This window comes from Episyrphus balteatus, chromosome 1 (genome assembly GCF_945859705.1).
Source record: "Episyrphus balteatus chromosome 1, idEpiBalt1.1, whole genome shotgun sequence".
In the NCBI taxonomy this organism is placed as follows: Eukaryota; Metazoa; Arthropoda; class Insecta; order Diptera; family Syrphidae; genus Episyrphus; species Episyrphus balteatus.
In genome coordinates this window covers 88,586,193-88,874,550 of record NC_079134.1, presented here as the reverse complement: position 1 = coordinate 88,874,550, position 288,358 = coordinate 88,586,193, and the positions used below count along the sequence as shown (strand labels likewise).

The following is a 288,358-nucleotide window of genomic DNA, read 5'->3' as shown; positions in this document are numbered from 1 at the left end:
CAAGAGATTTAATGGCTGCTTGGCTGTCCGAGAAGATCCGAATATCCGTGTTGGGTATTACGTTTTCTCTGAGCCAAGAGAGAACCTCCTTAATCGCCAGAATTTCTGCTTGGAACACTCTACATTGGTCTGGTAAGCGGAAGAAGAGACTGAGATTCAGTTTTTCCGAAAATATACCACTTCCTACACCTTCGTTGGTTTTTGAACCGTCAGTATAGAAGTGTAAAGAGTCATTTTCCAGAGTGCTAAGGTTCTCCCATTCAGTTCTGGAGGGAATAGAGTTCTGGAAATTATTGTCGAACACCAGTTGAGGTGTGGTATAGTCTAGACGATCCGGAAGGAATCCGAAGTTGTTAAGAATGTTTGTGTGGCCAATATGATTACTGGTCCACTGAGAGGTTGCTTTTAGACGAGTAGCTGAGCTAACTGCTACTTGTTTGCTGAAGATGTCTAGGGGTGTGAGATTTAGAAGTATGTCTAAAGCGTCAGAAGGGGTTGACCTCAGCGCACCGCTTATGCACATACTTGCTGACCTTTGGACTTTGATAAGCTTGTTTAAGTTTATCGTTTTGTCCAGTGCGGCCCACCAAACTACCATCCCATATGTAAGTATTGGTCTTATGACCGATGTGTACAGCCAGTGTGCAATGTTAGGAGAAAATCCCCATTTGCCACCAATGGCTTTTTTGCATGAAAAGAGTGCCACATTGGCTTTTTTAACTCTTTCTTCAATATTAGGATTCCAGGTCAGTTTTTTATCAAAAATGAGTCCTAGATATTTAGCTTGATCGGATAGAGTAAGTGTTACCTCTTTAATTGTAGGGAGTTTGAAGTCTGGAATCTTGTATTTCCTCGTGAAGAGGACAGGTTCCGTTTTGTGGAGATTAATATCCAATCCACATCCTCTAGCCCAGTGAATTAGCTTGTTTAAAGCTGTTTGTTCTGCAAGTGTCTGTGGGTATTTGCCCGATACGGCAATTGCCACATCATCCGCGTAGGCGATAGCCTTAAAACCTTCTCCCTCTAGGTCTAGCAGCAGTTCGTTGACTACTAAGTTCCATAGGAGAGGCGATTAGACCCCTCCTTGAGGGGTCCCTCTGTTGGCTGCTCTACGGGTTTTGAAGTTTCCCAATTCTGAACTGATAATCCTGCTACTAAGCATGATTTCTATCATGTTCTTAAGCGGGTCTTCTATTTTGAGATTGTCATGAGCATTCATGATTGCTGAGTTCTTGACATTATTAAAAGCACCCTCTATGTCTAAAAAGGCGACAAGAGTGTACTCTTTGTAGTGTAGGGAGTATTCAATGGTGCTTACCAGAGAATGGAGAGCAGTTTCCATCGATTTCCCTTTAGTGTAGGCATGTTGTGCCTTAGAGATCAGACATGGTTCAATATTCTGTCTTAAATGGATATCTATCATTCTTTCTAGAGTTTTAAGCAGAAAAGATGATAGACTAATAGGTCTTAAATCTTTTGGAGTGACATGAGAGCATTTTCCCGCCTTTGGTATAAAAACCACCTTTGCTTCTCTCCAGGCCTTTGGAATATACGAGAAGCATATGCAGCTTATCATTATAATTTCCAACTTTCGTAGTATGATATCTGAGACGTGTTGTAATTCAGCGGGTATGATACCATCTGGCCCAGTTGATTTGTATGGATGGAAGCTATTTATTGCCCATATTAGTCTATCCTTGGAAATAAGCTCTTTACTAATTTGATAAAATTGGTTGGGTCGGTGAGCAATGTCACTTATAGAGTTCGAGCTACCAGGGAAATGAGTGTCTAGTAGCAAGTTTAGCGATTCCTCATAGGAGCTAGTCCAATCGCCATTTGAGTCTTTTAGGGAGCTCGGCATGGTTGGATTAGTTGAAAGGATTTTCCTTAGTCTACTTCAGAGGAGTCTTCAATTTTACTACAGAAGTTCCTCTAGGAGGATCTTTTATCAAGGGGCACGGTAGTGCCCAGCCAAGTTCTCTAGCAACTTTGGCAATACACCCTTATTTACAGGAAACAACTCAGGCCATTTTCGACCCCCCTCTAACTTCCACACCAAAGATGTGGAAACTCGCTACATTTGTTGAGCTGGTCGAAACCAAACTCCTCACAAAATTTCAGCCTCTTGCGATGAGTAGTTTCTGAGATATAGGGCTTTAAAAATCGCAAAAAACGTAACTGACTGACTGACTGACTGATTCACTCACTCACTGACAGATCATCAAATATGGAGAACTTCCCGTTAACATAGAAACTTGAAATTTTACACGGTGATAGGACTTGTGGTGTATACAAAGGAAAAAATTTGAGATTTTCAATTCAGGGGGCGTGGCATCCGCCCATTTCTGCTGAATTTTCATCAAATATTATAGAGCACTTCTGATTGTCGTAGAATATTGAAATTTGGTAGAATGGTAGAGCTGGTAGTTTATACAAAGGAAAAAATTTAAAATTTGAAAATTTCAGCCAGGGGGTGTGGCAACAGCCCATTTCCGCTGAATTTTCATCAATTATTATAAAGCACTTCTGATTTTATCGTAGAATCTTGAAATTCGGTTGAATGGTAGAGATGGTAGTTTATACAAAGGAAAAAAATTAAAATTTGAGAATTTTAGCCAGGGGGCGTGGCAACCGCCCATTTTTACTGAATTTTCATCAAATATAGATATTTTCAATTCTACAGCGATACCTTGCAAAAAGTAGTGAAATCACAACAAAAACATTACTGTTAAAAAAAGAGCCAAGTTCTCCTATGTTGAAATTATGCTGGCACAAAAAGTACTGAGATGTAAAAGTGTACCAAGTTCTAAAGTATGGGTTCAAATTCGTATCAATAAAATTTTGATTGTTTGCTTGGCAATTTTTGAAATAACTTTAAAAATTGGTAATTAAAAGAAAAATTGTCAAGCAAACAATCAAAATTTTATTCATACTAATTTGAACCCAAACTTTAGAACTTGGTACACTTTTACATCTCAGTACTTTTTGTGCCAGCATAGTTTCAACATAGGAGAACTTGGCTCTTTTTTTAACAGTAATGTTTTTGTTGTGATTTTTATTACTTCTTGTAACTTTTTAGAGACACTTTATACAGGTCCCAGTCTGATGGGTTCCTTGTTTGTTTAGCCCTATTGAAAGCCTTTCTACAGTCTTTTCTGAGCGGTTCAAGCTCTTTGTTCCACCAGTGCGGTTTTTTCTTTCCTCTTATTGTGGTAAGAGGACAAGAGTTAACCATGGAGTTGTTGAGAGCTTTAGTGAGATCGTTGACTTCTATGTCAAGATTATCAGTATTTGAAGGGAAAATATTGTCCTGATTATTATAGCAGGTATTGAAAGTTTCCCTATATTTCACCCAATCGGTTTTCCTGTAGTTATGAAAACCAGTGGGTTTTATACATTCATCTTCGAGGCTGAATTGAATATACCTATGATCTGAAAATGAGTGATCATTAGATACAGTCCAATTTCTTATCTTGTGGTGAATTGTTTGTGATATAAGGGTAAAGTCCAATACCTATTGTCGGTTCTTTGTGACAAAGGTAGGTTCATTACCAATATTACAAATTAGGAGACTAGTACTTAGAATAAAATCAAAAAGTGACTCACCTCTTTCATTTACGTCAGTACTCCCCCAAACTGTGTGATGAGCATTAGCATCACTACCAATTAGGAGATCTACTTTTTGGCTCGCTGCTGCTGCGATTATTCGCCCAAGTGTCTCTCCCGGAGGCGACCCACAATCATGGCCTAGATAAGCGGACGTAATCCAATACGTTCCTTTGGCGGTCTGTAGTCTAGCGGTTGTGATATCACGATCGCTGTAATTAGGTAGTAAATATACTGTTAGTGTTTTCTTTGCTAGTATGCAGGATCTAGGCTAACCTTTATCCGTCACATACAGCAGAGAATAATCTTTCGTCCCGAGTCCTCTCACCAAGGATTTTACAATCCAACGTTCCTGGATCAGGACTAATCCAGGGCATAATCACCGGTAGAAATTGCATTTGGTCTGTTAATTTGGGAACTATACTTGTTGGTTCTACTTAGTAAGTATGTGTTCGTTATTTGTTTTTGATTTTTGTTTTTTGTTATGCGGAGTAATTTTAGAGTTGACTTAAGCAACATTCGGGGGCTAAGAGCAAATTTCTTCGCTGTATACGCCCACACTGCCAAATTCAGGCCAGCTGCTTTCGCACTTAGTGAAACGCAGTTTAGTGCTGATTCTGATCCCACAGAGTTCAACCTACCGCATTACACCCTAGTGCCATTGTTCTTCCCCTCCCATGGTCTTGCCGTATATATTCGGGAAGATGTTGCTTATCAACTCCAACCGCAATACGGCCACTGTTCAAATATGAACTTTAATTTCATGTGGATAAAATTTATTGTTCAAAAGCAATCCATCCACTATTGTTTCATATATAGAAGCCCCAATTTAGATTGTAATTCAACCTACAGTGAGTTAGATGGACTTTCAGACTCCATATTAAGAATAGTTTCCCAAAACCCTCACACTGAGATCGCAATTGCGGGCGATTTCAATGTCCACAATTCGGGTTGGCTTCGACATTCTGGCCAGACAACACCCGAAGGAAGGTATGTAGAAATCTTCGCTGAGTTAAATCTTTTAACTCAGCTTGTTGACGAGCCGACTCGGGTTCCAGATATTTCTGGTCATGCTGCTAACTCTCTTGATCTGTTTCTTTCTTCTCATCCCGATAAATACAGGGTTAAAGTATCTTCTCCTCTTGGCATATCGGACCATTGTGTCATATCGGTAGATTCTGCGTATTCCGCCGTTACAACAAAAATAAAAATCCCTAAGCGAACTGTTTGACAATATGAGAGAGCCAATGGGATGGCCTGAACAATTTCTTTCGAAATTTTAATTGGTCATTGCATCAGCTGATATGATATCTAACGTTATTCTTAACGGCATGAAAAATTATACTCCTCACAGAATTAAAAGTATCACCCCCAAAGAAAATTCGTGGTTCGATTCGAGCTGTAAAGAGGTGATAAGGATGAGAGAAGAATGTTTTCGGAAATATAAAAATGACCCTACAGTAGAAATACAATTAAAGTTCAAACAGGCCAGAAATATCTGTAACGCCCACATTCGGAAGGCTAAGTTTTTACATGACAGGCAAATTCGACAAAAAATAATGCCATGTCCAAAAGGTAGCAAAAATGTTTGGTCTTTTGTCAAAAACATCAAGAAATCATATACATCTTCGATCCCAACGCTTGTCTTTAATGATATTCCAACTGTCAGTTCTCTCGACAAAGCCAACTTGCTGGCAGCACAATTTGCTGCGAATTCTACGCTTCCAAATAGCAACCTGGCTCCTCCCGAGCTCGAGAGTGTAAACTTCACCATGAAGCACATATTTTTTCGCACTCGCTCGGTAGCGAGAGTCTTATTCTGAAGAGGTGTTCTTCTACTTTGGCAAAGCCACTTCGCAAAATTTTCCATCTGTCCCATTCAACTGGACTTTTTCCGAGCAGTTGGAAAACTGCATATGTCCAACCTGTTCCCAAAAAAGGCGAATCGTCCTCCCCATCCAATTACAGGCCAATTGCACTAACGTCAATTCTTTCCAACGTCATGGAAACATTGATTAATCGTCAACTTATGAAATATCTTGAAGAACGAAAGCTTCTTAATGACTGGCAATACGGCTTTCGCAGCAAAACATCCACTGGCGATTTGATGGCATATCTTACCGAAAAGTGGAACCAATCTTTACACTGCTTTGGAGAAAGTAAGATTATTGCGCTAGATATTTCCAAGGCATTCGATAGAGTTTGGCATCAAGCTCTTATATCAAAAATGCGTGCTTTTGGTATCGATGATTGCCTTCTCCGTTGGATTAGTAATTTTCTTTCTAATCGTTCAATACAAGTTGTGTTGGGTGGTTATAAATCTGACATTCACTACCTAAATGCTGGTGTTCCCCAGGGTTCCGTTTTGTCTCCGATTCTATTACATTCATAAATGATCTCTTATCAAAAACTACTAATCCAGTGAATTGTTTCGCCGATGACTTAACCCTTAGCTTCTCATATTCATTTCCTACTTCACGTCCCTGCTCCTCGGATATAGAGCGTGAACGGTTGCGTATGATTAGTTCATTGAATTCTGATCTCGACAGCATTGTAAAATGGGGATACGAAAACCGAGTAGAATTCAATGCTTCGAAAACCCAATGCTGTCTTTTGTCATTGAAATTCAATGTACAGCCTTTGCCACTATCCATGAGTGGTACCTGCATCAATGAAACCGAAAAGCTGTCAGTACTAGGTATGTGTGTTAATGATGATCTACGCTGGAACGACCACATATTTCAAGTTGCCAAAAATGGTGCTAAATGATTAGGTTTTCTTAAAAGGTGCAGGAAATTCTTCACACCTTCAGACCTGGCATCAATTTATAAAACCCTACGTCCGTCCTAAACTAGAATATAATTCACACATTTGGTCAGGTGCTTCCCAAACATCTTTGCGCCTACTAGATAGGGTACAACACAGAGCATTAAAACTGATTGGTGATGGAGCAATTACTGAATCAATGGATTCTCTTGAACATCGGCGTAATGTCACCTGCCTTTCACTCTTTTATCGCTTCTTTTATAATCAGTGCTCTAGTGAAGTTGCTAGTTGCATTCCTCCCAGAATTTCAACCGCAATACCCGGCTTGCTAGGAATGCCCAACTCGTATGTGGAATGCTTTACCTGGCTCTGTCTTTCCTCCGCATTACAACTATGTACATCTTTCAATGTACATCGGTGTCTCCTACTTAATCCTCTCCTCTTTTCCTAAAAGCTCGCACTGTGTTTTTATAACATTTTAAGGGTATTCATAACCCCTTGATGTGCGCGTTAATTATAAAAAAAAAAATAATCTGCAACTCAGTCAGCAATATCAAGGTTGTAAAACCATGTTCGAAAAATCCTTAAACAGCATTGAAAAGCATCAAGAAATAATTGATGTCAGTCAGAGCTTTTCTGCATTAACTTCATATATAATTTTGTCAATTTCAAACCTCGAAAGAGTGCAAGACACATTACTTGACGTTCTTCTTAGTCTTAATAATGTCAAAATGAATACTCATTTTATTTCGCCGTCAAAATTTATTAAACAGCTCCAAATTATTCGGAACAACATTCCGTCCCATCTTAACATTCCGACAGCATCTGTATTAGATATTTTTAAGCTGTCGTCTATTAAAGGACGAAGTCTTAATGACTCAATAGTATTTGAAATGATGACCCCGTTGGTTGATAACCAAGAATTTCAGCTTTTTAATTTAGTTCAGTTTCCTCTATTTCAAAATGACTCAAGTTTCATAATAGAATTATCATCCCCTTATTTAGCAGTTACTGCAACAAAAGATAGGTATTTTGAATTAACAGAAAATCAGCTATCATCATGCCATTTCCTCTCAACGAAAAATTTTGTCTGTAACCAACAACTACCAACAATGATTCATCGAGAGAGCGGTATAAGTTGTGAAGTCTCGCTTCTGAATCATTTGAGTAGTGCTTTAAGTCACTGTTGTTTAACGAGATCCATCTCTCATGATCGATGGGTAAGCCTAAGAAGTTCCAATACTTGGATATTCGCTCTTAAGGAGGCTGTAACTGGTTTAGTGGTGTGTGAAAGAATAACAAAAAGTCTAACCCTAAGTGAAAGTGGTTTTATAGAATTTTTGATACCATGTATTTTAAAACTTCCACACATAGTGATAAATGATCGAGTCTTTAGCAATACCACCTTAAAAAACTCATTTGTTCCCTCTATTAAAGGTAAAATACCGATGAAAAATATGAACATCATAACACCCTCGAGCAATGAGACTAATTTTAAAGAGGTAGAAGATTTAAAAGGCAAAATTAGTGAAGTTGATAAAGACCTAGATAATGATACCTGGGTAAATTCTATAAACACGCACGATTACCATCATTATAGCATGAGCTTCATATTATTCCTTACAATGATTGGATTTATCATTTTTTATTTTATTAAAAAAAGAAAACCCAAACCACTTCCTAGAAGAAGCGCTCCTCGTTTTGAAATAGACACACAATTTTAAATTTTTTGAATGATTAGATCCCTCAAATGGGGGAAGTATGTTAAGTAAACATTTTGAGTAACATTTTAAGTAACCATATGACCAATAGTATTATCACATTGCATTGTTGCTGACACGATGGGAAATGATTTCTTACCAGTTCCCACTGAGTGTTCTTTTTAAGTATATCCTACTTAATTTTTTTGTATTCTATCACCCATTTTTACCTTCCTACCATATCATATTTCCACCCAACTCCTACTTCTGCGTGAGACCAGACGAAATAAGATCATTTAATAAAAGTTCAATGTTTAATCTCATTCCAATTTTTCGCCCGAAATATTTTTGTTCGTCCGGAATTTAAAAAGCTATTGCAAGTTGCATCGGAGTGAAATAAAAATTTTCCGCTTGACTGGTTTTTGTTTTTCACTAGGGTGAAAAACTAAGGTGAGCTGCTTTCCTCGCATTTTAACTGGAAAAAATACGAGGAGTTTTCGGGACGCGAACAAATTGTCGGCCGCAACTGACAATAGAGGAAAAGTGAACTTTTTTTTCCGGGAACATATCGTAACCAAAACCACGAATCTGCAAAATTGTACGTTTGAGAAAAACTTCTTCAAAGTTTTGGAAGTTCATGCAATCTTATTGAAACTTGTGCAACGGAAATTGATAGTTTAGGCTTTAAGGCAAAAGTTGGAGGATTGGGATAGATGCAGTGAATAGAGGGACCGATAACAAGTAAAATGATGCATTAAAGTGAAAATGCTCAAAAATGCAGATTCGTGGTTTTGGCGTTGTGCCGACGATAAATCGTCGCTTAAAAAACAAATAACTGTTGCCAACTTAACTCGGAACTAGTGCAAGCGGGGTCTAGAGGTAGTGGGGGTTGACATGGGACTCAACCACCAGAATGAATCAATGAACAAACCAAGCCTTGTCAATTTTTTAACTGTGTAAATGGTCCAAGAACGGAACATAGACCGACCGACGAAAATACTTTTCTGGCTTAGTTTGGATGCAGCATTGAAGAGGGGTTTCCTCTTAGTATAAATGTCAATATTTTGAAAACGACTTGTGGAATACATATAACTAGTTGTCTTAATTTCTCTCATACATCTACGCAATAGCTAAGATCGCATTCATTTTGTTTTTGTCAAAAATCACTTAGATTCTTCATAAAGCAAAAAATTGGCTGATCACTGTTAGTGAAACAATGAACATAAACATACATTTGTATTTTGTTAGTAAAAAATGGCTTGAATCCATCAGTTTTCAACTTATGTATTTTCATCCAGGACCCACCAATCAATCCACATTCCCATAGCGAAATTATAACATAATATCTACTTTAGCTGCGTTCTTTTGGGAACATTTATCTACTGCTTAGTACTTAAAACTACTTTGAACTACTTTTACTATATTGAAAAAGTAGTTCAAAGCCACAGTACACATAAAAAGGTAATATCTTCCGAACTGACGTTGTCAAAACATGACAATTTGGCGACCAATGTCAGCTACCGAATTCGTAATTGTTTTTCATTACCGACAAAAAACGCACAAAAACCGAAAAACTGCGCACACCACTAATTTTTTAACAATTGACCATTTTCCGCGAAGAAAACTTGTTATTTTTCAATTTATAATTTATTCAAATGACATTTTATAAATTAAAACAAAAACAAATTTCCTGTTTACTGTAATTGAAGCCATACAAAATTTCGTTAACGAAATTTGAACGAAAAATTTCGTTTTGCTTTTCGTTTTTCAATACGCAGCTCTAGCGAAAAATTGGAGATTTTTCAGTCACTTGTCACTTACTTTTTACTGTCATGTGCATTTTTCTTTACTCCAAGAGCAGTGTTGACGGTTTTTTCACTTCTAAATCATTTATTTCTTGCTTTTAAAATTATTTTCTGTAGATTTTACTTGATTTTAAATTAATTTTGAATTTTGTTATTTTGACTTTGACAAAATACTCGATGATATTTTTTCGTTAGCATTTTCGTTGCCGACTTTGGAGACTTGAACATTTTTCGTTTCGCGTCAGCAGCAAACTAGGCTTGAAATATAAAATTAAAGGGTGACCTGACAGATTGGTGACCATTTTTGACAAACAAATTTTGACAACGTTCGGAAGATATTACCTTATTATGTGTACTGTGGTTCAAAGCAGCTGTGAGTACTGACCACCTAGACTAACAGATTGCCATATTGTTTTACTGCCCATATGTTTTATGAGGAAATATTATTAAAAGCAACGATTAATAAAGATTTCTTATTATTTTTATAGAGAAAATCTTATTAAAATTTGATTGAAAAGTTCATTTTTTTTTGCAACTTGGCACTAGAAAAAAAATCGCGATCAATATTTTCATAGCGGGTTGGTTCAGGTGGTAAGGTGGGCGATTAATGATTTGAAGACTCCAGTTCGATTCCCGGCCTGGTGGTCGTTTTTTTTTTTTTCTTTTCAAAACCCTACAAGTGCAGATTTTAAAACAATAAGGAAAACCCGATTGTTTTAATAAGTTTTCCTTCTTGGATGAAAACCATAGAGAAATCTTATTGTTTTTGTTCTATTTTATGTGGTCTATTTTTCTCTGTGTAAGCAGTAGATAAATATTCCAAAAGGAACCCAGCTTTTTGTTTTTTTTTAATACAAAATTTCGGGGGAGGGGTTTTAACCCCTCTTTCCACATTTTTAATTGTTTTTTTTTTTGTCTTTGGGAATGACAGATGATAAAAGATTTAAGTTCTGTTTGCTTTGTTTATAGCAGATTTTTTCCTTTTCGAAGTTTCATAACAGAATTTTATAAAAGTTCGAACTCCTGAATACCAATAATAAAAGATTTTTTACTTTCAAAGCCTTTATATGGATGCAATTTGAGTTTAACATTGATTCGGTATATTTTATATTATTGGCATAGCATATAGTTCCAATAATATACTGCAAATTTCAAAAAGTTCAGTATTGAAAAACAGCCTACTAAATGTATCAAATGTATCAAAACTTGAACTTAAGATTAAGTTAAGATACTTTTTGGATTTTTAGCTTAAGCTTAAGATATATCAGAAAATAAATAAATTAAACAGTTTTTGGAAGAACAAAAAACGTTCTTATATACTTACATCATGCCGGGATAAAAGCAGTCAAAATAACGTGTTTTGCCTTTTATAACTGTAATATTTAAAAAAAAAGGAAGCCAAATAAATATTTATGGCTTCATAAATGATCTCTTATCAAAAACTACTAATCCAGTGAATTGTTTCGCCGATGACTTAACCCTTAGCTTCTCATATTCATTTCCTACTTCACGTCCCTGCTCCTCGGATATAGAGCGTGAACGGTTGCGTATGATTAGTTCATTGAATTCTGATCTCGACAGCATTGTAAAATGGGGATAAGAAAACCGAGTAGAATTCAATGCTTCGAAAACCCAATGCTGTCTTTTGTCATTGAAATTCAATGTACAGCCTTTGCCACTATCCATGAGTGGTACCTGCATCAATGAAATCGAAAAGCTGTCAGTACTAGGTATGTGTGTTAATGATGATCTACGCTGGAACGACCACATATTTCAAGTTGCCAAAAATGGTGCTAAATGATTAGGTTTTCTTAAAAGGTGCAGGAAATTCTTCACACCTTCAGACCTGGCATCAATTTATAAAACCCTACGTCCGTCCTAAACTAGAATATAATTCACACATTTGGTCAGGTGCTTCCCAAACATCTTTGCGCCTACTAGATAGGGTACAACACAGAGCATTAAAACTGATTGGTGATGGAGCAATTACTGAATCAATGGATTCTCTTGAACATCGGTGTAATGTCACCTGCCTTTCACTCTTTTATCGCTTCTTTTATAATCAGTGCTCTAGTGAAGTTGCTAGTTGCATTCCTCCCAGAATTTCAACCGCAATACCCGGCTTGCTAGGAATGCCCAACTCGTATGTGGAATGCTTTACCTGGCTCTGTCTTTCCTCCGCATTACAACTATGTACATCTTTCAATGTACATCGGTGTCTCCTACTTAATCCTCTCCTCTTTTCCTAAAAGCTCGCACTGTGTTTTTATAACATTTTAAGGGTATTCATAACCCCTTGATGTGCGCGTTAATTATAAAAAAAAAAAATAATCTGCAACTCAGTCAGCAATATCAAGGTTGTAAAACCATGTTCGAAAAATCCTTAAACAGCATTGAAAAGCATCAAGAAATAATTGATGTCAGTCAGAGCTTTTCTGCATTAACTTCATATATAATTTTGTCAATTTCAAACCTCGAAAGAGTGCAAGACACATTACTTGACGTTCTTCTTAGTCTTAATAATGTCAAAATGAATACTCATTTTATTTCGCCGTCAAAATTTATTAAACAGCTCCAAATTATTCGGAACAACATTCCGTCCCATCTTAACATTCCGACAGCATCTGTATTAGATATTTTTAAGCTGTCGTCTATTAAAGGACGAAGTCTTAATGACTCAATAGTATTTGAAATGATGACCCCGTTGGTTGATAACCAAGAATTTCAGCTTTTTAATTTAGTTCAGTTTCCTCTATTTCAAAATGACTCAAGTTTCATAATAGAATTATCATCCCCTTATTTAGCAGTTACTGCAACAAGAGATAGGTATTTTGAATTAACAGAAAATCAGCTATCATCATGCCATTTCCTCTCAACGAAAAATTTTGTCTGTAACCAACAACTACCCACAATGATTCATCGAGAGAGCGGTATAAGTTGTGAAGTCTCGCTTCTGAATCATTTGAGTAGTGCTTTAAGTCACTGTTGTTTAACGAGATCCATCTCTCATGATCGATGGGTAAGCCTAAGAAGTTCCAATACTTGGATATTCGCTCTTAAGGAGGCTGTAGCTGGTTTAGTGGTGTGTGAAAGAATAACAAAAAGTCTAACCCTAAGTGAAAGTGGTTTTATAGAATTTTTGATACCATGTATTTTAAAACTTCCACACATAGTGATAAATGGTCGAGTCTTTAGCAATACCACCTTAAAAAACTCATTTGTTCCCTCTATTAAAGGTAAAATACCGATGAAAAATATGAACATCATAACACCCTCGAGCAATGAGACTAATTTTAAAGAGATAGAAGATTTAAAAGGCAAAATTAGTGAAGTTGATAAAGACCTAGATAATGATACCTGGGTAAATTCTATAAACACGCACGATTACCATCATTATAGCATGAGCTTCATATTATTCCTTACAATGATTGGATTTATCATTTTTTATTTTATTAAAAAAAGAAAACCCAAACCACTTCCTAGAAGAAGCGCTCCTCGTTTTGAAATAGACACACAATTTTAAATTTTTTGAATGATTAGATCCCTCAAATGGGGGAAGTATGTTAAGTAAACATTTTGAGTAACATTTTAAGTAACCATATGACCAATAGTATTATCACATTGCATTGTTGCTGACACGATGGGAAATGATTTCTTACCAGTTCCCACTGAGTGTTCTTTTTAAGTATATCCTACTTAATTTTTTTGCAAATTTGTGTGCCCGAAGATGGAATGTTAATTCCGAAACGCGTTGCCATAATTTTAAAATTAAGTTGTATTAAAAGACTGAGTTATAATAAAATAACCTTTTTAAATATTTAATTTATTTCATTTTATTTTATTTATTTATTTCATTTAATTTTTTTGTATTCTATCACCCATTTTTACCTTCCTACCATATCATATTTCCACCCAACTCCTACTTCTGCGTGAGACCAGACGAAATAAGATCATTTAATAAAAGTTCAATGTTTAATCTCATTCCAATTTTTCGCCCGAAATATTTTTGTTCGTCCGGAATTTAAAAAGCTATTGCAAGTTGCATCGGAGTGAAATAAAAATTTTCCGCTTGACTGGTTTTTGTTTTTCACTAGGGTGAAAAACTAAGGTGAGCTGCTTTCCTCGCATTTTAACTGGAAAAAATACGAGGAGTTTTCGGGACGCGAACAAATTGTCGGCCGCAACTGACAATAGAGGAAAAGTGAACTTTTTTTTCCGGGAACATATCGTAACCAAAACCACGAATCTGCAAAATTGTACGTTTGAGAAAAACTTCTTCAAAGTTTTGGAAGTTCATGCAATCTTATTGAAACTTGTGCAACGGAAATTGATAGTTTAGGCTTTAAGGCAAAAGTTGGAGGATTGGGATAGATGCAGTGAATAGAGGGACCGATAACAAGTAAAATGATGCATTAAAGTGAAAATGCTCAAAAATGCAGATTCGTGGTTTTGGCGTTGTGCCGACGATAAATCGTCGCTTAAAAAACAAATAACTGTTGCCAACTTAACTCGGAACTAGTGCAAGCGGGGTCTAGAGGTAGTGGGGGTTGACATGGGACTCAACCACCAGAATGAATCAATGAACAAACCAAGCCTTGTCAATTTTTTAACTGTGTAAATGGTCCAAGAACGGAACATAGACCGACCGACGAAAATACTTTTCTGGCTTAGTTTGGATGCAGCATTGAAGAGGGGTTTCCTCTTAGTATAAATGTCAATATTTTGAAAACGACTTGTGGAATACATATAACTAGTTGTCTTAATTTCTCTCATACATCTACGCAATAGCTAAGATCGCATTCATTTTGTTTTTGTCAAAAATCACTTAGATTCTTCATAAAGCAAAAAATTGGCTGATCACTGTTAGTGAAACAATGAACATAAACATACATTTGTATTTTGTTAGTAAAAAATGGCTTGAATCCATCAGTTTTCAACTTATGTATTTTCATCCAGGACCCACCAATCAATCCACATTCCCATAGCGAAATTATAACATAATATCTACTTTAGCTGCGTTCTTTTGGGAACATTTATCTACTGCTTAGTACTTAAAACTACTTTGAACTACTTTTACTATATTGAAAAAGTAGTTCAAAGCCACAGTACACATAAAAAGGTAATATCTTCCGAACTGACGTTGTCAAAACATGACAATTTGGCGACCAATGTCAGCTACCGAATTCGTAATTGTTTTTCATTACCGACAAAAAACGCACAAAAACCGAAAAACTGCGCACACCACTAATTTTTTAACAATTGACCATTTTCCGCGAAGAAAACTTGTTATTTTTCAATTTATAATTTATTCAAATGACATTTTATAAATTAAAACAAAAACAAATTTCCTGTTTACTGTAATTGAAGCCATACAAAATTTCGTTAGCGAAATTTGAACGAAAAATTTCGTTTTGCTTTTCGTTTTTCAATACGCAGCTCTAGCGAAAAATTGGAGATTTTTCAGTCACTTGTCACTTACTTTTTACTGTCATGTGCATTTTTCTTTACTCCAAGAGCAGTGTTGACGGTTTTTTCACTTCTAAATCATTTATTTCTTGCTTTTAAAATTATTTTCTGTAGATTTTACTTGATTTTAAATTAATTTTGAATTTTGTTATTTTGACTTTGACAAAATACTCGATGATATTTTTTCGTTAGCATTTTCGTTGCCGACTTTGGAGACTTGAACATTTTTCGTTTCGCGTCAGCAGCAAACTAGGCTTGAAATATAAAATTAAAGGGTGACCTGACAGATTGGTGACCATTTTTGACAAACAAATTTTGACAACGTTCGGAAGATATTACCTTATTATGTGTACTGTGGTTCAAAGCAGCTGTGAGTACTGACCACCTAGACTAACAGATTGCCATATTGTTTTACTGCCCATATGTTTTATGAGGAAATCTTATTAAAAGCAACGATTAATAAAGATTTCTTATTATTTTTTTTTGCAACTTGGCACTAGAAAAAAAAATCGCGATCAATATTTTCATAGCGGGTTGGTTCAGGTGGTAAGGTGGGCGATTAATGATTTGAAGACTCCAGTTCGATTCCCGGCCTGGTCGTCGTTTTTTTTTTTTCTTTTCAAAACCCTACAAGTGCAGATTTTAAAACAATAAGGAAAACCCGATTGTTTTAATAAGTTTTCCTTCTTGGATGAAAACCATAGAGAAATCTTATTGTTTTTGTTCTATTTTATGTGGTCTATTTTTCTCTGTGTAAGCAGTAGATAAATATTCCAAAAGGAACCCAGCTTTTTGTTTTTTTTTTAATACAAAATTTCGGGGGAGGGGTTTTAACCCCTCTTTCCACATTTTTAATTGTTTTATTTTTGTCTTTGGGAATGACAGATGATAAAAGATTTAAGTTCTGTTTGCTTTGTTTATAGCAGATTTTTTCCTTTTCGAAGTTTCATAACAGAATTTTATAAAAGTTCGAACTCCTGAATACCAATAATAAAAGATTTTTTACTTTCAAAGCCTTTATATGGATGCAATTTGAGTTTAACATTGATTCGGTATATTTTATATTATTGGCATAGCATATAGTTCCAATAATATACTGCAAATTTCAAAAAGTTCAGTATTGAAAAACAGCCTACTAAATGTATCAAATGTATCAAAACTTGAACTTAAGATTAAGTTAAGATACTTTTTGGATTTTTAGCTTAAGCTTAAGATATATCAGAAAATAAATAAATTAAACAGTTTTTGGAAGAACAAAAAACGTTCTTATATACTTACATCATGCCGGGATAAAAGCAGTCAAAATAACGTGTTTTGCCTTTTATAACTGTAATATTTAAAAAAAAAGGAAGCCAAATAAATATTTATGGCTTCGTATTCGAGTTCAGCACCCCTTTCATTTTCAGAAAAGTATATTTTGGTTCTTGTGGAAAAAAATATAAATTTTGCTTACCAGTGTTATTTAATACATTTCCGTAGATTAATAGACTGATTTTCACTAGTGAACTTTTACAGGTTTGCAGTATTTTATTCATTTTTGGAATTATATGCTATGTAAATAATATAAAATATCCCGAATCAATGTTAATCTCAAATTGCATCCATATTAAAGGCTTTGAAAGTCAAAAAAAAAAAACATGAAAAAGTGAAGTTTTTGTTTAAAAAATGCTTTGTAAGCGACCGAAACATAACAATCTAGGTTAGAATAGTGTTAAACATATAGCTATATACAGGAATAGCTTTTCTCTAAACTAAAAACTGCTTAAAAAAACTTAATTATTCGAAATTATCGGTATTTTAATAGTCCCGACCTAAGATTTTATTTTCGAAATATCTCGAAAACCTGAGCCAAGTTTTTAATAAACAACAACAACTTCATTGAGCTAGTTCGTTCGCGAACTACACAAGCCTAAACACACACCCAGAGAAAAATCAGTGTTAAAATTAACCTAAATCAGGGTGTAGCTTACGCTAGCGCTAGCGCCCGTTTTATCCTACTTATCTTTAAGGTAGACTAGCCTATTTTGCTAGCGTAAATCTGAAAAAATTCTGCATGTTTTAAATTGCCTTATATCTGTGTTATTTTGTGTTAGTCTGCTTAGGTAATGTTTACCTTAAACTTTGACGATTTTACCTAATCAGTTTACCCTAGCTAAGTATGTACTAAGTACTAAAATTTATTAGTACCAAAAATAATAATACCCTAGAAATACACCAAAAGTTTGCCTTATCCCTAGCGTAATTTATGCCTGTTCGCATAGGTAATTTTACCTTTAAATAGGGTGTTTTTTTACGAATTTTTACTCTAGCAATAGGTAAAAATACCTAAGAAGCTAAGGAAATACACCAAAAGTTTGCCTTATCCCTAGCGTAATTTTTGCCTGTTCGCATAGGTAATTTTACCTTGCAATAGGGTGTTTTTTTTTTTACCAATTTTTACCCTAGCAATAGGTAAAAATACCTAAGCAGCTAAGGTAATACACCAAAAGTTTGCCTTATCCCTAGCGTAATTTATGCCTGTTCGCTTAGGTAATTTTACCCTCCAATAGGTTGGTTTTTACCAATTCAAGATGCATTTCAAGTTAATTTTTGAAATTCTTTTATTTTGCTCATCATGTTAAAATAATATAATTTCAAAATTTGTCTTCAAACGCGTATTGAATTGGTAAAGCGAACAGACATAAATTACTCTAGATTTAAGGCAAACTCACAAAGTAAGCCTCGTCAAAAGTTTCGTGGCTCCCTAAATTTAACAAAAAGAAACTATTTTAAAGAAAATCGTTATGTCACAATCAAGAATTTTAAATAAAAATCGATGCTTTCTAAATAGGACAACGCTGAAACAGATTCAATGGTAAACTTCTTCGATTTCCCCTGAATCTTCTTAGCTTGAGAATGTCGATATCATTATCATTCTTATAGATCTTTTTCAATGAAAATGTTAACATGAATTTTATATTAATTTTTTTTTTTTATTGTAAGGATGAAAACATAAACATTTATTGTAAGCTTAGACTATTACAAATATTATGACATTTAATGTGTGTAGAAGATTTAGATTATTCTATTTTAGGTAACGGATTTTAAAATTTACTAACGATCAATGAGCCTCAAATTTAACAAAAAGAAACTATTTTAAAGAAAATCGTTGCTCAATGTCGTTTAAAAAAGTTGGATGGGATTATGGCCATCATTAATTTCAAAATAATAAATTTGTATAAATGTCCACACCGAAAGACATTGAGGAGGATATTGAATATTTAGAACGTAAGTCATTTTTAAATAAAAATCGATGCTTACTAAATAGGACTACATTTTATACTTTACGTTGTCTATTGAAACATAAAAATCTTTATAATGGAACTTTTCGCCCACAACAATAATAAGAGGCTGAAGTCTTACTTTTTTCTGGATGCACTCTTCTCTTCTTTGGTTCAAAAGACTGTCCATGTCAGCTGCTTGTTTCACCTCTAAGATGAACGCTGAAACGGAGTCATCAATTGTAAACTTCTTCGGCCTTCCCGGGATCTTCCTAGCTGCTGGGATCAATACCCCATGAAGAAGGTTGAAATATCCAATATTGACATTATCTGTAAGTAGGTAATGTAAACAGAGAATTAGTTTTTTTTTGTAATGTTAAATGTAAGAATAAGCATTTAAAAATTAGTTCATTAAAAATAGTTACATTGAGTGGAATTTAATCAGCTTTAAATCGTGTTATTCTATTTCTTTCTGATTTGTTTGTGGTCAAAGTTTATAAATTATAATGTTACACGTTATAACGTTATACGTAAGATTGAGCCATTTTTAATGAAATCAATAATAACAAAATATTTTGTTTTCTAATGAAGTATTCAAGTAGTTCAAAAAATCTGGTTTAAAGACTGACTATTCATCGAATATATTACTAAAAATCAACGGTTGCCATCGCAATGACGTGCCATATCTTTTTGTAAAGCTAGTAACTTTGACTTATATTTTGCAAAATAAAATATTAAAAAATTTTTCTAAGCCCTGAAATGTGAAAATTTTTTTTAAGTCCTGAAATATCAAAAATTTACTAAGTTCTCAAATTCTTGGGAAATTTTCCACATTTCAGATTTTTCATACATTTTTCAGGACTTAGAAACATTTTTTATTTCTTGGACTAAGAAAAATTTTTCATATTTTAGGATTTGCAAACATTTTTCATATTTCAGGACTTAGAAACATTTTTCATATTCTTGGACTTAGAAAATTTTATGATATTTTAGGACTTAGACAAATTTTTCATATTTCAGGACTTAGACAAATTTTTCATATTCTTGGACTTCGAAATTTTTTTGATATTTTAGGACTCAGAAAAATTTTTCATATTCTTGGACTTAGAAAATTTTTTAATATTTTAGGACTTAGAAAAATTTTTCATATTTTAGGACTTAGAAAAATTTTTCATATTCTTGGACTTAGACAAAATTTTACATATTCCAGGACATAGAAAAATGTTTCATTTTCTTGGACTTAGACAAATTTTTACATATTATTCCAGGACATAGAAAAATCTTTCATATTCTTGGACTTAGACACATTTTAACATATTCCAGGACTTAGAAAAATGGTTCATATTCTTGGACTTAGACAAATTTTTTCATATTCCAGGACCTAGAAAAATGTTCAAAATTTTTAGTTTAAAAAAATCCTTAAAACCTATTTATTTAAATGCAAAAAAAAAGCATTTAGAATGCCAACCCTAAATGTAAAAGCATATAGCTGTTAGGAAAATAAATTAGTTAAAACTAACCAATATCAAGCACATCTAGTTTTTCTCGGAATTTTGAGGAAAACCGTTTTTATTATTTCGGAAAATAAATCAATGGCATGGTTACAAAAAGTCTCCCACTTATCGAAATTAAATGATTTGCCGTGTTTCATGAAATTAAAGTCAATTTCAATCTGTTCAGAAAAGAGAAAATACAATTAAAGAAAGTTTTTAGATGTTGTCAAGTCAATAAAGGTGAAAAGTGTGAAGGCTACTATTGTGGGTATGTGTATGTAGGCCCGATGTTAACTATATTTTCTGTTTTAATTTACCTTATTGTAAATTTATAATTTTTCTGGAAAGGACTAGTAACTGTGTTTTTGTACAGGTCGTTTCAAAGAGACAACGATATTTGTCACAACTGTAAGATCTCTTTTTTAAAACCAGAATAAAAATGTGTCTTTGTTAGAAAAATAAATATCTATTTCGCTGTTCTATTATACATATATGATGTAGTTTGCATGTGTAGATGTGTGTGTTAGAGTGAAAAAAATTTGTTCATAAACTAATCTTTTTAACTAACTAAAGGAGCGTTACTTACTAGTTCTTGAGCCTTTGAGTATTTATAAAGCGGCCAGTCCAAGAAGATTTGTTGTAGACCTGTGTCATTATTTTTATCTATCATCTCCCTACGCAGTTTTAAGGCTGGGTTCCCTTTTTCAGCGAAGTCAGATCTCATGTAAAAGCATTTGTGTGTATTAGTGAATGTGTTTCGCTCTCTCGCCATCGAATTCTCTGGTTTTTTCCTCTCAGGATGTTGGTTATGGTTTTCATTCATTGTCTCTTTGTGAGATCGCCATCGCACTCACGCGTTTGGGGGTGGCATGCCTTTGCATGCTCCCAGATAGCCATTTTAATTTAAAAAAAATCAACTTTTTGAATTTTTTTTATGCCATTCGTTTGTGATTCGTTTGTGACTGTTTGTGACAGCAATAAAAAGTTTTGTGACTCGCTAGTTTTTTAGTTATTAACAAATTAAAAAAAAAGTACCAGTTAGCCATTTTTTTTTTTTCAAAACTGAAATAGTATGGACTTTTTTATACTCATTCGATCAGAGATCGTTTGTGACTCCCGAATATATCAATAAAATAGTTTGTGACAACTTAGTTTTCGAGAAAAATAAGAAAAACTAATTAAATTTCACCACACTTTCATTTTGTTTATCAATATGGGCGGAGCTATGCATAGGATTCATGATGCTGAGGTGAGTTTTTATAATTTGAGGTGAGCAACATGTTGCAAATGTATACAAGTATAGAAGATTGATTGTAAGCAAAAACTACTGTTGTTTCTACTTCAATGAAGGGAAATGGAGTTTGAATTTTTTATTTATAAATCAAAATAAGTCAGCGACTACCATTTTCATCTAAACTCTTATGGCTTAACCTTATCTAATGTTTAACTTCATTCTATTGAAAATTGTTAACATATTTCGAACCTACTAACAAAATCGTTTGTGGTTAAACAAATTGTTTGTGATAGCCTATTTTCCAAAATCTTTCTGTGGCTGGTCTAAATTTTTACTCATTCCATTTGAAATTGTTTAAACTAATAGAATTTTTTAAAGAAATCGTTTGTGACAACCTAGTTTGTTTGTGATAGCCTATTTTCCAAAATCTTTCTGTGGCTGGTCTAAATTTTTACTCATTCCATTTGAAATTGTTTAAACTATTAGAATTTACCAAAGAAATCGTTTGTGACAACCTAGTTTGTTTGTGATAGCCTATTTTCCAAAATCTTTCTGTGGCTGGTCTAAATTTTTACTCATTCCATTTGAAATTGTTTAAACTATTAGAATTTACCAAAGAAATCGTTTGTGACAACCTAGTTTGGTTGTGATAGCCTATTTTCCAAAATTTTTCTGTGGCTGGTCTAAATTTTTACTCATTCCATTTGAAGTTGTTTAAACTATTAGAATTTACCAAAGAAATCGTTTGTGACAACCTAGTTTGTTTGTGATAGCCTATTTTCCAAAACTGCATAGATAATGACTGGTTCCATTGAAAATTGTTGATTAATTTTACAGTAAAATTTCTATGACAGATTTGTATACAAGAAGTATGACAGTAACTTAGCTGAATTATTTTATTTTTCTGTATTTTTGCATTTTTATTATTATTTTTATTTTGATAAGAATAGTCTCTTCTTCACGATAATTTTTACAAATAAATTTCGCTTTACCTACATTTCTCCAGATTTTGATCATGGCTACACTTTTAGCAACATGTTTAGCAACTTCTTTGAAATAGCTATTAGAAAAGAGAGGATTGATTTTTAGAGATGAAGAAACTAAATTGGAGAGAGCGAGATAGGTAATGAATGTTGATACAAACACCAACAAGGAAAAAAAAATGCAAATGAATACCTACCAAGGATTTATATTTTTTTCTCAATTCTCAATAGCAACTAAAAATATAATTTAAGTTTAAATGCGATTTTTCTTGAACAAAATCGTGTGAAAAACTATTTCAACCCTCAAATTATTGCAGAGATAATCACAACAGAGAAATCCTTCGCAACATTAAAAAGTGATCTTTCATGAGTGCGAAAGAGTGAGCGATATGTTATTCTATAAAACGGAATTCAAGAATAGTAAAAAAAATGGGAGAAAAATAAGTTTTGTAATGGAATGGTGTGGGCGGTTACTTGAAGCAGGATGATGATGAAGTTTATTTACCGTTTTGGTAATTTTTTTTTCATTATCCAGGGTAGGTAGATATAAAGCTATTCATATTTTTATAAATAGTCCGGTCAAATTAGCCTAAAATAAGGGGGTTAGGTTACATTAATTCCCAGCAAGCTGAAAATTGGTAGGATTGTTGAAAATACCATCATAAATTAAATCTAAAAAGTCCTCATCGATCCGAGGCCTGGAAAAAAAAATTACGGGGGGGCAAAACTCACAAAAACTGGTTTTCACGATTTTCAGCAAAACGGTAAGTTTAAATAAGTCAGCGACTACCATTTTCATCTAAACTCTTATGGCTTAACCTTATCTAATGTTTAACTTCATTCTATTGAAAATTGTTAACATATTTCGAACTTACTAACAAAATCGTTTGTGGTTTAACAAATTGTTTGTGATAGCCTATTTTCCAAAATCTTTCTGTGGCTGGTCTAAATTTTTACTCATTCCATTTGAAATTGTTTAAACTAATAGAATTTTTTAAAGAAATCGTTTGTGACAACCTAGTTTGTTTGTGATAGCCTATTTTCCAAAATCTTTCTGTGGCTGGTCTAAATTTTTACTCATTCCATTTGAAATTGTTTAAACTATTAGAATTTACCAAAGAAATCGTTTGTGACAACCTAGTTTGTTTGTGATAGCCTATTTTCCAAAATCTTTCTGTGGCTGGTCTAAATTTTTACTCATTCCATTTGAAATTGTTTAAACTATTAGAATTTACCAAAGAAATCGTTTGTGACAACCTAGTTTGGTTGTGATAGCCTATTTTCCAAAATTTTTCTGTGGCTGGTCTAAATTTTTACTCATTCCATTTGAAGTTGTTTAAACTATTAGAATTTAGCAAAGAAATCGTTTGTGACAACCTAGTTTGTTTGTGATAGCCTATTTTCCAAAATCTTTCTGTGGCTGGTCTAAATTTTTACTCATTCCATTTGAAATTGTTTAAACTATTAGAATTTACCAAAGAAATCGTTTGTGACAACCTAGTTTGTTTGTGATAGCCTATTTTCCAAAACTGCATAGATAATGACTGGTTCCATTGAAAATTGTTGATTAATTTTACAGTAAAATTTCTATGACAGATTTGTATACAAGAAGTATGACAGTAACTTAGCTGAATTATTTTATTTTTCTGTATTTTTGCATTTTTATTATTATTTTTCTTTTGATAAGAATAGTCTCTTCTTCACGATAATTTTTACAAATAAATTTCGCTTTACCTACATTTCTCCAGATTTTGATCATGGCTACACTTTTAGCAACATGTTTAGCAACTTCTTTGAAATAGCTATTAGAAAAGAGAGGGTTGATTTTTAGAGATGAAGAAACTAAATGGGAGAGAGCGAGATAGGTAATGAATGTTGATACAAACACCAACAAGGAAAAAAAATGCAAATGAATACCTACCAAGGATTTATATTTTTTTCTCAATTCTCAATAGCAACTAAAAATATAATTCACAACAGAGAAATCCTTCGCAACATTAAAAAGTGATCTTTCATGAGTGCGAAAGAGTGAGCGATATGTTATTCTATAAAACGGAATTCAAGAATAGTAAAAAAAATGGGAGAAAAATAAGTTTTGTAATGGAATGGTGTGGGCGGTTACTTGAAGCAGGATGATGATGAAGTTTATTTACCGTTTTGGTAATTTTTTTTTTCATTATCCAGGGTAGGTAGATATAAAGCTATTCATATTTTTATAAATAGTCCGGTCAAATTAGCCTAAAATAAGGGGGTCAGGTTACATTAATTCCCAGCAAGCTGAAAATTGGTAGGATTGTTGAAAATACCATCATAAATTAAATCTAAAAAGTCCTCATCGATCCGAGGCCTGGAAAAAAAAATTACGGGGGGGCAAAGGTCACAAAAACTGGTTTTCACGATTTTCAGCAAAACGGTAAGTTTTATCAAAAAATGTTCAATGCAAAAATTGTAGACCAGATTATTATATATAAAAAGTGTCATGACACTTTTTTTCCTAAGACCCACCGTTTCTTAGGTATAACGATTCAAAAAGTTGAAGTTGAGTTGTAATCGTCATAATCAGGCATACTCTGAAAGAAAACTCCTAACTGAAAAGTTCGTCAAATTTCATTATTTTTTTAGCTAGAATTTCGTTCTTCAATGGTTAAGAATATGGGAAAGCAAAAAAAAAATGGAAATTTTCGCCATTTTTCCGATTGGGGCCCTTCTCCCGAAGCCATTTCCCTAGGAATTTTTGTTTAGATTATGTCTGAATATATACAGGGTGTGCAATAGAGAATGGACAACCTTAAAATGGCTGTTAGCTACACTTATGACTGTTCTAAAAACAGATAGAAAAAAGTTCTATCGCAACCAGTTCATAAAATATTGGCTTTTTTTCGTTCAGTGTATTTTAAATTTTATCATTTTATGTTTTCGTTCACTACAACCACGAATGTATGAATTTTACTTATTTCTTTTTTTTATCATTTTCTACAATAATTGTATGAGTACATAAAAGCTTTAAAAACTGCAAAGCTATTGCACATTTTTGTGAAAAAAATTTTTGAAATCTGTTTTTTGATGCAAAATGTATAAAAAGTATTTTATGAAAAATTTTAAACACCTGTGGTATAAAATAAATCTATAGAAACCTAAGTGGACAACTTTCTTAAAAATATTCCCCTTAGACGAGAATATTTTTTTTTGATTAGACTTACCGTTTTGCTGAAAATCGTGAAAAAACAGTTTTTGTGACCTTTGACCCCCCGTAAATTTTTTTCCAGGCCTCGGATCGATGAGGACTTTTTAGATTTAATTTATGATGGTGTTTTCAACAATCCTACCAACTTTCAGCTTGCTGGGAATTAATGTAACCTCGAATGTCTAAATTGACCGGACTAAAAGTAGACACCTGTACAATTTATTTTTTGTTGCATTTTATGTAAGATACTTTTTTTTTTCTTTTATTCTATCTATTTGCGAGATCATGTAAAGTGGATATTTAGGTAGTTAAATGGTAGATAAGTTCGTAACTATAGTAGATACATATACTTACATACATTACATATACTTACTATACATATGTATACTATAGGCACAGATAATATAGGTAATCATAATTTATTATCTGTGCTATAGGTAGGTACATTGATTTCTTTTTTTCATAACCACCGATTGAAAAGGAGGTGCATATCAAAAAGCCTTCGTATCCTTTGATCTTATTTGGATTGCTTTAGCCAAACAGGTGCTTAGTAAAAAAAAAAACTAGAAAAACGAACAAAATACCTAAGTTTCAGATTTCAACACCTACCCACGGAAAAAAAAATAAAAAAAAAATTGCAGAAAGGTAGGTACCTATCTACCTATAGTTGATAAAAAATATTCTAGCACCTCACGTTTATATTTATTATGGTGAAAAAAAGAACAATAAAAATGATTCAAAATTATATAAAAACAAAAAACTACTCGAATTATTCATTAATAAGTAGGTATAATTACCCACCTATTATGCAATGGTGTACCTACCTACCCACCTTCTTATAGTCATTATCAATCTTGAAAAGAAATTGTACAGGTGTCTATTTTATAAAAATATGAATAGCTTTATATCTACCTACCCTAGATAATGAAAAAAAAAATTACCAAAACGGTAAATAAACTTCATCATCATCTTGCTTCAAGTAACCGCCCACACCATTCCATTACAAAACTTATTTTTCTCCCATTTTTTTTTACTATTCTTGAATTCCGTTTTATAGAATAACATATCGCTCACTCTTTCGCACTCATGAAAGATCACTTTTTAATGTTGCGAAGGATTTCTCTGTTGTGATTATCTCTGCAATAATTTGAGGGTTGAAATAGTTTTTCACACGATTTTGTTCAAGAAAAATCGCATTTAAACTTAAATTATATTTTTAGTTGCTATTGAGAATTGAGAAAAAAATATAAATCCTTGGTAGGTATTCATTTGCATTTTTTTTTCCTTGTTGGTGTTTGTATCAACATTCATTACCTATCTCGCTCTCTCCAATTTAGTTTCTTCATCTCTAAAAATCAACCCTCTCTTTTCTAATAGCTATTTCAAAGAAGTTGCTAAACATGTTGCTAAAAGTGTAGCCATGATCAAAATCTGGAGAAATGTAGGTAAAGCGAAATTTATTTGTAAAAATTATCGTGAAGAAGAGACTATTCTTATCAAAATAAAAATAATAATAAAAATGCAAAAATACAGAAAAATAAAATAATTCAGCTAAGTTACTGTCATACTTCTTGTATACAAATCTGTCATAGAAATTTTACTGTAAAATTAATCAACAATTTTCAATGGAACCAGCCATTATCTATGCAGTTTTGGAAAATAGGCTATCACAAACAAACTAGGTTGTCACAAACGATTTCTTTGGTAAATTCTAATAGTTTAAACAATTTCAAATGGAATGAGTAAAAATTTAGACCAGCCACAGAAAGATTTTGGAAAATAGGCTATCACAAACAAACTAGGTTGTCACAAACGATTTCTTTGGTAAATTCTAATAGTTTAAACAATTTCAAATGGAATGAGTAAAAATTTAGACCAGCCACAGAAAGATTTTGGAAAATAGGCTATCACAAACAAACTAGGTTGTCACAAACGATTTCTTTGGTAAATTCTAATAGTTTAAACAATTTCAAATGGAATGAGTAAAAATTTAGACCAGCCACAGAAAGATTTTGGAAAATAGGCTATCACAACCAAACTAGGTTGTCACAAACGATTTCTTTGGTAAATTCTAATAGTTTAAACAATTTCAAATGGAATGAGTAAAAATTTAGACCAGCCACAGAAAGATTTTGGAAAATAGGCTATCACAAACAAACTAGGTTGTCACAAACGATTTCTTTGGTAAATTCTAATAGTTTAAACAATTTCAAATGGAATGAGTAAAAATTTAGACCAGCCACAGAAAGATTTTGGAAAATAGGCTATCATAAACAAACTAGGTTGTCACAAACGATTTCTTTGGTAAATTCTAATAGTTTAAACAATTTCAAATGGAATGAGTAAAAATTTAGACCAGCCACAGAAAGATTTTGGAAAATAGGCTATCACAACCAAACTAGGTTGTCACAAACGATTTCTTTGGTAAATTCTAATAGTTTAAACAATTTCAAATGGAATGAGTAAAAATTTAGACCAGCCACAGAAAGATTTTGGAAAATAGGCTATCACAAACAAACTAGGTTGTCACAAACGATTTCTTTGGTAAATTCTAATAGTTTAAACAATTTCAAATGGAATGAGTAAAAATTTAGACCAGCCACAGAAAGATTTTGGAAAATAGGCTATCACAAACAAACTAGGTTGCCACAAACGATTTCTTTGGTAAATTCTAATAGTTTAAACAATTTCAAATGGAATGAGTAAAAATTTAGACCAGCCACAGAAAGATTTTGGAAAATAGGCTATCACAAACAAACTAGGTTGTCACAAACGATTTCTTTGGTAAATTCTAATCGTTTAAATAATTTCAAATGGAATGAGTAAAAATTTAGACCAGCCACAGAAAGATTTTGGAAAATAGGCTATCACAACCAAACTAGGTTGTCACAAACGATTTCTTTGGTAAATTCTAATAGTTTAAACAATTTCAAATGGAATGAGTAAAAATTTAGACCAGCCACAGAAAGATTTTGGAAAATAGGCTATCACAAACAAACTAGGTTGTCACAAACGATTTCTTTGGTAAATTCTAATAGTTTAAACAATTTCAAATGGAATGAGTAAAAATTTAGACCAGCCACAGAAAGATTTTGGAAAATAGGCTATCACAAACAAACTAGGTTGTCACAAACGATTTCTTTAGAAAATTCTATTAGTTGAAACAATTTCAAATGGAATGAGTAAAAATTTAGACCAGCCACAGAAAGATTTTGGAAAATAGGCTATCACAAACAATTTGTTAAACCACAAACGATTTTGTTAGTAAGTTCGAAATATGTTAACAATTTTCAATAGAATGAAGTTAAACATTAGATAAGGTTAAGCCATAAGAGTTTAGATGAAAATGGTAGTCGCTGACTTATTTTGATTTATAAATAAAAAATTCAAACTCCATTTCCCTTCATTGAAGTAGAAACAACAGTAGTTTTTGCTTACAATCAATCTTCTATACTTGTATACATTTGCAACATGTTGCTCACCTCAAAGTATAAAAACTCACCTCAGCATCATGAATCCTATGCATAGCTCCGCCCATATTGATAAACAAAATGAAAGTGTGGTGAAATTTAATTAGTTTTTCTTATTTTTCTCGAAAACTAAGTTGTCACAAACTATTTATTTGTTAATAACTAAAAAACTAGCGAGTCACAAACGAATCACAAACGAATGGCATAAAAAAAAATTCAAAAAGTTGAATTTTTAAACATTAAAATGGCTATCTGGGAGCATCTGGCATGCAAATGGATGTAGGTATACATAGATCTTTATATGGATATGGTGTTTGTGGACGAAAACTGGTCTGAAATTCAATATTTTCATGAAAGATTTTTGGAGTGTATACCTATTTATTTTTGAAATGAAAAAGAAACTTGTTTCCATGTTGATGTTGTGGATGGCATTTGAGTTTTTTTGATATCAGAGAAATTTTTTGCATTATAATAATAATTATAGTTGTTCAGCGGAGTAGCAGTTAGAGGATGTGTTATGTGGGTGCTTTGATATAATATACTTGACAGTATCCTTTGTGTTGTGTGTATAAAAATATGAGTAGGTAGATGCGCAGAAGGATTGATTTTCAGGTTCTTGCTTACTTTTGAGTTGTTCTTCGCTGAGAAATTTTTTGTCTAGCACTCGCGCTGACATGAAAATGTATGGACATACAAATATATAGAATGTTTAGGTTCCTATGTGAATGTTGTTTGAGGATGGACTCGAGATAAATCTTGTATGACATTATGATCATGGAGAATGCCGCAAAAAGTGTCTCCTGAACTGATTTTTTGAAACTAAGGCCTCATGCTGATTGCACTTAATATTTAGCCGAGAATAATTTGATAGTTATGATTATGACTGTGTATAAAATTTAGCCTTGAATAAATATAGCTGTGTGAATTTGGATAGACCAAACAAACCAAGATTATTACCAAATTATTTTTATGCAAATATGAAGTTATATCAATCCAATTTACTTTCAACACCTTTTTAATAAAGATTTTTTTTAGAGTAACCAATGCAATGAACTCAGTTCGTAATTGAATCGATTTTGTTTTTATTAACCTTTACCTACATTATTAGGAGACAAAAATAAGTCAGCATTTATAACTTATGTTACTTTTTTTTTAAACCTTAAAATTAATTTTTCAATAAGGTATGTAATCAAAGTTAAGGGAAGTTTTCAATAATAACTTTCATATAACCCTTTACCCATTCCCCCGCGAAAATATAACTATTATACCTAAAATGGCAAAAATTCTCTGTGGTAACCTACAAAAAAAAACCGAATCCGCAACATATAAACAAAGACAATGAAAAACAAAAGGACATATTTATATTATATAACCCCTCACGCGCGAGTGTAGTATAATAAACAATACAACCCAGAAATCAACCTAGCCACAGAAAGATTTTGGAAAAGGCTATCACAACCAAACTAGGTTGTCACAAACGATTTCTTTGGTAAATTCTAATAGTTTAAACAATTTCAAATGGAATGAGTAAAAATTTAGACCAGCCACAGAAAGATTTTGGAAAATAGGCTATCACAAACAAACTAGGTTGTCACAAACGATTTCTTTGGTAAATTCTAATAGTTTAAACAATTTCAAATGGAATGAGTAAAAATTTAGACCAGCCACAGAAAGATTTTGGAAAATAGGCTATCACAAACAAACTAGGTTGTCACAAACGATTTCTTTGGTAAATTCTAATAGTTTAAACAATTTCAAATGGAATGAGTAAAAATTTAGACCAGCCACAGAAAGATTTTGGAAAATAGGCTATCACAAACAAACTAGGTTGTCACAAACGATTTCTTTGGTAAATTCTAATAGTTTAAACAATTTCAAATGGAATGAGTAAAAATTTAGACCAGCCACAGAAAGATTTTGGAAAATAGGCTATCACAAACAAACTAGGTTGTCACAAACGATTTCTTTGGTAAATTCTAATAGTTTAAACAATTTCAAATGGAATGAGTAAAAATTTAGACCAGCCACAGAAAGATTTTGGAAAATAGGCTATCACAAACAAACTAGGTTGTCACAAACGATTTCTTTGGTAAATTCTAATAGTTTAAACAATTTCAAATGGAATGAGTAAAAATTTAGACCAGCCACAGAAAGATTTTGGAAAATAGGCTATCACAAACAAACTAGGTTGCCACAAACGATTTCTTTGGTAAATTCTAATAGTTTAAACAATTTCAAATGGAATGAGTAAAAATTTAGACCAGCCACAGAAAGATTTTGGAAAATAGGCTATCACAAACAAACTAGGTTGTCACAAACGATTTCTTTGGTAAATTCTAATCGTTTAAACAATTTCAAATGGAATGAGTAAAAATTTAGACCAGCCACAGAAAGATTTTGGAAAATAGGCTATCACAACCAAACTAGGTTGTCACAAACGATTTCTTTGGTAAATTCTAATAGTTTAAACAATTTCAAATGGAATGAGTAAAAATTTAGACCAGCCACAGAAAGATTTTGGAAAATAGGCTATCACAAACAAACTAGGTTGTCACAGACGATTTCTTTGGTAAATTCTAATAGTTTAAACAATTTCAAATGGAATGAGTAAAAATTTAGACCAGCCACAGAAATATTTTGGAAAATAGGCTATCACAAACAAACTAGGTTGTCACAAACGATTTATTTAGAAAATTCTATTAGTTGAAACAATTTCAAATGGAATGAGTAAAAATTTAGACCAGCCACAGAAAGATTTTGGAAAATAGGCTATCACAAACAATTTGTTAAACCACAAACGATTTTGTTAGTAAGTTCGAAATATGTTAACAATTTTCAATAGAATGAAGTTAAACATTAGATAAGGTTAAGCCGTAAGAGTTTAGATGAAAATGGTAGTCGCTGACTTATTTTGATTTATAAATAAAAAATTCAAACTCCATTTCCCTTCATTGAAGTAGAAACAACAGTAGTTTTTGCTTACAATCAATCTTCTATACTTGTATACATTTGCAACATGTTGCTCACCTCAAAGTATAAAAACTCACCTCAGCATCATGAATCCTATGCATAGCTCCGCCCATATTGATAAACAAAATGAAAGTGTGGTGAAATTTAATTAGTTTTTCTTATTTTTCTCGAAAACTAAGTTGTCACAAACTATTTATTTGTTAATAACTAAAAAACTAGCGAGTCACAAACGAATCACAAACGAATGGCATAAAAAAAAATTCAAAAAGTTGAATTTTTAAACATTAAAATGGCTATCTGGGAGCATCTGGCATGCAAATGGATGTAGGTATACATAGATCTTTATATGGATATGGTGTTTGTGGACGAAAACTGGTCTGAAATTCAATATTTTCATGAAAGATTTTTGGAGTGTATACCTATTTATTTTTGAAATGAAAAAGAAACTTGTTTCCATGTTGATGTTGTGGATGGCATTTGAGTTTTTTTGATATCAGAGAAATTTTTTGCATTATAATAATAATTATAGTTGTTCAGCGGAGTAGCAGTTAGAGGATGTGTTATGTGGGTGCTTTGATATAATATACTTGACAGTATCCTTTGTGTTGTGTGTATAAAAATATGAGTAGGTAGATGCGCAGAAGGATTGATTTTCAGGTTCTTGCTTACTTTTGAGTTGTTCTTCGCTGAGAAATTTTTTGTCTAGCACTCGCGCTGACATGAAAATGTATGGACATACAAATACATATATAGAATGTTTAGGTTCATATGTGAATGTTGTTTGAGGATGGACTCGAGATAAATCTTGTATGACATTATGATCATGGAGAATGCCGCAAAAAGTGTCTCCTGAACTGATTTTTTGAAACTAAGGCCTCATTTTTGAAACTAAGGCTGATTGCACTTAATATTTAGCCGAGAATAATTTGATAGTTATGATTATGACTGTGTATAAAATTTAGCCTTGAATAAATATAGCTGTGTGAATTTGGATAGACCAAACAAACCAAGATTATTACCAAATTATTTTTATGCAAATATGTAGGTATATCAATCCAATTTACTTTCAACACCTTTTTAATAAAGATTTTTTTTAGAGTAACCAATGCAATGAACTCAGTTCGTAATTGAATCGATTTTGTTTTTATTAACCTTTACCTACATTATTAGGAGACAAAAATAAGTCAGCATTTATAACTTATGTTACTTTTTTTTTAAACCTTAAAATTAATTTTTCAATAAGGTATGTAATCAAAGTTAAGGGAAGTTTTCAATAATAACTTTCATATAACCCTTTACCCATTCCCCCGCGAAAATATAACTATTATACCTAAAATGGCGAAAATTCTCTGTGGTAACCTACAAAAAAAAACCGAATCCGCAACATATAAACAAAGACAATGAAAAACAAAAGGACATATTTATATTATATAACCCCTCACGCGCGAGTGTAGTATAATAAACAATACAACCCAGAAATCAACCTAAATATGCAAATCATTGTGCACAAGCACATGTCAAATGTCAATACACATTTTTACACAGAAACAAGTGAATACTTAACAATGTACCCACATATCAAATCCTTTACCTATATCCCCGCACGAGCGATGTGAATATTACACATTGCAAAGAATTTCGCTGACACTTGAAAAAAAAACCAAAAGTGTCAACTCGCACGCGCGAGTGCGATATTATAAACACGAAATGAATTGTTAGGAAAAACCCAAGAACAAAACAACCCTTTTTGAAAACCAAAGATAATGATCTTGCAAAAAATATCTACTATCTACCTACTCTCTGCAGCATCTTCATAATTTCATGGATGATTTCTGCCTGCCTGAGTGAGGAAATAGGAAACAAAAAAAAAGTATTATGTAAACACAAAAAAAAAAAAAAACAAAATATAACGAGAAAATGAGAGCGCAAGAGCAAGTTTTTTTCAATAAATAGAAAAGAACAGAAAGAAAGATTTCATCAGCGCCAGCTTATGCGTGGCATTCTTTTGAACTAAATTGTATGTGTGCGTGATTAATGGAATTTTCAAAGTAAAAAAAGTTAAAATAGACACTTTTTCAACAATTTATATTAAAAATACTGTGAGCAAAAACATATATTTTTTTTTTGAAACTGATTTGAAATATAATGAAAAAAAATAATAAAAATAAATTGTGGATGCTTTGACTGCCCCTTTCTCAAAAACAGAATGCAAATATTGGTTTATTAAAATCAAATTTTTAGTGGGTAAATAAAAAAAATATTTTTTTTTGGCAAACTGGCTGCATGAAAAACTTTATTAACTTCTTATTAAAAAAAAACAAAAAATATTTTAAAAAATAATCACGCTTTGCCCCACGACTAAAATGGTAAAAAAGTGAATTTTGACACTTTTCCTTCAAATTAACCGTTCAAACTAACTTCAAATTAAATTTTAGTAATTATTTTGGATTCTTCTTATTCCACTTTACAATTTTCTTTTTGTTTCATCTAAAAACACCAATAAATGGTAAAGTTATTCTAAGAAGAGTGAGTAAAAGGAACATGAAATTACAACATATTGACGAAGCTTTTTTTCTAATAAAAAAAAAATCTGTTGCGCCTACTGCATGAAAACACATTTGATCATTATAAAACAAAAACAAAAAAAATAAAAAGTTTATAAACAACGGTGCCCCAACCAAAATTCTGATTCAATATAAATTTGCAGGAAAAAAAATCAATTTCGACTCTTATAAAAATCGCCAAAGAAATGTTTCTAAAATTTAAATGATGCAAAAATGTGCATACGTTTATTGCCTTTTCAAAAAAGTACGTTTCATAAGATTATCTTATAAACTGCAAATGTTATACAACAATTAGTCAACCATCTTCCATTAAAATGCTATGGAAACTCCCCCTTAATGTATCAACCCATTGTTTAAGAACTATTTCCCAGTTTCTATTGTGTTTAAGCTGGTTACAAATACTTTGCAGCTCAAGCTCGCTTAAAGAATCTAGAAAAATGTTCTTTGTTATTTGTTTTACCTGACATAAGCAAATACACACCTTTGTTTGTATCTTCCACGATAACTTGAACTTTAGTTTTTTTGGATTTGGAAGTGGAAGAGCAATCATCTATGTACATTTAATATTTTCATTGCCCTTGTTTGTCCTCTGTATCTGTCATAAAGTTTGCCTTTGGGGGAGCTCTGTTGACTCCTGGAACAAAGTAGGTTGCCTGTGTTTGAATAAATAGCATTATGAGAAAAATAAACTTTAAAATATAATAGTAAATCGTATAACTAACTTTTTGTTCAGAATCTTCACTTAAAGATTTCTGTTGTTTCCGGTACTGTAGTATTGAATAATTTTCCTTTCAACATTGGTTCTGTCTTCAGGTTTTAAATAAAGGTTTTTCTTGTAGTTCGTTTTTAAAGCTTGTCCTTGCTCAGTTTTGTTATGTACATCATTAACCATTATTTATATCATATTACGATGTCAGATTAAAAATTTCCTAGAAAAGAGAAACAATAGAAATTTTCGTAAAAAATTCTTAACATAACGAACAAAATTAAGACTTACGTTAACACTTTGCCAGGTGCCAAGTTTGTGCTAAAAATAATTCTAGTATTAAATTTGTCTAATCCTTCAAACAACCTATCTATGTGATGTTTCTGAATATATTTTAGACCTTTTGTATTTATGTGCTTGCTTGCCTGATAATATTTTAAACATATAAACATTAGAAGTATCAAATAAGAATATAAAAGATTTTGCATTAGTTTTACCTTTTAAAAAAATATAAAGTTCGTCATATAAATTAAAAGATCTTAACAGACAAGCTAGCTCATCATTCAGATTTTCTTCTGATATTACAAATCATTTGCTTCCTGAATGTTTTGTGGATACATATCAACTTGATTTATACATCCTGTTTCATCAATCACATAAACTGTTTGCTGGATGATTACTAGCTCAGTGCCATTGCTCAGGACCATTTGCTCTGATTTTATATTTTCAAGGGATGCGTTCGATACACTTGCACTTGGATTAGGGTCTTGAAATATGATTAGATCATCCTCAGATTGCGAATTCATTACGTCTGAAGGATGTGAACTTTTGTTTAAAAAAAAGTATTTTCTATGAATAAAAGTACTGCCACACAGGATCAGGTTAACTGGAGGTCCGTCAAATTCTTCGATTGATTTTATGTGTAACTGACTTGGACTTGAAAGTATTTCTTAAGAAAAAAATGGTCATCAAATATTGTTGAAATTTCTTGACATATTATATACGCCTCAGAATTCAAATCAGCACATAAATAAGGCACTTTTACCTAAGGGCTAATGTAAAGTTGCCTTAGCTTAGGCATTTTTACAACGTAAAGTTGTCTTAGCTTGGGAAGAATTACCTAATGGCTAGCGTAATTTAACACATTAGAATAATGGAATTCCAGGAAACATGAAATGAAAATTTATCAAGATATCTGCCGCAAACTACTCGAAACAATGGGCGGGAAAATAAAATAAAGCACTTTTATCTAAGTGCTAGCGCAAAGTTACATAGATCTAGAGAAAATCACCTTGTATATAAGGCTGATTTACCCAAGAGCTTGCGTAAAATTACACCGGCTAAATACACCAACATGATCAAGCGAAACATTTTTGAAAACATAATTTTCAAGTCAAAATAAAAAAAAAATCAAATAATTTTGGTTCAATATGAAATATATGCTAAAGATAAACTACTTGATGCGACAGGAATGGGGTGGTTTAAATATATTTAAAGAACTTCCTTTTTTGCGCTGGTAAATGGTTTGCTTCTTCGTTTTTTATTCTTCTGTTTTTTTCTTTTTGATTTATTGTTTTTTTTTTTTTTATTCAACTGTTTATTTGGTTTCCTTACATATATGTATTCACTTTTATTTACTTTATTTTTGAGTTTTAGTTAGGTTTCAATATTTTTTTTTATAATTTCACTTGTTACTACACTTTTTTTTACAAGGCGAACATCTGTCACTGACGACGGTAGAACACGAAATGACAAATTATTAATTAATAAGATGGCGGCGCAATCAGTAAATTTATACACGGTGCTCCCATTGGCCTCAGTGCTGTCGAACATGATACTACAGTAGTATTTTGACAAGAAAAAAAAAAGAAAAAGAAGAATTTGGCATAAATAAATTGAGGGTTTACATTTAATAAAGCGAAGTCTTTTAGAGAATGATATTTGTTTAGTAGCAGAACACCAATTTATTACTTTATTCTACTGCATTGCCTAGTTTGCTGCTCAAGCTAAATTAGTATCTAAACTTCAGTTAAAAACAAATACTTCAAAAATGTCAAAACAAACTTAATATAGCCAAAAATAAAACTGACAAAATATCCAATTTCTCAAAGCTTGGTCAAGGTATTAATTTAATTTAAATTTTCAAACAAGATAGGGGAAAGGTGCTTACAGTGAGAGAGTGCGAATACTGAGACAATCCGGCAACATTTTCATTTTCCTACATTGGAAAATATCACACAAAATCAGATGGAAGTATTTTTTCGAGTGTTATGAAGAGAGTGTAGAACACAAAAAAAATCAGTTTAATAGACATAGCTTTTTTTTACATATGTATTACATGTATAATATAAAGAAAATATTATCTTCTTTCATACAAAAATAACTATAACTAAAAATTCCTCGTCGTTTTTAGTAATTTAATATTTTTTCCGAGAAATGACAAAAAACAAACAGTAAGAAAATGCAAAAAAGCAAACAGTGAGACATAGATTTTAAAAAATCTAGGAATTGAAAATTATTTCAGTATGATCTTGTTTTTTTTTCTTTCGTTTATTTCTTTTTCTGTAACTTTTTTCAAGAAATGGGTTTAAAGTAACATAGTTTAATATATTAAACTGCTAGTTACTTACTTATTTGACGTTTTTGTCAATTTCTTTCTGTTTTATTCGTCCGTCTTACTGCTCGCATCCCTTGCAAACAGTGAGACGTTTTGACTTTTTCTACATTTTAGTTTAATGTGATGCTCTAATTCATTCTATAATTATAACTTTTTCTGCAATATTAATGTCTTAAAATGACTTTAAAGTTTGGTTAAGATAGCTTGGAAACTTTCTGAAATACATATAACAATTTAAGAAAGTGTCTCAATGTTCGCACCTTTCCCCTACATTTTTCTCTTGATAATAGTGGGCTCAACCAGTTTGTTCTGAGTTCTGACAATAAACATCGTAGAAATTATATTAAACCGAGTTTTCATAAGCTCGATTCATTGAAATAAATTTTGTGCATAAATCGGTTCAGAACAGAAACGATTCTTTTCATAATTTTTACCTAATGGGGTAACGTAAATATAACATAGATCTAGGGCGGAAAAATGTACATCAGCCTAGGAAGAATGACCTAATGGGCTTACGTAAAGTTACACAGATCTAGGTAATGGGCGGGAAAATCTACCTTAGCTTAGGAAGAATAACCTAATGGACTAACGTAAAGTTACGCAGATCTAGGTAATGGGCGGGAAAATTTGCCTAAGCTTAGGAAGAATTACCTAATAACAAGCGTAATTTCACATATTAAATTTTTGGAAAACTTGAAGATTTTGATGTACTGAAATATATTTTTTATAGTAAAATCTAAACTTTTTATTTTGAATAAAATATTATATACTATGCATTTTTTAAATGAAGACATGTAAAAAAAGAAAAGAAAATCTCAATATATGCAAGAGAAAAAACACGTTTTTTTTACCAGTCCCTACTTTTAGGTGAAATCCAAGAATCTGTAGAATTATAACTTATCCTTCTGTTTGTTAATTTTAAAGTTCTATTACAGTATTCAAATTATTAAGAAATAATAATATTTCAAACTTTCTAACTTTCAAACTATTTCAGGCAGAACAAGTAGGTTCACAAAATATCCAATTTATCAATGCTTGGCTAAAGTATAAGGTACTTTATGAAAAAATAAATAAGCAAATCCATATTCCAAATTTCAGTTTTTGCACTTATTTCGGCAAAAGCAGCACTTTGTGTTACTATAAGACATAAGCCAAATACATTATGCGACGTTTAATTAGTTTCTTTTCTTCTTTTTAAATCATATAATCCAAAGGTGAAGCAATCAGCCCTATCATGAGTTTCGCCCGGAAAAACACCACGTGAACAACTTTGGTTAAATCCAATTTTTATAAGCTATCAAGAGCTTCACCATAATATTTCATCAAATCTGATTGCAACCACATACCAAAAATTATTAAATCTAATCCTTTTTTAAATCGAAACTCATAGGAAGGAAAAAAGTACTTTTCCGAGCCGAATTCTTCCCTCTGTTCTCCACTTCGACTACGAAGTACTGACGAAAATATGTACAAATGAAAACTTTCAAGATGTATTCTGTCAAATTTGAAACTGAGATAAACAACAACCGGTAGAAAAACTCGAAAAAATCCTTTGAAATTATATTAAAACTACCTATAAACAACTGAAACTCTTCTTTTGAAATTGAGTCATTTATTTTCAAATCATAATAAGTCCATTTGCTAAGGAAAAGTTTCTCACAACATATTTTTTTTTATTTAGGAAGTTTGAGCTATACCTACTTTAAATGCAAATATTATCAAGGGGCACGGTAGTGCCCAGCCAAGTTCTCTAGCAACTTTGGCACTACACCCTTATTTACAGGAAACAACTCAGGCCATTTTCGACCCCCCTCTAACTTCCACACCAAATATGCCAGAAATTTCAAACTCGCTACATTTGTTGAGCTCGCCGAACCCAAATTCCTCACAAAATTTCAGCTTCTTGCGATGAGTAGTTTCTAAGATAAAGGACTTCAAAAATCGCAAAAACCGTAACTGACTCACTGACTCACTGACAGATCATCAAAATTATGGAGACCTTCCCGCTATCGTAGAAACTTGAAATTTTACATGGTGATAGGACTTGTGGTGTATACAAAGGAAAAAATCAAAAATTTGAGATTTTCAATTCAGGGGGCGTGGTAACCGCCCATTTTCGCCGAATTTTCATCAATTATTATAGTGCACTTCTGACTATCGTAGAATCTTGAAATTTGGTAGAATGGTAGAGCTGGTAATTTATACAAAGGAAAAAATTTAAAATTTGAGAATTTTAGCCAGGGGGCGTGGCAACCGCCCATTTCCGCTGAATTTTCATTAAATATTTTAGAGCACTTCTGATTATCGTAGAACCTTGAAATTTGGTAGAGCTGGTAGTTTATACAAAGAAAAAAAATTAAAGTTTGAGAATTTCAACCAGGGGGCGTGGCAACCGCCCATTTTCATTGAATTTTCATCAAAAATAGAGATTTTCAATTCTACAGCCATACCTTGCAAAAAGTAGTGAAATCACAACAAAAACATTACTGTTAAAAAAAGAGCCAAGTTTTCCTATGTTGAAATTATGCTGGCACAAAAAGTATTGAGATATAAAAGTGTACCAAGTTCTAAAGTTTGGGTTCAAATTCGTATCAATAAAATTTTGATTGTTTACTTGGCAAATTTTTCAAATAACTTTAAAAATCGGTATTTAAAAGAAAAATTGTCAAGTAAACAACCAAAATTTTATTGATACGAATTTGAACCCAAACTTTAGAACTTGGTACACTTTTATATCTCAATACTTTTTGTGCCAGCATAATTTCAACATAGGAGAACTTGGCTCTTTTTTTAACAGTAATGTTTTTGTTGTGATTCTTATATATCAAAGTATCTACTGATTAAGATTTGAATTCATAACAATTAATAGTATTAACCTTTTTGTGCGTTTAACAAAAAATATTCAAAATGGACTTATCATGTTTAGAAAATAAACGATTCAATTATCAAAACGAGGGCACTGATTGGACGCAATACGCAGAACAATTTTAACTTCTCTGGTGAGAAAGAGATGGCATAGTGAGGCAGGATTTTTTTCTTTTTTAATCTATGGATTTTGTTTGAAAATAGCATTATATTAAAGACAAAATTATATAATTCTTGATGTAAATTATCTCATCTGTGATGTAAAGATGTCGAATGTATAAGAAATTTTGAATTTGGAAGCTTATTTGATCGAAATTATCTCATTTGCTCTAGTCGAAACAGGTTATTTTACACACAAATAAGAAAACTACGTAATCGAAGGAAAAGAAAACACTCTTGCATTTTAAGTCAATTTACCCTAGCTTTCACTTCCCATGCCTTACTTAAAATGTGTTATTCCTGTGTAAATTTACGCTTTGCTAGCAAATTCTAAAAAACAATAAACTACCCTAGCATTTTAATTCAATTTACCCTAGCTTTCACTTCCCAAGCCTTACTTAAAATGTGTTATTTCCTGTGTTAATTTACGCTATGCTAGCAAGTTCTAAAAAATAGAAATTACCCTATCATTTTAAGGCAATTTATGCTAGCTTTCACTTCCCAAGCTTACATAAAATGTGTTATTTCCTTTGTAAATTTACGCTTTGCTAGCAAATTCTAAAAAAAATAAACAACTACCTTAGCATTTTAAGTCAATTTACCCTAGCTTTCACTTCCCAAGCCTTACTTAAAATGTGTTATTTCCTGTGTTAATTTACGCTATACTAGCAAGTTCTAAAAAATAGAAATTACCCTATCATTTTAAGGCCATTTATGCTAGCTTTCACTTCCCAAGCTTACATAAAATGTGTTATTTCCTGTGTAAATTTACGCTTTGCTAGCAAATTCTAAAAAAAATAAATTACCCAAGCATTTTAAGTCAATTTACCTTAGCTTTCATTTCCCAAGCCGTACATAAAATGCCTTAGATTTACGCTTGACAGGCATTTTTCATACAAAAATATCTACGCTAGCAAATTAAGGCAGTCTAGCTTAGCTTGCACTTCCTAAGTCGCATTTAAATTATGTTATTTCTAGCGTAGATTTACCCTTGACAGGCATTTTTCATACAAAAAATTCTACGCTAGCAGGTTTAGTCAATTTTACACCGATATTTTCTCTGGGTGCATGTTCAAACATTGTAACATAAGGAAAAATAGCTTCAGTTTCGATTAATTTTTTCTGTGAAAAATAATTTTTTAGTTTTTCAAAACAGTTTTGCTGTGTAGTTTGATTCAATCTCAATCCAAAATAGAAATACAATAAATAAAAATTTTAGTCTAACTAAGAAACAAACCGATATCTTTCAGGTCGTTCTAAAACAACGAAAATTTAATAATTTTTTGTTCTCTCTTAATTAAAAGTGCACAAATTTGGAAATTGTGGGGAGTGCGCTCGCAACCGCACTCGACGGATGAAAACTTATGGAAAACAACAACAATTGACATTAGCATCCGACTCCATCCGCCAATTATAGTTCTGGCTTTTTAATACCATCAAGCAATAAAAAAAATAAAGTTACTTCAGATACGACGAGTGACTAGGACAAATATACAAAGAGCATCAACAAAACACCAAGATGACTTCACCCACTATTCCGTCTGCAATCAAGCAACTTCCACCGGAAGGATTTAAAGCTGTGAGGGCCACGGGGCTGCAAAAAAGTGGGGCCCCTCTCTCAGCTAAATTATTTCCAAAATAAAATTAAGATTATTTTTTATAGTTTTAAATTTATAGGGAATAGAAGATAAATACCATAAAATGGTATGATTTTGTTTCTCAAAGGTGGTTTTGTACCAACCCTGTTTTGTTTACCTTAATTTTACTTAAAGCCTAGTACGCAGATCGGGGAAAAAAAAAAAACAAATTTTAATCCTGCGCAAAATTTTGAAGTTGGAGAAATTACCTAGGGTAAACTGCTCAATCATTGGCACCTTAAGCGAATATCGCACCAACTTCAGTTCGCAGTTTTTTGCGTAAAGCTTAAAACTATTATTAATAGCTTAGAACTATTACACTGTGCAAGTCGAAATTCTTGACAGGCGTGCGAATAACTGTTTCGCCATATTTCAGACCCGAGAAATCCATTGGCATCATTAGTTTTTCGATTTATCGGTACGACTTCGAACAAAATTTTTTTTGAAAGTTTTTTCAATTATTTTGAGAATTTTCCACTGTTTTTAGTCATTTTTCAATCAAAAACATTGTTTATATTGCTAATAATTCTGCTCAAACGTTATTTGCTCCCAGTAGAAAGACATTTTAAACAATTTTGAACAATTTATTTGAAAGTTTAGTGATTTTTTTTGAAAAAATTAAAAAAAAAATCGAAATTTTTTACATTGTTATCGTTTTTTCGCTGTTTTTGTTCTCTTTTGCACAAATACATAGCATGTTTTCCATTAAAAATTAATTTAACTGTTAATTTAGCGTTGGTTAAACTTTGACATACTATCGATAGCATCGATAACAAAAAAATATCGAGTATATCGATACTTCACAAAACTATCGATAGTTTCAATACTTCCAAATTATTTTACCACAAGGCTACCGATATACATGATTTCAATTTTCTTGGTTTGAAAATAAGGTGCAGATTTTAAAAAATTAATAAGAAAAGTTTAAATTTTTATATGTATACCAACATAAGCGACATGATTTAAAGGTATTTTTTAACACTTATTCCAACAAAACTCACAAACAAGTCAACCTGACCATCCCTGAAAAGTAATGCACCTTATTCATGTTGATCTGACACAAATATCTGAAGAGTAGTTTTTCAATTTTTTTCAAATCTGCACCTTATATTCAAACCAAGAAAATTAGGACTTGCGGACATGAGATTTTCTTAGATTTTTGAGGGTAGTTAAAGAATATCCAAACAAAGATTAAAATGAATATAGCCTATTAGCACTTATTCCTCAGATGAACAAGAATCTTTTTTAGTGCATATCCTAAAATTTGCCCCTCCATCAAAAAATACCATTATTTCGTAGGTATATATATTTTTTCTAATGGATTGTTTTGATTTTTAATAATGATGGATTCTAAAATCTTCATTCAAAATTTGGTTCATCTACCATAACTTTTAAGGGTTTTTCGGGAGTAAGTTTGCAACTGTTATAATAATATGAGTTGACAGATGAAAAACAGGTATAACTTTTTCCAGAGACGTCAGATTGTCTTGATTTTAGATTTTTTGGAATCAGCATTAAAAAATACCTTGAAATCATGTATCATATGTGTATATAATACCATAGCCTATTTTTGCTAATTTTGAAAATCTCCATTTCGCGATTTGACCTTGAAATCGCGACAAGCGGACATGAGATTTTTCTAGACTTTTGAGATATGTTATAGAATGGCAAAAGGAAGATATTGAGCAAAAAAAAATTAGCAAATTCAATTGCTAATTTATTTCACACAGAGTTTCAATCAAAATATTTATATCCATTTAATATTGAAGGAGACAAGGTATTTCGTAATAGTTAACTCTTCAAATTTAAGTTATATTGACTCAGTAAGAAACTTGTTGCAAAAAAAAGTCTATCGGCGACTTAGAAATAACATAGTAATAAAAAAAATACCATTCTCTTCATTCTTTTTAGTATAAATAAAATTAAATTTATACACTTGAAAACTTTGTATAAGCTTTACCTTATTCTTAGGAGATAATAATTACAAACTCATTTTGACTGAATATCTTACATATTTCGAATTACTTTGTGACAAAGTTTGGAGGCTTCCAGTTAAAAACGGGAATTTCTGAAATATTAAGAGTTTTTTGAATTGCTAATACTTTTTGAAAAAACTCTCATACTAGGTTTTTTTTCTTTATGTACATTGTGGTGAGCTTTCTAAGATTTGAAATTTTTGGATTGGAAATACATATTTTTTTTGAAATCTTGGTTTTCGGTATTAATTGAAAACTACAATATTGTAAAGAATATTTGTTTTTATTCGTGGACTTTTAACTAAAGTTTTGCGGATTATAAAGGGCCCAACCCATAGAATCCGTTGCGTCCGTTCCGTCGAAGTTTTCAACTGACAGGTAGATAAAATACACACGTTCTTATGGGAAGCGACCCATAAGCGACGGATCGGACGGATTCGACGGAAGAAGTTGCCCAACTTTCTACTTTTTCATCCGTCGTATGCTTTGACATTGGTTGTCAACAATAGATCTCTTCATTTTTCTGTTTTAGAGTGCACACCGGGAAATTTCAGAACTAAATGAACTGCGTTCTTTTCTTCTCCGATTTTATGAGTTGTGAACTTTCAGTATTCATTAGTGAATTAATTGTAATAAAAGTAACATTTAACTCCCTATTTTATTTCTGAATTTAATTAGATATGTGAATTCGCCATGAATACCCTTAAAATGTTAAAACAAAAATATTTAAACCTTTTGTTTTAAGGAATATATTATATGAAGAGCTTGTGCAAATTCAAACGTAAAGCTGAAGTGAAACGAAAAAAAAGAATTTTTTTTTTATTTTTGTAAATTTCTCACTTTTTGCAAAAAATGACCATTGTGGTTATAACTAAAATCTTAAAAGTTGTGCACATCAGAAAATATCAGAAATTCCCTTTTATTTTACAAAAAAAGAGCAACGATAATACTTTAAAATTGTTTCAGAACTTCCACACACATTCAGCGAAAAAAAATCGAACACACCTAGGAATTTGAAGTGAGCTGTCAAAAAGCAATCCGTCGTACGACGTATTCCATGTGTCACCCCTTTCTGTCCCAAACTTCAACTTCCACAGATGGATTGACGGAACGGACGCAACGGATTCTATTGGTTGGGGCCTTAAAAGTGTACCACATCATCTGACTGATGAGACCAACTGTTGTTCCAAAGCGAAACGAATTATTTTGAAGTACAAAACAATAAAATTGAATTTATTTCAAACTGTCCAAAAAACAAAAAAAAAATCATGTGTGCAATTCACACGTGGTAGAAGTGAAACCTTAAAAAATCGTAACTTTTTTGTCTTTTATCACCTTTAAATCCATTTTTGTAATGACAACTTATAATGAATTTTAAATCACCTACACTGCTTCAATTTTAATTAATTATGGTTAATTAAATGGTCAATTAAACTGTAAGAAATGGTTTTTAAGTATTATGAAAGCATAAATAATTTAGTAATTCCTTAAAAATATCAAAAACAAAAATGTTATACCTTACCAGTTTTTTAGTTACGGACACCATTTTTTCAGTAGTGGACACCCGATTTTTTTAGTAATGGACATCCATAGCTAAGCTGCATTTACACTCTCGGTTTTATCGCCGGTGTGTAAGATGTTCCTTAAAATAAAGAGAGTGTAAATGCAGCTAAGCCTTCAACTGCAGTTAATACATTTTGGAGATCTTCTTCTTTGTTTTGTTCTGTTTTGACCTTTTTAAATAATAGCCTGAAATGTCAATGACGACTAGCACTCAAGTACTTGAAAAAAAACAACGGATTAAACCTAGTTTACAGTTAGGGACGGACTGGGAGTCAAAGGGCCTTCCGGGACTTTTAGGAAAAGGGCCACAAAATACTTACATAATTATTTACTTACTCGAAATATTTAAAAATAAAAGTTGATATGCAGAAATTGTTTTTTTATATACAGTGGTCGAAAAATAATTACAAACAAGCTCTTTTTTTTCAAAATGTATGTATGTTCTTAATATAAAAAAAAAATATTAGAAATATTTTTTAACAGAGACATTTGAAGAGCTTGATGTTTTATTAACGATCACGTCTTTATTGCACCTTCTTTTTCTAAAATATAAGGGGTTGGTCTGTCAGGAATAATTGTTAAGGACGTTTTATCTATTTTTTCGGAACATGTGGCATTTTCGGAGGACTTCAACCACATTAACCGACTTATAGAAATTAGTCGGTGATAGTCCTTTTTATTAATTGTACCTACTTTTAATTAATTGACCAAGTTTGGAAAATGTAAATGCTAAAAATCATTAATTTTTTCAAATAAAAGCATTTGTTTTTAAAAGTTTTCGTGAATTTATCCAGTGCTTTTGTTTGTCATGTTAAAAAGCTTCACAAGAAAAAGTTTTTTGAATAATGAACCCTTTAAAATTTCAAAACTTTTAATTACATGTTAAAGTTAAATTAAAATTTAAGATTTCACAATTTCAAAATCTTTTAAAATAAAATGATTATGTTAAAAAACAGCTTTTCACGATTTTCACAAAAAAAAAAAAATAATATTTTTAACAGTTACTAACAGTACCTTTTACTGAACCGGTAAAATAGGTACTTCGATAAATTAATTAAATTTTATATCATTTTTTAAATTGATATTAAAATTCTTATAAAATTAAATTAAAAATATTTTTGTGAGTTATCAGGTACATAAAAAGCTTTGATATTCTAAGCAACTTTATCTATGCATTCTATTACGATTTTATAATGTTTTTTGTCCCGGGTTTTGCTCCCAGAAATATGGTCACCGTAATTATACCACAACTCGTGTTTGCTAAAAATTTGTTAAATATTTTGTATACACAGGGTGTCCAAAAAGTAATGGATCAAACGAAATATGCTGATAAGCTAACTTTAGGACTCTCAGAATTTGGTAACTTGTTCATCTGAAGTTCTAACGGTTTTCGATTTAATGCAGTTTTTGCGAAATTTCGAAAAGTCCCGACTTTGCAGCTGTATTTTGCTCCCTCCGCTCATAATAGATTTTTGTTTTTTACAATTCTTTCACTAAAACATTTCTTTATAATAAGAAATAATTAATAAATCAAAATATTTTTTGCTGCAAATTAATTAAGAGTTCAATATTTTTTAAAAAACAGAATTCGGTAGGCCCCTAAAGATCCATAGGAGGCCTTCATTGACTTAAAGGCCACAAAGATAATTCTGTGGGCCTCGAAAGATCCATATGGGGCCCCCTGAAAATCCATAGGGGACCCACAAACAGAATTCGGTAGGCCCCTAAAGATCCATAGGAGGCCTTCATTGACTTAAACGCCATAAACATGATTCTGTGGGCCTCGAAATATCCACATGGGGCCCTTTGAAAATCCATAGGGGGCCCACAAATAGAATTCGGTAGGCCCATTAAGATACATAGGAGGCCTACATTGACTTAAAAGCCGCAAACATAATTCTGTGGCCTCGAAACATACATAGGGGGCTCACAAACATAATTGTATAGGTCTCGAAAGATCCAAAAGGGGCACAATAGATTTATACTGACTAAAAAGGCCAGAAACCGAAACTTTAGATGGGCTATTCTTGTTCTGTAAAAAGTTTGATGAAAATAGTTTTCATCGAAAAGATCTAATTTGCGATTCTGATTCAGTGGAAACATGGGGTCAAAATTGTATCACATGAAAATAATTTTCTAATCGAAATATTTTCTGTGAAAAGAACAATAACGTCACCACAAATTCAATTAGAACCAATTTTTTGTCGAAAACAAACAATAATTTAAATAAAAATTTAAAAGAAAACCGTGGAAATACGTACCTACCATGATGACAAAAAAAAAAACATAAAAAGATTAGCAGCCGGCAATACAACTGTTGAACTACATAATATATCAAGACACAAACTTTGATAGAAAAAGGAAATAAATATTGTTTTTTCCAAACAAGAAAATTAAAAGTTGGCATACAATTATACGTCAAAAATGATATTTTTACAATTGAACACTAAATTCAGCAACAAAACAGGAACAGCTGACTTTATCACAGCACAAACGAGAATCAGGGTTCCAATCACGGCACCCGATTAAAATCATGCGTTAACGCTTTGATTATTGCTGTTTCTATTTAATCAGTGGAAAAATATAGGGAGAGATAGCAAACAACAAAAGTTAACGAACGTATGTCGTGATTCGACCCTAGCTGAAAAGCAAAAATGGAATGATGAAATGAAAAAGTTGAATGAAAACTCCGATGATGTGTGAACTTAAGGCAAATAAAAAAAGGTTAACAAGGGCTTAGTTTTTAGCATGTGCATGAAAAATTGAAAATGATTGTTAAACAAAACACAAAGACGCGCCAGTAACGGACACCAGTTTCGGTCACTGAATTTTGTTGAACATTATATTCTAGTTATGAACACCCCACGTATTATCTTATTATTTTTATAATAACTTAAATTGAAATAGATCTAGAGAGCTATTCTCTCCCAAAATATTCAATTTCAACATACGTTAACGAACGTATGTCGTGATTCGACCCTAGCTGAAAAGCAAAAATGGAATGATAAAATGAAAAAGTTGAATGAAAACTCCGATGATGTGTGAACTTAAGGCAAATAAAAAAAGGTTAACAAGGGCTTAGTTTTTAGCATGTGCATGAAAAATTGAAAATGATTGTTAAACAAAACACAAAGACGCGCCAGTAACGGACACCAGTGTCGGTCACTGAATTTTGTTGAACATTATATTCTAGTTATGAACACCCCACGTATTATCTTATTATTTTTATAATAACTTAAATTGAAATAGATCTAGAGAGCTATTCTCTCCCAAAATATTCAATTTCAACTTTTGTACAATATACAGATATATTGTATAAACAATGATTTGTACTTACGTCTTTCTTAAGAATTTCTCAAGTTTCATGCACTTCACAGAGGTTTGAAACTTCCCCTTTTATGACAACAAAACCAATGACTACCAACTATAAAATAAAGTGTTTTCTGATGGAATATACATGCCTGAACGCGTTAAAAATAGTTTCCGTACGCTACACCCTACCAAAACCTTAGAAAAACGGAAAAACTGTGCAAGGTGACGCGACGGTAACTGGCAGGGTTGTTGGTTACTGGTTAGTTTACACTATTTTACAAAAAAGAGGGAAGTTAACAACTGTATTTAAAATGTTGCAATCTTCTTGAGCACTTTGTCCAATTGTCCAATGTCCATGTAATAGGGTTGGTTTTATAGCGGTGAGGTATCTGCTCCAGATTGTAGATAAATATTTTACGATAGGGCAAGATGCACGCGAATCGATTTATTTACTTGAATTTTATAGGAAGAAACATAATTTTGCTTGGTAAAGTACGAGACAATGCAATTCACTTTAAAGCCTGGTACGCTGCTCGCGCTAAATTTTAGCTCCCATACAAATTATCGAAAATTTTTAGCCGAGATAAAATGGATCCCATACAAGCTATCGATAACTTGTATGGGAATTTTATCTCAGCTAAAATTTAGCGCGAGCAGCGTACCAGGCTTAAGCCAGAACCATAATTGGGTCTGTCTCTCTCTCTGTCGAGTGCGGTTGCGAGCGCTGTTCCCCTTCGTTTTCATCCGACGATCCGACAATTATAGTTCTGGCTTTACTTTAAACATTATAGGGTTGCTTCAACATCGATAGTAAAAAACTATCGCGTACATCGATAGCTTGAAAAAACTATCGATAGATTTTCATTCTACATTCAAGCCTGGTACGCTGCTCGCGCTAAATTTTAGCCGAGATGAAATTCTCATACAAGTTATAGATAATTTGTATGGGACTCATTTTAGCCCAGCTAAAATTTTTCGATAATTTGTATGGGAGCTAAAATTTAGCGCGAGCAGCGTACCAGGCTTCATTCTAAAGCCTGGTACCTTAAGCCTGGTACGCTGTTCGCGCTAAATTTTAGCCGAGATAAAATACTCATACAAGTTATCGATATCTTGTTTGGGATCAATTTTATCTTGGCTAAAAATTTTCGATAATTTGTCTGGGAGCTAAAATTTAGCGCTATCAGCGTACCAGGCTTTAAGCCTGGTTAGTAAATTTAGCTCGAGCAGCGTACCAGGCTTGAGTTAAAATGGATCCCATACAAATTCTCGATAACTTGTATGGGAATTTTATCTCAGCTAAAATTTAGCACCTAAAATGAGCACCTTTGACCTGCATCTCGTAAACTCTACAGTACCTACTCACTTTACTCAAACTTCGAGTACTCTGCTAGATATCTTTCTTGTTAACAGCTATGATGGGGTATTATTCTACAACCAACTTAACGCTCCAACGTTCTCACACCATGATCTCATATTCCTTACATTTGATTTCGAAACTATCTATAGACCTAATAACCGTTTATCTTTTAAACGAGATTTTAAAAATATTAATAAAACCTCTCTCGAACTTGACATTCGTTCCATGCCATGGGAAAATATTTACTTATTGTCGTCACCAAACGACCAAGTTGAGTTCTTAAACACAAACATTTTATATTTGTATAACACCCATGTCCCACTAAAACAAATTAAAATTCGTAATGTTTCAAAACCGTGGTTCACAAACATAATTAAAGATCTTATTAATCAACGTGACCAAGCATATAGGCGGTGGGTTCGTACTCGGGTTATTGAATTTCAGGAAGTCTATAAAGCATTGCGTAATAGAGTGGTCTTAGAGATAAGAACAGCAAAAAAACATCATTTTGCAAGTCACCTCCAAACTAAAACCGATAGTAAGAAGCTTTGGAAAAATTTACGTGAGCTTGGACTTGGGAAACAAAAACCTCAATCTCAACCTAATATTGACAGTGATGAATTAAATCAAAAATTCCTAAATCCTCTTTCTATCCCACTATTGGTTGATAATGAGGTTCCAGCTGTTTCCCCTTCACGTTCATCATTCTGTTTTTCTGGTGTAAGCGATCTTGATGTTTTGGAATGCATTCTTTCAGTGAAATCAAATGCAGTCGGAGTTGATGAAATTAATCCCATCTTTCTTAAAGCCATAATGCCATATCTGCTGCTTTTCGTTACACACATCCTCAACAGTGTTCTTACCACCGGTATCTTTCCAAGTCAATGGAAATTGGCCAAAATTATACCCATTCCTAAAAATGCAGTATGTAATGAATTCAGACCGATCTCTATTCTCCCCTTCCTTTCTAAAGTTTGCGAAAGAGTAATGCAAAAACAATTAAACGAGTATATTATGAGGAATAAACTGTTAGTTGACATTCAGTCGGGATTTCGACCCAAACACAGTTGCACTACTGCGCTTATGAAAGTGGTCGAGGATATCAGGAAAAGTCTTGACGACAACGATGTTTCCTTTTTGGTCCTTCTAGACTTTTCGAAAGCCTTTGACATGGTCAATCATTCTCTTCTTCTAAGAAAACTACAGGTTTCCTTCAATCTGTCTTGTGATGCAATCAAACTAATTGCATCCTACTTAGGTGGCAGAATGCAAGCTGTGTATCTTGCTGGTAATTATTCAAGTTTCCTTCCTGTTCCCCGAGGTGTTCCCCAAGGATCCATACTGGCACCACTCCTCTTCTCCCTATATATAAATGAAATCGCGTCCATCATTTCACAATCATCTAGGCACTTTTATGCCGATGACATCCAAATATACAAAAGCTGTTCACTCGGCCTAATTGAGAATTGCGTATTCACAATTAATGAGGAACTTGGTTTGATTTCTGGTTGGTCAAGTAGCAACGGCTTAAGTCTCAATCCCAATAAATGCAAATGTTTGGTAATTTCGAAAAAACCCTTGGATTTAACCTACTTCCCACCAATTACATTAAACAACATTGCACTAGAATTCGTAAGCACAGCTAAGAATTTAGGAATGATCTTTAGCCGAACGCTAACATGGAACAATCATATTTACTCTATTGTCGGAAAAACTTATGGAGTTCTCCGCACTCTTTGGACTTTCCAACAATACACCCCAATAAATACACGATTTATGCTGGCAAAAACCCTAATAATACCCGTACTTACTCAGGGTTGTGAAATTTTCCTAAACTGTGATTCGTTTTGTAAACAAAAACTAAAAGTCGCTTTCAATAGCACCATTCGTTATATCTACGGACTTAGAAAATATGATCATGTTTCGCACTTGAGTATGAGCCTTCTTGATATGTCATTTGAAAATTTCCTTCAATTTCGAACCCTTAAAATGCTTTATAATATAATTCAATCACGCGAACCAAATTATCTTTTCGAGATTCTTCGCTTCGCGGAATCAAACCGTGCGATCTATTTAATACTCCCTAGATTCAACTGCCTGACATCTGAACGACAATTCTTCATCGCCGCCATCCGACTCTGGAACTCACTCCCATCTTCTCTGAGAAAAATAAGTAGCATCAATCATTTTCACAACGAACTAATGGAATTTTTAAAACAACAAAGCAACTAACTTAACCTTTTATAGTCTATCTTTTTTTTTTTTCTATCTCTTTCTTTCTAAGCTTCAATTTCCTTATCTATTTCTTGCCATCTAGGTTTACATCTATTTATTATTAATATATATTTCAATTTAACTGTCCATAATAAAGGACTAAACATGTACAATAATTTTTTTTATATTCCATGTATTATATTATTCACAAACTTGCACTATTTTATAAGAATTATCTTACTGTGTTAGTATATAAAAATACATAATAAATGAAAATGAAAAAAAATGAACAGCGTACCATACAAATTATCGAAAGATTTAAGCCGAGTTAAATCCCTTCAAGCAAACAAGTCCGACCTCGGTCCGAATTCGCTCCGCCTCAGGCGGAGCTGAGTCCGACTTCGGCTCAGAAACGGGTCCGAAGGCCGAAGTCGATTGCATATGTATTGGTGTGGTGAAAATCTCCATTCCGAGAAAACGGAGCCGAAGGCGGACCTGAGTCGGAGCAGCGAAAACCTACCAGAAAGAGGAATAAAAAAGGGATGACGTTTCGCATTTGCGACCAAAAAAAGAACAAGATTAATTTTTTTTTTCACTGAAACTGTTTTATTTTTTATTTAATTTTGGCAAACGAAATTTTCACAATAAATACAGTATAAGATACAATACATTTTTCCATTTTATTTTATTTGTTGCTGCTGCTGTTGTTGGTGTTACTTTAGATGCCCAATCGCATGTTTCACCTTCTGCCTTTTTTTTCATCATTAGAGATTACATCTACAACACAAGCAGAAACACATCACTTTAATCCAAACACTTTGAGCGATATATACAACATACCTTTTTTTGTTTCCATATTGTTTATAATTTAATATAATTGTTTATAATTATACTAATATTATACTAATAACGACACGAGACACGACGCGACTATACACTTTAACAAAACATAACAAAATTACGCTTTTGCTCTTATTGGCTATGTCTGTCTTTACTTTTTTTTTTGCATTTCTCACTTTTCACCACGATTCTCGTTAGACTTTGTGTTCATAGACAAAAAATTGCAAGTGTGTGAGTGCAACCCCGATTTTCGCGTTCTGAGGTCAGAGAGTCTTTGTTGAACTCAGTTTTCTTGCTTGAAGGGATGGATCCCATACAAATTATCGATAACTTGTATGGGAATTTTATCTCGGCTAAAATTGAGCGCGTACAGCGTACCAGGTTTTAAAGAAAAGGTATGCATTGCTGAAATTTAGCTTAGCAATTTTCTAATAAATAATTTTGTGTTTTTGTAGAAAATTTTCTTCTCCGGCAACCTAACCACCCCCAATAATCAACAACTACAATTCTTTTCAACAATTTATGGAACTAAATCAAACACCACTCCAACTCCAGCCACTGGCCAGTGTCAAGCCTAGTACGCAGTTCGAGCTAAATTTTAGCCGAGATAAAATTCCCATAACTTGTATGGGAATTTTATCGATAATTTGTAGAGATCCATTTTAGCTCAGCTAAAAATGTTCGATAATTTGTATGGGAGCTAAAATTTATGTCGAACAGCGTACCAGGCTTCAACAGAAAATGAAGAAAATAATTTAATTTTTGTGAAAATAACATAAAAAATGTTAAGTGTAAAAAAAAATCGTGTTCTTTTTTTTGTTGCAAATGCTGTTTAGTCATTCCTTTTTTTTTTTCTGGTAGGTTTTCGCTGCTCCGGCTCTGTTTTCTTGGAGTGGAGATTTTCACCACACCAATACATATGCAATCGGCTTCGCGGTGATTATAATTTCCATGCTAATTTGAGCCGCCGCGTCGTGGGACCTGTTTCGTAGTCGAGGTCGGACTAACTTCAGAGCCGATTCGGGCCGAGGTCGGACTCGTTTGGTTGAAGGGTAAAGGCAGGTTTCTGTTGAAAAAAACCATCGATAGTATCGATATTATCGATAGTTTTTTTTGAAAAATATCGATACTATCGAAACAACTGAAATTCGGCATACCCAATCTGCTATGAAATCTTTTATAAAATCTTTTACGAAGCTCGAACTGTCAAAAATTCTTTTGCGATTCTCATTTTTGGTATTCAGCAAGCCTTAATCTGTTATGAAATCTTTTATGAATCATAAAAGACAGATTTTTGTTGCTTTTATAACTACAATGACCTAAAAAGTGAAAAAGTGGGAAATTTACATAAGTAAAAATTTTTTATTTCTTTCAAGAGCTATTTGTTTTTGGAAAAAACTACAAAAATTGTTTATTCAACCAAAAAATAAGCTTTCTGCATCATTATTTTTAATTTTGTGCTCGGAAAACTGTCACAAAATGAGTTTGCAAATTTTCGCTTTTTGATATTTCTGTGGCAATAAGGAAAAACAACATAAGTCATTTTTTACAACTTTTCAGGAGAGCGTTTTGAAAGTTTGGCTTTCCATAAGAAGTCAATGCTATTGTCATTTTTCTTTTACCTGTAATTCATAAGCCGCTTTAGATAAAAATACGAAAAAAATATATTAGATAGAATCGCCTGGTACGCTGTTCGCTTAAAATTCCCATAACTTGTATGGGAATTTTAGCCGAGATAAAATTCCCATAACTTGTATGGGAATTTTATCGATAATTTGTATGGGATCCTTTTTAGCTCAGCTAAAAATTTTCGATAATTTCTATGGGAGCTAAAATTTATCTCGAACAGCGTACCAGGCTTCAACAGCAAATGAAGAAAATAATTTCATGTTTGTAAAAATAACATACAAAATGTATAGTGTAAAAAAATAACGTGTTCTTTTTGTTTTGTTGCAAATGCCGTTTAGTCATTCCTTTTTTTTCCTTTTTCTGGTAGGTTTTCGCTGCTTCGGCTCCGTTTTCTCGGAGTGGAGATTTTCACCACACCAATACATATGCAATCGGCTTCGCGGTGATTATAATTTCCATACTAATTTGAGCCTATTTGGCGAGATATTTTATTCTGCTATTCTTTTATGAATTTCCATACAAAAATCTAATCTGTCAAAAAATCTTTTATGATTTTCGTATTTGCTACCTATTCGACATACCCAATCTGCTATGAAATCTTTTATAAAATCTTTTACGAAGTTCGAACTGTCAAAATTCTTTTGCTATTCTCATTTTTGGTATTCAGCAAGCCTCAATCTGTTATGAAATCTTTTATGAATCATAAAAGACAGATTTTTGTTGCGTTATCTAAAAAGTGAAAAAGTGGGAAATTTACAAAAGTAAAAATTTTTTATTTCTTTTAAATTATCTAAAAAGTGGGAAATTTAAAAAAGTAAAAATTTTTTATTTCTTTCAAGAGCTATTTGTTTTTGGAAAAAACTACAAAAATTGTTTATTTAACCAAAAGATAAGCTTTCTACATCATTATTTTTAATTTTGTGCTCGGAAAAACTCTCACAAAATGAGTTTGAAAATTTTCGCTTTTTCACTTTTTAGCCTGGTACGCTGTTTGCGCTACCAGGCTTTTGCAAAAGGTGGCCGTTGTAGTTATACCTTTTATCATAAAGAATTCAAGAAGGTAGAAAACTTTCAATAAAAGTAGGTGTTTTTTTATATTTAGCTTAGTTTTATAAATAACTAAAAGCCCAACTATAATAGGCATATGCGCGCATAGGCTTATGTCAAAATCGAACGAACTGCTTCGTCCTGTTTCTGAAAACATGAGGAGTAGCCATAATGAACATACGCGCGCATAGCCTTCTGTCACAATTTAAATTTTTGTTTTCCATATTTTTTATAAAAAAACGCGTTGAATTACACAAAAATATTTTTAAAATTGTCTTTATTCAATTCACAATTCGCTTATCACATTTTTATTAAGTGAAAATTAATTTAATTTTTGTATCCCCCTTGCATACATGTTGTTTATATTTTATTCTGAGAAATTTACTAATTCCGTGCGCTTCAGAGCGCACGGCATATGCTTAACGAAAGTTAACGAAGCGCGCATATGCGCATTATGGCTATCCCCATAAGAATTGTGTATGTTCGACAACTCACTCATGCCATTTTGACATAAGCCCATGCGCGCATATGCCTATTATAGTTGGGCCTTAAGACGGAGGTAATTTTTTTTTATTCATAAAATACCATCAATTAAAAAAATAAAGTTATTTCAGATATTACAAGTGACTAGGACAAATCTAATGCAAAACTAGGTTAGGTTAGGTTAGGTAGAAATGGCTGTCAGGAAAACAACTGACACACTTAGACCATTTATTGGTCCGTTGTGATACCATGATTTTGTGAGGAAATTCCTCACTAATTAAACCAGTTGGAGCTTTTAATAAAGCGGTGAAGGTTGAAGATGTCAGTATTGATTAGTTCACTGGTATCTTCTAAGAAATATTTTTCCAGGTATTTTTTACGTCTACTGGAAAGGGCAGGACATGAGCAGAGAAGATGTTGGATTGTTTCTTCTTCTTCCTCATCAAGGCAACTTCTACAGAAGTCGTTAGAGATTACGCCAAGTCTTATGGCGTGTCTACCTATGAGACAGTGTCCTGTTAAGACACCTATTACAGAGCTGATATGCAATCTGCTTAGAGACAACAAATTTTTTGAACGTTTTGGATCTAGCCTAGGCCAGGTCTGCTTGGTCGTTTGGCAAGTTATAATGTTTGACCATCGTATGTTTGTTGCCTCTATAGCTTCTTGCTTCAGCATGAGTTTGCACGTTGCAATGCAAAACTAAAAGCATCAACAAAACACCAAGATCACTTCACCCACTATTCCGTCTTCAATCAAGCAACTGCCGCAAGGAACGGTGGTCCTCGCCTCGACGCGACGTTTCAATCCTATTTCATCTACAAAAACTACCACCTCCTTGGAATTAACTTTTTCACTTGATATAAATGAAATTAAGAAACATGTTTATTTAAATTATAATTTATTTCATAAAAAAAAGAAAACAGATATTTTCCAAAAAAAAAGGAAGTTAACAATTAATTTAAAATGTTGCAATCTTCTGTGAGCACTTTGTCCAATGTCCATGTAATAGGGTTGGTTTTGTAGCGGTGAGGTATCTCCTCCAGATTCTAAATATTTTGCGAAAGGCAAGATGCACATGAATCTATTTATTTACTTTAATTTCATAGGAAGAAACATGAAGAGTAGCCATAATGAACATACGCTCACAATCAGGGCTGCCACCTTACTCCTTTAGCAGTAGATCTACTGCATTTTAGACCAAATGAAAATCTACTGCGCAGCAAAACGAATCTACTCCCCTATTAAAAATTTTAATAGTACATAACCAAAGTTTGATTGTTGTCCATTTCAAAATTTTAAATACTGAAACACGTTCACTCACTCTATTCCCTAAAAAATTCAAATGCAGCCCTATCGTGAGTTTTACGTGAACAAAATTCCAAACGAAAAATTGAATTTCACTTGTTACTTGTGAGTTCCGGGCGAAAATAAATCTGTTCATGTTCGGGAAACTAGCCGTATTTTTAAATCTTTTCAGGTAATTTGAGAAGTTACCGACATCTTTTTGCTCAGTTTTATTTTGGCTACTGGTGAAAAGTGCAACTCGCAATATTTGTTAAGATTTCGGGCGAACAAAATGATGTGAAATGACGTGGAACCGAAGATAAAGCTGTTTTGTATTTTTTACTGTTGAGCTAATTTTTTAATTTGTGTTGAAGTAAAATATATTTCTGTGATTTGAGTGTTGTTTTGTATATTTAAAAATCTACTGCGGTATATTGCAATCTACTGCGCTTTCCCTTAAAATATACTGCGCTCAATTATCTTTGGGGTGGCAGCACTGATCACAATCACAATTTTGCTGGATAATCTACGAGAAAATTGAATTCACTTTACTTTCCACATTTTGATTTGTTTTTTATTTTTGTCTTTGGAAATGACAGATGATAAAAGATTTAAGTTCTGTTTGGTTTGTTTATAGCAGATATTCCTTTTCGAAGTTTCATAACAGAATTTTATAAAAGTTCGAAGTTATGAATACCTAAGAATAAGAAGTATAGGAATGGGTGTATATCACTTTTAAAGTGTAGGATAGCGTGGAAAAAAAACTGTCAAAAATAATTCCAACGCACAGTGGATACCGCCATAGGTCAAAAATAAAAAAGTAAATGTCATTTTTTTTAAATCCAATGATTAAACAACGTTCTACAATCTCCCATCGAACCAAAACCAAAAAAAGTTTGACGGTTACCCCTTTTTTCATTTCTTAATAGCCATTCAAAGTCGGTATATAAAAAAAGGTACAGTTTTCTTATCTCTGCAGTTATAAGGTGAGAACTTGCGATAGTGATAGCGGGTGTTAAAAAATTGTGAACAGTATTAAAATGTTATGGATATTAAACGAGGAGGTTAATACTTCCTAAAAACAAATTATATTGTTAAATAACATAAAGGCTAATTGTAATGGGGCTCGTTAGCGAAGCAATTTCAATCATTTTTATTTAGCTAAGTTTTCATTAAATTGGAGTTTTAGTTGGTTTGCCTTCGAGTGCCCTCTACAATTTTAGTTCTCAAATGAAGAATACTGTCCTACCTTTCGAAATAATAGCGCCATTTTTTCCCCTTTTCGAGTAATTTACAAGTTTAAATGACGTTACACGGAGAAAAAAAAATTACAACGTAAAACTAAAAAAATTCCTTTTGTACTATTATTTTTATAAAAGACTGAACTAGAGGGTAGGGGTAAGGTGCTCGACTGACAGTCAGGTTCCATTTACGGCATTAACAATTTTTTTTAAATAAAAAAAAAAAAATTTTAACTTTTTTATTTTTCTTCAAAATAACGAACAAATCTAAAAACTGACTTGATGCATTTTTTTTGCAATAATAAATCATATAAAATGATAATACAGGCCTTTCATTAAAAAAAAATGGTCATTATATTTTTGACCGCACTTTTTATGGGAGGGTACCCACTGTGCAACGGTGTCATTCGATCCATTCTGGTGGGAGATGGAATTAAAACCAAAGTATAATTCAAATAGAAAAACCCTTTAAAATCATTCTTTAACACAATTGCAAAAACTTTTATAGAATTATTAAAAACAAATAAAACAATAAAAACAATAATGTATTGCTGTGTAAAATTGTGCAAAAGCAATTTTTATAACCATTCAGAGACCCTTTCCTTTCACAGGTGAGTTCACTTTATTTGCAACATAAATGTATGTAAAGTGAATTTATTCATATAAATAGATTATCGTAGAAAATCACAAAAATAATAAAATTTGTTAAAATAAAAGTGTTCTTTTTTCTTGGATTTTTTCAATCCACAGCTGTCAAATTGAAAATCTCACAAACAGGGATGTGTTTATTTTTGTTTGGTGATGGTAAAGCTTGGTACGCTGGTCGCGCTAAATTTTAGCCGAGATAAAATTCCCATACAAGTTATCGATAATTTGTATGGGATCCAGGCTATATGTGAAATTATACTTTCCATTTGTTATTTTTTTTCTCGCTAAAGCCTGGTACGCTGCTCGCGCTAAATTTTAGCAGAGATAAAATTCCCATACAAGTTATCGATAACTTGTATGGGATCCATTTTATCTCGGCTAAAAATTTTCGATAATTTGTATGGGAGCTAAAATTTAGCGCGAGCAGCGTACCAGGCTTAATGCAAGTTTAATGTGAAAAAGAGTATATAAATTGTTTTGTAAATCAAAAAATTAAGCTTTTTTTAAGTTTGAAAATTGAAATATGTTTGAAAATTTTCACTTAAGAACTTTTACACTTTTAAGCCAATGCAGTTAATGCTTAAGCCTGGTACGCTGCTCACGCTAAATTTTAGCTCCCATACAAATTATCGAAAAATTTTATCTGAGCTAAAATGGATCCCATACAAATTATCGATAACTTGTATGGGAATTTTATCTCAGCTAAAATTTAGCGCGAGCAGCGTACCAGGCTTTAAATGCCAATATTTTATTTTTTTTATTAAAAAAAAAAACCATAAATAACGTGTTTCATAAAAAATATAAATTTTCACGTATATAAAACGTTGCGCCTTGCGAACAACTTACTGCACTCCGTCCCTGGTTCAATGCATATGTGTATGTGTAACTAACACTTCTTTGTAAAAATTAAATAAATGCCGCAGTTTTCTTCAAACACCCATTCCTGTTCTTCTTATTCTTAGCTGAATACCAATTATAAAAGATCATTTATGGTTGAGATCTTTTTATCATTCAGAACAGAAAACTCATAGCAGAATAAAAGATTTGGCAGAATAGGCCCAAATCATGTGAGGCGCGTACTATTACACGATGCCTCTTGAGTCTTGTTGTTGTATTGCACCAAGAAGCATAAAGAAATGAGAGGGAATGTTGAAAAGAGAAAAAGTGACTCACGACCCACGACTCTCCGGTCGGATAATTTTTTCTTTCATCTTTTTTCTCTTTTGCACTCATTATGTTTAAAAAGAGTCGCTCCTCTTGAGGCTTCATGTAATAGCTGACTAAGGGAGCTAAAATTAAGCTCAATCTGCGTACCAGACTACCCTTTAAAGCCTGGTACGCAGCTCGCGCAAGTTATCGATAACTTGTATGGGAATTTTATCTCAGCTAAAATTTAGGGCGAGCAGCGTACCAGGCTTAAAAAAAAATCGTGTTCTTTTTTTTTGTTGCAAATGCCGTTTAGTCATTCCTTTTTTTTTCCTTTTTCTGGTAGGTTTTCGCTGCTCCGGGTCCGTTTTCTCGGAGTGGAGATTTTCACCACACCAATACATATGCAATCAGCTTCGCGGTGATTATAATTTCCACACTAATTTGAGCCGCCGTTGGACCCGTTTCGTAGTCGAGGTCGGACTCACTTCGGAGTCGACCAACCACCAACAAAGTCTACTTTGAGGATGTATGTGTTTGCTTATTTACCAAAATCTCTCCCCTCAAAATATAGTAGTTTTGTTTCTCCTGAAAAAATAAACTCTTCTCTGGTAAATGGGAGGAAAAGAAAATAACATAATACATACATAAATTTTAGCCGAGATAAAATTCCCATACAAGTTATCGATAACTTGTATGGGATCCATTTTATCTCGGCTAAAAATTTTCGATAATTTGTATGGGAGCTAAAATTTAGCGCGAGCAGCGTACCAGGCTTTAAGCCTGGTACGCTGCTCGCGCTAAATTTTAGCTGAAGCCTGGTACGCTGCTCGCGCTAATTTGTAGCTCCCATACAAATTATCGAAAAATTGTATCTGAGCTAAAATGGATCCCATACAAATTATCGATAACTTGTATGGGAATTTTATCTCGGCTAAAATTTAGCGCGAGCAGCGTACCAGGCTTGAGATAAAATTCCCATACCAGTTATCGATAATTTGTATGGGATCCATTTTAGCTCAGATAAAATTTTTCGATAATTTGTATGGGAGCTAAAATTAAGCGCGAGCAGCGTACCAAGCTTTAAGCCTGGTACGCTGCTCGCGCTAAATTTTAGCCGAGATAAAATTCCCATACAAGCTATCGATAATTTGTATGGGATCCATTTTAGCTCAGATAAAATTTTTCGATAATTTGTATGGGAGCTAAAATTTAGCGCGAGCAGCGTACCAGGCTTTACTCGGAAAAGCCTGGTACGCTGCTCGCGCTAAATTTTAGCTCCCATACAAATTATCGAAAAATTTTATCTGAAGCCTGGTACGCTGCTCGCGCTAAATTTTAGCTGAGATAAAATTCCCATACAAGTTATCGATAACTTGTATGGGATCCATTTTATCTTGGCTAAAAATTTTCGATAATTTGTATGGGAGCTAAAATTTAGCGCGAGCAGCGTACCAGGCTAAAAGCTTCAGCCTTGTGCATTTAGAAAAAAAATAAAAAAAAAAATATATAAAAACAACCACCAAAGTGCAAAGTATTTTTTTCTATTTCACTCTTCTCAACTGGCCAGGCAACAGACGCGCGGCCAGGGATCTTTTTTTATTTATGTATTTCGTTAAAAAAAAAACTATTTTCTGTTTTTCCAATAAATATAATGGTTGTTTAAAAGAATTGTTTGTTTGTTTTGAAGATTTTTTTATTTTCAGATAAATTAAAATATGGATTTTAGCAGTACGGCCATAAACCGGTGAAATAGTTATCCATATAAGTACTTTTATAGTACAAATTTAGTGGTTTTTCTGTAGCTAAAAAAGTACTCGCAAATATACATCAGAAGCACTTCCAGATGTGCTTCGTTGATATACTTTTAAAGTACATTTGTCTGTTTTTTTAATGGAGGGGAAATTTATTTTATCTTGCATGCAAGAAAGAGATAGATGCTTCACGTTTTCTTATATACAGGAAGTATATAAATGAGTTTTTTCCCGAGCTCCTATGTTTTTTCAGTGGAATAAAGAAGTACTCCTTTTACGTACATATTTCACCGGTTTTTTCTGTAGTTCTACGTTTGTTGGGTACACGGAGAAAAATGAATCTAGTATTTGTTACTCCAAATGACTAGTAAGATAATTAAAGTAAAAAACCTTAGATTTTTAATAAAATTTATCTTACGTATTGAACTTTTACTGGCTCCGTAAAGTAATTTTTACAAGTAAATTATAGTGAACAAAATATAGTAGTACAAGCTTTACCTGTAGTAATATTTTCATTATGTAAAGTAAAATTAATTTTCAACTACAAAATTGTATCATTTTTTTTACTTTAAAATTCTAGTTAAAAGTATTTGAGTGATTTATGGGTAGATTTTGCAAGTTTTACCTTACAGTACAGTACCCTAGATACAAAAAAAAACTCATGGGTACTGTCATTGAAAAGTGCGCCATTTTGTTATCCCTTTATTTTTTTTATCATAGTTAAGTGCGGAATAATTGTAAAAAGTAAGTGGACATGTCGTTTCCAATTTGTTTTTATAATTTGTAATTGTGTGAAATTTTTTTAATAATTAAACCATTAACAAAAACAAACTATAATTATTCTCTTTGTAGCCTCCAATGTAAATGATTTTTTGCATGTCGGCGAGTCTGAACATGAAATGTCTAATAGATGAGCACTATTTCATGTACAAGAGGATTTAATCTTTGATTTTCTGGACACGAAGTCTTACACCAGAATTTGAAATCATTGCGTTTTTTTTTTCCTTTTGGAAATATAGTTTTGTTTCAACGACTTACTTTGTCTTATTTTGAGCATCGTTTTTTCCGCAATTGCAGCTGGCATATTCTTAACAAATTAAGGTAATTTCATATTATTAATGATAGTTTCCTAAAGAAAATTGTAATGCATGAATCTACCAATATTATAATAAAATAAAAGTAATAACAATTATTGAAAAACATAACTGGGCACACATACTTCCTCCTAAACGGCTTTGAGGAGCAATTGCGCGTAATTTTACCCAAGTTATGTTTTTCAATAATAATTATTACTTTTATTTTATTATAATATTGGAAGATTCATGCACTACAATTTTCTTTAGGAAACTATTATTAATAATATGAAATTGGCTTTATTTACTCATGAATTATTTACCTTCCATACTAGTTCAAGTTACTTTAAAAAGTAGTATTTTCAGCATTACAGTAAGGTAAAATATGTACCTTATTTCTAGTAATTTTTGTTTGAAATTCATACTAAAAAATGCTTTACTGTAAAGTAAATCAGAAGCTACGAATTTACTAGAACAGTAAGGTAAAATTGATCTTATTGGGGAGTCATCCCTATATTAACTTTACATTATAGTTAAATGTACCAGAAATAAGGTGGTACATACCTTATTTTTTCTCCGTGTATTGTTAACAATTGGGCCTATTCGGCGAGATCTTTTATTCTGCTATTCTGTTATTCTTTTATGAATTTCCATCCAAAAATCTTATATGATTTTCGAATTTGGTATTCGGCATACCCAATCTGCTATGAAATGGGAATTTTATCTTATATACAGGGGGCCTATTACATAATACGAAACGAACGGCAAAACAACGATAGCCACGACAAACGATAGTCGCGACAAAGAGCGACTACATAAAACGATAATGCATGGTTGAAAATATTTCCAGATAAAAATGAAAAAACAATTTTTTTTCAAGCGCACCCAACTTCACGACTATTAGTATCTGTCAAAAAATTGATAGAGAAACAACATCTTGAGTGGGAAAATATTTTTTTTTACTTTTCTTGTGCAATTTAATAAACTTTTCTATTCAGAAACATTATAAAATTGGAGCTATGGACATATTTCTTCATTTCAACTATTTTTTTTTACAAGTATAAAGAAGAAAATCATCTCTCCGAGAACTTTATCTCTGCCATTGCCAATTGGCCATGAAGATTGAAATCAATTGTTTGTTTTATTGTATGTTGAGTTGTGGTGCTTTAATAATATAAATACAAATCGTTTTAATATTTGAGGATTTTAATATTTTTTTATGTTTAAAAGAACATACGCTCTTCCAACCCTCGATGTTTTTTTTTTTCCGGAGGTCCACTTGCATTGAGTTGAGAGTGTCTGCCAAATTGTTCCAATGTATTTTGGATTAAGCCTTGGCTTGGGTGTTTAAATAAATAAATAATTCTTAGCTTTAACTTTAACAAAATTCATAAATTTCGTCTGTGTTTGCGGTCTATAAAATATATAAAATATTTAATTATTTTCATTCTTCATTTCCAAATACAATGTAGTCATATTTTTTTTGCCGAACAGGAATATCACTGGCAGACACGAAATTTTTTTTTTGACAAAAAAAAAACAAAAAACTAAAGTTAAACCACGAATAAAAAATGTATTTATTTACATCTTCTCTTCCCATTATTTTTCTATTTCAATTATTTCAAGAGGAATGTCACTAGTAGACACAAAATATTTTTTACAACAAAACCAAAATGAAAGCCAAACGACAGCAAAATGTCAGTCGTATTGAAAAAACGAGTATCGTTCAGCCTTAAACGATTATCGTTTTACGCAGTCGCGTGTCATCATTTTTATACGATAATCGTTTTACGTAGTCGCTTTTCAACGATAACGAGCCGATTTAAACGATAATCGTTTTACGTAATAGGCCCCCAGGAAGTATATAACTGAGTTTTTTCCCGAGCTCCTATGTTTTTTTCAGTGGAATAAAGAAGTACTCCTTTTACGTACATATTTCACCTGTTTTTTCTGTAGTTCTACGTTTGTTGGGTATTGTTAACAATTGGGCCTATTCGGCGAGATCTTTTATTCTGCTATTATGTTATTCTTTTATGAATTTCCATACGTAGGGAAACGTAAGAAAGCGAACTAAAGTTCAACTAGGTTGAACTTTTGCTCGCTTTCTGACATTTATCAGACATAGTTACAGTCACCCACATAATAATTGCGCCAAATGTGAATAAAAAAAAGTAAATTATTGCAAAACTAGGTGTGTTTTTTAATTTCTCTTTATAGATGTTGCACATAAAAACGACATCGAGATATTTTAAATCAAAACAATTTACTTATTAAAAACAAAAAAAATTTAATGATGTCGTAGACTGAGTTTTACTGGTAAAAAACAATTTATTTTGATTGCTTTTGTTTTTATAACTATAGGATTAAAGAATAAACAAATTTCTATGCATTTTTTAAACACATTAATATCCTTTTTCATTTTTCCACAATTAAATCAAAATAAAGACTTGGCCCAATAATTTTGTGAGTGGCTGTGTTTTTTTTTTATTAGACAGCAGATTTTATGTTTCAATCAGCTGTTCGAAGTCAAAGTGACAGAAGCGCGCTTTGAGGATTTCTCAACGTAACGCGATGACGCGTCTGGCAAAGCGTGATTGTGTTTCAGCTTTTACTCATGCCGTGCGCTTCAGAGCGCACGGCATTTGCTTAACGAAAGTTAACGAAGCGCGCATATGCGCATTATGGCTATCCCCATAAGAACCAACCCAACTCAACCAACCCCACAACTGGACATCCGGGTCTGAACACCCCGAGGACAACCTAGTCAGCAGACTTTAAATTAAGTTTATCCATGTATAATATTTATTTATATTTTATAACTTAGTCATTGTATATAGGAAATAAAAAGAAAGGTAGGCCTAAAAACTCCTGGTACAAGCAAATGCAAAAACACCAGCATTCAGTTGGCCTCAGAAACGGAACAATACAAAACCGGGAGGCTTGCCGCCGATTTCTGAGGTCAACCCGGCGAACCCCACAGGCGGATCACTAGTGTGAAGCAGTAATGTGGGAAGGTTATGATCCCCTCGACATCGAGATCATAACAGCGCCGAGAAAAAAGGAAGAAGAAGAACTTAGTCATTGTATAAGGTTAGGCCCCCTCTGTGCCAACAAAATTTTGTATCTATCAATGAATCTTAGACATAAGTTAATTTTAAGTCAATTGTAAATAACAAGTTCAATAAAAACAAAATTGAATTGAATTCCTATCCCCATAAGAATTGTGTATGTTCGACAACTCACTCATGCCATTTTAACATAAGCCTATGCGCGCAAATGCCTATTATACATAGTTGGGCCTTAAGCCTGGTACGCTGCTCGCGCTAAATTTTAGCTCCCATACAAATTATCGAAAAATTTTAGCCGAGCTAGAATGAATTCCATAACTTGTATGGAAATTTTATCTTGGCTAAAATTTAGCGCGAGCAGCGTACCAGGCCTTATGACGGAGGTAAGTTTTTTTTATTCATAAAATACCATCAATTAAAAAAATAAAGTTACTTCAGATACTACAAGTGACTAGGACAAATCTAATGCAAAACTAAAAGCATCAACAAAACACCAAGATCACTTCACCCACTATTCCGTCTTCAATCAAACAACTGCCACAAGGAACGGTCGTCCTCGCCTCGACACGACGCACAGAGGAGTATTCGACCCCAAAATCCGGTCATAAGTGAAAAAAACAAAAATCGCATTCGATCCGTTATTTTTTGCTTTTCGCATTCCTCAATACCCATGCTAACTAAAAGCGGTTTCAAATAATAACTGTTGACCCACTAATCCCCAAGATCTTAGTCTAAATGTAGTCGATTTTATAAGCTCAGGCGACAAAAGCTTATTTTGTTTTTTAATCAGTTACACTGCAGTCTGTTTTTTTATTTTAATTTGTGATAATTCTGAAAAATTTTTGATGCATGTCGAAGGTCAAGGTATGTACTTTATGTTTATACAGAAATTTACATATATTTCATTGAAAATATATTGAAAATCGAGATGACAAGAGTGCATAGAAAAACGTGAAAATTTATGTAATTTTCGGTAGAAAAAAAAAGTGTTTTTGTTATAGTCTCGGGTACGATCGGGCAAAAATTTTTCTTTTATATTTAACTATACATCTTTGTCATCTCATGCACATAAAAAAAATTTCCACATATTTCCACCTTTTTGTTTAGTGCGGGTTTTTAGTCTTGAGGTATTTTTTAGTCAAATTGCCTTTTGTTGCTTTAAAAAACTACTTATTTTAAAATTTTTGTTTTCTTTAACCTGAAATATTATTAATATTTAAAAATTTAATGTTAAAAATAGTAATATGAATTAAATAAAATTGAAAAAAAAAAATAAATTACTCAATTATTTTTTTTTTACTAACCCGAAAATTTTTTTCAGTGTAACTTTTTAATGCATTTTAAGTTATATAATAATATTTTTGGCCAATTCTGATAAGAAAAACATTAAAAATATTTTTGACCGGATTTTGTAAGCGAATACTCCTCTGTGCGACGTTGCAATCCTATTTCATCTACAAAAACTACCACCTCCTAGGAATAACTTTTTCACTTGATATAACCCACGTAACAATTTAGCTTTCATAAGGGTCAATGCAACCCAGCAAACGTAGAACTACAGAAAAAAAAGGCGAAAAATGTACGTAAAAGAAGTACTTCTTTTCCACTGAAAAAAGATAGGATCTCGGGAAAAAACTTAGTTATATACTTTCTGTATATAAGAATACGTGAAGCATCTATCTCTTTCTTGCATGCAAGATGAAATAAATTTCCCCTCCATTAAAAGTACAGACAAATGTACTTCAAAAGTACATCAGCGAAGCACATCTGGAAGGGCTTCTGATGTACATTTTCCAGTACTTTTTTAGCTACAGAAAAACCAAACTCCATATGGCTCCTCGAATCTAGAAGTACGAAATTTAGTGGTGAAATTTGTACGTAAGAGAAGTAGTTTGTTTCTAGAAAATCTAAACCTTTTGAAACTACACATGAAATTACAAATAAACTCTGAAGTTAAAACTTTGGTTAGAGACTTATACTACGTTTCCACCTACGTGAAATCCGAGATTTAGCTAAGTAGATTTAGCATAAATCTCGAGTTTTATTCTAAATCTCGGATTGAAAGTAGATGAAAATCTTAGATTCAGGGTAGCTGAACAAATTTAAGATTTATCAAAGTAGATTTAAAATAAATCTCGAGTTCAATTTTGTTTTTATTGAACTTGTTATTTACAATTGACTTAAAATTAACTTATGTCTAAGATTCATTGATAGATACAAAATTTTGTTGGCACAGAGGGGGCCTAACCTTATACAATGACTAAGTTATAAAAAATAAATAAATATTATACATGGATAAACTTAATTTAAAGTCTGCTGACTAGGTTGTCCTCGGGGTGTTCAGACCCGGATGTCCAGTTGTGGGGTTGGTTGAGTTGGGTTGGTTTGGTTGGCGTTAGCCACGGTAGTAAGCCGACTGGGTGTCGGCGTAAAAGTTAACTTCTTCGTTGTCCATTGAAATTATGTTCTCAGCCAGTATATCCAAAGCGCAAAGGTACTAAGGTTCCGGATGTCGTTGTTGGGCTGTCATTCTTCTCATCAGTTGATTGGGATGGTTGGCGATATTTCCTACCAGTACCTTCGCCGATTGCAGTAGATACTTGTCCAGTGGTATGATTTTTGCTTCCTCGTAGAGTCGCTTGTTGCTATAGTATTTCTGCCGCTGTCGGTCAAAGATGAGTCCAGTGCAAATCCTCAGTATTTTTCTCTCGAACATTTGTAGTTCCTTCATGGCTGTCTTGGAGATGGTGTACCATACTGGAAAGCTGTAGGCAATGACTGGTCGCAGAAGCTGCTTGTAGATCAAGAGTTTCGTTGGTTGACTCAATCCTGTTCTTCTTTTCATCAGAGGGTGAAGGCGATGGAAAGCAAATAAATCTCGAGATTTATTCTAAATCTACTCAGACTTCTATGAGGAATGTTGGCGTTGAATTTCTCTTAAATTTTACATCTACGTCAGGAATTTTGGAAATTGTTTATCACTAAACGAAGGAGAGTCGCTTCATCCACACAACTGTTGAGGAGAACAAAATGCTTTCCTCGCAATGTATTTGTAATACGAACTTGCACATCTTGATTGCGACTCGAACGGATTGCATCCAATACTGTGGCGAGCAAGGAGTCTCTGACGTCATTTTTATACTCGATATAGGGTGCAGACCTGAGAAAAAAATAATACCATCAGCTTCACAAAGAGCAGAAGGGAATCTCTTTAACTTACACTAGTCTGTGGAATGTGGATCACACTCAAGTATTGTAGTCTCTACTAAACATAAGATTCGTTTCACTCGTTCTTGATGGCGTGGAGGAACCTTTTGAACTATAAACTCAGTCCTTGATGTCTGGAATTGATCTCCACTAGAAAACAGAAAAATCAACAACTATATAATTTATGAGTTTTAAAATTAGCATACCTATATTTTCCACATCCATTGGTGGTGGTTTTTGTATAATTTTTTTTTTTATTTTAATTTTTCTAAATGCACAAGGTTGAGATTGTGCATTTTGATGGTGGAAAGAAATGGTGGTGGAATTTTTGTGGCGTGCCGAAGAATTTGTGCTACTACACATTGTTTATTGGAAATAGTTTTCACAAATAACACTGATTAAGACGATTATTTATTTTTTCAAATTAAATTGTTTTATTTTTTTTTATTCTCCAAATGAAGCACAGAAATTTTTTTTTTGCCTAACTTATATGTTGCTGTGGCTATCAAGGTTTCACTAGAAATACAGGAAATGCGAGCCGTCATTACAAATGAGACAAAACCTTGTGCATTGCATACATCGCACTCTTTTTCTCCCATTTACCAAAGAGTTTATTTTTTTCAGGAGAAACAAAACTTCAATATTTTGAGGGGAGAGATTTTGGTAAATAAGAAAACACATACATCTAGACAGTAAAGACTTTGTGGGTGGTTGTAATTTCCCCTAAACTACTGAGGTTTGGTTTGCAGGGAAGCTATTTTTTGGCTTTCATAACAAGAAGGACAGGTCTTATGCAAATCATTTTGGCGCATTTTACCGAAATTTCATAGGACTTTCCTTCACAGGTTATCCACAAGTTAATAGCTTGTGACAAACAGCTTAAAATGGCCTTACGGAGGTCTTCCTGCAGAGGGTTTATCTAATGCACAAACCGGATTACTTGCGTAGGATGTTATAATAAGGCCTTATAGAAGTTGTTGAAGGTGTTGTAGAAAATATTGAATTTATGCATAAAAAAAGAATTTATTGAATTTTATTTCATTTTTTTTATTTTATTTTGATTTTTTCTGTTTTGCATTTTCTGTATATTATTTTATTTATTTTAATTTTTTCCTATTTTTTTTTTCCTTTTTTGGAAATTCCACTGCTTTTTCTGTTATTCTGAAATGGTGAGAATGCTATTTTAATTGAAAAAGAAGACATTTTTGTATCTTCATCACATGGCCCGGCCAGGAATCGATCCCACGTACCTCTGCATACCAAGCCAGCACCTTACCAGTAGACCATGCTCGAATATTAAAAATGAGTGGAAAATTGGGAGCTAATTGAAACCTCACAGAAAAATGCAATGTTTTTTTCTAATGCGTTACAAGCATTGCATATCTGCAGGATAAAAACTTTGCATACTTACAGGTGAAAACATTGCATACTTACAAAAACCTCTTGGAACAGGTCTTATAGAGGCCTTCTGTCAATTGAAAATACAAGGCTTCTTTAGAATTTCAAACAGGTCTTATAAAGGTCTTTTTTAGGTCAGGCTTTAGAATGGTTCAAATTCAAACAGGTCTTATAAATTTCTTCTTTAGGTCACATTCCCCTCACGACATGAGTGGGAACAGAACAGACCCATCTTCAATAGCGAGACTCATGTATGGTACACAGATGGCTCCAAAACAAATGAAGGTGTTGGGGCCGGAGTATTCGGAATGAACACCAAAACCTATCTGCACCAGAGTATGGACAGCTTCAATTCCGTATTCCAAGCAGAGATATTCGCAATTGAACTGTGCCTCACAGAAAACTTAAACAGAGCTGTAATAAACAAAAAAAATTATATTCTCTCTGACAGCAAGGCCGCACTCCTAGCTCTTAGGAGCAATGAAGTCACCTCAAAGCTGGTATGGGACTGTATACAACTTCTACACCAGCTTGCCAGTACAAATAGAGTTCAACTCATTTGGATACCTGGTCACAGCGGTCACGTTGGGAATGAAATAGCAGACACACTAGCCAGAAAAGGTTCCGCATCTGCATTCATGATGCCAAGACCATTCTGTGGCATACCAACAAGCACTGCAAAACATTACATAAATAAATGGCTAACAGATATGGCTATCATTACTGGACGCATACGGAAGGTAACAGACAAACCAAAAAATTTATACCAAACATCTCCCACGCCAGAACGAAACAACTCCTCTCACTCACCAGGAGTCAGATTCGCATAACCACAGGCTTCCTTACTGGACACTGGTCAGTAAAAAAACACCTCAAGACCATGGGCATTACACAAGACGATACCTGCAGAATGTGTAACGAAGACGAAGAAACAGCAGAACACATATTGTGTCACTGTAATTGCTTAATCAATACACGTCGACGTCACCTCGGAGGGTATTATCTCGAAGCAGAAAACATCGCCGCTAGTTCACCCAAAAACATACTAAGTTTTCTAAACTCAGGATTTCTACGTGAACTTTAAAAAGAAGAAATCACAATAGGCCTATCAGAGGCCGCAGTGATAAGGCGAATTATTTCCACCTCTCACCCTAATCTTAATCTTAAGGTCTTCTTTATTATATTATTTGATATTTACAAGGCTTCTTCTTAACACTTCTAGATAGCCTTAAGGAGACCTCCTTTCTTTCCAAAATGGATGACTTGCGTAAGTAAGCCTTAAACTAAACGTATACAAACTATAGCTTGTCGAATCGAACAAAATGGACCTTGTGCAAGTAAAATTGTTACTTGGGAAATGAAATTAATAAACACCATGTTTATTTAAATTATAATTTATTTCATAAATAAAAGAAAACAGATATTTTACAAAAAAAAAGAGGAAGTTAACAATTGCATTTAAAATGTTGCAATCTTCTCTGAGCACTTTGTCCAATGTCCATGTAATAGGGTTGGTTTTGTAGCGGTGAGGTATCTGCTCCAGATTCTAAATATTTTGCGAAAGGCAAGATGCACATGAATCTATTTATTTACTTTAATTTTATAGGAAGAAACAATTTTGCTGGATAATCTACGAGAAAATTCAATTCACTTTACTTACCACATTTTGATTTGTTTTTTTTTGTCTTTGGGAATGACAGATGATAAAAGATTTAAGTTCTGTTTGCTTTGTTTATAGCATATTTTCCTTTTCGAAGTTTCATAACAGAATTTTATAAAAGTTCGAACTCCTGAATACCAATTATAAAAAGATCTTTTATCATTCATAACAGAATAAAAGATTTTACAGAATAGGCCCAAATAGTTAACTTTCATCGTTCCTAAGGCTTAAGCCTGGTACGCTGTACGCTCTATATTTTAGCCGAGATAAAATTCCCATACAAGATATCGGATAAAATTTTTCGATAATTTGTATGGGAGCTAAAATTTAGCGTGAGCTGCCTTAGGCCTTAGGAACGATGAAAGTTAACTATTTGGGCCTATTCTGTAAAATCTTTTATTCTGTTATGAATGGTACGCTGTTCGCGCTAAATTTTAACCGAGATAAAATTCCCATACAAGTTATCGATAACACGGTGTTACAAAAATGATGTTTCAAAATATACGCGGGCGGAGACCTATCAGGTTTTGTAGAGCTAGTCGCACTGATTACGAAACGGTATTTGAAAATCCCCTAACACCCCCAAAATCTAGAGTTAAGGGCAAAAAACGGTTTTTTTGACCTCCACCCATTGAAAAAATTCTAGCTTCGACAATTTTTTACCCATTTTTGATGGTTTTACAGTTTCTGATAGAAGATAAATATACCTTTTCAACAATGTCAAAGTTCAAAAATTCCATTTTTTTCGTCATTTGCCCAACTTTGGCATCAATTTAAAGCATATGTTTTCAAAACAACATGCTATTTAAAAAATATATTCTAAAACTATATCTATTTCTCAATCAATCGAGGTATTTTTTATGAAAATCACTTCAAAATTGGCTTAGAAAAAAAAAATTCGATTTCAACCCAGATACAGAAATTCAAACTTTTAAGTATAGAACAAAAATGTTGTTTCGGCACGTAGTAGGATAACTTGGGCGCCTGGATTTGATAACGGGTTTTTGTAGAGGAGCTCAATACAAACATTTTTTTCTTTGGGAGGGGGGTCTATCTCTCCCCGTTTAGGTGGGAGGGGCATTTTCCTAAAAAAAAATTATCAAAATAAAAACACTTACAGTAATAAATGATACCATTTCCGAAAGGAAAAATTGTACATTTGATTCTAATTTTTAAATCAATATAATATAACCAATAGTTTTTGAAATAATCGATTTCAAAGTTAAAAATAGGCGAAAAAAAAACTTTTTAAACTCATTTTATACTATTTTTGTCCAGACTGTGAATTTTAGTAAAAAAATTACTCACACAGAAAACTGCCTCAATTGATTCCTTATCGAACAGTGAAAACTATATGTTTCTATGTTTTCTAGTTTAGGAGAAAATTGAAAAATAAAAACAAATAAAAACAAAAAATATTTTGAAAAAAGAAAAATCTGATAAAATAATTTTTCAATTTTTTCAAAAACTTTCAAACATATAACATATTGCGAATTGTTAAAAAATTACTGAGATATTGATAGATTACATCGTAAGGTCTGTAAAATGGTTTTTTTTTGTAAATAAAAAAAATGGAGGGTTCAAAAAATATAACAAAAATATTTTCATGCATTATTCGACCATATAAACAGTCTAAATTATGTAACTTGTCGGGTGTATTTAATTTTTTTATTTTGTAGCACAGTGTTATTTTTTTAAATGGGATACCTTTATCACAAATTGAGTTACTATTTTTCATAATTTTACTTGGGAGTCTCAAGACTACATAACATTTATTAGTATGTATTTTGATGTGCATATTTTATTATTTTTATCCATGGTATATGAAATGTCCATATAAATTTTCATCAGCCTGCCACTTATTTTTTGAGAGTATCTGGTAATTTTCTTACTGTTATTCGTACAGTTGGACTGTTCGTAAAAAGGCCAATTTCTATTTACATAATGGTCAAACTTACATAATAGCTCAAAATGGAACGCATATTGAGCACTTCCAACTTCATACTTTTATCAAGCAGTGCACTATTGAACTCTTTTTAAATGTTAGCCACCTCATTATCGTAGATTTTAATGAAAGATATTTTTAGAAAAAAAAAAAATTAATTGGGATTACAATTTCTAGTTATTTTAACACTATATCTTCAACTAGTTGAGTTTTATTTTGGGTTTTGCTTCATATTATCAAGATCAAAATAATTGTCTACCTATTCAGCCGTTTTTCTTGTAGTATATAACAAATTTACCGCAGTAAGGGCATCAGGAAACAGAGTATGATAATTTATAAGCGGCACGTAAGCCGCAGTAATAACACGTCCGGCAAACCATCTTCCATGTAAAGAATTGACAGCCAAAACAGCCGTAGTTATGCTTGGGCACTTAACATACACATTCCCAGTAGGTGATTCTTTGTCAACATAAATATGCAAGGTACCACCATGCTTATTGCACTCATCCAGCACATCGTCTCGAATTTCCATTTCCCAATAAGGATTAGTTTCTTTTTTTGGATCAAACATATTTGAGAGCATGAAGCACTGTGTTGCTATGGTGGGACTTTGTGCCTGTTGCTGAACTATAACTGGTTGCGGAGCCGTTGCTAGAAGAGCATTTGCGGCAGCTTGGGGCACAGCTAACCCAGCACCTTCTGCCAATTTAAACATTAACTGTAGTCTCCCAGTTGCTCCAAGATCAATACCACTACGGTCCATTTCATCCGTATCAAGAGAAGTTGTGTTCATATCAAGACGCTCTGTAACGTTTCCTACTTTCATTGGACGGCCAGCTAATTCAAATCCGTTTAGCTGCTCGAGTGCTTTTTTCGCATCGTCAGCATTGTGATACTTTAAACAAAATAAGTATTAAAAAAAGTATTAAGTTGTTTTATAAATTTATTTACCGTTATAAATCCGTATCCCTTCGAACGTCCTGTTTCTGTATCGGAGATTAATTGGATAGAATCAATTTTTCCGAATGGTTCAAAAATTCCACGCAGCATTTCTTCAGTAATATTAAAATGCAAAGAGCCAACATAAAGTCGCATTGGTCCTGTATGAGGTTTAGGCGTAAACGTTGGTATAGCGTTGGCAATCCGGTTTTTTTCTGCTTGGGTATGTTGAACGCAAATTGGTATGCCCAATAATTTCTGACCGGAAAGTCCTAATGCTAATGCAACCGACTCGGGGTCTTTAAACTCAATGTAAGCAATTCCTTTAAACCGCTTTGTTTTGTTGCATGTTATAAGTCTAACATCTCGTACCTTTCCAACACTTGAAAAAAACTCTTCTAAATCTCTGGCTCGGATGCGCTGTGAAAGCTGCATGCAAAAAACAGTTCGTGCGTCTCTTTCCTCTGGACTTAAATCAGCTCTTGGCGACTGTTCACCTAATCCGTTGGGAGGAGTTCGCCCTCGTTTGAATGGTTTCGGCGAGTAACTCCGCCGCCTAATCAACGAAAAAAACAGAAGTAATACAGATAACAAAATTTTTATTGTTTAAAGACGAATAAAAAAACAAATACTCAAATTATTATTATAACTATGTTATAAAGGATTTTATAAATGAGTTATTTTATTGTCATAAAACTCATTCTGTTTTTGGTTTACTTAAAATATGTACGTATTAATGTATTTTTGAGCATATTCATTAACTATGAAATTTCTATATTTATTTATTATTATTATTATTATTATTATTATTATTATTATTATTATTATTATTATTATTATTATTATTATTATTATTATTATTATTATTATTATTATTATTATTATTATTATTATTATTATTATTATTATTATTATTAAAATGCTTTATTTTTCAAAAAGATTTTTTTACAAATTTGGTTTTACATGCATAATCAAGACATGGCCGAGTGCCGTCTGTCTGAGTGGTAACAGTATTTTGTTTTTCTAAGAAAAATTTTTATAAATATCACAATATTTGCACATTTAATGTTGAATTAAAATGGACTTTATATTTAACAGGAATGGGATTTAATGCATCCCGGACAATGGGGGTTTGATTTGCACAGAGCGCAAGAGCGCCCCTATTCGCTCGTTGTTGGCGTTAAATGTAGCGCCCAGTTTAAACAAATCAATTAACATATATTAACATTTAGTGATTAAAACAACAATTAAGATAAGTGATATAAAATGATAATTATAATTAATTTATGTGGACTAGGAAATCAAAAGAAAGTAGGTACGTACAATAAACAAAATGCCTGCCATTACAACAAATATAAGACTTAAAATAACTCATTTACAACATTTATTCTGTAAACAAGTGCTTCATTACAAAACCCTAAGAGCCTTTTCTAGTACTGCCCATTGAGTATCAGTCTTATTTCTTCATCTTCTAAAGTTGATTTATTCCAATAAACTCTTCTAATTTCTTGGAGTATAGGACATCTTCCTAGAAAGTGGCTAATAATATCTTCACGCTCCCTTAAGTTGCACAAACTGCATAGTTGTTCCAGATCAGATGTGGGCGATAATTAAGGCTTAGCAGATCACCCCTAGCTTTAAAAATTGTAGATATTTCACTTACGATGAGTGAGCTCCTGAAGGTTGTAGTTTAAATATCCTCAAAAAATGTCTAAACTAAAAAAAAGTTTTTATCTGAAATTTTTTGAGGATATCTCAAAAACCTAACGTGATAGGGCAAAATTGACTTCAAATCTGGATTCAGCGACTCAAAAACTATATGAATAACATATTCGCACATCCAGATCAGAGAAAACAGATGGGGCAAAACAGATTTCGGATACGGTTTCAGCGACCCAAAAACTATATGAAAAACATAGTCGCAACCCCAGGTTAGAACTTTGTGGCTACAACTCCTAGCTGATAATCAATTTGTAGTTTGAGGTTGGTCATGAAGAGCTCAGACAGGCCAGTCTCTAGATTAATCATATAATTTGGCACTGTGATAGGTACATAGTTTAAACATTTTCTTAACGTAGTACCTCTACTAACTCGTATTTTGTATAACCCCAACACTGCGCACCATAAAACATAACGGCTCTAGCAGTTCTTTCGAAGACTTTGTATTAAGCTTGAGGTGGTATGAATTGTTGTTAAAAACTCGTTTCCAGTTAACTGCAATAGCAGCTTTGGCCTTTTCTAACTTACTGGTTATGTGTTTTTCCATGTTTAAATTATGAGTTAGAGTTATGCCGAGATAAGTATAATCTTTTACTGTTTCTAATGGTTGTTGTTTAAATTTCCATTTCTCATTTTGTGCTGGCTGTCCTGAGCCATTTTTAAGATTAATACTTTTGATTTCTGGGTGTTTACCTCAAGCATCCAGTGCATACATAATCACCAGCTGTAATGACTCGGAAGATTCTGCTAAAAATACAGCATCATCGGCGAATAATAATCCTTTTATCTTTTCCTCTCGTAACTGCACACCGCAGCACAGTGTGGTAATTCGCCAATCTGACTGGACAAAATAGAAAAAAAAAAGTTTAGCCACATGATTTTAAATCATGAGTTGAGCTTCTCAATACAATGGATAACTGTAATTCATGTTTGTTTTTTTTGTTTTCATCTCGGATTAGCGTAAGCTAAGCTTGAAAGTTGGTTCTTGTCAACAGTTGGATGGAGATAATACAAAGTATTCTATTTTTCGCTTGAGTTTGGTTGACGATTAAAAACGCTGTGGTAGTTTTTTTGTTGTAATTGTTTTTTTTTTTTTAATTGTTAATCTACATTTGGAGGTAAACTATTATAATTTTTATTTATTAATTACCATTGCAACTATTTAAACAAAAAATAAATTCTGTAAGAAGGCTAGGAAGTGCAAAAAAAATATCTTTGTTTTTCAATTAGAGGTAAAGTTAATTTTTCCGCATTTTTCCGGTCTGAAATTAATTAATTAATGGATTGTGGAGTGTTGTCATTAAGATTAGCTATTTACATGTCTCGCGTTTTCTCGACCGCCATACAACGTTTTTCACTTTTCAAAATGAAGTCAAGATTTTCATAAAAACAAATTTTCGAAAAATGTGTCAAAACTGCCAAATAAGATCGAAAAGACAGTTTTTTTGATCTTTTAATGAGCAAGTATCATCTTTGGAACATTTTTGACAATAAATAAAAATTAAAAACATATATAAAAGTTTTGTGCTTCAAGTTAAGCGAAAAAAAGACAAAAAAGGTGGAAGACACTTTGGACCGCTCTTTAAACATGAATTTCATTTTGCTTGACCAATATTTATGTGATAACTGATAACTAAATAAACAAAAACAGTAGATAGTGAAACAAAAGTAGAAAAGAGTTTTTAAAAACGGGAAAAATATAACAAACGGAAGGTTAAAAGTCTCCTAAGTTCACCTATCCATTAGAAAATAGTTAAAATCAGAAAAATCGCTCTCCGCAAAATTAAAAAAGCATATTCCAATAATACCGGAAAGGATTTATCGAAATGTTCTTTGAGTGAAGGATCAAAATGTATAAAAGATTAAGTTCTGATCCTCTGGAACCACTAAACCACTGGAATTTTCAACTAATAAGGCATTATCATTGATGAATGATGCTTTTCTGTCGGAACATTTTAAAGAATTTCAATGCAAAAAGCAAGCAAGTGTAAAAGGCCAGAAATAGGTTCACGAAGAAATTTAGAGAATTATTAGCTTGAAAAACATCGAAGGTAATATAAACACAGCTGTTTTTAATAGGCCCTTATGTTTCAAGTTTGCATCGCACAATAAGGAGTTACTTTTTTAAATTATCTGCAGATATTTTTAGAGGTGATGCCATTTTTTATGATTGTGAAGCATATTTAATTAAAATCATTGCTAAAATTTTAATTTAAAGCATGATATTGAGAAAATAAATCATGTATGTCACCTGTCAAAAACGTGTGTAAAAGTTCTATTTCTTAATAAAAACTAATTATTCTGCCTCTCTTTTTTCGTGAATAGCAATAGAGTTTTTATTTATTGAGATTTTTCAAGCGTTTTTTAAAATAGTTAAGTATATCCATAAGAATAGGTTTACGGAAACATAAATTCAAAAATGCATTTTCTTCATCACTATTTTGACCCACTTTTTGCAGAAATTATAGATTTCTTTTTAAAAAATCTTTCTTTTTTATAGAATTTTATCTATTCACATTCATTTGTTTAAAACTGTTTAGAAAAAAAGTCGATTTAACGCGAGTTATAAATTTTGTCCAGCTAGATTCGTGATTGGCCACACTGTGCGCAGGGTAGATTTTCTGTTATGTCATTAATAAAACACTTGAAAAGGATTGGGCTTAGATTACGTCCTTGGCGTAAGCCAAGTTCAACTTTGTTATTATCGGATAGACTTTTCCCATCGAATATTGCAGACACTATATCATCGTACAGAACTCTTAGCGATTGTAGAAAATTATAAGAAACCCCAAGATTGTATAGCTTATGTAAGAGTAGCTTTCTGTTAATGGAGTCAAATGCTACTTTAAAATCTACAAAAAAAGGCATAAAAAGTTTTCTTTTTCATCAAACTTAGCTGAACAATGTTAGATAACGAAAATATATTATCAACCGTGAAGTATCCTGATCTAAAGCCTGATTGGTATTATTATTTGTTTTTAACCAATTACTCAGTCTATCCGAGAGGATCTTATATATTTTCATATTTTCATTGCCGTATTCAAAAGTGTAATGCCTCTATAGTTTGCAGGATCGTTTGGGTCCCCTTTTTTGAAGAATGTAATAGTTAGTCCCTCTTTAAAATAATCTGGTACAGTGCCAAAGTTGTATACAATATTATGTGCATCTTTTAAAGCTTTTTTGAAATTTTCAGGTGCATTTTTATAAAATTTTGTGGGTATGCGGTTACTTCCAGGTACTTTGTTGGTTTTCATATGCGAAAGGGCATTATTAATTTCCTCAATTTAGAATTCTTGGTCCAATTCTGAAACAAAATTCATAGGTGCTGCGTACGAGATTTGGCATACGTTTTCGCAAACTTTTGAAGTGTTTTCAAAATAGAGTTTTAAACGTTCCAGAGGGAGATTAGTTTTAATTGCGTTTTCGTTTCCATTATTTTTTTCGTTAACTTCCAGAATTCGGCAGTCCTTACATTGTCCCACTCTCAATGCTAAGCCTTCGTAAAATAAAGTTTTCTTATTTTTACAGAGGACTTTGTGTTTTTTTTTTTTCAGTAAATATTCTCTTTTATAGGATTCGCAGCTATGTTTTCTGAATAGATTAAGCCATGGCATATTTCTTTTCCGTAAATTCTCACATTCTAAATCAAACCACTCTTCCTTTCTAACAAACGGTCGTTGGCGTTGGTTTCTCATAGAATTTTCAGTTTTAAGGATTAATTCTTCCGAATACCTCAAAGGAATGAAACTCGCCATCGTTGTTCTTTATTTATCTTGTAGCATGGCGCTTAAACTACGTTGATAATTTTCGACTGATAAATTTTTCCATTTATAACGATTTGAGATTTCTGTTGATTTGAATGAAGCTTTCTCATAACGGATTCCATCAATCCTGATTGTACATTCAACCGGGGGATGGTCCGAATAGGTGGCTGGAATTACTGCAAAATCTGAGAGGGTGGTGTGCCAGTCAACGCCGGCCAGACAGTAGTCAACTACCGAGCTACCTTGTCCTCCTATAAAAGTGAATTCACCTTCTTGATCTCCTTCTGCACATCCGTTCACAATACTTAGTCCGAAAGCGTAACTTAAGGACAAAATCTTTTTCCCTTGGACGTTTATAATGGAATCTTTCGATTTCTATATATAATACAATTTACTAAATGTCAATGTCAACAGTTTTTTTTTTTGTTACTAAAAAGTACCCGTCATAAATACGCCCCTTGGATGGTCTGTGAGCGTTAATGCACTGCACGATTTTTAGAATCTTAAAAACTGAATTTCTATTCAAGATTCTGCAAAAAAATAAAATCAAAACCACCCGATGTTCTCCGTCTTAATGAAAGTGGGATTTTATTTCACATTCAGAAGGAATAAAAACACACATTTTTTGTTCTGAATCAGATTCCTAGTACGGAAAACAAATTACACTTTATTAAATTGGGAACTTAATTTAAACTTAGTTCTCGTGTACTTGGTTCCCTGCACCAAAACGAAAATGGTGTCCCTTACGTGGCAAATGTCATACTCTGCTCTGAATATGAATTTAAAGCACATAATAATTAAATTATAATATATTCAGCCAGAAAATATTCCCATCTGGAATAGTTATGAGATTGGGATGGTAGTTGAGTAACCGTGGTATTATGCCACCTTATCATAAGATTGCAGCGTTTTTTTAACTTTCTTTCAAATTACTGCGTGCGACTTATGGTTTTCTATAAACTAACTTTTACGACTTGTTTTGCCAGTGAAAAAATAAAAATAGAAAAGGTACTGAAGAATGCCGATTTTTTACGAAAATCGACCTTTTTGAACCCATCTGAACAGATCAGAGCAGCACAAGTTTGTATATACTGTCAGAACAGAAAAGTTCAACTTTGTATACAACAATATTGACGGTCGTCTATATCAATTGGAATTTTTTCATTTTTTTTCTTGAAATGATTTTTATTAAAACAAATGATTTGCTAGCACTTTTAATATTATATTCTAGTATTTTTTTTTTTTTGTTATTATTCAAAAACTCTTAAAACACTTTTAAAAATCTAATTTTCCCTTATTTTTTCATAATCAAACAAACAGCTGACAACTGACACTTCTCACTCACTTGCTCTACCCCAAAAGTAGGAGCAGAAAAATTTGAACTTTTCTATGCTGAACAAATTCATGAAACATAAAATAGTCCAAGAGCCGAGTCGGTTTTTATGTCCTGAACGCCTAGACGATTCTTATGTTTGCCAAATGTTTCTTTATAAAATAAAGTTTCAGAAAAAAGAAAAAACACTGGTCATATCCTGCCGAAAAACCATGGTATCGTCGATCAAAGTGGTGGAGGACACATTTTTTTTGGCAAGCTGTATGATACGTCAATTTCAAGCCCATAAAATCTGAACCCTTCATCAGATCTGATGAAGGATAATGTAAGGTATAATCACAGATAATATAATCATACAGATATCTTGTCTGCTCAGAAAAATATGAATCATTTTTTTTTCCTTACCAGACAAGCCTTACCAGACAAAAAAAATCTAACCTAATAAGTTCTTTAAGCATTTGTGTCCCCTAGAATCAAAAACAATCTATTCCACTTTTTGTGAAAAATGAGTTAGAAACGCAGTTTATCTCAATTTTTCAACCTCTTTCTTTGAGTGTGGTTGAGCACTTTCAAAGTCAACTTGTTCCAGAGTTATACTTTATAGAAATATTACAGTTTGAATCAAAACTAATGTATTCCACATTCTTCACATTCTTTGAGAATCAAAACAACACTATTCCTGATATAAAGCAAAATAATTCTTTTGCTCAAAACTATTCCTATGCATGACTTTCAAAACACTTCTATTCCAAAATTAATTATTAAATATTTCCGGAACGCGTTGGGTGACAAAGGAAAGCACAGTCAGTATAAAATCAAAAGTACATGTTTAATTCGATTCAGAAGTTGTTTTTTTAATAAAGCGGGACAAAGTGCTTAGGAACTTTTTTTTTTAAATAACTCAATAAAAGAAAAAGTGGAATAGATTGTTTTTTATTCTAGGGGACACATTTATGCTATAAGAATCTTTTGGCAACTCTAAAAATTTGCATGATACATATCTAATAACGAAAAGATTGTTTTCTTGCACATCTCATATTGTTGAGATTCGTTTTTTCTTTCATAAAAAACTGGAATAAAAAATAGTTAAAAAATTCCATAATTTCGCTCGCAAAAGAATTCTCAATTCATCCACGTGACTCGCACATTAAAAATTGGATATTTGTACATATTGAAACACTTACAAATTAGAACACACGCTAAAAAACAGGGTTATCTTCTCTTTGTGTTCATCGGCTCGCGTTCAATCGGCTCATCATTTGGAAAAAACGATCATCTTCGCATCATCACTCTGCAGCTCATCAATCATCGTCTCCGGTAGTGGGGAAATTTTAACGAAAGCTTAATACATACTTCTAAATTCATCGCTATACTCATTATACATACATAAAATTATTCGTCGTTCAAGAGCATATGGTTGCTTAAGTTCTTTTATGTTGGAGAAATTAGAAAAGCTTGGTCGTACAATTTATTAGCATCATCGCAACATTGTTGCTGCAGATAGTTGACATACTTACATATATCAGAGCATTGTTATCATCAAACTTGTCTCATCGAAAGCTCACTTCGTTCGTCGGCTTAAGCTAGTCGCAGCTGTTTGAAGTTTAGTCGCATGCGAGTTAAACTTTCTCATTTTATTTAATATAAACTTTCTGCATTTATTTCCAAATCGAATTATATCAATTCATTATGACTGGCGAAGCAAATATTGCAAAAACTTTAGAAAATTTAAAAACAAATCGTGCTTCAACTAAGGGTAGCATTTCAAGAATCAAAACTCTTCTAGAAACTAAAACATTGGAGTTTACTGAGCTTGAATGTCGTTTGGGTATCTTAGAGTCTTATTTTAGACAACCTCTTAATTATTAAACTAGGATAGAAGAGGCTAGTCCTACAGATACAGGTCGTGCTGAAATAGAGGAACTATATTGTTGAACCAAAAGTAAAATATTATCCCTGATGGGCAATAATAGGCGAAGTAGTATTGCACCTGGAGATACTACAATGTCGAATTTGGTACCTTTGTCTCGTCTTCCTCTGCAAAAGCTCCCTAAGTTTACGGGCAAATATGCAGATTATAAAAATTGTATTGGTTTATTCAAAACTTTAGTCCACAACGATAATTCGATTGCAACGATTGAAAAGTTCAATCATTTGATTTCATGTTTGAGTGAACAAGCTTGTGGGACAATAAAATCATTTCAAGTTACGGAGGAAAATTATTACAAGGCGCTCGCTCGACTCGAAGAGAGGTACGATAAAAAGGGTTTAATATTTATGGAATATATCTCGTCGCTCTTTGATCTACCTAAAATGAAAAGGGTTTCGGCATCTCAGCTTAGAAGTTTGGTTGATGATACTTCTGCTTTATTTGACTCACTCAAATCCTTAGCTACTCATGAAGAGATTTGCACTGGAATTTTAATTCATTTAGTAATGTCGAAGGTAGATACCCAGACATACAACAAATGGAATGAATCTCTGGATCATTCCAAATTGCCAGCATGGGATCAATGTACAAAAACTTTAATTAATCGTTGCCAGTTTTTGGAAAGCAAAGAATCAAAAACTCCCAATGCTTTGGAAGTCTCTAGTTTTCCTAAATCACAAATTAAAAAGCCTTCGCATGTTTCTTTGTCATTGACAAAATCAATTTGCCTTTATTGTAAATCTTCAAATCATATTCTCAAATAGTTTTGGGTACTGTTGTTGTTAGGGTTCGCAATAGTAAAGGGGAATTCGTATTAGCTAGAGCTTTATTAGATTCAGGATCCCAGATAAACTTGATGACCCAATCATTAGCAAACAGTCTTCAGCTGAAGTTAATTCTTTGTCCAGTCAACATAAGCGGTGTTAGTGCTATAGGAACTAAGATTGATTCTCATACTATAACGACTTTACAATCTAGATTTGGAGGGTATGAGAAGAAGGTTGAATTTTGGATTGCTCGTTCCATAACAGATTTTCAACCCCAAAGGCAATTAATTATAGAAACTTGGAATATACCCAAAAATATTGAATTAGCCGATCCATGGTTCTACAAACCTCAAAGAGTTGATATGCTGCTAGGAGCTGAATTATTTTTTGATCTCATGGAATCAGGACAAGTTGCGTTAGGCCCAAATTTACCGGTTCTGCAAAATACAGCTGTAGGTTGGATAGTGTCGGGCAGCTGTTATGGACAAGGGAAACTTAGCTGCTTCTTGGTGCAGCTTGTCAAAATGGTGGAAAGGTTTTGGACATTGGAAGAAGTACCTTTCAAATCTGTTCTCACTCCGGAACAAGAACGTTGTGAAGCTCATTTTATAGAAAATTTCAAAGTTTTAGAAACGGGACGAATTCGTGTGAAACTACCATTTAAGGATAGTCCATACCAATTAGGTGATTCTTTGGATATAGCCAAGAAAAGGTTTTACTCTTTAGAAAGAAGATTGGACAAAACTCCTGAGATAAAAGCGCAATATTCGCAGTTCATGCAAGAATATTTAAAACTTGGACACATGTCCCGTGTGAAACACATCACATTGAGTACACCCCATTATTTTATGCCCCATCAATGTGTTATTCGCCCTGAAAGTTCGTCCACCAAATTCGATGCATCGTGCAAAACCAAGTCCAATTTGTCCCTCAACAATTTGCTTATGGTAGGATCCACTCAACAGGATGAATTGTTTTCAATTATTTTACGTTTTCGAAGTCATGAGTTTGCCCTAACAGCTGACATACAAAAAATGTATCGTCAAATTGAAGTTGATCCTGATGATCGTCGTTATCAACTCATTCTTTGGAGATTTAACTCCAATGAAAGACTTCAAACTTATTGCTTAAATACAGTTACATATGGAACTGCATCTGCCCCATTTTTAGCAACGCGTGCTCTAAATGAAATTGGTATTCGAAATCAAGCCCAATATCCTCTTGCAAGTAAAATTATTCAAAATGATTTCTACGTGGATGATCTCATCACTGGGGCCAATTCTATTGAAGAACTTCGAAAAATCCAAGAAGATGTAACCCAGCTGCTAAGTGAATCCGGTTTTGAGTTGCATAAGTGGCACTCAAATGTTATATTAAATCCAGAAGTAAAAGATACCAAATTGGAACTGAAAATTGACGAAATGGAACAAACCAAAACCCTTGGAATCGAACGGAATCCTAAGGACGATATCTTTAATTTCTTTTCCAAAGACACTTTTTCGAGCAATCATTCGACCAAGCGCACTGTTCTTTCTGACGCAAGTAGAATTTTTGATCCTCTCGGACTTCTAGGACCAATTGTTGTAAAGGCAAAACTATTTCTACAGAGGCTGTGGGCTGCAAAGCTTAAGTGGGATAATGAGTTGCCTGACGAATTAAGAAGCTGTTGGATCGAGTACCTCGATCATTTTTCATTTTTCAATCAGAAATGAAAACTCTACAAATACATGGTTCTATGAAAGGGAAAAAATGAATTGAAGGGTACACCACTTTCTGCAGATGAATTGAACGAGGCTACCATGTCTCTGGTGTGGTCTATTCAGCAGCAAAGTTTTTCATCAGAGATTGCAAAAATAAGTTCAAAAGACCCAAATCCATCTTTAAAAAGCTTAGCAAAACTATCTCCATCACGTAGGACCTCAAGCTCTTTTAAGTTTTATAAGAGATAGATTTTGGGTTACCAACGCACGACCCTTAGTAAGATCGATGATCTTCAAATGTGTTCATTGTAATAAATAAAAACCAAAATTATTTGACCAAGTAATGGGAAATTTACCTAAAGATCGAGTTACACCTGGCAGACCATTCGAAATCTGTGGTGTTGATTTCTGCGGACCCATGCTAACCTCTTGGAAGATTCGTGGCAAGGTGCCATACAAATCATATGTTTCTGTATTTGTATGTTTTGTTACAAAATCAGTTCATTTGGAACTTGTTTCCGATCTTAGCTCTGATGAATTTATTGCAGGCCTCAAGAGGTTGATAGGTAGAAGGGGTTGCCCTTCAAAAATTTATTGCGATAATGCAACCAATTTCGTTGGCGCAAAATCTAAATTAAAAGATTTTAGAGATTCCTTTTTTAAAGATTTAAATAAAAACACTATTCTTCAGTTCGTTGCAGATAAAGGAATCCAGTTCGAGTTCATTCCACCTCGAGCACCCCATTTCGGTGGTATTTGGGAGGCAGCTGTAAAGTCGGCAAAAACTCTACTCACGAGAACCTTTGGAGGTGCTCTTCTTACCTTGGAAGAGCTTAACACTGCACTTGTTGAAGTTGAAGCCATACTAAATTCAAGGCCGATTACAGCGATGTCGTCAGATCCATCGGATTTCACCGCTCTGACACCTGGCCATTTTTTGATTGGCTGTCCAATCAATTCCTTTCCGGAACCGGAAAGAAACATTAATCAATTTTCTTTTCTTCATAGGTGGCAAAGAATAACGGCTCTAAAACAGCACTTTTGGAAGAGGTGGTCAACTGACTACCTGAGAAGTTTACAAGAGAGGTCTAAGTGGTTCAAGGTCAAACCAAATGTTGAAGAAGGATCCCTAGTGCTAATGCAAGACGAAAATCTACCACCCTACAAGTGGGCCATTGCCAGGGTTGAACGAGTTATCTGGGGCAATGACAATTACGTCCGAGTTGTCGATTTAAAGACTGCAGCTGGAAGATTTCGACGTCCAATCACAAAAATAGCACCACTCCACTTGGATTGAAAGCATGGCTTGTCAAAGGGGCCGGAATGTTGCAGCCTTAATTTTATGAATTATTATAAATTAAATTGTAAATCCTTACATTATTATTAATAAGAAAAAACATAGAACATTTGAATTTGCCGCCTAACTTAAATATGGAATTTAGTACAAAACATATGTTTGCCTTTCTTTCAATAATTAAATTCACCACACTCTAAAATTGTACCTACTTAATCATTGAAATTTAATTTGTAAAGTCTCTTAAAATTCAACCATCGATCGTACAAGTCATCTTTTCATGCATTGTTAGAGTTGCTTAAGAAAAATAAAATTGAATTTATAACGTGGTAATAAGTTTCGTTATTTTTATTATTCTGGAACAAATTCTATACAGAATTTTACAGTAATTCTCTTGCGAAAGGCGATTTGAAGAGCAAAAGCCCACATTTCAGCTCAGCTCACAGCTCAGCTCAAATTGGAGCTAGCTCACTTTTGAGCTGGGTACCATAGCTCAGCTCATTTGAGCTGAGCTGAAAGTGAGCTGAACTGAAAGTGAGCTGAACTGAAAGTGAGCTGAACTGAAAGTGAGCTGAACTGAAAGTGAGCTGAGCTAAAAGTGAGCTGAGCTGTCGGTGAGCTGAGCTGTCGGTGAGCTGAGCTGTTGGGTGAGCTAAGGTAAAGTGAGCTGAGCTGTGATGGGTGAGAGGTTACATTGATTTTTATTTGGAAAGTATAATGAAATATGAAGATATTTTATTTAACACCATAGCTTAAGATGTTTGGTTCTAGTTATTTATGGAATTATTTTAACACATGCATATTTTTAGAAATAAAACAGATAATTTTTCTTGATTTTCTCTCTTGGTTTTTTATTTGGTAAAAATATTTCTTTTTTTATCATAAAATTAATCGGAATGGATATTAAAACAAATATATTTTTGGTATTGGGTCATTTGTTTAATTAGGGTTGAAATATTAACACAATTATTAAGGTGCATCTTACATCTATGAATGGGTTTTGGTGAAACGGTGTGTGATATATATTTGTTCTGGGGACTTTTTAATGATGAGGAAGTTATGCAAACTGCAGGCTAGTGTTTTGTGCAATGGATTAGAAATGTTATTTAATTTATGCTTCAATGGATCGGGTTTTTTTATTGAGGAAAAAAATAATTTCGCTTTTGGATATTTTTTGGATTATTTTTTTATTAAGGGTTGAAAGTTTGGTTAAATTTTTATGACGCGTTTGGTCCATGAATGGGTTTGAACTTATTTTTTTCACAGGTCAATGAAAAAGATATACAATGTGTAGGTAAGTATGTCGTGCAATATGGATAGGATGGGATATGAAAGGGTATGCATTTATTTTATTGGTTTCACGCGTTCATTTTTTGAATGAGTTTTGTGGTTTCTCAATCAGGTAGTTCGATAGATTACTGACTATGATATACTTTTCTATTGGTTTTCGGTGTGCTGAATTCGAATCTGAAGACAGAAATATCCTATCAGCTCCCGTTTTTTCAAATATTACTGTTAGAAGATGTTAAAAAACTACTTTTTAGGTTATGTTTTTGTGTGAAGAAATTTTTTTTTTAAATATAAATTATAACGGTTTCTATAAGAACTATATTCCTTCTTTCAAGATCTTTTTAAATCTTTTCGATATCTTTTTTATTTTTCGAGATATCGTCAGTTTTTTGGATTATTGTAATGTATCAAACAGATATCACGTTTTAGTCCGGTCAATTTAGACATCCGAGGTTACATTAATTCCCAGCAAGCTGAAAATTGGTAGGATTGTTGGAAACACCATCATAAATTAAATCTAAAAAGTCCTCATCGATCCGAGGCCTGGAAAAAAATTTACGGGGGGTCAAAGGTCACAAAAACTGATTTTTCACGATTTTCAGCAAAACGGTAAGTCTTATCAAAAAATTTTCAATGCGAGAATTGTAGACCAGATTATTATATATAAAAAGTGTCATGACACTTTTTTTCCTAGGACCCACCGTTTCTTAGGTATAACGATTCAAAAAGTTGAAGTTGAGTAGTAATCGTCATAAACCTATTCTGAAAAAAGAACTCTTAACTGAAAAGTTCTTGAAATTTCATTATTTTTTTAGCTTGAATTTTGTTCTTCGATGGTTAAGAATATGAGGAAAGCAAAAAAAAAATGAAAATTTTCGCCATTTTTCCGTTTGGGGCCCTTCTCCCGAAACCATTTCCCTGGGAATTTTTGTTTAGAATATGTCTGAATATATACAGGGTGTGCAATAGAGAATGGACAACCCTAAAATGGCTGATAGCTATACTTATGACTGTTCCAAAAACAGATAGAAAAAAGTTCTATCGCAACCCGTTCATAAAATATTGGCTTTTTTTTCGTTATTTCGTGTATTTTAAATTTTATCATTTTATGTTTTCGTTCACTGCAACCACGAATGAACGAATTTTATTTATTTCTTTTTTTTATAATTTTCTACAATAATTGTATGAGTACATAAACGCTTTAAAAACTGCACAACTATTGCACATTTTCGTAAAAAAATCGATCGATGAGGACTTTTTAGATTTAATTTATGATGGTGTTTCCAACAATCCTACCAATTTTCAGCTTGCTGGGAATTAATGTAACCTCACCCCCTTATTTAAGTCTAATTTGACCGGACTATTTTCATCTCCTTCTTGATAAAAACACACTTATTCATTTTAAGATATCTCCGACAGTAAAAAAGATATTGCAAAGATTTAAACAGGTCTTGAAAGAAGGAAAATAGTTCTTATAGAAACCGTTATGATTTATATTTTTTAAAAATTGTTCAAAATAAGGCATAACATCAAAAGTGGTAAAAAAACGTTTTTTTTACATTTTCTAAAGGTAATATTTCCAAAACGGGAGCTGATAGGATATTTTTGACTTCAGATTCGAGTTCAACACACCCAAAACCTTCAGAAAAGTATATTTTGGTTCATGTGGGGAAGATCTTGTTAGCTTCAAAATAAGTCAAAAAACGATTTTTTCGAACTTTCTAACGGTAATATTTCAAAAACGGGAGCTGATAGGATATTTCTGACTTCAGATTTGAGTTCAGCACATCAAAAACTTATAGAAAAGTGTATCATAGTCTCGGCACCAAAACAAAAATTAAATTTTGTAGACCAGTGTTATTTTGTATTAGGGGTTGAAATATCAAAAAATTATGTTATTTATTTTATCATAAACAAATAGATTGTGTGGTTTCTGAAAACAGGTAGTTAAGTGTAGGGTAGATTATTGGATTATTGAAAAGCGTTTTTAAGCTACCTGATTTCGGAAATGCGTTTTTGGATGCGTATATTATTTTACAATTGCATAAACAAAATTATTACGCGTTGTATTTTAACCTGTGTATGTACATACATATGTTTGCTTAAATTTTACAACTTATCCTACAGGTAAATAGGAATTTAAAAAAAATACTATGTAGACATTTTTTTTTTAACAATGACAATCAGTCAGCTCTTAGTGCTTTTGAATACAAGTTTATCAGCTTTTGTGAAAAAATATATCCACTAAAATGAGACAAATATCTGCATACTATAGGAAATACTTTGAGGTGTGTGAGGATGAGTCCGGAAAAAGGCATTCCACTAGTGAAACGGTTTTCGTTAAGTGCAGTGTATTAAATTGTCCAAAAAAGATAAAGTGATATCTGTGACGGAGAGCAGTACTTTTAACATGCTAAGGCATTTGCGGGTAAGTAAATCCTAAAAATATGCATATACACTGCCGCTCATCTGAATAGGTTCACATTTTAGTTCATCTTACTTTTAGCCTGTCTTGGTATTTAATGCAATGGCACATCTTTTTTATATATGTAACGAGAGAATATCTTTATGCGCTTGGTTTAGGAGAAAAAAAATTGTCTTGGGGCCTACCGTTCTTCTCACACGGTAGCTAGACCAAATCTAGTCAAAAAATCAAGCATATTTTTTGGCTCATCTGAATAGGTTCAAAAGCAAAAAATGTTAATAAATGATGAGTTGCATGGGTCTGTTGGACTCAAAATTGTGTCTGTAAATAAATCTGATTGTGTATAACCTGTAAGGATGAAAACGGGTCGTGAAAAAATCTTTAGGCGCGGAAAAAATGGGGAAAATAAAAGAAGTCTTTGAATCAGCCCGAAACCAACGATGCATTATCCAAGGGTATAGAAACAACATTAAAAGTCGATGCAACTCAGTCACAACATGGGCCGATAGATGTGCAATGATCACAACAGCATGACTTCGGTCTAAAAACTAAGCTGAAAACCGGCAGTTTAACGACAACAAAACGGGTTGTTAGAAGTGGTAAACATTTGAGAAGAACAAATCTTCGCAAAAATTACCACTTTATAAACCACGAAAAGAAACTCGCCGACAATAGTAAAAAAAAACTGTGTTACAAATTGCAGATGGAAAGTTTTGTAGAAGGAAATAGCTTTGCACTTAATGACACTGCCTTCACAGTTATCTAAACACATTAAAATAATGCTTCTCTCTACGAAGGTCATAAAAATAGGAATTTAGCCCTCAGCGCCCACTAAATTCATTTTTTTTCCTTTGAAAAATCACCGGTTGCAAATGCGACTTTCACGACATATTTTTTTTTTTAATTGTAGGCGAGTTTCTTTTCGTGGTTTGTAAAGTGGTAATTTTTGCGAAGTATTGTTCTTCTTAAATGTTTCCCACTTCTGACAACCCGTTTTGCCGTCGTTAAACTGCATTTTATACCGGTTTTCGGCTTAATTCAATCAAATCAAATCAAATCATGCTGTTTTGATCATTGCACATCTATCGGGCCATGTTGTGACTAAGTTGCATCGACTTTTAATGTTGTTTTTATACCCTTGGATATTGCGAAAATAACTGCTTCAAATTTTAACTTGCGTTTGTTTTTGTTCCAATGCATCGTTGGTTTCGGGCTGATTCAAAGACTTCTTTTATTTTCCCCATTTTTTCCGCGCCTAAAAATTTTTTCACGACCCGTTTTCATCCTTACAGGTTATTCACAATCAGATTTATTTACAGACACAATTTTGAGTCCAACAGACCCATGCAACTCATCATTTATTAACATTTTTTGCTTTTGAACCTATTCAGATGAGCCAAAAAATATGCTTGATTTTTTGACTAGATTTGGTCTAGCTACCGTGTGAGAAGAACGGTAGGCCCCAAGACAATTTTTTTTCTCCTAAACTAAGCGCATAAAGATGTATTCTCTTTACATATATAAAAAAGATGTGCCATTGCATTAAATACCAAGACAGGCTAAGAGTAAGATGAACTAAAATGTGAACCTATTCAGATGAGCGGCAGTGTATATTTATATTTATTTATGTACTTTTAATTTATAATTCAAAATATTTCATACTTTTCACAGGGAAATTCTTGACAATGGATTACATAATTGGGGACTTGATGCCATTTTCTTCTGTTTCATCCGAATGCCTTCAAAACTTAATCAACGAAGCTGCAGGAAGGAAAATTGATATAATATGCCGTGCAACAGTGATGACCAGAATAAAAGAAAAATATGAAGAGCTTATATTGCGGATATCCAACCAGCTTCAAAGCCAAAACCATCTTTGTTGTTGGCAGTTGAGAGATTGTTTAGCATTGCCAAGCTTGCCCTGACCCCAAATAGATGCCAACTTAAGGACGAAAATTTCGAGATGCAGCTTTTGTTACATATTAATAATAAGAAACATTAAAAATAATTATTTTTTTATTTATTTTATGTATAAAATGTATTATTTATTTTTTGTATCAAATGTGATAAATTTTTAGTATATTTGTATGTGTATTATTTAAATCAACCCCTAGGAAAATATAATCTACAAAACAGTACCAAGCCAAATATTTATTTTGTTATTTAAAAAAAAACCTACCTGAGAAACCACAATATTCATTCAAAAATAAACGCGTGACAGCAATAAAATAAAATAAATGCATACCCTTTCCTATCCCATGCTCTCTATTGCACGACACACAAAAAAAAGCATCAAGCACCTAAATATTGCAATCTTCCTTATTGACCTGTGATAAAAATAAGTTCAAACCCATTCATGGATCAAACGCGTCATAAACATTTTACCATAATTTCAACCCCTAATAAAAAAATAAGCAAAAAAGATCCACAAACGAAATTATTTTTTTCCTCAATAAAAAAAAAAAAAATCTGGCCACAATAATAAACTAGCATAATCCAATAATCTACCACACACTTTAAACTACCTGTTTTCAGAAACCACAAAATTCATTCAAAAATAAACGCGTGACATCAATAAAATAAAATAAATGCATACCTTTCATATCCCATCCAAACGCGTCATAAAAATTTAACCAAACTTTCAACCCCTAATACAAAAATAATAATCCTGAAAATATCCAAAAACTAAATTATTTTTTTCCACACTAAAAAAAACCCGATCCATTGAAACATAAATTAAATAACATTTCTAATCCATTGCACAAAACACTTGCATAACTTCCTCATCATTAATAAGTCCCCAGAACAAATATATATCACACACCGTTTCACCAAAACCCATTCATATATGTAAGATGCACCTTAATAATTGTGTTAATATTTCAACACTAATTAATCAAATGACCCAATACCAAAAATATATTTGTTTTAGTATCCATTCCGATTAATTTTATGATAAAAAAAGAAATATTTTTACCAAATAAAAAACCAAGAGAGAAAATCAAGAAAAATTATCTGTTTTATTTCTAAAAATATGCATGTGTTAAAATAATTCCATAAATAACTAGAACCAAACATCTTAAGCTATGGTGTTAAATAAAATCATAAAATCATCATATATATTATTACCGTTGTCGAACACCCTTTTGCGGGACTTACACCGAACAGATTTTAATAAATTATATCTTAAAAAAAGGGAATTTCTGTCGCCAGAAACATATATATTAGGGTGGGTCAAAAAAATCGAAATTTTTTTTTTGATTTGGTACTCCGAAAAATCGATTGCTAGACCCCTCTAGAATATACACACCAAATATGAGCTCTTTATATTAATGGGAAGGTCCTCCGCTTTGCAATTTTCCATTTTTACATCAAGCTTCTACTAAAAAAAAATAATTTTTTTATTAATTGACTTTTTAGCAAATTTCTTTTCATATTCTTGTAGGAAATTGAACGCTCTACAAAAAAGGCCTTATAACTTTTTTCGTTTATCTAACCGTTGAATAGATATTTGAGGTCCAAAAATCGAGAAAATCTTTAAAAATTCGTTTTTTGTTCTTAATTTTGTAACAAATTGAAAAATTATAATGATCAAACGCGCAAGACATATTCTTGTTGAAAATTGATTGCTCCACAAAAAAGGTCTTATTAACTTTTTTCATTAATCTAACCATTCTAAAGATATTCGAGGTCAAAGTTAAAAAAAAAATATAAAAACATTTTATATTTTTTAAAAATTTCCAATTCACTGAAACTTCATTATTTTCAAATTAGCAAGATATATTCTTGTAGGGACTTAAACGTTCTACAAAAAATTCCTTGGAATGAAATTGATTGCTTTAACCGTTTAGAAGATATTCGTATCCAAATCGCAATGCATACGGGAATTTTTAAAGATTTTCTCGATTTTTGGACCTCAAATATCTATTCAACGGTTAGATAAACGAAAAAAGTTATTAAGGCCTTTTTTGTAGAGCGTTCAATTTCCTACAAGAATATGAAAAGAAATTTGCTAAAAAGTCAATTAATAAAAAAATTATTTTTTTTTAGTAGAAGCTTGATGTAAAAATGGAAAATTGCAAAGCGGAGGACCTTCCCATTAATATAAAGAGCTCATATTTGGTGTGTATATTCTAGAGGGGTCTAGCAATCGATTTTTCGGAGTACCAATTCAAAAAAAAGAATTTCGATTTTTTTGACCCACCCTAATATATATATATAAATACATAAATGTTTATAATTTTTAAGAAATCTTAATTTGTTTAAAAAATACTTTTCCAGTCAAAATGAATTTTAAAATGACTTTTTACCACTTTCCAATAAATCTGGAAATGTGTGACTGGCGTGTTCATGTTCACATTAGGGGTGTTCGTATATGATTAGTTCGTATCATTAGGCGCGTTCATATATAGGCGAGTAAATTCTCCGATTTGCTTAAAAATTCTAATGGTAAACATTTTTTGACATTATTATGTACATACAGATTGCAGATAAGTTTGGACAAAAATAAATTTAAGTTTTCTAATAGAAAGAAAAAAATGTGCAAAAGTACCCAAACGCTTTTAGGACAAAAATATCATTTATTAAAAGAAAACAAGAAGGCAACAGCTTTTGATAGATTTCAGACTTTTGTCCGGAGAAATTTTTGAGCAGAAACTCGCAAGAAGACGAAACGAAAGACGGGGATTTGTTTTTTGTAAAAATAAAAAATTATACAGTAGTTTCAGTCTAATCAAACAGGAATTGGGTTAAAAATGTTGAAAAAAGTAGAATTATTTCTGTTTTAGGCAGTACCTAAACAGCCCTGTTACATGTAACATTAATTATACATTTTGTATTTCATTTTTGGCACACAAATTGAAAATGCAAACTTTTGAGGTTCTGGGTAGTCAGTCTCCTTAAAAGAAAGATCACTCAAAAGTTCGATTTTGGATTAAAGTGCCTTATATCCTGTTTTCACTAGAATCCAATAAGATATTTTCCTAAACTATTTCATTTTGAATGTCAAATCGTTTAAGAAATTATTTAATTTGAAATATATAGAAACCGTTAATGGAAAATTGCTAATCCTCATCTTGGTAAAATGGATCGAAGGATTAATTTGAAATTAAAACTGACTTATACTACGTTTCCACCTTCTCTAAATCCTAAACGAAATGTGGATTGAATAAAAACAGCTTTGAAAATATTTTTTGTGTAGTTCAACGTGTTTTTTACACAAATTGAATCATTTATTTTCAAAACATGATAAGTCCATGATTTTAAAATTTTCAGGAGAAGAAAAAAAACGTTCTATATTCTTTTGATGTGTGTAGCTAAATTTATAAAAAAATATATTCTCTAAAACTTTTACCTAGCTACAGAATACCGTTTCGTTTTTAATTTTTGGAGCGATAGTTCAAAAGATAAAAAATAAAAACGCTTTTGGACTTATCATACTTTGAAAATAAACGGATGTTAAATTAGTTTTAAAAGAATATACAATCTTGCTTTTAGCCCCAGTCTATCAAACAATTGAATTTGAGATTAAAATACAATGTTCAGAGTACTTATTTATCTTTAAAGACGTTTTAAACTTAAGATTCGGCCAGTGGTCTAATATAGCATTTACACATAAAGAAGCTGTTGTTTATTTTCAAAAGATGATAAGTCCGGGACTTAAGGCTTAACTACATACACCACTTTTTCAAAAAGTACAAAAGTGAAAATATTTTTTTTCTAGCTAGCGCAATTGTTTTGTGAAAAAGAGAACACAAATTGTTTATTAGACAAAAAAATAAGCATCATTTGTTGTAATTTATCAGGTCGAAAAATTATACAAAAATGCGTTTGAAAATGTTCACTTTTGTACTTTTTAACTTTTTGAGCCAATGTAGTCAAGGCTTTATCCTGTTTTTGATACTAAAAAATATTTCGCGTAGCTGTAAGATCGGATATAGATATAGATACTTCATATTTTGAAGACAGACGTGGTTATCCCTAGAGTACAAATTTGGTCAAAAAAGCGAATTTTGAAAAAAAGTGGACTTATCATCTTTTGAAAATAAATTATTCAATTATGGCAAACAAAAATGTAAATCGTGACAGAAAGCTATGCGCGCATGCGTTCATTATGATTAATCCTCATGTTTTCAGAAACAGAACGAAGCAGTTCGTTCGATTTTGACATAAACCTATGCGAGCCCATGCCTAGCCTATTATATACTTGGGCCTTAAGGCGGTACCCAAACAAACATGATGATGAAAACAGATAAAAATAATTGATTTATTTTATTTAGTTAGCACATAATACGATATTTTGATAGAAATAATTTTATTTCACATCGTGTAGTTCCGATAGCCAATGAAGGATACAAAATATTTTGCTTATTTTTTACTTTGGTATACTTAGCGTAGTTCCTTCAACAAGTGCTGTCCTTTATTTTCATCATTCTTGCAGATCATTGAACACTTCTACATAAGATGTTTCCAAAATTATTGGAAAGTGGAAGTGTTCATCGCTTTTGACAGGATCTTTGGAATAAGTTCAGTTGTGTGTGATATTCTATATGAAAAAGACACCGCCAGAATCAAACAATAACAAACGTTTAAATTAATAGGCAATAGGGGTATTCACGATCCGGTGCAACAAAAACGTGCTAAATTTTGTTTTTCTACTACAACAACTACAACAGACAAGTTTTGCACCATTGTATTTTATTTTTGCAATAGGATTAGGGTATAGCAAAAGTGTAAAAAAATTTTAGTCTGTATATTTGGTTATTTTATTTTAAGAAAATGTAACACTTTTGCACTTTTGCACTTTTACAACGATACAAATACAAGACCATTCGCATCGAATCGTGAATACGCGGGTTTGAGTTCATATGCGTGTGCAAAAATGTGTAGAATCTTATGTCGAATTCTATTCAATTTTTGAATCGCATCAAAAACATCGAATTTTTGGTGTTAAAAAGGAACATAAAAACAGACCGAATTCTTTTTGCGATTGTATGTGTGTTATTTGACAACAATTTTTACACGAACGTCAAGCTGAAATCAAAACAATTTCTGCAAAATAAAACAGAGTTCCCTTTGATCAATAATTTTGTTTATTTTCTTCCGTAATATAAATTTTATTTAATCAAAATCAATAGGAAATTGGAGATATTATTGAGATCTGAGTGAAGATGAAGTAGATGCAATTTGATGTTTTGTTTGACCTTTAGTCCAAAATAATGCGTTTCGCCCAGGCACAACAGTTGGGCTCATCAGTAAGATGCTGTTGTACCCTTCTTATACACAAAATTTTTAGTTGATAATTACCAACACATATTATATTTTACAGTGAAAACTCACTGTAAACTATATTAGGTCTGTTTGGGTTCTTTTTGCACAAAAATATGAAACCTGTCAAATTTTAAGGAGTGGGGATGAAATTCTCTCAGAGAAAGAAAAATTTTGTAAAAGTACCCAAACGCTTTTGGCACAAAATTTTCTGCTACTTTTTCTACAACAACAAAAATGTAAACAACAACACCAATTGCAAAAAAAAAATAAAGAAAGGAAAAATATCAAAACATTTTTTTTTGTTTTTTGTTTTGTTTTACAAACACTTTTTTTATTCATTTTTTCATAAATCATTTATAAAATAAAGCACTTCTTAACCATTAAAACACGAAAAATTAAAATAAAAATAAAAACACAAAACATAGCCACATCGCCATGTTTGTACTTTGTATTGTTCATTAAAAAATGTAAACACAAATAAAAAAAAAAAAGAAATGAATAATATTAAAAACACTTTGTTTTATTTTTGAAACACTTTTTTTATTATTTTGTTCATAAAATATTAATTTGTTTTGAGCATTACATCACTTAAAACGAAATAAATTTAAAAAAAAAACAAGAAAAAAATCCACGCCACCATGTTTGTAGTTTGTTTTCTTTATGTTGTGCGACAAGAACAAATAAAGAAAAACAGAGAAAGCACTACCTTTTGACAGATTTCAGATTTTTGTTCGATGAAATTTTTTGGGCAGAAATTCGCAAGAAGGGGAAATTTTTTTCTCTCTCGCGGCCATCTTTTTTGTGAAAAAATGTACAATTTCAGAGTACCCAAACAGGAATTGGGTTAAAAAAGTTGAAAAAAGTTGAAATATTTCTGTTTTAGGCAGTACCCAAACAGACCTATTATTTAAGGGGAATTTGATTAAATTCGTGCACCTAAATAGAATATTGCCCGTGGTCTGGCAAATATTAAGAAGAAGAAGAAAACGTAAACAAGAATTTGTTTTTGTTTTATGGACTTTATGAAATAAATTCAATTTGATGTTTTGTTTGACCTTTAGTCCAAAATAATGCGTTTCGCCCAGGCACAACAGTTGGGCTCATCAGTAAGATGCTGTTGTACCCTTCTTATACGCAAAATTTTTAGTTGATAATTACCAACACATATTATATTTTACAGTGAAAACTCACTGTAAACTATATTATTTTAGGGGAATTTGATTAAATTCGTGCACCTAAATAGAATATTGCCCGTGGTCTGGCAAATATTAAGAAGAAGAAGAAAACGTAAACAAGAATTTGTTTTTGTTTTATGGACTTTATGAAATAAATTCAATTTGATGTTTTGTTTGACCTTTAGTCCAAAATACAAAATACAAAAACAAATTCTTGTTTACGTTTTTTTCTTCTTCTTAATATTTGCCAGACCACGGGCAATATTATATTTAGGTGCACGAATTTAATCAAATTCCCCTAAAATAATATAGTTTACAGTGAGTTTTCACTGTAAAATATAATATGTGTTGGTTATTATCAACTAAAAATTTTGCGTATAAGAAGGGTACAACAGCATCTTACTGATGAGCCCAACTGTTGTGCCTGCGCGAAACGCATTATTTTGGACTAAAGGTCAAACAAAACATCAAATTGAATTTATTTCATAAAGTCCATAAAACAAAAACAAATTCTTGTTTACGTTTTCTTCTTCTTCTTAATATTTGCCAGACCACGGGCAATATTCTATTCAGGTGCACGAATTTAATCAAATTCCCCTAAAATAATATAGTTTACAGTGAGTTTTCACTGTAAAATATAATATGTGTTGGTAATTATAAACTAAAAATTTTGCGTATAAGAAGGGTACAACAGCATCTTACTGATGAGCCCAACTGTTGTGCCTGGGCGAAACGCATTATTTTGGACTAAAGGTCAAACAAAACATCAAATTGAATTTATTTCATAAAGTCCATAAAACAAAAACAAATTCTTGTTTACGTTTTCTTCTTCTTCTTAATATTTGCCAGACCACGGGCAATATTCTATTTAGGTGCACGAATTTAATCAAATTCCCCTAAAATAATATAGTTTACAGTGAGTTTTCACTGTAAAATATAATATGTGTTGGTAATTATCAACTAAAAATTTTGCGTATAAGAAGGGTACAACAGCATCTTACTGATGAGCCCAACTGTTGTGCCTGGGCGAAACGCATTATTTTGGACTAAAGGTCAAACAAAACATCAAATTGAATTTATTTCATAAAGTCCATAAAACAAAAACAAATTCTTGTTTACGTTTTCTTCTTCTTCTTAATATTTGCCAGACCACGGGCAATATTCTATTCAGGTGCACGAATTTAATCAAATTCCCCTAAAATAATATAGTTTACAGTGAGTTTTCACTGTAAAATATAATATGTGTTGGTAATTATCAACTAAAAATTTTGCGTATAAGAAGGGTACAACAGCATCTTACTGATGAGCCCAACTGTTGTGCCTGGGCGAAACGCATTATTTTGGACTAAAGGTCAAACAAAACATCAAATTGAATTTATTTCATAAAGTCCATAAAACAAAAACAAATTCTTGTTTACGTTTTCTTCTTCTTCTTAATATTTGCCAGACCACGGGCAATATTCTATTTAGGTGCACGAATTTAATCAAATTCCCCTAAAATAATATAGTTTACAGTGAGTTTTCACTGTAAAATATAATATGTGTTGGTAATTATCAACTAAAAATTTTGCGTATAAGAAGGGTACAACAGCATCTTACTGATGAGCCCAACTGTTGTGCCTGGGCGAAACGCATTATTTTGGACTAAAGGTCAAACAAAACATCAAATTGAATTTATTTCATAAAGTCCATAAAACAAAAACAAATTCTTGTTTACGTTTTCTTCTTCTTCTTAATATTTGCCAGACCACGGGCAATATTCTATTTAGGTGCACGAATTTAATCAAATTCCCCTAAAATAATATAGTTTACAGTGAGTTTTCACTGTAAAATATAATATGTGTTGGTAATTATCAACTAAAAATTTTGCGTATAAGAAGGGTACAACAGCATCTTACTGATGAGCCCAACTGTTGTGTCTGGGCGAAACGCATTATTTTGGACTAAAGGTCAAACAAAACATCAAATTGAATTTATTTCATAAAGATGAAGTAGATGGTTAATTATTTTGGCCGTATGCTGTGGTTTTACAGAGAAAAAAAATTCCTGAAGACAATCACGGGAAGAAAAGTCACAGTAATTGGACTTTTTCATAAGAAGCATGCGAGGAAAAAATATATTTTGATCGCACATTGTTTTTTTTTTATTTATTTCATATTTTTCCGCAATAAAAACACGATAAACGATTATACAGTGGACTCTCGCTAACTTGAACATACGATAACTTAAACAGTCCAATAACATGAACATGATATTTTCCCTTTTATGTGCTCTGTAGCTTGAACAGGCAATTTGTAAGGCTCTTTACCTTAAACTTTTTTATTGCTGACTCTATAACTTGAATAATTAAGAAATTTTGGACTCTATAACTTGAACAAATAAATTTTATATCAACAGGAGTTTGAATTTCCTCATTGCAGGTTACTACGTTTGTAAACTGTTTTTTCATCCAAGGGGAATTCCCGGAATTTGCTATTTTGTATGTGTTTAAGATTTTATTTATTTTGCAGTAAGTTTTGTGCAAGCAGGAACGTGATAATAAAATTTTCCAGTAAATTTTGTGCAATATTTTGAAGTGCGTGTTTGGAATTTAAGTTTAAAGTTTAAGTTGTTTAAAGATTCAAAATGGGTTTAAAAAAAGGACAAAAAATTAGAATGTTGACACTTAAACAAAAGGCAGCAATTATTGAACAAATAAAGAAAGGAAAAAGCGTTACGGTTTGTCCAAAGGAATTTAGTGTTTCAAAAGGTACGATATGCAATATAAAGCGCAATGAGAAACAAATCACAGCAAGGATCGCGAATACTTTTTCTGGACCAGGCAAAATGTGCACAATTAAAAAAGCTGAGCATCCAAGAATGGAAAGGATCCTTTACAAATGGTTCCTGAATCAGCGCAAAAGAAATGTTCCGATAAGCGGAAACATTTTAAGAGAAAGCCAAACAGTTGTTTTTAAAGTATAAGAGTCAAGAAGGTAGCTCTTTCAATGCTAGTTCTGGGTGGTTTCAGAAATGGAAGAGAAGATTCGGTATTCGATTGATTACTATTAGTGGAGAAAAATTAGCTGCTGATCCAGGACCTATTGAGCCATTAAAAAAAAAACTTGAAGATAAAATCGCCGCTCTTCAACTGACAACACAACAAATTTACAACGTTGATGAAACTGCACTGTTTTGGAAGTTGTTGCCCAAAAAAACCTATGTATCGTTTAATGAAAAAAGTGCATTTGGAGGAAAAATTCCTAAGCAAAGAGTGACTTTACTCCTCGGTTCTAACGCCACAGGTACCCACAAACTCGTTCCTATGATCATTGGTAAGTCAAAAAATCCACGGTGTCTTAAAAATTTTGAAATGCCAATAGAATACAAAAGTTCTATGAATGCATGGATGACAAAATACATTTTCAAGGAATGGTTTTTCAAGAGCTTTGTAGTTCAAGTAAAGAAACACTGCGAAGAACAAAATCTCCCACTTAAGGCACTTCTGATTATAGACAATGCTCCATGCCATCCATCGGCAGAAGAGTTAAGGTATCTTAACGGAGACATTTGCACAATGTTCTTACCACCGAATGTCACTGCGTTAGTTCAGCCGTTGGATCAAAATGGCATAAGAATTACGAAGCTGCATTATAAGTCAAACTTGCTGTCGTTGGTCATTGCATTGCCAACAAAAATGAAGATATAATTTCTGCCCTAAAGAACTTCAATTTGCGCCAAGCCATTACATTGATGTCAAAATCGTGGGATCAAGTAACTTCTCACATTCTTGAAAAATGCTGGAACCCCATTTTTAATGATGTCGATAACAATTTCTTTAACGACGAAGATGATGTCCCATTATCTACTCTCAGAGAACGCTGGAGGGAAAACTTGATTGCAGATGGGGAAGAAGCACCCTTGATACATTTGTTCGAACAAATAGACAATAATCAGGTAACATTTCTTGACTTTAAGTACAAAACAGTAGGTACCTAATGAACAAACTTTTATTTTTCAATCCAACAGCATTACACCGAAGAAGAAGTAAACGAATGGTTACGCGATGAAGATGTTCCTGATGGTGTTGAAGATGAAGACATCGATTCGGAAAATGAATCTGACCCGGGTGATGTTATAATGGTGCAAAACATTGTAACTGACACCGAAGCCATCGAATCAATCGATAAAGTGATCGATTGGGCCAGTCAAAATAACAGAACATCATCTGAATTTACAGTACTCCAAAACCTCAGAGAAAGTGCGCTAAAAAATATTTTGCAGAAAACTAAGCAATGTAAAATAACAAATTTTTTTCCAAAGTTGGTTTAAATACAATTGTGTTTTGTGTCAATTACTAACATTTAAAATAATATAATGAAAACGTATAAAAACGAAGACTTTTTTATTTTTTCCAGTAACTTGAACAATCCAGTAACTTAAACAGGCCTCGTTTCGTAGGTGTTCAAGTTAGCGGGATTCCACTGTAATTTACACTTTATTAGATGTTGGTGTTCTCAAATAAACAAACAACACGAAACAATTTTTCAGCTTGACGTTTGAGAAATGTCAGTTGTTCCAAGTGTGTGTACAAATCCGTGTAAATCTCTCCAAAAAGAGGGATTAAAAAAAATTCGAATTCTGCTTCGTTTGAGGCGATTTTTTTTCTATGGAGCATGCTTTTCAGAAAAAATTCGCCGAAAATTCGAGTTTTTAATTGAAAGGAATTCGCCATTACTACAAATCTGCAGTTATCTAATCAAAAGTGATTTGTTAGTGCCGGGCTACACGGTGATTTTTCAATCGCCTAACCAGTCAGTTTGTTGGCAAGAGGGGTGAGGATTTTTCTCTTTTTTACGTTTGTTCCTAGAAAATGTAAATTGGAACGTGATTGGGCACAACACTGTTCAGCCAGGCCCTTATGGCGTCTTCCATTTGCCAACTCGGAGTTAAATTAATAAATTTTTAGGTGAAAGGGAAAGAAAATGGGAACGTCTCAAATTTTACTATGCCATTTGTGACACCAGTCTCAAAAAAAATGTAATAAAATATCTGGCTAGATTCATACACATTTCTCTGTTTGATATTTGTCTGAACATTTACAGCCACATTGCGATTTACAAATATGAATCGATAGTTGATAAAAATTAAATTTCATTATCTTATTACTTAATTAAAAAAGTTTTGAAAGCAGAAAGTGGTCCTAACTGTTTCTAAATGAAATCTAATTATAAAATCCCACACACAATACGGGTGTTATTATGTTTTTTTTTTTATATGAACAGATTCCGTACATTTCATCTTCCATTTGCCAGGAAAAGACTGGAAATTGTATGTATAAATGTATATATACATACATATGTACACAAGGAAGAAAAATAAAGAGTGGTCGCAATATTCGCTCTTTGCATTCGATTTAGGTCCGTTTGGGTACTTACTGGGCTACAATATGATAAGTCGCTATTAAAAATGAGAAGACTATGAAATCACATACGAGTTTAAAATTTCCGCTTTTGAATAGCGACATAAAATTTAATGGAGTGTGACAAAAATGGGTTTAAGATAATTTTTGGAAAAGCCCAATAAAATTACTAAATTTAATGTGCCATATTCATAGGTGTTGAACTTAAACTGGGGCTTATCCAATGTAAGTCAAATGGGATAAACTGGCGTTTTTCTTAAAAGCAGCCTAAACAGTGTCTATGAATACGCCCCAATTAATTAGCTCTATTTCTCGACTTTTCAAAAGGCACTCTGTATTTAACTATGTATGTACCCATGCGAGAGATCTCGCACGGGTAAGCTAGTATCTTCATATTTCATTATACTTTCCAAATAAAAATCAATGTAACCTCTCACCCATCACAGCTCAGCTCACTTTACCTAAGCTCACCCAACAGCTCAGCTCAGCTCAGCTCACCGACAGCTCAGCTCAACCATCAGCTCAGCTCACTTTCAGCTCAGCTCACTTTCAGTTCAGCTCACTTTCAGCTCAGCTCAAATGAGCTGAGCTATGGTACCCAGCTCAAAAGTGAGCTAGCTCAAAATTTGAGCTGAGCTCACTTTTGAGCTTTTTAGCAACCCTGGTCAAATTTACTTCTCATCACTTGAAAGAGAAAATAATGAAAACTAAACGAGAGAAAAGGGAAAAAGCTAACAACTAAAATTTTTGGAGCACACGGTAAAAGCGAGAATGTACACATCAACGATTGTTTAACACAACAGAGGCGTCAACTTCTTAATACTGCGCTAGCACTAAAAACTACGAAAGGAGTCAAATACGTTTGAACTAGGAATGGGAACATTTTCATATAGTCCGGTCAAATTAGACTAAAATAAGGGGGTGAGGTTACATTAATTCCCAGCAAGCTGAAAATTGGTAGGATTGTTGGAAACACCATCATAAATTAAATTTAAAAAGTCCTCATCGATCCGAGGTGTGGAAAAAAACTTACGGGGGGTCAAAGGTCACAAAAACTGGTTTTTCACGATTTTCAGCAAAAGGGTAAGTCTCATCAAAAAATTTTCAATGCAAGAATTGTAGACCAGATTATTATATATAAAAAGTGTCATAACACTTTTTTTTGCTAAGACCCACTGTTTCTTAGGTATAACGATTCAAAAAATTGAAGTTGAGTTGTAATCGTCATAATCAGGCCTATTTTGAAAAAAAAACTCCTAACTGAAAAGTTCCTGAAATTTCATTATTTTTTAAGCTTGAATTTCGTTCTTCAACGGTTTAGAATAGGTATGGGAAAGCAAAAAAAAATGGAAATTTTCGCCATTTTTCCGATTGGGGCCCTTCTCCCGAAACCATTTCCCTGGGAATTTTTGTTTATAATATGTCTGAATATATACAGGGTGTGCAATAGAGAATGGACAACCCTAAAACGGCTGATAGCTACACTTATGGATGTTCTAAAAACAGATAGAAAAAAGTTCTATCGCAACCAGTTCATAAAATATTGGCTTTTTTTCGTTCAGTGTATTTTAAATTTTAACATCTTGTGTTTTCGTTCACTACAACCACGAATGAATGAATTTTATTTATTTCTTTTTTTTTTATAATTTTCTAAAATAATTGTATGAGTACATAAACTCTTTAAAAACTGCAAAGCTATTGCACATTTTCGTAAAAAAAATTTTTGAAATCTGTTTTTTGATGCAAAATGTAAAAAAAGTATTTTATGAAAAATTTTAAAACACCTGTGGTATAAAATAAATCTATAGAAACCTAAGTGGCCAACTTTCTTAAAAATATTCTCGTCTAAGGGGACGCATGTATCTTTTAACGTATACGTAAAGTTCATTGCTGTCAAAAGAGAATTCATTCGACGAGCGTATTTTCCGTGAAAGATAATTTTTTAAAGTGCCAAACAAGTCGTTAGTCTTTCAGAAAAATCAAATATTTTTGCAGATTCAATTAAGTCAGTATAATTTTCAAATACTTTTTAGTTTTTAATTTTGATGAAGATTCTATGTGAAACAAACAAGTTTTAAAAGACAGGACATTTATGTCGATTTGCATGTGTTTACATTTGGTTTACATTGGGGTATTTGTAAACATGCCATATTTGATAGTAATTAAAACAATTTGAGAAATATTTGTTTATATTTATAAAGAAGAATTGCCATCATTTCATATTTGCATTTGAAGATACCTGTTAAGTTGTTCCGTGAAAACATATTAAAATCTAAAGTCAAAAGAAAAAAAAGACATGAAATTGTTTACATTTACCCACATTGACCCTACACCAAAACATCCGTAGTCTCAGAAAAAAATTCTCTAATTTCTTAGCTCATATTGAGTCACTTAAAAAATTGCCATCTATAATTGTTTTTACAGAGATTTGGATTTATGAGAGTGAAATGAGTCTCTATAATATACCGCGTTATGCGTTATTTAGTTGTTGTAATGAATCTTATTCGTCAGGTGGTGTTGCAGTTTACATTGATGAAAGTTTTGTACATCAATTCTCAAAAATTGATATATGTAGCGCTGACGTTGTAAAGTTGTCGTTTTGCTATCAAAAAGAAAACTATACAATGTTGTGTTTATATAGATTGCACGGGTTTAGTAAAAGTTTGTTCGTAGAAGAACTCAGTAAAATTCTTTGTAAAAACAAAACTTGTAATTTAATTTTAATTGGAGATATAAATATTAACATCTTAAATGTGGCAGACAAAGATACTGAAAATTATTTGTTTCTCATGGCTTCGAATGGATTAAAGGGTATTATAAATGAGCCAACCCGCGTAACAGAATCTACAAGTACTTGCATTTACCACATTTTTTCTCATTTTAAAGTCAACAATCAATTTAAATTTTTTGGTAGTGTTCTTGACCTGAACATAACTGATCATAAATCTATAATTTTATTCAATGAGTTAGGAAATAATCTGAGTTATACTTCAGAAACACAAACAAAAGGGCATTATATCACCGATTACTTATTACTGCGGATATTTTGAAACATGAATTTTGGGAAAAGGTTTATTCGGAAAAGGACCCATCCACTTGTTTTGCTTTTTTTATCTCAATACTGCAAAAACATTTAGAGTCATGTACTAAAGTAAAAATCAAATAAAAATAAATTTCTTAAACCTTGGATGAATATAAGTCTCCTTTAGCAGATTAAGCAAAAGAGCAAAATTAGTTTAAAGCTTTAAAAACATTCAAATAATGAAAATCTAAAAAAGTATTATCTTAAACTGTGTAAAAGTGTCAGCTCAAATAATGAAGTAACTCGTGAAAATTACTATTCTAACTTATTCGAAAAATCGAAGGGTAATATAAAAGAAGAATGGAAAGCTGTTGACAGCATTTTAGGAAAAACAAGGAAACCTAACGTTATAAAATCTATTGTAGTCAATGATGTTTCTCTAACAGATTTAAACTGTATTTCGAACAAATTTAATGAATATTTTACAGAAATATCGAAAACATTACAGCCATCCATTAGTTCTACTGGTAACTGTAACTGTTTTATTCAAAATCGCCTGGATGTTGACTTCATACAACCTAATAGCTTTTAGTCCCATCTCTTCTTTTGAAACCTACAAAACTATCTTATCTCTGAAAAACCAAAACTCTTGCACTTCAGATGGAATATCTAGTAACTTACTTAAAAAAATTGCATTTTATGTCTCCGATGTTTTAAGTTAAATATTTAACTTAAGTGTTGAACAAGGTTGTTTTCCAACTCAGTTTAAGTGTGCGGAGTTCTTCCCCTCTTTAAAAAGGGTGATCGAAAAAATATGCTTAACTACCGAACTATGTCTATTCTTCCAACTTTTTCAAAAATATTTGAAAAATTAATGATAAAAAGAATTACAGCTTACCTAAATAAAAACAAATTTTTTAACGAAAATCAATTTGGTTTCCGCTCTGGTAAATCAACTGAAGATGCCATTCTTAGGCTATGTAGTCAACTTTATAGCAGCTTAAATAAAAATAAATCTACAATGGCTATTTTCATCGATATGACGAAAGCATTCGATATGGTTGACCATAAGTTATTATAAAATAAGTTGTATAATGCAGGATTTAGGAGTCATTTTTCAATGGTTAAAATCATAATTGAATGAAAGAGATCAAAAAGTTGTTGTTAACGGTACACAAAGTGAAAAGTGGAGTTCCACAGGGATCTGTACTCGGTCCTTTGTTTTTCCTTGTGTATATAAACTCAATTTTTGAGCTGCGATTGAATGGCCTTTCGACGGCATTTGCAGACGATATATCATTTACCTACCAGTCAAATTCGGAATTAAATTGTGTCTTGCAAATTGAAGAGGATCTTGAAGTACTAAGAACTTGGTTTTTTAACCACAAGTTAATTATAAGTGAAAAAACTAAGTTCATGAATTTTAAAATTATTTTATTATTATAATTTATTTTTTCTTGCTCCAAGCTGTAGGCAATTCACATTTCCAATTCACGATTGTGGTAAACCTAATTTTCAACATAAATATTCTTGTTCCGATTCTTATTTCAAAATTGATTCAGTGAATAGTTTCAAATATTTGGGTGTTACAATTGATTCTAACCTTAATTAGAAAGACCATAGTAACAACATCAAAAATCATATGATGCTCAACGGGAAAAATGTATCTTTTAAAACCATTCTGCTCTAGAAAGGTTCTTACTTCAATTTATTATGGTCTTGCACATTCTAAACTACAGTACGGGATATCTAGCTGGGGTGGTTCCTATGCAAATACTTTTAGACCTTTATTGATTGTTCAAAAAAATCTTGTTCGAATTATTTGCAACAAAAATCGTTTAACAGAAAGTTGGCCCTTATACAAAGAATTGCGAATTCTACCTATGAGACATCTTTATATTTTTAAAGTGCTAAAAGAATTTTTCAAGCAAAGTGGTAATATTCCTAGTCGGGACTCGCAGTTAATGAACCTACTGCCCACAAAACTCATTTCTCATAACTTTTATACTGCCACAGCAACAAAATCGTTTAATAAATTACCTCTGGTTATCAGAAAAACTCAAAACTTGAACTCTTTCTTGAAAAAATTGAAAGACTGGCTTTTCACTATTGACTAAATTTCTATTGAAAACTATTGTTAAAAATTGTACAAAAATTGTATCATAATATTAAAATAAGTACATATGTATCATTTTGCTTCTTTTTTACGAATTATTTTGACGAATTGTTTATTTTTCTACATAATTTAAATTATCACTAAAATATTTATTGAAGACCTTAACTTATTGAATTATTGTTTATTATCATATTGATTGTCACCCCACAACAGTTTCCTATTATTGTAAAATTTATTTAAAAAATGTATCATTCAACACTAACTTTAAGTTAAAGAATGAATGCTATTATTTATTCTTTTTAACACTTTTTTGTTTTTTACTATAAGTTTAAATTGTAAATGAAAAAAGAACGAATAAAATGTTTCTAATCCTAATGTTATGAAAACATGTTTCAAAAACGCCAGTGTTGTCAAAACAAAATCTTGTTTTGTAGAAGTAATACGTAATAGCTTAGAGTGTTGCTACAAAAATTTCAATCCACTGACCCGCCTACTTAATTTTAAAACTTAATTTTATTAATCAAAATTAATAAAAATTAGAGTTGCCAGCTTCAGAACACTTAAAATATTATGTCATAATAAGAATAACAAACAATACTAATATGAAAAGATGCTTTGCGGGCCCAAATACCTTAGGCTGTTTTCTATGAAAGTAATGATAAAACAAAAAAGTAGCAAATGTTTTTTTTAAGAATTCCTTATAGTCGGAGAGGCGACCGTCCAGTTACCAAGCTAATAAGGTAAGAGGTTAAAATTGGTGTCAAATGAAATATAAGTTGATACTGAAAATAAAAACAAATAGGGTTGCCACTTCTAAAATGGGAACTTCTATGTGGCAACCCTATTTTAAAGGAAAAATTGTCACATAACTAATACATTCATATTTTTGTTCTTTGGCCAGATAAACAAAATTTTGAATTGCCAAACTAAAGTCTATACAGGGTGTCCCAAAAGTTAACGTCGAAACTAAAACGGTAGATAGAGTAGGTGGTGACAGTTATCAGAAAAATAATTTAAAAAATCGCAGCCATATATTTTGTGAGCATTTGAAAAAAAGTCGAAAAAATGGTCACCCTGTGACGGTTTTTCATGTGCCCTGACTACAAATCTTAATTTTTCTCATTTTTTTCTTTTGTTACGGAACCTTGAATAACCCTGCTACCAAATGCATTTAAAAATTTTAACTCAGCTTCATCAGTTTTAAAGCAAATATTACTTTTTTGCCCAACTAAGTACTAAACATTTTTACATGACTCCAATTCAATGAACCGTAGTGTAAAAAAAATGCACTACGATGTTTCGGCAAGTTACCTTAAAAGTTGGTGTGTTCAATTCTCTTTTCAAAATGGTATAACATTGTTGGGGATATTCCATAAATAACCGAGATAAAATTTTTTTTCTTAAGAAATCCGACTTTTTTATTAGGTAATTTTTCCATGTTATTTAAGATTTGTACCCTTTCAGAACCTTTCAGAATACAAATTCAAATACAAAATATACAGAAAACCAACAACAACAGACATTACAATACATAAAGACTCTCACCACCCACACTCCCAAAAAATGGCTGCTTTCAACGCTTTCATCGAAAGACTTATCAACATACCAATGGACCAAAACGAACTCAACACCATAAAACTTATCGCATACGTAAATGGATATAACCCAACAATAATAGACAAATTACATACAAAAAAGCTTAAAAAGAAAAACAACAACAATAAAAATGTTACACCAACAGAAAATAAATACACATCAATAACATACACTAACATTCTACCACAAATCATACAATACGAATTTAAAAAACACAACATTAACATTTCTTTCAAAACAAATAACAACATAAAAAACATTTTAAAAACAAAATCATCAACAGATACTAAAATATGTTCCGGAGTCTACAAATTATGCTGTAACGATTGTGAAAAATTCTACATTGGACAAACTTGACGAACATTCTATGAAAGATTCCAAGAACATAAACCAAAGCCGAATACTAAATCCATACTCCAGTGATTCTATCACTAATTGAATCGGAAGTAATAGAAAAAAGTAATCCAAAGCTTGTAAGTAAGAAAACAAACTGGAGTGATTTTAGAGAAAGGTTTTTTAGTTTTGTAAATCTAAGATCTCCCATGGATACAATCGAGCAAATTGACCATGAATTAGAGCAATTTTTTGCTGATTTGCAACAGGCGCTGAAGAAAGTACTCCAACATTTCCTAATAGAAGACAAAATGAAATAAAATATCCTATAGAGATAGATAGTTGATAATAGAGAAAAGAAGAGCTCGAAGAAAATGGCAAAATACTAGATTTCCAGATGATAAAATAACGTTTAACCGTATAAGCAACATTCTTAAAACTCAAATCTTCAAATTCAAAAATGATTCACTCAGTACATTCCTGAAGGATTTAACGACTGATGCTTCAACCGATTTTTCGCTATGGAAAGCAGTCAAGCGCCTGAAAAGACCGCAGTTACCAAACTCGCCCTTGAAATCTCAAGATGGGAAATAAATCGGTAACCCGAAAGAAAAAGCTAACCTTTTCGCTGAACATCTTGCGAATGTTTTTAAGCCATACTCATCAAACGCGGCTGAAAATAGCTTACAGTTTGTTGATAAGAAAGATGAAAGTGAAATACCAATTGTAAGACTAAAAGAAATAAAAAGTATGTGTTTACATCAACTATCAAATAAAAAATCACCAGGTTACGATCTTATTACTGCTCAGGTTATGAAAGAAATGCCATTAAAAGCCTTCATAAAACTCCAAAATATATTATTATTATTATTATTTATTAACAAGAAATTACAAATTTAATGTTAAAAAAGAAAGAGCACTAGCTACAGGAGCTTTCCACTCGAAAGTAATATATATACTATAAAATTATATTGTTTGTATGAAGATAATTATTAATAATTGTTATGTTTTCAATGCTTATGGTATTTAAAAATGAGTATATGGATTGATTATTTTTTAGGATATTGTTGATTTGTTTTGATTCTGTACATGATGAGAGGCCGATTAGGTGTGGGATGTTGATGGCGTTGTTGCAGGTTGGGCATAATGGTGGATTTTCTTTTCTTAAAATATGCTGGTGTGTAAGAATGCTATGTCCCAAGCGAAGTCGAATAAAATTTGATATATATTTGCTGGAAATTGAATCTGGATACATAGAAGCGTTGCAGTCAGTGTTGATTTTCGAGTAGTGTGTATTTTGACTTTGCCAATTTAAGAACTTGTTAGTTTTGAGTGTGTGTGTTATTTTTCTTTGAAGATCCATTTTTGAAAATACATCAAAGACAAAAACTGGTTTTTTATAGCATAGTTTTGCCGCTTCATCTGCATATTCGTTCCCTGGTATCCCAATATGAGCAGGTACCCACATTAGCTTTAATTTGTTTGGGTTCTTTATAAGAAGATCTCTTATATTGTTGATAAGATTGGTGTTGTGGTTAGGGTTGACTACTGCATTTATTACGGACAAGCTATCAGAACAAATTATCGTTTTTGTCTTTATATGAAGCATTGTTTTGGCAGCTTCAAGGATAGCTACTGATTCAGCAGTGAAAATTGATGCATATTCAGTTAAAATTCCAGTTTTCAATAAGTATCCATTTTCATTTGTTACAGCAAATGAACAGTTGTAGGCAGATTTTGACCCATCTGTGAAAACAGGGTTCCAGCCATTGGATTTTAAATTGTCAATTATGTTATTAAAGTTTGCATAATAGATGATGTTGGCGGTATTTTCTTTATTATATTTAGATAAATTTAACACACAAGATGTAGGTTCCAATTTCCAAGATGGTAGAGTTATATTGTTGGATTTGATACGTTTAAAAGGTAGACCCATTTGTTTCGCAGTTGTTAGAGATTTTACAATGGTTGAAGGGAATCGCATGTTTCTGCTTGAGTTGTTTGTAGAGTCTATGTCCTTGTCAATGATAGAGTTACATGAAAATAATAGTTTAGCGAGGATCTTCACAAAAGAATCGGATTGACGCTGCTCCAATGTAGGAAGGCCGGCCTCTGCCATGATGTTGATTATTCTGGTTGTGCGGTAAGCATTAATACTTTTTCTTGCTGCTTGATGGTAAGTTGATTTGAGCAGATTTAGAGTTGATATAGGACATTTACCATAAATGCAAAGGCCATAATCTATTTTGCTTAGGACTAGAGATTTAGTGATGTTACATAATGTATTTACATGAACATTTAATTTCCTATTTGATAAATAACTAATTATATTAGATCTTGCAGCTAGGCTCTTTTTTACATTTACAACATGGTTTTTCCAATTATACTTATTATTAAATTCTAATCCTAAAATATTTAAGTTTTGTACATTTTCTATATTGACATTGTTTATACTAAGATTAAGTTGAGGACAGCTAATTTTTCGGCACACATGCAAGGCCTTACATTTATTAAGAGACAATTTAGCACCTGAATATTTACACCATTCTAGTATGTTTTTAATTAAATGTGAAAAAAGATTTTTTGCTTGTTCAAGATCACTGACTTTACACATGATGTAAATGTCATCAGCGTAAATGCAGTGATCCAGGAGGTTATATTTTTCAATTATAATACTTATATCGTTAAAAGCAATTAAGAAAAGCACCACAGATAAGGGCGATCCTTGCGGAATGCCATTATCTAGTGAACGAGTAGATGAAAAAATGTTGTTTACTTTGACTGATATTTTTCTGTTAGACAAAAAAGATTTAACAAATTTGTATATTTTAGGACCAATGCCCCATTTAATCAAATTATTTAAAATTAAATGTACACCGATACGATCGAATGCTTTTTCGAAATCTAATGATAGTATAGTTACGTGGTTACGAGAAGACAAGGCTTTAGATATATAATGATCAACATGCAGTAGGGCGTCTGAGCAACCTCTCTTGGGTTTAAATGCTACTTGGTTAATACTGACTACCTTTTTGGTCTCCATAAACCAGAGAAGGCGTTTTGCAACAATTTTTTCAATAACTTTGGACATGCAGGGAATAAGCGATATCGGCCGATAGCCTTCTAAAGAATTAATTGGTTTGTTAGGTTTTGGCAGAGGAATTATGTTGGCTGATTTCCAGTATTGGGGGATAACTCCGGTGGTAAAAACGTCGTTATATAATCTAAGGAGTCTATATTTCACGATTTCAGGGAGATTTTTAATCATCGGGTAAGAAATTCGGTCTCGACATGGAGTTTTACCTTTCAAACCTTTTAAGCAACTTTCGAGTTCTATGTATGAAATTAAGTTTTCTATTTGTTTTGCTTCCATGTTTCCACAGGTTTGAGGACTAGAGGAGAGAAGGCTGATGGCTTTCTCTTCCTTAAATGATTCTGAAAAGGCACTGTCTTTCGAAAGATTAGACCATGAATTAGCGAAGTAGTCACCGATATCTAAGGCTGAGGAAAATGTACCACTTGGAGTTTCTATAGCTCTTATTGTCCGAGGAATAAAACTGCCCGTGAGGGACCGTATATTATTCCAAATTTTTGCTGTTGGAGAATTAGGATTGATGGAAGAGGTGAACGTTGTTAGGCTTTTAGCTTTACTAATTTTCATTTCTCTACGAAATAGAGCATTAGTTCTTTTATACTCGATACAGTTAACTTGCGTTGGATGTTTTTTAAAATTTCTCCAAGCTTTCATTTTTTGGTCTCTTAGAATCTTAAGGGTGGAGCTCCACCAAGGTACAACTCTAGAGGTAAAGTTGGGTGCGGTTTGGGGAATAGAAAGATTGGCTGCGACACGGATGGATTTTTGTATTAAAGCTGCTTCTTTATTTGTATTTGAAGATGTTTCTTTATCTGACAGATATTTGGTAACGATTGATTGGTAATGTTTCCAATCGGCTAAGTCTGTTTTAAATTTGGGACTAGATGTGAACTCTGATTTGTTTGTGCTAGTAAGAATACTTATCATAATGGGAAAATGATCACTATTATGCAGATCTTCTAATGTCCGCCAAGATGTTAATGGGTAGAGTATAGAAGAGCAGCATGTTATGTCGATATGCGTCAGAGAACTATGGGTCGAAAAATGTGTTGGTGAACCGTTGTTCAAAACCATAAGATCAGAATTTAATAAAAACTCTTCAATTATAGTACCCCGATGATTTGTCGAAATAGAACCCCAAAGGACGTTCCAAGAATTTACATCACCACAAAATAGTATAGGAGTATGCACTTGATTTACGATATTTTCAAGATCTGCACGAGTGAATGTTTGTTGGGGCAAAATGTAAATACTAATTATTGTAAATTTGATAGATAAATTTACTTCTATAGCTAAAGTTAAGATGTTTGAATTTATAATTATTTGTGTGTGGGGAATATTTTTTTTAATTAAAAGGGCTATACCTTGTTTGGACGAAAGATTTGAAGCAAAATTGTGAAAATACCCTAAATATGCCTTAGGAACAATAGGGGAAGATTTAAACGCACAATGTGTCTCCTGCAGAGATATGGCACAAGGCGATCTTTCTTTAATTAATAAATTTAACTCATCGTAATTGTGAATATAACCGTTTATATTCCATTGAAGAGTCTTAAAATAATTTTTAGTTAGTGAAAGGTTTGGGTTGTTGTTATTGCGGTGGTCTGTTCTTAGACTCTGCTGCCCCGATGTCGAAGCACCCATGCTCCCCAAGGAGCATGATTGATTCGACATCAAAACAGCAGAGTCAGAGGTTGGTGCATAATTATTGTTTTTATATGGAATCATCTTCCATATCGGAGTTTTGAATAAAATAATCATTTACTTGAATAAGTTGTTTTGTAACATCGGATATAGGTGAGTTGCATGATGAAGGTGGGATTTTTGTGACATCGAAAGAGTTAGGTGTAAATTGGTTTGTAGTTGAAAGTGAATTATTATAGTTTGGATATGTATTCATATGAATATCGTTTGATGTGGTTTGTATATTACTTCCATTATTTTTTGGAAGGGATGAGATGGATGGGGGTGATTTTTGTTGTTCTAAAAGTTCCGTAGGATTGTTGGCTACTGAGCTTATAGATTTGTAATTATTAGAAACAGGTATAGATACTTTGGAGATGGGGTTTGAGTTTTTGTTTGCAGTTGGTTGGATTGTGTTGTTTTTGGTTTCAATTGGTTGAATTGTGTTGTTTTTGGGTGCTACTGTATTATTTGGAAGATTTGCAATATCAGCGAATAATTGCTGATTGGGGGGATTTGGCATTAAGGGATTTCTTTCTTTGTGTATACGCTTTGCGTCGGCCATGCTACATTTTTTTTTAGTTTTTATTTTGAGGACTTCTTTCATTTGAATGAATTTTGGACAGTCTTTGGAGTCAGATTGGTGGGGCGCTAGGCAGTTAGCACACATTGTTCTTGTGCATGTTGTTTCAATGTGTGGAGGCAAATTGCAAATGTGGCACATGGGATTGTTATTGCATCTTTTCTTTGTGTGTCCGAGAATTTGACAGTTCTTACACCGCATGGGGTTTGGAACATACTCAGAGACTTTTACGTTGGTCCAACCTATCACTACTGTTTCAGGAGGTTGGTAAGTATTAAAAGTAAAGAGCATTAGCCCTGTTGGTTTGGGTTTTCCATCAAATATTTTAGTAAATTTGTAGACTTCAGTCACATTTTGCACTCCCATTTCTAGTACTATTTCAGTTTCGGGGACAGTAATGAGCCAAGGGGCGTATACAATACCTTTAGAGATGTTGAGTTGATTATGCATCGTTATTGAAACTGAACATAAATCAGGAAGATTTTTTACGGCTATAAATTTGTCCGCAATTTTTTGGTTTTTGGTCAAAATAAGAAGCTTACCGTCTCTTAGCTGGGATACTTGCTCATATTGTGTACTAATTGCGTCTATGGCCTTGCGAAGCGCGAAAATGCTTATTGATGTCAAAGGTTTATCTACATCTGTAGAAGCGACCGTAATGAACTTTGGATTTTTAGAAATTGTTGTTTTTGGGAGATTGGGGAAATCATCAAAAATGCTTTCGTTTTTTCTATTTCTTTTGGGGTTGGGTTCCGATATGGAGACTTCAGAAAGCCCTTCATATCGGTTCCCGTGTTTCATTTTAGCCCCACGGGCCATGTGGTTTTAGTAGAACACCACTAGCAACACGATTTATTAACCACGCGCTTGATGTGTAAGAAAGAGAAGGATATGTGTTTATTGTTTTAACAGAAACGGGTTATATTATTGATAAGAGCTAAGCACAAACGAAAAAAATCGAGAATGACAGAGATGCGTACAGCATGAAACCTAGTCGACGACTCAACTCCAAAATATAATAAATGCATGCCGTAAGCAACGGTATGTCCCACACCATTTTAAAATTGCTGAAGTAATTGTCATACCCAAACAAGGAAAACCACCTACAGAAATGACGTCTTACAGACCAATATCGCGTATACCAATTATGGCAAAAGTTTTTTAAAAACTGCTTCTGAAGAGACTTAGCAAAATCATAGAAGAAAGAAGGGTAATCCCAAATCATCAGTTTGGCTTTAGAAATAAACATTCCACTACAGACCCAGTTCATAGAATAACGGATGTAATAGAAAAAGCATTAGAAGAAAAACAAGTATGTTCAGCTATTTTCTTAGATGTTGTTCAAGCTTTTGACAAGGTTTGGCATTGAGTACAAACTGCAAAGATATCTTCCCAGGCAGTACTATGAAATATTAAAACCGTACATCTCAGACCGATTGGTTAGAGTAAGCTACGATCAAGAATATTCGGAATTGAAGAAAATAGAAGCCGGTGTTCCACAAGGAAGTGTCCTAGGTCCTACCCTTTATTTACTATATGCAAGGGATATCCCAGTTGGTAATCACACCATAATGGCTACTCTTGAAGATGATACCGCAATTTTGGTACCCGACAAATGTTTCTCTAAGGCAGCAGTAAAACTAAAAATTGCCGTCGACACAGTGAGAGCTTGAACCGAAAAATGGCGTATCAAACCCAATGAAAGAAAATCTTCACATATAAAAAGATAAACAATATTCCAATATTCATTAATAACACCGGCACACAAAAAAAAAAAGTGTCATGTACCAGGAACCAGACCTATATTTCTATATGTTTTTTGACCCGCTGAATCCGAATTTCAAGTCCGTTTGGCCCTGTCACCCTCCAGTTTTGAGTAATATGCAAAAAAACTCAAAAAAGGAAGTTTTTTGACTTTTTTGGGGTCTTTTTTACACTTTTCTCAAAACTGGAGGGTGACCGGGCAAAACGGGCTTGAAATTCGGATTCAGCGGTCCCAAAAACATATAGAAAGATAGGTCTGGTTCCTGGTTCATACAACTTTTTTTTTTGTGTGCTAGCGCTGTCGCGACATGTCGCTGTCATCCCCGGCACACAAAAAAAAAAGTTTCATGTACTAGGAAGCAGACCTATCTTTCTTTTTTGGGCACGCTGAATTCGAATTTCAAGTCCGTTTTGCCCGGTCACCCTTCAGTTTTGAGAAAAATGCAAAAAACTCCAAAAAAGTCATAAAAATTCAAACAAAATGCACTCACAGCTCAAAACTGGAGGGTGATGGGGCCAAACGGACTTTTAAATTCGGATTCAGCGTGCAAAAAAAAAAATTTAGAAAGATAGGTCTGATTCTTGGTACATGACACTTTTTTTTTTTGTGTGCCGGTGTAATCAAGCTGTACCTTACGCCAATACGGCCAAATATCTTGGAATGACTTTGGATGCAAAGCTTAAGTGGAAAGAGCACATCAAAAAGAAAAGAACTAAAATTGAAAAATAGAAAAATGTACTGGTTACTTGGTAACAACTCTGATCTATCAACCCAAAACAAAATAATGCTGTATAATCAAGTACTAAAGCCTGTTTGGACCTATGGAATCCAATTATGGGGCTGTACAAGGAAAACAAATACCGAAATCACCCAAAAATTCCAAAACAAAGTCCTTCGTGAAATAGTTAATGCACCTTGGTACATAAGAAATAGCGATCTACATCGTGACTTCGAATAGAAATGGTTACAGAAGTTGTTAAAAAATACGCTGTATCGCACAATCAGAGACTGCAAAGTCATACTAATTCTGAAATGGTGTCCGTCATGCAGTGGCGTACGTTGAGTTGCCGGGGCCCCGGGGCAAGACTAAATTTTGGGGCCCCTTTGATATAGAAAATAAGAACAAGTAAAAAAGTACGTATTCGCCCTACTTTTTTTTGGGCCCCTGATGTATCGTTTGTTGTTCGCTAAGATTATCCAAGAAACATTTTTTTGGGGCCCTTGTAATATTTTTTTTAATGAAATATTATGTGGCTGACGACCAATTCATTATGCATTACAATGAATTATAATTTGTCTCTCTTGTGTGATTCATGTCAAGTATATTATCTTTTTGCTTCGCTTCTTTTATAATAAGTTGCCTTCTCTGCATTGTCTCCAGTCGGGGCGGCCCTGGCATGTCGGGCCCCGGGACACCGCCCCGCTTGCCTCAATGGTGTGTACGCCCCTGCCATTGTAACCGATTTCTAATTTAATTAAAACTACGATTATCACAAAGCTATAAGTTGGTTTATCATTTAATAAATAAAAAAAAAACTCACGAGTTGACCAAAACATGGACCGACACATTTGACACTTCGAATAAACTTAAATTTATTCGAATAAAAAGGGGAAGGGATAATGATAGTACGAAATGGAACAAGGAATGAAAAGAAATTTGGTATGTTCCGAGAATTTGATTTGGGATGTTGGGGGAATGCAATAAGGTATGTTTAGGTAGTATAAGATGTTGCAGATTTTAAACCAGGATTCTTGTTGCCAATTAATGCTAGCAAATTTTGTTTTGAATCTTTCTGTGGGAGGGATATGCAACTTAGGATTGATGATACCTTATAACTTATAAGGTATTTTGCCACATAAATACCGATAATAAAGTTGAACAAAAGAAATGTTGTTCAACAAAGAAAGTAGATCTTAAGTTATGTATTTACATAACGAACAAAGAAGGTTTTATGCTTTACAGGAAATTTAGGATAGACAAAGATTTACTTGATATACCAAGTTCAAAGTGTCGAGACTACTAAACTCCATTCTAAAATAACGATCATTTTACATTTTTTTTATAAGTTAATTTTATAAGTGTTAACTTTTATAAGTCTTTATTTTAAACTTTTATAAGTGCTAACGAAAGCAAAGAAAAGTTATATACAAAAAAAGCAACAGTTAATTGATATAAGCTAAATATTAATTTATTTGAGGCGGTTTTGTTTAATTATACAAACCGCCTCAATTTCATGTCTAGAAGAATTGTCTTGGTAAAAGAATCATACTAGAAGAAAACCATACGGAGTTAGAAGGAAAATTAAGTTAACCCAGAAAGGAATCTACTGTAGTTCAAGTAGCTAACGCACTCTACTAGCAGTCTATAGTGCCAGAGGACTCAAGTTCAATTCCAGTGTGGAACCAAACAATTTTGTATTGAATTTTTTTATTTAAAGTAATTTCTTTTAATCAAAGTACATAATTAAGTTATTGTTGTTACTATAAAATTCAAAGTTTAAATAATTAAAATACCTAATTCGAATCAGTAATACGAAAACTGTTACGGTAACAAAAGAATTTGTTTTAAACAGTTATAACACGAACCGGGTCTAAATATACAGGGTGTCCGGTAGAAAATGGATAAGCCTGAAATGGTTGATAGGTGCACTTTTAACTGTTCTGAAACCGAATAGAAAAAGTTTCTATCGCAACCAGTTTAGAAAATATTAGCTTTTTTTCGTTCAGTGTACTTTAAATTTCATCATCTTACGTTTTCTTTAACCACAACCACGAATGAATGTACTTTATAAATTTCTTATTTTTATAATTTTCTACAACAATTGGCTCACTACATAAGAAGTTAAAAAATTTTAAAACTGTTGCATCTTTTCTTTAAAAAAATTTTGAAATTTGTTTTTCGATGCAAAATGTGAAAAAAAAATTTTTATGATAATTTTCAAACACCTGTAGTATAAAAAAAATCCTTAGGAACGTAGGTGGCCAACTTTTTTAAAAATATGCGCATCCAAGGGGGATTGCAGAATGGTAAAAGTTTTTATCAAATCTAGAGTTACTAGGAAGTTATTGGTACCAAAGTGCAAAAAAAGCCTATTAATTTAATAAATTATTTTAACTGTAAGATCTTAAGTTTTTCACATTGCTGCCACAAATGCATGGATTCCATCAGTTTTTTTAATCAGTCATATTTTACAATAATTCTTCTTACACATAACTATTAAAAAAGCGTTATAACCGTTGGACAATGGCTATAAAAAAAATAATTTAACTTTTTTTTTAATGCGAAGTAGAAAAAAATATTTGTTTGCGCAGTTTAAGCATGGGAATGCAATTGTGCATCGGGACAGCTTGTTTTGAGTTTTGACTTCTTAATGATCTCGTTTTAAAGAAAAATTGAGATTTTCGGCCCAATGCAACCTCATCAAAAATGTTGCAATGTTTTCGAATTTGTGTTCAATTCCCAATCTTATTGGGCTACGAAAAACGTCCAATATTTGTTAGATGCAATTTAATTTACAGTTAATATTGTGAGCCACTTCTTATTTTATCTTTTAAACTGGTTATTAGCAAATTAGCAAACAAATATTTTTTTCTACTTTGCATTAAAAAAAAAGTTAAATTATTTTTTTTTTATAGCCATTGTTCAACGGTTATAACGCTTTTTTAATAGTTATGTGTAAGAAGAATTATTGTAAGATATGACTGATTAAAAAAACTGATGGAATCCATGCATTTGTGGCAGCAATGTGAAAAAAGATCTTACAGTTAAAATAATTTATTAAATTAATAGGCTTTTTTTGCACTTTGGTACCAATAACTTCCTAGTAACTCTAGATTTGATAAAAACTTTTACCATTCTGCAATCCCCCTTGGATGCGCATATTTTTAAAAAAGTTGGCCACCTACGTTCCTATGGATTTTTTTTATACTACAGGTGTTTGAAAATTATCATAAAAATTTTTTTTTCACATTTTGCATCGAAAAACAAATTTCAAATTTTTTTTAAAGAAAAGATGCAACAGTTTTAAAATTTTTTTAACTTCTTATGTAGTGAGCCAATTGTTGTAGAAAATTATAAAAATAAGAAATTTATAAAGTTCATTCATTCGTGGTTGTGGTTAAAGAAAACGTAAGATGATGAAATTTAAAGTACACTGAACGAAAAAAAGCTAATATTTTCTAAAGTGGTTGCGGTAGAAACTTTTTCTATTCGGTTTCAGAACAGTTAAAAGTGCACCTATCAACCATTTCAGGCTTATCCATTTTCTACCGGACACCCTGTATATATATATGAATTTAGAATAGTGTTTTAAGGGCCATTTTTTTCACTCGGAGTTGAAGAAAACTTGAGAATTTTTATATTAAAAATTCTCAAGTTTTCTTCAACTCCGAGTGAAAAAAATGGCCCTAAAAGAACCATTTAAGTATATATTAATATATAGTGAAAATAATAACCTAAGGTACAAAAAGTCCTCACGATAACTTCTGCTGCAGTGATCACTTCATCAGGATATAAAAGGGTGAGTTTGATTAAAAATACATATACTAGAAACTTATATTAAATTACATACTTATATCTATCTTAAAATCATAACGCTATTCTAAAGGGTTTTTGTGGGTAGGGGATTAATGATTTATTAATTGAAATAATATAAAACTAAAATAAGAATAAGAATCTAAATTTAAGAATAAATTCGAAGACGTTATAACCGCTAATAACGATTTCTTTGGAACTAATCTAAAAACGTTTGACTGAATTCTATTTAGTATCTTAAAATTATTTTTCTTTGAATTCGATAAAATTGCATACAAATAAATTATTGAAATTTTACATTAATATAAATTAATTTTAATAATGATAAACTTATTAGAATTAAATGTTGATCATAATGAAATATAATACTATTTATGTTTTTAAATGAAGAAAAGTTAAAAGAATGAAAATGGAGTAAAGAGATGAAAGGGACAACATAAGTAGGAGGAAGTACTGAAGATAAGAAGATGCCAATTTTAAGGGTCGTCTACGATAAATATTAATTTTTAAAGAAATGGCATTAGTTTGAAAAAAATTATTTCATTCCAAAAAACAAAATTCGTTGAAAAAAGACCATAAAATCGTTAAATTTCAATATTTCAAAAAAATCCTACGTACTTCACTAGAGAATAGTATTTTTAAGCTCCACACAAAATTTCAGCCCAATCGGTTAAAAACTGTAGGAGTTAGTTGGTCGCCCGATGGGAGCACAGGATTTTACTATCATCCTGGACTACACCGCCATTTAAAAAATATAACATCATTAAAAAATTTAACATTAGCCTATTCTGTTACCTATTAATATACTTAATTAAACTAAACAAACACCAAAAGAAAATAATATTTCTTCTTTGTTTTATACGCTAATGAAAATGACGCTCGATTTCGTGGTTTACAAGGTGATATTACCCCTTAAATCAAATGGCTAATCGATGTAGTTCATTGGAAAACCAGATAGAATATTTGGAGAAGAAGTCAACTGAAAAGAATATTGTTGTTCATTTGCCAACTAACAATGATGAGAACCCGGCAGATAAAGCCACAGAACTATGCTTGGAATTGCTCCAAACAAGAAATCCAGCTGTAATCTCTGGTGTAAGAGCGTTGCGTTCGAGAAACAATAGGATTGCAAATGTGATTATTGAGGTGCACGACAAAGAAGATGTTGGGCGAGTTCTAACTGCTGCCAACAAGTTGCGACAAACAGGTATTTTGATGCACAGGGACTATCCAGCTGCCAGCAGGGTGAGGAGGAGACGGCTACTTAGATTAAAATCCGAGATTACAAAGAAAAGCAACATTAAAACACAGATGAAAGGAAATTCTTTACAAGTTGGCGAGAACATATTTTATTTTAATATAAATAACAAATTTATGTGTGATGATGATGGCGCCATGATGAAACTGCAAAAACTTCTGGGTGACAGTCTTTTTATGACATTGACAGCTGAGGTAGAAAATGATTGTACTAGATTAAATCTTGAAGGCGCGAACACAAGCGGATTGCAAGCTGCGGATGCTGAGCGGGGTCTTAGGCCCAGTAACAATCAACATTATTTTTAATGAAAATGCCGTCTGCCCCATTAGTTATAGTAGAAAAAATTCTTGTAAAAAAAGTATTATAGAAAAATTTAAAATATTATCTTATAATGTATCAGGCCTTAGTAATAAGTTTCTTTTTGTAGATTTCTATAATTTTGTCAATAATTTTGAGTTTATTTTTTTGTACGAAACATTTTTAACTGAACAAAATTATTCTTTATGTGAAAATAAATTAATTAACGATGAATTCGTCTGGATTCCTGCAACGAGAACTCATTCAATGGGAAGAGCTAGCGGAGGTTGTTATTTTGGTTATAAAAAGAACATTTAAAATATTAAATGTGAATTTAGAACTTATACAGGAATTACCTATCTTAGTATGCAATTCGAAAAAAAAATTTTTGGATATTGCCCACGTATATAAATTGTACATCCTGGGATTCAGATTTTGAGAAACTTCAGGAGATGCTTTCCACGAAGAGAAACTCAAACGTAATTGTTATTGGGGATATGAATGCAAGAATAGGAGAGGAGCAAGGTACGGAAAATATGTTGGTTGGAACTACAAGAAAGTCTAAAGACAAAATGTGCAACCCACGGGGTAAAAAATTACTAGAATTGTGCAACTCTTTTGGCTTGAGAATTCAAAATGGAACTAGTAATATGGACGAAAATGGAGACTTTACCTTTGTGGGACGGCAAGGAACATCTGTTATTGATTTCAGTCTAATTGGTGGAGATTGGAAGTCTTACGTCACAGACTTTGAAATTGGACAGTTACCCTATTCCGATCACCTTCCAATAATTGTTTCTTTTCAACTTGATAATTTTATGAGCGAGGATGAACGAAGCATGACGTTACGTCCTAAACTAGCGCAGTCAGAGACAAAACGAAACAATTATCGAGAGAACTTAGAAAACTTGCTAAGAAATCAAGAAATAGCCAACTTTGATCAACTAGAAATTGTGATTAAAACAGCTTATCCTTTTTCGACCCAGAAGAGAAAAGGTACCAAGCAATTTGTCGAACCATGGTTTGATAGTGAGTGCCTAAATACAAGGCAGAAATCATTTTCGTGGTTGCGAATTTTCCAGCGCAACAGTAGTAATTTCAACAAAAAACAATACATGGAAGCAAACAAGCTGTTTAAAGAGTTATGTAAACACAAAAAGAAAAAATATTTTGAAATGGAAGCCCAAAAACTGGCGAGCTGCAGAAATTCGGCTGAATTTTGGCAATTGGCATGGAAACTTAACGGTGTACAATACACAATTGGTCGACACCTTAATTCTGATGTTTTATCGCGGCACTTCAATATGCTTCTTAATCCAGTTATGAACCGGGTTGTCATCCATTATGCTGCTCCAGGAGTCGAAAATCAAATCCTTGATCAACGAATAACTCCGGATGAGGTGAAACTGGCAGCTGAGGGCCTTAAAGTTAGAAAAGCACCGGGGTCTGATAGAATACCAGCCGAATTTTATAAGTATGCGAATATCGATCTTTTTGAAAGTTTAGCTCTCTTGTTTAATAATGTTTTTGAAACAGGCGTGATACCTGTTCAGTAGAGTGGAGCGTTTTTGGACTTTTCTTTCAGATCACTGCGTGCAACTCATGGTTTATGCCTTGTGCTCTTCTGAACATATTCTGATACTTTTTTTATATTCGACAATGGAAAAATAAAAATCGGGAAGCCTCTGAAGATTGCTCGTTATTCACGAAAATCGATATTTTATGAGACGTTAGAACCCATCTTAATTGACTTAATCTTTTTCATTTCACTACCAACTGCTCATAACTTATGCTGGGTGGTCTCTAGAACCAGATCTGATCCCTTATTTTGAGTCGTTAATGGAAAAAACGAAATCGGGAAGACTCCGAAAAATGCACATTTTCGCCAAAAATTCAGATTTTTTAAATTGTATAAAATCCCACCCAGAACAAATTTCTTTAACAACTTGTTTGTATTTGCTATATATCTTAGAACCTATTTGAACCTTATAAGCTATGGAGCACTCAATCTGAGAACTTTTCTGTAATAATGACGTCGTTTATGGGGTATTTAAGAAAATGCTACTTTGACATCCCCTGACCCATTTCAATAGAATTTTAAATTCTAATACTACCCTAAAAAACTTCGTTAGTAATTTAATTTTTATATAAAACACTAATCTTTGTAACTGCATTTAATTTATGTCGATATCTTATTTCAATCCTTAGATATTTGACATTTAGGTGTTTCCATAATTCTTGCCCATACTAAATTCTTGCCCATGCTAAATTTTTATTTCGAAGTCAAAATGGCGTAATAATTATACCGTTTAACGATTTATTTTTATGAATTTAACATTATTAAAAACAAGAGTTTGTGGAAAACAAAAGATTGTATGGTATTTAAGAAAACCGTCTGCAGGTAAAGTTAAAAAAAAATTAAGCATGGGCAAGAATTATGGAAACACCTAAATGTCAAATATCTAAGGATTGAAATAAGATATCGACATAAATTAAATGCAGTTACAAAGATTAGTGTTTTATATAAAAATTAAATTACTAACGAAGTTTTTTAGGGTAGTATTAGAATTTAAAATTCTATTGAAATGGGTCAGGGGATGTCAAAGTAGCATTTTCTTAAATACCCCATAAACAACGTCATTATTACAGAAAAGTTCTCAGATTGAGTGCTCCATAGCTTATAAGGTTCAAATAGGTTCTAAGATATATAGCAAATACAAACAAGTTGTTAAAGAAATTTGTTCTGGGTGGGATTTTATACAATTTAAAAAATCTGAATTTTTGGCGAAAATGTGCATTTTTCGGAGTCTTCCCGATTTCGTTTTTTCCATTAACGACTCAAAATAAGGGATCAGATCTGGTTCTAGAGACCACTCAGCATAAGTTATGAGCAGTTGGTAGTGAAATGAAAAAGATTAAGTCAATTCAGATGCGTTCTAACGCCTCATAAAATATCGATTTTCGTGAACTACGAGCAATCTTCAGAGGCTTCCCGATTTTTAGTTTTCCATTGTCGAATATAAAAAAAGTATCAGAATATGTTCAGAAGAGCACAAGGCATAAACCATGAGTTGCACGCAGTGATCTGAAAGAAAAGTCCAAAAACGCTCCACTCTACTGTTCAGTTCAAGGAAGCACTGATTTTTCCTATATACAAGAAAGGATGTGCATCGGATCCAGCAAACTATCGGGGAATTTCGTTTCTTAATGCATCCTACAAAATATTTACCGCAATAATGCAACGAAGACTGTCAACATGGATAACAGAAAATAAACAATTAAAAGAATTTCAAGCCGGGTTTAGACAAGGGTATTCAACTGTTGATCATATATTTGTGCTGCGGAGTATTGCAGATTCATTCTTAGACCAAGACAAAAAACTCTACGTGTTCTTCATTGACTTCAAAGCTGCGTTCGACACTGTGGATCGTAAATCGCTAATCTATAAGCTGTTCGAAAAAGGAATGTCTCTGAAGTTTGTCAGGCTAATTGAAAATTTATATGAAGACACTCGAGCTGCTGTGTGGAATGGTGAAGATAAGTCTGATTGGTTCCAATTTGCATCAGGGGTTAGGCAAGGTTGCACACTAAGCCCGCTTTTATTTGCAATATTCATAGAAGATCTAATCGACTGTTGCCCGGAGGTATTGTTTATGCGGGGACGCTGATTAAAGCTCTGCTATTTGCAGACGACATTGTGCTGCTCGCATATACTCCAGAATCACTTCAACTAATGATTAATCGGATTCACGAATATTCCAAACGTTGGGGATTAATTGTCAATTTAGAGAAGTCGAAAGTGATGATCTTCAAAAAATATGGAGGACGAAATTGCGCAAACGAAAAGTGGAAATTCAATGGAGAATTGATTGAAGTGGTCAAAGAGTTTAAGTACTTAGGAGTTACCTTCACGAAGAACCTAAGTATGGAGAAACACTTTAGTGAAAAGCTTAATAATAGTCCGGTCAATTTAGACATCCGAGGTTACATTAATTCCCAGCAAGCTGAAAATTGGTAGGATTGTTGGAAACACCATCATAAATTAAATCTAAAAAGTCCTCATCGATCCGAGGTGTGGAAAAAAATTTACGGGGGGTCAAAGGTCAAAAAAATGGGTTTTTCACGATTTTAAGCAAAACGGTAAGTCTTATCAAAAAATTTTCAATGCAAGAATTGTAGACCAGATTATTATATATAAAAAAGGTCATGACACTTTTTTTCCTAAGACCCACCGTTTCTTAGGTATAACGATTCAAAAAGTTGAAGTTGAGTTGTAATCGTCCTAATCAGGCCTATTCTGAAAAAAAACTCCTAACTGAAAAGTTCCTGAAATTTCATTATTTTTTTAGCTTGAATTTCGTTCTTCAATGGTTAAGAATATGGGGAAAGCAAAAAAAAATGGAAATTTTCGCCATTTTTCAAAATGGGGGCCCTTCTCCCGAAACCATTTCCTTGGGAATTTTTGTTTAGAATATGTCTGAATATATACAGGGTGTGCAATAGAGAATGGACAACCCTAAATTGGCTGATAGCTAGACTTATGACTGTTCTAAAAACAGATAGAAAAATGTTCTATCGCAACCAGTTCATAAAATATTGGCTTTTTTTCGTTCAGTGTATTTTAAATTTTATCATCTTATGTTTTCGTTCACTACAACCACGAATGAATGAATTTTATTTATTTCTTTTTTTTATAATTTTCTACAATAATTGTATGAGTACATAAACGCTTTAAAAACTGCAAAGCTATTGCACATTTTCGTAAAAAAAATTTTGAAATCTGTGTTTTGATGCAAAATGTAAAAAAAGTATTTTATGAAAAATTTTAAACACCTGTGGTATAAAATAAATCTATGGAAACCTAAGTGGCCAACTTTCTTAAAAATATTCTGGTCTAAGGGGAATATTTTTAAGAAAGTTGGCCACTTAGGTTTCTATAGATTTATTTTATACCACAGGTGTTTAAAATTTTTCATAAAATACTTTTTTTACATTTTGCATCAAAAAACAGATTTCAAAATTTTTTTTACGAAAATGTGCAATAGCTTTGCAGTTTTTAAAGCGTTTATGTACTCATACAATTATTGTAGAAAATTATAAAAAAAAAGAAATAAATAAAATTCATTCATTCGTGGTTGTAGTGAACAAAAACATAAGATGATAAAATTTAAAATACACTGAACGAAAAAAAGCCAATATTTTATGAACTGGTTGCGATAGAACATTTTTCTATCTGTTTTTAGAACAGTCATAAGTCTAGCTATCAGCCAATTTAGGGTTGTCCATTCTCTATTGCACACCCTGTATATATTCAGACATATTCTAAACAAAAATTCCCAAGGATATGGTTTCGGGAGAAGGGCCCCCATTTTGAAAAATGGCGAAAATTTCCATTTTTTTTTGCTTTCCCCATATTCTTAACCATTGAAGAACGAAATTCAAGCTAAAAAAATAATGAAATTTCAGGAACTTTTCAGTTAGGAGTTTTTTTTCAGAATAGGCCTGATTAGGACGATTACAACTCAACTTCAACTTTTTGAATCGTTATACCTAAGAAACGGTGGGTCTTAGGAAAAAAAGTGTCATGACCTTTTTTATATATAATAATCTGGTCTACAATTCTTGCATTGAAAATTTTTTGATAAGACTTACCGTTTTGCTTAAAATCGTGAAAAACCCATTTTTTTGACCTTTGACCCCCCGTAAATTTTTTTCCACACCTCGGATCGATGAGGACTTTTTAGATTTAATTTATGATGGTATTTCCAACAATCCTACCAATTTTCAGCTTGCTGGGAATTAATGTAACCTGACCCCCTTATTTTAGTCTAATTTGACCGGACTATAAAGGGAAAATGGCGATAAACCTCACATGGAAAAGTTGTATCACGAACAAATCTGTGGCTCATAGTAGCAAATACAAAATTTTTGAAACGGTAGCAGAATCCATTATGCTTTACGCTGCACAAACTTGGGGAAGCAAATATTATGAGATTGTTGAAAAGCTATTGCGCTTCTACATTAAACGAGCATTCTATTTGCCGGCCAACACACCGAACTATGTCATAATGCTTGAAACGGGAATTTCTCCACTTTTTGTGAAAACATTAAAACTGCAAGTGGATTATATAATAAGAAGCTTAAATTTGGCAGACTATCGTTTACCCACTATCGTTTACAATAGCAGCTCTTAAGGCTATCAATTCAAGGAGTGGATGGTACCGCGAATGGATTGATTTGGCAGAAAATTGTGGAATTAATTTGGTTTGTAATGTTGAGGACCTTTCCAAATTGAAAAAGGACATGTATCAAATTATTTCCAAGGTAGATGAAGCAGCTAGAACCAAGTACATGGATGAAGCTTCAAACTCCTTACATCGTACGGTCTACTGCCAGCTTAACCACAATTTGCAGCAGTCAAACTATTTCCGGGATGAGCTGAGTGTCAGGGAAATATCAATGATGGTCAGACTGCGAGCTGAAATTCTAAACCTTAACTATATACCTCACAGAGCAGATCTTCCGGTCATATGCAATATATGCAACAGGATGGAGAGGGAAGACGTTGTGCATTTCTTGGGAAAGTGTCCTACTCTAAGAGAAACGAGAAGATGTATTTTTGGAAAAGATTTTCTAGCCATTGAGGAAGTCATATTCGAATTAAATCAAATGAATGTTTCAAAACTGTATCAGTTCTGTACAATTGCTTTAAGGTATCGAAATAGAATCTTACAAGGACTTTTTTGATGAAACACCTTTTTTTTCTTATTATTATGTGATAATTGTTAATAAAAAAAAAAAATAAATAAAAATAAATAAAATAAACTAAAAATCGCTAATTGTAAAATTAAAAGTTAAATGTAAAAAATAAATAATATTGTAAAAGTATATAGTCAGTCGTTTTGTTCCTTTGAGATTACTATTCCTAATTTGCTCAAAATATTTCGATTAACTCTTTCAGAATTATTAGCTTGTGGAGAGTATTTAACACCGTATTTATTTAAAAAGGTTAGAAACTCTTTCGACACAAATTGTCGACCGAATCGAAATCTTCTGCTTCCAAATCTACTTTATCCTCAATGCATGTCACCGAAATCTCATCACAGTTTTCATTTAATTCAAAACCCATCGTTGAAATATCTTCCATATCTATTCGAGATAAGATATCGGGCACTACGTTAAGGGATCCTTTTCGGTGTTCGATGCTGAAATCGAAGCCTTGAAAATCCAAGCTCTACCTCGCCAACCTCCCACTCAAGTCTTTCAACGACATTAACCATTTCAGACTTGAGTATCAGTTATCACTCGAAAAGGTAATCCCTCAATGTATGCTCGAAATTTCCTAATGCTCAAAACCGCAGCAAGACATTCCAATTCCGTAACTGTATAATTCTTTTGGGCTTTGTTGAGTTTTTTTGACATATAAGCAATCGATTTTTCATTTTGATTCTCATCTAGATAGAAGAGAACCCCTCCAATTCCTTCCGATGAAGCATCGCATTGTATTGTAAAGGGTTTCTTGAAATCTGGTTGGTTTAATACTGGTGCTGAAATAAGTGCTTCTTTTAGATTACTGAAAGCTTTCAATGCTTTTGTAGTTAACTCAAACTTTTTCTTCTTCAAACAACCCGTTAACGGGGCTGCTAGGTCAGAATAATTTTTTTATGAAACGGCTATACCACCCAGTGAGTACCAAGAATCTTCGAACCTGTCTTTGAGATTTAGGGATGGGGAAATTCACCATTGCCTCAATCTTGTCAGGATTAGTCTTCAAGGTACCTTGGTCGACTATGTATCCAAGATACTTAATCTCCCGCATGCAGAACTTGCTCTTATCGAGGTTTAAAGCAGAAACACAATCACGCTTTGCCAGACGCGTCATCGCGTTACGCTGAGAAATCCTCAAAGCGCGCTTCTGTCACTTTGACTTCGACCAGCTGATTGAAACATAAAATCTGGTGTCAAATAAAAAAAACACAGTCACTCACAAAATTATTGGGCCAAGTCTTTATCTTGATTTAATTGTGGAAAAATGAAAAAGGATATTAATGTGTTTAAAAAATGCATAGAAATTTGTTTATTCTTTAATCCTATAGTTATAAAAACAAAAGCAATCAAAATAAATTGTTTTTTACCAGTAAAACTCAGTCTACAACATCATTAAATTATTTTTGTTTTTAATAAGTAAATTGTTTTGATTTAAAATATCTCGATGTCGTTTTTATGTGCAACATCTATAAAGAGAAATTAAAAAACACACCTAGTTTTGCAATAATTTACTTTTTTTTATTCACATTTGGCGCAATAATTATGTGGGTGACTGTAACTATGTCTGATAAATGTCAGAAAGCGAAAAGTTCAGTCTGGTTGAACTTTTGCTCGCTTTCTTACGTTTCCTTACATTTGTCAAAAAAAGCGTACGTAGGAAAAGCGTCATTGTGGGAGGTTACACAGATTTCGTATGGTTGAACTTTTGGCAGTTGTCAAAATCGACGGCAAAGCGTGATTGTGTTTCTGCTTTTATGGTTAGATTTGCCCGCCGCAAACAAGAAGCAACTTCAGTTAGGATGCTAATATGACTTTCAAAATCCTTTGTACAGATCAATAAGTCGTCTAAATACAGGAACACATTGTCTCTCAGATGCGATGGCAGAACCTTGTCCAGCGTACGACACAAAGTCTGTGCCGCATTACTCAATCCAAACGGCATCACTTTAAATTGGTAAAGTGGTTTCCCGGGGACTTCAAATGCAGTTTTTGGCCGCGAACTTTCTTCCAATGGAATCTGCCAATACGCATCCTTGAGATCAATGTCCGAAATGAAATGTGTATCTTTTATACGACTTAAAAGACCATCGACGTGAGGCATTGGGTTAGCATCTTTTACCGTGACAGCATTAACTTTTCGAAAGTCTAAACACAAACGAACCTTGCCGGGTTTACTAACCAAAACCAATGGACAACACCACGGAGAATTACACTCCTCGATAACACCAAGTTCTAGCATGCGGTCCAACTCCTTGTAAACTTCTTCCTGACGGACCGGGGACAACGGGTAATGTCGTGATTTAATAGGAACCGCTGTACCTGTGTCTATGGATTGTATGCCTATGTAAGTTTTCCCCAAACCTAACTCTATAAAGTTGGGAAACAATTTTTTTGTTGATTCTAGTTTTACTTCTGCAGACTTCCAAAGGAACATATTGGATAACGTCTGCTTACCTAGGCCATGATTGTGGGCCGCCTCCGGGGGAGACACTTGGGCGAATGATCGCTGCAGCAGCGAGCCAAAAAGTAGATCTCCTCATTGGCAGTGATGCTAATGCTCATCACACAGTGTGGGGGAGTACTGACGTAAATGAAAGAGGTGAGTCACTTTTTGATTTTATTCTAAGTACTAGTCTCCTTATTTGTAATATTGGTAATGAACCTACCTTTGTTACAAAGAACCGACAAGAGGTATTGGACATTACCCTTGTATCCCAAACAATTCACCACAAGATAAAGAATTGGGCTGTATCTAATGATCACTCATTCTCAGATCATAGGTATATCCAATTTAGTCTCGAAGATGAATGCACAAAACCCACCGGTTTTCGTAATTATAGGAAAACGGATTGGGTGAAATATAGGGAAACTTTTACTACCTGCTACAATAATCAGGACAATATTTTCCCTTCTAATACAGATGATCTTGACTTAAAAGTCAACGATCTCACCAAAGCTCTAAACAATTCCATGGCTAACTCTTGTCCCCTTACCATAATAAGAGGAAAGAAAAAACCGCACTGGTGGAACAAAGAGCTAGAACCGCTCAGGAAAGACTGTAGAAAGGCTTTCAATAGGGCTTAACAAACAAGGAACCCATTAGACTGGGACCTGTATAAAGTTTCTCTAAAAAGTTACAAGAAACAACTACGGAAAAGTAAAAGATCCTCCTGGAGGAACTTCTGTAGTAAAATTGAAGATTCTTCTGAGGCATCTAGACTCAGAAAAATCCTTTCAACTAATCCAACCATGCCGAGCTCCCTAAAAGACTCTAATGGCGATTGGACTAGCTCTTATGAGGAATCGCTAAACTTGCTACTAGACACTCATTTCCCTGGTAGCTCGAACTCAATAAGTGACTTCGGTCACCGACCCAACCAATTTTATCAAATTAGCAAAGATCTTATTTCCAAGGATAGACTAATATGGGCAATAAATAGCTTCCATCCATACAAATCACCTGGGCCAGATGGTATCATACCCGCTGAATTACAACACGTCTCAGATATCATACTACGAAAGTTGGAAATTATAATGATAAGCTGCATAAGCTTCTCGTATATTCCAAAGGCCTGGAGAGAAGCAAAGGTGGTTTTTATACCAAAGGCGGGAAAATGCTCTCATGTCACTCCAAAAGATTTAAGACCTATTAGTCTATCATCCTTTCTGCTTAAAACTCTAGAAAGAATGATAGATATCCATCTAAGACAGGAAATTGAACCATGTCTGATCTCTAAGGCACAACATGCCTACACTAAAGGGAAATCGGTGGAAACTGCTCTCCATTCTCTGGTTAGCACCATTGAATACTCTCTACACTACAAAGAGTACACTCTTGTCGCCTTTTTAGACACAGAGGGACCCCTCAAGGAGGGGTCTTATCGCCTCTCCTATGGAACTTAGTAGTCAACGAACTGCTGCTAGACCTAGAGGGAGAAGGTTTTAAGGTTATCGCCTACGCGGATGATGTGGCAATTGCCGTATCGGGCAAATACCCACAGACACTTGCAGAACTTCTACAAACAGCTTTAAACAAGCTAATTCACTGGGCTAGAGGATGTGGATTGGATATTAATCCCCACAAAACGGATCTTGTCCTTTTCACGAGGAAATACAAGATTCCAGACTTCAAACTCCCTACAATTAAAGAGGTAACACTTACTCTATCCGATCAAGCTAAATACCTAGGACTCATTTTTGATAAAAAAACTGACCTGGAAGCTCAATATTGAAGAAAGAGTTAAAAAAGCCAATGTGGCACTCTTTTCATGCAAAAAAGCCATTGGTGGCAAATGGGGATTTTCTCCTAACATTGCACACTGGCTGTACACATCGGTCATAAGACCAATACTTACATATGGGATGGTAGTTTGGTGGACCGCACTGGACAAAACGATAAACTTAAACAAGCTTATCAAAGTCCAAAGGTCAGCAAGTATGTGCAGAAGCGGTGCGCTGAGGTCAACCCCTTCTGACGCCCTAGACATACTTCTAAATCTCACACCCCTAGACATCTTCAGCAAACAAGTAGCAGCTAGCTCAGCTACTCGTCTAAAAGCAACCTCTCAGTGGACCAGTAATCATATTGGCCACACAAACATTCTAAACAACTTCGGATTCCTTCCGGATCGTCTAGACTATACCACACCTCAACTGGTGTTCGATAATAATTTCCAGAACTCCATTCCCTCCAGAACTGAATGGGAGAACCTTAGTACTCTGGATAATGACTCTTTACACTTCTATACTGATGGTTCAAAAACCAATGAAGGTGTAGGAAGTGGCATATTTTCGGAAAAACTGAATCTCAGTCTCTTCTTCCGCTTACCAGACCAATGTAGCGTGTTCCAAGCAGAAATTCTGGCGATTAAGGAGGTTCTCTCTTGGCTCAGAGAAAACGTAATATCCAACACGGATATTCGGATCTTCTCGGACAGTCAAGCAGCCATTAAATCTCTTGCCTCCGTCTCTACAAACTCAATCACGGTCCTCGACTGTCAAACATCTCTAAGGGAGATGTCTGAGCAGTTTAACATTCACCTCGTATGGGTGCCGGGACATAGAGACATCCCAGGCAACTGCAGGGCAGACGAACTTGCCAAACTAGGAACAATTACTCCTCTTCAACCAGAAAGGAACAATATAGGAACACCTATCGCTACATGCAAACTTATGCTAAAGCAGGACGCTTTAAAGAAAACCAACCTCAGATGGACTCAGAGTAATACTTGCCTAGCTACTAAACAAATATGGCCTTGTATAGACTTGAAACGTTCAAAGGGTTTGTTAAATTTAAACAGAATGCATATTAGCTGCACCATAGGTGTCCTTACAGGACACTGTCTAATAGGTAGACACGCAAAAAGAATGGGCGTGTTCTCTAACGATTTCTGCAGAAGTTGCATGGATGAAGAAGAAGAGGAAACTGTTCAACATCTTCTGTGCACCTGCCCTGCTCTCTCTAATAGAAGAAAACTCTATCTAGGAGAATTCTTCTACGATTACACTAGTGATCTAGTGAAAACGGACGTTAAAAGTCTATCTTCATTCATAAGAAGCACCGAGTGGTTCGGCTAGTGAGTCCCAACTTGCTAGTCTTTTGTGGTATCACAATGGATCCATAAGGGTCTAAGTGTGTCGGGTAATTTGCCTGACAGCCACTACTACCTAACCTAACCTAACGGTCCATCAAGTATACATTTACTACTGCAGTGCTGAATATGACAAATAGCCCAGTAATTTTAGGCATTTTTTACCCCAATCTGCGGAAAAACTCCTACTGGGCTCGATTTTGGTATAGACCTTCGTTACGGCGTTGTTATGAAGATGTGAAAAATGGACATTGATATCGCGTCCGCGTTAGAAGTTAAGAGGTCAAAAGGTCACGAAAATCAGTTTTTCGCATATATCTCGTGACCTGTTGCTCGGAGGTCAATAGGGGTCTATTGAAAATCTGTTCAACGAACATAACCAACTATTCTCACGAGCTTCCCCCAACTTAAAATTTTAAGCGACAGCTTTTCAATAAAATGTTCTACCGCAACCGAAACGTGAACCGTAACTGCTTTTCTTTCTTCGGAAATCACGTCTATCTCAGTCTCAGCATGATTTGGCCACTTATCGAAGTCTTGGGACAACCATTCTGGTCCCCTCCACCACATTTTGTGACCCATTAAATCCTTCGGTGAAGACCCCGCGAAGCAAAATCAGCAGGATTATCAGCTGAACAAACATGGTTCGAAGACGAACGAGGTAAAGATGACAAAATTTCAGCAGTTCGGTTTGCCACAAAGGCATTTCATTTTCGCGGTGGAGAAGACAGCCAGTACAAGACAATTTGGGAGTCACTTAACGCGGATACTTTTACTGGTGCTACATCTAACGATGATCGAACGAGCTCTATCAAGCTACAAAAAAGGAGAGCTCCACAAAGTTCCAGGCGAGGAATCGACAACACGTGTTTTCGCAGCGACCAAATTAATTTCTACCCCATCTCTTGAACAACTACGACAATACACCACAGCGGAATGAGCCTTTTCTGAAGCATACGAGAATCCTATTAACTCAAAGCTTTTAGAATTTTGGGTAAACCGACCCAACCAATTTTATCAAATTAGCAAAGATCTTATTTCCAAGGATAGACTAATATGGGCAATAAATAGCTTCCATCCATACAAATCACCTGGGCCAGATGGTATCATACCCGCTGAATTACAACACGTCTCAGATATCATACTACGAAAGTTGGAAATTATAATGATAAGCTGCATAAGCTTCTCGTATATTCCAAAGGCCTGGAGAGAAGCAAAGGTGGTTTTTATACCAAAGGAGGGAAAATGCTCTCATGTCACTCCAAAAGATTTAAGACCTATTAGTCTATCATCTTTTCTGCTTAAAACTCTAGAAAGAATGATAGATATCCATCTAAGACAGGAAATTGAACCATGTCTGATCTCTAAGGCACAACATGCCTACACTAAAGGGAAATCGGTGGAAACTGCTCTCCATTCTCTGGTAAGCACCATTGAATACTCTCTACACTACAAAGAGTACACTCTTGTCGCCTTTTTAGACACAGAGGGACCCCTCAAGGAGGGGTCTTATCGCCTCTCCTATGGAACTTAGTAGTCAACGAACTGCTGCTAGACCTAGAGGGAGAAGGTTTTAAGGTTATCGCCTACGCGGATGATGTGGCAATTGCCGTATCGGGCAAATACCCACAGACACTTGCAGAACTTCTACAAACAGCTTTAAACAAGCTAATTCACTGGGCTAGAGGATGTGGATTGGATATTAATCCCCACAAAACGAATCTTGTCCTCTTCACTAGGAAATACAAGATTCCAGACTTCAAACTCCCTACAATTAAAGAGGTAACACTTACTCTAACCGATCAAGCTAAATATCTAGGACTCATTTTTGATAAAAAACTGACCTGGAAGCTCAATATTGAAGAAAGAGTTAAAAAAGCCAATGTGGCACTCTTTTCATGCAAAAAAGCCATTGGTGGCAAATGGGGATTTTCTCCTAACATTGCACACGGGCTGTACACATCGGTCATAATACCAATACTTACATATGGGATGGTAGTTTGGTGGACCGCACTGGACAAAACGATAAACTTAAACAAGCTTATCAAAGTCCAAAGGTCAGCAAGTATGTGCATAAGCGGTGCGCTGAGGTCAACCCCTTCTGACGCCCTAGACATACTTCTAAATCTCACACCCCTAGACATCTTCAGCAAACAAGTAGCAGCTAGCTCAGCTACTCGTCTAAAAGCAACCTCTCAGTGGACCAGTAATCATATTGGCAACACAAACATTCTAAACAACTTCGGATTCCTTCCGGATCGTCTAGACTATACCACACCTCAACTGGTGTTCGATAATAATTTCCAGAACTCCATTCCCTCCAGAACTGAATGGGAGAACCTTAGTACTCTGGATAATGACTCTTTACACTTCTATACTGATGGTTCAAAAACCAATGAAGGTGTAGGAAGTGGCATATTTTCGAAAAAACTGAATCTCAGTCTCTTCTTCCGCTTACCAGACCAATGTAGCGTGTTCCAAGCAGAAATTCTGGCGATTAAGGAGGTTCTCTCTTGGCTCAGAGAAAACGTAATATCCAACACGGATATTCGGATCTTCTCGGACAGTCAAGCAGCCATTAAATCTCTTGCCTCTGTCTCTACAAACTCAATCACGGTCCTCGACTGTCAAACATCTCTAAGGGAAATGTCTGAGCAGTTTAACATTCACCTCGTATGGGTGCCGGGACATAGAGACATCCCAGGCAACTGCAGGGCAGACGAACTTGCCAAACTAGGAGCAATTACTCCTCTTCAACCAGAAAGGAACAATATAGGAACACCTATCGCTACATGCAAACTTATGCTAAAGCAGGACGCTTTAAAGAAAACCAACCTCAGATGGACTCAGAGTAATACTTGCCTAGCTACTAAACAAATATGGCCTTGTATAGACTTGAAACGTTCAAAGGGTTTGTTAAATTTAAACAGAATGCACATTAGCTCCACCATAGGTGTCCTTACAGGACACTGTCTAATAGGTAGACACGCAAAAAGAATGGGCGTGTTCTCTAACGATTTCTGCAGAAGTTGCATGGATGAAGAAGAAGAGGAAACTGTTCAACATCTTCTGTGCACCTGCCCTGCTCTCTCTAATAGAAGAAAACTCCATCTAGGAGAATTCTTCTACGAATACACTAGCGATCTAGTGAAAACGGACGTTAAAAGTCTATCTTCATTCATAAGAAGCACCGAGTGGTTCGGCTAGTGAGTCCCAACTTGCTAGTCTTTTGTGGTATCACAATGGATCCATAAGGGTCTAAGTGTGTCGGGTAATTTGCCTGACAGCCACTACTACCTAACCTAACCTAACCTAGTTTTACTTTCTGTTCTGGAGTAAGATGTATATTATACATTGTATAAGCTCTGCTTCTTCCTTAAAACTCGTTTCCTTTTCGTTATCGTGTAAGTCGGCTTGAATTTCATTTATCTGTGGTAACAAATTGAACTCTTTCCAAAAATTCATCCCTAGATATAGTTTTTGGGTAAAATGTGGGATTAAATAATAAGAAATGAGCTTAGATACACCATTATATTTGGTAGGAATATTACAATAACCTAAAATATCGTGGGACTTGCCGTCCGACAACAGCCGTTACCTAACACCGAGATAGATGTTCCACTATCTAACAACCCGAAATTAGCTTCATCCTTAAGTAGTACTTTCTACCATCCTACCATCTGTTTCTGAACAGATTATCGAATCCACAATGAGTTTTTTTATTTTTCTTCGATTTCTATATCTACCTCTACACCTTTTTTTTTTTTATTTACTAAATTTTTTGTTCCTATAATTCTAGCACGGGCTTTTTCGTAATTTACCTTGTGATTATGGAGAGACTTAAGTTCATACGTGTGCCTGGGTGGCTATGAAGCCCTTCCGATACTTCACGTTTCAAAATTTTCGTCGGACTTGTCTCTTCGGTTTTACTCCCTAATTCCTGACACTGCTGATCTACTCCCGGTTGTTGTTGGGAGTCAAGTTCTTCAGAGGTAAGATTTTTATTATTATAAATATTATTTATTGTTTGGAAGGGCCTTGATTGGTTTTCGAGGAACGACTTTCCCAGCCCTTCTTCTCGTCCCGTCGAAAGTTTCCCGCATGTTTTCCACACTCAACTGTAGTTACGCCTTTTGCTCCACAAAGGTAACAAAACAAGTTACGTGTGTGCGAAGGACAGTATAAATAGGAGTGTCCCTTTTCGTCGCAATTATGGCAGCAATAGCTTGTTGATGATCCTACCCTATTTTGATGCGAAAACGCCGCAATTTCTTCATCTTCTAGGCCTGGTTGGTCTTGTTCTTTTTCTAAAGTTATTTCATGAACTTTTGGCGAAGAAACCCGTTTAGCCAAAAATCCCTCTGCTTCCCTTGCCCTCTGCTTCTTACTTGCTCTAAGGTTTTTACATCGGCTGAAAGCAGAATCTCCCCCAACTTATCTCGAACATTACTTCGTATGACGCTTGCCAACTTCTTGTTGTCGAAGCGTTCTTTCATTCTATCATTGATAGTAATAATGGCATTATAAAATTCGTCAAAGGACTCTTTAGACCCCTGCTTCCGAGTAAGTAAACGCATATATACACTCAGTCACAAAAGTAAGTATACACCCCTAACTTGGGTTAACCAAGACCTCAAAAAAAAAATCTAACACATTTTCGAAAAAAATTTAAATGTGGTTTTATTTCATTAATCATTGCCTACATATTTACAAAAAAAAATTTGTCAAATAATCAATACTAAATGAAAAAGTGACAAAAAACTAAACACAGTACAAAATTTCGGATTACAAAAGTAAGTATACACAGAAGAAAAAACTATGAAAATCGATGTTAAAAGTATAAATACCTTTATTTTTCTGGGAATTAATATATTTAAGGCTACCCCCTAGACGTCAAACTCACTTGAAGGGATTGATTTTACTAGAGTTTTTGCAACATTTGGGCCGAATCTTATCCACTATTCCTACACTGCGCGTCACTTCAATAGAAACAACAATTTTTCTTTAGAAAATAGCGATTTGTGCTTTGGTGAGGTAACTTAGTAGATTTTTGGTTTTGCATTTTCAAAGAGGAACTTTTAACAAACAATGTTGTAAAAACAAAAAACCGAAAACAGACACCGTGTGGCTACTAGTTGCGTTTTTTCGCATTACTTCACAAAAAACAGTGTTTTTTTTGCGTCACTTGAATAGAAACAAGCTCTTAAATTAGATAAAAATGATGAAAAATCATGGACAACACTAATTTTAGTAAAGCAGTATTAAACTTAGACATTATTTGCACATTATAACCAATTATGGGCTACGAGCTACCAACAGAAAATGCATAAATAGAATTTAACATTAAAAATGCACTTGTACTGTACACAATCGTGGACCTAATTAGAGAAATTGATAAAAGAGTTTGGTAACTTCTTATAAATTAATAAAATGACATTTTCTACAATTTAAAGATTGAATAAACTTTCGTTTTCATCCGGAATGCATCTGTTTTGTTTCTATTGCGTTGTTTTTTCTGGAACTATCCTTGCCCAATCTCTAAAACGGTTGTTTTTCCACGTTTCCAAACTTCCCATGAGCTTCCACCATTATTTCTTTGTAAAAGTTTTCATCTTTTTTCGAAGCGTGAAGCTTCAATTTTGCTATTGCACATCATAAAAAAAAGCGTATTACTAGAACACATTTTAGTGCCCTTTGGTGGCGATGCGACAAAAGTTATTCTTTCATAAACCAATGAAATAGGACTAATATTAACGTGGTCCATCTGAGTTGGTATGTTTTCCTTTAAAAAACCACTCTTTACCTCACTTCTTTTCAGTTCGAATGCAACTTTAAAATAGTTAACTTTTTTGTAATCTTAGTAGTACTTAAAATGTTGTTATTTTGCATTTTGAGGCTTTTTTAATGTTGTGCACCTTTTAAAACTTCCATGATGGAACAAACCAACACATTACCATTGCACTAACAAAACGTTTTTGACCGATTTTAGCGGCAAAGTGAAGGAAATTGCGGCTAGTTTTTAAGTTTGTTTTTTTCTGCTCTTGATTTGGGACTCACGTGTCTTACTTTTTTATTCAATCACTAGTTTTCGATATTTTAAAAATATTCTCATCCAAATTTGGCAAATTTTCGAATATCTTTCGCGATTTTGCATAGTGCAAGTGCATTTCCAATGTTAGCTGCTATTTATGCATTTTCTGTGCTGCCTATTGGTAGCGCGTAGCCCATAATTGGTTATAATGTGGAAATAATGTCTAAGTTTAATACTGCTTTACTTAAATTAGTGTTGTCCATGATTTTTCATCATTTTTATCTGATTTAAGAGCTTGTTTCTATTCAAGTGACGCAAAGAAAAACACTGTTTTTTGTGAAGTAATGCGAAAAAACGCAACTAGTAGCCACACGGTGTCTGTTTTCGGTTTTTTGTTTTTACAACATTGTTTGTTAAAAGTTCCTCTTTGAAAATGCAAAACCAAAAATCTACTAAGTTACTTCACCAAAGCGCGAATCGCAATTTTCTTAAGAAAAAATGTTGTTTCTATTCAAGTGACGCGCAGTGTATACGACTCGTTTCAGCTAATCCTTTGAATGCTTCCATACTTTTCTCACCAAATGGTCTCACAGATGCTAAATAGTATCCAAATCGAGTGACTGGTGTGTGAAGAATACCCATCCATTGTTTCCTCAAGGAGACCAAGTAACCCACACCAAAAGCTATAAGCAAAAACCCCCATACCATAAACGAATCACTGCCGTTTTTTTATCAGAGGCACCCTGTGCATTGACAGGTTTGCTGAGTGCACCTATGCGTTTATTAACGCTTTCCATAAACTGTTTTATTTGTTCGAATACCCGCATCTGGTTATCGAGAAGAGTTCTCTCGACTCTATCAGCCAAATCATCACGTTCGACCCTTCCTGTAACATTGACTGTGATGGAAGTTCCTGTCCCCGGTGGGACTGCTTGTACTGTCCGTGTAGGATCTACTCCATTCTCAAATGTTTTATTACCTAAGTCTACTTCTGACTCTATGCTTTGATTCGCCACAGAAGGTCAGCGTTCGACATGTCGGCGCTATACTCCGAAATAATTGAATTAAATTCTCTTGAAAAATCTACTGATTGATCTAAGTTAAATCTATTTATCGGGTTATTAAAACGACGTACAAAGCTTTCGAACCTCGCTTCAGATATTGCTCGAAGATTTCCCCAACTACTGCCAAGAAAACTTTTCCTTGGTCCGTTTTGGCTCATGCTTTTGAACCCCGAAACGATAGTTCTAAACCCCTTCCAAGTTTTCGGAACCGAAAAGTTTATTCACCAACTCGAACCAATTCAAAATTTTATTTGTATTTTGTTTTATTGAATAGATATGATTATAATTCAATTATAAAGATATATTTATGTATAAATAAATAAGAAAAAAATCAAAATTCACTTTTCAATATATTTTGTTTAAAAAATTAAGCTAAAAACAAAACGTTTTTATATTTGTTAAATTATTTCCTTTTCAGAAACTTTGCATTGATTACTAAAGAGATGAAGATGACGAATGTATGAGAGGATCAAAATCCTAGAAATGAGAAGACACCGTAGTCCTGCGAGCCAAGTTATACAAAATTAAAATGAACTATTGGTATGTATCTGAAACTAATGTTAAAATTATTAATAATGAAATTAAATACTTTTTCTTTCCATAGGACATCAACAGACGCTTCCCACCTGAGAAGACTCTAAAGAAAACAATAAAAGAATTCTGAGAATTTGTGAGAAGGACTTCAGCAAACACTCCCGCATTAGCGAGTCTTCTTCCCACTTAAATCTCCAAGCAAGGGCTAACTTTGTTCGGCGGTACGAGTACCAAATCGATACTCCCAGACTCGAAACCTTATACCTTCTTGTATATGGATATTTCTTTGGTTTCGTCTTTCCTGTTGCAACTCGATACCGAATGCTGTACATCCAGTCATAGGGACTCACAAGAACGGCTCTACCCAGTTATTCAAAAATTAAAATGCAATTAAAAATTAAATATTAGAAAAAAATCAAATTGAAGTGGCTCAGTAAAATATTAGCCTCACTATATTGTAATAGTGGGCTCCACGTTGCGGGCGCCATTTTGTATTGTAACTTCTAGGCTATAGGTCAGTGCTGATATGCTGGTACCCATTTTCAGCGCGTCGGTGGGGTGGGTTATTTGATCTTATTAAACATTACAAAAAAAAAAATAATCATATCAGACTTATGCATCCATAGGTGTGACTCTATGCGCGAGAATCTTTCGTACCCTCCCTACCTTTGTTTTCATACTCGCTTAGACGATCCCTTAACTAGGTATCTTCTCACTCTCAGAACCTGATTCCCTCATACTGCCCTCCTCATCTCTTTATAAAAATAATTTATTCACTTCTCATAGTTGGATCATTAAAATCTTCATGAAATTAAAGATACTAAATTCATGTTGGTTTTAAATTGCAATAACAAATTTATTACTTAGTGTTTTTATACATTTATTACTTTAAGTTTATGTTTTTAGTATTATGTTTTTAATTTGTTTAAAAATTCAAATACAAATTATTACTTATAGTAAAAAAAAAATTAGTTTAAGATTCTTAGTATATAATTAGAAGTTAAGTTTTAAGTATGTTTAAGTATTAATTTGCCTTATTCAGCCACTGAATTACTTTTTTTTAAATAATGTTCTTCGCAAATTCATAGATATGTCTTCGATTTATTTGTTATGTTTGGGATGCAAAAATCCTCTTTAATTCAATATTAATAATAATTAATTTAGCATTGATCCCCACAAAAATTACCCGTTTAACTCTCGCAATTCATATTATAAGTATGTATATATGTATAAGTAAATAAGTATTTATCAAAACAATTTTACAAAGAAAACTCACCCTTTATATCCTTCTTTAGTGGCCACTGCTGAAGTATGGTAGATGTTGATATTTTTTGGAGGACTTCAACTCTCGTCCACACACAAATTTCAGATTTTAATCTTACATATACACTGCCGGTCACTTGAATACGTCCACATTTTAGTTTATCTTATTTTTAGCCTGTCCTGGAATTTATTGCAATGGTACATCTTTATTATATACGTAATGATAGAACATCTTTATGCGGTTAGTTTAGGAGACAAAAAAAATTGTCTTAGGGCCTACCGTTCTTCTCTAGACCAAATCTAGTCATAAAACAAGCATATTTTTTGGCTCTTCTGAATAGTTTCAAAAGTAAAAAAGTTAATAAATGATAAGTTGCGTGAGTCAGTTGGACTCAAAATTGTGTCTGTCAATAAATCTGATTGTCTTTAACCTGTAAGGGCGAAAACGGCTCGGGAAAAATCTTTAAGCGCGGAAAAAAATGGGGAAAATAAAAGAAGTCATTGAATTAGGCCGAAATGAACGATGCATTGGGACAAAAACAAACACAAGTTAAAACTTAGTATGCAGTTATTTGCGCAATATCAAAGGGTATAGAACAACATTAAAAGTCGAAGTAACTCTGTCACAACATGGGCCGATAGATGTGCAATGATCAGAACAGCATGACTTCGCGCTAAAAATTAAGCTGAAAACCGGTATGAAATGCAGTTTAACGATGGCAAAACGGGTTGTCAAAAGTCGTAAGCATTTGAGAAGAACAAAACTTAGCAAAAACTACCACTTTACAAACTACGAAAAGAAACTCGTCTCCAATAGTAAAAAAAAACTGTGTTAGAAATTGCAGATCGAAAGTTTTGTAGAAGGAAATAGCTTTGCACTTAATGCCACTACCTTCACAGTTATGCAGACAACTTAAAATAATCCTTCTCTCTACGAAAGTCATAAAAATAGGAATTTAGCCCTCAGGGTCAACTTTATTCATTCTTTTCCTTTGAACAATCACCGGTTGCAAATTCGACTTTTGCGACATGTTTTTTTTTTTGTTTTTTTTTTTATTGGAGGCGAGTTTCTTTTCGTGGTTTGTAAAGTGGTAGTTTTAGCTAAGTTTTGTTCTTCTCAAATGCTTACCACTTTTGACAACCCGTTTTGCCATCGTTAAACTGCATTTCATACCGGTTTTCAGCTTAATTTTTAGCGCGAAGTCATGCTGTTCTGATCATTGCACATCTATCGGCCCATGTTGTGACTGAGTAACTTCGACTTTTAATGTTGTTTCTATACCCTTTGATATTGCGCAAATAACTGCATACTAAGTTTTAACTTGTGTTTGTTTTTGTCCCGATGCATCGTTCACTTCGGCCTAATTCAATGACTTCTTTTATTTTCCCCATTTTTTTCCGCGCTTAAAGATTTTTCCCGAGCCGTTTTCGCCCTTACAGGTTAAAGACAATCAGATTTATTGACAGACACAATTTTGAGTCCAACTGACCCACGCAACTCATCATTTATTAACTTTTTTACTTTTGAAACTATTCAGAAGAGCCAAAAAATATGCTTGTTTTTATGACTAGATTTGGTCTAGAGAAGAACGGTAGGCCCTAAGACAATTTTTTTTCTCCTAAATTAACCGCATAAAGATGTTCTATCGTTACGTATATAATAAAGATGTACCATTGCAATAAATTCCAAGACAGGCTAAAAATAAGATAAACTAAAATGTGGACGTATTCAAGTGACCGGCAGTGTATGTATATCACTTTTAATTACGTGAGTTTTATTACTTTAAGTACGGTTCGCGTACCAATAAAATTGTTCTAACACTCTTTTGTTAAAGCAACGCGGTGAGCAAAAGTATGGCAAAATTATCAAAAACACTTATTAAACAAAAAAAATCTTATTTTAAAAAATAAAAAAAAAAAAAAATGTAAACAAATAAAAAAAATATTCTTTGAATTAGTTCGGTTTGGGATTTGACCGTCGAGCCCTCCAAGCTAGTTCCCATATATCGAAGCGTTAGACCTCTAAGCTATGTACCCTCTGAAGGATTGCTGGACTATTTTTAGTGGCCAGGAATATGGTTTAGTTGATTTCAGTTTATATTCTTTTTAAGACCACGACTGAATTTCCTGTTGGCCTGATATTACTAGGGATGTACGGAGTTACTTTTATTAGTTTTCCGGAAGCAATTTTCCAAATGGAATTTTCCCGTTTAGTACCAGGGCAGTACAGATGTGACGGTTCTTATATTCAAGAACCGCCTATAATTTAAAAAAATTAATTTAACAAAAAAATCACAACTAAGGGTCAATAAGTTTACCTTAAAATATAAGTTCACAACTTATAAATTTAAAAAAAGGATAGTTTGACTATCTCACAGGTAATAATTATTAGGGTGCTTCTTATATGGTCGAAAAAATCTTTTTCTCGATTTTTTAATGGGACACCCCTGCATTATGTTCTACCATATAAGCATAGTATATGGTATTTCTTTCCGATTTTAATATTAAAATTTAGGGGTCGTTACTATTCACTAAAGATTTAAGTAAAAAAAAAAGATCAATTTCAACAATTTTTTTTTGTTACAATACAAAGTACGCTTAAGACCCGATTTTTCAATCTTCAAATAAACAGTCAGTTAATTGTCTGTCGAATAAAGATTTTAGGTTCATAAACAATTAGATAAAATCATTGAATTTTTCAATTAAGAAAGATCACTCAGTTAGCTATTCTACAGAATAACACAAAAAAAATTTCAAATTCAAAAATATTCAAAATTAAACTTCATTTTTAGTCCACTGTATTTTTATCAAAATTTCTTTCAAAACAGTGAAAGATTTAATATAAAGAACTTAATTCTGATTAAAAATTTTTAAATTTTCTGAGAAAAAAAAACAAAATTTGGTGTATTTTTCAAAACTTTGAATTGTGGTAGCGACGCTTTTGGCTTACAGGCCAGAAATTTATCAGAAAAAAATTAAAGCTTCATTTCAAGACCGAAAAGTGCGAAAAATCACAAAAAATCAGCTTGGTGCATTTTTTTGTGAATTTTTTTTTTTTCATAGATGACTGACCTAAGAAGAAAGGTTTCGAATATGAAATTTTTTAACTAACTATGCACCTTTTATCCCTGGAATTCAGCCGCTGTGATCTACTAGGCTTCTCTCTAATAGGACTAAGTTTCCTATCTTTGGAACGACTGCGCCTTTCTCCAGATTTACTTCTTCTTCTATCTCGTTCACGAGTTCGATTGCATTTGCGATCGCCCGAACGACTCCGTCTTCTGTCACGGGATTTACTTCCCCTTTTTTCGCGAGAACGTCGTCGTTCTCTGTCCCGAGATCGTTCTAATGATCGATAACATTCTCTGTCTCTGTTCCTGTCTTTGTCTCTATCACATTCCCTTAAGTAATTGCCTTTATGCCTCTCTCCAGTTCTTGATGGACTTCTGAAAAAATATATTAGATAATAAAACCAATTTACAAACGAAGACAAAATTTACCTTGATGATCGGTTTCCTTTTTGGTGGTCATCCTTTCGGCCATTACTGTGAGTGTGATTCGATTGTGATCCGATTTTAATCTGTTAATACTCAGTAAAGGTACACCAATGACGTTTAAGATACGTCAACAAATTTTTGAAGGATGAAGCAAATCGAAGAGTTTAAATTAGTAAAATAACATTATGATTTTGATTTTTGTTTATATGAAGTTACTTTTCGTTAATACAAATAACACAAAATACTTTGAATTAGTGTTGCACTATGACTCTTTTAAGCGTGGTTTTAAACGCTAAGAAAAAAATTATTCTTTGGAGTCTTTGCGCTTCAATCCTCCCTGCTGCCTGGACGAAATTTGTCAGGTATCTGAAAATCAGTGGCATTTTGAAATTTGATGGGTACAAAGGATTCAACATTTTTCATAAAAGGTAATATTGAACTTTTTTTTTTTCCAAGAGTGTATTTTCTAAGTTTAATTATAATTTTTTTTATTAATATTCTTTATGGAACATTCACAAGTATTAAGAACTTACCGAAAATTCCGGCTCATGTGTAAGTATTTAGAATGACCAATACAATCAATAGCGAATTGATCTTAAAGGATTTCTGTAAAAAATATTTTTACCCTTGAGAAATGTTCATAGTTTGTTGTTTCTTTTTCGAGAATAGATCAGACTAGGTATGGTATACACTTTTAATATTAATGTTATGCAAAGTCAGAGCAGCAAACATTTTTAATAACCTAAATTCATACAAATTTTGAACCAAAAAAGAAGCAAAGCAACAGAACTGAAAATACAATTGTTATGTGTGATTATTTTAATGGAATTTGTTTGCAAATTTGTACATATTTTTTTAATTTTATTTAGAATTGTTTGGTCAGTTATTACTGTATACATATTTCGAATTTTGAGATTTATTTTTTCGCCTGTTTTGGTCTCAATAACTTTGTAATGAAAAAATATCATTATTTTTCCAACGTTTCGACAAAGTGTTTAGTCTTCTTGATGGGCACTTTTTATTAAACAGAGAAAAAAAAAAACAAGGCAAAAAATTATTTCTGCGTTAATACTTACATACATAGGTAATTGATAACACTGTGTTACAAAATAAAAATCATGTCAATTACTTTGGAAATGACCTAGCAGAGCTTGTAGGTATTTCTGAGTACATTATATTTCGGCACTTGAAATTTTTAGTAGACCCTCAAAATTTCAAGTTATCGTCAAAAAACCGTTTTTCAATGTTTTCAGATTTCAACGATTTTTTACTCAGCCATTTTTCGGTCAATATCAGATTTTTTTACAGTTCTAAACAGAGGACTACTTGTTCTTTTTGAAAATATTTTTTTCATAATGCTCAAGCATTACAAATTAGTCTCTAAGCGTACAAATTAGTCTCTAACAGTCGCCTCCGAATGTTCACTGCACTGCAATCCAGGCTTAAAGCCTTCTGGATTTGAAACGACGATGCAGAAGGCTCAACTTTGCTCATCTGGACAATACGCCTGTCATCTACGACGGTCTTTTTTCTTTTTCTACCGCGCGTTTGGGGTTTTTCGTTGAGTTTATTGCATTGGCTACCATTGCAGGGGAGCATCCTCATAAAACCTTGAATTTCCAAGTAGGTTTTCCCTTCTTCAAGCAGCTTTCGTAAAAGTTTCCGCTATCCGAACTGCAGTGTTTTGCTCTTCGAACTTTAAATAGATTAAAACCGAAACAAATCGTTTTTTGTTGAAAAATTGTTCATATTATATGAGTACTTACTTTTAAACCAAAAATAAATATTCTATGTTATAAACCGCTTTTAAATTCTTCAAAAATAACTTTAACTACTATTATTTTGAACAGGTCAAATTAGAAAGAACAACCAAAAGTCAATGAAAAATTATTTGGAACCTTCTTTTTCATTTTAAAACTATGATACATTTATTAGTAATTGACCGTTACAAACTTTGACATCAAAGAACTAAATTTTTAACCGTAGAAGCACCGTAATTATAAAAAATGTTATTTTGATGCAGGCACTACTATTATTTTGAACACAGCTGTATATTTTAAATACTGTTCATTTTGTCTTGCCCATGATAACACAAGCCAAAAAAAAAAAAGTGCCAATACCTGGACCTGCCTATCTTTATGTATTTTGACGTGCTGAATCCGAATCTGAAGTCAATTTTGCCCAGTTTTTTGCAATTAATTGAAATTTCTTTTTTGAGTAAAAAACCATAACTTCCACAATTTCTAACTGTTTTTAATGAGTAAAAGCATAAATAGAATAGTAAAACTGTTTATAAAAAAAAATTTCCAAAACACAAAATGTAGCTTAAAACGGTCCCCGAACTCTAAAAAACGGTGAAAAAATGTTGTACTTTTAGATTTAGCCCATATAATCTACACCCAATTTGGTGCTTGAGCATAAAAAAAAAAATATTTTCAAAAAGAACAAGTACTCCTCTGAACTGTAAAAAAAAATCTGAAATTGACCGAAAAATGGCTGAGTAAAAAATCGTTGAAATCTGAAAACATTGAAAAACGGTTTTTTGACGATAACTTGAAATTTTGAGGGTCTACGAAAAATTTCAAGTTCCGAAATATGATGTACTCAGTAATACATACCTACAACCTCTGCTAGGTCATTTCCAAAGTAATTGACATGATTTTTATTTTGTAACACAGTGTAATTATTATATGTAGATCGTCGGTTGACAATCAAAACGCATTAACTGCTATTAACTTTGTACGCAGTTAGTGAATTTAATGTAACTCATTACGTTAAAATAATGTACTTACATATGTAAGTTTTTTCTCCAAACAAAACCAATTATGTATGTATTTACGCACTATTCGTATTTATCAATTTCTTTCCTGTTTAATTAAGTGTCCCTTAAGAAACGTTGAGAAAATAATGATTATCTTTCATTTATAAGTTATTGCTACCAAAACGGCCGAAAAGAGAAATATTTAAATCCGAATTACATATAATTTTTTTTATATTTTCAAGTAATGCATGAATAACCGACATTTAAATTCCAAACCGAAATTTGAATAACACACTAATGGAAAAAATGTGAGGGGGAAAAAAATTGATTTATGTTAGTGATTTTTGAGAGGCTGTATTTTAGGGTGCTTCAAAGAAATTAATTTGATTTTTTTCATCTCTATTCTCCAAAATGTTGGTGATTGATTAAAAAAAAAAACCTTCTGAAAACCAGGTGCTGCATCTTAATTCTTAAGGCTTGGTATTTTATTTTTAAGTTCCTATGCATTTAATATATCGCACCCTCAGTGCAAAAGAGCGAGAACTCAAAAAAGTTCATTTCGAGAAAACGCTTCTGCAAAATACATACTGACTCTTAACTTTCCCTTATAACTTTCCATGGGACAGCAATTTCCATAATGTCAAAGCTCTATTACAAGAACCATTATGTTTATTTTGTAGTTTTAATAAATTTATTTTTTTAAATTGTTTAAATTAGGAAGGAGTTTGACTTTTAATATAGTAGGAATTGGATAAAAACAGTCATAATCTTTCGAATTTTTCGTTTACGTTAACAACAAAAGAAAGATAATTTAAAAAGCAACATTTCCTCATCATTATCTCAAAAATGTCATTTTTTGACTTATCGCTCTTTTGCACTGAGGGTGCGATATATACAGGGTGTCCCAAAAGTTAACGTCGAAACGAAAACGGTAGATATGGTAGGTGGTGACAGTTATCCTAAAAATAATTTAAAAAATCGCAGCCATATATTTTGGGAGTTATGGACATTTGAAAAAAAGTCGAAAAAATGGTCACCCTGTGACGTGACTACAAATCTTAATTTTTCTCATTTTTTTCTTTTGTTACGGAACCTTGAATAACCCTGCTATCAAATGCATTCAAAAATTTTAACTCAACGCATCAGTTTTAAAGAAAATATTACTTTTTTACCCAACTTAATACTAAAAAAATTTACATGACTCTAATTCAATGAGCCGTAGTGTAAAAAAAATGCAAATGAGATAAAATTTTTTTTCTTAAGAAATCCGACTTTTTTTTATGTAATGTTTCCATATTATTTAAGTTTTTGTATTCTGTAAGGTTCTGAAAGGGTACAAAACTTGAATAATATGGAAAAATTAACTCATAAAGTTAAGAAAAAAAAATGTATCTCGGTTATTTATAGAATATTCTGTAGTGCGTAAGTCTACCAAGCCCCAAGTTTACTTGTTCAAACCCAGCTCGGGTGTTACTTTTTTTTTTTTTTTGTTGAAAGGATCGGGTTGGTCCTCGTAAAATAGGTACAAATTTAGCCTCTTAACTTGTAAGTAAAACATACAAGTTGTTGTTCTTTCAAAACCATAAAAAAAATATATATCTTGGTATAAGGCCACTACAGCAGCTCATGATGAAACAAAATTGAAAATGAGTACACAAAATTGTTTGCAGTAAAATTATCTTCAAAAACTTTCTTAATATTTTTTTTCAATAATAGTATTAAAAAAAATTTATGACACTACAAAAATTTTTTCTGTGTCACCAGGAGCGGAGCTGTCATGATATTATTTTAATTTTATTTAGGTAGATACTTATTTTTATTTGAAAGAATATTTACATAAACTTATTGTTTATTTTTCTTTTTCCCTCTTTTGAATTTTGTTTGTGTTTTTTGTAAAGCCTGTTTATTTATTTTTAATATTTCATTTGTTTTCTTCTTTGTTTTTGTCGTAGCTTTTTTTCTTTTGTTGATTGTTTCAAATCACTGCTGGGTGGACGGTTTCATTTTGACAGCATGGACTGTCTATCAGTAAAATCTGTTGTGAAAATAATTGAAGGTTTCAAAGTATGTTGCATTAATGCTCGTAGCCTTAATATAAATAAGTTAGATTTTCTTAAACATGTGTTTGACCAATCTGGTGTTGACATTATTTGTATAACTGAGACATGGTTAAGACCAGATACTCCCAGTAGTATATAAGATTCATATATGTAAGTAATTATAATCTAATCAGAAATGACAGAATAACAGACAGTTGGGAGCGGGGTAGCAATTTATTGCAACACATCCCTTAATAGTAAGGTTCTTGTTAAATCAGTGAATAATGGTGTTGAGTTTCTAAATTTAGAGTGAGTGATGGCAGTACTAAAACTATTTTGGGTGTGTGCTATAATCCAAATGGTAGCATTTCTCCAGATCCCCTTTTTTCAGCTCTACAACAATTCTCTGCTTCATATGAACACATTATAATCTGTGGTGATTTCAATGCAGATCTATTGCTTTAAACAATTAAGAGATGAGATTGCAAGTAAAGGGCTATATGTTTCTAACTGTAACGTACTAGCTTCGCCCCTAACTCATCACCTAGTCTTCTCGATCTTATGATTGTCTCTGATTTATCAAACGTTTTCTTGCAAGACCAATTATTCTTGGATGGCATATCGGACTATGATCTTATTTTCTGCACTTACAACAACTCCCTCTACTTTCCAATTTAGAGATTTGAAATAAGTTGAAAATTTTGCGTTAAGCTGATGCAATGGAGTAGCCTTGGCATTTATGCCAACATTTCGTCAACTCTACTGATAAAGTCGACTATTTTCAATCATTGGTTCTTGAACTGTATGATAAACATGTTCCTATTAAAACCGTATCATTTCGTACCAAAAATTGTCCCTGGTTTACCACAGATGTTCAAAGGTCAATACAGAAACGTAGAAAGTTGTATGCAAAATGGAAACTAAACCCTAACTCTGAAAACTGGGAATTATTCTAAACCAGGCTTTAGGTCAATGAGAACAAATATACATTTGTCACGACGTTTCGTTCATGTCTATGAACATCATCAGGGTATGGCAAAGGAATCTTTATTAACATTGATAAATTGGTCACAAATTTATTACAAACATAAAAAAACAATAGCAAACTTACACTTGTTATATTTATATTGCACTTAGTAAAAACAAAACAAAATCAAAAACTATAAATGAGCTGCATAAAGCCAGTCTCCACTTAACAAAGTAAAATTTACAAGTAACATGCCCATATAAATTATGAATATTAAAACAAGAACAACTGATCATACATCAATATTAAGAACTTTTAGTTCTCTTCCCCTCTAATAGGTGCTTGTATTGTGGGCTGACATCCTCCATATCAGTTCGTCGGTTCATGGTATTGTCAGCATTGAAAATGTGTGGCCAAACTCATTGTGATCTATCTAATGTTTTTGAATTTGTTTCCGTCTCTGAATTTGAGGTTTTAGAAACATTCGTTCGATAAATAGACCAGGGTCGATAATTTTTGAAACCAAAAAAAATCATAGTAGAATGAAACCTATTGGAAAAGGAGGTGAATATGATGAAACTTAAAGGAAAGATAAATTACGGGCGAGCCGAGTTCGGGAAGTGGGTGGGTTGAGTTTTTAATGGTAAAAAATGGTATATCTCGATTTCCGGCAAAACTACAAATCCTATAGAAAAAAGTTGTATGGCAAAGTTGTAGGTAATAAAAAGATCTACAACTTTTGTATCAACAATTTTTTCACATAACCTCAAAATTTATGTGAAAAATTAAAAAAACCGAGTTTTTGGTTTTTTATTTTTATCTTTTTCAAAAACAAAAATTTTTCTACGAAATTTGGTGAAAACTTACCTTATTATGTCTCAAACACACTGTAATTTATTTGATTTAAAATATTAATTTGTTTACCTTATTTTGACTTAATACCAAAAAAACACCCTAATTTTCAATCGAAAATTCACGTGTCAAAATATCAGCTTTTTTCAAAAAGTCGGTGGGAATTTTCTTCGTTAAAATGTTTATTTTCTGATGGTGTAAAAAAAAATTTACATTAGTATACTATAGAACATGTTCTCGTAAAATTCAAAAAATGAAAAAAGCTTGAATTCGAAAAAAAATTTTGATCATTGTTTAAAATTTTGGCCTATTTATTCAAATTTACAGTTTAATTACTCAAAAAACGTAAGATTTCATGTAACATTGATAAATCTTACGTTTTTTGAGCAATTAAAGTGTAAATTTGAATAAATAGGCCAAAATTGTAAACAATGATAAAAAAAATTTTTCGAATTCATGCTTTTTTCATTTTTTGAATTTTACGAGAACATGTTCTATAGCATACTAATGTAAAATTTTTTTTACACCATCAGAAAATAGACATTTTAACGAAGAAAATTCCCACCGACTTTTTGAAAAAAGCTGATATTTTGACACGTGAATTTTCGATTGAAAATTAGGGTGTTTTTTTGGTATTAAGTCAAAATAAGGTAAACAAATTAATATTTTAAATCAAATAAATTACAGTGTGTTTGGGACATAATAAGGTAAGTTTTCACCAAATTTCGTAGAAAAATTTTTGTTTTTGAAAAAGATAAAAATAAAAAACCAAAAACTCGGTTTTTTGAATTTTTCACATAAATTTTGAGGTTATGTGAAAAAATTGTTGATACAAAAGTTGTAGATCTTTTTATTACCTACAAATTTGCCATACAACTTTTTTCTATAGGATTTGTAGTTTTGCCGGAAATCGAGATATACCATTTTTTACCATTAAAAACTCAACCCACCCACTTCCCGAACTCGGCTCGCCCGTAATTTATTTTTCCTTTAAGTTTCATCATATTTACCTCCTTTTCCAATGGGTTTCATTCTACTATGATTTTTTTGTACTTTTTATTGTTTTTGAAGGCATCGGCACTGGTCTAAAAGTCAAAAAGTCGAATCCTTGTTCGTGCTTTAATTTTCATCCTATAAGTATCCTTCCCTGTCTGTCAAAGTTCTTTGAGAAAATTCTAGCATCACAAAAAATATCAAGTCATCTTAAAACGTTTAATTTAGTATCACCATTTCAATCTCGATGATATTAGATTTGAATATGATCTGGAAAATCTTACTGTTCTTTGTTTGCTTGATTTCTCAAAGGCTTTTGACAGAGTAAACCATGAATTACTTTGCAAGAAACTAATGTTTTATTTTAGCTTTCATGATAGAGCAGTGCGGCTTGTAAGCTGTTATTTGTACAATCGCTACCAAAAAGTAAGGATAGGCCAAAAAGAATCTGAGTCTTTGAATCTACACATGGGTGTACCCCAAGGTTCTATTTTAGGATTTTTATTATTCTGTATTTTTATGAATGACCTCCCGAATATATGTTCAAATGTTTACATTTATATGCAGATGATTTACAGATATAGTTATCTCGGCCGCGTGGTTTGCAGGAAGATTTGGTCTGTAGAATAAATGAAGATCTAGAGGAAATATCCCTTAACAATGGTCTCACTCTTAATCCGGATAAGTCCCAACTTATCGGAATATCTAAAAAGCATAATATGGATACTTCATTTTTGTCAACCATTTACCTATCCTTAGTCCAGCTTCGTTTTGTAGATACGGTTACTAGTCTTGGATTTAAAATCAATAGGACGCTTTCAGCTGAAAATCATGTCAACTACATAGTTGGAAGAATCGATTAACAAATAATTTCTATGAATTAAAAAACACAATTGTTGGTAAAAACTTCGATGTGATAGTGTTGTCTGAAACTTATGTATCGGAGAATGTTAATAACAGGGAAATACAAATAGAAAACTATAATTTATAAAGATGTGATACTAGTTCTACGCGAACTGGCGGTGTTGTCATTTATGTAAAGAAAAATGTCCGAGTATTAAATGTTAGTTCAGCTGTTAAGGAAAATAATATATAGTGGCTTAAATGCGATTAATGTTTCGGAAACTATAAATATTTGTTGGTTGGTCTTTATAAATCTCCAAGAGTATCTAACCGAGTTTTCTGTGATAAATTTTCGGAAGTAATTGAGAAATAGGCGACGATAATAAAGACATTATAATTGTAGGTAACTTTAATATCAACTGGCTCGATACAACTGATACATACAGGAAAGAAATTTTTAAGAAAATAACAGATAATGCTTTCTACCAACTTAGTAAAGGTAAAATAAGCATTTAAAAAAGAAAAAATTGAAGCGCTTGGAGGATGAAGGTGTTAAGTGACATTTTTTGAAAGTTAGTTTTTCTCACATATCAATAGCTTACATATCAATTTAAATTGCTGTTTAATCAGAACTTCTTTAAAGTTTATAAATTTGTTTTGACCCTAAAAAATATATATATATACATATATACCTATATACATATATACATATTAGGGTGGGTCAAAAAAATCGAAATTCTTTTTTTTGAATTGGTACTCCGAAAAATCGATTGCTAGACCCCTCTAGAATAAACACACCCAATATGAGCTTTTTATTTTAATGGGAAGGTCCTCCGCTTTGCAATTTTCCATTTTTACATCAAGCTTCTACTAAAAAAAAAAAAATTTTTTATTAATTGACTTTTCAGCAAATTTCTTTCCATATTTTTGTAGGAAATTGAACGCTCTACAAAAAAGGCCTTATACACTTTTTTCGTTTATCTAACCGTTGAATAGATATTTGAGGTCCAAAAATCGAGAATATCTTTAAAAATTCGTTTTTTGTTCTTAATTTTGTAACAAATTGAAAAATTATAATGGTCAAACGCGCAAGACATATTCTTGTTGAAAATTGATTGCTCCACAAAAAAGGTCTTATTAACTTTTTTCATTAATCTAACCATTCTAAAGATATTCGAGGTCAAAGTTAAAAAAAAATATAAAAAAATTTTATATGTATAAAAAATTTCCAATTCACTGAAACATCATTATTTTCAAATTAGCAAGATATATTCTTGTAGGGGCTTAAACGTTCTACAAAAAATTCCTTGGAATGAAATTGATTGCTTTAACCGTTTAGAAGATATTCGTATCCAAATCGCAATGCATACGGGAATTTTTAAAGATTTTCTCGATTTTTGGACCTCAAATATCTATTCAACGGTTAGATAAACGAAAAAAGTGTATAAGGCCTTTTTTGTACAGCCGTAAGGATTTGGGATAAACAAGTTACCAAATTCTAAAAGAACTTAAGATCCCCTATCAGCATATTTCGTTTGATCCATTACTTTTGGGACACCCTGTATATATAATATATTATATATATATATATAATATATTATATATATGTATATATATATTTTTTTTAGGGTCAAAACAAATTTATAAACTTTAATATATATATTTATATATATTAGGGTGGTTCAAAAAAATCGAAAATTTTTTTTTGATTTGGTACTCCGAAAAATCGATTGCTAGACCCCTCTAGAATTTTATTATTTATTATTTTATTAATTGACTTTTTAGCAAATTTCTTTTCAGATTCTTGAAGGAAATTGAACGCTCTACAAAAAAGGCCTTATACACTTTTTTCGTTTATCTAACCGTTGAATAGATATTTGAGGTAAAAAAATCGAGAAAATCTTTAAAAATTCGCAAGACATATTCTTGTTGGAAATTGACTGCTCCACAAAAAAGGTCTTGTTAACTTTTTTCAATAATCTAACCATTCTAAAGATATTAGAGGTCAAAGTTAAAAAAAAATATAAAAACTTTTTTCCAATTCACTGAAACTTCATTATTTTCAAATTAGCAAGATAAGGGCTTAAACGTTCTACAAAAAATTCCTTGGAATGAAATTGATTGCTTTAACCGTTTAGAAGATATTCGTATCCAAACCAATGCTCACTGATTTCAATAGTTTTCTTATGTCCCGTATGCATTGCGATTTGGATACGAATATCTTCTAAACGGTTAAAGCAATCAATTTGATGCCAAGGAATTTTTTGTAGAACGTTTAAGCCCCTACAAGAATATATCTAAATATTGAAAATAATGAATTTTCAGTGAACTGGAAAATTTTTTTAAAATGTAAAATGTTTTCATAATTTTTTTTAACTTTGACCTCGAATATCTTTAGAATGGTTAGATTAATGAAAAAAGTTAACAAGACCTTTTTTGTGGAGCAGTCAATTTCCAACAAGAATATGTCTTGCGAATTTTTAAAGATTTTCTCGATTTTTTTACCTCAAATATCTATTCAACGGTTAGATAAACGAAAAAAGTGTATAAGGCCTTTTTTGTAGAGCGTTCAATTTCCTTCAAGAATCTGAAAAGAAATTTGCTAAAGTCAATTAATAAAATAATAAATAATAAAATTCTAGAGGGGTCTAGCAATCGATTTTTCGGAGTACCAAATCAAAAAAAAATTTTCGATTTTTTTGAACCACCCTAATATATATAAATATATATATTAAAGTTTATAAATTTGTTGTGACCCTAAAAAAAATATATATATACATATATATATACAGGGTGTCCCAAAATTAATGGATCAAACGAAATATGCTGATAGGGGATCTTTAGTTCTTTTAGAATTTGGTAACTTGTTTATCCCAAATCCTTACGGCTGTACAAAAAAGGCCTTATGCACTTTTTTCGTTTATCTAACCGTTGAATAGATATTTGAGGTCCAAAAATCGAGAAAATCTTTAAAAATTCGTTTTTTGTTCTTAATTTTGTAACAAATTGAAAAATTATAATGATCAAACGCGCAATACATATTCTTGTTGAAAATTGATTGCTCCACAAAAAAGGTCTTATTAACTTTTTTCATTAATCTAACCATTCTAAAGATATTCGAGGTCAAAGTTAAAAAAAAATATAAAAACATTTTATATTTTTTAAAAATTTCCAATTCACTGAAACTTCATTATTTTCAAATTAGCAAGATATATTCTTGTAGGGACTTAAACGTTCTACAAAAAATTCCTTGGAATGAAATTGATTGCTTTAACCGTTTAGAAGATATTCGTATCCAAACCAATGCTCAGTGATTTCAATAGTTTTCTTATGACCCGTATGCATTGCGATTTGGATACGAATATCTTCTAAACGGTTAAAGCAATCAATTTCATTCCATGGAATTTTTTGTAGAACGTTTAAGCCCCTACAAGAATATATCTTGCTAATTTGAAAATAATGATGTTTCAGTGAATTGGAAATTTTTTATACATATAAAATTTTTTTATATTTTTTTTTAACTTTGACCTCGAATATCTTTAGAATGGTTAGATTAATGAAAAAAGTTAATAAGACCTTTTTTGTGGAGCAATCAATTTTCAACAAGAATATGTCTTTTCAATTTGTTACAAAATTAAGAACAAAAAACGAATTTTTAAAGATATTCTCGATTTTTGGACCTCAAATATCTATTCAACGGTTAGATAAACGAAAAAAGTGTATAAGGCCTTTTTTGTAGAGCGTTCAATTTCCTACAAAAATATGGAAAGAAATTTGCTGAAAAGTCAATTAATAAAAAATTTTTTTTTTTTTAAGAGAAGCTTGATGTAAAAATGGAAAATTGCAAAGCGGAGGACCTTCCCATTAAAATAAAAAGCTCATATTTGGTGTGTTTATTCTAGAGGGGTCTAGCAATCGATTTTTCGGAGTACCAATTCAAAAAAAAGAATTTCGACTTTTTTGACCCACCCTAATATGTATATACATATGTATATAGGTATATATGTATATATATATATTTTTTAGGGTCAAAACAAATTTATAAACTTTAAAGAAGTTCTGATTAAACAGCAATTTAAATTGATATGTAAGCTATTGATATGTGAGAAAAACTAACTTTCAAAAAATGTCACTTAACACCTTCATCCTCCAAGCGCTTCAATTTTTTCTTTTTTAAATGCTTATTTTACCTTTACTAAGTTGGTAGAAAGCATTATCTGTTATTTTCTTAAAAATTTCTTTCCTGTATGTATCAGTTGTATCGAGCCAGTTGATATTAAAGTTACCTACAATTATAATGTCTTTATTATCGTCGCCTATTTCTCAATTACTTCCGAAAATTTATCACAGAAAACTCGGTTAGATACTCTTGGAGATTTATAAAGACCAACCAACAAATATTTATAGTTTCCGAAACATTAATCGCATTTAAGCCACTATATATTATTTTCCTTAACAGCTGAACTAACATTTAATACTCGGACATTTTTCTTTACATAAATGACAACACCGCCAGTTCGCGTAGAACTAGTATCACATCTTTATAAATTATAGTTTTCTATTTGTATTTCCCTGTTATTAACATTCTCCGATACATAAGTTTCAGACAACACTATCACATCGAAGTTTTTACCAACAATTGTGTTTTTTAATTCATAGAAATTATTTGTTAATCGATTCTTCCAACTATGTAGTTGACATGATTTTCAGCTGAAAGCGTCCTATTGATTTTAAATCCAAGACTAGTAACCGTATCTACAAAACGAAGCTGGACTAAGGATAGGTAAATGGTTGACAAAAATGAAGTATCCATATTATGCTTTTTAGATATTCCGATAAGTTGGGACTTATCCGGATTAAGAGTGAGACCATTGTTAAGGGATATTTCCTCTAGATCTTCATTTATTCTACAGACCAAATCTTCCTGCAAACCACGCGGCCGAGATAACTATATCTGTAAATCATCTGCATATAAATGTAAACATTTGAACATATATTCGGGAGGTCATTCATAAAAATACAGAATAATAAAAATCCTAAAATAGAACCTTGGGGTACACCCATGTGTAGATTCAAAGACTCAGATTCTTTTTGGCCTATCCTTACTTTTTGGTAGCGATTGTACAAATAACAGCTTACAAGCCGCACTGCTCTATCATGAAAGCTAAAATAAAACATTAGTAATTCATGGTTTACTCTGTCAAAAGCCTTTGAGAAATCAAGCAAACAAAGAACAGTAAGATTTTCCAGATCATATTCAAATCTAATATCATCGAGATTGAAATGGTGATACTAAATTAAACGTTTTAAGATGACTTGATATTTTTTGTGATGCTAGAATTTTCTCAAAGCTCATATTTGGTGTGTATATTCTAGAGGGTTCTAGCAATCGATTTTTCAGAGTACCAAATCAAAAAAAAAGAATTGCGATTTTTTTGATTTGATTTTTGACCCACCACATAATTATAATTATAATTATAATTATAATTAATTATACAGAGATAGATATAGAGAAAAAAAATGGATTATTATTACATATTATTATTATTATTTTTTTTTTTTTTAATAGAGTTTTCAATTTTTAGAGTTTTCATAATGTTGTAAACTAAGTTTATGTTTTCGATATTTATATTTTTTAAAAGATGAATTAAGTTGTGGTTGGATAGTTTTGCGCATGTTGAGGATACTTTTGGGCAGGAAAGTAAATGGTTCATCGTGAGGGTGGAATTTTCTTCGCAGAGATGGCATATGGATGGAGATGTTTTATTGAACAGGTGTTGATGTGTTATATACAGCCATGGACAGAGAAATAGCACACTATTGAGAAAAATCATGCGTATCGAATTTAAGATATTAGGAATGCTTTTAATAATATTTTTTCTTTTGGTATATTGTCGAAATAAAGTGATTGAGACAAAAATACCTTAAAAGTACCGTTATTTTCTATATTTATTTGCACTAGGAATATAATGCTTTTCCTGTCTCTTTCGCTTGTGGACACAGAAATAGCACACATTTGTTTAACCGTTAAATTTGTATTCCTCGTTAAAAAGTTGTATACGAAAATGCATTTATTTTATTGCTACTATTTAATTAACAAGTACTTTTGAAAAAAAAATAGGCCGACAAAATCATTCAACTGTGAAAAAATGGAGAATTACTGTCGATCTTCATAGTGAAGGGAAAAATCCTTCTCAATTAGCTTAAACTCTAAATTTTTCCAACAAATGATGGATAAAGCCATTTATTTAGAAAGAGCAAATAGAAATTTAAACTCTGAAATAAAATTGCGTTAACTTCTTCCCCGCAAAACTTCCATACGAGTAGATAGAGCGATCACAAAGAAAGGAAAATGTGGGGTGAAAAAAGTGTCAAGCTGACTTTTAAGAAGGATACTTAATGATACTGAGTTATACAGACGGGTAAGCTAGCAAAACCAAATGATATAAAAAGACACATCAGAGATCGCCTAACATTAGCTAAAAACATCTGAATAAAAACATGCAATTTTGAATGAGAGTCTTTTGGAGTGATGAAATAAAGGTTAATCGCATTGGAACCGATGACAAAACATTTTTCCATCGCCCTAAATGTTAAAAGGACAAGACAAAGTATTATATTAAGACGATGAAGCTAGGAGGATAGGATTTGATGGTCTGGGTGCATTTTCCTGGTATGGTAAGGACTCATTGGTTAGGTGGATGGCAGAATTGATAAATTCTTTTGTCTTAATATTACATTAGAATACCAAACAACCATATTTCTCGCCAGTTAATTAGATATTCATACATGACAATGACCCAAACATGCATCAAAAATAGTACAAGACAGGTTTTCGGACGAAAAAATCGATGTTTGCACCTAGCCATCTCAAATTCACGAACTTTACCCCATAGAAAATGTATAAATTGATATCAAGGTAACGCTTGGGGAAACAAAATTTGAAAATTCAAACGATCTTTGGGCCAGAATCAAAGAAGCGTGGTCCCGTATTCAACAAAGTTGATACCAGACGTTAGTTGAAAGTTTACCAAAGAGGTGCCAAGGAACTTTAAAAAACCGTGGTCTACTAACAAGTTACTAACTAAGTAGTATTGAATTTATTGGAAATTGTAAGAATTTTTGCTTAGAAATAATTATTTTTTTGATTTTCGGAATGTGTGCTATTTCCTTGTCCACAAAAAAACAGGGTATTCTCTACAAATCATAATTTTTCGAAACTTAATTGAAATGAAATAATTTATTATTATTAATTTTATGAATCCACAAAAGCTAAGGCATGCCCTGATATAAAAATTATAATATATAAGTTAAAAGGTCCCAAATAAATCCAATTTTTGTAAGAAAAATCAAAAGTGTGCTATTTTTTTGTCCATAGCTGTATGAATGTCCTAGTCTGAGCCTGATGTAGACCTTTAGTTTACTTAGTGACATGTTGTTGGTATAGATTGCTCTGTCCCCGTGAGGATTGACATTTTTGTATAGGTGGTTATAATTTGACCTAGAGTCTTTTCTTTTGAATTTCCAGTTTTCAATAAGGAACCTTATGGGGTCTTTTTTGTTATATTGAAAAAATGATTTCAATGGTTCTTTTATTGCAGATTTGGCTTCTGCATCAGCTGTTTCGTTACCAGCGATTCCAGCGAGTCCGGAAATCCAAACGATTTTTAAGGTTTCAGAGTTCAAGATTAGATGGTTGCGTATATTTTCTACAATTTCAGTAGAGTTGGAAATATTTTGTAGGGCTTTTATGGTAGAAAGGCTGTCAGAAAATATAGTTGTTTTATTTTTCTGGGCGTGAGTTATTGCTTTATATATAGCGAATGCTTCGGCAGTAAAAGTTGAGGTATGATTTGGTAATAGCTCTTGGAAACAACTGAATCGGTACTATCAACAACAGCAAAAGAGGTGTATGTTTCTGCTTTGGATGCATCCGTAAAGAGCAGTTTCCTGCATAAGGTTGATTGTATTTTTTGATTTTTCTTTCGATTCAATATCTTTTTGATTTCTGGATGGATAGATGTTTTTTGGGTCGAATTAATTTTTGTAATTATTTTGGATGTAAGAAAATTGATTCTATCAGATAAATTGGGTAGACCAGCTTCGGTTAGTATGTTGATAATTGGTGTCGAGCGTAATGCTTTCATGCAGCATCTGGCGGCGGCGTGGTAAGGTGTCATGATAAGTCCCAATGATGATTTGGAGCATTTTCCGTAGATTGGTAAACAATAGTCAATTTTTGATAATACTATGGATTGTGTTAAATTAATAAGAGTATTAACGTTAGCGTAACTATTTTTTGATGATAAATATTTAATTATATTGACCCTGGGAGTTAAACTTTTTCTAAGATAAATACAATGGTTCTTAAAATTTAATTTAGAGTCAAAAATAATACCAAGAAATTTCAAAGAATTTACATTTTTAATAACATTGTTGTTTAAAATGATTTTAACAGATTTTGTACAATTGTGCTTTTTACATATATGAAACAATTCGGACTTTGAATAAGAAATTATCGAACCCGAGTAATTACTCCATTCAAGAAGAGCATTTAATATACAAGTAAAGATATTTTCCAATTCGTGGAGGTCTTTAGTCTTGGAAAAAATAATTAAATCGTCGGCATACAAAGAATGTTCAACTTTATGGAAACTGTCAATTATGTTGCTTACTTCATTAAAAGCTATGATAAATAAGACCACTGATAGTGGTGATCCTTGAGGAATGCCGTTATTGAGTTTGTGTGTTTGAGTTGATGTTGCAATATTTTATTCGAAAGTTTCTGTTAATAAGAAAAGATTTTATGTAATTATACATTTTTGGCCCGATTTTCCAGTTTAATAGTTGATTAAGGACAACATGTGCCCCAATCCTATCAAAAGCTTTCTGAAAGTCAAGGCTGAGAATGGTGGCATGATTTCGCACAGATAGTGTTGAGGAGACGAAATGGTCAATATGAAGAAGAGCATCGAGGGTAGATTTACCTTTTTTAAATGCCACTTGGCGGTTGTCAACTAATTTGTCTTTTTCGAGGAACCAGAATAAGCGTTTTTATTTTTTCTAAGATTTTTCCTGTGCAGGGGAGGAGAGATATTGGACGATATCCAAAAATTAGAGTGCGGTCTTCATTGGGCTTAGGTAGTGGAATTATATTTTCCGTTTTCCAAGCATGTGGAATTATTCCGGTGTCGAAGATGTTGTTGTAACGGGTAAGTAGACGGGTTTTTAAAGCCGGGGGAGAATTTTTAACATAAGATATGAAATGCGATCAAAACCTGGTGTTTTGCCTTCGACTGTGTGTACGCAAGAAATTAGTTCGGACATGTTAATTTGTGTTTCAATAGAGATAGCTGAAGAACTTGGGTAAAAAGATATATTTGTATTATCAAGGGTTTTAATTTTTTCGTTGATGAAAGAGGGTTGGAAATTGGAGTCGTCCGCAAATTGTTCCCATGTTTGGGCAAATTGTTCCACAATTTGTTTAGGACATGACAACGTTGTAGTGTCTGTTTTTATTGTTTTTATTGTGTATGGAGTATATGTGCCTGTAAGAGTTTTAATTTGTGCCCAAAGTTTTTGGGGGGTTGAGTCTGGGTTTATATTGGTTGTAAAATTTTCAAAACAATTCTTTTTTTCATTTTTTACTGCTTTGCGAAATTTTGCATTTAGTTTTCGGTATCAAATAAGGTTGTTATCAGTAGGAGAACGTTTAAAATCGTACCATGCTTTTTGTTTTTGTGTTCGCAGAGACTTTATTTCCTGATTCCACCAAGGGACTGTTTTTTTGTGAATCTTGTCGCAAGTTTGAGGAATGGCTAGGTTTGCTGCACTGCGTATTGATTTGTGAATCAAAGCAGATTCTTTATTGATGTTAGAAGAAACTTTTCTCGAAAGCAACTCTTGACATACATTAGATCTGAATGAATCCCAGTTTGCTTTATCGAGTAGGAATTTTTTTGGTTTTTTAACTGTTGATTGTAACGGCCAGTAGTGAGGTTAATAAAAATGGGAAAGTGATCGCTGCCACAGAGGTTATCCGATGTATCCCAGGTAGTTTTACTGAGGAGAGAGGGCGGAGGAGGAGCCCCAAGACGGACTTCATGCATTAAAATCACCTGTTATTAATACCGGATTGGTAAATCCATTGATAATGTCTTCAAGGTCTTGTATTGAAAAGTTTTGATCGGGGTGAATGTATAGGGAAATAATTGTAAATTGAATATTTAGATTGATTTGAACGCCTATTGCTAATATATTTGAGTCAATTGTGACGACTTGAAAGACAGACGGTGACTGAACAAAGAAATTAAAACACTGATTACTAATATTTTTAAAAATTTCACTTAACACCTTCATCCTCTAAGCGCTTCAATTGTTACACTCATGAAACTTAGCAAAAAGTTTGCTTTTGGGATAAGAACCAAGGATAAAAAAGTCTATAAGAAAAAGTTGGGTGGAAGGGTGTTTTTTCGAGGACAAGAGGGAGGGGGTGAATGTCAAAAATACAGGGTGTCCCGGGATAAGATAAGAAGACTTTGAGGGATGATTCTTGGGTATATTCTAAGAAAAAAATTGTTCTACAGTAACTCTCTATCTGCAAAGTTGATACCTTTAGCGATGATTTAAGAAAACGCTTACTTTGGTATGCCTTTACTCATGTTAATGTTAATAACTCCGTTAATACTTACACTAAAGTGCAAAACTGTCCCAAGCAATAGGTATTTTGCTTTGACATTTTATATTATTTTTGTGTAAGCGTTTTGGGAATTAAGACTTTTATAATCTTAAAGGTCACCAAAAAGACAATTACTAATAACAAACAGCTAACCGTTATCTGCAAAGTTCGATGTAAAAAGACAGGATTTCATTGGGACAGTTTTGCAACGACTGAGAAAAGGCGAATGTTTTGGTTTACTACTGCTTACTACTTCACTAAAACTGGTTGCTCACCATCAGATTTAGTTTATATTTACTCTATGTAAACTAAACTTCCATTTTCAGCTGATTTATTAAATTAAATTTAAATAATTGTATAAATGAAACCATTTACAAAATCGTAAACAAAACCATACTATATAAATTAAAAGAAAGAGATTCCGCTAGAAAAATTGCACGAATATTACAGTAAAACAAGAGCTCTGTGCTGAGAATAAGATAGACATTTTAAAATGAGCTGAAAAAGAATATTGGAGGAAGACTTAGGGTATTGAGCTCTGCAGATACTCGACGATTTATCAGATAACTTGGTACAGAGTATGCAACTTTGGTTTCAAATGCATCAGGACTAGTTCGCAGAGACACTGGCGAGACATTAAGCAAGTAGACAGTTCAACGAGCCCACATTCTGCTGATTTTAGAGTCTTGGAGAAAAGAAAAAGCCTTCGCTTTCGAAGAAAAATATTAAAGCTCGACTTGGGTTCGTGAAGAAGTATGTGTAGTGAACAGATAATGATTGGATTCGTGTCATTTGGTCAGATAAGACATATTAATAGATATTCTACACATGGAAGGAAATGGAATTGTCCACAGTTCATATCTCTTTAAAAACTCAAGTCAAGTTTTAATATTTTTCTTCGAAAGCAAAGGCCTTTTCTTTTCTCCAAGACTCTAAAATCAGCAGAATGTGGGCTCGTTGAACTGTCTACTTGCTTAATGTCTCGCCAGTGTCTCTGCGAACTAGTCCTGATGCATTTGAAACCAAAGTTGCATACTCTGTACCAAGTTATCTGATAAATCGTCGAGTATCTGCAGAGCTCAATACCCTAAGGGCCAGTTGTACAAATGTGGTTCAGCCTCGGATCAGGAATTTAACTCACCGATTTCGGCGGATTAGCAGTGGATCAACTTTGGTTCAAGGATAGATTTAGCTATTTCAACCTATATGGACCTAGAACCAGTACTAAAAATCCATTTTACTACTGAATTCAGAAAATAAAAGTTACTGATCCACGGATCAAATATTTGTACAACTGGCCCTAAGTCTTCCTCCAATATTCTTTTTCAGCTCATTTTAAAATGTCTATCTTATTCTCAGCACAGAGCTCTTGTTTTACTGTAATATTCGTGCAATTTTTCTAGCGGAATCTCTTTCTTTTAATTTATATAGTATGGTTTTGTTTACGATTTTGTAAATGGTTTCATTTATACAATTATTTAAATTTAATTTAATAAATCAGCTGAAAATGGAAGTTTAGTTTACATAGAGTAAATATAAACTAAATCTGATGGTGAGCAACCAGTTTTAGTGAAGTAGTAAGCAGTAGTAAACCAAAACATTCGTCTTTTCTCAGTCGTTGCAAAACTGTCCCAATGAAATCCTGTCTTTTTTCATCGAACTTTGCAGATAACGGTTAGCTGTTTGTTATCAGTAATTGTCTTTTTGGTGACCTTTCAGATTATAAAAGTCTTAATTCCCAAAACGCTTACATAAAAATAATATAAAATGTCAAAGCAAAATACCTATTGCTTGGGACAGTTTTGCACCTTAGTGTATGATAAAAACTTCATTAATGTCTTGATTTTTAGAAGAAATGCTATTCTTTGTACCTGTAAAAAATGTTAAAATCTTTTTTAGTTGCTCAGATATTAATTTTTAAATGGAATTATTTTTTTTTTCTTACCCATGATAATTTTTGACTTTGTGGCCGATTTTCTTCGATATATGTTTTATAAACATAATGTTTTATAAATTTATTCTTATGAAGAAAATAATAATGAACAAAAATGTTGCCAGAAAACTCATAGATTTGATGATATTAAGGAAACCTGCACCAGGTAAAATCTCTAAGAAATGTGTTTTTTTGCTTTAGTCAAAAATGGGTACGAATTAAAAATTTATTTTTGTAGTTTAAGTTTGACACATGTTTTGAAGGAAGTTTTTGATGCTGAATCTAATGATATAACGTTAAAGGGTGTTTTTTAGGTGTAGAGAAAATATGAGTATTTTTGAAAAGGTTTCTAATACTAGAGTAATATTAGTGGTACCCTATTGAAATTCAGCAGTTATGTAACTTTTAAGATATGAAACAAGAATCTAAAGTGTCTATAAAAATATCATAGTTAAAAGGGTGTTTTTTTGAGTGAAAACATAAATGATGGGTCACCCTAATGAAATTTGGTATAAACGTTTAATTTGTCATCAAAACCCAAAATAAAATGAATTATTGGCTTTTTGGCCAATTACAGATTTTACTGTCTCCTCGAAAAAAACACACTTTCACCTAAGTTTTTTTTATGAAAACTCTTTATTCTTGCTTTCTATCCCAAATTCAATGTTTTTACCAAATTTCATTAGGGTGAACCATCATTTATGTTTCCATTCAAAAAAACAACCTTTTAACCATGATATTTTTATAGACCCTTTAGATTCTTGTTTTTTATCTTAAAAGTAACATATTTGCAGAATTTCAACAGGGTACGACTAATATTACTCTAGTATTAGACACTTTTTCAAAAATACCCATATTTTCTCTACACATAAAAAGAACACCCTTTCACATGAAAAAATTTATAGATTTGTTATATTCGTAATTCCTATGGGAAAGAGAACATATTTAATGAATTTCATAAGAGTACCTTTTATCCCATTGATTTTATCGGACTTATCGCGGATTTTCCCTGTTTACAAAAAAAAAGAAAAACACCAACCAACCAAAACTTTTTCACCAAGTTTTAAAAATTAATAAAATTTAAGTCAGCTGTAATGATACCTTTGTCACACATAACTCAACCCATCAAAAAAAACACCCTTTCACCAAAAATATTTTTACAAGCCCCTTGTTTTTAATCGGCAATAACTTTTCTTAGAGCAATCGTTTTGACTTTATTTTTATGTCATTAGATTCAGCATCAAAAAATACCTTAAAAACATGTGTCATAGGATGATAATCGACAAAAAATTTTTTCTGTATATTTTTGACCTTCACCCCCTCCCTCATGTCCGCGAAAAAAACACTCTTCCATTCAACTTTTTTTATAGCCTTTTTTTTACTTGGTTTTCATTCCAAAAGCAAACTATTTGCCAAGTTTCATAAGTGTAACAATTTTTTTTTTATTTCTTGATTTTAAGTACTATTTTACCTGTACTAAACTTGTAAGTGAACCAACAAGAATTACTAAAACATCTAAAACCCTAATAAATTACGTAGTCACTAACAACAAAACTTTAGAAGCTAAAACAATCAACGAACTGAAAATTAGTGATCATGAGACAATAAATATTAAATTAACATCAAAAAACAGTGTGAAAGTGAAAAGCAATCCTCATAAAATAAAAACGTTAAAATGTAATAAAAATAACTTCAATCGGGAACTTTTTAATAGTCAAATTATGAGTGTAGCAAATGAAAGCGTTGTTGACATAAATGTTGCAGCAAGCATGTTTGTTAACAAATTAATTGCTGTAACTGAAAAATTTACAAAAAGAAGTTATTGCTATATCTGGTGAAAATTCGTGGTTCAATAACACGGTGTAACACTCAAAATATACGCGGGCGGAGACCTATCAGGTTTTGTAGAGCTACTCGCACTGAATACGAAACGGTATTTGAAAATCCCCTAACACCCCCAAAATCTGGAGTTACGGGCAAAAAACGGTTTTTCGGACCTTCACCCATTGAAAAAATTCTAGCTTCCACAATTTTTTATCCATTTCCGATTTTTTTACAGTTTCTGATAGAAGATAAATATACCTTTTTAACAATGTATAAAACATGTAACTCGGTTAAACCACTTAGAATTAAGAAGATGTCAAAGTTCAAAAATTCAATTTTTTTTGTCATTTGCCCAACTTCGTCATCAATTTAAAGTATATGTTTTCAAAACAACATGCTATTTAAAAAATATATTCTAAAACTATATCTATTTCCCAATTGATCGAGGTATTTTTTATGAAAATCACTTCAAAATTGGCTTAGAAAAAAAAATTTTTCGATTTCAACCCAGATACAGAAATTCCAACTTTTAGGTATAGAACAAAAATGTTGTTTCGGCACGTAGTAGGATAAGTTGGGCGCCAGGATTTGATGAAGGGTTTTTGTAGAGGAGCTCAATACAAACATTTTTTTTTTTGGGAGGGGGTCTATCTCCCCCCGTTTAGGTGGGAGGGGCATTTTTCTATAAAAAAATTATCAAAATAAAAAAAAATTATTAAAAAACAACGGCAACACTTACAGTAATAAATGATACCATTTCCAAAAGGCAAAATTGTGCATTTGATTCTAATTTTTAAATCAATATAATATTATCAATAGTTTTTGAAATAATAGATTTCAAAATTAAAAATAGGGGAAAAAAAATTTTTAAAACTCATTTTATACTATTTTTGTTCAGAATGTGAATTTTAGTAAAAAAAAATTACTCACACAGGAAACTGCCTCAATTGATTCCTTATCGAACCGTGAAAACTATATGTTTCTATGTCTTCTAGTTTTTGGGAAAATTGAAAAATGATTTTATCAGATTTTTCTTTTTTCAAAATATTTTTTGTTTTTATTTGTTTTTATTTTTCAATTTTCTCAAAAACTAGAAGACATAGAAACATATAGTTTTCACTGTTCGATAAGGAATCAATTGAGGCAGTATTCTGTGTGATTAATTTTTTTACTAAAATTCACAGTCTGGACAAAAATAGTATAAAATGAGTTTTAAAAAATTTTTTTTTCCCCTATTTTTAACTTTGAAATCGATTATTTCAAAAACTATTGGTAATATTATATTGATTTAAAAATTAGAATCAAATGCATAATTTTGCCTTTTGGAAATGGTATCATTTATTACTATAAGTGTTGCCGTTGTTTTTTAATAATTTTTTTTTATTTTGATAATTTTTTTTTAGAAAAATGCCCCTCCCACCTAAACGGGGGGAGATAGACCCCCCTTCCAAAGAAAAAAAATGTTTGTATTGAGCTCCTCTACAAAAACCCGTTATCAAATCCTGGCGCCCAACTTATCCTACTACGTGCCGAAACAACATTTTTGTTCTATACCTAAAAGTTCCAATTTCTGTATCTGGGTTGAAATCGAAAATTTTTTTTTTCTAAGCCAATTTTGAAGTGATTTTCATAAAAAATACCTCGATCAATTGGGAAATAGATATTGTTTTAGAATATATTTTTTAAATAGCATGTTGTTTTGAAAACATATACTTTAAATTGATGCCGAAGTTGGGCAAATGACAAAAAAAATTGAATTTTTGAACTTTGACATCTTATAAATTCTAAGTGGTTTAATCGAGTTACATGTTTTATACATTGTTAAAAAGGTATATTTATTTTCTATCAGAAACTGTAAAAAAATCGGTAATGGGTAAAAAATTGTCGAAGCTAGAATTTTTTCAATGGGTGAAGGTCCAAAAAACCGTTTTTTGCCCGTAACTCCAGATTTTGGGGGTGTTAGGGGATTTTCAAATACCGTTTCGTATTCAGTGCGACTAGCTCTACAAAACCTGATAGGTCTCCGCCCGCGTATATTTTAAAACCTCATTTTTGTAACACCGTGTAATTATTTGCTTAACTTAAAGAAAAATAAGATAATCAAAAGATCTAGGGCTATGATCACAAACTTCCATGAAGAGTGGAAGATCTTCACAATTGAAACCATTACAAAAAAGAAATTATTCAGTGTAAACGCAAATACATTTATAAAAGAAAGAGTTGATAATGCATCAGACCAGAAAAAAATGTGGCGTAATTTAAAAAAATATGTATTAAAAAAGAAGATTCCAAGTTTAGTTTAGTTTAGTTTTAGTTTCATTGACTTCAGACCAGAACAAACTGGTAGACGGCCATCGGCGAAACCAATTTAAGACTTAAGATAAACTTAAAAATTAAATTGTGAAAAGAATTAAAATTTGGAAGTCAATAAAACTAAAACTTAAAAAAAACTATAGGGGTTGTTGGGAATGCATTTAATGATTTTCCCGCAGCTTGATGGTATGTAGGCTAGGGTGGGTCAAAAAAAAATCGAAATTCTTTTTTTTTTATTTGGTACTCCGAAAAATCGATTGCAACACACCTCTAGAATAGACACACCAAATATCAGCTATTAGAGCGGAATTCATAGTCGTTACTCAAGTTAAGATTTTTCTCAACTCCAGTAAATTGAGAAATATTTCAAGCAGTCGCTCAAGGGAATTGAAAATAGGGCTGTCAATTGAGTAAAGAAAAATCTTGTCTTGAGGAAAATTTTTTCTCAAACTCGAAAATTTGACTGATTTGAATTAACTGTCATAAAAAATAAACATCATATATATTATTACCGTTGTCGAACACCCTTTTCCGGGACTTACACCGAACAGATTTTAATAAATTATATCTTAAAAAAAAGGGAATTTCTGTCGCCAGAGATTGACAAAATATAAATATATAAATGTTTACAATTTTTAAGAAATCTTAATTTGTTTAAAAGATACTTTTCCAGTCAAAATGAATTTTAAAATGACTTTTTACCACTTTCCAATGAATCTGGAAATGTTTGACATGGCGTGTTCCTGTTCACATTAGGGGTGTTTGTATATCATTTGTTCGTATCATCAGGGGCGTTCATATTATATAGGGAAGTAAATTCTCCGATTTGCTTAAAAATTCGGATGGTTAACATTTTTGTTAGCATTATTATGTACATACAAATTGCAGATAAGTTTGGACAAAAATATGAAACCTGTCAAATTTTAGAAGTGGGGATGAAATCCTCTCAGAGAAAGAAAAAATTGTGCAAAAGTACCCAAACGCTTTTAGGACAAAATTATCATTTATTAAAAGAAAAACAAAGGCACTAGCTTTTGATAGATTTCAGACTTTTGTCCAAAGAAATTTTTGAGCAGAAATTCGCAAGAAAAGGAAAAAGTTTTTATTCTCGGGGCTCTCTTTTTTGTAAAAAAAAAAAACCTACACAGTTTCAGTCTAATCAAACAGGAATTGGGTTAAAAATGTTGAAAAAAGTAGAATTATTTCTGTTTTAGGCAGGACCTGCCCTGTTACATGTAACATTGATTATACATTTTATTTCATTTTTGGCACACAAATTGAAAATGCCAACTTTTGAGGTTCTGAGTAGTCAGCCTCCGTAAAAGGAAGATCACTGAAAAGTTTGATTTTGGATTTAAGTGCCTTATATCCTGTTTTCACTAAAATCCAAATGGGATATTTTCCTAAACTATTTCATTTTGAATGTCAAATCGTTTAGGAAATTATTTTATTTGAAATATGTAGAAATCGTGAATGGTAAATTGCTAATCCTCATCAAGGTAAAATGGATCTAAAGATTAATTTGAAATTAAAGGCCCCAACCCATAGAATCCGTTCTGCCCGTTGCGTCAATCAAACCGTTGAAATTGAAGGATGGGACAGAAAGGGGTGAGCCAAAGAATACGTTGCATGACGGATTGCTTTTTGACAGCTCACTTAAAATTCCAAGGTGTGTTCGATATTTTCTCGATGAATGTGCACTAAGGAAGTTCTGATGCAAGAAATTGTTAACTATTACACTGGTTTACAACGGTTTTGTTGCCGCAACAAAAATATACTTTTCTGAAGGTTTTCAGTGTGTTGAACTCGAATCCGAAGTCAGAAACAACTTATCAGCTCCCGTTTTTGAGATATTACCGTTAGAAAATGCAAAAAACTTTTTTTTTTATTTCTTCGGACCTTATTCTTTTGTATTAGGAAAATCGTTTGAGAATATTTAGTAACGGTTTCTATATGAACTGTTGTCCATCGATACCTGTTTAAATCTTTTCAATACCTTTTGTATTGCCCGAGATATCTTAAAATTAAGTAAGTGGGTTTTTCTTCATACATCATAAAGGAGATAATGACGTTATAAAAATTATAAAAATACCAAACAACTGAGGATATCTCGGGCAATAAAAAAGATATCGGAAAGATTTTAACAGATTTAAAAAGGTGATAAATAGTTCTTATATAAACCGTTACTAAATATGCTCAAACAATTTTCCTTATATAAAAGAATAAGGTCCGAAGTACTGCATACTCTAACGGTAATATTTCAAAAACGGGAGCTGATTAATTTTTTTTGATTCAGATCAGATTCGATTTCAGCACACCGAAAATCTTCAGAAAAGTATATTTTTGTTTCGGCAACAAAAAAAAATGTAATTTTGTTAATCAGTGTTATCGTTGTTCTTTTTTTAATAAAATAAAATACGCTACTCTTAAGTTAAAAACAATTTTTAATAACAGATTATCAGTTGTAGGTATGACTTTGGCATTGTAAAATAGAACTCTACAACAGAATTTAGATATTTAATTGATATAATTTATTAGATATATCATTGACTGTTACTTTTATTACATTTTCTTCACAAATAAACAACTAAAGTTCACAATTCATAAAATCAGAGAAGAAAAGAACACAGGTCTGAAATTCCCCGGTGTGCACTCCGAAACAGAAAATCGAACTGATCTATTGTTGACAACCAATGTCAAAGGATACGACCGTTGAAAAAGTAGAAAGTTGGGCTATTTCTTCCGTCGAATTCGTCAAATACTAATAATTGATTTATTTTATTCATTTAGCACATAATACGATATTTTGATAGGAATAATTATATTCCACATAGTGTATTTCCGATAACCAATGAAAGATACAAAATATTTTGCTTATTTTTTACTTTGGTGTACTTAGCGTAGTTCCTTCAACATCAAGTGCGGTCCTACCTTTATTTTCATTATTCTTTCAGATCATTGAACACTTCTACATAAGATGTTTCCAAAATGATTGGAAAGTGGAAGTGTTCATCGCTTTTGACAGGATATTTGGAATAAGTTCAGTGGGGAACTTCCAATGATTGTCAGTATAAGAAAATACTCAAAAGAAAACAGAAATAAAAGAAAAAAAATTTACAGCTATAGCTGGGATGGTGAAGACATAAACAAACAAAAGGAGGCGCGAATTGTGATAGAGTTTTGTGAATTTAGTTCGTGTTTTCCAAAGTAAATATGTAAAATTAATTATTTTTTTGAATTAATCGGAAATATAAACTTAAAATTTGAAAAGAATCGCGAAATATAAAAGTTTTTGTGATTAAATGATTTCGAACACACAGTGTTTGTTGTAAGTGTGTGTGACAATATGTTTTTGTTTACATTTTCCCTGCCGAGAAATGTCAAATTAGAAAAGGAAAAGACAAAGATAGTTTTTGGAATTTCCCTGTTGTGATGTTCTTTATGAAAAAAAAAAAAAAACACCGCCAGAAACAAAACAATAACAAACGTTTAATGGCGTTTTTAATTGGCAATCCGGAATTGTTCTTCGATTCAGAATCCCAATTGAACAGTTTTTTTTATTCCGAAGAATCTGAAGTTTGGTGTGAATGTATTGGTTGAGTTTAACATGTGCCACATATATGTGTAATCGCGCCAAACTTCATTTGTTTTTGTGCTGCAAACATTTTGTACTGCTGAGGCTGACATTTAAATCTATGAATGTGTGAGTGATTCTGTTTTTAAAACCAGAAGTGATTCTGATTTTTTTCAGAATCAGAACTGTCAGTTTTGATTTTTGGTTTTTTGTGAAATTTTTTTGAATCCAAAATGAATGTGAAAAAATTTGTTTGCATCCATCATGGATGTAATGGCCTTCGACTGCGGAGTTAATATTAAAAAAACAAAAGCAACTTTTTTGACAGACAGCTGCCAAAGTTTATGTACAGTGGTGCCAGATATTTGCATGGATTTCAAAAATCAATATAGATAAACAAAAAAACACACCTATTTTGTTTATTTTATTTTTTGTAAGTATATGAACATATTCCGTAGGAACATTTCATCTTCCATTTGCCAGGAAAAGTCTGGGAAGTGTACCTATGTATGTATGTATATAGTATATAAACAAAGTGAAAAAAATAATAAAAATAAAAATTATTTTTATTTTTAAGCGGAGTGATTGAATATAATTCAATTAAAAAGTTAATAACTTTTTATTATTAAAAAGTTAAATTGACCTCAACTCCATATGCGTTTCGCCCAGGTATGACAGTGGGCTCATCAGTTAGATGCTGTCATACCCTTACTAAGACGCAAAATTTTGGTCCATGAATACAGACACTTATAAAAATCACAACCTGAATAGACTGTGAATTTTAATATTTTAGGGGAACATGGTTACATTCTTGCACCTAAAAACAATTGCCCGTGGTCAGGCTAATAAGTAAACAAAGTGAAAAAAATAATAAAAATAAAAATTATTTTTATTTTTAAGCGGAGTGATTGAATATAATTCAATTAAAAAGTTAATAACTTTTTATTATTAAAAAGTTAAATTGACCTCAACTCCATATGCGTTTCGCCCAGGTATGACAGTGGGCTCATCAGTTAGATGCTGTCATACCCTTACTAAGACGCAAAATTTTGGTCCATGAATACAGACATTTATAAAAATCACAACCTGAATAGACTGTGAATTTTAATATTTTAGGGGAACATGGTTACATTCTTGCACCTAAAAACAATTGCCCGTGGTCAGGCTAATAAGTAAACAAAGTGAAAAAAATAATAAAAATAAAAATTGTTTTTAGGTGCAAGAATGTAACCATGTTCCCCTAAAATATTAAAATTCACAGTCTATTCAGGTTGTGATTTTTATAAGTGTCTATATTCATGGACCAAAATTTTGCGTCTTAGTAAGGGTATGACAGCATCTAACTGATGAGCCCACTGTCATACCTGGGCGAAACGCATATGGAGTTGAGGTCAATTTAACTTTTTAATAATAAAAAGTTATTAACTTTTTAATTGAATTATATTCAATCACTCCGCTTAAAAATAAAAATAATTTTTATTTTTATTATTTTTTTCACTTTGTTTACTTAATAGCCTGACCACGGGCAATTGTTTTTAGGTGCAAGAATGTAACCATGTTCCCCTAAAATATTAAAATTCACAGTCTATTCAGGTTGTGATTTTTATAAGTGTCTGTATTCATGGACCAAAATTTTGCGTCTTAGTAAGGGTATGACAGCATCTAACTGATGAGCCCACTGTCATACCTGGGCGAAACGCATATGGAGTTGAGGTCAATTTAACTTTTTAATAATGTATATAGTATATACATAATGTACATAAGAAAGAAAAAGAAAAAGTGGCCGGTATATTTGAAGGCTTCAGGGGAAAAACAGCACAAGTCCATTCCATATCATTTCGAGAAAAATGCATTTTTAAATTTTGTTCTCCATACAACTTAGTACCTAAAGCACACAATTTATTTATTTTTTCAGCAAGGCTTAAATTTGTTTTATAAAAGTAAGGATGCCATCAGATAGAGGTCAGTAAATACTACAAGACCTCATCATTAGTTTATTTTTGACAAAAAGTGGACATGTGCCGTTTTTCCCCTGGACCCTTCATTTACTCTTTGCGTGCTATAGGGGCGAAAGTGTTACACCACTATTACGATTGTCAACTATTAATTCTTTGCCCCTGGGTACAAAGGGGTTAAGTCATAAATGATAGTTTACCAGAAAATGCGATTGAAGTTGAAAATCGATGCATTTTTGAGCATTGATCTTTTTTCATCAAAACGCGAAAAGTGCAATTTTGTGACTTAACCTCTTTGTACCCGGAAGCAAAGAATTGAAAGTTGTTAAAAAAATTCGATCTCTTATTTTCTTTGAAAAAAATTTGAAAACGAAAAATGATGCTAACCGTGAAAAGTAACTAAAAAGATCCATTAAAAAAATGACCAGTTTTCCCCCATTTCCATTTTAAAACATCAAATTTCAGTATTTATCACCTATCAATTGATAGTTGACAATCGTCATAGGGGTGTTAGGTCCGTTTAGGTACTTCCTAGGCTAAAATATGATAAGTGGCTATTAAAAATGAAAAACTATGAAATCACGTAGGTGGATACGAATTTTAAAATTTCCACTTTTGAATAGCGACATAAAATTTAATGGAGTGTGAAGATAAGATAAGATAATTTTTGGAAAAGCCCAATAAAAATCGTCAAAAGAAAAATTGTCGGATGTAAGAATCAGACAGAAACCTTACGTTCCAAAATTTTTTTATTGACGATTTAAGGTGGTGAATGCATGATTCAACATCGGTTCAAGTTCTTCAAATTGACCAATTTTGAGATATTAGTTGCGGCAAACTGTTTGAAATAGAGTTAATTATAAAATGTATGTACAACTTAGGGAACTTAGAATTGCTAAACTTAATGTGCCATATTCATATCTGTTTAACTTAAACTGGGGCTAATCCAATGTATTTTAAATGGGATAAACAGGAGTTTTTAGTAATTTTAGTAATTCTTGACTTTTCAAAAAACACACTCTGCATTTATATTTGTACCTACCTACCTATACTTTCTTTTTATTTAAGCATGCAAGAAGTCTCGCACGGGTAAGCTAGTTTTTTTTAATAATTCAACTTCGGTTTGATTTGTCGCGATTAAACAATATTTAGAAATAAATAAACTCAAACAAATATTCGCGATTCATTTATTATATTATAAAATAAGTACAAATTTCAATTGTTAAATACAAAAAAACAAACTCTCACAATGACTTTAAAACGCAATACAGTCAATTGACTGAAAAAAACTTAAGCGTTTCCTCAAGTAAAAAAGCCTCCTCAGAGGTTCACTTGAGAAAAATTTCGACTCCAGTGAAGACTATGAATAAGGATTCGCTTGAGCGAGTGCTTAAGATATTTCTCAACTTGAGTGACGACTATGAATTCCGCTCTTAATATTAATGGGAAGGTCCTCCGCTTCGCAATTTTCCATTTTTGCATAAAGCTTCTACTAAAAAAAAATCATTTTTTTTTAATCGACTTTTTAGCAAATTTCTTTACATATTCTTGAAGAAAATTGAACACTCTACAAAAAAGGCCTTAAACACTTTTTCGTTTATCTAACCGTTTAATAGATATTTGAGGTCCAAAATTCGTTTTTTGTTCTTAATTTTGTAACAAATTGAAAAATTATAATAATCAAACGCGCAAGACATATTCTTGTAGGAAATAGATTGTTCCACAAAAAAGGTCTTATTAACTTTTTTCATTAATCTAACCATTCTGAAGATATTCGAGGTCAAATTTTAAAAGAATTATAAAAACATAATTTACTTTTCAAAATTTTCTAATTCACTGAAAATTCATTATTTTCAAATTAGCAAGATATATTCTTGTAGGGGCTTCCTTAAACGTTCTACAAAAAATTCCTTGGAATCAAATTGATTGCTTTAACCGTTTAAAAGATAATCGTATCCAAATCGTAATGCATACGAGTCATAAGAAAACTACTGAAATAAGTGGGCATTGGTTTGTATACGATTATCTTTTAAACGGTTAAAGCAATTAATTTGATTCCAACGTATTTGCGTTCGGTCCTGCAGCTATTCAATATGATGGACTTCAATATATCGTGCACAAGGTGGTCGCATTGCATTCTTTTTAGTTCTTCCATAACGTTATTTCCAATCATACCCGTACTAGATATAACAATTGGTACTATACGTTTACTCCTTAATTTTTCGCGTTGTTTAACTTCGTGAGCTAGATCGGTGTATTTAGATAACTTTTCACCAAATGTTCGGTCTAGATTGGCCGTCAACGGAACCGCTATATCTATTATGAACCCACACAAATTTGTTTTGTCGATCCACACGATTCGCTAGAATTATGCGATCTGTACTCATTTGGCGGTTCCAATATAATTTGTAGCTACTGTTAAAGATTACTTCCTCTGCAGTCACCGTCTAGCTGTCGTAGCATTAACTTCGTGTTGACTTTTTCTCTGTGGAAGTATTTATTTTTCTTTTCGCTAAAAGCATACCTTCTCTCTCGCTCTAATAGAGCTTTATAATTTTTTTTTATAACCACGTGCGTTATTTTCTTCGCGTAAAGTTAATCACAACAAAAACATTACTGTTAAAGAAAGAGCCAAGTTCTCCTATGTTGAAATTATGCTGGCACAAAAAGTATTGAGATGTAAAAGTGTACCAAGTTCTAAAGTTTGGGTACAAATTCGTATGAATAAAATTTTGATTGTTCTCTTGACAATTTTTCTTTTAATTACCGATTTTTAAAGTTATTTCAAAAATTGCCAAGTAAACAATCAAAATTTTATTGATGCGAATTTGAACCCAAGCTTTAGAACTTGGTACACTTTTACATCTCAATACTTTTTGTGCCAGCATAATTTCAACATAACAGAACCTGGCTCATTTTTTAACAGTAATGTTTTTGTTGTGATTTCACTACTTTTGTAGAATTGACCTGGCTGAAATTCTCAAATTTTAAATTTTTTCCTTTGTATAAACTACCATCTCTACCATTCTACCAAATTTCAAGATTCTACGATAATCAGAAGTGCTCCATAATATTTGATGAAAATTCAGCGGAAATGGGCGGTTACCACGCCCCCTGGCTGAAATCCTCAAATTTTAAATTGTTTCCTATGTATAAACTACCAGCTCTACCATTCTACTAAATTTCAAGATTCTACGATAATCAGAAGTTCTCTATAATATTTGATGAAAATTCAGCGGAAATGGACGGATGCCACGCCCCCTGAATTGAAAATCTGAAATTTTCAATTTTTTCCTTTGTATAAGTTTCAAGTTTTTTTGTGGATGTTAATAGCCTAAGGGCGTTAAAATTCGCGCGAATTTTAAGGGCGTTAAAATTCGCGCGAATTTTAACGCCCTTAGGCTATTAACATCCACACAAAAATGGCGAAACAAATGGTGGCGAATAATTCCCGTCATTTTGAGTGCCTGTTAATTTTAAAAATGCTCAAAAAAGAAAAAAACAACGAATTCGTTACAATTTAAGGTAACAGATCTCTTATATTATACGGATTTGCTTATCTTTAATCCAAAAGTCTTCAAAATCCAAAACAATCCACAAAACTGAAGATGCAATAACCAGATGCCAAAATAAACTAAAAGCGAAATGAACCTTGACGAAACAACTCATTGGACTTGTAATGAAAATGCGAAATAAATAAAAATCAAAAAGACATAAGGCGAAGTTATAGTTGGGCGAAGTGATCGAAATACGAAGTAAACGAACCCAAATAAAGGATGGCGATTTTATAAAAAAAATTGTGTCAAAAACGAAATAACAGAAATCGAAGTAAAAAAGGCTAAACAATAGGCACCCGTGTTATAGATCACCAAACCTGCTCAGTAACGGTTAATCACTCCCGTTACTTTGAGTTTTGGCTTTAGACACATCTCTTTTTATATCCCCCCAAAGTTTCTAGAAGGGATTGAGGTCTGAAACACTGAGCAGGTCACTTTATGACCCCAATTTTAGTATCTTGAAACCATTGCTTGGCTGCTCTGCTGTGTTTGGGTTATTATGCTCTTGGAAGACCCATTTAAGCTTCATTTGGTGTCAAAGTAATAGCAGCATAATGTTTTTCAAACTATTCAGGTGCCAGAGCTGGTTAATTACAGTTTTGATCCAACGTATTAGGCCAAGTCCATAGTAGCAGAAGTATCCCCAAAACTTAATTTTAAACCCTCTATATTCTCTTGAATATTCTCTGGACTGATGAGAGAAAATTGGTTCTTTATGGTGATTTAGGGTCTCGGCGATTTGTGTAACGACCACGGAAAACGAAATTCAAAACTAGATACATTACAAAAACTAATTAACTAGGAGGGTCCAGTAGAAAGTTTTTTTCTATACAAAAAACAATGTCAATCTGAAACGATGACACGGTATTAAATTCTGCCCCGTCAACGCTGGGACAGGGTCATTGCGATGACACCTAGTCCTAAAACCCTGTCAACGCGTCCCAATGGCATTGACTGAGAGATTACACGGTCATCGAAAATAGTCAATGCGTTGACCCAAAAATGTGCGTCAACGCGAGTGTCATCAAATGGTGGCGAAATAATTAAAGTCCAAGTGAACTAAAGGCGACTTAATTCCAAAACGAAATAATGAAAAAACGAAGTAATCAATAACAAAATAAACTAAAAACGAAGTCATAAGAAAACGGATAATGAGTTTGTCGAAATAAGGAAAAACGAAATAAATAAAAAACTAAACAACAAAAATACGAAACAATAAAATAGCGAATCGACTTAGACGAAACAACCAAAAACCGAAATAAGAAAAGCGAAACAAACCATACCCCTATAACACTTCAAAGATCTCAGGGACTTTAAGACTTCATGAAGACTTGCGAAGCGGTAATTAAAAAATAACGGTCATGGGAGAAAATACTACCTTTTCTCTAATAAAATACCGTTTAATTGAACTATTTTCCCCCTTGTTTTATTTAAATTTAATAGAAAAAGAAAATCACTGCTATTATTTTGCTCGCTTTAATTTGAGGATTATTTTGTCTTTGGATTATTTGTAAGCTTAATAGAATTAAATTAAATTCCATTTGTACTAAAAATTAAATTTTAATGAAACTTAAGGAGTTTTACTTAAAAAATTTCCAAAATCAAAGCTCTTTTAATGTTTAATGCTTTATTTAAAATATTTTTCAAATCACTGCTATTTTTTTGCTCGCCACTGTATGTCATTTTCTGAATTTTATGCATAATTTACGTAAATAATTTTTGAAGAAAATAGTTTGAATTATTTTTTTTTTTTCAAAATTATACCTCATAAATCAAGTATTTCGAGCGAAAAATAAATACATCGCAATTGCTAAGAAAAATGTCAATTGGGCGAAAGGTCAATAATTCATCGGTGGAATACCAAATCGTTTCAAAATCCTCACAAGTCCTTTATTAATATTAAAACTATTCTTATTTCATCAAATGATAACTTATACTGATCATATAGCGTTAAATAACACTTACTTCCGCCGAAGATTTGAAATATATAAAATACAGAATGTCTTTAAGAATTTTTCTAGAACCCATTTAGCAGAAAGTCATTTATATAAAAATATTTTGGCCTTTTCTATATACAGTTCACGTAGCCCTTATTAAGCACTAATTTTAAAATACTTTTAAAGGTAACATGTGGAAAAGTGAGGAAGTGTTCAGTTTAATTATAGACGAAACAACAGATGTATCCACGGAGAAGTGTTTAGTAATGGTTGTTCGTCTATTTAAAAAAGACGAAGGAAAAACAAACCACTGCTTTTTTCGTTTGGTAGAGCCTCCAAACAGCACGGGAGAGGCCATTTCCAAACAGATTTTAAAAACTCTAAGTGACGACAAAATTCCCTTCGAAAACGTTATTGGATTTGCATCCGATAATGCGGCATCAATGACAGGAAAAAAAATGGAGTTATCGCCTTTTAAAAAAATAAAATTCCAACAATTTTCCACATTGGTTGCGTAAGTCATTCTATAGACTTGATTAACCAAGCGGCTGCAACAGCGATTCCAAACAATGTGGAACAGCTTTGCAGAAATGTTTCAAGAATTTAAAGAACTGCAAGCTATTTTTGATGTTCCAGAACACAAACTGCTCAAACTCAGTTCAACGAGATGGCTCTCGTTTGAGGCTGTTGCCCCTCGAATGGTTGAGCAGTGGGTGGTTCTGGAACATCATTTTCTAGCTGCTAAATTTGAAGAAAAATCAAAAACTATTTTTAAAAAAATTGATGAGATACTTGAAAATTTAAACAACACAACTTTAGTATATCTAAAATTTTTAAAGTATGTACTTGCAATAATGAATAAGCTAAATAAGATCTTCCAGAGTGAATCTTCTCAAATAATTCACATCACTTCTTTTAAAGAAATATTAATAATGTTATACAAAAATTTTTTATCTAAAGAATATTTGCTTAAAACAAAAATCGAAAATGTTAATTTCCTAGATTCAACAAATATCAAAAAAGTTAATGAAATATATTTGGGGAATGAACCAGAAACATTTCTAAAAACAAAAATTTTCTCAGAGGCAGATGTTAAAACTTTAAAAAATAATGTTCTTGTTTATTACCAAACCATTTGTAAACAAATAAATTCGAGATTTGATATAACCGATAAAAAATTTTCAGTTTTAAGATACTTGGATCCTCAGGTTATTAAGGTCGGTGAGGATTTTAATTATAACGACTTAATATCCAAGTACCTTGTTGTGAATGGGATTTCATTAAAAAAAAAAAAAAAAAAAATCGTAAAAAAAAACACTTGTTGCTACTGCACTTGAAAATAAAAAAAAATACAAACTAAATAAAATAAAAAAAAATCAAGTAGGCGTAGGTTTCGTTTTTATAAAATTTTCATTTTCGAATAGTTCTCAAACGTGGCAGTCATTTAAGAAAATTTAAATAATTTTAAAGGAATAAGAAATAGAAATTTCTAGAAGAAAAATATTTTCTGCAAGCCGTGTTTGAATAACATAAAAGTAAGATACGAATTATCTTCGATAATCATCGATAATCATCGATAAATAATTTCTATATTTGAAATTCTTTCTTTAGCTTTCCTAAAAATCTAAAGCTGAGGAGAATAGAGAAAAAGAAAGACTTTTTAGAAGCAGCTCCAAGGAGCATTATCCGTCCATTTGGTCTCCGGGATTCTCAAAAAATAAGGACTGCGACAGACGCACTATCCGATATCCTTGATGTGAATCGGCTAATTTATCAAATGAGAAATAATCCTAGAACTAAATACAATCGTTTTAAAATTGCGTGTTACAAAATCAGAGCCAATACTATATAAAAAAAATACTAATATAAAAAAAAAAAAACAATTCTTCCAAGATATAAAACAAAATCTAGTATTGTGAACATAAAACAGTGCCGGTTTCCTGTTCAATTCGAGAAACATTAAATTTTTCCTTTGTTATAGTTGATAATTGACTAATTTAAATATTTTAACTTAAAATTTCCAATTTTCCTACTTTTGTTTAATTAATAATTTTTATCTAATTGTCTATTTTACTAATTTTGTAACTTAAATTCTAATACTTAATCTTACTACCCTTAATGGTTTGTGTTCGTTGTGAGAATGTTTCATTTATCTAATTTAAATCAAGCTCAACAGGACCTGGATTTTGTGCGCGCATCATCGGGGAGTCATGTAAGTGTCTTTTAATTAATTTGCTACATTTTGAAACTCACAACAAATACATATATATATTATTTTTAATTCCTTTTCAATACATATCTTAATACTATTATTCAATATTAAATAATTATCCTTAATATCCTAGTTACAAATTATATCTGCAACCAATTGTGGTTTCATTGTCTTAATAGTTTCTTATGGTTGGTAACAACTTTCAATAATTTTCTTAAACGGTTTAGTTTAATGATAACAAAATGTCTTGAATTAGTATAATAAATCTATAAAATTTAATATGAACAATTAAATCATTTTATTTGGGGATTGATGGGGTGTCGATAGGTCAAGTGAGGTGAGTCAAAAGGGATTAGTTAGTGGTAGCACAAAACATGAGTATCAGTGTTACCAAGGCATAACGCAGGGTGGGATCAATGTACTCGGTATTAACCCTTTACCGCACAGTGGCTCATATATGAGCCAAACCATAAAAAACATTAATACTTTAAAGTTTGAAAAAAAAATCTAGTTTTGTTTATACTATTCGAATTAAGTAATATAGGGCTCCTAAATATCATTATAAAACGCCATCTATAATTATTTGGGCGAGCATAATTATCCGCTAAAGTGGCCAAACTGGTGATAGGCAGGAAGGAGCATATTTGAAAAATTGAAAATTGAATAAAAAATATAAGACAATGAGTAAGAACTTTTAAAAAAATATGCCAATAAAGGATATAATGTGATTATTATTGCTAATATATTTTTTTTTATATTTATCAAGTTTAAGTCATTTGAAAGTGGCATTAAGTGAATGGATCATAAATGAGCCACCGTGCAGAAATGTTCCTCTCCTGTTGGTCCATATATGAACCATCATGCAACAAGGGAACAAATTTTCTTTTTTTCTTATTATCTATACTCGTTTTTTTACGTTTACGTGCGGAATGGTATAAATTTAATTTAAAATAGATTAAAAGGCCTTTTTTTACATACAAAAACGCTATCGGCAGTGTTTTTTTTTTTTGTCATGGATTGTCGTTGGTTTGGGGGAGCCTTTTAGAATTTTAAAGTAAAAACAATATATTCAGCTTTTATTCAATGTGTAATAATTCCTCAAAGTGATATTAATTTTATGTCCTTAATTTCAAAGAAATTCTTGTAGTTTTTATGTTTATAATATTGTTAATTATATTAATGACAAATATACTATACCTAAAAGAAAATTAATTATAAATATATTAAACCCAAAAATTAATTATTTAATAAAATCTATTTTTAAAACTTAAAGAAAATCAAGTAAAACAAAACAAAAATGTATTTAACCTTTTCGATACTTAATATGTGAACTAATGTCTTTTATTTAACTTATACTAAAATGTATGTCCTACACTTACCGAAATAATTATAAAGGCAGTCGATTTTTTTCGTTTATAAACCAAATAAAAGATATTTAATTTTTACTCCTTGCACGAATAAGATGACAAGTATATACTGGATTGTTTGCCACCCTTTGTTTTTATTTAATTCGTTAAACTTAATTTTAAAAATTATTTTTTGAATTTTTGGTGCGAAATAATTATAAAGGCACAGCTGATTTTCACATTAAAAGTGTGGTTTAGCGAGATCAAATGTAACCAAAAGTAAGCAAAACTATTGGAAAATGAATTTAATCCATTATGAACATTTTATAAGTAAAATTTTTCGGTTATTTTGAAATAAGGCGTGAAAAACCCTTGACGCAGGCAGAAATGGGCAAAATCAAGGCTTACCATGAAAATTGATTGTCCAACCGCGAAAAATCTGGAGGAGAAGAAAGGTCCGATTGTGTAATTGATAATTTAATTTACAAAGATGACAAGTATGGTTACCTAAAACGATCAGGAAGGAAGCCTTTGGTCGAAGAGAGCCAAAAGTGACAAAAAATGAAGTAATTTTCGTGAGAATTTGACAACAAGAGCAGTTTTCGAGAAAATAAACTTGGTAGTGGAAGTACGACAAGTGCAGCAAATAATTAAGGTGGAATTAAGTCATTCCTACGAAAGAAAATGTGGAAAACCGGCGCTCTTGTCAAGGCATAAACTTTCCCGCCTTCGCCTCGGTGAAAAGCATAGATTCTGGGATGAAAAATGGAAAAACCGATGTGTACACCATCTAGGCAATCCAAATTAAACTTTCTCTCATTGGTGAACTCAAAAGTTTTTCCATTTTTCATATTTGCTGCACTTGTCGTACTTCCACTACCAAGTTTATTTTCTAGAAAACTGCTCTTGTTGTCAAATTCTCACGAAAATTACTTCATTTTTTGTCACTTTTGGCTCTCTCTTCGACCAAAGGCTTCCTTCCTGATCGTTTTAGGTAACCATACTTGTCATCTTTGTAAATTAAATTATCAATTACACAATCGGACCTTTCTTCTCCTCCAGATTTTTCGCGGTTGGACAATCAATTTTCATGGTAAGCCTTAATTTTGCCCATTTCTGCCTGCGTCAAGGTTTTTTCACGCCTTATTTGAAAATATCCGAAAAATTTTACTTATTAAATGTTCATAATGGGTTAAATTTATTTTCCAACTGTTTTGCTTACTTTTGGTTACATTTGATCTCGCTAAACCACACTTTTAATGTGAAAATCAGCTGTGCCTTTATAATTATTTCGCACCAAAAATTCAAAAAATAATTTTTAAAATTAAGTTTAACAAATTAAATAAAAACAAAGGGTGGCAAACAATCCAGTATATACTTGTCATCTTATTCGTGCAAGGAGTAAACTTTAAATATCTTTTATATGGTTTATAAACGAAAAAAATCGACTGCCTTTATAATTATTTCGGTGAGTGTATTTTAACAAAATGAAATAAATATACAAATATGTATATATGTACATATACATATGCAACATGTAAATTACAATACAAATGTAAATACTCCACTAGTTTTTAAGTTGTTATGTTTCAATAATTAAATAAAAACACTTGAATTGATGTTTTCGTTTTCAATTTATATGGATTTGGTTTGATTTTGATTCATACACACAAAATTTTGGAAATGCGGGTTTTTTTTTTTCTCGTGACCCCTTTTTTGCTTTTTTTGCTACCATCCCAAATTTCCCAGCGGCAACACTGGGAGGGGGTTCTCATTTCACCTTTTTGTTCGTTTTTTTTTTACAAAAAAAAACTTTTCGGTATGACCATGGCATCCATGTTGGATTTTTTTTCAAAAAACCATTTGTATATTCTAAGCTACATTTAAAGACCATAACCATTAACATTGGGTACCGCGTTCCTATGCTATAAGCGTTTGAAGGTGGCCATATTGATTTTTTTTTTTCGATTTTTTAAAAATCAAATGTAACTTTTTTATTTTTTTTTTTTTCTTTAGTAATTTTGCATTTATTTTCGTTCAACAATCTTATCCCAATTCATTTAAGACTTTTATCTTAAAAGTGCACTGCGTATATCTCGAAATATTTACATTTGAATGCAACCATGTCAAACAAATTTTCGTTTAATGACAGCTTTTTTCAAATCTCATTTTCTCCGCTTTTTTTGTTTACAAAATATTTTTGGAAAATTTAAATTTTTGCTTTGTGTCAAACAGTGTGATCGACAAAGTTTTGCGAGTCAACGCGTTGAAGCTGCTAAGTAAACGTCACGTTGACACACCTGCGCGTCAACGTAATTTAGGACAACATTGACGCATAGTGTCAATCGTGTGACAGTCAATGTTTTATGCATTGACACTGTGAACGTTGACGGTGAGATGACAGAGAGAATATGTATTTTTTCTTGACGTCAGAGAGTCAACGCGTTGAGCGATTTCGTTGACCGTGTAATCATAGCTTCAGTGAGTCAGTTACGGTTTTTCCGATTTTTGGAGCCCTATATCTCAGAAACTACTCATCGTAGGAGGAAATTTTGTAAGGTGTTTGGTTTTGACCAGCTCAACAAATGTAGCGAGTTTGAAATTTCTAGCATCTTTGGTGTGGAAGTTAGAGGGGGGTCGAAAATGGCCTGAGTTGTTTCCTGTAAATAAGGGTGTAGTGCCAAAGTTGCTAGAGAACTTGGCTGGGCACTACCGTGCCCCTTGATTACTTTCGTGATAAAGATGGGCCCGGGGTCCGGAAAAACTAAACCCGAGAATAGGTATGAGATTCTTGGGGATTATCCACCAGACTTCGTAGAACCAAGATCAAAGAGAAATAAATCTGCTTTTGAAATTTTCTCTAACCTCCCTGTGCATACGCAAACAAAAAATCCTAGATTTATTATAATATCAGCTACAGATGAAAAAAAAAACCTATCTCGTCCGTTAGCGTTTTTGTGCCTAGGAAAGCGATCGATGATATCAGCACAGAGTATGAGCATATATCACAATTTAGAGATGGTAATATACTAATCTTAACCAAATCTCAGAAAATTGCCGAAACATGTTTGAGTGTTACTAACCTAGCAAAGGAATGCCCAGTGTCAGTAAAACTACACAAAAAACTCTTCTAAAAGAATCGTTTACGCTCCTTGTCTAATTAGTAACACAGAAGATGATATAATATCTAACCTCAAAGAACAGGGTGTTACAGGTGTATACAAATTTACTAAGAAAATAGACAATATCAACTGCCATCCGGCTTAATGCTCTTCACTTTGTATCAGCCTCCATCTACAATTGAAATTGCTTGGTATAAAGCCAAAGTTCAGGAATACATTCCTAACCATATGAGGTGTAAAAATTGCCAACTTCTCGGACATACAACCAAAAGGTGTATTAAAGAAAAAATTTGTGAAACTTGTAGTCTTCCACCACACGATCCTATTGAATGCACGCGCACAATGTGTGCTAACTGTTCTGAAAAACATCCTTCTTCATCAAAAGAATGTACCAAGTACCTGCAAAATAAGGAAATTTTGACTATAAAAACACGCAATAAGTGTAGTATCTGAAGCCAAGCGCACTTATAATCTAATGCACCCACCTCAAACAAAACCTCGAAGCTCAATGTACTCCGAAAAAACAAAAGATACCTCTCAAATAAGTAACAGTAAATCGGTCCAAAAACTGAACCCGGTTGTCCCTCTAGGCACCACCACTCAACCAACAGAAAACACAAATACAATTAAAAACTATCCAAGTTCTTCAAACACTTTAGAAAACAATGAATCTCATATAAACTCCCCATTTTCTCAATTACGAAGAACTTAATCGATAACACTGTAATAGTTCGATTTTGCAACAGAAGCGAGACACATCGATTCTAGTTAATTCGAGTATGCTGAATTCAGTGGTGGCAACCGTTTTGAAAGTTTGGCTCAAGTTTTCGAGATATTTCAAAAATAAAATCTTAGGTCGGGACTATTAAAACACTGATAATTTCGAATAATTAAGTTTTTTTATGCAGTTTTTAGTTTAGAGAACAGCTATTCCTGTATATAGCTATATGTTTAACACTATTCCAACCTAGATTGTTATGTTTCGGTCGCTTACAAAGCATTTTATAAACGAAAACTTCACTTTTTCATGTTTTTTTATTTTGTTGACTTTCAAAGCCTTTAATATGGATGCAATTTGAGTTTAACATTGATTCGGGATATTTTATATTATTTACATAGCATATAATTCCAAAAATGAATAAAATACTGCAAACCTGAAAAAGTTCACTAGTGAAAATCAGTCTATTAAGCTAAGGAAATGTATTAAATAACACTGGTAAGCAAAATTAAACTTTTTTTTTGCCACAAGAACCAAAATGTACTTTTCTGAAGGTGAAAGGGGTGCTGAACTCGAATCCAAAGCCATAAATATTTGACTTCCTTTTTTTTAAATATTACAGTTATAAAAGGCAAAAAACGTTATTTTGACTGCTTTTATCCCGGCATGATGTAAGTATATAAGAACGTTGTTTTGTTCTTCCAAAAACTGTTTAATTCATTTATTATCTGATATATCTTAAGCTTAAGCTGAAAATCCAAAAACTATCTTAACTTAATCTTAAGTTAAGGTTTTGATACATTTCCGTAGCTTAGTAGGCTGATTTTCACTAGTGAACTTTTTCAGGTTTGGAGTATTTTATTCATTTTTGGAATTATATGCTATGTAAATAATATAAAATATCCCGAATCAATGTTAAACTCAAATTGCATCCATATTAAAGGCTTTGAAAGTCAACAAAATAAAAAAACATGAAAAAGTGAAGTTTTCGTTTATAAAATGCTTTGTAAGCGACCGAAACATAACAATCTAGGTTGGAATAGTGTTAAACATATAGCTATATACAGGAATAGCTTTTCTCTAAACTAAAAACTGCATAAAAAAACTTAATTATTCGAAATTATCAGTATTTTAATAGTCCCGACCTAAGATTTTATTTTCGAAATATCTCGAAAACTTGAGCCAAACTTTCAAAACGGTTGCCACCACTGAATTCAGCATACTCGAATTAACTAGAATCGATGTGTCTCCGCTCTGTTGCAAAAAAAAAAGTTCTAAAAACTATCACAGTGTAATCAAATATATTATATGAACACTTCCGATACTGATGACAATGTATGAAAACAATAAAATTTTGCCAACAACAAGATCGCAGACGTCACTGACAAGAGCTGGAGTGGGATCAAATGGTCTCCATCCATCCCACTCCAGCTCTTGTCAGGGGAGTCTGCGGCCAAAAACTGATCAACAAAATATTCATCAAAATAAAATAAATTTTTTACAATGGAACATTAAAGGCCTTATAAATAATCTCGACGAATTAAATATTCTTATAAAGCAACACCGCCCATCTTTTATAGCAATTCAAGAAACCCACTGCCCTTATAATTTCACACCATACATACCTCAGTCATTTACTGGATATTTTAAAAACTTTCCGGAAAACACAACATCCAAACAAGGTATAGGCATACTTGTTAAGAAAGGTATTCCCCATGTTCAAGTCCCAATAATACCCAACATTCTAACATTGGCAGTTGAAATCCAACTTTCTGTCAAATTTACACTCGTTTCAATGTATAAACTTCCTAATCAAAAGTTCACAATCAATGACCTAATGAATATTCTTCTTCAATTAAGTACACCTATTATCTTAACAGGAGATGTTAACTCATGGAGTACTCTTTGGGGTTCGCAAATAGGAGAGGTGTTATTATTGAAAATTTCCTGTCTTTCTCTAATATTATATTACACGGTGTAACACTCAAAATATACGCGGACGGAGACCTATCAGGTTTTGTAGAGCTAGTCGCACTGAATACGAAACGGTATTTGAAAATCCCCTAACACCCCCAAAATCTGGAGTTACCGACAAAAAACGGTTTTTTGGACCTTCACCCATTGAAAAAATTCTAGCTTCGACAATTTTTTACCGATTTTCGATTTTTTTACAGTTTCTGATAGAAGATAAATATACCTTTTTAACAATGTATAAAACATGTAACTCGGTTAAACCACTTAGAATTTATAAGATGTCAAAGTTCAAAAATTCAATTTTTTTTGTCATTTGCCCAACTTCGGCATCAATTTTAAGTATATGTTTTCAAAACAACATGCTATTTAAAAAATATATTCTAAAACTATATCTATTTCCCAATTGATCGAGGTATTTTTTATGAAAATCACTTCAAAATTGGCTTAGAAAAAAAAAAATTTTCGATTTCAACCCAGATACAGAAATTCGAACTTTTAGGTATAGAACAAAAATGTTGTTTCGGCACGTAGTAGGATAAGTTGGACGCCAGGATTTGATGAAGGGTTTTTGTAGAGGAGCTCAATACAAACATTTTTTTTCTTTGGGAGGGGGGTCTATCTCCCCCCGTTTAGGTGGGAGGGGCATTTTTCTAAAAAAAAATTATCAAAATAAAAACAAATTATTAAAAAACAACGGCATTACTTACAGTAATAAATGATACCATTTCCAAAAGGCAAAATTGTGCATTTGATTCTAATTTTTAAATCAATATAATATTACCAATAGTTTTTGAAATAATCGATTTCAAATTTAAAAATAGGGGAAAAAAATTTTTTTAAAACTCATTTTATACTATTTTTGTCCAGACTGTGAATTTTAGTAAATAAATTACTAAGACAGAAAACTGTCTCAATTGATTCCTTATCGAACAGTGAAAACTATATGTTTCTATGTCTTCTAGTTAAACAGCTTAAAGGAAAAACGCCCAGTAGAGATAGAATTTCCTATCCTATGTTAAAAAATGTCCCATCCTCAGCAACCTCAAGATTATTACTACTATACAATAACATTTTTGACACTGGAATTATTCCTCAAAATTGAAACAAGCAACAATAATCCCTCTGTCTAAACCGAATAAAAATAGAGGTAACATCGATGGTTACCGACCCATCTCACTTATACCTTGTATGTCAAAAATTCTTGAGAAAATTATTGCAAAGCGTTTACTTTGGTTTATTAATTCAAAGAGCCTGATAAGACCCAAATAATTTGGTTTTCAACCAAACAAGGGCTGCGCCGATGCTTTACTTCACCTTCAAAGGTTTTAAGCTTCACTGGGTTCCAGCAATAAAAACTCAAAACTTCGGTAGAGCCAGCGGAGGTTGTTTATTTGGGTACAGTAGTACAGTCCTTACATCATTTACAATTTATAAATAACAATGAAACTACAATTCTGCGAGGTATATTTCAAGGAGAAACTGTCAATTTTGTTCCATGTTACCTGAACTGCAATCACTGGAGCAGAGATTTCATCAGTTTAAAAAATGTGTTTGATGAGTTTGAGCTGAGTAATTTCATATTGCTGGGGGACCTTAATGTCAGAACAGGATCGAGGGGGTCGGTAGATATTCGTGCACTGCCACAACAGTCAGTCTCTGATACTAGATGTTCTAAAGATTTTACAACTGATAGAAATTGCAATGCGTTTCTTGAGTTCTTAGAAGATATTGGAGCGTTCATTCTTAATGGGAGGAGCTTTGGTGATAAAAGCGGAGAATTCACTTTCGTATCGAGCAGAAGATCATCGGTAATTGATTGTTGTTGTACATCTTACAACGTGGCAGGTATCATTGAAGATTTTTCTATTGGCTGTAAAACATATTCCGATCACATGCCCTTAACCCTCAAAATAAAGTCATCTCAGAAATCAGTATTAATTCGACAAAGCAGTTACTTCCAAGGCTGAAGTGGGTGCAAAGAAAACGATCAGACTACATAAACAAGCTTAATGAAGGCATTCTACAGCATATTGTGCGTGCAGATCAGATCGAATCAAGATGCGAGTCAATTAAAAAATGCGTTTACGAAGCAAACGGAAGGCCTAACAATCAGGTTATAAAATTCGAAAAGAAGAAACCTTGGTATGATTTGCAGTGTCACATTGCTAGAAAAGAATCACTAAAAGCACTAAAAAACTTTAAGAAACATAACCTCGAAGTTTGTAGAAAAAACTATGCCACAGGAAACAAAAAATATAAAACTCTTTGCAAGTCAAAAAAGTATGAATACATACAAAATATCTCTCGACAACTTGCATCAGTGAATTCAGCAAAGGAATGGTGGAGGATCGCAAAAGAAATACGTGGAGAAACGAAAAATATTGCAATGCAAATTACTGCCAACGAGTTCATGAATCATTTCAATGATTCATTGAATTCAGTATCGTCAAGTATCACGTTACCCAAAACAGTTTTTGAAACCATTCATATTCCACTGCTTGATAGTCAAATAGAACTCTTTGAAGTGTCTTCGGCAATAGAAACAACAAAAGAACATAAAGCACCTGGTATTGACGGAATTCCGAATGAGTTCTACAAAAACGCAAGCATTTCATTTGTTGAAGAAATACACATCTTACTCAAAGATATCTTTAACACAGAAAGTATACCTTCTTCCTTCAGAAAATCTATAATTTTCCCACTGTACAAAAAGGGTGATGCCAGTATCGCTTCGAATTATCGTGAGCTCTCCTTCCTGGATACGCTTTGTAAAATATTTACATTGGTTCTGCTTAAAAGGCTTACTTTTTGAATTGATGAGAACAACATACTCAACGAATATCAGACTGCATACAGAAGTCAGTACAGTACAATTGACCAAGTCTACAACCTTTCTTGCATCAAACAACTTCAGCTGAGCCAGAAGAAAAAACTTTATGCTTTCTTCGTGGATTTATCAGCTGCGTTCGACAAGATAAACAGAGAAGCATTATTTTATAAATTGTCAACGCTAGTTGTGTCTTCAAAAATGGTTTCTATTCTACGATTATTGTACAAGGATACGTCGGCTACAGTTTGGGATGGCACTAGTACGTCTATCTTCTTTCCGACGTCCAAAGGAGTCAAGCAGGGATGAGTATTGATTGCCCTTCTATTTGTACTATTTCTCGACGATCTTCATCACGAACTTCCAACTGGTCTCCTCGTTAATAATACGCAAATAAACGTTTTGTTATACGCCGACGACATAGTTCTCCTTTCTGACTGTCCCAATACCCTACAAACGATAGCACAGCCACACAAAAAAAAAATAAAAGTTCTGACCTGTGGTTGCGACTAGGTTTTTCATATAGTTTTTGGGTCGTGAAAACCGAATCCGAAGTGCGTTTTGCTCCATCACGTCAGGTTTTCGAGATAACCCCAAAAAATGTCACGAAAAAAAAAAATCAGATAAGAACTTTTTTTTGAGTTTAGACATTTTTTAAGGATATTTCAAAAACCTGACGTGATACGGCAAAAAAAACTTTGGATTCGGTTTTAGCGACCCAAAAAGTATATGAAAAACCTAGTCGCAACCCCAGATAAGATCTTTTGTTTTTTTGGTTTTGACATTTTTTTGAGGATATCTCAGAAACCTGACGTGATAGGGCGGAATTGACTTCGAATCTGAATTCAGCGATCCAAAAACTATATGATTAACATATTCGCACATCCAGATCAGAGAAATTTTTTTTTTGTTTTCGTGACATTTTTTGAGGTTATCTCGAAAACCTGACGTGATGGAGCAAAACGGACTTCGGATTCGGTTTCCGCGACCCAAAAACTATATGAAAAATCTAGTCGCAACCCCAGGTCAGAACTTTTATAATTTTTTGTGTGGCTGTGTAATCAATAGCTTCAGCAGATATTGCAACAATTGGAACCTAGCTCTTAACCTTGAAAAGTCTGAGATAGTAATTTTTAGGAATGGTGGTAGAAGAGCAGCAGCTGAAAAATGGTATTTCAACAATAGTGAGATAAAGATAACCAAACAATACAAATATCTTGGCGTTACTTTCTCCTACAACATGTCCTGGAATAAACACTTAACAAATCGACTTATATCATCGAAAAACTCGATCAACTCGACATGGTCTAAGTTTGTTAGAAACAAGTTTGTTACTCACTCTGCTAAATACAAGGTACATGTACATGTACAAGGTACTCCTAACTATGCAATTCACATTGAAACTGGTCTCCCAAAGGCTTTCCTAAGTACATTAAAGATGCATCTGTCGTATATTCGAAGAGTAATGTCAATATCACGTAACCGCTTGCCACGTATCCTCTCTGAAGCTGTCATCGAGAAAAATTTTTACTGGGCCCAGGAATGGTCAGGCCTTTTCCAAGAGACTGAAATTGATTTCAGTTTCAAAACTTTGGTTTCAGAATGGAATAAAATGCACAAATTGATGCTGACTAAGCTTGCTAATAAGCATTGGGACGATTTCACCAGAAATGCACAACAGTCACAGTTCCACGATGAATACTGCAACCTTTTTTTTCTGAAGTTCCGAATTATTTTGAAGATAAAAACGGTCGTGACATGATCAACTTGATCTTTAAAGCAAGGTGCGGGCTTTTGGACTTAAATGTTAAAGCTTTTCGCAATGACACGGTGGGCATATGTACTCTATGTAATCAGGATGCGACAGAAAATACATTCCACTTCATTGGTGTGTGTCCTATCTTTAGAGGATACCGAAAAAAACATCTTGGAAACGTCATACTAGACCGGCCAACAATCCTCAACATTTTGAACGGATTTTGCTACCCAAAACTCTATACATTTTTAAAAGAATCGCTTAAATATCGTAGTTTAATAATAAACGAATTTAGTTAAAACTTTCTTAGCTTTGCTTCAATATAATTAGTAAATTTTTTTTTGAACCTGACAGACAACTTAAAAACAAGTTATTGTCAAACTTAATTTTGAATACCAGCTTAATCATGTTTTTGTTAAAACTTTTTTAAATGGAAAATAAAATTATATTATCTATCTACTTCACCTAGACTATTACATATCTAATGCGTTATCCGCACGAAATCATGTTACAGTTCTCTCGTTAGACTTTGAAAAGGCTTTTGACCGAATAGACATCCATCTTGTCCTAAATAAACTTAGGAAATGGGGAATAAGCCCTAAAATATTTAATTATATTAAAGGCTTTCTCCTTAAAAGAAAATTTTGCGTAAAAACAAACAATTGCTTTTCACATACCTTTGAGCTTTCAAATGGAATTCCGCAAGGATCTCCTTTATCGGTGGTTCTTTTTATTAAGTGCTATCATAGGAAATCACAAACAATTAGACCACACTGCATATGCCGATGATTTCCATATTCTATGTAAACATAATGACATTTCAACCACAAATATACTTTTAAAAAACGTCTTAAATGATTTCCTTGCCTGGTCCTCCCGGTCGGGAGCAAGGTTGTCATTAGATAAATGCAAAACATTGCATATCTGTAAAAACTTCATGTTATAATACAACTTTTTCATTTAACAATATAAGTACTAAAAATGTTGATAGTTTAAGTATATAGATATAATTGGAAAACACATTGTGTAGAGTTAAAAAAACAAACTTTATAAAAGAACAAAAATTGTTAACTATCTAGCAAGTAAAAAATGTAATGCACATGTTAATTCTCTTTGCAATGTTACAAGATCTTTAATTTTAAGTAAGATTGACTATGGGCTCATCATTTACGGCAACTCACCAAAATCAACTTTAAACATAATCAAGGCACCATACCACCAAAGTGTTCGCAGAACCTTAAATGCATGTCCAACAAGTCCAATTAAAAATATGCTTGTGGAAGCTGGACTTCCCAACTTGGAAGAAAGAATAACATCATTTAGAGCAAAACTTTATGTTAAACTTGCTTTCTCAAACGGCTCCGTGATTGATAAAGATGTTATAAGCGCTATGAAACTCAAAAATTAATAGCGTATACCATCAGCTATATTTAGCTCAATTAAATCTGGCATCAGATTTAAAAAATTAAGGTTGGAACTTCGTCTTTACTGACGGATCTTAAAACACAACAAGCACATCGTTTGCTTCTGTTCACGATAACGGATCTATCTTATGTGTATGCTTACTAGAAAGCACTAACTCAATATTCACTGCAGAAGATAAAAAAAAATTAAAAAACTTTTGTGTTGTATATTAAGATTTCCTAATTTCCAAAAGCCTTTCACTGTGCTTACTGATGCTTCCAACTTTGCTATTGGTGCAGTGCTGACCCAAGAAGGGCAACCTGTTTGCTATGCTTCGAGATCCTTAAATGATCATGAGAAGAGGTATTCACCCACTGATAAAGAATTTCTTGCTATTGTCTGGTCAGTGACATATTTTAGACCCTACCTTTGGGGAAATAAATTTAAAATAGTCAGAGACCATCAACCTATTATCTTAATAAAAAAATACAAAGGCAAAGAATTTTCCGCAAGAATCAGAGATGGTTACTGAAATTGTCTGAATTTTATTACACAATAGAATACTTAAGGGGTAAATTCAAAATTTCTGAAACAATAACAGAAATGAATGAAATATTACATATGGATATTTATCATTTTAATAAGTTATTTTATCTAACATTCTTGGATAAACTTAAAAAAAAAGCTTATGTCTATAGCTTAACTAGTAAGAATTGGGTAAGTAAACTGGATGTATTGAAGAACAATTTTCCAAGTTCAAAAATCCAAAGAAAATCGTTTGCGATAACGAATTCCAATCAGAAAATATAAAAGAATTTTTCCGAGAAGAGGATGTTCAAGTTCACTTTACCAAACCGAATTCCCATACAGGAAACTCTGACATTGAACGTTTTCATTCTACGTTACTTGAAATTTTATTACCTATAAAAAATACAGATTTAACTACTAACCAAAAAATAAAGCAGTTAAAATATATAATAATAGGTATCACTCTACTATCGAAATGAGTCCAAATAAAGCAGTAGAGACAGAAGCAAACATTTCAACTGAGAAAGCCAATAAACGTAAGGAACATATTATAAACAGAAGAAATTTAGATAGAGAAGAGTACAAAGAATGTAGAAGTGAAGGATTTATAAGAAATTATAAACATTTACGTCATAAAAATGAACCTTATTTTAGAAAGAAAAAATTACAAAATGTCCATCCAACAACAGTTAAAAGACCTAATAAATTTGCAGGTTCTAATTTGCATAATGCTTTGGACAACTCTAATGACAGCAGTGGTAGCGGACCAAGCACTTCTAATCTCGCAAATCCAAACTAATAAGGGTTATACAGTCATCAATCGAGGAACAGTGGAGTTAATAAATCAAACACAAACCATTATTCATATAATAGATTCAGTAGAAATAATAGTCTAAGAGCCAGCGACCTAAAGTTTGCAGGTATTCAGAGTCATACCAATTTATAGTCTTCACCGAGTTATATAAGAAACCGCTGGTCTGCCTGGCCGTATACGTGGCGAACATGTGTAAAATTTGTCATGAAGGTGAAAAAAAATTAAAATTTGGAAATCGACCTTAAATCAAAAAAAAATTATTTGAGGACAACAGAAAATCCTACGAAAATAAACGATAGCTTTTTTTAAAGATAAAAACTCAAACTACTTGCTGATTTTTAAATAAATTTTTTTTGATCAATAGTTTTTGAAAAAAAAATTTCAAACACAAAATTTTGAAAAAAAATTCAAAAAAAGTTCAAACAGTTTTTTTTTTTCAAAAAATATACCCAATAAAGTATTATTTTTTTTTATTTTAATTTCTTTTATATATTTTGAGTCAAACACCGAAAACTAGAAGTCAAAATCTCTTTTACTCTTTGAGAAAACTGAAAATTACCAAACCTTCTATTTTTTCACCAACGCCAAAATTACGACTATTAATTATGTCTTTCAGAAAGGAAGTAAGATGTTCACGTTTTTTATTGCAGGAATTGTTCAATGGGTTATAAAAAAGATAAAACCGTGGAGTTCTATTAAATGAGAGGGTGCGAACTGGAGATAGGGGTGCAAAAGCCCCCTTTTTGGTTTTTTCAATATATCTCGTAAACAAAGCATAATTTTGAGATATTGTTCTTAACAAATTTTGTAGAGAATTAAATTTCCTATAATAATAATGTTTTTTAAAAATTGATAAAAAAAAATTTCCTTACCAAAACAGTCAAAACAAACAAAAAAATCAAAAAAAATCAATTTTTTTAGTTTTTTTTTACTTTTTTGGTTGTGTCTCTTATTTGGGCTGAGATAGACATTAACATTGCTCTAATAAAACATAGAAGATTAAATTTTCTTTAAAATGCTGGTCTTATTAAATTTTTTCATTGAAAATTAACCAAAATATGGCCATTTGAACCTATCTTTTTTTTCGCAGATTCAGTTTTTCTCAAGTAAAAAAGAAACATTTGAGCGGAAAGTACTATAACTTAGCAACCAAGAATTGATAGCAGTTTTTTGTAGAATGGTTATATACAATCATTTTTTACTATGGGAGGGGGTGTCTATCTTCCCCCGTTTAGGCGGAATGGGTTATTAAAAAAAAAGAAAAATATTTAAAATCAAAAAAATTTATTAAAAAACAACGGTAACACTTACAGTTATGAACGATACTTTTTTCGAAAGCTAAAATTATACACTTAATTTAATTTTTTAAGTTAAGTTATTTAAATCAATTGTTTAAAAAAAAAATGAATGAGCCTGGTAAAGAAAGTAGTTTTTGCATTTTTTAATTTTTTAAGGAAAACAAGAAGGCATAGGAACAAAATGATTTTCAGTTTTTGATAAGAAATCAAGTCATTCTTAAAATAGTAATCAACGTGTTATTTAAACTTTTTTTTTCTAAAATTTTGACTTTGAAATCGTTTATTTCGAAATAGTCGGTTTAAATAACTTAACTTAAAAATTTAAATTAAGTGTATAATTTTAGCTTTCGAAAAAAGTATCGTTCATAACTGTAAGTGTTACCGTTGTTTTTTAATAAATTTTTTTGATTTTAAATATTTTTCTTTTTTTTAATAACCCATTCCGCCTAAACGGGGGAAGATAGACACCCCCTCCCATAGTAAAAAATGATTGTATTTAACCATTCTACAAAAAACTGCTATCAATTCTTGGTTGCTAAGTTATAGTACTTTCCGCTCAAATGTTTCTTTTTTACTTGAGAAAAACTGAATCTGCGAAAAAAAGATAGGTTCAAATGGCCATATTTTGGTTAATTTTCAATGAAAAAATTTAATAAGACCAGCATTTTAAAGAAAATTTAATCTTCTATGTTTTATTAGAGCAATGTTAATGTCTATCTCACCCCAAATAAGAGACACAACCAAAAAAGTAAAAAAAAACTAAAAAAATTGATTTTTTTTGATTTTTTTTGTTTGTTTTGACTGTTTTGGTAAGGAAATTTTTTTTATCAATTTTTAAAAAACATTATTATTATAGGAAATTTAATTCTCTACAAAATTTGTTAAGAACAATATCTCAAAATTATGCTTTGTTTACGAGATATATTGAAAAAACCAAAAAGGGGGCTTTTGCACCCCTATCTCCAGTTCGCACCCTCTCATTTAATAGAACTCCGCGGTTTTATCTTTTTTATAACCCATTGAACAATTCCTGCAATAAAAAACGTGAACATCTTACTTCCTTTCTGAAAGACATAATTAATAGTCGTAATTTTGGCGTTGGTGAAAAAATAGAAGGTTTGGTAATTTTCAGTTTTCTCAAAAAGTAAAAGAGATTTTGACTTCTGGTTTTCGGTGTTTGACTCAAAATATATAAAAGAAATTAAAATAAAAAAAAATAATACTTTATTGGGTATATTTTTTGAAAAAAAAAACTGTTTGAACTTTTTTTGAATTTTTTTTCAAAATTTTGTGTTTGAAAATTTTTTTTTCAAAAACTATTGATCAAAAAAAATTTATTTAAAAATCAGCAAGTAGTTTGAGTTTTTATCTTTAAAAAAAGCTATCGTTTATTTTCGTAGGATTTTCTGTTGTCCTCAAATAATTTTTTTTTGATTTAAGGTCGATTTCCAAATTTTAATTTTTTTTCACCTTCATGACAAATTTTACACATGTTCGCCACGTATACGGCCAGGCAGACCAGCGGTTTCTTATATAACTCGGTGAAGACTATAAATTGGTATGACTCTGAATACTAAGCAATTACCTGCAAACTTTAGGTCGCTGGCTCTCGGTCTATAATGACCGTGATCGAATGGCTTGAAATAAATTTGCACAAATTTAAATTAGAAATAAGATTCAAATATTAACAGAGATTATCAACATCAAAGCCAAAGTTAGGGCTCTAGTTTCCACCTTTCGGCAAAGGAGAGGCTTAGCTAATTTTATTGGAACAGGTCAAAAATGGTTATTTGGAAGCATGGATGATTACGATAGGCAAGACATTCTAGAACATTTTAAAGTTGTCGATATTAATAATAGAAATGCTATTGAAAATCTAAATAAGCAAATAAGTATTAACAGAGACTTTATGAAAAACATCAATAATTTCAATGAAGTCATTAAAGAAGACAGAAAACACATATCAGAAGCTTACAATAACGTAATAGACAGTCCGTGTGTGAGCCGAACGATATGCACAGCATTCCCGTCGGGCTCCTAAAAATTGATTATTAATTGCAAAAATAAAGTGACAACAATTTGAAATCTAACGAGGTTTAATCAAGAAGTGTTTGTTAGTACGAATCAGTGATCAAATTTGAAATAAACATGGATCGCGATTGCAAATTTTGCAAAAAAAAACTACTCGAAATTTAGCAACAATTCAATGCAGCGGGTCATGTGGTCGTTTTTTTCATGCAAGCTGTGTTGGTGACAAACACGTATTGAATATAGTTGAAACAAAGAGTTTAATATGTGTAATATGTATTGATTGCAAAAATGCACTAATATCATTAAATGAAAGTTTGAAAGTAGTAAAAGAAAGTGTAAGAGAGATAAATGATGAGCTGAAAAGTCAAAGTGTCAAAATAGAAGAAATGAAACAATCTATTAAAAATGTAAACAAATATGAGCAACATGTTGCTAGTGAAAATAAAAAATTAGGGCGACCATCCCAAGTAGATAAAATAGTGAGACCATCGTATGCCGAAAAATTAAAAGAAATAAAAAATCATGATCCTTTTATAGTTCTTAAACCAAAAACGGGTAATCAGGATGCAAACACCACAAGAATTGCAATGATGGATAAAATTGATCCAAAAGGCATTCAAGTGTCCCAAGTCAAAAATCGAAATAACGGGGCAGTGGTGGTGGTATGTGATGATAATCAATCGGTTCAAAAGCTTAAAAGTGATTTAGAAAAAGAAATGGGTGATAATTACCAAGTTGAAATTCCAAAAGTGCGTGGTTTTAGAGTAAAAATATTTGGTTTACCTAAAATGTTTACAGCAGAAGAATTAATTAAGCAAATTAAAGAAAAAAAATGAATATTTACAATTCGAAGATGTTATTTTTAAAGTAATTTATCAAAGCAAGGGCAGAAACATAAACAATTACTGTGCCATTATTGAAGTGAAATTCGAAGCTTTCAAGAAAATTATGCAAGAAGGCAGATTACGTATAGGGTGGGGTAAATTTAGAGTGCTTGAATCGTTTTATGTAAGAAGATGCTACAAGTGTTTGGGTTTTAACCATCGTTCTACTGAATGCACTCGAAATCAAACATGTTCTCACTGTTCTGGTGAACACAAGCTTACTGAATGTACGATGAAGTCTGAAAATCCTACCTGTGTTAATTGTTCATTTGCGAATAAAACTCATAGTTTAAATTTGGACATAAACCATAACGCTTTTAACCATAGCTGTGTATTGTACCAGCGAAAAATCGAAAACGAAAAAAGAAAATTCTTTTAGCAACCAATCTTGCCGAAATTGAAGTGTTAGTGTCGAGAAATAAACCCGATATAATTGTACTGTCAGAGACTTGTATAACCTGTGATATAGATAAATCTGAATATTCATTGCAAAATTATAATATGATTGTTTGTGATTCAAACTCAAGACACACTGGTGGAGTATTAGTTTATATTAATTGTGAATTACAATTTGAGTCAGTCAGCACATTTAGTATAGATTACTGTATGTGGCTAGCAGCTGTTAAGGTATGGTTCGACAAAACTCCATTTATAATAATAGCAGCATATAGATCACCTAGCTCGACCGTAAATACTTTTGTTAACAGTCTTGATTCATGGTTAGATGAAACAGTAAGCTTTGCAGATAATATAGTTATTGCTGGTGATATAAATATAGATTTTCTTCAAAACTCAAATGATAAAAATAAAATTTGTAAAATTATAAACGACAATGCTTTAAAACAATTAGTTACAGAGCCAGCAAGAATAACAGCAAATTCTGAAACGCTAATCGATTATGTGATAACCAACTGTGATAATATTAATGTAAAAGTAAATAAAAATCTAAAAATATCTGACCATGAAACCATACAATTTTTTATAAATAATAGTAAGTCTAATAAAGTTCCCACTAAAAAAATTATCAAAATAAACAACTACAAAAAAGAAAAATTCAGAGATCTTTGGTCAGAAAATTGCACCATTGAAGAAGACATTACAATTGATAAATCTGAAAAATTATGTTCGAAATTAGTTCGGGTAATGAATGAAATGTTTTCTTTTAAATCTGTTAGAACCAAAGGAATAACACCATGGTATAATAATGAACTAGACTCTCTAAGAAACATAAAAATTAATGCGTATAACAAAGCTGTGATAACTAAGTGCAATCAAGACTGGAACTCATATAGACTGATTAGAAATAAGTACAAACAAAGTATTAATAAAGCGAAAAACAATTATGTGCAATATAAAATAGCTTTAAATAGTGGTAACCAGAAGGGACTATGGCGTGCAATAAAAGATTTAGTTTTAGGTAATGATCGTAAAGATATAACGAAAATAGAAATAAACGGTGCAATAGAGACAAATATATGTGCAATAGTAAATCATTTAAATGATTTTTTTGTTGATAGTGTCGTTGAAATAAATAATTCTATTTTGCATGTCCCCTACGTGTCCATTTATATGCCCAGTACAATCTATTTTCCTTTTCAAACCCCTTGCCATTAGTGATCTTGAAAGTGTTTTAAAAGAAATGAACAACAAAAAAGATGTTTTCGGAATAAACTCAACCATTTTTTTAGAGAATTTCGACTTAGTTGGCCATGAAATTTTAGAAATAATAAATGAGTCACTACAATGTGGAGTGTTTCCCAAAACCCTAAAAAAATCTGTTGTTGTACCTGTTGCAAAAGTCCCAAATCCCAGAGAAGCACTTGAATATAGGCCAGTAAATGGAAAAAATTATTGAAAAAATAGTAAGCAAGCAACTTTCCCAACAAGTCAAAACACAAAATATATTGATAGATCAACAATCTGGATTTCGGGGAGGGCATTCATGTGAAACAGCTCTAGTAAGTACAATCCACGACTGGAAGATAAAGATGGATGAAGGGAGAAAAATAATTGCCATATTCATGGATTTTAAAAGAGCGTTTGAAACCATTGATAGAGAAATTTTAATTGATAAGATGGAGAATTACGGCGTAAGAGGAATTGAGAAGAAATGGTTTGAATCTTACCTAAACCAAAGATCGCAAATAACTAAAATTTCAGAAAGTGAATCAAACGAAAGAATTGTCAATATTGGAGTGCCACAAGGATCTAATTTGGGTGGTGAATTATTTCTTCTCTACATAAACGAAATTAACAAAGTGTTAAAATGGTGTAAATGTGTTCTTTTTGCAGATGACACATTAATTTACATTGACTTTAAGAATATAATGGATGTATATGCAAAAATTAATGAAGATCTTGATAATGTTTATCAGTGGCTTTGTATGAACAAATTAAAACTGAATGTGTCAAAAACCAAATTTATGATTCTAAATTCAAATGAAATTGTAAATTTACAAATTGGATCGGAAAATATCCAACAAGTGAAAAGCATAAAATATTTAGGTGTTATTATTGATAAAGACTTAAATTTCAAAGAACATTCTGATTATATTTGTGCGAAGATAAGCAAAAAAGTGGGCTTTTTAAATAGAGTCAGAAAGAAATTAAGCTTTAAAAATGCAGTAATGATTTACACACAATTGTTCTGCCACATTTTGACTATTGTGCTACAATTCTGTACATGTGCAATATAGATCTTAGGCAAAGACTACAGGTTCTTCAAAATAAAGCTATGCGTGTTGTCTTAAAGTGTGATAGATATACCCCTTCAAATTTTATGTTACAATCCTTAAAGTGGTTAAATGTTAATCAGCGTCTAATACTGAAAGTCCTTATTTTTATTTATAATATAAAATCTTGCAATTATCCACAGTATCTACAAGAGAAATTGGTTTATGTTGGCGAATTGCAACCATTCAATCTTAGATCTGCAAATGATTTCAGACTGGAGAGATATAACCGGAGCAGCACCCAAAAATCTGTAATGTATCAAGGAGTGAAACTATTTAATTTACTGCCAAGAGAAGTAAAAGATGAGTCCAACTTCCAACGTTTTAAGAAACTTCTCATAAATTTCATTAAAATAAATTATTGTTAGATTTCAAATCTTGTTATTATTCAAAATTTAAATTGTAAATTCAAATCAAAATTTTTGTTAATTTAAAATTTTGTTAAAGATTTAAACTTTTAATAGTTATATATATAATTAATAAATAAATAAATCAAAAAAAATCAAAAGAACTTAACATTAAAACTTTTAAAAACAGACCAACTTTTAAAAATCAAAATACTAGAAGACAAAATTGACAATATTTTTGACAACATTGCATCTGCTAAACAGGGTATCTTACATCCTAGCATATTGACAGGAGAAGAAATAGTGAGTTCTGACTTAGATTTTTTTAAACTTAAACATTCAAAAATAGGAGCATTTAATCTAAACGGTACAAAACTTATTTTAGCTATTTAGCTTCCGAAAATTGCAGTTTTAATAATTATAATTCAAAAGAGGAACAAAAATGTCAAAATTATTATAAAAAATATTGAAACAAAACTACAAACTGCAACAAACAAAATTCAGGATAATCTTGAATTAAAGGGGGGGTGAAGTTACACAGATGCAAGTCAGCAAACTTGATGATGGAACATATGTGTTACTTCGCAACCCATAATGTAATTCAACACCACTTTCCGCTGACAATCGATACATTGCAATATTCGAAGGTCAACGGGAAGTGGATTCATTGACCTTATATTTAAGTGGTTGATTGATAATTTTAATAATAAAACTAATTCGGCAGTCGCAATCGACCCGAAGAACAACAAACACTGTTTTCTTTGGTAAAACTATATTATAATTAATATATAACTCGCGTACCTACCAGGAAAATTTGTAATATGCTCGGATAGCTTATCAGTTATAAATGCAATCAAAAATCCGAATCACAACACAGAATCAATTAATAGGATTCGTGATTATCTGATGAAGCTTTCTGCTTAGCTTGAAGTACGGAAGTGTTTTAGTGTAGCTCTGTATTAAGTGCATTTTTACATCTGACATTTAAATACCACAAATCTCAAGAATTACTAACATAAAAAATTTTGTATTGACAATAATTGCCCTTAAATAAAAACAAGAAAGCTTTAGTAAATCTCTATTTAAAACAATAATAAAAATTAATTTATTCGTGGTGTGGTGCATTGAAGCTTAACTATTTTTTTAGTGGTGAAAATCATCTGTCTTTGTCGTCAAAACAGAACAAAAAAAAAAAAATTACTGTGAGTATTTACAAAGTAATACTAAGACAAACAAGACCAGAAAAGAAGCTATTCCCCTACTTCCATACGGATTATCAGCTGTCTCACCCCCCTTTAGAACAAAATCTGTGTTGTATTACTTTTTTTTTAAGAAAAGCTCTCTCAATTTTGGTGGGTTAAAAATTTCACCTCAACTTAGCCAATACACGAACCATCTGAACATTATCATAGTTGAAGCTCAAATTCAAAAGCTGACAATACAGTGACTCACAACATTGTCCATGAACCGTGAATCAAAAAATAAAAGATCTTTTGGCGAAACCTCACCCGATCCCGAAAATAAAAAAATTTTGAAGAAAAGCTGCACTTCGTTCGATATGCCTGAAACACTATCTTTAACTACTCTTATGAATGAAATGGAGAAACTTTTGGATCTGAAACTAGTAAATATAGCTACAAAAGAGGATATCACTAGTATCAAAACAGATGTTGCCGCCCTACAAGAAGAAAACAAAATACTTAAAAACGAAATAGAAAAACTAAAAGATGGTGAACGTATACTACACAAAAGAATGGAAGATGCAGAGAAATATAGTAAGAGATTGAACGTGATAGTCAGCGGATTAAACGCAGATAATGTTGATGAAGCAAAACAACAATTTCTACAGGTTTGCAATACAACCCTCAGAGTAAATGCAACAGCTAATAGCGCTCGAAAAATAAACTCATCAAAAAACGTCAAGCCTGCATATGTTTTGGAATTAGCTAATACTGATGAAGTCCACTCCGTTATGTCTGTTATGTCACCTTTCAAGTACCCAGATTTCTATTAATAAAGATTTAACATCAAGTGAACGATCTGAGCAATATCATCTACGCCAGATAAAAAGATGCCTCCTGAAAGCTGATAGCAGACTACGCATCGAAATCAAACGCTGGACTCTGTTGGTAGATGGTCGTCGTCGCTTCAAATGCAACAAAGATGGAATTGTAAGAGCCTTCAACGAAAAAGACCGTGAGTTCCTTACCCAGGCTTTAGGAACAGACTCAAATTACTCCGTTTTTCTGGATACGCCTACAAACATGCAGCACTCAAATGTCAATAACCCAAACAATAATAAACATTAGCAATCGAAAGTCTGTCAAGTCTTGTCATATAATGTAGCTGGCCTTGTTAATAAAAATATATTATGTAACTTTTTTAAATACGTTTGTAAATTTGATATTTTCTTTTTGTATGAAACTTTTGTTATATCAGAGCATATGCATCATTATGAAATTTATTTTAAAGAATTCAAACTACATTGGATTGCGGCAACAAAAACACATAACTTTGGCAGAGCTAGCGGGGGGTGCTTATACGGTTTCCGTAAATCTATTGAATCTACATACCAACTAAAATTTACACATGTTAACGATACAGTCTTTTTGAAAGGCAATTTTTCTGGTTCCACTCTTAATTTAGTACCAAACTATTTAAACTGCAATAATTGGGTACGTGACTTTGAAAAATTAAAATTCTTTTTCGAAGAACTTCAATCTAACCACTTCATACTTATGGGAGATCTTAATGTAAGAACTGGAACAAAGGGAACTATTGATTCACGAGTATCACAACTTATCGCCGACATAAGAAAATCAAAAGATGTTGTAAGTGACAGCAACGGTAACATGTTTTGTGAACTCTTGGAAGACATTGGTGCATTTATATTAAACGGAAGAGGCTTTGAAGATAAAACCGGCGAGTATACCTTTGTGTCAACTAGGGGATCATCTGTGATTGACTATTGTTGTCCTTCATATAGCGCTCTAGAAAATATTGCAAGTTTTTTAGTTGATAAAGCAACCTTTTCAGACCACATGCCACTAGTTTTCAGTATAAAAACTTTCGAAGATACGAGACAACTTACTTCAGTTTTGCTCCCAAGACTTAAATGGTTTGACAATAGATGTGCCGAATACAAACAAAAAATTGATGAAGTCACTGCGGAAAAACTCACGCCTCTAGATAGCATTGAAACACGATGCCTTTCTTTAAAACAATGTATCTATACAGCATGCGAGAAACCTAGTAATTCCTATGTTAAGTTCGAGCGAAAGAAACCGTGGTATGACACAGAATGCTATATAGCTAGAAAAGCGTTGCTTAAGCTCCTCAACATTTATAGAAAGTTTAATCTCGATGCAAGCAGAAAAAATTATTGCGATGCTAATAAAAAGTATAAAGTCCTTTGTAAAGAAAAACAACGTGAATACTATCAGCGAATTTCTGACCAACTTTCAAGTATTACCTCAGCAAAAGATTGGTGGAAACTTGCCAAAGAGATACGCGGTAATCCTAAGAATAACGGTATTCTAATCTCGGCTATTGAGTTCAAGACATACTTTGAAAATGCTCTTAATTCAGATCTGCTAGTTAACATGGAATATCTACGAGAAACACCTTTAGTTCAAATACCGGAACTTGATTACCCAATCGATTTGAATGAAGTACGAATTGCGTTGGCATCTTCAAAAGAAAACAAAGCTCCGGGTATAGATGGCATCCCATATGAATTTTATAAGAATGCGAGTAATTCTTTTATTGTCGAAGTTCACATTTTGCTGAAAAGAATATACGAAACAGGAACGATACCATCATCTTTCAACAAAGCAATTATCTTTCCCCTTTTCAAAAAAGGTGATGCTAGCCTTGTATCTAATTATAGAGGACTTTCATTTTTAGACACCCTCTACAAATTATTCACCACGGTCCTCTTAAATCGTCTTACATCTTGGATTGAGAGTAATAACATACTCAATGAATACCAAGCTGCTTACCGAAACAATTACAGTACTGTCGATCAAATCTTCAACCTGACTGCAGTTAAGTAAAAAAAAAAAACTTTATACTTGGTTTGTAGATTTAAAGGCTGCATTTGACAATATCAATAGAGAAGCGCTTTTCTACAAACTTGTCACATTGGGCATGACAACGAAAATGGTTCAAATCATCAAACTACTATATAAAGATACTTTTGCAGCGGTCTGGGATGGAAGCAGTACAACTGATTTCTTTCTCACGAACAAAGGTGTTAAACAAGGTTGCGTGCTGAGTGCTCTACTTTTTGTTTTGTTTTTAAACGATCTCCACTCTGAACTCCCCATCGGAATATTTGTAGAAGGAATAGGTATAAATGTCCTCTTGTATGCGGATGACATAGTAATTTTGGCTGAGAGTCCTACAAAACTTCAAGCTATTATAAACAAGTTCACCAGCTATTGCGATAAATGGAACCTTGAAGTGAATCTTGAGAAGTCAGAAATTGTTATCTTTAGGAATGGAGGTCGAAGAGCAGCTTGTGAAAAATGGTATTTTAATGGTACAGAAATACAAATCGCAAATCAGTATAAGTATCTTGGTGTCGTCTTTACGTATAACATGTCCTGGTCCGAACATCTCACAAAGAGGCTGTCAACATCAAAAAATGCTATAAACGCAACCTGGGCCAAATTCGTAAAAAATAAATCCGTGCCTCACTCAGCTAAGTTTAAAGTTCATGATGCAGCCGTTAGATCCATAATGTACTACTCTGCACAAGTGTGGGGGTACCAGGAGCACACACAATGCGAAAAACTTCAAAGATTTTTCGTCAAAAGATGCTTTAATCTACCTGATAACACACCAAACTATGCTATCCATATCGAAACTGGTCTTCCAAAAGCGTTTCTTACTACCCTTGACATGCATTTTTCATATCTTCGTAAAGTTTTGAGTCTACCTACCTTCAAATTACCACGAATCCTTGCAACATCAGTACTCCGCAAAAAAATTTATTGGGCCCAGGAATGGTCAGGCCTTTTCCGCGAGACTGGTACCCTTGTTGACTTCGAAACCAGTAATTTGGATTGGAAAGAGACTCACAACTTGACTCTAACTAAGCTAAAGGAACAACAGTGGAATGCATTTACCGAACGGGCTTTACAATCGCAGTTCCACGACGAATACTGCAATCTATCCTTCACAGATGTACCAAACTATTTTGTGGACTCAAACTCACGAGAAATGATAAGTCTGCTCTTAAAAACACGATGTGGGCTTTTAAATTTGAATGCTAGGGCATTTCAGCGTGACACTGTTGGTTTATGCACGTTGTGCAATCTTGATGCAACTGAGAACACCTTCCATTTCGTCAGCATCTGCCCTATTTTTAAATCCTACCGGAGAGTATTTCTTGGAACTGAAACAATTGATCGAACTGAATTTCTTCAAATATTAAATGGCAAATGTTATTCAAACCTTTATAAATTCTTAAAATATGCTCTTAATTATCGCAACTTAATTGTAAATGAATATAATTAATTTAAATTCAAGCTAAGCCTAAATGTTAATAGTAAAACTATGACTTGACAGACAACTTTAACAAGTTATTGTCACAACTAATTTTGTAAACCAGCATAATCTTGTTTTTATAACTACATTTTAATGAAAATAAAATTAATTTATCTATCTATCTATCTTATCTAATAAGCAAATCAAACAAGTTGCGACTTATGTGGGTACCAGAGAACCAAACGAGTCGAGTATTGTTTACGAACATCGAGTACTTACTCGAAAAAAACGATCTCGAACAAACAGAATCAACACAACTCAAATATGTTAGAGCTTTCCTGTTCAAACGATCATTTTTCTGTTCGAGTAAAATCGAGTAAAAAGATCGTGAACAAAATGTTTATGATCAATGTGATCGAAATTACTCGAACTGGAAAGGAAATGTTCATAGTGTTCGAGGGTGGTTTTTCTTATAGCATAAATAAAAGAGAATCAGTTTGGTACACAAAAGCAAGTTACATTTGTTTTATTTAAATTAATTAATTTGACAAGATAATGAAATGAAGAAAAACATATTAGAATAAATTTAAATTAAATACAGAAAAAAAAGAAAAATTAAATAAAACTTAATTGCTAGATACAAAAATTTATATTTATTTATTATGAAAAAAAAAAAATATTTAAATTGGATTTATCTTTAAGTTTGAATTCGCAATCATCAAATTATTTGCAGTTTCTGGGTTCAACCTCGATCGTTTTTCTGTAATTATATTTCCAGCCCGTGAAAATGCATTTTCACACCACCATTGAAGAATATCCACAGGTCATTTCGAATTAAACTGAATGTATCTTTCTATTTCAATATCAATAGAGTTCACGCTCGTTGTTGTATTTTCATTCATAAAATCCGAGAAAATATAACTGGCCCTGGAACTAGTTGTTAGGTGTTCGTCCAAAATATCTTCAGATGCCGCAGCAGTAGCAGGAACTATTGACTTTATGTAATCATATATTTCAGTCTTTTCAGTTGGGGACAATAATTGCATTTTATTGCACGGGGGATATAAAAATGTCGCACTTTTGAATGACATTTTAATTTCGGGATAAAACAAATTCACTAAATAATGTTTTACTTTATATTTTAAATCACTTCAATTTTCTGAATTTTCCAAAATTTCGGTCCACAAATCTGTTGTTGCCGAAAAGTTTTTAATAAAACCGAGTTCTGTTTTGACTATTTCCACTTATTTGTCTTTAATATTTTTTACATTGTTGCTTATGGTTGTTGCAGTGGGAAGCATGTCTTTCACGTTAACATGTTCTCCATATTTAGCACCGATTTTTATACACTCTTTAACAAATGCCTGCATTCCAGAGCCTTCTACAGTAGAAAACGGTCTAATATCTTCAATACACAGCTTCACGGACACATCAAAACTGCTTTCTTATCGGCCATCGACACAATCACTTCTTTGTTTATATTTGGCAAGGTTTCTTTAAAACATCTGTGCCTAAAAAGGTTCGTCGTTGTTTTAAAATTTTTCATCACTTTTTTGCACGATCTGCATGCCACAAAATTTGGTATAGTATCACCATTTTGATTTTTTATTTCGCCAAAAGTCCCCCATACCTTACTTCGGCAGTTTCTTTTGTCGCAAATAGAAAATATATTATTATTAAGATTTAAGCTAATACTTTGTTCTTCCATTGTTTTTTATTTTTTAAATGAACTCAGAAGATTACTATTTAAATATTGTTCTCGCAAGAAATCAGCTTTTGAACTAAAACATTTCATTCATAACTTTCCTTTTAACCCTTTCATGCTGATTTGTAATTTCCCCAATATACCTACCCGAAAAAATAGTAATTTGTTTTAAAAACAATCATCCCAAATCACATTATTGCATATTTTTTAGGGATATGTTTCTACTACGCACCTGCACAAATTAACTGGGCATTCCCCACTATTTGTATTGTTACCTAACGACTAATTACTTTTTTATTTACTCCCTTTGTAAAACCACAATTTTAAAATTAAAATAACCTGCTTTAATTGCAGTTGTACCGCAAACAACCAACCCTCAAAACCTAAATAAAAAAAAAATATGCAACAGGTACCTATAGGACATAGAAATTGGAAGGGCTTGTTTTCATTGTTCAAACTGTTCATGATTTTTCGATCACGTTCAAACACTTCGATCACTTTCGATCATTTCGAGTAAAGCCTAGTGTTTATGAACAGTCGATCTGTTTACGAGAAATTTTGTTCGTGGGTATTTAGGATCGAGTATACTCATGAGTTCAAACAATTTTTATGGTTTTGTTTGTGAGTATTTTTGTTTATGAGTAAGATGATTTACGATCGAGCACGAACGATCATTTTAAAAAATTTAAATTGTTCGAACAGGTTCGAACATACTCATTTGGATCTCTGGTGGGTACCCACCCATGTAGGTATAAAAGGAAATGAGCTTGCTGACCAAGAAGCCTCAAAGGTCCATTCTGATCCAGTTTTTGTTTTTGAATCAGTAACTAGACCAGACCTTCTACGTTTCATCAATACCTACTTAAAATCAAAATCTCTATATGAATGTTCTACTTATAACCACCACTATGCTTCCATAAACCCAGAAAGAAGCCGATTAATTCTCCCTACCACAACTTCAAAATCTATGAATACAAGCTTCATAAGACTACGTATTGGCCACACAATTTCTACTCATCAACATATTCTTCGTAAAGAACAACCGCCTATTTGCCCAGCTTGCAATTCACGCATTGATATCAACCACATTATAAATACCTGCTCAGCTTCAACAAAACATCAACCTTCTGATTCCAATCTCTCCATCCGCCAAACTCTACATAGCCCCAGTCATGACAACATACATAAAATATTTAGTTATCTACAAAAAAATAAATATGATATATAGTAATATATTTTCTATAAAATATCTTATATCTATAAAATATCTTATACCCATCTATACAAATCTATTATTGAATAATTATATTTTTTGTTTTCTTTTTCAAAATATAAAGTTAAAATTAGATTTAAATTTAGATTTAAGTACGTATTTGAATTTTAAACTACCTCAGAGCTGGAAGTCTAAGCAACTTGAGCTAGTTTTCTTTATATATATATATATATAGCACTATAATTTTAATTATATGTTAATAAATTATAATAATAATAATACTTCGTCTGCTTCATATTGGTAATATGGCTTCTTGGAGCTAATGGGCTTTAACCTCAAGGCGAGTTCTTGGTGGCCCAACATGATACATATTGTATTAACAATCCTATTAATTTGATAACTTTATCACAAGCTGCACAATTATTTTTCATACTCTAACTTTTGCACCTCACTCCTTCAAAACATTAATTTGTATGAAAACTCAATACAAAATAAAAGGAAGCTCTCTAAGTTTTTCATGAAAATTCAATATTCCATGGTAAATATAATTCATTTTTTTTTTTCTAATTCTCATAGGATGTATAAATTATACAGGGTGTCCCAAAAGTTAACGTCGAAACGAAAACGGTAGATAGGGTAGGTGGTGACAGTTATCAGAAAAATAATAAAAAAAATCGCAGCCATATATTTTGGGAGTTATGGGCATTTGAAAAAAAAGTCGAAAAAATGGTCACCCTGTGACGGTTTTTTATGTGCCGTGACTACAAATCTTAATTTTTCTCATTTTTTCTTTTGTTACGGAACCTTGAATAACCCTGCTATCAAATGCATTCAAAAATTTTAACTCAGCTACATCAGTTTTAAAGAAAATATTACTTTTTTACCCAACTTAGTACTAAAAAATTTTACATGACTCTAATTCAATGAGCCGTAGTGTAAAAAAAATGCACTACGATGTTTCGGCAAGTTGCCTTAAAAGTTGGTGTGTTCTAATCTCTTTTCAAAATGGTATAACATTGTTGGGAATATTTCATAAATAACCGAGATAAAATTTTTTTTCTTAAGAAATCCGACTTTTTTTTAGGTAATTTTTCCATATTATTTAAGTTTTTGTATTCTGAAAGGTTCTGAAAGGGTACAAAACATGAATAATATGGAAAATTTACCTCATATATATTGAGTACTACCAACGATGTTAATTTCATGCTTTTATCACAAAGTGCACGATTGAATTTTTAATGCTAAGCCGCCTCACTACCTTTAAAAATAACGGTTTGCACCCGAAAAATTGCTGTAAAATCGCAGGTTGCCGCGGTTAGAAAAAGGGTTTTACCTTCAAAAGTTACTTTTCCCGTCAAATAATAGATTTCTCCCGTAAAATCAAGACAAAATAATGTTTTCCCGAGTATAATCACGGATGGCTTTGTTAAATCGCGTATCTGCTTAAACCAGGAGTTTTCCTTGTAAAATCAGCTCCATTGTTTCAAATATACTCGTATTTGAGCTTCATTAGTACTTCATTAGTACTACTACGTGAAAAATCGTAAAAAATGTGTACATTGGAAAATACAAACGTTAAAAATGCTACGCGTAATTTTTTTTTTGGGGATTTTCATCAAAAAAAAAAAAATATTTTGAAATCACGGTTAAAAATCACAGGTTAAAATCACCGTGAATTAAAAATCAGTCACAGGTATACCTGTGATTGGAAAATCACGACTTAGTTCATCTCTAGTTACAATACTTCAATCAATTTTCTTACATTAAGGGAATGAATTCAGTGCTGTTGTAATTGGGGAGTTGTGGGCTAATCGGTTAAGCCAATGCTTTTCAAAGTGTGGGTCGCGATCCCCTGGGGGGTTGCCAAGAGTTCCTTGGGGGGTCGCGGTCGCAAGCTAAATATTAATAAAAAAAAATGTATCAGCTAAAATAAAATGAAACAGAAAATTTCTCACTGCTACATATCGAGTGCGAAAAGCAAAAATGTTCTAAGTACAAAGCACGACCGCACTTTGAACCCTTCCTAGTGACGATTTACTTATTTAATTTAAAGTTTATATAGTATAAAATATATAATATAAAAATAAAGTACCTGGGTGACCGAGCTTTGCTCGGTATCTTTAAATGTTATAACTTTCAGTAAAAAAAGTCAAATGTAAACAGCAATTTTTTGGAGTGGGTTTGAGTTAGCAATGATCAGTTTTTTCGCGGGTTACAAAACACCACATTCCCACTTTATAATCCAGTTTATTTACGACGATCAGCAATGGATAGAAGGGTTACAGGAATCTGCATTATCGAAAATGCCTACAGCAATGAGATCCCTTTTTGTTCAAATTTTAATTTACGGGTCAGTTTCAATACATGATCTAAAAAATTTTGTAAAGTTATTGTAACAAAAAGAAAAAGAACAATGCATAAAAAATGGAATCATCCCTCAAAATTTTATTGAAATTGTTGAATCTGTCTCCGCGAAAAAAAAACTAATGTAAAAAAAAATACTTCCAAAATGTTGTATTTGCCTAGAGGAAAAAACCCTCAAAATTTCATCGAAATCTTTAAAGCAATTACCCAAAAAACGCTGCGGGCGGATATTTCTAAAAGTACTTCCAAAACATTTTATTCGGCTAGGGGACCAAACCCTCAAAATTTCATCGAAATCCTTAGTTGTTACCAAAAAAATTCCATGTTAAAAAAGTGGGCGTGGCAGTGGGCGGATTTTTCGAAAAATACTTTCCAAACTTTTGACTCACTTAGATATACAAACCCTGAAAATTTCATCAAAATCGTTAGAGCCGTTTCCGAAAAAACTTATATGTTAAAAAAGTGGGTGTGGCAGTGGGCGGATTTTTCCAAAAAAAAACTTCCAAAACTTTTGACTCGCTTAGATAAACAAACCCTGAAAATTTCATCAAAATCGTTAGAGCCGTTCCCGAAAAAACTTATATGTTAAAAAAGTGGGCGTGGCAGTGGGCGGATTTTTCCAAAAAAAAAACTTCCAAAACTTTTGACTCGCTTAGATAAACAAACCCTGAAAATTTCATCGAAATCGTTAGAGCCGTTCCCGAAAAAACTTATATGTTAAAAAAGTGGGCGTGGCAGTGGGCGGATTTTTCCAAAAATACTTCCAAAATTTTTTACTTGCTTAGATGAACAAACCCTGAAAATTTCATCGAAATCGTTAGAGCCGTTTCCGAGATCCCAATTTTATATATATATATATATATATATATATATATATAAACAATTTTAGCTCGTTTAAAGTTATAAGATATAAATATAAACATGTATAAATGTAGGTACCCTTTGAAGGTATAGTTTAATTAAAATATCTTTAAATTAGTTTGTAAATAAACTTCAAATGAGTATAAATGTTGCACCCGCGATAATGGAATTGAAATTTTCGATTGATCTGTGATACTTAATGGGTTAAACTGATTTCTAATTTAAGGCCGTTTCTCTTCTTCAATGAGACGTTGAGCAAGTTCAAACGCATTTTTCAAAAAAAAGATTTAAAATGTATCTTTTTCGGAATTAATTTCTTGAAAGTAACTCAGTAGTATCCTTTCTCAATCAAATAAACTCTATACCATGAGAGGAATATAGGAGCTAACATATATCTATTCTTATGCTGAGAGTTCTTCAAGAATCTTTTGAACAAAGAGAAAAGAATCAAATCGAATTTCGTGGCTTTTTTTGTTCATATTTTCTTATTTATAAATAAACAATATTCTTTTTGTAAATTTTATTGAAAATAAGATGCTCATAAATATACCATTCAGAATAAAACATCTACCAATGTTAGTGAAAAAACTCTTTTATTTCAATACTTTACTACTGTACACAGACTTTTGTGGAGCACTGTATGTTGTAAAACGTAAGAAATGTTGCGAATGTAAATTTGATATCCAGTTTTCGATTTTGGCAAATAATTTCCTTCTTTTCACACTTTCTTCTATTTCCTGTCAAAAATAAACAATTACCCAAGAAAATCGGAACATTACCAAATGGCTTAAAATGACATCTCGTCGTCTCACAATTATCAGGGAACCCGGCTCTGATTTTGACGATTTTTTTTTCAAACGTAGGTAATTAAAAATACTTTTAAGTCTATAGATTAAAACTTGCCGATCCCATCCATGGGGGTAAGCCTTGTCGTGGCGGATGGGCTTACGGTGACTACTACTATGAAGCTAAGAGCTATGCGATCGCGAAACTTGTTTTCGCAGAAGGGCCTCCCATGGTCGACAGGTCGAAGCGGAGTAGGCTGTTGCTACTAATTACCACCCCCAACGAAGGAGTGTTCCCACCAAGGCACTCCCAACAATTGACGGTAGCGGAAGAATTCATTTACAGAATCAACGGTAGCGTCACCAGTTCCAGTTAGGCCGAACTACTTGGTGAACCCCTTATATGAGCTACTCCGACATATTCAGAGCACAGGTCTATAAGGAGCAAATCACATCTAGGCAAAATAACATCAAGGTGAGCCTAGCGACACACACCAACATCTAAGAGCTTTCCATTAAGCGTGCATGCAATTCCTTGGGTTAGGCGACTGGAGATCACCGGCGTAGTAAAAGACGATCACATTACAAAAACAGGAGCATGCCAGTGTCGACAATTTGCGAAAAACGTTTCGCGAAATTTTCCGAAAAATTTCGAGCATTATGGAAGTACTTGCTAACACGAACAGCACTACCCCGCCAGGCAGTACCGCTGCTACACACGGTACTGATCCTGGACCGATTAGAAATAATCGGGTCAGAGCTATACGGATTCCGGGGGCTAGCAAAGTAATGCACGAGGTTAGAAGAAAATTGAGAGTCGCGAGTTGGAACGTGGGTAGTATGAACGGCCGAAGCTGTGAATTAGAAGAGATGATGAAGAGGAGGCGAGTGGACATCTTGTGCGTCCAAGAAACCAAGTGGCGAAACACTGGAAACAGAGCCCGTTTCTTAGACGTCAAGACAAAACAATACAAGATGTTCTACTACGGAACAGAGCAAGGTAGAAACGGAATCGGTGTCATCCTTGCGGAAAAGCTTCTTGGAAACGTTTTGGCTATTTCGAAGTCCAGTGACCGATTGATGTCTCTAAAACTGGTGATGGAAGGAAAGGTGTGGAATATAGTCAGTGCATATGCTCCCCAAATTGGATGTGAGCAGGTGGAAAAAGATGCATTCTGGCTAGACTTCCACAACCTCATTAAAGACATCCCAAAGGAAGAGCTTTTGTTTGTGGGTGGAGATTTAAATGGACATGTAGGGAACGGCAACGAAGACTATGAGGACTGCCATGGTGGCCTTGGATTCGGAGCTAGAAACCCTCCTGGCGAAGAAATTCTAAGCATGTGCAGGTCACATGGTCTTATAGTGTTGAATACCATGTTCATTAAACAAAGCCGACACCTTATCACTTATAGCAGCGGTGGAAATGAAACACAGATCGACTACCATCTGGTATCTAGTTTCATGAAGCCGCTAGTGAAAGACTGCAAAGTGATATTAGGAGAAGCGATCGCCCAGCAACACCGTCTCCTACTGACAGAATTTTTTATGGAGACGAAGGCGGCAAACAAACAAAGAGAGGCTACCGGAGGTATCAAGTGGTACAACCTGGAGAAGGAAACAGGCAATGCATTCATCTCTGTTATGAGAAAATTATCTGTGCGAGACCATCAGCAGATTACAAAACGAAGAGTGCAGAGTACAAAATATGTGGGACTCTCTGCAAAGAACTTGCTTGGTGAAGGCGAGGTCACTGCTAGGAACATCTAAAGGAAACTACCAACGGGAAAAAGAAACATGGTGGTGGAGCGATGAAGTCAAAGCAGTGATATCAAGGAAAAAGACCGCTTTCCAAGCTTGGTCCAAATGCCCCTCTCATAATAGAGATGAAAAAGCACGACTCGAAGTGGACTACAAGCGGTACAAGAAGGAAGCAAAGAAGAAATGCGCCCAGCATAAGGCAGAGAGTACGGAAAGCATGTATCGCGAGCTTGGGGAAATATCTGATCCAGCTGCTGATGCAAACCAGGCTCTCCAGGAACTGCGACATGCCAAGATGAACAAGGGTGCAGCTATCTTCAAAATTGCCGCTCAAAGGAGAAGGAATGCTCAGGAAATACGATCACCAAAGTTCATTAACGATGCTCAAGGCCTACTACTTGTGAATGACGACAAAATTCTCCACAGGTGGCGACAGTATTGTGACGAACTCCTAAATGAGCAATTTCCCAGGATTTACTTTCCAACAGCCGAACCTAATTTAGAAGAAGTACCCGACCTTACAGTCGAAGAAGTTAGTGTGGCGGTGAAAAACTCCAAGAAAGGAAAGGCGATTGGTCCAGACGAAATACCCTCTGAGTTCTGGAAGAAGATGGGAGACATTGGGTGTAAATGGCTCACGATTCTCATCTCCAAACTCATTAGCGGTGACCAAATGCCAAATCAGTGGAGAGAAAGTTTCCTTCTCCCAATCTACAAAGGAAAGGGGGACACACGAAACTGTGATAACTACCGATCGATTAAGCTGATGTCACACACCATGAAGATCGTTGAGCGGATTTTGGACGGCCGACTGCGAAAAATAATACGGCTGTCTGATGACCAGTGCGGGTTTGTCTCGGGTAAATCAACCACAGATGCCATATAGAGTTTAAGAATCCGAATGGAAAAACACCGTGATTCCTCAAGGGATTTGCATATTGTGCTGGTTGATTTCGAAAAGGCATTCGATAGACAACCACGAGATCTGATATGGGTGTCCCTGAGACAGCGAGGGGTTCCGGAAGTCTACGTGCGGATGATCAAGGACATGTACGAGGAAGTAAAAACGAAGGTAAAATGCCCCGCAGGAGTCACCGAAGAGTTCCCAATTAAAGTCGGTATGCACCAGGGAAGCGTCCTGAGTCCTTTGCTCTTTATCACCGTCCTTGACTTTCTGCTTGAAGAAAAAGTGACGGATCCGAAAGTGAGTCAGTTATTCTTTGCTGATGATGGCGCCATCATAAGTGAAGATCCAACATCCCTGCAACGAGCACTTGATGTATGGGTGGATGTTCTGGAGGGAAGTGGGTACCGGATAAGCGCGAAAAAGACAGAATATCTCTGCTGTCCATTTTCTGACCCAGACGGCCCTATTCCGGACATTTACCTGAATGGCACAACACTTCCCAAGTGCGAAAAGTTCAAATACCTTGGATCTATGATCAACAACCAAGCTTCTTGTGATGACGACATCAACCACCGAATAAGTGTAGGGTGGATGAAGTGGCGCGAAAACTCTGCCATCTTCTGTGATCGAAAAATGCCCCCTAAACTAAAAGGAAAGCTCTATACTGCAGTTGTTCGCCCAGCACTTACATACGGTTCACAATGTTGGACAATGTACAAAACGTATGAGAGTAAACTGACAGCAGCAGAGATGAAGATGCTTCGTATGACAGCAGGAGTAACAAAGATTGATCGAATAAGAAGCAAGAAAATCCGAGGAAGTCTTCACGTCAAAAATACCGTCTTGGATAAAATACAGCATGACCGTTTAAGCTGGTACTGTCATGTACAAAGAAGAAATCCTGAGAACCCAGTTCAAAAGGCGATCGCATACGACGTTCCAACGCAATCGCGAAGAAGAGGCAGGCCTAAGAACTCATGGAGAAGACAAATGCAACGACAACTGCATTCAGTTGGCCTTAGACATGGAACAATTCAAAATCGAGAAGCCTGCCGACGTTTCCTGAGGTCAACCCGGCGAACCCCACATGCGGAGCCGTAGTGTGAAGCAGTAGAGTGGGAGAGTTGTGACCCCATCCGAGATCATGACTATCGTCGATAATGGAGAAGAAGAAGATTAAAACTTGCCGATGTTGCCGTATTGTTTTTTAAAAAAATATTTTTTTTTAACAATATAGAGCGGGCGGCTGCAGAAACGCTCAACTCATCGAGCTAAAGAAAAATTCACTTTTGTAGTAAAAGATGACTCTGAGTAACTTCGAAAACCAGAGGTCTTCCCGTCCGCATCCTGGCAGGATTGGCGTAGCAGGGTGAAATCTGGTGCATTTTTTAGGCACCCTTCAACTCATCGAGCTAAAGAAAAAAATTGCCATGGTGGTCTTAGACTCAATTAGTGTATCAAAAAACCACAGGTCTTCCTTTCGGTAACCTGGCAGGAGTGGCGGTAGGGCGCATCAAAGTGGTCGATTTTTAGGGCCCTCCTAACTCATCGAGCTAAAAGATGAAATTGGTGTCAAATGAAAGGTAACAATGTCTTCTTTAATAATTCAGAGGTCTTCCTGGCCAAATCTTGGCAGTTTTTGCACGCGAACAGCTTTAAGGTTGGAAACGATGAAAATGAGTTTTTTGTTAAAGTCTTGTTTTTTGGTATGTAGACCGGTGATTTAAGAAATTGTTTTGTTAACAAATCAAAAATAACAACATGAATTTACTAAATCCATAAAAAAAATTAGGAATAGATTAAAAATTTCTAAAAATAGACCATTAGAATGTCAAAAAATACCTATATTTCTAAGCAATTGATCAAAAAGTATGCTCTGCATTTTTATAGTTATCGAACTTAAGTTAAAAAAAGATGCCAAATCGAACGTTAGAATGTCTACTTTTATATTTCAGAGGTCTTCCAAGTCAAAGCTTGGAAATTTGGTCACTTAGACCATTTTAAGACCCGATACTACTAACCTGATTTGATTTTTTTTTTCTGTGTTGACCGACTGTGGACCCTGGACTTGTCGAGCTAAGGGATGAAATTGGTAAAAAACGAAAGGATGGAGCTTCTTCTTATATAATTCAGAGGTCTGCCAAACCAAAAATTGGTAGTTTGGCCACGCAGTCTATATTAAGGTATACTCGATTTTCTTTCTTTTTTTGTGTTGCCCTTTTGTGCACGCGTCGAACCATCGAGATAGTTAAAAGACGAAATTGGTACCAAACGAAAGGTAAGAATGTCCTCTTTTCTAATTCAGAGGTCTTCCAAGCCAAAACTTGGCAGTTTGGTCATACTTGCAATTATAAGGTGTCAACATTTTTCTTTTTGTTTTTTTTTCTATTATGACGCGGTTGGGCGCGCGTCGAACTATTGAGTTAGTTAAAAGACGAAAATGGTGCCAAACGAAAGATAAGAACGTCCTCTTTCGTGATTCAGAGGTCTTCCAAGCCAAAACTTGGCAGTTTGGTCATACTTGCAATTATAAGGTGTCAACATTTTTCTTTTTGTTTTTTTTTCTATTATGACGCGGTTGGGCGCGCGTCGAACCATTGAGTTATTTAAAAGACGAAATTGGTGCCAAACGAAAGATAAGTACGTCCTCTTTCGTGATTCAGAGGTCTTCCAAGCCAAAACTTGGCAGTTTGGTCATACTTGCAATTATAAGGTGTCAACATTTTTCTTTTTGTTTTTTTTTCTATTATGACGCGGTTGGGCGCGCGTCGAACCATTGAGTTAGTTAAAAGACGAAATTGGTGCCAAACGAAAGATAAGTACGTCCTCTTTCGTGATTCAGAGGTCTTCCAAGCCAAAACTTGGCAGTTTGGTCATACTTGCAATTATAAGGTGTCAACATTTTTCTTTTTGTTTTTTTTTCTATTATGAGGCGGTTGGGAGCGCGTCGAACTATTGAGTTAGTTAAAAGACAAAAATGGTGCCAAACGAAAGATAAGAACGTCCTCTTTCGTGATTCAGAGGTCTTCCAAGCCAAAACTTGGCAGTTTGGTCATACTTGCAATTATAAGGTTGCAACATTTTTTTTTCTCTTTTTTTTTTTCTATGTTGACGCGGTTGGGCGCGCGTCGAACCACTGAGTTAGTTAAAAGACGAAAGATAAGAACGTCCTCTTTCGTGATTCAGAGGTCTTCCAAGCCAAAACTTGGCAGTTTGGTCATACTTGCAATTATAAGGTTGCAACATTCTTTTTTCTCTTTTTTTTTCTATGTTGACGCGGTTGGGCGCGCGTCGAACCATTGAGTTATTTAAAAGACGAAATTGGTGCCAAACGAAAGATAAGAACGTCCTCTTTCGGGATTCAGAGGTCTTTCAAGCCAAAACTTGGCAGTTTGGTCATACTTGCAATTATAAGGTTGCAACATTTTTTTTTTTCTTTTTTATGTTGACGCGGTTGGGAACGCGTCGAACCATCGAGATAGTTTAAAGACCAAAGTGGTTCCAAACAAAGGGTTGGAATGTTTTCTTACATAGAAAAGAGGTCTTCCAAGCCAAATTTTGGCAGTTTCTTTACGCAGAATATTTTAAGTTGACAACCTATTATTATCGCGATTTGGCTTGATTTTTCTGTGTTGACCGACAGGTGGACCCCATTTTATTTTCTCTTTTACTGACTGTGTTGAACGCTTGTGGTGTAGGGCCCCTGAAACCATTGAGCTAAAGGAAACAAATATTTTCTTATAGATTAAAAAACTGTAAAGGGATTTTCAAAAATTTATCAGATTCTTCTGAAGAATCAGATAAACTATCCTCACAATTATTTTCTTCTTCTTCTATTAGGATGGCTGGTTTAACTCGTGTTAATGCCCTCGAACCAAAGCGTTCAACACAGGCAGTAAAAAGAGAAAATAAAATGGGGTCCACCTGTCGGTCAACACAGAAAAATCAAGCCAAATCGCGATAATAATAGGTTGTCAACTTAAAATATTCTGCGTAAAGAAACTGCCAAAATTTGGCTTGGAAGACCTCTTTTCTATGTAAGAAAACATTCCAACCCTTTGTTTGGAACCACTTTGGTCTTTAAACTATCTCGATGGTTCGACGCGTTCCCAACCGCGTCAACATAAAAAAGAAAAAAAAAAATGTTGCAACCTTATAATTGCAAGTATGACCAAACTGCCAAGTTTTGGCTTGGAAGACCTCTGAATCACGAAAGAGGACGTTCTTATCTTTCGTTTGGCACCAATTTCGTCTTTTAACTAACTCAATGGTTCGAAGCGCGCCCAACCGCGTCAACATAGAAAAAAAAAGAGAAAAAAAATGTTGCAACCTTATAATTGCAAGTATGACCAAACTGCCAAGTTTTGGCTTGGAAGACCTCTGAATCACGAAAGAGGACGTTCTTATCTTTCGTTTGGCACCAATTTCGTCTTTTAACTAATTTAATGGTTCGACGCGCGCCCAACCGCGTCATAATAGAAAAAAAAACAAAAAGAAAAATGTTGACACCTTATAATTGCAAGTATGACCAAACTGCCAAGTTTTGGCTTGGAAGACCTCTGAATCACGAAAGAGGACGTACTTATCTTTCGTTTGGCACCAATTTCGTCTTTTAACTAACTCAATGGTTCGACGCGCGCCCAACCGCGTCATAATAGAAAAAAAAAACAAAAAGAAAAATGTTGACACCTTATAAATGCAAGTATGACCAAACTGCCAAGTTTTGGCTTGGAAGACCTCTGAATCACGAAAGAGGACGTACTTATCTTTCGTTTGGCACCAATTTCGTCTTTTAAATAACTCAATGGTTCGACGCGCGCCCAACCGCGTCATAATAGAAAAAAAAAACAAAAAGAAAAATGTTGACACCTTATAATTGCAAGTATGACCAAACTGCCAAGTTTTGGCTTGGAAGACCTCTGAATCACGAAAGAGGACGTTCTTATCTTTCGTTTGGCACCATTTTCGTCTTTTAACTAACTCAATAGTTCGACGCGCGCCCAACCGCGTCATAATAGAAAAAAAAAAAAACAAAAAGAAAAATGTTGACACCTTATAATTGCAAGTATGACCAAACTGCTAAGTTTTGGCTTGGAAGACCTCTGAATCACGAAAGAGGACGTACTTATCTTTCGTTTGGCACCAATTTCGTCTTTTAACTAACTCAATGGTTCGACGCGCGCCCAAACGCGTCATAATAGAAAAAAAAAACAAAAAGAAAAATGTTGACACCTTATAATTGCAAGTATGACCAAACTGCCAAGTTTTGGCTTGGAAGACCTCTGAATCACGAAAGAGGACGTACTTATCTTTCGTTTGGCACCAATTTCGTCTTTTAACTAACTCAATGGTTCGACGCGCGCCCAACCGCGTCATAATAGAAAAAAAAAACAAAAAGAAAAATGTTGACACCTTATAATTGCAAGTATGACCAAACTGCCAAGTTTTGGCTTGGAAGACCTCTGAATCACGAAAGAGGACGTACTTATCTTTCGTTTGGCACCAATTTCGTCTTTTAACTAACTCAATGGTTCGACGCGCGCCCAAACGCGTCATAATAGAAAAAAAAAACAAAAAGAAAAATGTTGACACCTTATAATTGCAAGTATGACCAAACTGCCAAGTTTTGGCTTGGAAGACCTCTGAATCACGAAAGAGGACGTACTTATCTTTCGTTTGGCACCAATTTCGTCTTTTAACTAACTCAATGGTTCGACGCGCGCCCAACCGCGTCATAATAGAAAAAAAAAACAAAAAGAAAAATGTTGACACCTTATAATTGCAAGTATGACCAAACTGCCAAGTTTTGGCTTGGAAGACCTCTGAATCACGAAAGAGGACGTACTTATCTTTCGTTTGGCACCAATTTCGTCTTTTAACTAACTCAATGGTTCGACGCGCGCCCAACCGCGTCATAATAGAAAAAAAAAACAAAAAGAAAAATGTTGACACCTTATAATTGCAAGTATGACCAAACTGCCAAGTTTTGGCTTGGAAGACCTCTGAATTAGAAAAGAGGACATTCTTACCTTTCGTTTGGTACCAATTTCGTCTTTTAACTATCTCGATGGTTCGACGCGTGCACAAAAGGGCAACACAAAAAAAGAAAGAAAATCGAGTATACCTTAATATAGACTGCGTGGCCAAACTACCAATTTTTGGTTTGGCAGACCTCTGAATTATATAAGAAGCTCCATCCTTTCGTTTTTTACCAATTTCATCCCTTAGCTCGACAAGTCCAGGGTCCACAGTCGGTCAACACAGAAAAAAAAAATCAAATCAGGTTAGTAGTATCGGGTCTTAAAATGGTCTAAGTGACCAAATTTCCAAGCTTTGACTTGGAAGACCTCTGAAATATAAAAGTAGACATTCTAACGTTCGATTTGGCATCTTTTTTTAACTTAAGTTCGATAACTATAAAAATGCAGAGCATACTTTTTGATCAATTGCTTAGAAATATAGGTATTTTTTGACATTCTAATGGTCTATTTTTAGAAATTTTTAATCTATTCCTAATTTTTTTTATGGATTTAGTAAATTCATGTTGTTATTTTTGATTTGTTAACAAAACAATTTCTTAAATCACCGGTCTACATACCAAAAAACAAGACTTTAACAAAAAACTCATTTTCATCGTTTCCAACCTTAAAGCTGTTCGCGTGCAAAAACTGCCAAGATTTGGCCAGGAAGACCTCTGAATTATTAAAGAAGACATTGTTACCTTTCATTTGACACCAATTTCATCTTTTAGCTCGATGAGTTAGGAGGGCCCTAAAAATCGACCACTTTGATGCGCCCTACCGCCACTCCTGCCAGGTTACCGAAAGGAAGACCTGTGGTTTTTTGCTACACTAATTGAGTCTAAGACCACCATGGCAATTTTTTTCTTTAGCTCGATGAGTTGAAGGGTGCCTAAAAAATGCACCCGATTTCACCCTGCTACGCCAATCCTGCCAGGATGCGGACGGGAAGACCTCTGGTTTTCGAAGTTACTCAGAGTCATCTTTTACTACAAAAGTGAATTTTTCTTTAGCTCGATGAGTTGAGCGTTTCTGCAGCCGCCGCCCGGTCTAATACCATTTTTTGCTTAAATTTTATAAAACAAATGATAGCAAAAGATTCTCTAGGTAATTTAAGGAAAAAAATATAAGGGAGTAAGGGACAATCTTCCATCGTTTGAGCGATAAATGCAATTTTCTCACAATCTGACTTCAAACACAAAAAAAATATTTTGAAAACAACGGCAGCACCGTTGAAATTGAAAATATAAGCCGGCAAATTGTGCAAGAACCAACCAGAATAACGAGGATATCACGTACTTTAATCGACTACGTCATTACTGACTTATTGACGGCCACAGCCAAAACCGACAGAGAACTTAAAATCTCTGACCATGAAACCCTTAAGATAGAATACGAATTGAAAAACAAAATAGAAAACACACGTAACGAGATTAAAATCAAAATTCTTCACTACAATAAAACATCATTTATAAATCAGTTGGGGAAAAGTGAAATGTTATTCAATAATTGCCATCCACGAGAAGGCGGACATATCTTCAGCAATGAAATACATGAAGTAATGAACAGTATGATGGTTTTTAAAGATGCATCGAAAACTTCAAATGAATGGTTCAATAATACTCTTATGCAGTTAAAACGCGAAAAAAATTTAAGATACCAAGAATTTTTACAAGACAGCAACAACGATACTTGGAAAAGATATTGTGGGTGCAGAAACAGGTATAAAAGTGAAATCGTTAAAGCTAAAAATTATAATATCAAACAAAAAATTGCTAATGCAGTTGATCAAAAAACCATGTGGAGTCATAAAATCGCACGTTTTAAATGAGAAAAAGCAATGTATTAAGAATGTATACTTTGACAACATAAGCGTTACGAAAAATGAAGAAATAGCTGAAAAGTTTAATGAATATTTTGTTAAAAGTGTGACAGAAATCAACGAGTCAATTCCATTCGTCCAATTCAGTCGAAGATCTAATTTTACAAACACCATATTTAAATTTAGATGTATATCGACAAGCGAGTTAAAAGATGTGTTAAAGTCGATGAACAACAAAAAAGACTTTAATTTCTTGAGCACGAACATAATCATGGATGCATTCAACATTACTGGTCCAATGCTTGTTAAAATTATTAATTTTTCAATGCTATCAGGACTCTTTCCTGAAACGTGGAAAGAATCTATAGTTACTCCTATCGAAAAAATAAAAGGAACTGACAAAAGCGAAAACTTCCGACCAATCAACGCTCTCCCAGTATACGAAAAGGTCATAGAAAAAATAGTTCATTCACAACTTGAAGATTATTTCGAAGAAAACAACTTGCTACTGGAGAACCAATCTGGTTTTCGAAAAAAACATTCATGCGAATCCGCACTAAATAATGTACTTGTAAGTTGGAAAGAGGAGATAGCTGAAAAAAAGTTTGTGTGTGCTGTTTTTCTCGACCTAAAAAGAGCTTTTGAGACAATAGACCGGAAAATACTATTAGATAAACTAAGGGGCTACGGTGTTAGAGAAGAAGAGCAGAAATGGTTTAACTCCTACCTATCCAACAGAACACAAAAAACATCAGTGAATGGAGTTTTGTCAAACAGCGTCGAAACAGTTTACGGAGTTCCCCAGGGATCGATTTTAGGCGCACTGCTATTCATCATATACATCAACGACATCAAAGAAGTTATTATCCATTCTCAAATTGTGCTTTTTGCCGATGATGCACTTATTTTCATATCGGGAAAAAACGCCGAAGATTGCACCAAACATTTACAAGAAGACCTCAAAAGAATCAGCGAATGGTTGAAAGCTAACAAATTAAAACTCAATGTGGCGAAATCGAAGTGTATGGCCTTAAAATATAACATCGTCTTGAACCTGGAGATTGACAACGAAAAAATAGAACAAGTGCAAATAATTAAATATTTAGGTATATTTATAGATAGCAAATTAAAGTTTAATATGCATATTGATTATTTAGTCAAAAAAATATTTAAAAAAATGGATTTTTTAACAGAATAAGAAACAAACTATCTGTAATGTGTGCAATCAATATTTATAATGTAATGATAAAACCTCACTTCGAGTATTGTTCGTCAATTTTGTATCTTTGTTCTAATTCAGAATTGTTGAAATTACAACGGTTACAAAACAAATCTATGCGAATCATTCTTAAATGTAGCCGTTTTACCTCTATAAGAACAATGCTTGAGATGCTTCAATGGATGAATGTAAAGCAAAGAATTTTTGTTAATGTATTATGTTTTGTGTTTAAAATTAAAAACAATTTACTGCCTAATTATTTAAGTAAATATTTGAGATATGTTGGCCAATCGCAGCCTTATGAGCTAAGAAATAGAGAAGATTTTAGACTTCCTCATTATGTAGATAATATTACACAAAATAGCATTTTGTATAAAGGTTGTCGTTTATTCAATTCACTTCCTCATGAAGCTAAAAATGAAACAAACTTCAAAAATTTTAAAAGATATGTAACTGAATTCATCAAATGTAACTATACTTAAGAATGTAAAAATTGTATATATGTACATAGAATTTAAGTTTAATATTATTATAAATTTGGAATTTTAATAGCAGAGTTCTGCTAAATAAATAAATAAACTAAACCTACAATATTTTAAAATACATTTTTAAAAAGCCAGAAGCTCATTCTTATCTCTTAAATTTAAATCCACTAAATTTAATTAAGAGATTTTGAAAAAATGATCCTCAAACTCAGAATTAAAAAAAAAAATGTTATTAAAAAAATTTAAAATGACTTTTTTCCAAACTTTTTTTAATAAAATATGAATTTATTTAAAAAAAATGTTTGGGCATTCCGAAGCAGAAATGGTAATATATATCACACTTCTGAAAAAAAAAATTAAAAATTACTTCAATTTCAATGGGTTTTTTTTGATAAAAACTGAATTTTTGCATTGAAATAATTGATTTTCTCAAAAAGACCTTGGCAAATAAGAACTTTAAACTTTTGCTATTTAATTTTCAACAAAAAGGGCTATTGAATGAATAAAACATAACTTTATATTTAAATGTTGAATGTTTGTAGAAAAAGTATTAAATAAATCCCTCTAACTCGAATTTCTCTCTAACTCGAACCGATTTTCGAGTCCCGGGAAAGTTCGACTTAAAGGGAGCCGACTGTACTCTTTTTTATAAACCGTAATACATATTGACATTTCCTTTTATAATTTCAAATCATAATAAATGTGGCCAAAAACAATTGAAAATAAATGCATTTTATATTACGAAAAAGTTTTAAAAACGACATGTTAAAATTTTATAAATAATTTTTTTTTTCAAAATCTGAATTCAATTACCATTCTTTCAAAAGCCCTTCATTCAATTAACTCAATTTTAATTTAACAAATGTGACTAAGCTTCTAGCTTTTTAAAAATGTATACATATTTTAATATTGTAGGTGTTGCCGTTGTGTTCAAATATTGTTTTTTTTTGTGCTTGAAGTCAATTAATAAGAAAATTACATCTATCGCTTGAACGATTGAAGATTGTCCGTCTTTCCCATATATTTGTTTCCTTGAATTTCCTAGACAATCAATTAATTTATGAAATTTAAGAAAAATTTTTGAAAAAAAATTTTTTTTGTTCAAAAAAATCTTCAATTAAATTTGAAAAATCAAAACGGCAACACCGGCAATTTTTAATCTATAGACTTTAAAGTATTTTTAATTACCGACTTTTGAAAAAGAAGATCATTTTTGAGCTTGAGATACTCCTCTAAATATTGTATATCAGAAAACAAGTTCGAAGTAGCTTACTTGAAACTTAGTCAGCCTTCGTGCAACAAGCACTTAACCTATTACTTATCCAAATTAAAATTTGTATTTTGTTCATCATGGAATAGCCCCAAAGATTAGTTGCTTATATTGTCCATGTGAAGAAAACAATTGAGAATTCAATTTACATAAAGGAGAATGGGCAAATTTGTATGAGAGTTGGACGTTACGCGGACATTAATGAATTTGTTATTTTATGATGTTATGAAGCCTTACATATGTTTTGCAGAAGTTTTTTCCTTGTGACGTACTTCAGAAACGGATAAAATGCGTTTTTGCATTTAACACTTTATGCAGATTGTCGCTATGTTGTAACTTTAATATGTATTTTAAGTGCATATTATGATACTCAGTCATTTTCCCTGACTCTGAAGACCTTGATCTTGAATATCCAACCACTAGAACCCAATCTATTAGCTTTTTTAAACAACAATTTCAAACCTATTTTGAGTTTTGTTGTTCAATTTTTTGTTAGTTTGAATAGTTTGAAAAACTGTCGAACAAAAACAAAAGTGGTTGCCTTGAAAATCTTGTATTATGCGTTCTATTAGTCGGATTTACAAGATCAATGTCTTCAGAGTCAGGGAAAATGACTGAGCTTCATATTATATATTTAAAATAAAAACATAGTTGAATTTTTCCTTCACACATTAAACGATGCATTAATAATGCTAATACTGCAATATCTTGCATTCTTAAAGCAATACAGCGAAACCTCCAATGTAAAAGTTTTTCCTAAGCTATAGCTCTTTGATTTGATACCAATTTCATTAATGGCCGCTCAACGTCCAAAATGCCCATTCTCCTTTACTTTAAAAAAAAAAATATCTAGAACGTAAAAAAGAATGGATTGAATTGGTATTTTATTCATTTTCTTCATCTGATTTTTGTTTTATAAACCAATTTATTTATTTATGAATAACTTATTTAATACCAGAAGGTTCACCCATCTTGTTTAGCAGATTAAGCGCATTTACTAAGTCATAATTCTTTTTTATATTAAAGAGTAGACAGTATAAATATATAACCAATAAAACAAAATTCCATTCCACTTACGCCTTTTTGATATGGCTCCTCCAGCATGGCTTCTATATCAAAATCATCAGCCATTTTACTGAAGATTATATCCAACTTTTATTGAGTTTTATTCAAAAATATATTTTTGTTTTTCGATTTCTGCACAAATCTATTGTATAGAAGCAGAAAAGTATTGCTAACACACAATCCAAATTTCGAAATTCTTTAGATACAAATTAAACAACAAAAATAATGCGCGAATTGAACCAAGTAGAGTAATGCAAAATCTGTATGAGTGGGCCATAAACAAAAAATACCAAGACTGGAAACTTTCGTACGTCTTTCCCCCCAAAACCCTTTTGTGTACAGTGTTGTCTGTGAATATATGTGAAAGCCACCACGTTGGTAAATGACGTTAACACGCACACATTTATAGATTCACGACATTCACCACACATCGGACAAGAACACAACGATAGGTTCACGACATTCGACACACCTCGCAGCTTGTTGGCAAACGTCAGTTGACCGCCTAGTTTCCAGTCTTGGTATTTTTTGTTTATGGTGTACAGTGCTGTTTGTGAATATATGTGAAAGCCACCACGTTGGTTAATGACGTAAACACGCACAAATTTATAGATTCACAGCATTCACCACACATCGAACACAAACCCAACGATAGATTCACGACATTCACCACACCCTGCAGCTTGTAGGCAAACGTCATTAGACCGGAGTGGGCCATCGACAAACTATCCCTTCAAGCAAGAAAACGGAGCTCATTTTTGACACTCCGACCTCAAAACGCAAAATACTAGGTCAGCTATTACACGAAGCCTCAAGAGGCTTGACTCTTTTTTCTAATTTTCTTTTGATAACACTGGTCAACAAAATTGAACTTTTTTTTTGCCACAAGAACCAAGATATACTTTTCTAGTATTTTTTGGGATGCTGAATCCGAATCTGAAGTCAGAAAAATTTGATTGGCCTCCGTTTTTGAGATATTACCGTTATAAAATGCTTAAAAACGTCATTTTGGTAGCTTTCGATCTTCTGTTTTTATGTGGGGTAATTCATTATAAACAAATTTGTACCGATGATTATAAGAACAGATATTCTTCTTTCAAAAACTGTTTTAATTTTCCCGATATCTCTTTTATTGCTCGAGATATCTTAAATTTCAGTTAGTAAGCCAAAGAGGCACTCATTTTATTCTAAAGTTTAAGTCCCTGAGCATAAAATTTTTGCTACAAGAACCAAAATATACTTTTCTAGAGGTTTTTGGGTTGCTAAACTTGAATCCGCAATCAGAAAAATTCTATTGGCCTTTGTTCTTGAAATATAACCGTTATAATAAAAACCATTTTTTGCATTTTATAACGGTAATATTTAAAGAACGGAGGCCAATAGAATTTTTCTGATTGCGGATTCGAGTTCAGCAACCCAAAAACCTCTAGAAAAGTATACTTTGGTTCTTGTGGCAAAAAAAAGTTTAATTTGGTTGGCCAGTGCCGCTTCTGAGTCAAAGACCGGTACTTAATTTTTTAATATCTCGGGCAGTAAAAGAGATATCGGAAAGATTTAAAAATTTTTTGGAAGAATAAAACCAGTTCTTATAGACACCGTTATAATTTTTTTCAAAATGAATTGCCCCACATAAAAACATAACCTCGAAAACAGCCAAAATGACGTTTTCGGCATTTTCTAACGGTAATATTTCAAAAACGGAGGCCAATAAATATTTTCTGACTTCAAATTCGAGTTTAACACATAAAAAACATATAGAAAAGTAAACTTTGGTTCTTGTGGCAAAAATCTTGTTGACCAGTGTAATCATTCTGTGAGGCGCGTACTATTACATGATGCCTCTTGAGTCAAGGCCTCAAATTTGACATTTCTCTTTTGATTTAAAATATGTTGTTGTTGTATTGCACCAAAAAGCAAAAAGAAATGAAAGGGAATTTTGAAAAAAGAAAAAGTGGGAAAAGAAACGTCAAAAAAGAGTCTCAGAATTCTGACCCACGACTCTCTGGTCGGATAATTTTTTGTTTCATCTTTTTTGTCTTTTGCACTCATTACGTTTGAAAAGAGGCGCGCCTCTTGAGGCTTCATATAATAGCTGACTAGGTTGCACTCACACACTTGCGACCTTTTGTGTATGAACACTAAGTCGAAAGAGAAGCGTGGTGAAAAGTGCGAAAAAGAGAATTGAAGAAAGAAAGACAAAGGCAAAAAAATGGCAACGTGCCATTTTTTTAATTTATTGCAGATTGCAGTGTCTCGCGTGTCGGGGTCGTAGCTCGTCAATAATATTAAAATTCTTTCAACAAATTGAAAAACTTAAACTTAAAATAAAGCTACGCATTGCTGAAATGTAGTTTAGCAATTTTCTAATAAATAATTTTGTGTTTTTGTAGAAAATTTTCTTCTCCGGCAACCTAACCACCGCCAACAATCAACAGCTACAATTCTTTTCAACAATTTATGGAACTAAATCACACACCACTCCAACTCCAGCCACCCCTTCAAGCAAAAAAACTGAGTTCAGAAAAGACACTCCGACCTCAAAACTAGAAAAACAGGGTTGCACTCACTCACTTACAACCTTGTGTATGAACACAAAGTCGAAGGAGAAATCGTGGTGAAAAAAGCAATACACATAAAATCGGCTCAGTGGTGATTATAATTTCCATACTAATTTGAGCCGCCGTGGGACCCGTTTCGTAGTCGAGGTCGGACTCAGGCGGAGCGGATTCGGACCAAGGTCGGACTCATTTGCTTGAAGGGACTGCGCTGGCCAGTGTCAACAGCAACAGAAAATGATGAAAATAATTTCATGATTGTAAAAATAAAATAAAAAGTTTTTAGTGTAAACAAATTAAATCGTGTTCTTTTTTTGTTGCAAATGGCTTCTATTGCGAAATATCATTCCTTTTCTTGTATCTTTTTGTGGTAGGTTTCCGCTGCTCCGACTCGGGTACGACTTTGGCTCCGCGGTGATTATAATTTCCATACTAATTTGAGCCACCGTGGGACCCGTCTCATAGTCGAGGTCGGACTCACTTCGGAGCCGATTCGGACCGAGGTCGGAATCGTTTGCTTGAAAAAAAATTTTTTTAGTAGAGGGCCAGAGCCAGTGAAGTCTTAAGGCCAGAACTATAATTGGCGGATGGAGTCGGAAGCTACTGTCAATTGTTGTTGTTTTCCATAAGTTTTCATCCGTCGAGTGCGCTCGCAAAACTTATGGAAAAAACAACAATTGACAGTAGCTTCCGACTCCATCCTCCAATTATAGTTCTGGCCTTAAAGATTTGAATTATCTCTCAAGTTAGATAATTTCTTAGCATTTGGAAACAAGCGTTTATTACTCCTGTTTTTAAAAAAGGAGATAAATCCAATATAGTCAATTACAGACCCATATCTAACCCATTATCTGAAGGGATAATATAAAATTATTTCTAAGTGTTCAAATCGATCTAAAAACTGTTACGGCACTTAAAATCTATTTCAAACACCAAAAACCATGCCAAAATTTCATATACGTTACAATGGAAAGCTCCTGTAAAAGAATTATATGCATTCAACAGCACGGCTTTATGCAAAGACGATTGACGGTTATAAACTTGCTTACTTTTTTACATAAGTGTTCAAATATGTTAGAAAGTAGACAGGAACTTGACTGTATCTATACAGACTACTCTAAGGCTTTTGACCAACTCTCCCATGACATTATCAAATTTAAATTAAAAACTCTAGGTTTCCCTTAAGGCTTCGTTAATTGGATTTCTTCTTATCTTGAAAATAGATCTCATCAAGTGAAGTTCAGAGCCGCTCTCTCAAAATCGTTCATCGCAAAATCAAGATCCTTATGTGACTCTTTCCCTCTACTATCGTTTAGTACGCCCCCCCTTGAGAACACATCGCAAGTCACTCCTTTTTACAAGACCCATAATGTAAGGCTGGAATCAGTACAAAGTAATTTCATTCGTTTTACCTTAAAAGGACTGCCATGGTCTGATCCTTATAATCTTCCTCCTTATGAACATCGGATTAATCTCCTTCAGATTCACAATTTGGCTCAAAGGAGGGTTAACAATTGCATAATCTTCATTCACCAGTTAATCAGAGGCGTAATTGATGCACCAAATTTACTTAATTCTGTTGGTTTTAACTATCAAGGGGTTCTTATAGCCTCCGATGCTTGGATTTAATGAATATTCCACAACACCGAACAAATTATGGCTTGCATGAACCTTTAACACGCATGTGCAAACTTTTAAATTTAAATTCAAACCTTTTTGATTTAAACTTTAATAAAAATAGATTAAAAACTGTCTTAAAAACCAATACACCTTGCTCATAAATGTTTCTGTTTATTTTTATGTCTTTTTTGTTGCTTAAGTAATTATTTTGTTTGTATTACTTTAATGTTTGTTTCATTTAATAACGAATTCAATATTTTTTTTCTTAGTGTACGTTTTATGTAGTAATTATTTGCTTCTTACTAACTAACAAAGTGATGAGCCGGATAACACAGTTTTGTGTTGGCAAATGATAGCAAGACGGTGCTTGCTATAAGCGCTCTTCGGCTATGAACTCCACTTCTACCCACTCCACAAGGCAGTTTTCCTAGGGAACAATTATTAGGTAGTGCGGGCTTAACTAACCACCCTGCAAACCAAACCTCAGTAGTTTATGGGAAAATACAACCACCAAAAAAGCTTATTTTGAGGATGTATGTGTTTCCTTATTTACCAAAATCTCTCCCCTCCAAAAATAGAAGTTTTGTTTCTCCTGAAAAAATAAACTCTTCTTTGATAAATGGGAGGAAAAGAGCGCGATGTATGCAATGCACAAAGTTTTGTGTCTTTTGTAATGGCGGCTCGCGTTTGATTTGACTTTTTCTACATTTTATATTTTCTAGTGAAACCAGTAAAACCTTGATAGCCACAGCCACAGCAACATCAAAAAAATTTTTCGCTGCTCCATTTGAAGAATAAAAATAAAAACAATTTAATTTAAAAAATATATAATCTTCTCAGTGTTGAGTGTTATTTGTGAAAACTATTTTCTCTAAACAATATCTACCACACAAATTCTTCGGCACGCCACAAAAATTTATTTCCACCATCAAAATGCACAGCCTCAGCCTTGTGCATTTAGAAAAAAAAAAAGTAACACAAAAATGATACAAAAACAACCACCTATTGATTTGGAAAATAAAGGTATGCTGATTATAAAATTGATAAATTATAAAGTTGTTGATTTTTCTGTCTTTTAGTGGCGATCAATTCCAGACATAATTGACTGAGTTTACAGCAGCTTCAGCCTTGAGCATTTAGAAAAAAAAAAAAATCAAAACAAGATACAAAAACTACCACCAAAGTGCAGACTGCAGAGTATTTTTTTCTTTTTCATTTTTCTCAACTGGCCAGGCCACAGTCGCGTGCCCAAGGATTTTTTTTTTATGTACTTGTTTTTATTTATTTATTTATTTATTTATTTGTTTAGATATTACATATTGTAGGACATTGTCCCTTATTTATATGCTAAGTTATTCAAAAAAATGAAAATGTAAACAACGAATAAGTAACTTGTATAAATTTACTTGAATTTTAAAGAATATCAATTAAGTCGTAACAATTGACTTAAATCTTAAATACTTAATATAAAGAAAACAAAACTAGTCTTCATGAGTACAATCATTTGAACAAGAAAAACGCACAAGAATCGGAAGTTATACAAAAGTAGCAAATACCAAACGCTTGAACTTATTAACATTGTGTGTAGATCGAATTTGTCTTGAAAGGCCATTCCAAAGTTTAATGCCACGAATTAGAAATGACGATGAGGCTCGAGTACTTCTGTGCCTAGGTATAGAAATTCTATTTGAAGATGTTCTTCTCAAAAAAACAATTTTTTGAAAAATATATGCTGGCAGTGATTTGAAAATGATTTTGTGAAGAGTGCAAATAACTCTTAGCTCCAAAAACGACGAAAACGATATTCCCAAAAAAGATTTAGTAAAACCAGAAATATGCTCTCTCCTCTTTATGGAATAAACATATCTGACGACATCATTGAAGCATACCCTTAATCTTGACAGTACTACACCAGTAGCACCTGAAAACATTTCAGCACCATACAAAAAGTGGGGAACTAAAAGAGCCTTGGCAAGCTTAATTTTGATATGAAGAGGCAAATATTCACTAATATTATAAAGTTTGCGCAGGATAAAATTAGTTCGACTTATAAGATTGTTAATATGAGCTTCCCAAGATAAAGTTTCATCAAGTATGAAACCCAAACTCTTTACCTTACTCTGGTAAGGAATAACAACATTATCCAACACAACCGGATCCAACATGAAACTCACTGGCCTAAAATAAAAAGCAATGGCCTGCGATTTGGCTGGGTTCAATTTCAATTTATTTTCTAAAGCCCAAGAGTGAACAGAAAGAAGATCAGAATTAACAGAAGTGAGGAAGGAAGAAACTTCACTTATCGAACAAGAAAAAAGTAACTGCACGTCATCTGCAAACAGATGAACAAGCGAAAAAGAAGTTGCATTATGGAGGTCATTTATAAATATAGAAAACAGAATTGGCCCTAGAATGGATCCCTGGGGAACTCCTGATGTAATTTCTATAAAATCTGATTTATTCTCACCAACACAAACATATTGAGACCGTTGCGATAAGTATGAAAGTATTAAATTACAGGCGCTATTAGAGAAGGAAAAATATCGATTGAGTTTGTAGCAAAGACGAATATGGTTCACACTATCAAAAGCCTTGCTGAAATCTAAAAGTAACAATAAAGAAACATATTTACGATCCATATTCATCTTAATTGTGTCGGTTAAATCAATCATAGTTGTAGTTGTACTATGAAACTTTCGAAAACCAGATTGATTGCAAAAAAGTAAGTTATTTCGAATAAGAAATTCATTGATTTGCCATTTCATCAAAATCTCTAAAATTTTTGAAGTGGCCGGCAATAAAATAATGGGCCTAAAATCTGACGGTTCTTGAGGGTTAGATTTTTTTCCAACTGGAATAATTTTTGCACATTTCCAAGCTTGAGGATACGAAGAAGTGGTTAAAACTGTGTTAATTACATGCAACAAATGGTGAGATATCCAAGGAAAAATGAACTTAATGAATTTTATTGGAATATCATCAAAACCAGTAGCATTAGATTTGATAGAAAACAATGCATTGTATATCTCGTCAAGGGAAACACAACGAAAAGAAAAGGCATTTTCAATTTCAGGTACAAATTCAACATCATTTTCACTTGTGTTACTCTGAGATTGAGAAAAATAAGAATTAAGAATTGCCGGGTCTAAATTTCCAAAGTCCATTTCATTGTCCTTAAGGCCAATAGTGTTAATTTTTTTCCAAAGATCTTTGCTGGATTGAACACATTCAAACTTACGAATGCCATATTCCCTTTTTAATGCTCTTATTTCACTTTTAACTTTGTTTCTGTACTTACAAAATGTTTTCCATGTATTCTCAGAGGGACTGCCACGATACGCTCTAAAAGAAAGATCCCTTAAATTAATGGAATTGGCAACACGAGGTGAAGTAAGAGGATTAACTTTTTTATTAGGTCTAATAGTTTTAAGAGGCACAAAAGACTCAAACAAATACTTCAAGTTAGTGTTCAAGAAATCAACTTGAAAACTGGAATCATTCGTACTATAAAGGACATTAAAATTGATCTGCGACATACTGGCATATAATTGATTAGTATTAATCGAGCTAAAATCTCTTATTTTAATTTCAAGATCAACTATTTCTGGAATTATATCTAAAGAAATAAAAATAAAAGCATGTTTTGAAATAGCTGGTATCCAGAACTGATCTTTATATTGTACTGAATCAGGGTTATTTACTATTATAAAATCCAATAAAGAGGTATTCGAGTGGAAACTATCAAAATGCGTTGCAATATTACTGTGAATTGTGTGCATGTTACACCTACTTAACAAATTATCACAAGATATCTTTTTGTTGCTATCGAAAAGATTGTAATTGAAGTCACCCATGACATAGACATGGCTATATTTTTGAGTGAAATCTGTCAAAATAGGTTCAACTTTTGAAAATTCTCCTTTGGGAAGATAAATGACACCTATGAGAATTTTACTATTGCCAGAGGAGATTTCCGCAAATATGAACTCTATACCAGGTTCTGTACATTTCAATATTTTTGTAGGTCGAATTTGATCGTCAATATACAATGCCACACCACCACCTCTTAGCCGCGGTCTGTCATTTCTATAAACTTTGTAACCTGGAATACCTACAGACAAATCACTGTGATAACTCTTGAGCCATGTTTCAGATACACCAATCATGTCTAAATAGTGGCCACTAAGAATGGATTTGATTTCATTAAACTTGGAACTTTTGTTGTTGAGACAAAAACTTTGGCAGTTAAAATGGCCAATATTAAGATAGTTTTTCCGATGCTTGAGCGTATCTCTGAGATAACTTGAGTCACTTGACTGTGCTCCCAAAATAAAATCATCCATTGATAAGTTATACATAAGATTATGAGATGAAAGTTAGTTATTAAAAAAGGTAATAAAGAAAGAAAATGTAAAAAGTTGTTACGATTTTTCAATTTATTTAATAAACAAAAATAAAATATTTAAGTATTAGGATATTCAAAATTCGATATTCAATTAACTTACAACAATAATTCATTAGGGCAAATATGTGCCCGCCTTTTTAATAGAAAAATAAAAGATTAAAGAACTTGAATTAATTTCATAATGTTAAAAAACAAAAGATATCTTTATGTATGAGAAACAAAAATATAGAGAGGATAAATTGAGGAAGATACAAAATGAGAGAAAAAAAAAATAATAATAACACATTGTGTAAATACAATAAAAAAAAAAAAAAAAAAAAAAAAAAAAAAAAAAAAACATTATGCAATTTATAGGATAATAAATAATTCAACGACGCAATGTGCGCTTTGTAATGTTGGCTCCAACTCCAGGTGTAGATTTTTGATTCGATGAACTCTTCGATGCTTTTGATTTTCCAACAGATTTTTCTTTATGGTCAGCAGATTCATTGATAAATATGACATCTTGTTCAGAATTAGAATTAGCGACGACAGGATTTGAAGAATCAGATTTTGTTTCGATGTTTGCGACAGCCGAATTGTAGTTCGGAATATCAGATTCGGAGTAAATAGATTTTATAGATCCATCAAGATTTATAACTTTAAAAAATTTAAACCCAGAGCTAAAGGATTTTATTTTTCCATTTTTCAACAGATCGACACAAATCTTACGAACACTGTACATTTTTTTTGTTAAATTGTCATTGAGAAACACTCTAGATACAATACCCAATTCAGGACATATTTTATCCAATGTGAGCGATGGTGATTGAGCAAAATAGTTTTTCATGACACGATCTCTTGTTGTTATTGATAAAAACTTAATCAGCAAAATTTTTGAATCACTTGATAGTCTAAAAACTTTGGAAAAATCTTCAGCCCTTATGTTAACATTGAGATAGGAACAGAGCTTTATTGCAAAGACGAAAATATCCATTTCTATTTCAGGACACCCCGACACTAAGATATCTAGTCTTTTGTTCGTAAATTCTATTATTTCAGAGCACTCACAACTTTGAGACTTAGGAATTGAGTTCAATTTAATTTTAATGTCCAAAATCTCATTATTTACGCACAACATTTTTGTCTCCAATTGGTCTGAGACTTCTTTAGACACAATTTCAGGTAAGTCTTCTTTTATGTCATCAGCAACCGAGTTCAAGCGCACATTCATTTGAGTGAATAGTTTGAACATGTGATTAAATTGTTTTGATATCATGACAGGTGAATCGGAGACAGAACAATTTTCACACAGAAGAACAGGTTCATCGTCAGTAGCATTGGCTAGAGCTAAATTGCAGCCCAAACAATTCGGCATAGCTTAGGTTTACCGATCACTCTTGTTTATTTTTTTTATTACAAAATGTATGTACTTTATGTTATTGACTAGCACTGCACTGCAGGGAGGTAATTGAAAAAAAAAAAAAAAAAATATACAAAAAAAAAAAAAACAAAAACCAGTTTCGATCGCAGAGAGAGCACTGGGTGATTTATGTGAGAGAGTAAACCACATGCACTTGTTGGTCTTATCAATTTAATGAAAATGATAATTACAGGGAATTATTTATTTAAGGAAAACTGCAATTACAAAAGATCTTAATAAATTTTTTTTCATTTATTGTATTCACAGTACTTTAATTAATAAGTTTAGATAGTTTCAATAAACTTTTAGGTTGAAATTAGGTCAATTAAAATTTTTTTTGGCAGAGCACACAAAGCACGTTGCTTATTCGTTTGACATTTTCGTTAGTTTTTTCAAAAAAAAAAAAACTATTTTGTGTTTTTCCAATAAAATATTAAATAATAGTTGTTTAAAAGAATTGTTTGTTTGTTTTGAAGATTTTTTTATTTTCAGATGAAATTAAAATATGGATTTTAGCAATACGGATATAAACCCATGAAAGTGTTCCAAATAAGTACTTTAAAAGTACAAGTTTCAGTGCTTTTTCTGTAGGTAAAAAAGTACTGGAAAATGTACATCAGAACCACTTCCAGAAGTGCTTCGCTGATGCACTTTTGAAGTACATTTGTCTGTACTATTAATGGAGGGGAAATTTATTTCATCTTGCATGCAAGAAAGAGATAGCTGCTTCACGTATTCTTATATACAGAAAGTATATAACTGAATTTTTTCCCGAGCTCCTATCTTTTTTCAGTGGAAAAGAAGTTCTTCTTTTACGTACATATTTCACCGGTTTTTTCTGTAGTTCTGCGTTTGCTGGGCAACCTCTGTGCAACCGACTTGATGCAGAGAAGGTGGCTAGGGATGCTCATGGAAAAAAAAACATCGATGTTTTTTTCGATGTGATAAATCGTAACCTCACGTCGATGTTTGTCGATGTATCGCATAAAAACATCGATGTTTTCGATGTATCGAATGAAAAAATAAAAGATCTGTTCGGGTACTGCCTAAAACAGAAATATTTCTACCATAAACAAAAAATACCAAGACTGGAAACTCGGTGGTCAACTGACTTTTGCCTACAAGCTGCGAGGTGTGGTGAATGTCGTCAATCTATCGTTGTGCTCGTGTTGGATGTGTGGTGAATGTCGTGAATCTATAAATGTGTGCGTGTTAACGTCATTTACCAACGTGGTGGCTTTCACATATATTCACAGACAACACTGTACACAAAAGGGTTTTGGGGGGAAAGACGTACGAAAGTTTCCAGTCTTGGTATTTTTTGTTTATGATTTCTACTTTTGCCAAAAATAATGTACAAAACTACACCATTCCAGAGTACCCAAACAGGAATAGGGCTAAAAATTTTGAAAAAAGTAAAAATATTTCTGCAAGCATATCTATATGCAGTTCAAAAAAATGCGTAATGCATTCCCAACTAGCACAACAGCTTCCATAAATTGAAATCTCGTAGGTTCTACTTTGTATACAGCTTGTATTGAGCTTGCTTCAGAATTTAACTGCTTATAGAAGTTCGGACTTGTTAAACAACTTCTAATAAGTTGTTTAAATACTATTAAAGAAACTTAAACGATAAAAACTTGTTTTTCTTATTAGCCTGTTTAATGAATTTATAGAAGCTTTACAGAAATTACCAAGTTTTGTATTTGATTTTTTGTTTTGATATTAAATAATCAAGCTCGGACACTTTTTGGTTTTGACATTGAATAATTTAGCTCGGACATTTTTTTTGCTATTTGAACTGATTAAGTTTTTGATTTCATTAATGAATATACTAGGATGGCCGAGTGGGTAGAGTGGTGGACTACCACCAAGCAGATACGAAGTTCGATTCCTGGGTGTGATAAAAAAATTATATACTTTTAAAATTATTATTAATAGATATACTAAAAACTAATGGAATGTTATATATAATATCAGATCAAAAGCTAAAATTCATGATTTAAAACCAGTTAAAAAAGAATTCTTTTTTGTTTGTGTAGTTTTTTTTTTAAATTTCGATAAGACATGTATTAAAGAGATATACAGGCTCTTCCGAAGCTATTTGTCAAATCTCAAAGCTTCGGTAGAGCTTCGGTAAAGCTTCGTTTAAGATCTTTATAGAGGGTCAAATTTGTATAACGTTCTCCTTTTACCATGCCCAACAACTTTACTAAAGTTTAAAAGAAGCTGAAAAGTAGCTTTTGTAGTACCTTAACCGAAGCTGAAATCTTAGTTGGGATGCTTGCTTTATTCAATATCGAATGAAATACACCATCTCATCTCACTGCCACAAAAATTGAAAGAGAATCGAGCATGTGAAATAAATTTTGCTGTATATTTGGATCTTTGAATGAGTTTTTCCAACGCTTGCTTCATTCGATACATCGAGTAAAAAAACATCGATGTATCGGTAAACATCGAAAGAGTGTGAAACATCGGATTTATTCGATACATCGAATAGTAAACATCGATGTTTTTGAAGTATCGATGTTTTTTGAGCATCCCTAAAGGTGGCGGTATTACTTTTTATTAAGTCTAATGAACCTCTTTCTAATTTCTCTCACTAAACACAATTAATAAAAATGTTATTTATAACTGTATCATTATTTTAATTAATTTATATTTTGTATATAAGATCTTAAACATCCGCATCTGCAGATGTTAATTTTTAAAAATCCGCATCTGCATCCGCGGATGTGAAAAAATCCACATCCGCAACATCCCTATTCGACACCAAGTAGTGTGGGACTCTTAACCACTAAAACCACCTCTTAACCCTAGAAAGATAATCATAATAAATGTGTTTTTTATTACAACTGGTCTTAACTGGACAAAAAAAACGCAGTCGGGGCTAAGCAATTTACATGTTAAATACAACAACACTTTAGCCCCGTGGGCTTAGTTGTTTAAGCCGGAGATTTCTCTGGGCTTAACTTTCTGAACAGTTTTAAATCTTTGCTACCAAACTAATTTTTTCAGAAATTGTTTAGAATTTGTTTACAAACGTGAAAACTCACGTTTGGAATGATAAAATGTACATATTTAACTAGGTTTACTAGCATACATTAATGTATTTTTTTTTGTAAAACATACATGAAAATAAAGGAATAACTCGAAAGCGAAAAATATGACACCTCTAAATTTTTGTTGTGTCTTGTGTTTTCGGAACATTCAATATACAGTGCTGCCAAGATTTCAGGTTAAGCCCCGATGCGTGTTTTTTTGTCCAGTTAAGCCCGGTGGTAATAAAAAACACACCTTATATACGTGTCAGAGACGTATGATTCTAAAAAAGATTTTGGTCTTGTGTTACTACTTTTTGTCATATTTATATTTATTTAACTCATTACTTAGATTATTTAAAAGAAGTGATAAAATAAATCAAATCAATTTAACAAATACCCAGAAATTTGAATTGAATTAGATAAAACAGTTCTTTACACGCCATACGTCTCGCAGACGTAGATTATATTTCTAGGGTTAATCAGGTCAAATCTTGAAAGATCGACATCAGATTTTTCTTTCTTTACTTTGTAAAATCACTTTGGGGGAAGTTTAAACTTTTAATACTTTCCCATGTTTTTTAGACCATAAGCTTATGAGGCTTGTTTCTTCTTAATATCCGAATTCCGAACATGGTTTCTTATATTGCAGACGGACTCCATTTCAAAATTAGTATGATTTTGCAGTCAACTTCTGCAACCATTTCTATTTGTAAGTCACGATGTAGATCGCTATTTCTTATGTACCAAGGTGCATTAACTATTCCACAAAGGACTTTATTTTGGAATTTTTGGATGATTTCGGTATTTGTTTTCTTTGTACAACCCCATAATTGGATTCAATAGGTCTAAACAGGCTTTATTACTTGATTATACAGCATTATTTTGTTTTGGGTTGATAAATCAGAGTTCCCAGCAAACGCAGAACTACAGAAAAAACCGGTGAAATATGTACGTAAAAGAAGTACTTCTTTTCCACTGAAAAAAGATAGGAGCTCGGGAAAAAACTCAGTTATATACTTTCTGTATATAAGAATACGCGAAGCAGCTATCTCTTTCTTGCATGCAAGATGAAATAAATTTCCCCTCCATTAATAGTACAGACAAATGTACTTCAAAAGTGCATCAGCGAAGCACTTCTGGAAGTGGTTCTGATCTACATTTTCCAGTACTTTTTTACCTACAGAAAAAGCACTGAAACTTGTACTTTTAAAGTACTTATTTGGAGCACTTTCATGGGTTTATATCCGTACTGCTAAAATCCATATTTTAATTTCATCTGAAAATAAAAAAAATCTTCAAAACAAACAAACAATTCTTTTAAACAACTATTATTTAATATTTTATTGGAAAAACACAAAATAGTTTTTTTTTTTGAAAACAAAATACATAAAAAAAAGATCCTTGGGCACGCGACTGTGGCCTGGCCAGTTGAGAAAAATGAAAAAGAAAAAAATACTCTGCAGTCTGCACTTTGGTGGTAGTTTTTGTATCTTGTTTTGATTTTTTTTTCTAAATGCTCAAGGCTGAAGCTGCTGTAAACTCATTAAATGATGTCTGGAATTGATCGCCACTAAAAGACAGAAAAATCAACAACTTTATAATTTATCAATTTTATAATCAGCATTCATACCTTTATTTTCCAAATCAATTGGTGGTTGTTCTTGTATCATTTTTGTATTACTTTTTTTTCTAAATGCACAAGGCTGAGGCTGTGCATTTTGATGGTGGAAATAAATTTTTGTGGCGTGCCGAAGAATTTGTGTGGTAGATATTGTTTAGAGAAAATAGTTTTCACAAATAACACTCAACACTGAGAAGATTATATATTTTTTAAATTAAATTGTTTTTATTTTTATTCTTCAAATGGAGCAGCGAAAAATTTTTTTGATGTTGCTGTGGCTGTGGCTATCAAGGTTTTACTGGTTTCACTAGAAAATATAAAATGTAGGAAAAGTCAAATCAAACGCGAGCCGCCATTACATAAGAGACAAAACTTTGTGCATTGCATACAATGCGCTCTTCTCCTCCCATTTATCAAAGAAGAGTTTATTTTTTCAGGAGAAACAAAACTTCTATTTTTGGAGGGGAGAGATTTTGGTAAATAAGGAAACACATACATTCTCAAAATAAGCTTTTTTGGTGGTTGTATTTTCCCCTAAACTACTGAGGTTTGGTTTGCAGGGTTGTTACCAAGTAACCAGTACATTTTTCAATATTTCAAGTTTAGTTCTTCTCTTTTCTTTTGGATGTGCTCTTTCCACTTAAGCTTTGCATCCAAAGTCATTCCAAGGTATATGGCTGTATTGGTGTAAGGTACAGCTTGATTATTATTAATGAATATTGGAATATTGTTTATCTTTTTATTTGTAAAGTTTATATGTGAAGATAAACATATCAACATCAACAGGGCTATCACAACATATAATTGATAGCGGCCACATACCAAATTTCGATGATGTAAGAGTACTCGACAAAGAGAAGAGAATGACGACGAGGTATACTCTTGAAAGCTTGCGCATACAACAAAAAATAAGAAGAACGATGAACACTCAAGAAGATCGAGACAACACCATTGTAAGCTACGCATTAGCAATAAAATAAGTACCTGAACTACACTGTGATAATTTATGTTTGTCTTTTTAATTTATTAGTCTCTTGTTTTTAATGTTAATTTATTAAATAGTTTAAATATTTTTCTTTCATTTTCATTTTTCTTTTTCAAACGAAATATTTAAAAAACAAAACAAAAAAACAATGTAAAATACAAATACAACAACAACAAAAACAACATGTAAGTTTTCTTTTATTTTGTTTTAAATTAGACAAATTGTATAAAATAATAAACAAAAAAATGTTTTTTCTCATAATGTTAAATAAATATCTTAAAAAAAACCCCTGAAGAAGTCGTGAGTAGCGACGAAACGTTGGGTAAAAGGTGGAATAAAGTTTTTTATTTGCATTTAAAATCAATTGACCAAAACAGCCCGCAATACCAAATATAAATCTACAAATATTCAGTAAAAAATTGGTCACACAAAACATACATATAAGATTTTGTTTTATTGAGTTTGATACGCCATTTTTCGGTCCAAGCTCTCACTGTGTCGACGGCATTTTGTAGTTTTACTGCTGCCTTAGAGACACATTTCGTCGCCATAGTATTGGAGTGCTGTATACGCCAAATTTCATTTTTTGAACTAGGTATGCTTTCGAAGTTGCTCTTTTCAAATCTGCTATCCGTTTTTTTCCATCTTTTTTCGTTGCCGAGATATTCACTATTGTTTTGACAAAAACAAGAAACTTTGGCATTTACGTCAAATTTTTCATGCAATGCAATAAAATTTTGAGAATTGTTTTGACGTACGTTATGTTTTTCTTTGACGTACGTGTGATTTTCATGGCGTATACGGCAAACTCATTTTGGACAAAAATTTAAATATTTTGAAAACAAAACGAATTGCAGATGTCCAATAGCATGTATATAAAAAAAAACACATTTTAATTATATATCATACTAAAATATCAAAAAATACCAGCGGTTAGTTCTTTCGCACTTTTCTTCCGAACATTTAAATGCGATTTCCCAAAAATGTAAAAATGGCGTATACGGCACTTCAATACTAGGGCGACGATTTGTCGGGTACCTAAATTGCGGTATCATCTGCGAAAGTAGCCATTATGGTGTGATTACCAACTAGAATATCCCTTGTGTATAGGAAATACATGGTAGGACCTAGGACACTTCCTTGTGGTAAACCAGCTTCTATTTTCTTCAATTCCGAATATTCTTGATCGTGCCTTACTATAAACAATCAGTCTGAGATGTACGATTTTAATATTTCATAGTACTACCTGGAAAGATCACTTTGCAGTTTGTGCTCAAGTCCCTCATGCCAAACCTTGTCAAAAGCTTGAGCAACATCTAAGAAATTAGCTGAACATACTTGTTTTTCTTCTAATGCTTTTTCTATTACATCCGTTATTCTATGAACTTGGTCTATCGTGGAATGTTTATTTCTAAATCCAAACTAATGATTTGAGATTACCCTTCTTTCTTCTATGAATTTGCTAAGTCTCTTGAGTAGCAGTTCTTTTCTTTCAATTTTTATTTTTCTTATGTATTTATGAATATATATCACTTTTTTCCCGACTCAAAAATGTTACCAATTTTATATTCTATGAACTTGGTCTATCGTGGAATGTTTATTTCTAAATCCAAACTAATGATTTGAGATTACCCTTCTTTCTTCTATGAATTTGCTAAGTCTCTTGAGTAGCAGTTCTTTTCTTTCAATTTTTATTTTTCTTATGTATTTATGAATATATATCACTTTTTTCCCGACTCAAAAATGTTACCAATTTTATATTAGGGGTCATTTTTCGATTTTAAGTCAAAATTTAGATGTGATCATCATTAAGTGGCCTGAAATAGTAGAAGGGCAGAATGTCTAAAAGCAGAAAGTAAAGAGTTTTGTTAAATCATTTTGCCCCGAAGATATTTAAATTTCAAAAAACAGTAAAATTCCATAGATCGAAAATTTAAAAAAAAATCGATTTTTTTTACTTCTTTTTTTTTCAAGCTTAAAAAAAAAACTTAAATACAAATTATTTGTATAAATTTTTATTATAAAGATTAAAAAATTTTCTGAAAAAAAAAAATCATTCAAATTGATCGATTACTTTTCGAGTAAATCGAATTACAATAATTCTTTTCTTAGGTAATTGAATAAATTTTTTTCTTTTTTTTTTCTTTAGCTTAAAAAAGAAATTGAAAACATAATATTACAAGTATAATACCAAAGATATTTGAGAAAAAAAATTAGAAAAGTCAGTACATTACTTTTCGAGAAATTTGTATTTGCTTTTACATATTTCGAAATTTTTTACAAAAATGTTTTTGAGTGATTGCCCTTCTCATAAAGGTAGAGTGAAGAGCAGTGGCGTATCCAGAAAAAAATTTGGAGGGGGCTGGAAAATTTTTCAAAAATTTTTTAGAGGGGTACGAAAAATTTGTCTCTCTAATTTATTCATCTTTGATCGAGTGTGAAGCGCAGTGCTGCGGTACTCTTGACGAAGACAGCTCCGTACTACTGTCTCCTATTTTCAAAGTTCTTGTGTCCCAAACATTTTACACAAACAGCAAGAAGTTGAGTCAAATTTAAAAAAAAAACACTTTATTTTGTTTGAACTTTGTCATGTGCTGTGTTTACAGATTTATTCCTTTCACGGTGTAGTTTTTGAGCTATACTCATCACCATTTTCGATATGTTCCGCAATTCGACCGCAAGTTATTTGAAATCACTTTTCAATTTCACGTGAAATAAAATATCATATTCTTCATTTCGATCGATTTCGAAAACTTCGAAATTGCTTCGAACTGTCAAAACTGAAGGATCATCCATTTTTATTTTGTTTCTGAAGTTAAATTATTACTACTGGATGCAATTTTATCTTCAATTTTAATGGAAAAAAAGAAGAATTCAAAAGAAAAAATAAGAAGACACACATAAGTTTTGATAATATTTTGTCCAAAAATTACAGTACGTATTATATGTACTAAAGAAGAGATGTATTCCGAATTGGACTTAAATTCGAAAAAAAAACTACCCCAACCCCCAACTTCAGCTAAGGCTCTTACTCAAACAAACACAAATAGCAGTTTCAGAGTTTGGAGGGGGCTCGAGCATCTGAGCTGCCTCTAAATCTATAAGATTTACGAACAAGTTTCAGTATTCATTACTATGAAATTAGGTAAAAAATAACATGATCTTGAACGCTTGGGGGGGGGACTTGAGCCCCCTGAGCCCCCCCTTCAATACGCCACTGGTGAAGAGCATTATTTCTAACAACAATAGTTATCTATAAATCAATTTTTTTATTTCTGAGGCTCAAAATAAATTTTATACCGTATTTGTTATTTCACTGCCGGTTCTATAGTGGGGGATTTTAGAGTAGAAATGACACCCAAAATTTTTTTTTAAAAGAACAATACGTTAGAAATCCTGCGATTTTTCCTCAATGTCGCGTTCCAATAATAATTTATTTCGTTGTAAATTTAAATAGTTTTCTGATTTTTTTTTACAAGGACAGCTTCGATGAATGAGTAAATAGCTACATACATAGTTCTAATTTTAAAATAATTTTTTTTTTCAATAAAATGTATAAGACTGATGTGATAGCAGTAGAATATTTATAGTTTATATTTTAAAATAAATATAAATATAAAGAGATGTGATTAAAAATATCCATGGAAATTGTTTGAATTATTGTTTGGAAGAAAATCGTTAGATCCGTTTTCGAGAACAAAATTACCTTTATATTGGTTGTATGGCAGGTGACGTTATTTGATATTCCTAAAAAAAGTAAAAAAAAATGTCATCGAGCAACTTACCCATAACTAAAAATTTGAGGCAAATGCGTCCATTGGTTTGGGCCCAGTGTCGGGGGGCCCATACGAGCACAAATCCGAAAGATTTTCCTTCCCACTTTTTTACTATTGTAACGATGAATTACTGAACTACTTTTAAGATAAAAGTCTGAACACACTACCTACTACTGCAAAGGTAGAAATGTGAACGCACCTTTAGTAATTAAGAAAATATCCCACTGAACACATCTCAAAATATCCCACTGAACACATCTGAAAATATCCCACTGAACACATCTAAAAATATCCCACTAGACTGGAAGTATGAAGTGCCCTTCCTGGAAAGAAAGTTTCGAGAGGCAGGGACGAGAGCCTTCGAGGACGTTCTCGAATCTCGACATTCCGGTATAAAATGGCAACGTAGACACCGACCGGACACAGTTTGATTTATAAAGTGAAAGAGTGCAGTACAAAGTGAAATAAAGTGTTGGAAATTGTGAGTAGTAAATAAAGTGATTTAAAAGTGTGTTTCTTTGAGCGAATAATAAAAGTTAATTGAGTTGAAATAAAGTGTGTTCTTATTTCAACGGAAAGATAAGTGGAAATTAGATAAACAAAAATAAGTTTTATTTTGAACCCGGAATAAAACATTACATTGGTGTCAGAAAAGTGGAATAAAACTTATTTATTTGTGCGAATCAGATAATTTCGCGAATAAAATAAAAAGTGCGCGTGTGTTTTAACAATAAACAAAGTTGAAAATATTTTGAAATAACTAAAAGTGCTCGTGTTTTAAAAAGTTAAAATGGGTAAGACATTAAATCAGTTAAGTTTGAGTGAGCTGAAGGTGGAATTAACTAAGCGAGGTCTTCCTACTGCTTGATCGAAAAATGACCTCATTATTCGCCTGCAGGATTATTTAACCCAGAAGAACGAAAATTTGGATACATTTCAATTCGAAATTGAAATGACAGAAGAACAAGTAAGTAATACTTCCGATATGTCGTCCATGGTGGCTGTTCTCCTTGCCAAATTGGAAGAACAACGTAATGAACAGAAGGATGAACAGAAAAATCTTCTCGAAAATTAGATGAACAGAAAAACATCATCCAAGGTAAGCTTGACGCGATTGAGAACAAGTTCGTTGCTCTTGATGCTTCCATCAAATGCGTTGAAAAGCAATCTCAAGAAAAGTTCGAGAAAGTTGAAGAAAAACTCGAGAAAGTAGAAGGAAAGTTCGAGAAAGTGGATGACAAATTTAAAAAAATTGAAGTTAAAATGCAAAGTATTACTGAAGAACTTGACAAGGTTCGGAAAATTAAGATCCGAGAAAGTTCTGGTGAGTATCCAAAGAAAAAGGAAATGCATCCACCAACCTTTGATGGACAAAGTTCTTGGTCAATCTACAAGAAACAGTTTGAAGCAGCTGCCACAACTAATGACTGGGATGAGGAAGACAAATGTATAGCGCTCACTCTTGCTCTTAGAGGTCCTGCTGCTGAGTTGTTGCAAACTTTACCACCAGAAAAGAATGGTAACTTTAACGCTCTTGTCCAGGTCATTGAAAAACGTTTTGGAGATGGGCATATGCAGGAGGTCTTCCGCGTCCAACTCAATACAAGAGTCCAGAAAAGAGGAGAAACTCTGCAACAACTCCAAGCTGATATTGAAAGGTTAGCTCATCTGGCATATCCGACAGCAGGAGACGACATTATCAATCAGTTTGCGACAGAAGCCTTTGTTCGTGCTGTATCTGACATAAATCTTCAGCGAGCGATACGAACAGCTGGAAAACGTTCCCTTCCTGAAGCATTAGCGTTTGCACTGACTATGGAAGCAGCAGAACAGGCTTCTCAAGGCGTTCATCGGGTAAGAGAAGTTGCAGTGGAAGAATGCTCTTGTCAAAAACTCGCATTCCAAAGAAACCAGCGAGACGGAGCTGCTCGATGCTGGAACTGTAACAAGACCGGACATCTCCAGCGGCAGTGCAGATTGCCACCAAGAAGAACTGCTTGCCAACACTGTGGAAACAGGAATATTGCCCAACAACAGGTAAGCGATAGAACCAACACTCATCCTCAGCTTGATTCCCATTCGGGAAACGAGTAAGAACCAACTTCGAGGGGCAGAAGCTGGTTTCTGGTATCGATGGCCCCAGAACCACAATTCAAGTCTCACAGACTAAACGAGACAACAAAAGTCTGACAGTGGAGGCAACCATAAACAACAAACAACACGTGGCTGCAATTGACACCGGTGCCACCGCCCTTATTGTACGAAGAGACTTGGTGAAGATGACATGGCTACATAACACCAACAGACACCGTCTGAAGACCGCCACAGGAGAAGCAGCAAGGGTGTACGGTGAAGTTCGTCTTACGATCCGTATGTCAGAACTAGAGTTTTCGCATGTGTTTTTGGTGGCAGATATATGTGACGAGTGCATCATTGGAATCGACTTCATGAAGGAGCATGGAATCATTTTGGATATTGGTAATCAAGTCCTGAAATACAGAAATGTGGAGATCCCAATGGTCTATGGCAACGAAAACTCAACAACAATTAGAACTGTCATCAAAGAAGACATGTGCCTGCCTTATTCTTCAGAAGTTTTTGTGTTGACGAAACTAAAGGGGAATATTGGAAGCCATCGATACCTCATGGTTGAGCCAGAAGTTGAACAAAGTTCCCAAAACATCATCATCGGGAAGACTCTTGTGGCACCAAAGAACAACATGGTACCTGTACGGATACTTAACATCAAACCGTACCCAATCAAGCTTAAGAAAGGAGAAGTTGTTGGGCAATGTGAATCTGTGTCCGCAATAACTAAGATCAACGAGGTGGATACACAGATGACTATGAACTCGGAGAAACTAAAGACTCAAATTCTTAAATCAGACAACTTGAGTCAACATCAGCTTAATGTTGCGGGAAGTCTTCTTCATGAATATGCTGATATTTTCTCTTCACCCAGCGGGCAATACGGCCGGACACAACTGGTGCAGCATCGAATCGATACAGGAGATGCTAGGCCGGTTCGTCAACCAGCAAGACGTCTCCCGTTGGCCAAACAAGGTGAAGTTGAAGAAATGATAACAACAATGAAGAAAGACGGGCTAATCGAAAATTCCAAAAGCCCTTGGACATCACCGGTAGTTCTCGTCAAAAAGAAAGATGGAAGCACTCGATTTTGTGTCGACTACCGCAGGCTGAATGATGTGACGAAGAAAGACAGCTACCCACTGCCAAGAATCAGCGATACTCTAGATGCAATGGAAGGAGCACAATGGTTTTCGACTTTGGATTTGAAGAGTGGCTACTGGCAGGTAGAAATCCATCCAGAAGATCGGGAGAAGACGGCTTTCTCCACAGGAAATGGTCTGTGGCAGTTTAACGTCATGCCGTTTGGGCTATGTAATGCCCCAGCTACTTTTGAGCGCTTGATGGAGTGCGTTTTGAATGGATTAACCTGGAAATCTTGCCTTGTGTATTTGGATGATGTCATCGTTTACGGAAAAACAATTGATGACCATTGTGAAAACCTAAAGGCTGTATTCCAGAGGCTACGAGAAGCACATCTAAAGTTGAATCCAAACAAATGTGCACTTTTCAAGACCGAGGTTAAATATTTGGGGCATATCATCTCATCCCAAGGAGTGAAGACTGATCCTGAAAAAGTTGACACTGTGAAGAACTGGCCAACCCCTCAGGACAAACATCAACGGAGTTTCCTGGATCTGACAACGTACTATCGACGATTTGTGAAGTATTTTGCGAGAATCACCAAAAGCTTGCACCAACTTACGGAGAAGGGTAAACCCTTTAAATCAGGCATGTCAAATTCAATGGTAACGAAGGGCCAAAACAGCGAGATCAAAATTTTAATGGGCCGCAGAAAAAAGTAGAACTAAAATTTTTATAAAACAAATTATTAAAAAAAAAAACAGGAAAAATGATTACTTGGTAATGTATTCCATTTACCATGTTTTTTCTAAGACCAAGGTTAGTTAGGCTGGATCTTATAGGTAACTCATTCGTCTAAATGACTTAAATAACAACTCGCATCGACTGGTACATTTAACAAGAAAAAAGCAAAGAAAATCAAGAGAACTTGTCTTTCAAAGATATAAATCTGCAAGCCTTTTTCATATTCAGTATGAAAGTTTATATTTTTTTGTGGATTATTTTTGATACGACCGATAAGGATAGATACGGATTAACTTAAAAAAAGTAAAAGAATTCATAAATTTCGATAAATAATAATGTGTAAAAGGGATTTAGCTCTTAAAGACATTTTCGTTTTGATTCTACGATTTCGGAATATGCTTGAGGCTCAAAGATTCTATATTTGTGCATAATGGGGTTCTTGCCATAAAATTAAGAATGTCACGTTATTCTTCTATACAAAAATTAAAGTATTGGACCAATCTGGAAACTCTCTGGTCATGAAATCCATAGAAAACTTCTTTTAGGGCTGTACGTTATTTTTTATCAAAATTTAAAATTAAATTAGACAAAAAAAAATGTTGGATATCTCAACAAAAACTTTAAAAATTGAGCAACATGAAAAAAAAAATTCCAATTTTTTCGCTTAGGCCTAATAATATGGCAAAGTACAGTAAATTATAAACTTTAACTCGAAATTATTAAAAATTTGGACTGGGCCGAAGAGTTAAGCGTTGTGGGCCGCATGCGGCCCGCGGGCCGCAAGTTTGACATGCCTGCTTTAAATGGTCAGGTGAGTGTGAGAAAAGCTTTCAGGAACTGAAGCTGCGGTTATGTGAAGCTCCTGTGCTGGCCTATCCGACTCCAGGTAAACAATTCATCATTGACGCAGATGCAAGTAATGTTGGAGTTGGTGCTGTTTTATCGCAAGTTCATGACGGAGAAGAAAAGGTCGTTGCCTATTTCAGCAAGGTACTCTCGAAACAAGAAAGAAACTATTGCGTGACCAGAAGGGAGCTTCTAGCTCTAGTATTGTCAACAAAGCAATTCCATAAGTATAAGTACATCTATGGACAGAAGTTCCTTCTTCGCACAGATCATGGTGCACTAAATTGGCTTTTGAACTTCAAAAATCCAGAGGGTCAAGTAGCAAGATGGATCGAGATACTTCAGACGTATCAATGTCAGATTCAACATCGGAGAGGAAAGCTGCATTCAAATGCAGACGCATTATCTCGGCGCCCGTGCAAGCAAGACTGCAAGCATTGCACACGACTAGAAGAAAAGGAAGTTGTCGCTGTTAGAAGCTGATCCTATTTGCGGCTGGAGTAATGAAGAACTCAGGATGGCCCAACAGGAAGATTCGGACATCGAACCCATCCTAGCATGGAAGGAACATGAAGAGAAACCAGAATGGGCCGACATCTCCGACCGAAGCCCCACTCTCAAAGCATATTGGGCACAATGGGACTCGCTTCATGTGCAAGAAGGGCTACTCAGGCGTAAGTGGGAATCCGCAGACGGTAAATCCTATGTAATACAGCTAGTCGTACCTCAGTCAAAGGTAAATGATGTTCTCCGAGAGATGCACTGTAGAACTTCTGGAGGCCATTTAGGCATCAACAAGACGCTGGAAAAGCTACGACAGCAATTCTACTGGTTACGTATGAGAGAAGACGTTGAAAAGTGGTGCCGAAAATGTGATACTTGTGCCGCTAGCAAAGGACCAGCTAGAAAAATCCAAAGCAAGATGCAGCAGTACAATGTGGGTGCACCTTTTGAGAGAATTGCAATAGACGTAGGAGGTCCTTTTCCCGAAACCAACAACGGAAATCGATAGTCTTTAGACAGATTTTTTTTCAAATAACTTTTTTTACGAATAATACTTCCAAAAAAATAGATTTTCCATCATTTTACATAGATAAAAAATCAAAAATTAGAAAATATATGGTGTTTATAGCCTCATTTTTGGCATGTGCAAACAAAATTTCAAACTCAAAAACATTTCTTATTTGACCTAATCCAGAAAAACTAAGTACGCCATCGTGTTCAGCATACTCGAATTATCTTTAGTAGCTATGAGAGCCCTCTGTCGAAAAAAAAAGTTCCATTTTCGAACACAGTGTTATTATTTGCCGCTTCTCAGAGCACTTATCTTCCTTTCTGGGCTTCTTTATTGGAAAAAAGACGCTCACCCTCGTGCACGTGGGTGAGACGTCAAAATGAATAAATCCTATATAGCACCAAACAGGAAAGCCTATTTAAATACCCTGGTTAGAAATGAGACAGCTCGATTGTTTTAGAGGAATTTACCTGACTTTTTCCGGAGAATATAAAATCACTAATACAAAGCTCGTTTGCTTTAGGTTTTCTCTGGATAACCCAGTTCTTTTAACCTCTCTTTTTGTTTTATATGGTACTGCTTGTATGGGAATAAAATAACTACATAGATTATGAGAAAAAAAGTTCCTAATAATTTATAGCAAATGTAAGGATTTAATCAATAAATAAAACGATGGAAGAAACTTACTCAAATTCGAGATCTAATCGTGGCCTAAGAAAATTTCCCTTTTTAAGGAGAGGTTTTCTTAGGTTGGTGGTCCAAAAGGAAAAGACCGAATTAGAGAAACTGGTGATAAGCCAAGTTTTCGCGAACGCAATCAAGTTGCTAGCACTGCTTACTGCTCGAAAACAATTGAACGAAGCCACACTTTAGAATTCCAACCAAGAATTTCGAATTCCATTTGCATGACAGTGTGCATCATCGTCTTAAAATGTTTATTATTATTTATTTATATGTTTTAGCTATTAGTTGTCTTGTTTTGGGTATTTAGATTCAGAAAATGTTTTAGATTTAGAAAATACTACTAAATTGGTCACCAAGGCGTATACGTACTTTTTTTTTTCCTTATTCTATATTTCTTCTATATTTTTTTTTTCTCGATTCGTAACAGGGAAAGTACCTCTCCTTGTGGTGTACCTCTACTGACCAGTCTATTTGCTGAGAAGTCTCCTAGAGTTGAGTTTATGATTCTGATTTTCAACATAAGGTCAATTAGCTCGCTCAGGGAGCTATCTACTTTAAGGTTCTTCAGTGCATTTGTGATTGCTTTGTTGCTGACGTTGTTGAACGCGCCTTCGATATCAAGAAATGCAACTAAGGTGAACTCTTTGTGATGGAGGGAATATTCAATAGTGCGCACTACCGTATGTAGTGCTGTTTCAACCGATATCACTTTACAAAAGCGTGTTGTGCTGTAGATATAAGATTGGGATCTATGAAATTACGCAAGTGGATACCAATCATTCGTTCTAGAGTTTTAAGAAGGAATAATGATAAACTGATGGGTCGGAGGTCTTTGGGATTGACATGAGAGGATTTGCCTGCTTTGGGTATGAATACAACTTTAACTTCTCTCCATAAGGCAGGGATGTGTTTCAAGTCTACACTTCCATTCAGAATTATCTCTAAGATGAGAATTAGAATACTTGGAACTATTCCAAGTATGCACCATTTAAAATAAGATGTCCGGTATCGATTTTCCATGTACTGAATTCTCCATCATTTTGGCCTAATGGTGTAATCGTACATGAATTTGTGAACAGGAACTCAAAGATACAACCACACCATTTTCGACAGTAACTGACAACGCTAAAACTTAGCAGCATGTATTAATTTACTATCAAAACGTTAACGGCTTGCGGACCAAAACCAATATAGTCTATACGAACTTAACCAACCTCCCTCACGATGTAATTGTTTTAACAGAGACCTGGCTATGTTCATCAATAGCTAATTCTGAACTTTTTGATAGCAACTACCAAATTTACCGACGTGATCGTTATTCTAACTACGATTCAACCGTGGTTGGCGGAGGAATTATTATAGCTTTACAAAATTCGTTAATGTGCTCTCTCGTCGATGACCTCCGACAATCCTTGCTTGAAATATTGTGCATAAAGATAAAAATGCCTAATGGTTTCCTCTACGTAGTGGCTACTTACATTCCGCCTTGTTCCAAAAGTGATGTATATTGTATATGATCAACTTTACGACTGCCTGGATGGCATAACTGAAAACATTGACCCTAACGATGAAATAATCATATTTGGCGATTTCAATCTAAGTGATCTAAACTGGATTAATTCTAATGATAGCGGCGAATGTTTGAATATTAATCTGTCATCGTCCAAAGAAACCTCCCTCATAGATTCAATGGCAACCCTTTGTTTAAATCAAATTATTGGAGTTCCAAACAATAACAATAAAATACTGGATCTTGTATACTCTTCCGAGTCCTTAAACACGGACGCTGCTGTTATACATAGTGATGTAAAACTTGTCATCGAAGATCGTCATCATCCTGCTTTATCGATATTTTTGAACTTGAATGTTTGTAACTTTTCGAATGCTTGTAATCTTGTTGAATTCAATTTTAGAAAATGTAACTTTGATGAATTGTTTAATCTATTAAGTCTCATTGATTGGGATACTTTGGTTAGTGGTTCAAACCTAGATAATAAGTTATTTAAGTTTTATAAAATAATATTTGACTGCTTTTTAGAAACCATCCCTTTACGTCATGTTAAAACTAAAGATAACTATCCCCCATGGTTCGATCGGCATTTGAAATTTGAAATCGAACTATGAGTTAGTTAATATTTTCAATAAACATATAACTTAATTGACTCTGTAAACGTAAATATTAAATCGAAACAGTTTAAAATTAGATTTTTCGTTAATTTTGTAAATTAGAAATTTAATTGTGTTATCTTTTTTTTTTTTATATATACATTCATTTTTATTATTATAGTTATTTATATTTATAATTACCTGTAACGTTAGGATTTTAACGTACTCAATAAATCACATATCTGATGCCATTTGAAGTTCGGCTGGTATTATACCATCTGGTCCAGTGGATTTGTATAGTTTGAAGGCATTGATGGCCCACTTTAGCTTCTCTCTTGTAATCAGACCGAGATTGATTTTTGAATTTGTGTCTGGCCCTAATGGGTCGACTCTGTTTATAATGTTTGAGCTACTTGGAAAGTGAGTATCTATTAGCAAATTGAGTGATTCTTCACAGGAGTTGGTACAGGCCCCGTTATTTGTTTTTAAGGCACTGGGCATTAAAGGGTTTGTTGAGAGAATTTTTCTTAATCTAGAGGCCTCTGAAGAGGCCTTTCTTTTTCACAGAAATTTCTCCAAGAAGATGTTTTACATTTTCTTAGCTGTTTTTTGTAGACTTTCACGAATTCTTTGTATAGGTCCCAGTCTGAAATATCTCTAGTGGATTTGGCGAGATTGAAAAGTTTTCTACAAGCTTTTCTGTGCGGTTCTAGTCCTGAGTTCCACTAGTGTGGTTTCTGCTTTCCTCTTACTTGTGTAAGGGTAGAAGTGAGATCATTGACTTTGTTGTCGAGATCGATTGTATTTGAGGGATAACTTAGAAATTCGGGTTTAAGTAAGCTTTTCAGAGTTTCCCTGTATTTTTGCCAGTTTGTTTTGCGATAGTTTCGGAATGCTTACTTTTTAGTAGTAACATCATTAAGACTGAATTGGATGTATCTATGATCGGAGAACGAATGTTCTTCAGATACTTTCCAAATCAAGTTCCTTTGATGAATCGAATCGGAGACAAGAGTAATGTCTAATACTTCTTGTCGGTTTCTGGTAACGAATGTTGGTTCATTGCCAGTATTACTAACTATCAGGTTAGTACTCAAAATAAAATCAAAAAGTGACTCACCTCTATCATTTATGTCGGTACTTCCCCAGACCGTGTGATGGGCGTTTGCATCGCAACCAATTATGAGGCAGATCTTTTGCCATTCAGCGTCAGCTATGAGTCTCCGAAGTTTATCACAAGGGAGAGGGCCAAGGTGGTCAATGCCGAGATATGCTAACGCAATCCAGATTGTTCCTTGGTCAGTTTACAGTCTGACCGCGGTTACATCTCGATCCTTGTAATTAGGGAGTAAATATACATTAGCATTACTTCTTGCTAATATGCGTGATCTAGGGTCACCTTTGGTCGATGGATATAGTAAGTTGTACCCAGGAGTCCCTGAACCATGGACTTGCAGATCCATGGTTCCTGCCGATCTGCCTCTCATCGGCAACACACGTTGTGAAAGTTTAGTCTCGTTAAATTAAGTTTTTCTCGTTGTGTCTCTATTAATGTTGGTGTCCTACCTATTCAATCAAACACAAAACAAAAATAAATAAATATTAAATTAAAACCCATCCATCCATCTAAATTAAATTACTAAAACCCTACAAAAATCGCGCCGTGCAAAAAAAAAAAATAAATAAATAAATAATTAAATTAAAGTGCAAGTGTCATATGTACAAGTGTATGTGTACAGCGCGATCATACCACCTCCATGCAAGCAATACAAAAAAAAAAATAAACCACTGCAATAAACAACAACAAACAACATTAAGCCACCACATCACTCTCCATCATCACACACAAAAAAAAAAATAACAACAACAACATCCACCACTGCAATAACTGCTCATCAACAAGCAGCAAAAACAAATCATCCACTAGTGATCAAGATGAGAAAAAAAATTGTGTCGCGATGTGTTAAATGGCAATGAGCACAGTGAGTAATCCTTTCTTTTTCCCTCCCCTTTCTTCTTTCACAATTAGTTTTTTTATAATAGCTGTGGTATTGTGAGTGGAAACTCTTCTTGCAGTACCAGAGTTGTTATAAATCTGACTCGGATATATTATTGATTTTTTTTTACTGAATAGCCAACAGGGGCGGATCAGCTCAAATTGTCACTTAGGCATAACACTAGTGACAATTTGTTTTTGTGAAGTTTTAATTGGGATTTAGTAAATGAAATCATTATAGATAATTGTCCGAATAGGTTTTAGATAGTTTTTTGAGTTTTGAAATGGTTTACGAATTCAGGGTCGACTAAGCCAACGTTCGTGGGCTAAGATCCAATTTCTGTGACGTGTATATTTACACTGTACAAAACAGGCCAGCTGTTTTGGCACTGAGTGAAACGCAAATAGGTGAAAATACAGACTGTTCTGAATTTAATCTATTTGGGTATAGCTTGGTGCCGTTATTCTTTTCCCACCATGGTCTCGCCGTTTATATTAGAAACGATGTCGCATACCAACTTCAACCACAATACGGTCCATGTACAAACACATATTTTAATTTCATGTGGTTTAAATTCACGATTAATAAGCGCATCATTCATACCTGTTTTATTTATCGGAGCCCCGATCTGGACAGTAATTCAACACAATTCTTCGTGGCTTCGCTTTTCTGGCCAGACAACACCCGAAGGAAGGTATGCCGAGATCTTTGCTGAGTTAAACCACCTAACTCAGCTTGTCGACGAGCCGACTCGAATATCAGACGTTAATGGTCGAGCTGAAAACACTCTAGACTTGTTCCTTACCTCTGACCCTGATAAATACACTCTTAGTGTATTATCGCCTCTAGGCATATCAGACCATTGTGTCATATCAGCGAATTTCTCGTGTCAAACAAACCCAGTTAAAGAAAAAGCACCAAGAAGAACCGTCTAGCAATACGAGAAAGCCAACTGGGAGGGACTCAACGAATTCTTCAAAAACTTTAACTGGTCGCTATGCTTCCTCGATAGTGACGTTGATTCCAGTGCTGATATGATAACAAATTTAATTCTCTCCGGAATGAGAAATTTTATCCCGAATAGGGTTAAAACAATCAAACCGAAAGAGAATGCATGGTTTGATTCGAGCTGTAAAGAGGTTATCAGGGTTAAAGAGGCAAGCTTTCGATGTTATAAAGCCAATCCCACTGAGGAAAACCGAAAAAAGTTCAAACAAGCTAGAAAGGCCAGCAACGCCCATATTCGACGAACCAAATTTTTGCATGATCAAGAATTAAGGCAAAAAATACTACAATATCCCAAAGGTAGTAAAAATTTTTGGTCATTTGTAAAAAATATTCGCAACACTACCTCGTCGTCGGTTCCAACGCTCGTCTTCAATGACACTCCATTTGTTAGCTCTGTTGACAAAGCTAACCTACTTGCGAGGCCAACTCAACACTGCCTGATAGTGTCATGACTCCGCCAGTACTTGAGCGCGTAAACGGATTCATGGGACAAATCTTCTTTCGCACTCGTACAGTAGCAAGAGTTCTTAAAGATCTTGACATACACAAATCCGCTGGCCCGGATAGTATCCCCCCCATCGTTCTGAAGAGGTGTTCTTCCACGCTGGCAAAACCACTGCGTAAGCTTTTCCATCTGTCCTACTCTACAGGTCTCTTTCCAAGTGGATGGAGAACAGCATTTGTCCAGCCTATCCCTAAAAAAGGCGAATCTTCCTCACCCTCAAACTACCGACCGATCGCACTTACGTCCCTTCTTTCCAAGGTCATGGAAACGTTGATTAACTTTCAACTTAAGAAATATCTTGAGGAACGGAAGCTTCTTAATGACCGGCAGTACGGCTTTCGTAGCAACAGGTCCACTGGTGATCTGATAGTTTATCTCACCGAGCACTGGAACAAATCTTTACATCGTTTTGGAGAAAGTAAGATTGTTGCACTTGATATTTCAAAGGCATTTGATAGAGTTTGGCATCAAGCTCTTCTTTCGAAAATGCGTGCTTTTGGCGTCGATGAATCTCTTCTTCGTTGGATTAGAAATTACCTTTCGAACCGTTCAATACAAGTCGTATTGGATGGATTCAAGTCTGAAACCCACAAAATAAATGCTGGTGTGCCACAGGGCTCCGTTCTGTCTTCGACTCTCTTTCTCATTTTTATAAATGATCTCCTGTCTGAAACTTCTAATCCACTCAACTGTTTTGCAGATGATAGTACCCTCAGTTTTTCATATTCGTTTCCTGATTCTCGCCCAAGTTCTTCGGAAGTGGATCTTGAACGGCTAAATATGATAAACTCATTAAATTCTGATCTTAATAGCATTGTCCAATGGGGAATAAGAAATCGCGTAGAATTTAATGCTTCCAAAACTCAATGCTGCTTACTATCATTAAAGCGGAACATGTCTCCCATGCCACTATCCATGAGTGGTACTTGCATCGAAGAAACCGAAAAGATTTCCATACTCGGTATGTGCATTACAAACCACCTCCTGTGGAATGAACACATATTTGACACCGCTAAATCCGCTCCGAAATGTTTAGGTTTCCTCCGAAGATGCAAGAAATTTTTCTCCCCGTCTGATCTAGCAATTATTTATAAGGCGTACATTCGTCCAAAGCTTGAATATAACTCCCACATCTGGGTAGGTGCTCCAATAACCTCGTTGAGTTTCTTGGATAGAATACAAAATAGAGCTATAAAAATGATAGGTGATAGTGATAGATCAATAACTGATACAATTACGTCTCTCGAGCACCGTCGTAACGTCTCATGTCTCACGTTGTTCTATCGTTATTTTTTAAGCAGTGCTCCGATGAAATAGCTAGTTGCATTCCTCCCCTGAAACAATTCAACCGTAATACTCGCGCTTCAAGGAATGCTCATCAGTTTACCCTAGAGTCCAACTTCGGACGTACCGTCAAATACAGAGATTCTTTCTTCAGCCGCACTTCACGAATGTGGAACGCGTTACCCGCATCTGTTTTCCCATCCCATTTCAGAACTCAGAACTTCAAAACTAATGTTCATCGGTATCTCCTTTCAAACCCCTCCCTATTTTCCTAGTGCTCGTACTGTGTTCACCATATTAAGGGTACATTAATCACTTTAGTGCGCGCTTATTATAAAAAAAAAAAAAAAATCCTCAAAAAATGTCAGATAAGAACTTTTTTTTTGAGTTTAGACTTTGGATTCGGTTTACGCGACCCAAAAACTATATGAAAAACCTAGTCGCAACTCCAGATAAGAACTTTTGTTTTTTAGGTTTTGACATTTTTTTGAGGATATCTCAGAAACCTAACGTGATAGGGCGAAATTGACTCCGAATCTGGATTCAGAAATCCAAAAACTACATGATTAACATATTCGCACATCCAGATCAGAGAAAAAAATTTTTTGTTATCGTGACATTTTTTGAGGTTATCTCGACAACCTGACGTGATGGGGCAAAACGGACTTTGGATTCGGTTTCAGCGACCTAAAAACTATATGAAAATCCTAGTCGCAACTCCAGGTCAGAACTTTTATATTTTTTTGTGTGGCTGTGTAATCCATTCGAGTCCAAGCATTAAGCCGAATAGGGTATGTGTAACAACCAATTGTTGAGCCAAAATAAAAATATTTAGCTGCGCATGTTTGTATTTTGAAAAAAAAAAATAAAGGCTTGAGCAAACGCTTACTTTGGCATACCTTCACCCACGTAAACGCTTCGCGAATTAATTTTAGGAAGATTATGATGATTATGATGACGAGTAGTTTTACTTAAAAACCGCGACTTGGGATTATTCGAATCCAATTTATAACTTTTATCAACAAACGAATTAAATAAACAAAATGTGCAACCGGCACCGCGAAGGAAAATTTCGATTATGACGAAAAATGTCAAAAATCGAACGAAGATGAGAGTGAGATAAGGCAGGCAAAAGAAAATATCGCAACAACGACTGCAACAATGATGCAGCTCTACCGCGCGGCAGTCACCTTACGAGCGGTGGCTTGAGTTTCAAAGATTCATCTGGTCTACCGTGTTTGGGGAAACCTAAATCGGCAGTAATTTTGAGGAGTTACGACCAAGAACTGCCACCCCTAATCCAAGGTGATGCAACCGTGCCTATTGGAATGGTTTGTAGCCAGGGGTATTTTAACGGTGCCTCTTTGAAACCGGGTCGAATCAAAGAGTATCAAGACCTTATCTTATCATGCTCTGATATGATGGACTTTTTTTATTCTCTAGCTTAATGTGGGAACTAACCAAAAATACATTGAAATGTCAAAAAAATCTAACAACAACAAAAATTTAAAAAAAAATCGTTGTCCAGCGGGATGTCACCGCCAGCGATTTAGCGAGTCAGATGGAGAGAGATCTCCATAGTGACGACTCGAAACCGGGGTGCAGCAAAGAAGGTGCAAAGCTAAAGCAGCATAAAAAGAACCGGTTAGCTCAAGGTGCGATATCATCAGAAGCTATCAGCGGGAGTATCCCTCCTAAGGTAGTGGAAGATGGTACTAGGGCCGAAGTAGATGCTAAAGTTGGGAACAAACCATCAGAAGCAGAATCGACTCCATCGACAATAACCATAAAAGCACGCACTAATCCGAATCTGGGTTCAGGTGGTCAAAACGACTCACTATACCGTGATTCGCTAAGTGGAGCGGGCAAGAAATGGTATAGCAGATTCCTGAGGCAAGGCTTGTCTCGGGAAGAAGCCAAGAAAAAGATGGAGGAGAGAAAGCTAGCAAATTCAAGCGAACCACCCAAAAGCCAAGACCAGGGTAAGCGGAAAAGCAGCCAAATAACTCCTCCTCAGAGGCAAGAAGTTAAAAAGCCCAGGACAAATGCAACTGTCGAAACGGGACTTAGTACCGTCAAGGCAGGTGCTGAAGCACTGGGCTTAAGCTATGCAAGTGTGGCAACTGGAGTTAAGGTTGCGGTCCTACCCAAGGATTTTCCTGAGGCATCTCCCAGTGCTGACGAACTGTCAACACTGGAAGAGGCCATTATTGAGGAGGTGTCCTTGGGATGGACACACAAACTTAAGTTCAATGGACTGCACTATAGAACAGGCTTCCTTTTAGTTGACTGCGTGGGGCAACCTACAGCAGATTGGCTAAAACTAAAAGCCTCAGAATTGCAAAATTGGAAGGGTACCGAATTGATGGCATGCTTGGGAGACGATATCCCCAAAATGCAGTACATCACTGTATTCCTTCCAAAAAGCAGTGGGCAAGAGGACAGGAAGTCATTGGCTCTTATCCAAGCCCAAAATGAAGGACTGGCAATCCAGGCCTGGGGGGTGCTCAAAAGCACGGCAGAAGGCAAGGGGCAACTGATGGTGATCAGCATTGACAAAACCATTAAGTCGCTAGCGCTTAGATACAATGATGGTAGCTTTACTGAAAATGAAGAACAAAGGTCGACTCTGCTACTTAACACTCACATCCTTCCAATGACAGGAAATGTTATAGAAAGTACAACTTTCTAACCTAACAAAACAGACTGGAAGTAAGCTACAGCTATCTGTTCAGGTAAAAGAATTGACTGGGCAATAAACACCTTTCAACCTTTTAAGTCACCAGGTGTCGATGGTATCTTCCCTGCTCTACTTCAAAAAAGGGGTGGAAGACCTGATGCAGTACATTATTAGCATACTTCGTAGTAGCATGGCACTTGGGCATGTACCAAGCTTATGGAGAAGAGCTAAAGTAATTTTTATTCCCAAAACTGGGAAAAAAGATACCACCCATCCAAAATCATTCAGGCCAATTAGCCTGACATCATTTCTACTTAAGACTTTGGAGAAAGTAATAGATAACTTCATTAGATCAGAAGTTTTAATAAATATGCCACTTAACCATCGCCAGCATGCTTACAGGGCAGGAAAATCTACGGAAACTGCCCTTTTCGAGCTAACAAATTCCATACAAAGAGCTTTGGATGCAAAAGAAACAGCCCTATGTGCTTTTCTAGACATAGAGGGAGCATTTGATAACACCTCTCATGTCGCTGTAAACAAAGCTCTTGAAAGGAAAAAAGTCCCTATCACTGTAGTGAGATGGATCAATGAAATGCTGAGCACAAGAACACCTGAGGTAAGGGCAGGTCTTAATGTACAAACTATCATCACAACAAGAGGCTGTCCTCAGGGGGGGGATCCTTTTACCCTTACTTTGGAGTATTGTTGTTGATGAACTACTAGAAAATCTAACTTCCCTAGGTATACGATGTCTCGGTTTTGCCGATGATATAGTAATAATAGCCAGTGGGAAGTTTGAAGAAACTCTTTGCGATGTTATTCAAGGAGGATTGAAAAACATTCGGAAATGGTGTCTATTGGCAGGACTTAACATCAATCCTACCAAGACAACAATTATACCATTTACCAAAAAAAGACTTCTTCCCCGTATGAAACCTATACGGTTAGCTGGAGAAGTAATAGAAACACAGAAGTAGGTTAAGTATCTAGGTATCACACTAGACAGTAAATTCCTCTGGAACAAACACGTAGAAATAACCACTGGTAAAGCTACGAAAGCCTTAATGATTTGCAAAAGATTAGCAAGCAATTCATGGGGCTGCAAACCATACATCCTAAGATGGATGTACACTATGATGGTAAGACCTACAATTACCTATGGTGCGGTGGCTTGGCACAAAAGAACCGATCTTGCAACAACTAGGAAATCATTAGATAAAGTGCAAAGACTCGCATGTGTCTGCATCACCGGGGGTATGAGAACATGCCCTACAGCAGCAATGGAGGTTATTCTTGATTTAACTCCACTTCACCTTACTATTAAAAGTGCTGCTAAGGGAGCTATCATGAGATTTGCCAAGGAAGGAACTGGGGCTGGAAAATGCATAGGCAACAGAGAAAGAGAATTCCTGTCCAGATCCTCAGAAGAAAACTTCCTTGACTTTCCAAGAGATGCAATGGTCACAAATTATAACTTTGTGAAAAACTACAATATACATCTCAGTAGTAAAAAAGATTGGGTAGGTGAATCTATCAACTGCTCTTTTAAAGAAAATACCATCAAATGGTACACAGAAGGGTCGAGAACAGCGGAAGGTACAGAGGCAGGCGTCTTTGGGCCTAGTACCAAACTCTCCGTGCCTATGGGTCAATCCCCAAGTATCTTTCAAGCTGAGGTAAATGCCATTGTAAAATGTGCAGAAATAAACCTCAAATTAAATCACCGGAATAAAAACATTGCCATTATGTCTGATAGTCAAGCTGCCCTAAAAGCACTTAAATCCTACGAAATCAACTCTAAGCTAGTATTGGAGTGTATAGGAAAACTTAACGAACTTGGCAAAATAAACAAAGTCTCCACTGGGTACCTGGGCACGTTCTGCCGTGCTAAGCAAAAAGGGCGCATATCCATTTTTGTAGTTTTGAGATAAAGGCATTTTACTGACAAGGGAAAAGGTTGAGAATTGTAAATGTGCTCAATTTCAAAAATGATTTTAAGCAACTTTTAGTAGGAAAATTATAACTTTTAGTTTACACAATAATTAAATATTGTTCAAGCTTCACAAATGTGTATCTATTTTTTTTTTTTAATTTATAGAGTTGTAGTAATAAAAGCATTTTTCTATCGAGGAATACAGCGGAGTAATATCGTTGTACTCATCTTTATTGACTATTTTGAGCCACTTAGAATTGAAAATGCGTTGTTTTTAGTTTACATATAAATGAGGCATTGTTTCAGGATGTCAAATATGCCTTTAACTCAATTTTGGATTTTTGGCTTATATGCGCCCTTTTTGCTTAGTACGGCAGCGTTGGTGTCCAGGGTAACGAGGAGGCGGACTCCTTAGCGAAAACGGGAGTAAATTCCCCTTTAATGGGACCCGAACCGTATTGCGGATTAGGAGAAAATATCATTAAAAATAAAATAAAACTAGACGAGGAGTCCAGGAGAGCAAAAAACTGGGCAGAACTACCAAAACTGAGACAAGCGAAAATGCTCCTCGGGAACTACAACCGAGAGCGTTTCAAATCATGTATCAGTCTAAGTAGAAACAATCTCAGGTTAATCACAGGGCTCCTCACGGGCCACTGTAAGTTAAGAAGGCACCTACATACTTTGGGCTTAGTAAATAGTGCAACATGTAGATTCTGTAGCGAAAAAGAAGAAAAACCAGACCACATTCTGGGTAGTTGCAATGCACTAATACACCAAAGATTTAAACACATGGGTCGCTACCAAGTCGAAGAGGATAAATTGCACTCTTTGAAAATACCCCAAATAATCAATTTCATGAAAGGAAAGGTTAGAGGAGGAGCTATAAAATGAGGTACTAACTCATTTAGCTTAAAAGAGGGGTACAATAGATCTTACAGGTCGCAGTACATCTTACACCCCAAACATCAATCAATCAATCAAATGATGCAGCTCACCGGCTAGTCGTGTTTTATACGAATTTGTGCTTGATAAAAAAAATAATGTTTGCAAGTTCGAATGTAATAAAAAAGGTATGTACGCTAAATTTCCCTAATGGGGAATTTAAGAATTTTATTTTTAAAAATCAGAGAAACCTTGGCAGTGCTTGGGCTAAAACTCTGAATTTTTTCAAACAAAATATAAATACAATGTTAAATAAGAAATGTTGGTGATTGTTTTGAACAATCTTAAAAATCAAAGCAAAAGTTATGTAGTGAAAATATGAAACAAAGCAGAGACCGTAAGAATGGACCGCTATCACTAGGTCCCGAAAGAAAACGGAAAATAAGAAAACTACTTTATAGAGGGTCGCGAGTCCCGCAAATTATCGGGATAAAACTAAACGAAGACAAAGGCCAACCGAACTAAAATATACCACAACTTTTTAACAAACGAAATAATAAAAATCACTCTACTTATCTTTTAAAAAAATCCCCTTCTGGATTCCTTTCTTCTTCCTTTCTTCTTCTCTTTACTCTTTCAATTATTCCTTTCGCCCCGTCCTGGCGAATCTCAAAATTCCTCTTTCCACACACTTTCAAGAAAATAATCTGCTAACCAAAAAAATAGCACTTTCTCAATATCAAAAAAAAACTAAACTTTTATTTTCAGCTTCTTAAACTTCTTAATTTCTTTCTCGCTTCTCAAAATCCTTAACTTGTATCGGCTTTCGTAGTCAACCAAAAAGTGGTTGGTAATGATAAGCCTCTAGTCTTCTTCGATCCCACTTCTACTCACACATACACTCTCTGTCTTTAAACACTTTAAACAAAACTAACAACGCGAAAATTACGTTCGGTGGACCTTTGTGCAGATTTGGGAGAATTAAGGGTAGAGCGTTTAGCACTCCATTCTTTTAGTACGGCCAATGTTTATTAATGTTAAAGTTATTAAATTTAGGGCGGGCTCTAAGCCATACTAATGAAATGATGAAAATGTGTTGTAATATATCCTTTTAAAAGTGAAGTGTGTATTTATGTCTCTGGCTGGTTCAACTGTTGCTTTACATGCTTAAGAGCTCTGTCTCGCTCTACTTCATACGCTCATAATTATATAATGTTCGTGTGAGTCTCCAGCCCGTCCGCTGGCTCACCACGACTATCCAAATCCTGCTGCTTTGTCATCCTCTCCGGTTAACTCTCAAAACCCCTGAGGACAACGGACTCAAATGAGGGTCGAAAAATGGGAATGGTTGGGATGGAGGGGAAAACAGATATTGAGAGTTTGACTATGATCAAAAGAACATAGTCCGAATAAAGGTTTTAAGAATGTTTTTTGTTGCGGTGAATTTAACCGTAACAGCTTAGTTCTCTGTTAATAGTAATGCTAGCAACGATTTTAAGGTTTTAATTTTTAGAAGAAATATTATCTATTGTAACTGCGTTTACAATTTTTTTTATCTTTTTTTATTGGTCAGATATTATTTTTTGAAGGATGTTCCGTTTTTATGTTCCTTGATAATTTTTGACAAATTTGACGACAAAAGGAAGATTTATTTAATATGCTATCCATATCATCAGACCCACTTGTTTCATCTTTAAGACACGTTAGATCCAAAAAAGAGCTTAAAAAAAGCTACTGTCTAGAGCTGATTAGTCTATTAAATATTAAAAGTGACGATGATGGCAGTGAACTTTTTACTAAAAATTTAAAAATTATTGTTTAAGATATTTTATGTATATTTTTACTTGCGATAAAGGTACTATATATCAAGTTATGCATTCGTACAAACAAAAAAGTTGAGATAACACTTTTCCATGATATTACGATGGTAGAGAATGCCAAAAAAGTGAGTCCCGAAAGTCCATCTGTCTGTCTGCCTGTACAAGGAGCTACAGCCTAAACGGATGGACCGATTGACTTCAAATTTGGTATTAAGCATTTTTTGCAGACTCTCAAGAGGGATTTTTGGAATTAATTTTTATGGACCAAAAATAACGGTACTTGTCATATACCAATTTCAGTAAAGTTGTAATTGCTCAAAAACGGCTACAACGATTTTGTTTAAAGAATTCAAATGTAAGTTTAAAGACAAGGTCTATCTTTTTACGAAAAAAATTTTTTTTGAAAATCATTATTAACGGTACGTGCCATTGAACGGTTTTTTTGAAATCCGATATTCTCCGAAACGGCTTATTCGATTTCAACGAAACTTTTTGTGAAGAAGCACTTATATAACTCAAATATAAGCCAAAAACAAAATTTAAAAAAAATTAATTTGAAAATTTTTTTTGAAAAATAAAATTTTCGAAAACGGGACATTGTATTTTTTTGAAATTTTGTTTTTAGACGTCGATTAGTGATTGCTACAAATTGGCATACCAATTTCATTTTAAACATTTTTTTTAAGAAAATCTGTTTCGCGCCGATGATTCCTAAACACCCTTTGAAACAATTTTTTTGAAATTCATTGGTGTAACAGCCCTGGAAATTGTACCTCTACCTCAATTCGTTCAAAAGTTATGATTTTTGCAACGAGATAAGTCATTTTGGACAACCGTGCGGCGCACATAGGGGTATTTGCAAGTTTTACGCGGACAAAATTATTTTTCCGGTTTATCTTCATCGAATGAAAACATTTTTCTTCAAAAACCAATTTTTTATCAAACAAAAAAGTGTCAAGAATGGACCCAAATGGTTTGTTAAAATGCTTATAAATGGAGTCTTATTATTGGTATCACCAAAATAAAGGTCTTTAAATTTAGGAAAAATTATAATGAATCTGGTTTTGTAATTCATGAAGTTGTAAGTTTAAAAAAACTTAAAATATGGATGCATGAAAACAAGGTAATCATTTTTCAAAACCTTAAAAGTTTAAAAGGGGCAAATGTGTCGAAGTTGCACTTAGTTGCAATTTTTTTTTACAGATTCAATTAGATAAGAGTTTAACCTTTAGAAAACATTTAATTTTATCGCACAATATCACCTGGAGTGATAATCAATTTTAAAACTATAAGAAAATTCTAAGCAAGTTATATACTTTTAATAGGATGTTGATTTTTTACATTTGAATCAGGTTAAAATTTCGTGTTTTGTCCGCCTAAATTGACTAAATACAACTATGTGCGGCGGCTCAAATTAGTATGGAAATTATAATCACCGTGGAGCCAATTGCATATGTATTCGTGTGGTAAAATCTTAACTCCGAGAAAACAGAGCCGAAGTCGAACCCGAGTCGGGGCGAATACCTACCAGAAAAAGGAAGCAAAAAATTAATGACTTTTCGCATTTGCAACCAAAAAAAAGAACAAGTTTTATTTTTTTTTCACTAAAATTGTTTTATTTTATTTAACTTTCACAAACTAAATTTTTGGAACTATTTTCTGGAGACTCAGGATACAGGTGTTATTGATGTAATTCTACAAATTTTCTTTTTTCTGTTGAATGTTGTTCGTGGGTTGTGGTGGCGTCGTCAGCCTGACGATGATTTCCTACGAAAACACAAAATTATTAACTAATAAAATTGCTGCGGAAGCACACTAAGCAACATTTCAACGATGCATAATTGCATACCTTTTTCGGATTAAAACATATATTATTTTTAATAATTCAAAAAACAAATAGACACGACCACACGACACGCCAGACTTTGCAAACAAATAATAAAATGACACTTTATTATCTGTTGCTTTTGTGCAGAGATACACAGATGGAGATGGGAAACTTCTGACGTCAAACTGGTTTGTCTACAAGCTCCGTCGGACATTTTTGGCTAAGTATGCGTGAAAAATCGTACATTTTTGGCTAGGTGTAAGTAAAAACACCGCGGCTACAATACTATGTGTGTTTTTCACATTTATTCACTAATACAAAAGAGATTACAACAACAAGAAATAAACAAATGGGTTTTGGGGGGTAAAACGTACGAAAGTTTCCCATCTCCTTTGGGTATCTCTGCCTTTGTGTTTCCTTCGTCAAGTTTCCTTTTCGCAACTTTTCACCACATTTTCCCCTTCGATGTTGTGTTCATACACAAAATGTTGTCTATGTGTGAGTAAAACGGCGCGCGTGTCCAAATGGAGAAATCAAACAGAAATCCGTTTTCTTGCTTGAAGGGCAGCCAGATGCTAATGTCATATTCAAGTTTTTGTTGTTGTTTTCTTTGACTTTTTGGCAAGTTTTCATCCATCGAGTTCGTTTGCGAGCACTGTTCGCATCGAGCTCCACGGTGGCTCAAATTAGTTTAGTATGGAAATTATAATTACCGCGGAGCCAATTGCATATGTATTGGTATGGTGAAAATCTCCATTCCGAGAAAACGCAAACGAAATCGTACCAGAAACTGAAGCAGAAAACCTACCTGAATCGGAATGGAAAGATCAATGACGCTTGGGATTTGGAAAATTTGGAAACAAGAAACAACACGATAATTTTTTTTTTCACTGAATTTTTTTAATTTTATTTTCTAACACATTTTTACTTGCGATATAGGTACTATATATAGAGTTATGCATTCGTACAAAAAAAAAAGTTGAGATAACATTTTTCCATGACATTACGATGGTAGAGAATGCCAAAAAAGTGGGTCCCGGCAGTCCGTCTGTCTGTCTGTCTGTCTGTATAATTAGCTACAGCCTAAACGGATGAGCCGATTAACTTCAAACTTGGTATGTAGCATTTTTTGGGGACTCTCCAGAGGGTTTTCTGGAATTAATTTTTTTGGACCATAAATAACGGTACTTGTCATATACCGATTTTAGTAAAGTTGAAATTGCTCAAAAATGGCTCCAACGATTTTGTTTAAAAAATTCAAATGTAATTTTAAAGACACGGTCTATCTTTAAATGAAAAAACATTTTTTTTGAAAATCATTATTAACGGTACCTGCCATAGAACCGTTTTTTTTAAATCCGATTATCTCAAAAAGTACCTACTCGATTTCAACGAAACTTTTTGTGAAGTAGCATATATATAATTTAAATATAAACCAAAAATAAAATTTTGAAAAAAATAAATTTTGGATTTTTAAAAAAATTTTGAAAATTTTTTTTTGAAAAATCAAATTTTCGAAAACGGGACATTGAATTTTTTTGAAATTTTGTGTGTAGGTGTTGATGAATGATTTCTACAAAATGGCGTACCAATTTTATTTTTAAACTTTTTTTCCAAAAAATTATTTATAAAAAATTAGTTTTTGAAAAAACGGCTCTAACGATTTTGAAAATTTTTTTTCTAAAAATGCATCTTAATATATCAATCAAAACTGCATACTTGTTTTGGGGGGCAATTGGATTTCAGATTTTATATTATTTTTTTAAAAAACGAATTTTATTTTTTATTTTTTTTTTTCTGTACCCATACCCATATAGTAGGTACCTACATTTTCCAAATTTCTATATAAAAAGTCTTTTAAATTTAAGCAACTTCAACTCTAAGAGCAAGTTCGTGCGACCCAGTCGTGCATTTTATTTTAAATATATTTGGGTGATACAGCGGCTGGAGAATATGAATTGTTGAATGCCATTGTAGCTGTTGAATGTTGGGAGCATCGACAAACTATACCAAGACTGGAAACTGAGCGGTCAAATGACGTTTGCCTACAAGCTGCGAGGTGTGAATACACGTGAATCTATCTATGTGTGAGTGTTTGAGGTGTGGTGAATGTCGTGAATCTATCTATGTGTGCGTGTTAATGTCATTAAGAATAGCGGTGGCTTTCACATATATTCACAAACAATACTGTGAACAAATGGGTTTTGCGAGGGAGAGAGAGCCTGTGACACTTTTTTAAATTCGCCTTTTGATTCAATTCGCCTCTGTCGTTTTGACAGTTTACATACATCGTGGTTTCTTCAGTTTTGATCGTCGTCATTCTAGTTTGCATAAACAACATTGGTTTTGCTAATTAAATAATTGTTCGGTTCGCGCCTTAGAGGATATAATATATGGAGTGCTTGTGCTGTTAGTTCGTGAAGCTTTTATAGAGGGCTCTAGTTTCTTTAAGTTTTTCGATGAGTGCATGCCTCCATTTTATTTTCATTTCATGGCTGTCATCAACAGGCGTGTTTATTTACAGCTGCGGAACCGGACTCGCACTGAAAAATGAAGGCAGCGACCCCTATCCATGCATATGGCGTTACAATGTATTAGGTATAGGAACAAGCACTCCATATATTATATCCTCTAAGGTTCACGCATTGAATTAATTCATTTTTTATAATAAAAAAAAAGTTTTACAAATTGTTTGCCTGGAGTCGGATAGGTTAACACAGGAGCTTCACATGGCCAATTTTTCACAGTGTGTTTATTTACAGCTGCGGAACCGGACTCGCATTACAAAACGAAGGCAGCGACCCCTATCCATGCATATGGCGTTACAATGTATTAGGTATAGGAACAAGCACTCCATATATTATATCCTCAAAGGTTCGCGCATTGAATTAATTAATTTTTTATAATAAAAAATCCATGCATATGGCGTTACAATGTATTAGGTATAGGAACAAGCACTCCATATATTATATCCTCTAAGGTTCGCGCATTGAATTAATTCATTTTTTATAATAAAAAAAAGTTTTACAAATTGTTTGCCTGGAGTCGGATAGGTCAACAAAGGAGCTTCACATGGCCAATTTTTCACAGTGTCTTTACTCCTTGGGATCCGATGACATGCCCTAAATATTTAACCTCTGTCTTGAAAAGTGCCCTTTTTTTATACAACTTTAGATTTACTTCTTGCAGCCTTTAGGTTTTCACAATGCCTTTAGGTTTTCACAATGGTCATCAAATGTTTTCCCGTAAAGCCTAGTACGCAGCTGAAGCGAAACGAAATTTTCCATACAAAATTTCGCTAACGAAATCTTGAACGAAATTAAATTTGTTTTGTTTTTGGTTTAAAACTTATTTTCGGATGCTTTTTATGGAATTTTTTTACTTGTATTTTTATTTTTTTTACTTTGCTAATACCCGATGGTATTTTTTTTGTCAACATGTTCGCTGTTGACTTTGGAGACTTCAAAATTTTTCGTTTCGCTTCAGCAGCGTACTAGGCTCAAACGATGACATCATTCAAATAGACTAGGCAAGATTTCCAGGTTAATCCATTTAAAACACACTCCATTAAAAGCTCAAAAGTAGCTGGATCATTACAAAGCCCAAACGGCATGACATTAAACTGCCACAGACCATTTCCTGTGGTAAAACCCGTCTTTTCTCGATCTTCTGGATGGATTTCTACCTGTCTACCTGCCAGTAGCCACTCTTCAGAACCAAAGTCGAAAACCATCGTGCTCCTTCCATTACATCTAGAGTATCACTGATTCTTGGCAGTGGGTAGCCTGCGGTAGTCGACACAAAATCGAGTGCTTCCATCCTTCTTTTTGACGAGGACTACAGGTGATGCCCAAGGACCGTACTGCCCGCTGGATGAAGAGTAGATATCAGCATATTTATGAAGAAGCCTTCCAACAACATTAAGAGGCCTCCGGACAAAAGTTCGAACTCAGATTCGAAGACTCGTATCTTCGAATAAAAATGAAATAGAAAAAACTCAGACCTAAGAACATGTTTGAACTTCGAACGAACATCGTTCGATTGTTAGGGAAACAAGAAAAAAAGAAATAGAAAGAAGAAAAGAAGTAGATACGCATACGCGTAGAGCTCGCACAACCATTTTTTTTTTTTGTTCCTTTGCACGATACTTTTGTGCAGAAGATGAAGAAGCGGTGCCCACACCAAAGTGTGCCGTTTTTATTGTTACACATCATTTCGTCTGGGTATAGGAAATCAAGTGTATGTATTGGTTTTTTTTTTGGGAAAAAAGGATACATTTTATATTTTGGTTTTGTAATGTGGTGCGCGAAGCACTTTTTGTCATTTTTTTTTTTGTCTTTTTTTCGTTATGAAGTAAAATTATAAGGGCCAGTTGTTCAAACGTGGTTCAGCCTCGGATCAGGAATTTAACCCACCGATTTCCGCGGATTAGCTGCGGATCAACTTCGGTTCAAACATGGATGTTCACCGATTTCATAAGATAAAAGTTGTTGAACCACGGATTAAATATTTGTACAACTGGGCTTAAATGTACCAAGATTACAAGATGCTAAGTGTTTTTATGTTATGCACTAATTACAGTTGAGTAATTTTTTTTTGCAATTTTATCTCGAACACTCTAACTAGAATGCGTTTACATTTTAGGACAATGTTGTGGTAGGTAAGGGAGCCAGGTAGGTATGGACATGTTTTCAATTTTAGGTGTTTTTTAATTGTGGGGTTTTTTTTAATTATTTAACATCTAGGTTGGGAAGTATAATTAGAAACTGAATAACTTGAACTATTCAATAAGTTCATTTACTATTTTTAAATACCTACCATACCTCTTTTCAACTAATATTTTCATTTATTATTGCATGCGGATGCGAATGATTTTAGATAGGGAGGTACTTTTTTGTTTTCTTTTTTTGTTTGCAGTCTTGTTCTGGGACTAAATATGGAAAGGAACACTGAATGATTTTATGTATGAGATAAGGAAATAGTTTTTCTTTAATGTTTCCGTATAATACTAATATACCTAACTCCATAAACAAAAAATACCAAGACTGGAAACTCGGCGCTCAACTGACGTTTGCCTACAAGCTGCGAGGTGTGGTGAATGTCGTGAACCTATGGTTGTGCTCGTGTCCGATGTGTGGTGAATGTCGTGAATCTATAAATGTGTGCGTGTTAACGTCATTTACCAACGTGGTGGCTTTCACATATATTCACAGACAACACTGTACACAAAAGGGTTTTGGGGGGAAAGACGTACGAAAGTTTCCAGTCTTGGTATTTTTTGTGTATGCCTAACTCTTTCGCTTACTGAAATTATTATAATTATGTTTTTTTTACAGTAGTGTTACAAACTGATATTGACAGAATTTACTGCTCACTGCTGCGACAGCAAATTGTGGAGGAAATAAAACGAGACGATGATTTCTGGAATAATTATTTATTTAAAAATTTTACACTAATTTCCTTCTTTCTGAATAAGTTGTTGATCCCCGAATTCCACGTGGAATGCTAATAAGGAAACCCACAGAAGAAAATGGATGAATTCAAATATTTTCTGCTTTTTTTTCTGTTTGGTGTAATAGGGCTACTGGGAAAACCGAACACCTAACCAAAAAATCGGTTAAAGCACTTGAATACATACCTCATAGGTAGTGTGGAAAATGCAGTTTTTTGACTTTTTAGTTCCAGTGTAAAAAATTGGTGTAATTGTAAATTTAGTGAGACAAATAAACATTTATGTATTTATTTAACATTATTTCAATGCCAACAAGGGTGTACGCAAGGGGTAGGCAGCTGCCCTCCTACAAATTTTTTACCCATTGAAAAAAAATGAGTCTGCCTGTTTTTTATCTATGAACATCTATCTATGCAGACGATATGAAAATATACAAACATATTTCTTGTGCTCAAGATGCTTTACTGCTACAAAGTGACCTAGATTTATTTTATATTTGGTGCCAAAACAACTTTCTGTAGCTAAATATTAATAAGTGCCAAGTCATGACATTTTCTCGTAAACGCCCACCTTTGCCAAAAAGATCTTATACTATTAATTGCGAGCCTATTCCTGTTGTTAACTCCATTTGTGATTTAGGATTGTTATGTGACCCTCATTTGAATTTTCACTCTCATATTGATAGTTAATAAAGCTAATTCTACTTTAGGATTTGTAAAACGGTGATCTAAGGAGTTTTGCGATCCCTATGTCACCAAATTACTCTATACAACATTTGTCAGACCACTACTTGAATATTCATCCCAGGTTTGGTGCCCGTATTACCAAGTGCACATCCAACGCATCGAAGCAGTTCAACGAAGATTTATTCGCTATGCCTTACGTGGTCTAGAGTGGGATGATCCTTTATATCTTCCCCCCTATGAAGATCGTCTAAAACTTCTAAATATGCAACCTTTATTTACTCGCCGAAACAATGCGGATATTCGATTCATACATCACTTGCTAACTGGTAGTATCGATAGCCCTTATCTGCTTCAACAGGTCTCATTAAATACTAATCCTGCCATCGAACTGAATATGGACAAAATGAACCCATAACAAGAATGCTACGAAAAGTAAATAATTCAAATATCTTTGATCCAAACTTTTCGAAATCCAAGCTAAAAAATAATCTTTTAACAATATATGCTTAATTTGCCAATCCTTTTCTTTTCCCGTTCACAACCCTTTATTTATTTTAGTGTTAATTAATTGAATAAATATATTCGCTTAAAGTTTTTATTCTTTTATACAATTTATTTTTTATTTTATTTTCTTTTTATATATATTTTGTAACTATGCTCATTATAACTACCTGAAAATAATTACATTTTTTTTCCTTTTCTTTTGTTATAGGTATATATGCATAATTTTTTAGATTTAAGAATAATACTTTGTAAATATAGGTTTTAAGAATCAGTTTAAGCTCGCTTGTATTAAGCTAAATTAAAATTAAAAATTATAATTAAAACAAATCACAGCTGTAGATTTTTCGCTTAATCTGGCTCTCCAGTTGAATTCTTGCTGTGTCCTCGCTTATTCTTTCATGTATTAAGGAGGGTGTTGAAAGCTCTTCTGGATGTGCAATTCTTCTCACGTATCCTTCAAATTTCTTCGCTTTACAAATGCTTCCAAATAAAGATGCAGTAAACATAAGCTTTCGCGTTTCGCACCATATTTTATTGTTCGCTTGGCCCAAAGTCTGTTGTGCAATTAGTGTACGGTTCAGTTGATTGTCCTAAAGTTTTTTAATTATCCTCTCTTTTTCTGCCACGAAGTCTTCACAATTCAAATCAGGTTGTTGCAGCCTGTACCATAGCCAAATTCTTTCCAATTAGAGATCTGTTTATTCTTAGCCTTTTTAATACCAGGTAACTGATTCTTGATGATGGGCTTCTTCCTTGAATGTGCCTTTGGAACTCCGTGTTTCGTATTTTTGAGTTGAAATGAACAACAGCTGCAGTACATCGTTTTGAATATTGTGCTTGGTGCACAATATTCAAAACGAGAGAAGTTAATTCGTTTTCCTACAACAAGTTTTTGCAATATGAGCCTCCTAGTTGGATTCATAATCTGCTCATAAATTCCATCAGCTTTCTTTATTGGAATTTTGTTTTCCTCCGAGTTGTTGCACTTTTTGCGGATATATGAAGGACAAGCTCCATGATCACCAAAAACATAATGGATAGTATTGTGGATGTCATTTTTGATATTTCTTACACAATCTTCCTCGGTTGAGTTATTTTCTTGTCTTCTTTGTTTGACAGCATATCAGAGAACATCGTTAAAAAACTAAAAAAAATTTTTTTATAAGACTTCCGTAACGACAATTTGTTGTATAATGTCAAATATGAATATTAGACTGATTCAAAACATTTTTTTTT

General features: G+C 33.2%; 1 protein-coding gene and 2 long non-coding RNA genes across 7 annotated transcripts; 1 reads left to right on the top strand and 2 right to left on the bottom strand.

Annotated features, from left to right (window-relative positions):
• Window positions 1–18,308: 18,308 nt before the first annotated feature.
• Window positions 18,309–40,383, bottom strand: LOC129905640 (uncharacterized). Of its 5 annotated transcripts, none has more exons than XR_008770846.1 (5): window positions 36,846–40,383; window positions 35,499–36,156; window positions 35,224–35,430; window positions 34,983–35,154; window positions 34,690–34,930 (listed from the first exon to the last, which is right to left on the bottom strand). It is a non-coding gene; the product is annotated as an uncharacterized LOC129905640 (long non-coding RNA). The 5 variants fall into 5 exon arrangements; XR_008770728.1 differs by having other exon boundaries at window positions 35,499–35,632; window positions 35,705–40,374; XR_008770786.1 differs by lacking the exon at window positions 34,690–34,930 and adding an exon at window positions 18,309–18,933 and having other exon boundaries at window positions 35,499–40,370.
• A 35,111-nt stretch (window positions 40,384–75,494) lies between these two features.
• On the bottom strand, window positions 75,495–238,840 carry LOC129918192 (RNA-binding protein 39). Its single transcript, XM_056002273.1, has 5 exons — window positions 238,573–238,840; window positions 151,375–151,454; window positions 150,994–151,320; window positions 76,288–76,831; window positions 75,495–76,231 (listed from the first exon to the last, which is right to left on the bottom strand). The coding sequence occupies exons 1-5, from the start codon at window positions 238,624–238,626 to the stop codon at window positions 75,596–75,598; spliced, it is 1,641 nt and encodes a 546-aa protein (XP_055858248.1). The 5' UTR covers window positions 238,627–238,840; the 3' UTR covers window positions 75,495–75,595.
• Window positions 238,841–243,159: 4,319 nt separating this feature from the next.
• LOC129906749 (uncharacterized) lies at window positions 243,160–243,930 on the top strand. The gene is made up of 2 exons (XR_008770847.1): window positions 243,160–243,758; window positions 243,815–243,930. It is a non-coding gene; the product is annotated as an uncharacterized LOC129906749 (long non-coding RNA).
• The last annotated feature ends 44,428 nt before the right edge of the window (window positions 243,931–288,358 follow it).

Excerpts from the sequence above, each read along its gene's own strand:
- LOC129918192 (XM_056002273.1), bottom strand. The coding sequence starts at position 238,626 with ATGGCTGATGATTTTGATATAGAAGCCATGCTGGAGGAGCCATATCAA. Across the intron at positions 151,321-151,374 it reads AAAGGAAACCGATCATCAAG|AAGTCCATCAAGAACTGGAG; the intron begins GTAAATTTTGTC and ends ATATTTTTTCAG. Across the intron at positions 76,232-76,287 it reads AGGGATACGGATTTATAACG|TATCACAATGCTGACGATGC; the intron begins GTAAATAAATTT and ends TTTTGTTTAAAG.